Below are 264,018 nucleotides of genomic sequence, written 5' to 3'. Positions count from 1 at the left end.
AGATGGGTCAGATAGAGCTATTCCTTTCAGAAACCTCAAGATCAATAAATAGTACATCCAATAAATCAACAGCGTTCAAACAAATGCATTTAGACTATAACCTCACATTTAAATAAAAATACAAAAACAATCAAAACAAAAAATATTAACACATTTTAATGTGTCGACTGATATTTATACATTATTTCTTGCAAACACGGATGTATTATCCATTTCATGGCATTTTATTGTGATCATAAGTTACAAGTTATGAGCACTGGCTTAACTGAATGCTACTGCACAGTTGGCCGTAGTGACAGTAACGTCATGCTACATGGCACTGACCCAATAACAGGAGGAAACTTAATAACTGAGCTTTCCCTGATTGAGCAATAGCAATGAAACTTTCCTGCAGAATTAAATGAAGGTCCTTAAAGTGTCAGTCTTTCCTGACCCGTCAAAATCAGGCTCTTTTATTAATATTAACTCTGACGATTTAAGCTTTTGTTTTAGGCTTCAGGGTTTCTGTATTACAGAAACTTCCAAACATGCAGACCCTATCTTAACTGTTTGGTTACCATGATAATTAGGGTTTGAACCTGATTTAGGAAAAAAAAAAGGCCTTAACAGATGAAAGGTTCCTGACTTAGATAGGAAGCAAGAATCATAACTTCCCAAAATCTTAAACTCTTCCAACATTAGGATAACTGTTAAACTGTCCTAACTTTCACTTTTCCACCTGTAGCAGTAGCTAATTTACTAACTAGCTAATAGTGATGTTCCCTAACAGTAGCTAAAGGTAGCATTAGCCAACAGTAGACAACAATAGTGTTCGCTAAAGGGAGTACTAGCTAACAGTAACATTCAAGTTAGCTAACAGTAATGTTCCCTAACAATTGCTAACAATAGTATTAGCTAACAGTGGAGAACAATAGTTTTTACTAAAAGTAGCTAGTGGTAGTAGTAGCTAGTGGTGGCTAACAGTAATTAACATTAGAGTTAGCTAACAGTAACTGATGGTTTAATAATGGTTTGACTAATCTGTATGGCTGCTATTTTTATTGCTTTTTACACGCAATGGATGCTGGATACAACAGAGACTGTCTGCTAGCTTAGCTTAGACTCTTTCTTAAATATCCCAAGTTAGCATTGTTGTAAACTTCATAAAAAAAGAACATCTTTGGATTTCTGTATAGTTGTCACCAAAACCTCTAACTCAAAGTTAAGTGTTCATCTTTTTTTTTTTGGGCTCTGTGTATTTTGTACATTTCAATGCATGTGCATTCGATGCATGCATGCAACAGCTACGAGTTTGTTTAGCTAAGTGAGATGAAAAAAATAAGTTCCTGTTGCTAGGTAACAAACATATAAGTCGATAAGCACTGTTCGATTTTCAGGATTTCCTAACCTGAGTTAAGATAGGATGAAGTAAGATAAGATAGGATTCCTAAAATTAGTTAGGATTCGCCTCTGTAATACCAAATTGGGAAAAATCCTATAAGATAGGAAGTTTCTGTAATACGGCCCAAGTCGCCAACTTTCATGAGAACATCAAAACAAGAATGTCTTAACAAAAAAAGGCTTTCAGTTGTACATTTAACTATATGCATAGTCATCAATACAGAATCTAGAGAATAACCAATAAATATATGACACAAAGCAACATATTTCATATGAGAGCAACATCAGAATCAACATATCACTTCCACCACTACCACTATCATTAATAATATCAATGATTATGATAAGCAAACATGGCAGGAAGGGTTAAGAGAAATACAAAAGCTGAGGTACAAGGTGAAGACCAGCCACCAAACCTACAGACTTTACAGTAGCATTTATGAATTACATACATCTGGGACTTTCTCACTGCACTGCATTAAATTTAAGGTCAGATAGTGTTGAACAAGAGCTGAGCATAGTTGGGTTTTGAATGAGAAGAGAGATTAGCTACAGATTGCTGTTGTCGGATATTATCTGACAACTGTGTGGGATACAGCAGATAAATATTTTCTGGCATTCATTCAAAGCATTCATGGCACATCACGATGCATACAGTGTTTATGGTATGAGGCTAAATCTAATCATTTTATGAATATGATGTAAAGACATTGGCAATACATAAAGCATACATGAGGGAAGATAATGGATTTCATACTTAAAACAAACACATACTCTTTTTTTGTTTTTGCATGTATGACAACCACTTAATGTGCGTGTAAAGTTGCAGATGGAAAGATAACGAATGAAACCACTCATTTTCTTCAATGTGGCCACAGTATTAAGCTGCTGCTTTCTCTTGTTCATCTATCTTTCTATCTATCTTGGTAATATCAATCTCAATTTATATACCTATATATAGATTTTTTATGTATATTTATACAGTCAAATATAGTAGCAGAAACATGTCAAACACACATGAACCAGGCGATAAAGGTGAGAGGGGTGAAAGGTCAAGAGAACACAGATCTACACAGCTACAATTCACTACATTACTACGCAGTATGCAACAGGAGCTACGGCCCAGTACTCTGACATGCTTTCTCCACTCGACAACCTGCGAGCCGCGACTCTCTGCAGCTGACGGCGAAAGATATTAACGGCGTCTACCAGGCTGTCGCCTCCTCACAACAGGCAGCCGCTGATCTGAAAGCACTTGAATCTGCTCGTGGGTTGATTGCACAGAATTTCCCCTGTGATCATTTTCAGATCAGCGGCTGTCGAGGAAGGCAGAAAGTGAGAAAAAAAAGGACATTTAAAGGGATACTTCACCACGAGATCAAAGGTCTTCCAGTGTGAAATGATCTAAATTTGACTTGAGTCATTATTTCACACCATCTGCTGCATTCCTGCTGTTCAAATCCATTAGTTTAATGCTACCAAACTGGATGGAGTGTGATGGGGGAAAAAAACTCCCATATGTTCATACGGGGAGAGGGCTGCAGACTGCTCCTGATGCACGTAAAGCAGAACAGATGGTGTTATGCACTCAACTCAAACTCTTACCGAGCAAGCGTGAAATATCCCTTTCAGAGTAGTGGAGCCTCACCATAACCTCTCAATATTCGCCTAAAATATATATATTTATATATATATTTATTTATTTTTTTGTTATTGATTGAGTGCAGCAGTTTATGGTGTTGAAGTCACATGATGAGCGAGGTGTAGCCGATAGGTACCAGCCCCTCTTTGTCTCCCTGACGACAGCGAATCCAGTCTTGGTCGACTCCTCCTAGCACCACCAGTTCCTCCCCTTTGCAGAAGCTGAGCTCTGAACCAGTTCCCATGTGGTCACACAGCGTTCGTACTGACCTGAAGACAAACAGACGCACAGACAAACGGCGGAGAAGTTTTCAGCCAAAATGTTCTACACATACACCCACCATCAACAGTAACGTCACCTCCAACAGGCGATGTAGCCGAATCTTGGATGAGTCACAATGCAGGATCGCTCAAAGTCAGACTGGTGAGTCACCAATTATATTCTTTCAAAGACAAAAATGATTCAGGAGCGCTTCTGATGTCCCCTACACCCACGGGTGCTCTTGGAGGGGGAAAGAAGTTATTTTAACAAGGATAAAACACAACAAAACTAAACACCCTGAGGAAGGCAAGTGCACAGATGAACTTCTGTATATTTTTACGTATTATCTCAAAATATTAAAATACTGACTTTTAAAGTTTGAAATTCTGACACTAAGATATTTCTTTTCCATTGGACCAATCAATGTTTTCTCTAAATACCTAACATAAATGTGAAATTACTCTAAATTTCAATTAGATTTGAGGGAAAATTAGTTGTGTCCCTTCAGAAACTAAAGGTGTGATCTCCCAAATATACAAACTAATTGATGAGTTAAACCTACAATCCATGGACAATTTAAAGGACCAGTGTGTGGGATTAAGTCGCATCTAATAGTGAGCTTGCACATTTCAAACACCACATCTTACCCTCCTCTTCTAAGTGTGTAGGAGAACCCATGACTTGCATGTTTCTTATTTTCAGGTGATTATACCCAAATAAAAACATACTTTGTATAATATATTAAATTTCTGCAATTTTCTGCCAATAAATGTCCGTAAATCATAAATATGTTGCAAATGTACAAATTAATTGGTGAGTTGAAGCCCCAATCTATGGACAAATTAAAGGCACAATGGGAACAAGGTTTGGGCGCTCCACTTTTGAATCAGATGTGAATCATAACTCCTCTCCCTGTGGCAGACATGAGCTCATTAGGGTGACCAGATAAGAAAGAGTGAAATTAAGGACAGAGAAGCTGGGTGTGTGGGCGGCACAGTAGAAAGATTTCATGTATATAAGATTGTCATTAAGCTGTAGGAGCTAACAAACACATTTTTTAGATATTTTTTATCACAAATTCCTCCGGCAGTGGCAGCTGCACTCTTCGTTATCTGCTTTAAAACAGGTTGAATGACATCAGCAATCTATAATTTATGATAATCAGTTTGATAGACAAGTGAAAATACATCAGTGATACTCCTACACATTTTAGAACAATTAATAGGATTTTTGTAAATGACTGAAAGCAGGAATTATAGCCTACATAAGTGATCTGAGAATATTTTCACAGATTGAGACAAAAAAAACACTGATCTACTAATTCAACTACAGAAAGTCAAATTTGCCATAAGAGGAAAATTTGATCATTTTAGGATAATATGGACATTTTTTAAATCCTATTTTCATTGGTCACTGGGATAAAAAATAGTACCGAATAGAGCCCCTGATGTGCAGGTAGTTCAGGTCCTGTGAAATACCTGCATCACAACATAAGTTTTTCTGTGCATATGTCATTTGATTCTTTTGATACTCTAAGTTCTATAGTTGATTATTTTACATTTTAAATGTTTACTGAAGCCTGTTTGGTGGGGGGATGGGTTTCAGAGGGCAGGAGTGTGCAGTATTGTTTGTACTTTTTAACTGAAAAAACTCAAACGAGGTATAAAGAATCACAAATCAATGAAACTTGTGGTGTTAATTCTAACATTTGACCTTGGATTATAGTGCCACCACCTATTTTTGTTATTTTTAGTAAAAGACTCCTTAGGAGAATCTGAGTTATTTTCTAAGCTTTTTTAAACTGAAAAAACATGATATCTTTCCATGTTTAATCACAACTGAATGGATGGTGGGTGATATCGACTGTAAAATAGCAACAAAAATGCTAAAATCAATCCTCCCTGACCCTCAGCATCACTTCATGTTTGTCGTACCTGAGTGGTCTGGGTTTGTCCTTCATCTCCAGTGCTTCAACCTCTTTCTCTGACTCTGCCTCACTATCTCTCTGTGGCTCCGGGGCCCTCCTTATTATCGGGGTGGAGCTGCTGCTCACCATTCGGGTCAGTGCGGTGACACCGGGAGCCAGCCACTGAGAGGGACGCCTGCAGAGAGAGACAGACAGAAAAGAGGACGAGAGAAATGGAAAAACAGAGAAAGAGAGTGTGGGACAGATGGGCAGAGGAACAGACGAAGAAAGTTACCATTCATGCAGAAAAACATTTCAAGAACAGTGACGTCACAGTTTCTTAAAGGGAAAATTCAGATTATTTGAAGTGGTTTTGTATGAGGTACTTATCGATAGTGTATTAGTGTTGCTAAGAGTGTATTAGCAACAGTAGATGACAACAAGGTAACAAACCCCCTGTTAGGAGAAAGAGAGAGGAGTAACAACACAGAAGTTAAGCTGCTGTGTACAGGGTCAGCAGCAAAATGTATTTTAGCCACTTAAAAAAGGTCCACATAAGTTATCAATTTAAGTGTATGCTATATTTAGAATACTTTCACTGCTTTACTGTGCCGTCAGACAGCCTTTTCTAAAGGGAAACCACTGTTATATAAGCCAAATATGACTACTGCTGCCTTGCCCTTTTAGTTTATTTGTGTTATTGTGTGACTTCAGTAAATCCTAATTATCCTTTGAAAACACAGAAGTCACACAACAACACAAACAGTAGCAGACCAGCACATCCTGTGCTCTATAAGGTAAAATGACTGATTTAAAGCAGTGAAAATATTCTAAATATAGTGTACACTCAAACTGATACTGAGTTTTTCAGGTGGACCTTCATTAAGTTGCTAAAATACATTTTGCTGCCGACCCTGCCAACAGCAGTACATTGCCTAGCTTCCATGTTAGTAGTACTCAGTGCTTCTCCACCCTGAGGAACATGTTGACCACCATCTACTGTAGGTAACACACTGACTATCGATATGTAGCTCATACAACTCCACTTCAAATAATACACATTATCCCTTTAAAGTAATTACAGTGGTTGAATTCACAAATTGATTACTTTGTCTCGAGCTAGAGATTTACTAACCAGTATATGTATTAAATTCATTGGCTCACCTGGAAGGTGGTGTGTGACCTGGTGGGCTGTTGGGACTTTTAGAGGCTCCAAACAGCCGCCCCAGACCCCAGGGAACCTGAGCACCACTGCTGACAGGAGCGAAGTCACTCCCTGCCTGCACCTGGAGATCTGGCAGATCTGTCTTCATCTCGTCCCTCTTCAGGCTCAGCTCAGCCAGGTTCTGGCTCAGCCTGCCTCCCCAGCGCATCACGGCGCCCCATCCCTGCTGAATCACCTATGATTAGGAAAAAAGTGTGAGTCCTGCAGGATCGCACAAATGTGTTTGATATATTACAAACAGCCACATAAAGGTGAGTACCTGTCCTGCCTGCTGAGCAAAGCCCTCCTCCTCAACATCAGGAGGAGGTAATTCTCCAATTTCCTTCTCCTGCACCCACAGCAGCTGAGGACTTGTCTGCCCGAGAGTGACTGGAGCCTTTACGGGTGCAGCAGTGCTTCGTGTTGACTCCCCTTCCACCCCATTCTTTGGATTAACCGATGGTGATGATTTCTCTTTGGCTGCCTCATGACCTGGGCTTCCAAAGTCTACTTCTGACAGGCTCTCAATGTATCTGCAGCCAGTGGTTTTGGGTTGGGATCCCTCTGTTGAGAGCTGGGATGCAGCATCCTGACAAGGTGGGTTGTGGATCTCTGGACTGTGACTGTCCGGCTCTAAATGGTGGTGCTGGAAGAGCAGGTCGAGGTTGAAGGTCAGCAGGCTGAGAGGCTGCAACACGAGGAGCAGCTCCTCAAACAGAGGCTGGCAGGTGGTCAGCGACAAACGCATAAAGGAGGTGGGACGGTAATATGTCTCCAGCACATCTGAGAAGAAGAGAGATCACTGTTACATACATGTATGGCCAAAAGAATAGGATGAGATGGAAGAGGAGGAAGCTTACCACTGCAAGACTGAAGGTGAGACAACCAGAAATCAAGAAACTTGGTACTAGAAGAAAAAAAACAGAAAGAAGAGGAAAACTGAGGATACAAAGAGGACATGTGCAGGGAAATCAAAATGCAGTATGTTATCTTAGGTGTAGTGCTGCAAGAGGGCACTGGAATGATGCACCATCACTTCTTTTTGGTCTCCAAGTGAGGAAATAGACTATTTGTAGTTAGCTATGAATGGATGTGGGTGAGTCTGACAGTATCTGAATAATACTGTCAGACTCACTGTCAGTTTAAACTGAATGAAAAGCTTCTCCTTCAGTTCATGAAATCCCTGTGACCGATATGTTAATAAATGTGCTGTTATGCACAGACTTGCACTGTGTTTGCCTTCATTATATCACCTGAAAACAACACCAGGTTGCTTCAGATAAACATACAAACCTCTACATACAACTCCATGTTCTGCTTGTTTTAATGAAGTTATCTGGTTACCAGGGCCCATCATAGCCTCTTTTTTTCTTTTTACCAAATGTAGCTCATGTTTTATCTCTGAAATACACAGCAGGCTAATGCTTTGTTGTTTAATAGCAATTACTACACTGCTTGACCACGTACGAGCGAGATACATTTTGTAAAATGGCGTTAGTCTGGTGATATGGTGATTCGGGTTCAAGTCGTGACACTCAACCATCCAGACATTTCCTGGGGTAAAACTTTACGGTTGCTGAGCTGTCATTATAATGTTTTACTGGCACTGTGGTTTCAGAGCTATGTAGAAGACCAGGGATGTGACTGGCAGAGAGAACACTTAATAATCACCACACCCACTGATCTATATTCACCTTCATTCAGTCCTGTTGCATGTTGTGCTACAGCACCAAAAAAGAAGGTGTGCATGGATTTTCATTCATTAATTTTTTTAAATTTAAAGTGTTTCAAGATCAAATAATCAAGGATAAGGCAGTTTTTACAGTGAGAGGCGTCTATTTTCAGCTGTTTTCTGTAGGTAGTAAATGTTTTGTACACTGCTAATGCTCCTTGGCCGTTTCAAGTTTTAGACAAAAGAAACAATAAAATAGACAGAGAGACAGAGCAACATGATAAAACTACTCGTAAAGTTGGTCTAACATTTGACTGTGTGGTCAGTTACAGTTAACTAATGTATATAAACCTGCCAATTGGTTAAATGACCTATATGCATGCACATTTATGTGTGTATCGTAGGTGTGCTCCGGTACTTAAACAAATAACTTTACATCCCTGTATGTTTTATTTTTTAACCACTAATTTGAGCAGTGTTTATGCCACCAGTGGGGACCAGAAAGGTTAGCAGCCAGCACTTACTTCAGTAAGCCGAGGAGGAATGCGTTGAACCTGTGTTTGCTCTGCCTGAGCTGGGGCAGCTCTCCAACTCGAACTTGAAGGTTGTACAAGGCCTGTGTTTTTGGACCTTGAAACATGTATTGAGAGGAAGAAGAGAAAAATTATTTAAGAGGGAGAGAGAGAGAGAAAGGGATCAACAGAGGAACTTACAGAGGTGAGCAAAAAATTGCAGAGAAAGTTGGCACGCAGAGGCCAATCGATATCTGCATCCTGTTGTTCGCTTTATTCAGCATTTTAGACAAAAAAATCAACAAGTATTGACTGAAGTGTGGGAAAATGAGAGATAGACGAACTCTAGGGTTTATGATTATCATCCTGGGAACAAAAACCCATAGAAATAACAGCCTAACATCATATCAAAGTCTATAAACGCTATTTTCCTATGATCACTGTTGTGCTACCTGGCCTGGTGGAGGCTTGGACCAGACCCCAGGCCGAGTTTGGCCTCCTGCCTGCAATCAGGTCACTCTGGTGGGGCTTCAAGCCATCGGTCAGCAAGCTGTGCAGGGCAGGGCAGAGGCACTGCAGCACCAGGCGGCCCAGAGATGGATTAATAGTGCTGTCTCCTGATAAGGCCTGAGAGGAGAGGAGGAGAGAGACGAGAGGGAAATGGGATAGAGTGAAGAGGAAGATGTGCAGTGATAAGGAGAGACAGGGGAACAGATGAGGAGGGATGACTCAAGAGATGGCGGAGAGGAAAATGGGACACATATATGGGGAAACAGGACGATGAGGGTCAGTATGATGCGATGAGAGATGATTATGAGGGAGGGGGAGCATGGAGTTAGTTTACAAAGAAATAATACTACAAGATTGGATTATCTAAAGACATTCTAGTACCTTGTTAACTGAGAGAGACTGAGGAGAGACGGAACAAAACATGTAGAGTCAGAACACGAAGGAAGGGAGGGAAAGCATTACATTCAATACAATATGACATTTTTTTTCTTGATACAAATCACTGGTATGAAGAGTGATATGACAAAACAATTATAATGATCTCTTGAAAATTTTATTACAGAACAAATGACAGATAATGATATTTATTGGCAATGCTGTAAGTTGTCTGCACAGCACTCTATACTGCATACACTGTCTTCAAACTATCAAAAAGGTTAGCTTTCAGAGACTTACGCTGATGCCATAAGTATATTACTTAAGAGATCTAAATGGTGTAGTGCAAGTGAAACTACTAGTACTAGTACTACACTGTACCAGTGCCAGCTGTGGATACGCTGTCATAGTTGTCACTTTGTAAGACATAAATATATATATTTTTCTCTTTTAAATCATGATCTTTTGTCACTAAATTTGTGGTGTCAAATCAGGGTCTTTTCAGATACTTTCAACTATGCAGCTTTGCAAGAACATGATGCCTCTCTTCTAGAATTACAAAATAATATTTCATGAGTCTACAATCTTCTTCATTCCTCACAATCACTTTTTCTTCAGTATGGAGGTATTGTAGGGGTGTTTCTTCTGTTTTTTTTTTTTTTTTCTTTGAAAACTCGTCACAGTTCACTTAAATTGTTCGGGAGATTCCACAATGCTTTTTTTCTGTGAAACCCCAGCAGTGTTTTGTGGCCTAAAAAACTAAACCTGACCTTCAATCAGCATAAGAATGCGTAGATAATGACTGAATTTTCTCTTTTGGGTGAACTATCCCTTTAAACGATAAAACGTCTTTGTTTCATTTGGGGAAAAAAAGATTTCAGAAAACCTGTGACCCCTTTCTGCCTTATATTAACTGTTTAACATCAATAGATAACCAGATCAATACTTTTCTGTATCCTCCTTGTTTATTTTTCTTCATTTGTCACTAAAATAAGTGTATCTGTGTTCCCTCGGATATGTGGGAGGGTGAATCTGTGCTGGCAGGTGTGATAGTGTTTGTGATGTGTGTAACATACTTTGAAGTTTGTTTAATAAACATTTTATTGTGCCTGTTTTATATAATTTATTCTATGTAATTTTACATCTATTCTTATATTTCTATTCATCTTTTATTTTCCATATATTGCAGTTTTAGATTTATATATTGCTGTTACACATTGTAGATAAGGCAAATGCACCTTTACACACCTCTTATTGTATACATTATATTATTATATTACTGTTATTGTTATTTTATCTCATTAAATTCTGCTATCAAAATCCCACCAGTGGAGTAAATTCAACATCGACTGACCTTCTGTACGACAGTCCGAGAAGAACTGAACTGGGCCAAGATGGCTTCCACTGCCACGCTGACCACACTGACCAGAGCTGGAGGGAAGAACAATGGACTACAGTTAGACATCAGGGACACAGATACACAGCTGGACACAGACTGCACACACACACACACACACACACACACACGGGAGACGCACACCTTTTTTCTCCTGCAGGTACAGAGAGGACAGGCCTAGACCTCTCATTGGATGCTTCACATCTTCGCCCATCCAGGACGTCTCTGTCCTCTGTACAGAGCCAGCGAATGAGACACTGCGAACAGCTGACAGCGACAGTAAAAGACCAATTACTTACTGCACAAGTACAAAAAAAAAATTAAATTCAACAGAAGCAAAATGAATCACCACAGACATAAATACCATAACTAAATAAAATATTAGTGTTATTAGCGGGAGCAATTAAGCAATGAGAAGCACTGGAGTAGGCAGATAGAAGCAGATGGTACTACTGACAACAAACAGTGTGTGAAGAGGACAGCCTGTAAATATTGGTTTACTGTGGTGAGCTTTCAACATCTGGATCTGTGAAGACGACCTTCTGTATGCATCAGGGATTAACAGGATCCCATGCATTAATCTTGACTGGCACCCAAACGTACAAATACACTCATACAAACACTCACACATCGTTAAGATAAGCATAAGCATACAAAGACGTAACTGAGGAGCTAGAGAGGGGGACGACTGTGTAAGCTACCACATCAGAAAGGTCAGGTATAATTACACACATATGAAAAGGGCAGGTGTTGTGTACAGTGTGGTGGATTTATATACACTAGTAATATGAATACAGACATTCTTATTAAATAAACAGGATGCAGTGGAGCTTAATTTCTTTGAAACTGACCTACATCTACACACACACACACACACAAAGGTTAAATAAAAATTCTTTATATTACAACATCGACAAGCTACTTTGGGTGGCTTGGCATGAAATGCATGTGTCCATTTCAACAAAACGTGCAAAAACAAAAAAGAAAACAGAACAACAGGTAGACAGACCAGACAAGACTGACACAAAGACAGACAGACAGAGGCAGACAGAGAGAAGAGAGTGATGAGAGTGACTCTAGACACCCTCTGACAGGAACAGCTGTTACCCTTCTGAAGGCCCTTTGCAGATTTGAAAGGACAGTGTAGATAAGACGTATCGGATGACCTGCAGGGAGCTGCCGTCTGATACATAAAACAGCTACAGTTACCCACTTCTTTCAAATCTGCAAATCCCTCCGGTTGAAAAAGAAGTGACAAAAGTCTGAGGGCCACCATGTTCAGAGAAAAGAACAAAGAGAGAAAAAACAGACTGGGTTACACCAACAAAGATTCATTTAATCTAAGATAAATTCTAACCTGAGTTTAGCAAAACTAGGTTTAAAAATCCAAATTTAAAATTAAACAGAGCTCTGTTGCAAAACTAATCTCAGTTTAGTAACAGGGGAAAAACAATCCATGACTATCCATTGACTTGCATTGTGTGACGGTGCCTCTTGTCACTAGCAAGCAACAGAAAATTATCTACCGATAAACTACAAATAAGTTAAAAAAAAAAACAACACTAAGATTTTATAAGCTGCTGAACTGAAAAAAAAACAATTGGATATAGACATGAGGTGTCAGCAGGATGGATAGGAAAAATGTGTGATCCTCATACTCAGTAATGTTTAGATTACAGTTACTAATTTGACCCGACAAACTGTAGAAATGTTTTTAGCGAGTCAGTTAGTGTGTTAACATTTGAGCGCTTGGTTTCATATTGTGGCAACAGTCTTTTCCCAGTGGTGGGCGTGTTTTTCAGAGTATGATGCGTTGCACTCTGTCTCTATTTAGTTAGCTAAAAAGTAAATGAAAACATGTTATATTGATTTTGTTAGGCAGCTACAAAGTTAACTAAATGTTCTGTTTGTAAATTAGCAAAGAGAAAATTAAAAAAAAATCTTTATATTGTTTGCTAGCTAGCTAAGAAATTAACTAAATATTATAATGTTTGCTAACTAGCTAAAAAGTTAGCTAGCCTAGTTAACCTTCTTGCCATGGCTCAACACAGAAGCTCCAATTTCTCCATTAAGAAGAACTTGATAATTGATAAAACTCAATTGGGTTGACTCTGTCCCTTAAGTTTCTTGGAGGAACTTGCTTAGGGTTAGCCTATTTTTCTCAGTCCATCTTAAAAAGGTAGTGATTTTAAAGGTTAAACCCCCTCAAGTGTAAGGATCACAGTTTAAAATGGACTTTAAAGTTTTGATGCAAGAAACTTTAATTTATTCCCTTTCTTGAGAGTAAAAACTAAACTAAGGTTTAAAGAGAGTTTTAAATTTCACCTCTCTTATTTTTCAGTTAGTTTAAAAATGTTGTGCAACATAATATAAAGTTAAACCATGATTTAATCAGGTTTAAAAATTAATCCTTGTTGGTGCAACCCAGCCTATGAGAAAGACGGACATGCATGCCAGCAAGATGTCAGACCAAAGACAGGAGAGTGTCAGATGTAGGGAGAGAGAAGAGAGAGAGAAATCTTACTCGCCACGCGTGACTGCGGAGGAGCCTGGTAGAGTTTTGGGGGTAGGGGGGGCGCCCTGGGGGGTATAGGAGGGTAGAGGTTTGGATAGTAGAGGGGAGCAGCGAGGGCAGGCAGGGTGTGAGAGCGGGGGAAAAGCGGGGAGCTGAGGCAGGAGCCTGCTGCGCCTGGAGGGGGCGCTCCGGAGCGCTGAGGAGGGGACAGGGCTCCGATAGGGGATAGGCGAGGAGGGGCACCCCGGTGTAGAGGGCAGTTTTTAGGGTGGTAGAGGTAATATGCGGGAAGAGGAGGAAGCTCTTTGGATGTCCTGGCTTTGTAGCTGTTGTGGTCCGTGTGTGAGTGTGAATGCAGAGAATCCATAGCATTAACACTGTTTGAATATGTCATCATGACGTCTATGTTCTTATACGGCGTGGTGCAACCTGGAGCCTCTGTGGTGCCACTAACAGGTGTGTCTGCCTGAGTGTGTTTGCCATCCTGCTTCTCTGAGTCACTGCAGTACAGAGAGTCAAAATTACACATCGAATCAGACGCAAAGTCCCTGTGTGTACTCAAGATATCCTCATAATCACAAGGAGGAGAGTCTACGCCAAAATCAGCCAGGGATTCATAGTTAAACTTAGTGTTGGAATCATCTTTGTGGACACAAGCTGAGCTGGCAGCAGGGGCCTGCTGTGTGCTGCAGGGCTCGTCTGTGGACTCCCTGCCTACATGGCTGTGGGGTCTGGGATCTGCAAAGGGCTGGGAGTTACAGTAGCCTGGGCGGTAGGAATAGGAAGGGAGGGCGGAGTGGAGGAAGTAGGGTTGGGAGGAGTGGGCGAGGGACAGTGGGGGAGAGGAAACTGCTTATTGGAAAGGGTAAAAAGGCCAAAAATCATAAGGAGAGGGCAAGCGTAGAAGCATAATGATATGAGGGAAGCAAAGCAGAGCAATGGACAAACAATGGAAACAACGGAATGGGATGGCGAGGTGAGAAAACAAGATTAACATAATAAAATATGAGGCAAAGAAATGGGAAGGAGAGAGAGATGCAGAAAATGTTAGTGTCTGTCGAGAGAAAAATGCACATTCATGAGTGTATTCCAGCAGAAATCGTCATCATGTAACATCATGCAGTAATGCAGTACAGTGGAAACCGCTCATAGTGACCACAGTTACAGCGATTGACTGCTAACATGGATCAAAAGCTTGGGACAGAATCATCCCTGTTTAAATACTGCTTAAATAATTTACTTAAAGTAATCAAGTAGTCTACTTATAGTGTTCAGTTTGTGTCTTTTCATACATGTCAACATGTAGAACAACTTAATTAAACTAAAACTAAAAACTAACTTTTTCTGAAAAAAGAAAAACGTTCTCAAACATTAAGGCAAACTGCCAAAAACAAGCTAATGAGCTGCAGCAGCAAAACTACAGCATGGTATATTTTATATACTGTACTGTACTGCAGAGGTTTCCCAATTTTTTTCATGCCAAGACCCCCAAAGAGAAATAGCTTTTAGCAGTAACCATATCAAGCAGTCATTTCCATAGACTGGGTTCCACAGGTGGGTCACAGGAGATTTTATTTGGGTCCCAAAATAAAAAGACTATACAACAAATAATGCAAATTTAAGCTTTATATCTGTAATACACCTTTTTATAAAGTATTTAAAATCTATATATTGACAAGAAGAAAACACATGAGCCTGTTAACCGATTTTAATGCAGTTCTTCCCAGAGTTTATTGATGAGGCCTATTGTGAATTCGTGTTGCAATGATTTGTCATTTTTAAAACATAGGTCCCCAGAAAAAAGCTTGGGAAACACTGAAAATAGAGTATCTAATGCCAATTATATCCACTTGGTGGAAATGGTGTAAAAAGATATTGTTGTCTACAAGCTGAGAAAAAATAATGTCTGGTGAAAACACTGAAATAATGGGAACAATAATGCAAATGAAGAAAAATCTGTTATTATTTGTATTAATTTAGTTTTGTTTACTTTAACAAATTACTTTTAATTTTAGTTGTTTATTTCTATTAAATTGACTATTTTACTTTTCATAATATATTTATTAGGTGATTTTTAATACAACGTTTCTTAATAAATTGACTGAATATTGAGTATTGTTAACATATTCTTCTCTCTGTAACTGTAAAGTGTTTTTATACGGAAAACCTTAGATTTGAAGGCACAAATAAAAGGATTACATGGAAGATTAATACACCTAGAATTACCCTAACTAATCATCCTGATTCAGTCAACTGAGGGAAAAAAAAAGAAAAGAAGAGAAGTTGCTAAATGTGGAGCTGGCAAACTCAATTCTAACAATAAATTTTTTTTTTGCAAATATATCTCACACCAGCCGGGTGTGACTTCACCACTCTTAAACAAAGCTGTCTGCTTCATTACTTTATATTCATGCAATAAATGTCAATTTGTTGGTAATCTGCATGAGAAATAGAAAATAAATTTTGGTGATAATAATAATCATATAGAGATCAATTTGAGATGTAATCACGATGAGAGGTCCCCACTGTATTTAAACAAGTCAAACAGTTGATTGACAGTTACACATTGACAGTGCATGAGAGTCAATGGGGCTGATTTATGAAGAGCAATAATAACCACAGTCCCTCATTTAACACAACAGGAAGTGACACTGAGGCTGTAAAAGAATAACTGTTGAAGAGTCTCACAGCTGCACAGTGGAAATACTCCGTCTGTCAATCAGTCGCTCATTCACCAGTGACACCATCATTAAAATGCCATTGCAAAGATTCATCATATCGGAACGGTTTCTTTACTGCATCTGGTTTCACTTTCATTTCATCTTTGTATAGAGAGTTATGAATGTTAGGTTTAGACGGCAGAACAGTGAGTGTCAATCTTTCCGCTAACAGTTTGGTACTTTACTGCAGTGCGTGCCATCATCATCACCTCTGGATCACCTTCTCTCTCCCTCTCTTCCTCTTCTCAGCCTTTGTTTTTCTACCTCTCTCTGTCGCTCTTTCCCTGCCACCACCACCACCACCCCTCCCCTCCTCCAGCAGCACAGCACACAGTTTAATGCTGAGTCAGTCAACACATAGCTGACTTCTGTCCGTCCCTGCCAATGTCTGTTTCTGTGAAGTCCCAGACTGTGGAAACACAGTTTTCACTACACTCAATGACCTGTGTCTGACTGCAAGGCTATGGGTTACAAAACAAGCTGGAAATCAACCATACCTGGGTTAGACTTGAGCTGTCTTTGAACTGTAACCAACACATGATACTTCCTATTTTTCTGACACAGCACCGAGCAATTGGTTCATGTACTGTGGTAAGATCCTCCCCTTGGACTCTTAAAGGTGTAGACACCTATTCCTGGCTTGTTGCAGCATGTACCTCATCAGTAATTCATTGGGCCTTTATAATAAGAAAGCAGTGGTGGAAGAACATTTACTCTAGTGCTATACTTCAGGAAAAAATTGCAGTCCATTTTATGCAACTTTAGAATTCTACTAAGCAAATATTGTTCTTTTTACTTGATTACATTTGTCTGATAACTTTGGTTACAAGGTACTTTTTATATTACAATTTTTGATACCCTTCCTGTCCAGTGAAAACTACATATTATTATACAAACTAAAGGAACTATTGAAAATACATGAAAGGTGAATACAGAGCTGTTTTTCTGAACTCATGAAAGGTTGACTTTTTATAGATATGCGGGTTTTCAAAGAACAACGCTATTTACAAATGATGATCTTATAGAATATGATGCATAGCTGTAAATTAAACCAGTCAGTTCCAAAGACTGGGTCAGGACCCACAGGTGGGTCACAGGAGATTTTATTTGGGTCCTCAAATAACAAAAAAAAAAAAAAAAAAAAAAGACTGTGGATGACATTCTGCAAATTTAAGATTTATATGTGCAGTGCACCCTATATAAAGCATTTAAAATTTGTATATTGTTTTACTGATGAGAGGAAAAACAAGAGCCTGTTAATTCTGTCTAAATTCACTTATTTTGTCTGATTTAGGCTAAAATAAGAGGGAAAAAAAACAATGAGATTTCCTATGAACTCAGCCTAAATGAATTTATTTCTCATTTATAACATTTTAACATGTATATATTTTCAATAAAGCATCAGGATCATATAGAGTAATGTAGAAATGGAAGTAAAATGATCAGGAAAGTTCATTTATGCATTGAACAATGAACAATGAACTCTTCCCAGAATTTATTGATAAGGCTTCACAATGGTTTGCCATTTTTAAAAAAGCAGGTCCCCAGGAACAAAGTTTGGGAAACACTGGATTAAACTACCAAACAGTATATAAATTAGTTAAAATGAGCTCAAAACTACAAAAAAAAAAAAAAAAAAAAAAAAAAAAACTACATCAGAAAAATGAAATTACATTAATGCAGCAGTAACATTAATACAAAAACATCAGATCTAATAGTAAAACACTGGCAGGCACCATTTTACAGCCCAATGAGCACTTTCACTTTTCATACTTAAGTAGATTTTGTAATACATAAGGTTTTAAATGCTTCTTTTACTTATAGTGGAGTATTTTCACAGTGTTGTACTTTTACTTAAATAAAGCATCTGAATACTTCTTCCACTACTGTCAGAAAGAAAATATAAAGACATAAAATAATACCAAAGTAATTGTACAATAGAACAATACAAAAGAACTAATTGTACTAATAAAATTAGCAGCCAATTGGTGAGTGAATATGTGCAAATTAAATGAAATATGCACCCTACTGTATCTCTGACAATGTAATAGTGCGTGTAGCCGACTGCAGCACTGTATGAGATAAGTAACTTGATCTTAGCTATCTGTGCCACTCTGGGGGGGGTAAGCAGAGACCGGATAGACAGCAAGAGAAAAGCATATAAGCATCCAACATTGATGGGATTTAAAACCAGTGAAGAGGCAGACAAAGAGGAGCTGGGGCCGTATTACTTCCTAAAATGTGTTCCCTAGACAAGGGAACAAGGTAGGAAAAGTATATTACACAAATATCCTGATTTCCCAAAATCTTAAATAACGTTTCCTAACTTTAGGATAACAGTTTAACTGTCCCAATTTCCATGTTTTCCACCAGTAGTTGTGGCAAACTTAATAACTAGCTAACAGTAAGAAAGGATGAAGTAAGATAAAATAGGATTCCTGAAGTTAGTTAGGATTTGCTTCTGTAATACCAAATTGGGGAAAATCCTATCCTATCCTCTTCCTAACACTTAGGATAGGAAGTGTCTGTAATAGCACACACAGACAGAGAAAAGAAAATGTAGAAGACAGTCGAGCTGAGAGTTAGCAATAAAAAGATGGAGAGAAAGGTGGTGAGCTCAGTGGACACTCCATTATCCCCCCCTTGGCCTGAGGAGTGGATGAATAATTAAATAAGGCAGTGATGACATCACACTCTGATAACCAGTGCAGGAAATACTGGCTGGAAAGTTTCCAACCTCCTCTTTCTCCTCAGATTACCTTCACATCCATCACTGTCTTTATCCCTCCATCTCTCACTGTTGCTCATGTTCACTCTCCAGCTTCCACTGTCCTGTTCGCTTCTGCCGTCTATGAAATCAGCCTCTGTTTATCCCACGTCATCATTTATCCATCATATCACGCATCATCCCTTACTGTGACTCATGCTGCTCATCCTCCATCTCTTGCTTCGCTGTCGTTCCATACATCATTTTCATAAATGAGTCAACATGTTCACCTCCCTTTATTTTCTGTCTATTGTACGTAGTGCTGGGCAACATGGCTTATAAATAATATCACAATATACAATATATATCTTAATAAACACATTTTCTCTAAAATAAGATACCATAAATTCTCATATAGTGCAAACATATGATGATATGGGTGACTGGGAAAAAATCAAGTATCATACCGAAGAGCCCCCAGGCAAACTATAGCCTCCCTACACAATCAAAGGCTCTGCTGAAGACCAAAACACATATCAAGGATGTCAAGACAAATATACTGAATTTAAAACTCAGAGGGGGAGGTGGATTGGTTTGTGTGTTGGTTCATGGGGCTTATATAGTGTTGAGGAGGCCATGGCTCCAAGCCATGTTTCAGGTCCTGCCCTGAATATTACTGAGTAGTATATAACTGCCCAATACGGCTTAACAATTAATCAAAATTTTATCAAAATCGCATAACGATTTACAGCAATTTTCAAATTGCAGGATGCACAACATTTGTTATCAAAATACCATTTTAAATTAAATACCATGGTGCTGCAGAGGTGTCCTGGCCAACACATCATTCTCTAGACTTCAGGACATATTTGTTTAGTACAGATAATTGTTTTAATGTGTTTTTCAATGAAAATGAGAACAGTGATGTAAAAAATATCTTTTTCCTCTAATATCACAAATCATATCGCAATTGCAATATCAGTCAAAAAAACTGAAGTTAGATATTTCCTCAAAATCATTCAGCCCTACTGCCCAACACTGATAATCAGTAATGTGGATATAATGATTAATTGGGTAAAGACAAATAACACAACAGCCAGAGCAGTCTGGTAAGTAATCACATTACTACTGCTACACTGTAATGTACCCTTTAAAACCAGGAAAAGACAAAATTCACAACATATCACAGACAAAACGATATATAATCTCATATCACGATATTGATATAATATTGATATATTGCGCAGCCCTAATTGTACAGTCGAGAGATGTTTTTGTGAAAGAAAGTGAACAAACTGACTGTTACTCTGACTTTTCCTCATCTGTCTCCTTCCATCATCTGCCCGTCCCAGATTTGTTGTCATCCAAATTACACTGAGTTATGTGTGTTTGTGTTTATTTTCTCCCATACACACAAAAAAAGGCACATACACACACTCAGACCCCCTCCCTTATGTCATCAAATTCATCATTAGCCTCATCATGGAAATTCATACTCACCTGAAGTTCTTGATTCAAAAGTCCGTCCTCCATCGGCTCGTCCTCTCACTTCCACCTCCTCCTCCTCCTCCTCTTCTTCATCATCTTTTTTCCCTTCCTTTTCCTCACTCTTGATGTCTTCACACTCCCACTCTCTGCCCATGGTCCACAGGCTGCTGTCGCTGACTGAGCAGCCAATCTTCTGTGATGGGCAGAGCTCCAGCTGTCCACCCTCCTTGTCAGCTCTCTGGAGCATTTCCTTCAGGGCAGCCATGGAGGTGAGGGCTGGCGGCGGCTGCATGAAGAAGGCCTGAGCCTGAGAGGTGTACTCCCAGTCGCTGCCATCGCTTCCCAACTTCTCTCTTCTCCACCTGAGGTTGTAGAGGATATCTGGATCTGGGGTGATGACTGTTGGGTCAGGCTCGGGGTCAGTGATCACCCTCGTTGGAGGGGAGGCGCTCTTGTTGCGGAAGCGCAGCTCTTTAAAAGTTGTCACCTTTGGAGCTGGAGGCGATTCTGATGACTTCTTTTGAGTTTCCAACTGAGATTTTCTCATTTCCGGAGGTGGAGGCTGTGGAGGGGCGTCACAATCAGGTGTAAATGCTATGAGCCAGTCAAATCGCTCAGGTTGTGCAGAGTTGGCGGGGAGAGTGCTGACTTTGACAGGTGGCAAAGATGGTGGGATTGGGGGCAAGGGGCGCGGAGGTGGAGGAGGGGGAGGTGTATCTGGTAGCTCAGCAGGATACTGGAAAGACTCAAAGCTCATATTCTTTGCTTTGGTTTCATGTGTATTGCTATAAGCGGTGGTGTAGTAAGAGTCAGAGGTCAGGCCGCTGTTCCTCTTCCTCCTCCTTGCCATCTCAGTGAAGGAGGTGATTCTTTGTGTGCTCTCCTCCTTCTTTTTGCCTTCTTCGCTTCGATCTCCATCCAACTTGCTTCTGCTGTCCATCAGCTCGGCATCACACTCCTTCTCCTCGACCCTCTCTTTTAGTCTGAACTCATATGGCTCCACAGACCGGGACAAGGAGACACCATCTCCGTCTCCCTCCTCTTCCAACCCTCCAACACAAACACCAAGCTCTGGGCTGAGTTTAAGGAGCTCAGCTTGGGTCAATCCAGCAAGCATCAGCAGCTTCCGAATCTCTACATCCAGCGCATGGAATGAGGGCGGAGGAGGCAGGGCAGGTGGAGGTGGTATGGCAGGTGGAGATGAGGAGGAGACTGAGATAACTGGAGGAGGAGGTAGAGGTGGGGGACGTGTAGTAGGAGGAGGAAGAGAAAGAGGTGTCTTTTCTTGTTCGGCTTGAAGAGCAGCAAGACGCTGTGCCTCCTTCCTGGCAAGGTGACGCCTCCGTGGTGGAGGAATGGGAGGAGTTGGGGTGGGGATAGCTGGAGGTGGAGAAGGAGTGGTGTAGAGGGTGAGGTAAGGGACTGGTTTAGAGGTGGGGAGAGGAGGAATGGATGGTGGAGATGGAGGAAGGGGTTTCTCACACCTGAAGGTGGTGAATGTGGGGGAGGATGAGTTAGGGGAGAAAGTAGACAGTGTAGGGGAGGTGGAGACGGCCATTGAGGTGGTCTCCCTGCTGATATTGATGTAGGTGTGGAGGTCGGAGCTGACGCTGGCATGGCGTGCTGGAGGTTTTGGGGGTCTAGGTGGCGGTTCAACAGGAGAAGGGGTAAGGGAATCAGGAGCAATAGGCTCATCGCAGTCTGACGGAGCGGTGAGGTCGACTCCTGCATCCGAAAACTCCTGAGAGTCTCCCATTGGCCCTGCACGACTTTTATACAACTTCCAGGGAATGTCGATGTTTCCCATTTCATCCATGACATCTGAAAGATCCTGCTCTTCAAGATCTCCGAGATCAAACCCCTTCTCATGGAGCCTCGCAACGTAGGCCAGCTTCACCTCCCTGTTCACCTTCTCCAAGCGATCCAGGTGATCGAGCCGATCCCTCAGAACATCCCAGTGCTGTTCCCCTTCCAGATCCCAACGAGCCACTTGGATCACCTGGCTGAAGCGCTCCATTTTCCCAAACTCCCCAACTGATTCTAGAAAGTCAAGCAAGCCGAGTTTGGTGACCTCAGAATCACCTTTAACTCCTAAGTAGTCAGGAGAAGGTGAGTCCAGGGCAGAAGGGTATCCCTCATCTGGGGAACATGGGGGAATTGGGGAATGTGACGTTAAAGTGAAGGGATTGTGGCTAAGAGGAAGGGATGGTGGTGAACGTGCAGGAGGTTGGCATTCAGGGGCCTGGTCTTTGGGCGACAGAGCAATGGATACATTATCCTGGTCGTGAGAGGAGCAGATGGAGGCGGATTGATCTGCACAGTCAGACTCCAGATCAGAGCAGGAGCTGATGGAAGTGGAGGATGAAGAGGTAGAGGAGGTGAGCGAGAACTCCAGGAGGGAGGGGGGACAGTCACAGCACGAGGGGACCAGGGTGTCATCATCCTCATCATCATCATCATTGTCAGCCTCCTCTTCATCATCATCAATGTCAATATCCCCGCTGCTCTCTTCCTCGTCGTCTTCTTCCTCAACTTTGCGGTTTTTCTTGTTGTCCAGTTCCAGATCAGCGCCCTCATCTGCATTCTTGCCGTCGTTTTGCAGATTGGCAGCAGGGCAGGCAGAGGGCTCCAGCTGGGCTTGTGCTTGCAAAGCAGGCTGAGGAGGCTGCTCCTTGGCCCCTTTCCCATCCTGCCTCTGGGGCACTGGGGCTGGAGGAGCCGGTAGCTGCAGTTGTTGTCTGATAGAGATGGTGTTGTTGTTGTTGTGATTGTGGTTGAACATGCTGTTGTTGTCCTGCGGCGAGCGCCCATCGCAGCACAGACATGGGAGGCTCGGCTCATTGCAATTTGGGTCAAGAGGGAGAACAGGGGGAAGTGGAGGAGGAGCAGCTGCTGGTGCAATTTTGGATGCCGCAGATGCACGAGCACTCTTGGGTTTGGGCTTGGCCGATTTGGAGACAGTCGAAGCCTGTTTTTGTGAGGCAAACCTGGACTGGCTCACTGGTGGACGGGGCTGCACTCCCACCCTGGTCCTGGTGGGTGCTGCAGGGCCTTTAATAGCCCGGCGTGGGGAGGATGTGGTGATCGTGTTCATGTTTTTATCCTCCCTCTGAAAACCAGGGCCATGAGACTTTGGTGCAGCTAAGGTATTGGTCCGTCTGTTGACGTCAAAGCGCCGTGGCTTGGGAGGCTGAGAGGAGGACTGCATTGTGGGAATGGGGCTGTTTTGGGATGCTGTGATATTTCTGTTGCTATAGAAACAAGTGTTGTAAAGGCTGGACAGATCCAAATTATGACGCGCCGTGACGGTCACATCTTGGCTTGACTCCCAAGATCCTGTAACATCAAAGGAGAGACACACAGTGAGCAACGACTGTGAGCAAATTCTGCTCTTCAAAGAGCGTTTTCTTGCTCTACACATGTTTTCATATTAGGCTAAGACTTTGAAGTTAAACTCATCATCTGGACCATTCATTAAAGCTCAATTGCTTTTGGGCTTTCTGATTTATAATTATCACAGCACAAGTCCTGGGAGGACACACACACAGTCTCTCACTCAGTCATGTAAAAAAGGCTCATTGTCAAGCATGTTAATTCAAGCCGTAACACTTAGTCTGTTCAGTTAATAAATCGATGGAAAATTAATCAGCAGTTATGTTGATAATCAATTAATCCCTTCATTCGCAAAAATGCCAAATTCAGTATTTCCAGCTTCTCAAATGTGAATATTTGCTTGCTTTTATTGTCTTTTTTGATAGTTAATTGAATATATTTGGGTTTAGGATTGCTGGCTGAACAAAACTAAACATTTGAAGAGGTCACTTTAGACTTGTCAATTTGGGAAACTGTTACAGTTATTTTTAACACTGCACAGACAAAATGCTCAATTTATTAATCATAAAATAATCATCATAATATCAAAAGTACTAGTTACCCATAATTTTAGTATATGCACATGGATTCTATCCTTTTTTCAGCACAATATTGTTACAGTATATATACACGCAAATACAGCAGAAAAATGTATTAAACTATTATATTTATTTACGTGAGTTTACGTAAGTGATTTTATCCCAAACTTATTTTGGGGTTCTTTTCATTAAAAGTCTAAACATGCATGGAAATTAATGAAAATTTGTTAAAAAAAAAAAAAAAGAAAAAAAAAGAAAAGAAAAAAAAAGACAGAAATCAAAAAATGTGTGAAAGACCCACAGCAATACCAACTGTGAGTTTTTTTGTTTTTTGTTTTGCAGCTTGTAAGTTATTTTACTTTCAATAAAACATTAAACAGTAGCTAAATTCCTAAGTTGTTTTAACTTAAGGTTAGTGTCTGGACTACCTTAAAATTTTACATTGACTGAATTTGAAATGACAAGTTGAGGTTATTTTGTAACAATTAAAAACATATAAATTTCTAGTCAAAGGTGATAATATTTCAGTTGTACTCGAGAAAACATGTTCAATAAGCTTAAGATACTAAGTTGAACCAACAACAACAACAGTCACACTGATGAACTTGAACAAATTTGAAAAGAGAATTTGAACTCCTAAACAATGCATGATGGGAACTCTTATATGCCGAGCATGTTTCTTTAGAAACTTAGTTGATTGTTATTATTAAATTAGTTGATTGAACTCTTGAACAGTTTATTCACCTCATCATTTCAAATCATCATTCCCCCCAATCATCTAGTCAAAAGTTTAAAGTTAGAATAAGTGTTTATAAATCCTCAAATGTTCTGAAAATAAATAAATAAATAAATTCACTTCAATAAATAAAACGTTAATATAGGGTGACCAGACGTCTTGAAAAAAATTGGGACAGTCCTGAATTTCAAGCAGTTGTCCTGAATCGGTTTTTGTACATTATGTAAGACTATTATTGATGTTTTTCACTTGTCTATTGCACTGACTAGATTATTACATATAACAGACTGTTGCTCTGTTTTAAACCAGATGTTTTTAAACTGCTGCAGCTTAATAACAATCTTGTCTGCTAAAAAGATGTACCAAATGACTGTAGCACACCTGATACCTGTACAAAATTGTTCATATGTCTTGTAAACATAACCACCGTGCTTCCTATCATCCTCAGAATCTTCTGATTTTCTTAATATTAATTACAAATTATCAGAATTACAGTCTGATGTTACCCATGACTTATGACATGACACACTCACCCCAAACGCCCCTGTCCTGAATTTCACCTTTTCTCATCTGGTCACCCCACTTATATATTTATGTTAAATCAATGAGAAAATATTAGTTTGCTACATTAAATTCCTGTATGATTCTGTACAGAGTGTAATGCAGTATGAACTGGCTTCTCTACAGAATTTCTGTGATAGCATTTAAGATTTTTAATTAGCTTCATCAGTTGAACAAATAGACCACTTGAGAATTTACATTTTTAACAGAAGTGGTACTCCATTTGGATGCATGCATCTGCTGTGATATATTCTTGGTTTGCAGATGATATCTATCTTTTTAAATTCAAACACTCTCCCACACACACACACGACATGAAATTATTCCCATGATAATGATTGTCTGTTAATTTATAGCGTAATAGCTGTCACTCATCATCTGCATCAGTCATGTTCAGCTTGACTGAGCACTGATATTCATGAGTTTACAGTAGTCAAGCTGACTCCATCTGTGAGACTCCATCCTTACAATCTGACAGCAGGCAGGGAGATGTAGATCAAAAGAAATGTCGCTTTAAAAAAAAAAAGAAAACAAAAAAACAACGTACCTAAAGCGATGGCTGCTGAATATAAAAGCACATTTAACTGGAGCATGAAATAATCAGGCACTGAGCAACACCGAGTCTGCCTTTTTAAAGCCCATTTACCGAAGGCTATTGCTCATATTCCTCCACAGTGCCCTTCACATCACTGAGGAATATAAATCAACCAAGTGCATGCTTACACTGGGCCTTAATTCGTCGGAATGGCCTTTAAAAAAAACAGAAAACAGGCCTGAACTGAAACAAAACCTGCATATCATCATCACATGTAATTTAACCCGTGCTGTGCTCAGTATTTACCCCTGCATGTATTGATCCCACAGAGCTGATGGAGACAGGGAGGATGGGAGGAGGAGGAGGAGGAGGAGGAGGGGGTACCTCCAACCGCATAGCCCTGATATACAGGCCCATCCGCCCCTGTTATAACTCAAATATTGCACATAATATTTAGATTCTAGATACAACTGATGATAATAATGCATTTTAGATCAGTTTTATCAAAGAAATACGCCTGTTAATGGCGGAATTTAACGTATCTTGATCTACGCAGGCTCCGTGTGGGAATGGGAGGTTTTTCTTACCCGACTACACCATGCAAGATCATTTTAAAACAAAAAATATACATAAATATATGATGAATGAGGACTCGACTCACGATCAGATGCAGGTAAAGATGGATGGAGGTCTCCATCTCCATCCAGTCCGTGTGAATGTGAAGCTCTCTCCGACGTTCACAGCCTCAGCATCTGTCTTCTCGCGAGCATCCAACAAACCCTCGTTCTCCCTGCCCCTCCTCCTCCCCCTCCTCCCTCATCCACCCAGACCCTAGTCAAACCACACCCCTCACTGGCCTTATCATCACATCCAATTTATCTCGAGTCATTTTCAGCTTCACCTCCTTCAAATGATTAGTGTTGAGCAATAAGAGTAAGAGTCTCATTTCCTTCAATTCCCCTTAAATCATCCTATCTGAGATTTATTCATGCATCTATTAGTCTGCTTTCAAGGAGGTTAACTAATATACAAACCTCACAGGGAGCCAACTGTGGCCTCAAATTATTATTATCAATTCATTTGTCAGCTGGATAAATCGATTGTTTAGTCCCATGATTTTCCACCAGGGGGTGCCAGGGAGACCTCAGCAAACTGGAGGGAAAGTGTGGGAAAATGCCAAATAATAATAATGATAATAATGAAAAATTTAAATAGAATTAATCAGTATTATTTTTAAAAATATGTTTAAAAATAAATAATAATTAAATAATGAATAATAAATAATATTTGGGGATCCCAGTCGAATCTATTAGATGGCAAATAATCAGTGGTGAAACAAGTACTCACTACAGTGAAAGCATCAGTATTACAGTATAAAAATACTCTGTCACAAGTAGAAGTCCAGCATTGGAAATGTTACTTTTGCTGCAGCTGCTGCAGTGAACTCTCATATTGTGTTGATTTTGGAGCCCCCTGTGGACAAAAGTGGTAATGTTTCCTCAGTATTAACCACCAGGTATACCATCACAAATAAAATTATTAAACAAAAAATTGCCTCTTGCTTCTTTTCAACTGGCTTACATACTACTCACTCTAACTTTGTAATTATATAGATGATAGTCTCGTTTGCTTATGTAGAGTTAAAACTCTTTGTTGTAGCCTTTTTAAAAAGAAAAATCACAATGATTTACTTTTTTCTGTATTTATAAGTGATGTCGATAAAGAGCTTCAAAATGCTTGTTTTATCTGATCAAAAGTCAAAAACTCAAAGAGGTTTGATCTACTATCATTTATGAAAACCAGCACCATCCTCACATTTGAAGAGCTGCAAAGAGAATTTCTGGCAGCTTTGCATGAAAAATTACTAAAAACAATTTATCACCTTTAGAAAGACACAAAAAACATAAAAATGATGAAAACAAAATATCAAAATGATGAAACAGAGAGAGGAAAAGCACTAGTCATAAATTATTTATTAAAAGCAATAACACCCAGGCCAGTGCAGACTTTACAACTGCAATATAAAAATATATGAAAGTAGAAATATGACCAGGTTTGACCATCTGTTGGGATGCATCTACTGTCATATATGTACTGTCCCTTTAAGGCCCTAATCAATTGATAAATCTATTCCGACAAAATCAAACTGATTTGATTTGGATCCTCATCCTGCCACACATTCTGCAGGGCACAGAAATATAAAAGCCAGACCATGTGATTCATTTCAGTGGAGAAATGACTGGATATACTGTACATTATTCACTTGGTTCAATAAATAGGCAACATAGAGCAAAAGAGACAGGCTGTTCGATGACATTCACAACTGAATATCTACAAATCTTTGAAAAGTTAAGAAACTGCCTGCAGGATTTCTAAATATCACAGCCCTGTGCGGGTCATGCTGTTGGAGAAAGAGCTTTGTCCCTGATAAACCCTCTTTAAATCGGAGAGGAGCTGATCTGTGCATCATGATAAAAGTCAAGAAGGAACACCGTTTATGACCTGTGTTCCCTCTCACTTGTTCCTCTTGTAGATTTTGTTGGCAAAGTTGAGGAAGACCGCATGAGGAAGGTTTTGAGCGTGAGCAGCGATGAGTTTCTGTAGCCGCTGGTAGCTCTCATCCTCATATCTGTGGTACAGTGTTGGCATTTGCAGGGTGTTGTACAGTGCTTTGACCTTTTGAACACTGGCATCATCGTGGCACCCGTAACATGCCTGAGGAGGAGACAAAGGTGAAATTAAAGTTTTGCTGTACAAAGTAGTCAAGGCATTTTCGTCTTATCTTAGTAAAAGAAAATCTTAACTATTTTGGTCGAGTTTTAGAGAATGAACATTTTTGGTAAACAAATTATCTTTAATATTTCAGTCAGTCTAGTCTAGCCAAAACCAATAATTTCTTATCCTTTTGTTAAACCTATTTCATGTAAGATTTTGTCTTATCTTTATCTTATGAAAAACGTAAAGTTAAATGATTCATCACACAGCCTACATGATGCAACACCTCCACCTTGCTAGTTTGGTTAAAATAGCTTAAAAAAAAAAAAGCCAACCTAATGTTTTGTTTCCTTTCTTTGTGGTGAGCTTTAGTGCTTCTCTTCTTACAAGATATTTTATGGCCACATTTCTTCTCTCATGATAAAACGATGCATTTTTTCCCCCTCAGCCTCATTGTAAGGAAAATAAGCCCAAATATCACCTTGTTTCTTTCCCCTGAACCTTGTCGTTATCAACTTGAACTTGGTTTCTGTAAAATAGTTAATATAGGTTACTGCGAATCCTGACTGTGTTCATTGTGTGGCGCCGGTGTAGTCCTGATATGAAGCGTGAACTTGCGCAGCACAGGATACGAAACTGGCATGCACAGCACAGGAAACAGAACTACTGCATTACTGCATTGAAAGAAAAAAAAAAACAGTCTATAATATTTAATTTCCTCCTTTATGTCGACAAATATGAAAGAGAATATTGTATGTTTATATAATGACTTGGTGTTTAATGACGACTTTGCTGTCTTGTTACTGTCTCGTCTTAAAAAGGTTGTTGATGGACAGATTTTGTTGATGAAATTAACACTAATATGCACTCTGGCCTCAGAATATGGTTCGACTGTCCTAACAAGTTAGCACAATAAATGTTTCCATTGCTGCAAAGCATTTTTTGTATTGCTGAAATGCTGAAAAAAGGACAAAGTATGAAATATCTATAAAAATTGACGCTTGTCATGCATTTCAACATTTCTTTCTGTTAAAAATACCACTTTTGCCACACTACCTTGTGTAATTGACACGTTTTCTTGTGCTATAACTGTTGCATGTATTGTATTTATTCTGTTGGAAGCACTGACTAAAGTCTCAATATTTATGCTTTTTGTCTGATGTTTTGTGAAGGAAACGGTGGATAAGCCTGCATAGCAAATTCACTATAGAGCCTGACCAGTATATTGGTACACTGATATTACAGGCCTGACATAGGCCTATGACAGCTACACAGGTCTATATTGGTGTCAGTATATATGTTATCCAAAATGTGCATATATAAAAAATGTTTTACAGACTATAATGCAGATTTGTTTTTATCTGTTTATTATTTTATAGGCAGCATTTTATGTATATTTGATCCTTTTTCTTGATGTAGGTCCTGCTTCCATTACTGTACATGACTTTAACTACTTTTGAGGGCATCATTGCAAAAAATGTGCGTTTATATACATGTTCTATGCTCTATATTAAATTCTGTATGAAGAATATCAGCCTATTTTTACTCCAGTAGCATCTGCCCCAAAAATCCAATATCGGTCGAGCCCTAATTCACATTCATATCAAACCTCTTTAGTTTAATTTGACTATGTGTGAGACACAAGATCTGTGCATACGACTCAATAATACTGGTACACCTCTAATGTGTTCAAATAGAAAGGGTTGTTATCTGAAGTCCCACCTCCAGCTCTGCTCTCTGTTCAGGAGTCATGATTTCCAGGGCCTTAACAACCAGCCAGCTGCACTTGTTATCCTGGATGTCTGTACCAATCTTTCCTGTCACAGCAGGGTCTCCGTAACAGTCCAAGTAGTCATCCTGCAAATGAAACACATCCGCTGGTTAGGAGCTCTGTCTCTGTCTGTGCTCAGTCAGCAGCATAATATTCAGTGTGTGACATGAAAGCAGAATGACGTGTACAAGTAATTACCTGTATTTGAAAGAACTCTCCCATCTCGAGCAAGATGTGTTTGGCGTTGTTGTGTTCCTCTTCGCTCGTAATTCCTGCCTACAAAAGTGAGGTACAGTAGTTAGTATGTGACACTGATGTTACTTTCCCTGTCCGTATTAAGGTTGTCAAAAGTATCAATACGTCAATATTTTACCACGTTTAAAATTATACAATAGCCATTAATGAGTGAAATCAGGTTCAAGCTCAGTTCAGGCTTTGCCCTGCCTGAAATTTGCCTTGCAGAAAAAAACAGGCATGGTTCAGTGACTTTTTCTGCACCAGCAGTGTGAGCGGGTTGTTCATTTAAAAAAAAATTTAAAAATATCCTATTTTGTGCACCTAGGTCTTTCTTTTCTTTTTGTTGTATTGAGTATTGCTCTAGTCTAGATTGCGTCTAGGGCCATAACTAATGATTACTTTCATTGTTGATTATACTGTTAGTTTAGTCATTTTTATTAAGCGTATAGTAGTTTGGAAAATGGTTAAAAATGTCAATCAGTGTTTCCCACAGCCCAATATGATGTCCTCAAATGTCTTGTTTTGTCCACAACCCAAAGATATTCAGTTTACTGTCAGAGAGCTAAAGAAACCAGAGAATATTCACATTTGAAAAGCTGAAATCAGAGACTTTTGACTTTTTATATACTTTTTATACACAAAGCAATTTGTCAATTATCAAAATAGCTGGCAATTAACTTAGTATTTGGCAAACAATCAATTAATTGTTGCAGCTCTAACTGTGTCTGCTGGTCTTATTCTGACTTTCTTATAAGACCAGTTGTGTAAACTTCACCACCATCATCATCATCACCACCATCATGCCCATCGTGTGTGTACAATATAAATTCACTCACAATGTACATTGCAGCTGCCACTGGGAGGTAGAAAGAGTAAAAGGCAGTCTTGTATTTCACAATAGCTTTATACCTGAAAGACAATGAGAAAAATAATTACATTAATAATAACTAGTTGCTTTGGAAAACGAGAGGAAACTTTATGTCACAGATTTAACTTTACTACCTCTCCAAGGTGAATCTGTTGAGATCAATCTGACCAGGGGGAGCTGTCATGAGGTCAAGAGCTTGGCCAAGCTCTGTCTGGAAAGACGTCTGAAATAAACAGAGATGCTTTTAGAATCCTGTGTCAGTGTGTGTCTTTGTGTGCCTGTGTAATCAATGAAAATGTGTAGTACCTCAGTAAATAGCTCCAATAGGTGGATGTAGTATGGCTGGTTCCTGCAGTGTCTGCGAAGTAGTCTGTAGATTGATCCTTCTAGGAGAAATGAATCATTGATGGCATCCAGACCGATTCCATCCTTAAAAACAAATGGGATTTCTCTTACAAAATGAGCACACCAGTAAATAGTGGTGAAAAAATAATCATAACACAGAAAAAAGCTATTTTTGTGTTTTGAATGTATGAAGTCTCACCTTTTTGTACCAGCAAGGCTGTCCTCTCCGAGTCACAGATGCATCCATGATATCATCTGCCACAAGGAAAAACGCCTGAAGCTGCAAGCAACAGAGACACAGTTGTAACACTTCATGACGTAGAGAAATGACACCCTCACAAAGTGCCATTACAGCAGTCAGTCTGAGTGCACGAGAGATAAAGTTTTAGTGACACATTGGGTAGCACATAACAGCTTCTTTCTAACCACAAAGAACCATGGCTGAGATAAAAATAAATATGAGAATAGTGTGAATTTATTGGTTTGATTTGTATAATAACCACTTTGTCCCTGCTCTATTAAATCTTCTGTGCCAGAATTCTTATGCAGTACTTCCGAGAACCTGATAAGGAGATGTTGTCATAAATTATCACCTGAATGCCCACATACTGTAGATTATACAGTACCACAAGCTAATTTTTAAACCATAACTCTGATGGCAATCTATACTCTATTCTTTTCAACGAATCTCCTGTTTCTCAGTACTGTCTGACCCTCCCTCCTTACATGTTAAAAAAAAGCCAAAGTAATTTCCTTAAAAGGTGAATATGACTAAAACAGGAAAAAGGTACATATGATACATATGATGGAGATGACTCTTTGAGAATTTGGTGCGCTAATGAGTATTTATCATATATTTCTTTCATGATTTAAAAAAAGATATTGTGATAGTGTCAGTTCTATGACTTGCTGACAGAATGACGTCACACCGCTCCTCACAGCAATAACAAACATGAGTGAAAGTGAAAGTAACATTGCTATCAGCTAAGCTGGAGGAGTTCCAACAAGGGGAGTGACTTCAGTGGTTTGGTTACAAAATATTAGAAATACAATAAACCACAGTAAAATGTAAGAAGTGCAGGAAGACTGCAACAGCAAAAGGAGCAAAACAACAAATTAAATTCACCACCTCAAAACCACATTGGGAACTAACAAAGAAGTGGTTATGAGTATTTTGCTATTTTTTTACATGCCTGTGCATAAATTTTGTCGACACAATAGTGTCACAACCATGCAAGATGCTATCATGAAACTTTACAGGAATGCAGCTGAGATCAAAATGGTACAGGAGAACAGGTTACATCAGGCTTTGGCTACACCAGCAATACTGGTTTAAGTCTTTTAATGAGATTTGTTGACAATGATAACATTGTGCAATACAGCCAGATTTCTCGCTAAACATACCAGAACATGTCCTTACCAACTCAATGCACCAGCCAACCAACAGAGCCCGCTGCACTACATCTTGTGTGAGTTGACTGGGTGGGAGAAGCTCCCTCAGCGAGCCAATCACAGACAGGCCTCGGTTCCTCTTACCTCCAGGGGAATTGTACACCAAAACCTAAAAAAAAATAATAATAATAATAAAAATCAGACACGTGAAACAGCAGTCCAGCTTGACAGATATAACTTAGCAAAATACAAGGCAACATACATACATACATAAATACATACCTCTCTCAACCTGCCGAGAGCATCAGACAGTGCAGGGTCTGTGAGGTCACTCTCTACCAGCTCTGTCACCAGCTCCTCAAACTGAGCCTCAAACAGCTGGGGGTCTGACAGCAACGGCTTCTTGCTCTGCGTCCCATTGCAAATGCTATCTCCCTGCAAAGACGAGGTACACAGCAGAACAGATGAGTTGTTTAACTTCGCGTTAAGCGGGGAGACTGTCAGCCACATGAACCGGATTGTTTTAGGGGCATTAATGACCCAGCTCAGCAGACGTCTCATCTCCAACCGACTGTAAACAATCTGCAATCAAACTAGTCGGTAACAGTTAATCACATAATACTGGCGACTCGTTTCGGTAAAGAAAATCTGGTAAGCTAGTTAGGTCCATAGTTTCATAGCCAACTAACCTAAGAAACAACAAGAGCAAGGATTAGCGTTAGGTTAAGAGAAGTACTATTATTAGCTAGCGAGTTTCCCTGACATGAAAAGAAAGCGTCGTGTCTTGAGGTTCAGAAGGGAACCCTTGTTTCGTGAAATTCTCGCGAGATTTATACGCGTTGTTTCATTATGGTGCAACCTGTACATGTTTTACAAATTCACAATGCTTTAGTTACAATCTGTTAGGGATTAGGAACAGGATAGATCTGGTTAAGATCTAGAAAAGCTCTTACTTTTGTTTAAAAAGGTAACTATCGCGAGATCCTTAGCGGATCTGGGGTTCACCTCTAGACATAACCGAAAAGAAGCGTTAGCTGACATTAGCTTATATTGTTATCCTGCTTCCAGTCTGTTAACAAGACTAGCTGCGACATATCAAATCAAACTATTTTTCGCTCATAAATATCCCTTTACATACCATGATAATAGTGTCCTCTTATCCCAAACTGTTTAGTGAATTGCCACAAAATGGTTTATTTTCTGTTTCTTCGTTTTGCTGTCAAACTGAAGTCTGTGAACGTCTCCTAGATCCAGGATATGCAGATTGTAGTTCGCAGACTCGCTACAGTCCGTTTTATTATAAAGCGGCCGGACTAAATTTCCCAGCATCCATTGCGAGTGGTGTGTATGGGCGTGGATTTCGAAGGCTCCATTTGACATTGAACGTTTTGATTGGGCGGTGGCATCGAACCAGGATGGGCTTTCACAATAACTGACAAATAAGATTTGAGAAGAGGCGGGGTTTAAGTGGAGTGGGGAGATCATCAGTGAAGCTGGGGATGAGCTTCAACTAATGGAATTATAGAGTAGGTCATAGAGGAGGGACCAAACAGAGCCTAAAACAACAAAATAAAATAAAATAAAATAATATGTATACAACATCAACAGGTATTTTATTTGATGTCTATCATTTATTTCATATTTTTGAAATACATAACTTGCATTGAAAGTTTTGCCATTGACACTGCATTTAAAATCTGGAATAGGTGTCATATTTAGATACATTTATTATTCAGGGTTCAAGGCTCTATCCTGTTAAGCCTGCCATACAGATATACATTTATTCAAATAAATAATGTTTTATGCAAGACAGGAGGTAGAAATACAGCTCAGTGCCTTAATAGGGGAGTGTGTATGCGTGTAAATCTTTAAAATTAGTTACATACTTATGAGTGTATCCAAAATGTGCCTTCACTGATATGGAGTCAATATCATCACTTAGTGAGCACACCAAAAAGACTTTCCAAAAAAAGAAAACAACTCCAATCTGACACAAATATTGATACACTTCAAAATGCAGAATCCAGCTGCCAGACCCTTCGTATGTTCACTGTCACTAGACTGTCAGCAGCTTTTTTCATTTAGCCACCCATCCACAAGTGAACCTGTGCCAGCCTCGTAACAAATTTGTCTGTATATTTATTGCAACAGACTCTTAATGTCATCTGAGTCACAGTGCAATTTACACCTCTTCATCTTACAGGATCAGATATGCCTGTGCACTTGAAACATTTTTAAATCCTATCAAAATCAAATTAGGATGCAGAGGCGTCTTTGGAGCCATCTGGCAGAAAACTTTGGGAGCAGTGCACATCTTTGTCTCTCACCTTCAACTCCAGCTATCTATGAACACAAACACATTTCAAATGGCTACTATCATAGGTCTTGGGTGCAAGAAGAAAAAAAGGTAAGAAGCATTGTCAAAACATGCAGATAAAGACATTCTGAGGACATGTTACTTAGTTACACAGACGGTCAGGATCGAATGCACAAGGTTCCTGCTGTATTTGGGAGGCTGTAGCAAAAACATGCACATATGCAAATCAAACCACCGTGTCCAGGGGCCACCCACAGATAATACATTTCAAAGGCTGAGCATGTGTCTGTGGCGTGCAGTAATGTCGATGTTAAAAATGCTGGCTGCCTTTTTTTTCTTTGAAGGCCAATGTGGAGGTGGAAAAGCATGGAGAAAAGTGTGAATTTGAATTGCAAAAAAGAAGAAAGACAAAATTAGCAACTCAGTAAAGGGTGTTCCATGTGAGAATATGATTTGTCCTCATGTGCAACCTCATCTGTTTATCTTACATTGTACTCAGCTAACTATATGTTTATTTATTGAGATGCATTTTCCTTTTAATCAATGGAAGACAAAATAAGGGTTTTCATGATCACCTCACCTGAGCGATCCTGTGGATGAATAGCAATGTACAAAAGGGCCAGAAGCAATATTGCAACCCATAATTATGTAACTGACTGAACGTACATGTGAGTAATTGATTGTAGCAATGAGTGCTAGTTGAGGCCTTTCTCCAGTCTTGAGGAACAGATGTGTCCAGATGAGTATTGAGAGAGCGAGAGGAGAATATAGCAAAGTGGATGCTTCTGGTTGGTTGTCTCAGCCAGTTTTGGAGTTATTCTGTTCTGACGCTGCCCAGAAATAAGCATCCAGGGACTGTTTCACTGGTGTTGAGCAGTTAAACAGCGTGAGCTCCAGGCTGACGTTCAGAGTGATAAAGAGCACCACTGAATAAGGCCATTTGCACAGTTGGCTTCAGGAAACGGAGATGACGAAGAGGAAAAGGAGGGACCACCTTTATGCTGCCACTAAACTGCCCTATCAGCTCGCATGCCTCCTGTTTTCTTCCTCCATCCCTCCTTCACCCTCCTCTCCTCCTCACAGTGCAGACTCTGAGTAGAGCGCTCCTGATGACCCATGCGGTGGATGGGGTGTCACCAGCCGACGTAGCGATGCAGAGGAGGAAGAGCTTAAATCTCCACAGCTGCGCAGGTGGATCCCCTCTGGCACCCGACTGCCAGGGTGCCGGTTGTGTCGACTGTCACTATGGGAATGGTGGTGTCCACGGCGATGAGGGTGATGGGGGTGATGGTTGGGGGGTACTCGGCTGGTGTTCCAAGGGGTCAGAAACACCTGAGGATGATTTTATCAGCAGAAATTTAGACAAAGATCAGACGGCATTAATTGCAGAACTGAACTATTGCCACTCTTTATGTCCCGCCCCTTCTGAAACCTTGCTCTACTTAAATCTTTCCTGTTTTCTGTACTTAGACAAGCAAAAATTAGGTAATGGTAACAAAGTGGTAGTTAACTAGCTAGCTAATATACATTAATCATTAGCAAGCTTGTTAGCTAGTTACATCAGACTGGTACATATGGGTACTTGGCAAAAATGCCAGGCTGCATTCCCTTTTGGGGGATAGAAAACCAGAAATCCCCATACACAATAATGAAATTTTATGTGTTTTTGATTAACAATTTTGACACGTTAGTATGAATTCACATCTAGTTAAAAAAAAAGAAGCTTTGTTTTATTGACATATCTTATAATTGTTCTGCGACCTCACCTGAACAGGAGACTTTGAAGTATCTTAATATTAAATTAAAGTTTATCCAGGGGTCTGCAACCTGCAGCTCCGCAGCCACATGTGGCTCTCTACTTTTCTTTCTTTTCTTTTTTTTAGCAAAATATGTCTTTTGAGAGTAAAGGTTGTAGACCCCTAGCCTAGTTACCTGCACCATAGTTTATTACAGTACAACAGCTTTCATGGTCCAAATACATCATACACCAGTACAAATGTGGTCACCTTACAGCAAGCTGTAGGCTAAAATCTGGATTAGCCCACTTTGGTGCCAGTGTGAAAGCTGTCTTAGCCTGAGGTTAAGTGCAGTGTGAAAAGCCCTCGAAGAGGAGAACGGTGAGTAGGGTACCAAGCTTGCTCAACTATTATTGGAGCACAGAGGGAAAAGGGGCGGGACTTAGGAAGTGAGGGATAAGGTACAGTGAGCTGGTCATTATTGAGAAATAAACCCTGACAGGATGATGCAGGATTCTGATGCAGAGTGGAGGGGTCTTGAATTAATCTGTTGGAGTTTATTTCAAAATAGTGATCTGCTCATTGTACATCCCGCATATTACATGGTTATCTGAAAGAAAAGTCTAGGATTTGACACAAAATGTAATTTTAAAATGATTTTATGGATTTAAAAATCATCCTATTGCTCCTCTAGAGTCTATGATTAGAACTGCATCCATCACATCACAGTCTGTTAAACATAGCAACGGTCTGCTGTAAAGAAATAGCAGACCAATCATAATCGAGCATTTAACAAAGCCATGTAATAAATTAGCCTAATCAGAAGCTGTTGTCATACTTGTTCCAAGGGCAGATGGTTGGTGGCAGTGCCCTCAGTGCCACTCCTCCTCTTAGGACCCTGCCCTGTGTTCCCAGCATGCTCGGAGGAGGGTGACAGGTTGCGTTTGGAGCGCTGCAGGAAGCGAGCCACCAGACCCCGAGTCACCTGAAAGAAAGGTACAAAGATCAGTGAAGGGGAGGGTGACATAAGTCAGACAAAAATAGTCATAGACTTACATGAGAAGTGTTTGTTACTTCTATATCTTCTATCAACAGTGTTCAGACTAACCTTAAGGTCTCCCAGGGAACGGTGGCAGTCTTTAGGTAAACGCAGAGGGGAGGTGGGCGGAGGTTTGGAGGGGACCTGCACCCCTGTGGCTGCAGATTTCATGCTGCCTTTCCTTGGTAGAGCTGCAGCAGGAGGCAAAGTGGTGCGGTGCAACAGATATGCCTCAGAGGAGGGACCTATGAGAGATGGAGTCAGAAAAAATAGGGAACGGTTTTGGCTCTCGTTTATCAAGTTGTAATACTGTTCCAACCTCAAATTGGTCTAAAGGTGAGAGGAGGAACATTAAACTAGATGAAAAATATCAGAAGCGTCCTTGTATTGCAAAGCATAGAGGTTTAAATTGAATTTCAAGGAGGCCCACATTACAAATCAACCAGCCCTGATTGTAAATAAAAACACAGTACTGAAGAAACTACACACACGAAAAAAAAAATACAATGCTCTACCAATACCTAACTCCTTAACTATATAAAAGTGAGGGAAAAGAAGGAAACAAAATGACAGCTCTCCCATACAGAGCTTCATGGCAAGGAGACTAACTAAATCTGTCAACACAAATTTGACAACAGACTCCCTACTTTTCTGACTTAACCTTGACAACATTATACAAAAGAGTTAGTGGTTTCCAAATGGTGTGCCCTGGGGTTTTGTGACAACCATGCATTATCATTGCAGTATACAGCTATTACAAAACTTATGAATGATCACAACACCACACAAGTCTCAAGTGAATCCAAATAATCTTACAGTTACCAATTCATTATCACGAAAAAATGCTTCACTGGGTTAAAGGTATGCCCTTTTTGTCTTTAAATCAAACAATCAATAAATTGTACACAATAATGGAAGATAGTTGGACAAACTAATAAACCCAACAAGGAACATAAAGCATTCTGATTGGCTAAACTATTTCAGTATATTTTATACTGATGTAATTCAAAAGTAACAAAGTAACTAAGTACATTATTCTAATATTGTCAGTACATTTTTTAACTTTGAAGTCCATTTTCCACATATGGACAACATGGATGATTATGACTGGATCTGGGACGCCTTTAATCAGGAATCCTCAACAACAAAACTGTTTTCAGTTCAATTATCTTATTTTTATCACGTGATTGGTCGCGTGTTTGCATGTATGAGTGACCTGGAACTTGTACTACTATACTACTGGACCCATAAGCCAAAATGTTTTTGTGGACATTTATGACTGTGCGATTCACAATTTTTGGAAAACCAAGAAAAACCTACATAAAACCTATAAATAACATATACTGAGTGCTGACTCACTCCACTTAACTGGCCAGTAGGGGCCAAAACAAGGTTTACCTACTACCAGTGTTGGGGAGTAAGTAGTTACATTTAACAAGATACATGTAATTAAATTACAAAATAAATATAATTCTAATCTGTTACAGTTAAATGTAATTAAATTACTGTTACTAATCAAAATGTTATCTGGGGTAACAGCTGATTATTCTTAGTATTCTGGTTAAAACGGGTGTGTTGCGCCTGTAATTTTACAGTGACATTTAACTTGAATTATTCAAATTAAAATTTATTTGCTATTAGTAAATAAAAATAAATATTAATAGAGTGATACGAGTGATAAGATTTTTTACTGTACATCTACACAGAAACACTTAAAATGACATAATATACCAGATTGTCAACATGCGTTGCAAAAACAAATATAAGCATACGAATTTGTGTTGTGTTTGTGTAACAGCTGATACTATACCTCTACCATAAAAAGTATAAAGTAGGCTACTCAAACTCTCACAAATGCATGTTCATATTGGCTAATTCCTACGGTGAAGCCCAGTAACCACTGCAGATCTTTTGGTATGCTCCATGACCTAATCCAACATTCATAAATCAGGATGTATCGTTGGAAAATAATATGTAAATGAGGAACTGGTGGGACACATTAATGTTTCCACAGCAGAATCTAATTTATCAATCGGTAATCAAATCAGTGCTAATTTAGATGTTGTGGCGGAGGTTCATAAATCACACGCACATCGGGACAGATCTGCACGTCTCCTCCGGTGTTTAAATCTGCATTAATTTCTAAGAGGGTTTGATAAATGATGGCCATTAGGTGCAAATGTGTGGAATTGTGTCTCATCAAAACAACTTAGAGGTGTTTTTCTTTCGATTTTTTTCCCCTTGACCTCGATGGTTGAATGTGAAAAGACACAGAAAAGAAGAGAGAGGTGGTGCTGACTCTTACCTGTGTCTGTAGACGCTTTGCTGCCTCCAGAGCCAAAGTCAACTACAGGAGAGGAGACACAAGGACAGGTTATGGACACTGAAATAATAATATAAAGAGAAGCATTCATGTTCGTATCTGACTTACCCGTATCAGTCGAGGAGCCGATGCCTGGCTCACTGTGCGATCTCACAAGACGCAGGAGCCCTTCACTACCCCGCCTGACACCATCTCCATCCTTCTCATTCTTCCCAGCTCTCCGTCGAAGGTACAACGGTAGTCCTGGGACGGGCAGCCCATTTCCCTGCCCACCACCCTGCTCACTGGCAGCTGAGGAGGATGAGGTGGGAGGAACGGAGGAGTTTCGGGCAGCTCCTTGGTGTGAGGGAGTGGAGGGGTGAACTCTAAACTCTGGGATAGTGGATCGCTGTTGAGATGCAGAACCACCTATTGCTTCGAGCTGGGAACAGCTGCTAGCCAGCATGGCCTGGCGACGCAACACTGGAGACCTGCAGGACGACACAGGAGAGCACAAAATAATATTTCTGTCTGTGGCTCGACTTAATAGGTCATCGATTTACATATTAAAATTAGTTTATATTAAAATAATTCTGCACTAGAAGACTTAAAATTCTCTACCAATACCAATATTACTACACAACACCATCAACTGTGGAGCCCTTACATTATTAAAGGGCTAGTTTGGGTTATTTGAAGTAGGGTTGTATGTGATATTTAATAGTATACTTCTAAAAGTAGATGGTGGCCAGCATGCCTGCAGTTTAGAGAAGCAAAGAGGATTACCAGCATGTAAGCTAAGTAATGTACTGCACTGGATAGGGTCAACAGCAAAAACTGGCCACTTAAAAAAATCAATATCAGTTTAAGTGTACGCTATATTTAGATTATTTTCACCACTTTACTTTGTCATTAGACGGCCTTTTTTTAGACAGGAAACTGTTGTTATACAAACTAAATATATCTCTCGCTCACTCAACCAAATTCCACAGGCAAAATCAGTCATTTTATGTTGCAATACACAGGAGATACTGGTCTAGCACTGCCTTGACTAGTTAGTTAGATGGTGTTTTGTGTGATTTCAGTGTTTTAAAAGCAAACATATTTGGCTTACATAGTGGAGTCTGTCCGTCGAAAAACGTCTTTCTAATAGGCAGGTTCTTATTCCGTTCAGAGCAGTACATTCACCATATTCACACGGCAGCCATTTTCCTCTGATCTCATGCTCAGGGTGAAAAATGCTCTACCGAAAGGATAAAGTCATATTACTGTGCTCCAGGTTGTAAGTCAATGTAGAAAATCTGAAAAATGTTATCATTACACTGGATCAGCAACCGAAAAGACAATAGATAGTGAAAATCTGGATGGACATGGGGCCATATTTCAAAGCTAAAGCCATTAGCTACGGTTAGACCACAACTAATGTTAGCATTCAACCACTTCTTGCCATGTGAATATGTTGAATTGACAGTTAGCTTCCTACATGTGTACATCCGCTGCTTCTCCAAACTGGGGCTGTGCTGACAACCATCTACTGTAGTAGCACACTGACTATTGATGTACCTCATACAGCCCCACTTCAAATAATCCAAACTATTCCTTTACATTGTCTCAGTGTGTCCTCGACTTACATAAACATGTACAGTCAGTGGTCCTCACCTGTACGTGGTGGTCGCTGTGCTGGGTGAGGAGCAGGAGTTGGACCTCTCTCCTCTGATGAAGCGCCTGGCTCTCGGTCCTCCTGCCAGTGGACTCTCTGGTGTCTGAGACAGGGGACCACGGAAGCTGATGTAGTCCCCGCCGTCTCCTCCGTCTCCCCCCTCGCTGGCGGCCCTGTTGCCCCTCTCCCCCTGGTTCCTCAACCCAACCTCCATCAGACAGGAGTCCTCAGACGGAGAGGAATCATCAGGGATGTCCACGATCTCTGACATCAGCAGAGATCCACTGTCCATGGACACTAACCAAAAAAAGGTGATCTTTTATTAATTATAATGGTATATAACTAACAGTTGCTTTCATTACCATTAAATATATTAATAATTTTGGAGGTTTGTCAATTGATCCATAACAATATCTCAGAAACCAGTAAATCCTCACAGCTGAGAACCAGGAAATGTCTGGACTGTTACAGGATAAATCAGTTATAACATTTTCTCAAAATAATTTTCAGTTGATTAATTCTTGAATATAATTATATAATTATGAGTATAATATAACAGATGGTAGCCTCGGTGTTGTGCTCTCGTTTATGATTGTCAAATATAAATCCTGCATGGTGTATGTAGACATTTATAGATGCATATACTTACACATAACTTCCCACTTAACATATATAAAGTAATCTATTACATTATCCATTCCATATGTATTCCTATTTGTATTGCAATGTTTACAATTCATAGAAACACTTAATTTGCCATTGTGTGTTGCTGGTTATTGTTGCTTTTTTTTTTATATATATTTACACATTTTTGACCTACTTATAATTATATAAGAGCTCTATGTTTAGTTTAAGTCAGTGACATCTTTTAAATTCCTTCTTAAAACCCATATTTATTGACTTGCTTTTATGTGATGTCATCTTTTGATTGCTTTTTATTGCTTTTATTGTTTTTTTAATTGCTTTTTGTTTTTATTTATTGCTTTAATTTGTTTTAATAGTGCTAATTGTGTTTATTTATTTATATTGTCATTTATTTTTCTGTCTTCTTGTTTTAACTTTATTTTGCCTTATTTTAATTTCCTCCTGCCTTTGGCCTTACTGTCTGCCTTCTGTTATATTGCTTTCTGATTACCTTGTCTTTCCTTATCTGTCAAAGCACATTACAAAAGTTTTTAAAACAACTTTTAAAAGTTATTATCATTATTTTTATCTATCTATCTATCTATCTTTGTTCAGCTTTGTCATCCTTGTTGTTCAGTTGTGTGTCTATTTCTATCTTCCTGTTAATTGTTCTGTATGTAACACTGGGAGCAACTTAAAAATGAGCCAAACTCCTTGTTTGCGTTGGCCAATAAATCTGATTCTGATTCTGAATCTGTAACGACATATGATGGTTTCTCACCTTCTCCACTGAAGGCAGTAGAGGTTCCTCTCTCTCCAGACAGCTCAGTGCCGTGTTGGTCATAAACTGTTGCCTTCACAGTAAAAACAGACAAGGATCAGTACAGGCAGTGGAGACATAAAACCCAGACAGACACACAGATACATACACACACACACACACACACACACACGCGCACGCACACACTCACCTGGCTTGCAGCTCTTTGTCCCATCACAGCTTCATAAGGAGGGGGGCAGTCAGTGGGGTAGAGAGGAACAGGGCTCTCCATGGAGCCATTGTAAGTGATGCTAGACATTAACACAAACAAATGAATCATTTCCTTTCACACTATATCCTGTATATACAAACATATATACATATATATAAAGAGAGATGTATAATAATGCTTATTAAGTGCCTGTGTGATACCTTTGTGCATCTGTTTCAGAGCTGCAGGTGTACTCAGGAGGATAGTAGGGGGGTGGAGGGATGGGTGGGACAAACTCCTCAAAGTCCATGATGTTGGTCAGGAAGGCGTCCTGAGGAGTGGTGCATTCTGGGTTGACTGAACGAGAGCGATGTGGGGCCAGCTAGGCAGAGAGAATGGCAAACACATACAACAAAATAGATGTAATGGGCTTCAGCATTTGTACAAAGTGTTTTCAAATGTAAAACCTAATCCTCAAATGCAGCAGTGTAATTTGCAGCTGGGTACTTGTCACTTTGGGGGGAAAAAAAAGGCCCGTCTGGTGTAAAATGTGCTGTGTGTGCACTCACCAGGTGCACCAGGTCCAGAGAGAATATGTGGATACTGCAGGTCACAGTGGACAGAGTACAGATGATGGTGGAGAGAATGCTGAGACCACAGGCGCTGAACAAAAGGTCCTGTCGAGAAATACATATTCAGAAAATCTAAATCTTTCAACACAGTCAGCATTTTACTGGTAGGAATGTCATATTTAAAGGGTAAGTTCACAATTTTTAAAGTCTGTCTTACAGGGATAGTTTGGATTATTTGAAATGAGGTTCTATGAAGTGCTCATTGATAGTCAGGAAATGCCTAAAATTGTACTAAAAACATTCTAACTTTGTAAGAAATCCACTTGCCTCTAACTCAGATGGCTGAAGCCTCATATTAGCGTTAGGTAAACTTTCGAATATATTTTTGCCGAATATATACTAATGTCCAGTATGAACAGTAAGGCTGTTTACAGTGAGCAAAACCTGTCTCAATGTTCATGTGGGCACCTGACTGTTGTTTTAAGACAGATTTGTAGAAACGTGAACCTTTCCTGTAATTAACTTGGGTGATAAAATGATTATTTATGTTTCCAGTATAGAGACACATCCCACCCACCTTGAGCTGATGTCTGACTGAGTGACAGTCAGCGTTCAGGTAGAGAACCAGGGTCTCCTCCTCTGTGATGGAGCAGGAGTGTGTGGGCGCGCAGCACACACACAGACCATTCTCCACCTACACACACATGCACAGGAGTGGTGTGAAGCACGGTAAAAACATATTCACAGTTATTCCTGGCACGTTCCCTGTGCATCTGGCTGGAAGGGCATTTCAGCATGAGGCAGAAGACAACACTTGCATAATGTTGTGTACCTGGCAGGTGAGCATGGATTTGACCATCTGTGCGTTCTGACAGGAGAGCATTGAGCCGGCCAGACTGAGGATCACACACACTGCAGACAGCAGCATGAACAGTGACACCTGTGGAGGAGGACACACAGAGAACCATGTCTGGATTTAGAGCAGGGTGTCAAAATGTGTGCCAAGTGTGTGCAGAGTTTTACACAGTTTTACACAGACTATAGCAGGTAGTTTCACTGATAAACATTTTGGAGGGACTGAAAAACTTTGCATCTTTTGCCCTCCATGTCATCAAGCTCAGTATAAACTAGTATTGTTCATGTAAAGGTAGACAAACATTTTACCACACTACAAAATCACTGTTTTTTCTTCCTTGGCAAATAGCTACCCCAACCCTGTTAAAGTCTTCTATCGGTTTTTAATATTATTAACCTAAACCTTGTAGTCCTAAAATTATTACCAGTGTATGTGTGTTAGAACACGTTGTATGTGTGCATACTTTTATGTGTAATATTGTGGGTTTTTCTTTTCTATTGTACTAGGGCTGCAAAATTAATCAAAATTTGTATCAAAATCGCAATATGTCTTTCTGCAATTTTCAAATTGCAGAAGGTGCAATATTTGTTTAAGGCAATATGTGTGTCAAAAAACTTATATGAATGAATGTCGTGAAGCAGAGATGTCTTGTCCTACAATTCAGATTGTAGATTCCTGCACCATACTCATTTTAACATGTTTTTCAATCGAAATAAAAATAATGACATAAAAATTATCATAACCTCTAATATTGCAAATCCTATTGCAATTGCAACATCAGTCAAAATAACCACGATTAAATATCTTTTCAAAATTTTCAGCCCAACTTGTACGCTCTGGGTGATGTGCACTTTAAATAAATTGAAGCTGACTGTGACCCAGGGCCCCTTCTAAAAAGGGCTTCAAGATTAGGTCAACATCAGTGTTTCCCATAGAATTTTTCCAGGCCTGGTGGCATGTACTGAAAATCTGCTCTGGTTAGATGGTACAGCTGGTGGTCTGCGAAGACTTCAAAAAACAAAAGGAGGAGGAGGATGACTTAACTGCATTTATTGCATACAAATAAGCTGTGTAACCTATGACCTTAGCAAAGCATTGGCTTATCATGAACACAGTGTGCATGATTCTTTTGCTGCATTTTGTCTTCCTTGGCTTGGACAAAAATTTCAACATGGCATCATGGTGTGAAAATTTTGCAAGACAATTAGAACAAAAATGTAAGTTAAACACACGTGAGATCAACATCACAGTCTATATTTGGAGTTCTCAACCATTACAACCACTTATTTCTGGCATTGAAGAAAAAAAAAAAAAATATATATATATATAAATATATATATACATATATATATATACACACACACACACACACACACACACACACACACACACACACACCTATATAAATATATACATATATATATTTGGCATGGTTGGTGTTTCCATTAGCCTGGTGGTCCACTAGGCCTGCAAAATTATAATGAGAATGCTAAATATTCAATGAATTTGAACATTTACAATTCCTTAAGAACTGGGCAAACTCCATCTGCTGTGATAGGATATGATTAAAGGCTTCGTGACCTTGTGGTGAGATTTTCCTCTAACCTTTCACTTCAGTTTATATCATGCTTTACTAACACATATTCCTGGACTAATTTGCTGTAATTCAAATAAATGTAACCCAGCTGACATTCAGGGTGTAAGAAAATACTGATACACATAAGTATCTTGATATTATGTTTTATGATGTATTAATGTTGCTCAACAACATTGTACCGTATCATGACACATGCAAAAATTTGTGTTGATTTAAACTCCTGACCACTTCATAGCTGTGTTGTTATCTAATGTTAGTGTTCTGATTCCATAAAAAAGTAAACTTTTAACTCAGATATTATACACTTTTTCCTAAAATTTTATTTAAAAATAGCAATTTATCACCTTGCTTACAGTATCATAGTATATCTTAACATTGAATCATGTATCGTGACACATATCACATTGCCAGGTTGTTGCTAATACACAGCCCTCGCTGACACACAGTGAACCTGGAGCTTTGTTTACCCTGCTGGTAAGCCAGCATTTCCACAGGGACTTGAACGCTCCTTTTATGTAAACATACATACCACCAGTGTCAGAGGTCTCCTCCATGAGATTATTCCAACTATCCCTGATGCCACCACCTGCAAACAGACACCACATTTATCAGAAAACACCCCTCATTGTAACGATACTGTATGTTTTCAGTCAGGTTCACACTTACAAAGAAGCCGGCCCAGAATGGACAGGACTGCCTCACACGGGCTGAGGAGGTGAAGGCCATGCTGGTGAAGGAGAAGGCCAGGACCATGGCTCCTAGGCCCAGGTGGCACAGCCCTAGGTAGAGGAGCAGCCGAGCTCCACCAGGCCCTCGGCCCGACATGCCCCTGCGGCTGTCCGACCATCCTCGAGACCCCGAGGCTGAAGCCACGCTGCTAGAGTCTGAAGGCGAAGGCATGTTATGTTCAGCTCCCGTACGTGTATGTGGAGGAGGTTTCACGCTTACTCTGGTCGAGCTGTGTGGGTAGAAGTGCAGAAGAGGGAGCTCCACTCTGTCACAATTATGCACCAAGCTCTCCTCTGGCAGGTGCCATAGGTTGTGCGCAGTGCCCCATGGTGCGCACTATAGTTCAGAGAGTGAGTCCAAGAACTTTGTCAGCAGAAAGTTGAGAATTGAGCAGCCACTACACACTCACAGCCACCGTACTCACCTCATTTGACGTTTCAGCCATGATACTGAGAATGCTTCAGTCAATACAGTGTCTCTTTCAGCCCATGCAGCCTATAGAGTACAGTCTATATGTACCACACTGCTGCTCAGTCATCCTCTCATTAAAATCACACAGATGAGGCGAGTTTTCTGCAGCCTACATATCATTGTTGCATTACATTTGCTTTGTGCTCCATCCTCTCTGCCTTCCACCTCCCTCCTCTCGCCAGTGGCATTGCGGTAACTGGAGACCCGAGCAGAGCAGGCCGCAGATGTTAAAGCATCCCAAAGAAAAGCCGCCGATCTCCTCCTTGTTTCAGCACAGATGACAAGAGGCGTTAGTGTCCAGTTAGGTCAGGAGGAACCCAAACATGTGCGCTCCCCTCCTTATGTTGACCTTATGTTAGCACCTCCTCATCCTGCTGTCACGGAGAAGAAAGAGCGGAGATCAAAGCGCCAAGATCACATCGGCTGGTCGGGAAGAAGCGGGACTAATTACCTCGACATGAACAGGAAATAAATATCCTCCATCGATCCTCAAACTGCACCAGAAATAGCAGCCAGGCCAGGATGAATCTGTCCTCACAGGTTTCGATCTTTTGGTAACTCCACCTCGGGGGTTTTGCGGTGGTCCACACACGCACCTAGCCCCCTCCTCCTCCACCTCCTCCTCCACCACCTCCGCCGCCTCTTTCCTCCCTGCAGTCACGCGGGCATCCCGTTCAGCCCGTGTGTTTGAGAGTGTGTGCGTGCGTCCCGGACGTTTAGCTCACTGCCTCCCACATGAACAGAACATAGTGTATGTCCTACCTACAGTGTGTCTGGGTTACATGTTTAAATCCATCCTGGTGTGAGTGTATTTCTTCTTTTTTATTGGCCCCTCCCTCCGCTGCCCTCTCGTCCTCTCCTCTGCTCCTCTGCTCCTCTGTGATGAGACTGTATCGTGTTTGCAAACCGAAAACCTGCCTTGCGTGATGACAAGGCACGCAGCACAACGTGCAGGCAACTTGAAGATGCGGCAGAGCGCGCGCACACCGTCAGTGGTGCTGATGCTGGGAGGGAGGGGCGGTTGCCACAGCGACAGGCTCCAGCTCCCGCTGCTGCAGTAATGAGGGGGAAAAATAGACTATCATCACCGTGGTACTGGACGCTGTACTGGGAGGATTGTGGTTAAAAAAAAAATAGATAGCAGCACTGGGTCCTCATAGTAAGTGTCCCATAGGTGTCTGGTCTAATTTAGGACTATTAACCAGCACTGTATCTGTCATTATGTTTCCTGTCAGTGTCCTTGAGACACACAGACACCCCTGCTCTTTAACTGTAAGCCAGAGTACTCAATTGACCTGTATTTCTGTCTTTCATTAAAAATAAAAGTAAAAACTACTAACGGTAATGAACCTGACTTGTTAAACAGCAACTAAAATAACAAGTGTAGGGGCATAGTGGACTACATGTAATCATGGTGGACCTTAAGTAATACTCTGGTGTAGTTAAAGGGATGGTTCACCAAAAAATGAAAGGCATTATCTACTCACCCTCATGCTGACTGAAGGTCAGGTTTAGTTTTTTAGTCCACAAAACACTGCTACAGTTTCACGGGGAAATAGCGTTGCAGAATCTCCCAAATGGAAAAAAGCACAGTAAAAACAGCAAGAAAAAAAGGCAAAATGTCTACATACTGGTCATCTGGTGTAATCCAAGTCTCCTAAAGCCCTGACATGTTGTTCACTTGCGTGCGCACACTGTTACACCACAGTGTTTAGACGGTGTGCTTGTGCACATGAACGTGACCAAAAGATCTACAATGAAGATTTAGGTGAAAAACATGGTGTAAATGATGTGTAATAAAAAAGAAAACCATGATGGAGATGGGTTTGACTCAGGTCTGCTCTCTCTCCCTCACTTCCTGCATACAAGATATAGAGAGTATAAAGTATATAGCGCCAAAAGAGGTTCCTCTATGATTACAAGCCGACCTGACCCATGAACAAGTGAACTTTTTCAATAAAATCAGTTGAGTGACCTTTCTCACAATAGAAAATGTATTTCTACCTGTATACTTTTCTAATTTGAAAGCTATCTACCTAATATTGTCATTCGGATTTTCCATATTGTATTTTATTGTTACTTCTGCTCACCCTGAAGTTTCTTTCTTTTCCCCCCGTTGAAGTTTTTTTTTTTTTTTGTTTCTCCTTATTCAAACTGAATGTCTAAGGATAGACAGAGTAATATGCTGTATAGACTGAAAAGCCTTTTCAGGTAAATTTGTGATTTTTAGGTTATATAAATAAAATTGACTAACAATAGTCCAGCCAACAAACAGACTCAAACTACAACACACTCATGTTTTATTCAGCAAGCGGCAGGTTTGTAAACTAGATACAAAGTTTTGTGGCAGGTCTAAAAAGACACAGAGCGTGAAAGAAATGCATAAAAAGTGGATACAGGAAACACAGCATCATGTCTGTCAGGATGAGATGAGCACCTATAATCAGAGTCATGTTGAATGATGTGAAATTGCCTGAACAGGGAGACTGTCATGTCATGTGGAGCTAATGTGTGATAGTGTTTAGCAAGAGATTCATCAGGCACTTCAGATAAAACGCAAGACCCACTCAATCAATTGAAAATGAGGGCTATGTGAGGACTGCTGCTTCCCTCACATCCTGTCCATTCACTCGCATTATCCACCAGTCTTTCATCTCTCCACTCATCTTCTCATATTGCACTTAACTCTGTTCCTACTGTCCACATTCTCAATCCGTTCATCTGTTAAAACAACAACGCTTGTTTATCGCCAGTGTTTGTTTCACATTCACATCCATGCAACTCGACATACACAAATCCATTCACATGAAGAGCATGTCTTCAACTTCTCTACCAGAAAATGTCCATGCTAGAGACTCAGGGTCTTTAGTACTCAGTGACATCTGTCATAGATTCTGTTGAATGCTTTAAAATACTGTACACTATTAAAAAAAATAAATCTGAAGGGATAAGCACAACATAAACATAATGAAACATAACTACAAATTTAGCCAACATCCAAAGCTTAAAGAGACAGTTCAGACTTGAATTAAGAATACATATTTTCCCTCTTATCTGTAGTCCTATTTATCCATCGAGATTGTTTTGATGTGTGGTTTCTCTCCACTATAGCAGAACTAGAGGGCCAAACAACACATATGAAAAACTCAACAGCAGTGTCTCTTTCCAGAAGTCATGACCCAGTTCCTCAAGATAATCCACAGACCTTGCTGTGACCAGTTTCATGTAGGAACTAATTTGTTTCTACTGAACTACACCTGCTAACCACATCACTGTGCAGAAGGAGGCGTGCATCTACTCATGGACGAGAGGTTCCAGCTCAGGTGAGGATGACGCTATTAATGTTTACATCCCAAGGTGTCCTTTTGTCTGGTGATACGGTTGGTAGGTATAGTTCAGTAAAAGGAAAACAGTTCCTATTGATTATGATTCAAAAGAAGAGATGCTGCTGCTGAGTTTTTCAAATGCCGAGAGCAGCTGATATCTCCAATAACTCACACCAAAACTGTCTAGATGGATAAAAAGCACTACAGGTGAGGACGGAAAATATGTATTTCTGATTTTGGGATGAGCTGTCCTTTTAACTTTCAGTCTGTGACATCTCTGCAATAAATTTATGTGCCGCTAAAATGTGGGAAAACTGAACTGTACAGCACTGCAAAAATGGGATGTCAACTTGTTTATGCTGTTAATGTAATTACAAAAATTCTTGAATTCCAATAATTTACCAATTCTGTCCAGTATTTATCCCATCTAACAGAATCTATGAGATGCCCTTGAATTTAAGATTAAAGTGACAAACATTTTGGCCAATAATGACAACAACCAGAAGCCTTCTGTGAGTGTATACTGTGTGTGAATCAAAACACTTCCCATCACACTCCTCCTCTGTCTCTCAGCTCTTAAAAGCTAATACTGTGTGTGCTCACACATAAGAAATGGTTCCATTAAAGGGATTATTATGATTTTTTTGATGTGGCGTTGCATGAGGTATTTAGCAATAGTCAGCGTATTACCAAGCATGGAACCTAACAATGAACTGCTCTGGACAGGGTCGGCAGCAAAACATATTTTAGCCATTTAAAAAAATCAATATCAGTTTTAGTCTGCACTATATTTAGAGTCTTTTTTGCCACTTTACCTTAGGCAAGAGAAGAGAGAAGTCCTGTACACTGTGCTTTACTTGCATGTAACTTTATTTACAGATACAATGTTTACGTCCTTCTTGCCCTTTGCTATGCACTTGTCTACAGAAAGTATCCATGAGCCTTTAATTCTATCTTTGAAAACTTTACTTTGCCATCAGACAGCTTTTCTGACAAAACCACCATTATCAAAGCCAAATACCGCTACCGCCAAAGCCACCAGACTCCTTAAGTGAAAACTGAATTTACCTCACAGATCACAGGTATTACTTGTCTGCCGCTGCCTTGATTGGTTTGTTTGTGTGACTTTGGTGAATCTAAACTAAACTTCTAAAAGACAGATGCCACATAATAATATGAACAAACTAACCAATCAAGGCAGCGGTAGACCAGCAACTCTGTGAGGTAAAACTACTGTTTTTGCCAATGTAGCGTGGTGGCTTTGAAGAGAGCAATATTTGGCTTATGTAATGGCGGATTCCCATGGGAAAAGACTGTCAGACAGCAAGGGAAAGTGGTGAAAATATTCCAAATATAGCACACACTTAAACTAATGTTGATTTTTTAGGTGGCTAAAATACATTTTGCCGCTGACCCAGTTCACAGCAGCACATTGCTTAGCCTCCTGTACCAGTACTCGTGCATCCATGTACTGTAAATAACACACTGACTATTGATGAATACCTTATACAACCTCACTTAAAAATATCTGATCGATCACTTTAACATGAGGTGTTTTTTTTTTTTTTTACATAGCTACCAGTCCAAAACAAATTTAAAAACATATTTCTTTTAAGACATTAAGCAGTGACTGGTGTAGGGATGAAAATGTGGTGATATGCCAGAGAGATGTGCACTTTGCAACATTTTCATGACCATCACATGAGATATGGCAGAAGATACGTTCAATGTGCACCTCAACATAATTTCAGTTAAAATATTTTTCTGGCTTTTTGGGTAACAAAAGTATAAACACTCTGTAAAGGGAATGTTGATAGTTTGGGTGTAAAAACATTCTTTTAGCACCCGTGTGTATTTAACATTTTAACCCACCAGATGGAGACAGAAAACCTGCTGTACTGTGTTTCTCCCCAGTAATACTGATGTGCTGGCCAGCGTCCTGTCTAGAGAAGAACACATTTGGAGGATTTTTTCTCTGTGCCGCTTGTGATTTTCACCTCTCGACCTGTGGGGCCCTGTCAAACAAGGAAACACAGACAAAGAAAGGAAATTACCGACACATCTACTGTAGTATGACACAAAGACTTACATTCAGGGAGGAACCAATGCCTCTATTTGTTTTAACAAGTCTGTTCTGACTTACTGGTTTCTTGCTGGATTTCTGTAGGATGTCACGTGCCAAAGACAGAAAAGACTAAAGCAAACAGAAAGATAGACAAAGAGACGAAGAGAGAAGAGAAAAAAAAGAGAAGATATTGGTGGCAGATTAACACATAACTAAAGGAACAGGCTCATAAACATTAATGAGATATGAAGACAGTTGTTTAGTTAGTGGTTACGTTCCAGCTCACCTCCTCCACGTTAATGCTGGACTTTGCACTCGTCTCAAAGAATCTGATGCCGTGATCTTTTGCCAACTGTCAACAACAAAAACGGACCTGATTACAGTCGGTCAGGATATGGGTCATAAATACTTCCTGCTTCTTATCTAAGTAAACGTGAAGTGGGTACATCAAAAACATGCGTGGCACTCTCAATCCTTCCCCAAACAACCACTCCCTCTGATACTTCTAAAGTCATTCAATAACACTACAGTTATTGCATAATTACATTTTTTCAAAATAAAAGATAATGTGTCACATAATGTATTTAAGTTTCTGTTGGGGTCATCTCACCTTTTCTCCCGTCTCCTTGGAAACTTTCCGCTTGGCCTCAATGTCACATTTATTACCTAGTAACATTCGACTGACGCCAGCTGATGCATTCTTGAAAAAAAAAAGGAATGCAGTTAATCGATTAGGGAAAGTTGCATTCTGGTCTTCAAGAGATCAAAGTGAAGGAAATCAGACATCTTGACATCAATTTGTGGGGTGATTTTGTGGAATGCACTGCTTCAAGAAATCAAACAAAGTAAAGATATCAGACAATTCAATAAGAGGTACAAAGAAATTATTTTCACAAGGTACAGAAATGATTAGAGGGAATGTAAAGCACACTAAGGGTGATACTATTATCGGTTTTCTCAATTTGTATTTTTCAAAATTTTTTTGAAAATATGAGGTAACATTGGTTATCAGTATTACGAAGTGCAGTGACGTAAATGTGGGACTGATCAACGGTGAGGAGATCATTTTTCTGTAATAGTTTGATGTACGGGCGGCACGGTGGTGCAGTGGTTAGCACTGCTGCCTCACAGCAAGAAGGTCCTGAGTTCGAATCCCCCAGCTGACTGGGGCAGAGTTTGCATGTTCTCCTCGTGTCTGCGTGGGTTCTCTCTGGGTTCTCCGGCTCTCCACAGTCCAAAGACATGCATGCTAGGTTAATTGGTGACTCTAAATTGCCCGTAGGTGTGAATGTGAGCATGAGTGGTTGTCTGTCTCTACATGTCAGCCCTGCAAAATGTGCACATGTGTACCCTGCCTCTTGCCCAGTGACAGCTGGGATAGGCTCCACCCCCCTGCGACCCCTCGGGAATAAGCGGTTACAGAAATTGAATGAATTAATGAGTTTGATGTGTGATGGATTAATACAGATTAGAATTAGGGGGTAGGGCTACACAAACATGTTGCTTCTTCTTACTCCGTTTTGGACATCAAACGTTAATTTATGTTTCTCATTATAAGTCTGTTCATTATTTATTGTTTGTTTCTGTTTTGTATGTTTTTTTCCCTACAATATATTCTATTTTTTTTAAATGTTTGAAATAAATCAATCAAATCAAGTCTGAACTAAACAAACAGAATTAACTGAACGTGAAGCAGCTTCTGACACTGGGTCTGAATTTACAGCAGTTCTGATTTCCATTGAACAAAGATCTATGGAAGGACACATTTGCACATTTTGTATCAGTGTTGGTAAGACTACAGATATTTAGCTATGCAGAGAATATATGTCCATTAAAATTTCCTTTACATCACATCCTTGCGTTCCCACCAAATCAAATAGAAACAAAAGTTTAATATAAACCCTCTCAGTTAAAGTCATAATATGTAACTGTAATGTATATAACGTATAGACTCACATCATCTGTTCACAGCAAATCATCTGTGTCTCGCTGGCAAACCAGGCTCCGTCCAACCCGGCATGTGAACCTGATCTTATGATCTACATATTTGATTTGGCATAGACTTTTTATGCCACATGCCCTTCCTGATACAACTCTCCCCATTTATTCTCGATTGGGAGTAGCAATTAGGAACACAATCCCCAGTCGCTCAGCCTGCTCTACCTCCTGAGCCATAGCCACCCCAATCCATGATATGCAGATTAATTGATAATGAAAATAATGGGTAAAAAAAAATGCAATTTAATTTCGGTTTCTTCTTTCTGGATGGAGGTTTATAGTCCCAAGGTGCAGAACAAAGCAGTAAAGAAATAACTTTGTCCCAGCAGCCATCTCACATGAACAAGGCATAGCAACACTGCACAGACACCTATAAAGCAATGTTCATTTTTTCATTTTAGCCTGCATTCATTTTAGCTCATTTATTTTCTGGGTTATTTATTAGAGTGTTTTTTGATTGTTATTCTCTATTTTTTAGTCCTTGGGTACTTTTATCAGACCTGTATTTACCTGTGATGTTTGTAAAATGTGTCACTTGTATGACCTGCTGATTTTACTGCAAACTAAATCTACCTGTGGGCAAAAATAACCCAATTGTTCAGTAGAAAGAAGGTCCAGTGAAAGCTAGAAGTAACAGAGTGAACTGACCCTGCAAAATCAACATTCGTGCAATAGCCCCTGCTTTGCTGTTGCAGTGATTAAAGGGCCATTCTCATGACTAACGTGTATCCGAATGACTAAGCTCTGTTTTTAAGTATTTTCTGGTTGTGTTTGCCATGTCTGTGTGGAAACAGTCTCACTTCTTTGATGCTCTTCATCCAGTTCTGAATGTTTTCGAAGGACTTCTCATCTGTGATGTCGTACACCAGGATGATGCCCTGACGCAGAGCAAAGAGAGAGAAAGAGACAAAGGAGAGAGGATTTTAAGGAGTCAGTGAAAGGTACAAAGAGAGCACAAAGCGGCAGTGATGTCAGCCTGATTATCCAGTCTGCTTGTTCTGCAGGCGTCCTGTGCTCACCATGGCTCCTCTGTAGTAGGCTGTCGTAATGGTCTTGAACCTCTCCTGCCCTGCTGTGTCCCTGCACAAAGCAGACACACACACACACACACACACACAAACACACTGTAAAAAATGCGCACTGATGCATGTATATCAAGCAAGGATTTGAAAATATAACTGTGGTTAAAAAAAAGTTTATGTTAGAGGTGTAGCAGAATGTAGGACCATGCATTTAAAGGATAGCTTGGATTATTTGAAGTGGTGCTGAATGATGTATTCATGGGTAGTCACTGTAGTAGGTATAGATAAAGGTCAAAATGTTTTGGAGAAGCAAAGAAGAGAAACAGCACAGAAGCTAAGCAACACACAGCTGTGGCAAGACACAGGAACTTCTTGAGTATTAAGGAGCAGCAGCATTTATTCATGAGCAAACTGTAACCTAAACTGTACATTTAAAGACACTGGACAAATTCACGGATAACTTTTCTTCTTCTCCCATCACCAAAACCTGGCTGCTCTGAGCCAGCCAATCACTGTCCACACAGACACACAGACACAGACTCTGTGAGTCCTTGATGGCTCTTTAATATGGTTTCTGAGCCCTTTATGCATGCTTTCTGTAATTCTGCCTTTCTGCCGCCTTTGTCTGGGTGCATTACCCACAGTTCATCGCATTGTAATGTCACACAACGGAAAAAAATGGTAAACAAACATGTGAGCAACAACACATGAGCAACTATAACTGTTCAAAGTTTACATGTAAGTGTATGATGCTGTTTTGACAAAAATTAGTAAATTGAGTGTGTTAATTCTTTTACATTGTTGATTAATACCAGGATTAATACCTTTCAGGATTGAGGTAGATATATCAGGCAATTAAAATAATACAGACATAAAATGAAATAAAAAAATTAAGATAACTGCTTCTAATAAAACAGATAAAACATGTTGGCATTAAAGCATGTGCTAGAATTAATAAAAGGCTTTCTTGAGATACAATTTGACAAATGTTTTAAAAGATGTCACCGATATGTCACAAAGTGTTGTTGCATTCCTGTTTATATAATTTTGAGCCTTTGCAGCTCCTCACGCTGAAACACTAACATGTGACTTCACCAAAAGTCTGTGAGGGTTCAGGGTTTAAGGATCTTGTAAAACAACAATAAATATGAATTCTGTGTTTGTCACACCACAAAAAAACATGGATTTTAACCACCCAGTCAAATTTGTATGATTAAATAAAAAAATAAATAAAAAAATAGGCACACATCTATGTGGCACCAAATATTAATTTTAAAATGATTCTGATTTTATTTCACAATAGTGTCCTGCTCACTGTACACCATCCTGCGTGTTACATTGTTCTAAAAAACAAACAAACAAACAAACAAAAAACAATAATTTGACCCAAAATATTAATTTTAAAATGATTCTATGAGTCTATGATCAGAACTGTGTCCATTGCATTGGTCTGTTCTTCATAGCAGCGTCCTGCTATACAAAAATAACAGACCTTAGAATGCTGTCATTGACCAATCAGAATTGAGTATTTAACAAAGCCATGTAATAACACACAATAAGACAAACAAACAAACTGCCTGAGGCAGCGGCAGAGCAGCATCTCCTGTGTTCTTGGTAAAATGACTGATTTTGCCAGAAGAGTCTGATAAAGTGGTGAAAATATTCTAGCGTGCACTTAAACTGTTTATTTTTTAAATGGCCCTTTCTTTGGCGGCTAAAATACGCTTTGCTGTCCACAGCTGTAGATTGCTTTACTTCCTACACCAGTACTCCTGCTGCTTCTCCAGAGTCGGGGCCTGTTGACTGCCATCTACTGTAGGTGATACACCGACTATGGATACATACAACCTACACATAACCACACTTCAATTAATCCGAACTATCCCTTTAATGTGCTGCTATAACAAGCTGAGTTTCTGTTGCTGTAGCAACACCCTTAAATGACATGAAGTGACTCTCTGTGGCAGCCACGTGTGATGGACAGTTGGACAATAAACCCTGTCATAAAGTCCTGATTTGGAGAACAAGAGGGAGGTTCCTCTTTCCTCTCAAGAAAATGAGCCAGAGGAACATAACTCAGCATATTACTCAGTGTTATCTGCTCCCATGAAATTACAAAACAAAGCATTTCCACACAAACAACCAACTGCCACCTCTTTCTTACCAGACTTGTAGTTTCACTTTCTTCCCATCCACTTCAATGGTTTTTACTTTAAAGTCAATGCCTGGGAGACGAGAGGGAGACAGGAAAGACAGATAATGAGTTAAATACCTCATATGAACTGAAAACACACCCACCCCACATAGCAGGATATATAGGTCACCCTCACACACGGGTGGAGACTGATTCATGGTCATTCCCACTGTGATTTTGACCCCTCGGTGCACTCAGACATAAAAGAAAGACGTAAAACCCTGCACTGTCTTTGAGTTTTGTTTTTATTTTTCCTGCTGGATGGACAAGCTGACAGACAGCAAAGAGGAGGAGGAAGAGGAGGAAGAGGAGAAGGGGGGGCTGTCCTGTGAAAAAGAGAAAAAAAAAAAGTGCATGCCAGAAAGCCAACCATTCTTCTGGGAACGTAGAGATGGTAAAAGAGATAGGAATGAGGGTGGGTGGACCTTCTGAGAGCCAAGTGAGAGGAATGAGATCTGAGGGAGAGATGGGGGAGAGGGTCAGAGAAGAGACACATTCAACAGGAAAAAAGAAAGGACAAAAAGATAAGAGACACATCAGAAAAAGAAATGAGAGAGCAGGGACTAGTTGAGACATGAAAGCAGTCCGAGAAACCAGTTGGTGCAGTGTTGGGCATCAAATAGAGGAAGAATGAAATGTCAGCAAACATTGGTCCCAAAGTTTCACACAGGCCAATCATGAGCTGGTGCAGACATGTCGTAGGAAGGTTACGAGGCTAGCATTTTGCTGAAACGACCTACCGATGGTGGAGATGTATGTGGAGTTGAAGTTGTCCTCAGCGAAGCGGATGATCAGACATGTTTTGCCCACCCCGCTGTCCCCGATGAGCAGCAGTTTGAAGAGGAAATCGTACTTTTTCGCCATGGTTTATTGGAGCTCCTCTTCAAAGTCAAAGCAGAACTGAAAGAGGGGAAAGAAAAGTTGGGGTTGTCCTTTTTCTGGAAGCGCTTTTCATCCACTTCAGGCTTCAAATCTTGCTTGTTATTGTAGGATGTCTTTTTTAAAAATGTTACTCCATGTAACTTGTTGGATCCTCTTTTCCTTTTTTCCTCTCTCTCTCTCTCTCTCTCTCTCAGACTTGTCACCGGTAAATTCCGATCCCCCTCAGTGCCTCTGAGCTCTGTTTGGACTGCCCTCCATCCAAAGTTAGATAAACTGTCTGCTGCAGATCAGATCACTCTTCATCACCGCATCTATTCAACTTTCATCCTGTTGTCCTCCAACAGTCAATATCACTCCGTTTACAAACGTACCGGAGTGGCTACGTGTTTTCCCTGCCTCCGAAAAAAAAAAAAAACTTCAGCCGTCGGCCCAGAGCCCAGCTCCGCTGAAAGGCTACGTAGTGTGGGAGTGCTTCATGGGAGTAACGGCTCCACCTGCTGGAGGCCAGCATGGCCACACGATGGCGCTATTTGATCAGGAAACCAACGACTTCAGAGGAGTTGCTCACACAAGCTATTATCGTTTTAAGCCAGGAGTGAAATTCAACTGTCTCATTCTGTTGTATATACTGTTCCTATTGTTATATTTCGTGTTTATAGTGTTCCTCTTTTTATTTGTATATTTCTGATTTAAATAGTTCATATTTTTATATTTTATTTTGCTTATATTTTTCGATTTTATATTTTTCATTGATGCTTCTTACATTTTGTTTTCCCCTTTGCACCTGTAACACCATAAATTTTGCTGTTTTGTATGTGGAAGACTTCTTTTTTTTGATTTGGCATAGCCAAGACTAGCCACTGGCGAAATTTAGAGGCAAAGGTGCCAAGTAAACAGGCTATGATCCTCATTTGAGCTCCTGAAATAACAAAACATGTTTTATTTTGAAGACTACATATTGTTTACAACTGGAGAATGTAAGAATCACTTTTGGCTCTCTGCTATATGCTTACACAACACCGGAGTCACAGTCTTGAGTCATTTCAGACCTGCAGCTCCAGTCCAACTTCATCCATCAATCAAATGAAGGAACAGACATTTTTGACACTGGTGACATCTGCAGGAAACCACTGTAATGTGTATTTGTCTGAGTTAATAGTATTTTCTGATAGAAAACAGAATTAATTCCTTAGCATTCATCAGCTTTCACTTGTTGTTTTATAACCATCATTATTTATCATTATAACCATAATTGTTTACTGGAAATATTTCTTTTAACTATACAATTGTTTTAAATCACTTCTTCTGTGGTAATATATATATAAAAAATAAAATAGAAAAACAATAAATAAAAATAAAAAAATCTTCCTGGTTTTCATGGTCCGCCTTTTCCTGTCGTCCTGAAGTTTCCGGTGTTCGCAGGGAGATCTTCCGGTGATCGCCGAGACACGCAGACATGCCTGTAAGTAACACTGCGGGGTTTAAATTCGACATTAATCATTAAAAAATATTCTGATGGGAGTCATATAATACAATACGAAATACTGCTTTGTTTCTGTTCTAATCAATGTGTTTATATTGCTGTGATGTAAATGCAAAGACGTTAAAACGGACGCAATATGGCGAAACACGTGTACAACAAAGCAGAACACGCTGCTCCCCGTGTGCCATCAGTCACATGTTGATTTTTTTTGGAGGGTAAAAGACAAAGTTTTTAAGCTGCGTTGGCTTATGATTACTTTAAAACATTTAATCCGTTTCTTCTGAGCACTTTAACGTTGATTGTATAATATTTACTGTCATTTATTAGCTGTAACATCGACCTTTGTCTCCTGCAGTCACGTTGTAAAGTTGGCAGCTGTGACCAGAATCGACGTGTATTCATTTATTACAGTACTTAAAAGACTGTGTAGATAGTTTAACTTACTTTAGATTGGGAATCATTTGCTAAACTGGTGCCTGTTTTCTTTCAGCTTGCAAAGGATCTGTTGCACCCGACCCCCGAGGAGGAGAAGAGGAGACACAAGAAGAAACGACTTGTACAGAGTCCTAACTCCTATTTTATGGACGTTAAATGTCCAGGTAGGTTTATTTACATGGCAACCGGGACAGACATCATTTTAACCTTTAAAACCAGGAAAGGCATTATTTATACAAATATCAAGATACAGCAATATTCAAAAGAAGAAAGGTAGTTTCATATCACAGTATTGATTAATTGCCCAGCCCCATGCCTGACTGTTAAGACTTAATCAGATGTAAATTTAAGTTTGAGCCAAAAGTAAGGTAGAAACTTTGTACTCAATAATAAAAATATAAAAATATATATATAACTCATAAATAAAAAAAACTGTGAATGTGATAAACCACTTGGTGAAATTGTAAGGGTGAACAGCTGCACCAGGACTCAACCCAAAAAGTTGCCCCCTTCCCTATGCCAGGTAAAATACCATGTTGGGCAAGAGGCAAAAAAGAATTAAACTACTACTATTACTAACTATTTTGATAAATTATTTAGTAAAATATTTTTTCATGCAAAATGGCAGAAAATGTTTCTGCTTTTTTCTTTATCATATTAAACTAACTTTTAGTCTTTGTTGTTCTTTAATAATGCTAAAAAAAAAAGTTTATATAGGGGCAAGTAGAACTTAGTTTTCAGCAAGTAGAGATCTGACCCATTTGTTTGGCCAGGCAAGTGGGGGAAAAAAAAAACTAATGTTGAACTCTGTGTAAAAAAAAAAAAGGAACTGACCTAAGAACATGAGGAAATTTGTATTAGTACTTGTATCATATAAGTAATGTAACACAGTACTTCTTCCACATCTGTATTAGACCTGCACTGAAATATTTGCCTTTATGTGTTGCCCTTTCATTGTTCCCTTAATGATCGGGGTGTCAAATAAGGCGCACAGTGACGCTTGCGACTGTCTGTCAAATGAGTTTCAAGTGACTCTTTTATACACAAACAGCTGCAAGGACACATCACTAATCAAGAGTAAATGTGATGATGCACTCGCTATTATGTTGGCAGCTGGCTGTTGTCAGTGTAACAGGTTCATGACCATCCTATACAATGATTTGTGTGTGTGTGTGTGTCTGCAGGTTGCTACAAGATCACCACAGTGTTCAGTCACGCTCAGACTGTTGTGCTGTGTGTCGGCTGTTCCACAGTCCTCTGCCAGCCTACAGGAGGGAAAGCTCGCCTTACAGAAGGTACAGGAAAACCAGAGTGTGCATAATACCTATTCTTCACCATAGTGAAGAAACTGTCTACCTGTTCATCTTAAATATACCTATAACTCTGAGAGGATAACAGGATCCATAACAGGATTATTAACTGTTATCCATATAGCCACCATCATAACAATGCAATAACAACACAAAAGATGAAGAAGTATCACAACTTACTTGTCTCTGGATGCACACACAGGAGTACAAACAGTGGATCAAGTGTCACCTAAACTGTGCTGCACCCAAGTTTAAATGAAATGAAAATGAAAACTGTTAAGGTTGCAACTGCATCTATTCTGCTCACATAAACTCCACTCTATGGGCTCCGCGGCCGTGCCCCCTAGTGGCTGAGCCCGCAGATGCATGTGTTCAGTTATATCTTTAGAACAGCTGTATATTTGCCTTTGTGTTGCCCTCTCATCGTCTTCTTCATGAACAGGGTGTCGAATAAGGCATACAGTGACTCTTGTGGTTGTGACAGAAATTCATCATCATTGATCCATTTCTACACAGTTCACTGCAAGCACAGATGTTTTCTCATTCAGATGTTTGCTTAGACGTCTTTGGAGAAAGTTCAACAGGTAAATAAAAGTTGCATCAGAGTAGCCTGAGTACATCGAAGCAATGACGACACTCTGTACACGCTGTTTACTCTGTATACAGTATGTTAGTGAATTGGTTGAGCTCAAGGTCATGGTTTGTTTTTTTCCTGACGTCCTACCCACTCTATCCTGCGCTCTGCTGCCGTGGTAACAAGGGCTTCTCAATGCGCTCAGCTTTTGAGTTACTATGGGTGCAGCTGCAACTATTGGCACTAAAACCATACTTGTTTGGAGGTGATTCAGTGTTTGAAAAGAAGAGAGCAACATTAGTTCCACTGTTCTCTTTTGTCTTTGTTACTTGTACTGTTTATCCCCACTGAAGATTGTTGATGCAGCGCATGTATCCTGTACATTCTGTAAATGAAACAAGAACATATACACTGCTGGGTTATGAGCAACCCTTCTTGAAACCATTTTAAATAATTGAGTTTTAAAGTTAATTCTCAATCTCGGAAACAGTAGTTTTACCAAAAAATTGAAACAAAAATAACCCAGCAACTTGAGATCCACTTACTAGCTTTCTTCAGTTGCAGTCTTTAATAGTTTTAGAGTTTTGATTCAACTTCATGACATTTTGGAGGCTGTGTGAGTAGTTTATGGTGCTGTTAAAATGTATGTTAGTCCTGCTATGATCAGTCGATCAACTAAAAGTTTATTTGCAACAGTTGTTCATTTTGTGTCTTTTTTTCTGGAAAGAAAGTAATGACAGATTTAGGCGATTATATTTCAACAAAGGAAAATGGGGAAAAAAAAACATACTGACTTTTAACATTTAAGCAACCATGGCCGTTCGAGTATAGATTTCTATATAGAGTTTAAAAGGAAGTAAAGTCCCTGGGGGTGTCAAACTCCAACACAGACAGCAGTGCCTGTAAAGAACACCAAAGCGTGGTAGACACTCTTGTTTGTTTGTTTTTTTTTGTTTTGTTGTAAGTGATGCAAACATATACCTGTCAGTGTGTACCTGACATCCATTGGTCCTCCTCTTTCCTCAGGATGCTCCTTCAGGAGGAAACAGCACTAGTTTGACTAGACATGGCTGGACACAGTCAAGGAGAATGAACCGAACTTGATGGACATCGAGTCTACACTGCCATGGAGCTGATGCAGCAAGGAGGAGATGGAGAGCGGGAATACAAATCATGTAACATAAGAAGTTAATCTAAAGATTATGCTCAAAGAAATGCTTGGCGTTGTTGACACCACACCAACACCACATATCCATTAATTTCTCTCTTAATAAACTTAGGTTGTTTTTTGGTAAATAATCCTGCATGTTTGTCATCCAGTTTGTTCTTTTTATCTCTTAAAGGTTCTTGGATGTCAATTGTCTGGTTCAGTGTCAGCTTAGGACCCCTTTAAAATCAGCTGGTAAAGATCAGGGCATTTGAGGACTCTGGGATTTGGTTTCCTCGAAGTGTACAGTTTTTGTAGTGAGTGATTTGCATTTGTTTGCATTACATCCTCAGTGATTAAGCACAAACCTTTAAAGGAAGGTAAAGACATATGATGAGCCATGCAGGTATTTTCCAACAGTTCAGCAGTCCAGATTTATGCAAGTTTATTGAGAAAACAGGAAAGGAAATGTTTTTGGAAAGGAGACAGACTGGCTGAAATTGTAAATTAACCTTGAGTTTTACTGCTGCACTCTGCCTAATTGAATGTTGACTGATGTGCGTTAGGGCTGGTGTTAAATCCAGACACTAAATAGATATTAATTACACAGTGACGTCAACATTTAATTTTAGGGTGGAGAATGATGTCATTGGTGCCTGTTCCAAAGCCGGTGGTGTTGGTTGGGGCCCGCTCTCAGTTGGAGCGAGGGTTGATTCAGGGAAAGTCATCGCTGGCTCTGCTTCAGTTTCCTGATGCTTGTAGAAACACAAACACAGCACACAGTGATGTGACACTAAATTACATCATAATGAACAATGTGGTTGTGAATTTACAAGTGCTTGCAAGCTTCCTGTGATGAATATGAATTCTTGTGAAGTTGCACGAATAAATCACACTAGCTTGGGAAGACGAGAGAAAAGCGAATGATAAATCGGATAAAATTCTGCAGTTTGGCATGTAAGCCATTTGCACATTCTCTTGTGTGACAGCATTGAGTTGTACATTGAATAAAGAAAATAATGCAGAGAGGGAGTGAATGATAACTTTCTTGTTGCTATGGTGACATTTTTTCTTGTGTCTTGCTTGTAAATTGGACACAGCTTACAAATAAAATCATGATGAATGGGAATATGATTCTGATGTGTTTACTGAATGACTAATACAGGATAAGTGTGTCATCTTGCACAGTAATTTTTTTCTTACATTCCACCACAGCCATTTGAAACCACAATTTACACTCAGTTCTCACTTATACTTTCAACTGAAGGTGTTCTAATAAATTAATGGTTTATAAAGACTATGTATGATCTTGTTTTCATGGCAGGGCATCTGCAAAAAAAGATGTGCTTGCTTGCTGTAGACAGTAATGTTCGACAGAATGGGTTATCAGCTTGCGGGCTGTTGGGAGATGTAAAAAACTAATTGTGGGATTGTTTTGACAGTGTGCATGCAGCAGTGTGGAGTTTCAACATTATCAAACCTGTAGAAACACTCCCTGCCTCCAGCTACTGTAGCCAGGAAGCTGATCCTCTCAATGGGCAAATGAAGATTTTATCATAAACCTAAATGCATTCATCATTTTTAATTGGTTAATCCACCTTCCATTTCTTGCATATTATCCAGGTCCTGATCACTCTAATTTAATTAATTATATAATTAAGAATTACTCTTACACACTGCTGGGAAGCACTGATGAGTGCTGGTATGACTGTGAACAGGTAAACCGAGTTCTGCATGGTTTGAACCCTGTCTGGTGAGGTTTTGATAGATCTCCAAGTATCAGGGGTCAGGCAGCAACAGGTGTGGGAATAAACCCAACAGAAGTACAGTACAGCCCACTACTTGATCAGGTCCAAACATGAATTTTCAAACCAAATATTCAAAAGCTTAACATGAACTGAAATCAGTTATCTGCCTGCAGGTGAGCACAAAGTGTTTAATTTCTTTGGACTCTTAAAATTTAAAGTCCAATATTGAAGATATGTTACTTGGGGCACTTCATACTGAACAAATTTAATGAATATTTACAGTAAACAATTTGGTTTTAATAATCAAGTAGTTAAGATCCATACTATACATTGGTGGAATGAAACTAAATGCATTTACTCAAGTACTGTACTTAGTGGGCAAAGTGATCAACTGCCCCGGGACACCAAATGCTCCAAAATTTTGAGATACTTGAGTATTTCCATGTTATGCTTCTTCATACTTCTACTTCACTAAATTTCAGAGGGGAATTTATCTGCTAACTTTAGTTGGTTGCTTTACAGATTCATATTAATAATGCAAAATATAACAAACAAATAAATGCGATGTGTATTATAGGTTAAGAAAAAACTTAATCCCACAGCAAATTCACAACCTATCCAGAAGTAAATAAAGTAATTAAAATGAGCAATAATTTGATTATCATTGATAATTATAATTTAATAATATAATCTGTATAATTCTAAAATGTGCTATCATTTAAATTTTACTCTTGGTACTTAAAGTGAAGTTTGATGTTAATACTTTTGTAAAATTATGAATGTAGGACATTTACTTGTAACAGAGTAACTGACATTGATGCTTTTGTACTGAAGAAGAGTTTTGAATGCACAACCTGTACTTGTAGCAGGACATTTCTTCACTGTGGCGCTAGTATTTTCACTTTTCCTGCCTTTTCACATGGTCACCTGTCCAATAAAAATATTTCAAACAAACTGGACAAACTGGTATGGAAGTACTGTAGGCACAGACACTGAACTAAGTTGAATTTTAAGATTAAACACTAAAGTGGACCTTTCAACTTTCTAAATGAGGTGTCTACAGATAAAGACTTAAATGGAACCACTTAAATGAAAGTAATTAATGTCAAGGCTTTAGATGCACTGATATCATATTGAATCACTCAATTTGTCTTTAGGTACTCATGGGAATATAAATACAAATGTTCCACTACTAATTTAATCCATTAAATCAAAGACTTGTAAAAAGCTGTCTAACAAACTGTGTATGACATTTGCTGTTTATGCTTGTGTTTGACACACCTTGAAGGATGAGAGCATGTCCTTGGTACGCGTCACAGTGACCTCAAACCTCAGGCTGAGAACCGGTTAGGGACGGGGCCGACAGGGAGCAGTGGAGTGCCGGCAGGTAGGGCAGCATCTCCGGGACACCTGAGACCAGCTGTGACAAAGAGAGGACTGATCACACACAGAGGCTCAGAGAGAGAAGCATCTGGGGAACAGACTCCTCCTGAGAGAGGACAGACACTCGACATCTGTACACACCTGCGGGGAATGTTTGTTACTGGTGTTGTGACCATATTGTGGTGACACTTTGAGCAATGGCTGTAAAAATGTAAAGCTGCAGGTAGGGGGTGCTAAAGTGCAACATCTCAGGGTTACTCTATCGTTTTCCTCTCTGATAAGGTGTAGCTGATAGAAACACGTCAAGAGCAACAGGGAGACAGAAGATACATGGATGAGACTGCTGGTTCATGTTGGTTTCTTCTGGCCCTCATGTGCTCTAGTTTACTATGTGTGTGAAAATGTGATGTATGTGTTCGCACGCACACAGAAGCACTGGTGTCTTTTTCCCACCAAGGTATTTCATGCTGGTGTTGAATTCCTTGGGACCGGAGTAGTGCACTGTTTCCCATATTTACTGTAGGCATATATCTTAGTGTTTCATTCGTTTCTTTGAACAAAACTAGATTTTATTGTTACTTTTAAAGGTTAGATTATTATTTAATCTATAAACTAAAAAAACCTGAAAGGATTGGGACCAGGTAAGACCACAGTCACGGAGTCGTCACTCTGCCCAAAAGCGTCGTTCTGCACTACACAAGAACACAGTTAAAACAACCGAGGAGCTAACAGAACACTGGTCAAGCATCAGGGAGAAGAAAATACTGAATCTGTCAAAAAGTAGGCTTTTACGTAACTATGACTGTTCAAAATTAGAATACATAACACATGATGCAATATTTACAGGAAATTATCTTTGCAAAATTCATCCAAATTGCTCATTTTACTCATTTTACTCAACTTACTGCAGTTAATATGTTCGCTATTTAGGTTTATTACACAGTTTATCAGTTGTTGTGTACTGTTATTGTTATGCCTTATGTAATATGTCATTCAGTCGGGTCAGTTTAGTAAGTTCAGTAACTAATGATTATTTTCATAGCTGATTAATCAGTTGGCGACCCAAAGATAGTTTAGATCAGTTAACTGTCATAGAAGAGTAAAGAAACCAAAAATATTCACCTTTAAGAAGCTGAAATCAGAGAATTTTAACTTTTTTATCTAGAAAAATTATAAAAAACAGATTAATCGATTATCAAAACAGTTGGCGAATAATTTAAAAATTGATTAATAGTCAGTTAATCATTACAGCTCCAGTCCCTTAAAAAAAGATTGGGATCCATTGGAGTAGTCCAAGACCATTTGGTCTAGGAGTTTATCTACCCCTACATCTATAAATTGCCCCATTTCTCACAGGACTCGCTGTTCTTTTGTCCAGCCTGGAGTAGACCACCAACATCCCCACCACACCTGATAAAATGTGTGATGTGAGCAACAGTCTGATGTGGTACTTAAAGGATAACTTCTGTACCCTACCATCTCTCATGTTTTTGTGGGTCTAACGTAGACAACAATATTTGAAATTGGTCCAGATCGCCTGGGATTGCTGCAGCAGCCAGAGGCAAAACTGAGCTACAATATAATCCTAAGAGACAACTGTTCACCGTCAAAGTTCGTCTACTACAAGTGTTCATTTTTGCCACTGATAGGCTCAGATTGTTATTATACGTGTTGGATGACATTATGGGAAGCATTGCTACAGAACCTGCAGCGCTCCCACTCAATTCTGGACCAATTTCAAAAATTGTTGTCCCCATTAGTCACGCAGACTCAAAAACATGGGAAAATAGGGTTGAAAAATACTAAAGTTACCCTTTAAGCACAGTTAATTTCCTTGTCTGAATGAATACAGAAAGATAGAGATCACAGGGCAGAGCTAAAACTCTTCGTCCTTCAGACAAAGTCTGGGCACCAAAAAATGGCTGTCCAAATCTGAAGTCATGCGTGCTAGGTCATCACTGAGTAGGAGGCAGAGAGGAGGATGGGACGGGAAGATCGATAGCGAAGGGCAGAGAAATCATTCAGAGACATGGCCAGATGAGTTTTTACAGTATTGATCTGAGCAGTTTACATTCTTATCCCAGCTTTAAAGCTGGCAAAACAAAAGTTGTAAAACGAAAAGGTGAGATGAAAGAAGATTGGGTAGAAAGACGAATTAAAAAGAACCAGAGACTGTGAGAGAAGTGTGTGTGTGTGTGGTGAGTGTGGAACTATGTCACAGAAGAGCACCCTATGACAAAGAGAAGACAGGCTGACCTGGTCCTCCCACGCTGTACAAGAATGAAACCCTGAAAAAGCAAAAGCAACACAAGAGAGACCTCGAGTTCAACACGCACGCACGCACGCACGCACGCACGCACGCACGCACGCACGCACGCACGCACGCACGCACGCCCCGTTTTGTTTATTTGAGTTTCTCCTTTGCCAAGGACAGGGCCATTACACATCATTAACATCCAATGCACAATTAACTGACCTGAACACTGATGAGCAAAGTCTGGCTGACCCCATGTCTCCATGGAAACGACCTCCAGCAGACCAGAGCCAGTGTCTGGTCCACTTGTCAGAACCCCCGGGGAGTCCACGGTGACAAGCCGTGTCCTGTCACACACTGACACAGAGCGCGGCGCACAGGGCAGATGGCATCTCTGGTACACAAGACAACAACACATAGCGGTCATGACAAACAGACCCTTTGATTTCTGGGTGAAATTTAATTTCCGTTGCTGCTACACTTTACTTAAAACTTTCTTTTTCACAGGTAAGGGTAGAGAGTGAGTGTCAAGGACACTTCAGCAGATACTTACTGATATAAAACTCAGTATTCTGATTTAAAGAATCTTCTAACTCACCACTCTGTTTATATACTGGTACAACTAGCAGTAAAACACCCCACTGATATATTTTTCTGACTAATTTTTTTGTAATCCTCAAGGTATCATGTTCCCACATCTGTCGAAAAGGTCTGTTTGGCTGACATCTTGGATTTGCGATGAAAATTGAAAATTTACATAATTTTTGGGCTACACATAACACCGAGACAACTGACCCCATTTTTTCTGTGTCAAACCATTGCACTTTAGCACAGGTGAGGTCCCCATGCACTGTATGGACATATTTTTCTAAATCACTTTTTTGTAACCCACAAGGTGTCAAGCAAAACAAATTTTGATATTGATATTTCCAACTTGAAATATTGTCCCGAGGAACTGTTTCGCAGTCATCATGGACTTCTGACAAAAACTGAAAATCTACTTAACTTTTAAACTAAACATCCTACAGAAACAATGGACCCCATCTTCAACTCATACTCTATTGTTTCAATAATTGTTCTTATTGATTGCCTGTCCATGTCTGCTTTATTTTTAATTTTGATGTCTGTATTAGAGTGTTGTATCTTGTGCTTTATTACTTAAAAGCCTAACCAGACAACAACCCTCTCAACGAATTCATACCTAAATTAAACAGAAAAAAAGACACAGAGACATATATACACACCCCCACATACAGACAAACACGTGTACACATGGAGTCTGTTGGTATTCAGCTGGAAGATTAAAAACAGCTGAAAACTGGATTAGAAAATTATAGTGAAAATGCAGTTGGTAATTGGATTGTAATAACACCATTTCCAGCACACTCATACTTTGAATGCTTATTGTACTGGTAATGGATGTGATAACTGATTGATCTGTAGCACAGTCAGCAGACTACTTGCACAATCTCCCCATTTTCCGCAGTCCCGATTATCCTGACTGTCACTGATGTATGATGGGAGGATCCTGTTTACAGGAATCTTTATGCTGCATGGAAACATTAAATGTGGGTGAAAATCGGTTTAGACTGACCCACTCCAGTCACACTGTGCTGCATAGAGAGAGACTGAAGGTAAGACAAACTTCAAAAGAAAGAGATTTTGCTTGGACAGGTTTTACATCTACCTTGTCTAGGTAACAGGAGATAAATATGATGAAATGTGAGTGTAAGTGTGTATCCCTCATGGGTTGCATCACGGCAGTTGTAGGTGCATTAGGATGGGTCTGCTTTCCTGTTTATCATTCAGAATTTCACAGAGGAATAGTGGTCCCTGAGCTCTACAGTCACAAAGTTGGTGATTTAGTAAACACTAGTGCAGGGCCTGTTCAGGGTATGAATGTTCAGACCGCGTGCTTGTTTGGAGCAGGCCGGTTGCTTGGCCCCTGGAAGTGCTGCTTAAAACATTTGAGAACTGCTCATTTGATCGACTTCGCACTCTGCTCGGCACTCCCTTGGGTCCTCAGCAATATACCCGCTAATGTGCTAAGTTGATAGGATGAACTGTGCTTGAGATTTGTGAAGGACAGTCACACACGCATAGCCTATACAGACAGAGTCTGTCCTTTATAGTTAGACAATGCTACTAAAGCACCAACCAGGGTTTCCACAGGTTTCCAATCCTGCCCACACACCTGGCAGACTCAATCACGAGCAGAGGTCAGCTATCAATCCTTATGTGAAAGACCCTTGTAGTAGCATCAGTGTAATTCAATACTAATTAAAATCAAACTTATCAGAAAAATGAACATGATGACATATGACCTTTACTGTAGCTGGCCATCAGGTCGTGATCAAGATTTTTTGGCTTTTCTTATGGAGAAATGCCATGTTGTTCATCTTTAAACATGTCAATGGTCTGGACCCAAAGAATCCAGGAAAAAAAAAAGAATTTTGCTTGTGAGATTCAAAACTTATAGGCCAAAATGTAGTTTGTTGTGTGGCCATACTGCACCAGATTCAACACTGCAGTTCTTTGGGTCCTGGGCAATACACCTGCCAAGTGTGCAGTCGATCAGATAAATGGTTGTCAAGAAAATTGCAGAACATACCTAAGAGATTCCTTTCCTTTTAGTTAGCTAAAAGCTAAAACACACAGACATCATGCATACACACAAGCTCGCATGCACGAACACAGAAACAGACTACTACACACACCTCTGCAGGAGTGAGGGTCACCGTGATGGATGCTACCCCTGAACGGCCGTGAGTATTAAAAGCCCGGCGACCTGGTGAAAACAATCAGTCATGTCAGTTTGTCACAGCTTGAAATTAATCATTCCTGTGTCTGCGATAATTTCCTGCATTAATTATTCTGACCATGTAGCTTAAATAGTCTGTGCGCTGAGAGTGTGTCTGCCAGCACCGTGTGTGAAAGAACATTTAGGTAGATGAAGAGGAGTTTGAGGAGTCAGTGAGGGGGAAGTAAGGTTGTCAAACTGCACCCCCTTCTGGTTGAATGCTGTAAACTGCAGCACCACACCCCTGTATATATGACACTGGGGAGAAAAGAAAACGCTATAGAAAGATGGAGAGGATGGAAATAGGAGTAGATAATTTCTTTGGCTCTTTTCAGTGGTATAAATACTAAAATACCAAATTATTTGTTCAGATCATTTAGCAGAACAGTGAGTAAAGTGACAGAGGGACATGAGTTGGAGGGAGAAAAACAGGGTGGCAGGGAGAAGATGTAAACACAAGCTGTTTCTACCTACTGAGAATGTTTGAGCACACCGCTTTGTGCTGGCTAACTGCAGCGGAGCTCCTAATGGAGGAGACAGATAATGTGTTAGGACTGCTGTCAATAGTTTGCATAGCAGAGAGGCTCAGAAAGTGTAAATATGTAATCACTAGCCAGATGCCACTCAGTTGTTTCGGTTAGCCAAGTCGTTAGTGAGCGTGTTTGCACAAATGTATTATTTCCCCTGTCAGAAAAGTTCTGCAGTCAGAAAAAAATGCATTTGATTAGTGTAACCATGCATATTTTAGCTGGTAGCTTACACAAAAAACAACAAGATAAATGATGTATTTAAGCAATAATTTCTAAAGGATATGTTTCAAAAGAGACCACACTGGCAACAATGTGAAAATGATGCAACTGAATGAAGCCTCATTACAGAAAAATGTCCTGGCTACTCATCCTGTCTTAATTTTCAAAGACAGGATTTTTCATGTCTTTCTGTTACAGAAACAATACCTAAACACATGGCTGTTTCTTATCCTATCTCAGACCTCGTATCTTAACAAATCCTAACTATAACTGTAAAATGGTTGTGTCTAAAAGGCAGCCTGAGAATTGTAAAATTCTCATGAGATCTGTACTAGTCCCTGTGCTGTAATTGCCGAGCTCTCATTGCCTTGACGACGCATCCTTGTGATTGCCAGAAAGTCTTTCTAATGTTATAAAAGGATCTATTTTAACCATAAACCATGACCTTTTCATAAACCTACCCAAGTAGTTTTCTTCTTAGGATTTCTACATGGGTATGTTTAAGAATAAAAATTGCCTTTCAATCATATTATTTTTGTGTTGATGTTGTTCTCCCATCTTTATTGCCATACAGACTTAACAAAAGTGGTGCTGCCATTTTTGGCTGTTATTTTAAAATTCAGGTGAGGATATGTACCATCCTAACTTGTGAAATTCTTCAGTTAGGACAATAATGTAACAGCTAAACTCCTATCCTAAAATAAGATTGGGTCTCTCATCCTAATTGTAGTAAGGAATCACATTTCTACAATACCAAAAATCCTAGGGCTCGGTTGCACCAACAAGGATTCATTTCAAACCTAATTAAATCATGGCTTAACTTTAAATTATGTTACACCAAACTTTCAAACTAGTATAACATTAACAAAGATTAAATTTAAACCTGTATTGAACCATTGATTTTGTTTTTAATCTAGACCTAGAAGTTTAATTCTGTTGCACCAAAACTTTAGACTCCAATTTAAAATGTGATCCAGTAACTTTAAACTTACACTTTAGGAGGTTTACCTTTTTAAAACAGTTGCCTTACTGAAATGAACTGAGAAAAATAATCAAGTTCCTCAGCCAGCAATTTCTTTTCTCAAAGGAAGACAAATTAGAGTTTTTTATGAGCCATCATGCATAGGCTAACTGGGCTAACTAATGTTTTGAGCTAGCTAGCAACCAATATAACTTTTTTTTAAGCAAAATAGCAAACAATGTAATATTTTGTTAACTTTTTAGTTAGCTAGCAGAAAATGCAATATTAAGGAATACAGAGCAAGAAGAAGATTAGCAGTTTCACTTACTGGGTCCCGACAGCATTCACATTTATTATTTATTTTAATTTGTTTAAAGAAGCATCTCCATATTTATTTTACTCCATTTAATTGGTAAACTTGGATTTACTAAACAGAGATTAGTTAAAATTGTGCAACAGAGCTCTGCTTAATTTTGAATCTGGATTCAATTATTTTAAACCTAGTGTTGCTAAACTCTGATTAACACTTTTCCAATATTAAATTAAACTGTCGGTACAGTCCAGTTTGTACTATTACTGAGATAATATAGGATTCTTTCTATAATGAGGCTTCTGATGCAAAAGTTTCAGGGTTCCTGGAGCTCTTTTCATTCATCCATTCATTCCATTCATCCATTGCCTTCTTTATCCACTTGTTTCTACTCAGGGTTATAATGATCTAGGATCTATTTGTGTATCCATCTGAAGAAAGGGCACACACAAACATCCTCACAATAGGCAATTTACAGTCTCCTGTCCACCTGGCCTACATTCCTCTGGCAAGTGAGAGAGTGCCACAGCAACACACAGAGACTGAAACAAACATGTCTAATATTTAGCACAAAACAGCCATGTTGTTAATTAGCAAATTGTGACATAAAAGGCGTAATGCAGTGACCAAAATGTACTGTATGCGTTTATGTACTCATCCTTTAAAACAATGTAAAATTGTGTAGAACTGTTGACCAAACACAGTGCAGTAAATCACTACAAAATTAAATGTAACCCCAAATCCCCAACAATTACTACTATCATTAATGGTCCTTCAGTGCAACATGAAATAAAAAAAAATGAAATGTGATTTTTTTTTTCACATTACCTCATGTCCCACCAAATCTATTTGACTTGAATGTTCAATTTGTAAACTACTCAAGCCTGTTCCTGTTGGAATCACCCAATCAACAGCTTTGTCTGAACTCATTAAAAATAAACAGTCGGTGTGAAGTACACGCTGATTGCTAATCAACAGTTTCACAAACGCACACGTGTGAGTGTGTGAAAGCATGTGTGTGTGTTTTTGTGACTCCCATTGCTCGGCATTCTTTCTAGTCTGTGTAAGGAAACTCCCGTCTGATACTGACACAGACAGTTGCTATGGAAACCAACATCAGTTTTCGGGCAAGTAACTGGGGAGGGATGAAAGGAGGTAGAGAGAGCGGGGGGGGGGGGGGGGGGGGGTGAGCAAACGCACAGGTTTCAAATGAATATGAAATTCTCATGTAATCCTGTGTGTGTGTGTGTGTGTGTGTGTGTGTGTGTGTGTGTGTGCGTGTGCGTGTGCGTGTGTACGCGCGTGCATCCAAGTCTCAACATCTGTCTATGGGTGCATAAGTGTGATAAGCAGAAGGTGTAGTGCTAGTAGCAGGGAAGAGGCAAGACCGAACAGAGTGGAGGAAATAAAACTGAATGAAGAAACTTGTGCTGTGTGCTTGCGGGGTGCTGGGACTGTGGGCAGGGTGGACCAGACAGAGGAAGAGGAGGAAGAGAGGGAGAGAAAAAGACAAAAGAAGCAGGGGAGCTACAGCCCACTTTCAGCCTCTTCTCCTCCTTTGATGGCTGGTGGCTAGGGGTTAGTTAAGTTTTAATACTGACAAACACCAGCCACTGAGCAGGCACACATGCACAAGGTTAATACAATAATCAACCTTGAGTACTGATGTCAAGAGACAACTCTAGAGTCGGGATAAGATGCTAAAAATATCTCATTTAACTTGAACCAAATAGCAGAGTCCCACCTGCATGCTGAGAGCCAGACAATTAACACTGCTGGTATGCTGCTGACTGTTCCTAGGCTCTTAATTGGCTGACTGCCTCGACCATGAGCCTGTCCACATCCTCGCACAAAGGGCCAGAGACCATGACTTGAGACCTGCCTCATATACAATGAGGCGTGACACCCTGACAGAGGGCACCACCTCAGAAACAGAAACCTAAAAAGAAAGAGAGTAAAGGTTCACAGAGACATCATTATAAGGGCCTGAGCAGAGACTCGAAAACAGGAAGTTGCTGTAACCTTGGTGCATACTGTCCAATTTAACTTCACACATTTGATAAGCATCCCAGTCTGGAGACATCTACATGAAAATATTCAGTCATAGTCATCGTGCCACCTGTTGGAAACAGGAAATGTCATGTTTTATTCATTTATGTGCTTCTCCCAGCACGTAAATCAAATCAAATGTAGTCAGAAAAGCCCTAAGACCTATGCAATGGTTTATGGTGAAAATTGTGAGGTTTTGTTGAATGGCGGTGACCTTGCAGCACAACTAATTTTGATGTTTTGCCAGGAAATCTGCCCCAAATTTAACGTTTGATAAAAGCTGACGACAAGTACATATCAACTAGGGAGTCATAGTGCCATTAAATTCTCATGGTGTGGTTTACACTTGATATACTGGAACATAGGGAAGCATTAGTGGGTGTTTTCTAGTGTAACCAAGTGAACACAGGAAATTATATTAAAGTTGATTAAGCACTGCTGCTGCCACTCAGCTCATGTGCGAGTGTGAGGGAACAATCATTGCTGCTTATAGTGTTAATTAATATTTGTCTGTTCAACCACCAAAATTATGCCTGTATTCAAACAGAATACCAGAAGAGGCTGTAGTTTATATCAGAAGTCACTTTAATTGGGCAAATGTTCATTGGCAATGCAATTGTTATGCCTACAAAGGACCAAAATGATTGAATATAGGTATATAATTAATTATGACATGTATTTCCATATCCTCATATTGTACTTTTCATCTCTCTCTCTTTTAATTAACTAAACTAAGTTTGTTTGTCCCACTGACTGTCTTTCTACCACCTCCTATTTAATCTGCGGAATACTGAAAAATCTAAATAAACTTTAGCTTTACCAGCCCACATCGATATTTAACATCCTGGCATCTTTCTGGTGCATTTACCAACAGCCCGGCTAAATCTTATTGATTATATCTTTAACTATGCCAAGGTAATCTTCGAATGGACTTTTTCTGAACAATAACGAGCAACTTCAGATCGAAGAAATAGAAGTTTCCATGGCATGATTTGTACATTCCTGTATAATGTATTCAGATGCACCCCTAAAAGAGAGAAAAAAGCCACAGAGAAAAAGAAAGAGTGAAATGGGAATTAATTTCTAAGTGGCATTGGGCTCTTTCTGTGAGAACAGAGTGCAGAGCAGTTACAGGTAGCAGAGTTATGTCAGTGGAAGTGGCAACAGTTGAAGTCCTGTTAGGGGAAGAAGCGAAGCACAACTCCCCTGTGGCATCATTAAAAACCCCATCGTCCCTCCCTTCATCCCGATTCAACTGAACAGTCTGAAAAATAGGTCAATTAACAACCTCTGCTCTCTTACTCCTCTCTCTCTCTCTCTCTCTCAGGCATGTCCCCTGCATGCAGCCTGAGGGGAGTGTGGGCGGCTAGCGTTGCCATGGAGCTAACATTGTACTGGTCCACTTCTGTAGTGATGGTGACAAGGGTGCGTCCTGGACCAAATGCTTTTACCTGCACTTCAACCTGAACCACAATCAATAAAGTTTAGGAACACTTCTAGATGCAGAGTATGGAAAATGCATTTTTCATGCATTACAGAAAAAAGAAAAAGGACAATGAATTTACTCTTGCACAGCAGCCAGCTCCCCAGAGACCACATGAGAAGCACTTCACCAACTGTATTGGCTCTTTCTATGAATGATGATCCTCTTGTTAAACTGCCTGGCTGGAAATATACGTACTGTTCACTTTACTGGATAAGTTCCTGCTTGGGCGCTGACCAACATTCTCAGGTCCTGACACACATAAAACATTGATGGATTTCAAAAAATTAAGGGGCTCCAGATAGTACAGTGAGGGTGTGTTAGATTTTAATGCCCAGGAAGCTGACTGCACACTAAACTGAAGCGTGAATGGATCAGGTAGACATTTAAGAGCCTGTAATCTGATCTGTTATACCAACAAATGCATGCATTAATAATTTTATCCAGTATCGGTAATGGAATGTCAACATTACTTCTAGGTGTGTGTGTGTGTGTTTGCAAACTAATCCAATCAAGTCTATAATGGATTTAGCATGAGACTTAGTTAATTGAACAGAAAGGACAGAAAGCATATTGCCATAACCTCCTGAGCCACTTATTGTGTGCATCCAGTACCATTAAATGAAAATGTCTACGTAGGTGTCTATGAAAGTAGAAGCTGGCAGTAAGTAAGTGAGGGATAGTGATGTGTGTCCACAACTCTTGGGCCAAACCAGGCAGAGCTGAAGACCAGAAAAGCCACACACACACACACACACACACACACACACACAACATCATCACTAATGTAAGATGCTAAAGTGCTGAGGTACAGAAAAGTGCAGTACTGAAGATGTGGAGATGCTAGGCAGGCACTGACTCAGCCCAAAAAACAACAAAAACAATATGCTGTGGTAGTACATATTATCTGCTAGAATTCCACTTTTTCTTTTTCATGTCTGCCCCTGCTTGTATTTGTTTGTTGCTGTTGACCTTGCTTGTGTTGTTGTTGCTGTGCTGTTTGTTTCTGCCTTGTTAAACTGTGATTTGCGCTGCTTTTATTGCAGCCTGTCTGTTTTCTGTTTATATCTGTCTGCGTTCTGCTTTTACTGTAATTAGCATGCCTTTACATCATGATAATTGCCCTAACTTCTTTCTTCTCCTTGAGAAATAACAAAAATAAATAAATAAGTCCAAAGGTGGTACTGACTGTGAGGGAGAAGACCTCTCCATGGGTAAGAGGAGTAGAGGTCCCCTGAAACTGGGTGAGGGAAGACAGCATGGTGTTCTTCCTGCCAGCAGACAGCATGACCTGAACCCACACATCTGGACAAGAGAAGAAATATATATAACTAAGAGGAAGCATGAAAGTGTAAAATGTCAAGATGTTACTGTTCATATGCAAGACAACAGGAAAAAGGACCCAATGGGAGTTAGGTCCTCTGTCCTGTTGAATACTAAGGAAACACAATAATTCTCCACCAACTCCTGGACCTGAAGAGACTTCTTTTGTAAAAATTGAATTTACTTTTTCATCACTCCCAACAGAGGCCTTACCAAACTGGTACTCAACTGTGCTGCTGGAGAAAAAGGGGAGAGGTTATGGTTCATCACTCATGTCTTTAGGTCTTGTCCCTCCATTCAGACATTCAGTACCAAGGGTAAAAATTCTAGGTTTTAATATCTGGACATCATTCACAACACTACCTTGGACATATCCCTGATGGATAGAGTAAAATGACACTTACCTTCCAAAGACAAAATATTGTTTTCAGAACAACTGCCAGCCTACAGGCCTCTTTGTTGATATTGTTAAACATTTGCTAAATCTCTACAACAGATATACAATGACAAAGAACATTTGTTCCTTGGCCTATGCTGTACCCTTCCACCAAGTTTCATGAAACTCAGACAAGTAGTTTTTCTGTAATCCTGCTGACAAACAGACAAATAAACAGACCGAACCAAAAACATAACCTCCTTGGTGGTGGAAATAATAACGAAGATGCTTACAGTTTCTCAACATGAATACAGACCACGGGAGGCAAACTGATACAGTTTGGGTCGAAAGAAGATCGCAGATTAACAAACACAAACAGGCTGAAATGGCTGTAACACAAAGGCAATGGGACATATGAGTGTGGGAGTATGGCTGGCGTATGTATTCTGGGACTAAATGAGGGACAGGTGTGGAAGGAGCAGCAGGATCAGGTGACTGGCAAAGGGCGGGGAACTTCTGATATGAGGACATCTGGTTGACAGATGGGGACTGACAGGGTCACAAAAAATAAGGACTAGGGAGAAGGAGACGGGTAGAGATGACAGAAGAGGTATAGTGTAGTTCTAACATTTTTCTTTTGTCTGTTTTCTTACAGTGCGTGTGTGTGTGTGTGTATATGCATTCACCTATCCTGTGGTGGAGTATAGAGGGTTACCCATTGTCCGAAACACAGTCTTTTTCTCACTATTATTCCTCCTTTCATCATCACCACGGCAACATCACTGTCTCTGACTGTCTCTCTGAGCAGCTCTACCTGCACATGCATTAGCACACACAAGTATTTTTCAGAAATCAATACTGCCTCTAATCCACCCCATTGTATGTACATTAATACACACATGCATGCACATGCACACACACGTACTAACGTGTATGTGTTGGTCTATGTAGGTCTGTCCCTCTGGTTGCCAGGGAAACAGCAGGACATACAGCACCAGAATGAGGGGTTCATAGATCTCCACTTCCCGGTGAACTGTGACTGGTGGAGTCATCAGAAGGTGTTTACTGTCATGAAAAGGATGGGAGAGTAAGTAACAGTGTGTGCTTGTTTGTGTACGTGTGTGTACGTGTGTGCTTGCTCCTGTCTAACAATGCAGAAGAGCTAAACATGTCCACAACATAATGTGTTTTGTTGATACAAGCTTCCAGTACACCACTCATCTCTCCTGTTAGACATAAAAGATCCTGTTGCGATGGGAACAGTCTCCCGCTGACAGAACCCGGTGACATTTGGGCTGCTTGTTATGATGATAACATTATAGTTGACAGGTGTATCACATGATCGTAGACCAGTCCAGGCAGGTGATAATGGTGGCCGACCTCCAGCATCCATCTGTCTGCCTTGTGTGTGTGCACACACACAAACAAAAACACATGAGCCATCTCGCCAATACAGGAGTGTGGGGTTAGGTCTCTGCTTTTAAGCGTAATGAGGCAGCTGGACTCCACAAGGCAGACAGAGCAGCAGGGCACATGAAGTTCAGCACAATCAACCAACCCTAGAGAAAAAGATATATTAGGAAAATGCACTCCTGTGATGGTGCATGTTAGGTGAGAGTGCAAACATTTAAGCTATGTATTTTCTTCTTGTTGTGCTACTGATAGACATTAAATACATAGACGCCACATGGAACATTTCAGCTTGTTGTTGCGATACGTCAATGTTGTCATATAAAGCTATATAAAATGCTGTCCAGTGTCCATTCATATTATATGGTCAAACTGTCCTCAGGGGTACAAACATTTAGCAAAAACTTCCTTATGTGAAGTATTTAATTTCAGAGATAAGGGAGAGGATTAGAATTCAAATTATTCTCAGTCACCTCTATGAAGTTGGGATGAAGGGTCAACTTCTGGCCAAGACGAATGCATTCTTTAATAATTCTTTAAGCAAAGCCTGTACAGTATATCACAAGAATCCCTAAAGAACAAAAAAAGAGCAAAAATAAATGTTTTATGACAGCTAACCGTTACGGATGTCAAACACTCAATGTACCACATAAAGTCTGGACAGCTGTCAGTGTGGCTGTGTCCTGGTTAGGGCTGGGTATCCTTTAAAATATTACTATACCAATACCCCTAAAGTGATCCCGATACCAATGGAGTACTTAATTTGGCACCATTTTTCATGTTTTTCTTTATGAGGAACGCTTGTGGTGACTGGCTGTGAGCAAAACCATATAAAGAGTCACTTTTCTCAAACTGATTAACAAAACAATTGAATGCAGGCGTCATTTGACTGGAGAAATTTCGATACGACTTGGTAATGGGTTATCTCAATCGATACCTTAAAAATACTGAGTGTCGATACCAAGCCCATTGTTAAAAAAAAAAAAAAAACAGTGAAAACGTCGGCTTTGTTTTTTCTACAACTGCACATCTAATTTACATTTTTCAAAATGTGTTCTTACTGATGTTACATTTTGGACATTTCTTGCTTTTGCTTTTCGGTAAATGTTCTTGAGTAATAGAATGTTCTTGCAGCCATATTCTTGTCATTCTTTGAGCTAGGTTTGGCAGAAATATACAGGGTTGGACATAAATGTCTTAAAATTTGAACATCTATCGGCCACTGACAGATAAATGTTTTAAATTCACCAGCTACTCAATAGTAAATCATTATTTTGTGTCTGAAATCCACCAGTCAGATTCATATTTTACCATATTTTTGGCTGGTGGCTGGTGCTAATTTCCCACCCTGGAAAAATATATCCCAATTTTCTTTTTCTCTGGATCCTTTGCAATCCTCAGCTCTAACTGCAATCCTGAAGGCTAAATGGTTTTCCAGAGAAAACTGAGACAGAGACAGGCAGAGAGAGAGAGACAGAGAGAAACAGGGTATTAAAAATTATGCTGTGGACATAACTTGGCATTAAAATTATAGAGCACAATCATGACAATGCACATAGCCTGAGAGAAATGATGAATGCCCAGGGAGCAAAAGAGCTTGCCAGTAAATAACACAGATAACAAGCCCATTGCATCTGGGTATGCACTGTGCCCTGGGCAAAGCAGTGCCTCAGGCTGCCTGGCTTTCACACCTCTGTTACTCTGTTTTATTTTCACCCTGGGCTAGACACACAACAGGCTGGGCTCATATGATGACTGTTTAATGAAAAATTGAAAATCAATTTTCTCTGTCAAGCAGAGATTGTGTGAATGCTGTGACAGCCATCATGCTCATGTAATTTTACTTACACATGATAAGACCTGAGTAGATTAGTGTGGGTCAAATTTGGGACAGGAATTGGTGTTTAATTTAGATAGCTTTGACTCAACTATCACCAATCAGTAAGAAGACTGAAACATAAGAAAGGTACTTTACAAATAACAAGTTGTTGTTAAGATCTCAATAGACTGACTGTGACTCATTATTTAACACCATGAGGTAGGGCCAATGAGCAAATTTCTATTGAGTTTGGCACATTTTGACAATCCACACACAAACAATGTAATATTGCAGGTCTCTCCTATTCTGAACAGTGATTTCTTCACTACTCTGATGACAAATTTAGTAGAGATGGAACTGAGTATATCCAGTATTATAAATCCAGTATCAGTATCCAGCACCAATATTGATCTATTTCAATTCCTGGATATCGGCCTAACGTCACAGATCCACTTTCATTGTTTTTGATTGAAATTTATGTGCTACGGAGTGAGAAACAAAAGACAAAGAACAGTTTTCATAGCAACTGTCTATCAATATATATCCTACGGAACATGCGTCCCAAATCCCTGTAACAAAAGATGGCTGGTTAAAACTTTAAACAATGATAAAACAAGAATAATTACCAACATAAGCCACCATGTTCTGTACAAACATATTACAAACGCTAACAAAAAATAAGTAACGAGCACTGAACATGCTTAGTGAAACACAGTCCTTGAATTTAAACCGACGTAGAACTTTTCACCACTAAACTGAACTTCACTTTCACCCTTATATAAACTTAGTGCCACTACTACCAATAATAATAATCAATAAAAAGAGCTTTGGTACTGGTATAGGATTGTATCAGCAGATATCCAAATTCAGGTATTGGATCAGAACTGAAAAAGGGGATCCATACATGTCTAGAAATTTAGGTTTCCCATTATTAGTCACGGTATTTGAAAACTTTCTAGAGCAGCAATGATTTGTTGATCAATCGATCAGTTGTCAACTATTCACTTAATCGCCAACTACTTTGATTAATTGTTTTGAGTCATTTCTAGATACAATAAATTGTCCACATTCTCTGATTTAAGCTTCTCATATGTGTACATTTTCTGGTTTCTTTAGTCCTCTACGTCCGTAAACAAAACAAGACATTTGAGATCATCAACTTAGGCTTTGGAAAACAGTTATTTATTATTATTATTATTATTATTATTATTTTAACCATTTTCTGACATTTTATGGACCAAACACAACTAATCAATTAATTGAGAAAAAGATAGACAGATTAACTGATAATGAAAATAATAGTTACTGGCAGCCCTAAAACCTTGTACTCAATTACTACAATTATTTGACAAAACCACAGGGTCTGTTCTATTAAGACTGATCAAGTGAAAAACTGTAAAAAGTCAAAGACAACAGAAAACTTAACTTCACCCCATTTCCACAGCTGCCTATTGTAAGCATTATTCACTGCTAAAACTTTTTCCTGACCCACACTTTGCTGGGCCTGCTACGGCAAGATTATAAACCTAACAAAGGATTACACCCAATTAGAATGAGGATGTCTGACAAACAAGCAAATCCTAAAACAAACAACATTGTCTTGTAAAATACATTTCTCACTGCAAGAAACACTGCCAACCACAATTAGAATTACAGAAAACGTGGGACAAAATAGGACAAACAATCTTGCAGTGTGACTGAATAAGTGACCTGAAAAGCCACAGGCATTTCAGACATAATCAGTTAAGAAATGACCTAAATGAATCTGTAGCTAAATCAGCCAATGTATGCCAGCACAAAATGACTTTTTTTCACCTTGTATTTGTGAGTTCTTTCTTATTTTTGCAGTACATTAGATTATTCTTGCTGCCCTTTAGTCTACTGTTTATTTTAGGAATATTACTTTACTTGCTTTTGAATATAATACTTGATTTATTTAATTGCTGCACAGGCACAAAGAGTCATAGGAGTTCAACTGCTGACTGTAATTTATATTCACTGTTGTTGCATCGACTCATGTCAGATAAAGGTTGCAGGAGGTTTACCGCAAACTTAATCATAACCAACACATTCTTGGTACAACCTTGACATTTTCCCTGACTATAACTTAATTTCAATTAAACCACAAATTATCTTTGCTTAACCTGAATGCAAATGCAGGGAAAACAAATTGAACATATTTTATCCTTACTTAGACAGCCATCCTTAATTAGCCGTATTAAAATAAGACACTGGTCCCCAGATTTGACAAAGGTAAGGCAGACACAGACATTACCCACACTGACTATTCACATGTCAACACATGTCTCCACTTCCTCTCATCTATGGTCATACTGTATGATGTTGGTGGTGCTGGTGTAGAGGACACTGATGAAGCAGAAACCAAGACCTGCTGGCTGCAGGTAGAGGGACAGAAGGAGGCTTGGATATCGAGACTGGACATGCACTCACTGTCTCCAGGCTGGATGATTTCCTGAAGTTACACACATGGATTAACACAAGCCCAGAAAGAGACAGATGCACAGACTCAGACACACACACACACCAGCACACAACAGATTACTTTGACTGTCTTCTCTGTTAAAAATAAGTTTAACCCATTCAAAAATTCATTCATCCTAGCTTGTATTTAGGTTTAGGACTAACATGCACTGATAGACTTTAATGGTACTCTAACATCCACCTGAGATGCAACCGTATGAAAATGTCATATCATAATCAGAGTAGCCATTATTATCACTATAATCACAGTATTGTTAAAGTGTGTTGAAAAAATGAAAAGCACTGATACACACACTGAAGTAATCCCACTAAGTTTTATACTGAACGCCTCTGAAAAATCTGTAATGGCATCATGTCCTTTGGAAGTCAGTGTTCTCAGTAATGCAAAACAAACCCATCTTGATGCCGCGCCTGTCTGTGAGATGGTTGCTAACTTTGGCTGACACTCTACAGTAACGTACAGTGAGTTTTTTGAAGCACAGTTATTGGTTATTACATTAATTAAAATTAGAAACTGCAATACTAACAGTCTGGAATTTTACTGCAGTTAATCATGAAACTAATTATCATTTCTTCCTAACACCCACACATTTTAGCACGTAACCTTCTATACCTTATTTATCTTTTTTTTAACTCAATGTTTTATTTCAAAGTATGTGTTTTTGTTCTATGTCCTGTTCTTACATAGTGAAATAGAAATGTTCACTGCCTTTATTGAAAAAACAAACAAACAAATAAAATAAAACCAGATTGTGATAACCCAGAGAGTTCAAACCTTTTTCATTTAAAGGAAATTAAAATTATTGATTATTATTGTATTTATTTATTTATTATTTATTATTAAAAGCACATTAAACGGTGTGTGTTTGTTCTTGATAAAGTATTCATAGTCAATGAATGATCACACAAGGATCACTATAAATTACAATCAAACAGCCAACAACATTTCTTCACTTGTTTGTCAAACTTCCCAAAAAAAAAAAAAAAAAAGTATTTCCTCCTTTTGCTGGGGACGCCCTACATTCCACTCAAGGACCCCTGTCTGTCCCCGGACCCTATATTGAAAGCCACTGTTATCACTAACCTAGCTTAGGTTCGCTAACGGCACATAATTATTTACTCACCAGACAAAAGGGGGTTTCATTTCTCAGCTGCAATTCTGCAGTGTCTTTTGAGAACACTATTTACTGTCCGGCCATTCAGCCTTGTTGATTGACGTTAGCTCAAATGCGAGGTGTCCAGTTAGCTAGCTTTCTATGTTCATCACGTTTCCTAAACTAAGAACAAGAAGAGTTTACTAATTTATAACCTAGCTGAAAACTTCAACATTTAACAGTTGTACGACCAAAGATTAAAAAAAAAATGATTTGTTCAAATCGGATTTAACGTTAAAAACACAACCGACTGACAAAACTAAAAATTAGCTACAGGTGGCTTCTCTACTTTCTCCAAACATCGCGAGAAGACATGCAAACTTGCGATATTGGTGAAACCATGGCAACCACAAGAAGGTAAACCTCGTTCATCATTTCGTCTATTTTCATTGCTTCACCAAAAATACTCATCTTACTTCATAAATGAGCTGACCACAGTCTCAGAGAGACAGGGGTAATATTTTTACAATGAGATATGAAAATACAGGTCCAAAATAAGCAAAATAGCCGTTAATGAATGAAATGAGTATAGTGGCTATTCAGTGTGAAGACGCAAACGAACTTGTTGTCTCACATTAGGATAAATTAATTAATAATACAGAATGACGCATCAGCTATCTAGTTAATCTGATCTGATTTTCCAAAGCACCGTAATTGAAGCCTCGTCGCACCGAAAATAGAACAATCTAGTTAAAAAATTTAATGCAAATTAAATAATAAAAAACAAACAGCAACACAGAAAACATGGACGCTATAATGTTATAGATATATACTTTATTAATTCTCTCTGATAAAATAAAATTACAAAATAATTTCAACCTCAAACGGCACTTTCCTTGTTCATAATTATTTAACGTATTGTTAATACATATATCATAATTGTCATGACGAATGAGAAGAATACTATAGTTTAGTAATATTAGATATCAGCTATAACTGCGTTTAATCATAATGGTAGAAAAGACTAAGCAATACAAAGCTAGATTTTGTTAACAGCATACTATACAATATTCCAAGCGTATGTAATTCAGTATTCCGGCCACAGCGTGTCGCTATAAGACAGTTTTCAATATTGTCTCCAATGCAAGGGTAGGCTTGTCTCTGTTCCCATCACACCATTACAATTCCCCTCAGATATACCTTAGTCCCTCTTTCTATGATTTATTTATTTCATAAACAGCTGCTCCTCCATGGCCATGTCTCCTTTATAAGGTTTATTTGTGTTCCCTTGTGTTCATCCAGTAGTCCACCTTGATCTGTTTTTAAAGCAGTGAAGAGCAGTCCATGTACAGCACTGTAACAAGTCCATGCCCAGATTTTCACAGTTATTCCCTCAGAAATATTGTCAAGATATCTGCAACGCCTCCTGCTATCTTTTGTCCCCAGTGACAGCAGCGTTCCCTGCCTCTTATTGAAGTCCATTTAAGAGAGAGCACTTTGGTTGTCGAGGTGTGTGTATATCTGTGTGTGAGTGCTGTGTGGGTGTCTGTTCCTGTGTCTGCATGGCAGTTTAAGTGATCGAGCAAGCAAAGAGTGTTTGAGTGTATTTCTTTACACAGAATACATTCATGATAACAGTGCGTTGTTGTGGGACTGCAAGCTTGAAAAAGAATGGCAGTAAGTGAGTAAGTAAGGTCTTCCTCCCTTCATAGAGGGTCATAGACACAACCGTACACTGTGAAAAAATATTAATCACATAAACTTATAATCACACAGCTAAATAACTGCTGAATTTTTTAAGTCAATTAAATTACTAACGTAAAAAATCTAGATTTTTGTAATTCTAAGTATATTTTTTTCAGAGAATGAAAGCAAAACAACAGATACTACAGCATCCCAGTCATTCTGACTCCGCTGACACCACCTCTCTGTAAAATAATAATTTATTATTGATGGCTATCGTTTCAATTGTTATTTTAACTGCCTTCACCGGACCTCTGGGTAGATCACCTCCAGTAAATTTAATAACTTAAAATGAGAACACTCACCAAATGTGGAGCATTAAGTTTGTGCAAGGCTCTGTCCTGTAGCGATTCATAAATAGTTATGATATAATCTTCAAAATCAATCAACCAGACTGAAATGCCACTTTAATAGATGGTTGTGTTGTTATCTGTTCTTCCTCCCAACAGCCATCAGTATTAATGCACTTGAAACAACTATAATTTGTCAATTTCTGAGATAAAAGAAAATATCAAACTCATGTCAGTACAACAAACCTACACTGTAAAAAAGTAGAGAAAACATCATTTCAAGGCAACTGTCCTAACAAAATTTTTGAGTTTAAAATTATACTCAAACTCTTAAATTATGAAACAAACACCACTTTCATCTTTGTAGGGTTGCAAATTGTGAACACTTTCTTTAATCGACCATTGTTAACAATAATAATTAATTAATCAATTAATCATTATTAAGAAAACATTAAAAAATTTCCTTACACTAAACAATACTAAATGCTTTTTCCAACTCAATCAAAGCTGTTTTTCCACAGCAGTATATTCTATATATATATATATATATATATATATATATATATATTTATATATATATATTCTCTGACAGCATTAAAAATCCTATGAAACATATGAAGACATATGGGTCTACATATGAAACACAAATACCTGAATATCATATAACATGCGGAGTGCACGCGTACAGTGAACCTCTGTTATATTTCAGATTTATATTTGATAGTGGATCGATTAAATTTTACTTGATCAATCAAATACTTAATGGCCAATTGATCTCTAATTGATTTATCAGTATCATGCCTTCTTACTTCTTAGAAAAACTTAATAGTTTTAGAAACAAACAGTTTTTGAAATACAGAACTTTTGGGTTTCTAGAACTCAAAGATTCAAGTTTATCTACAGAAGAAAAGTAAATTATCTTATCTTATAGATTTTGTTTAGTTTATTTTAAAACAACAGTTTGAATTTGATTTAAAACTCAAATCTAGAGAAGGCAGTTGCCTTGACATTCTGAGTTTTCTCAGCTTTTTTTTTTAATAGTGTACAGCTAAGAGAAAAAGTATACATACTTGGGGGGAAAGTGTTCATTTAATAAATGTTGATGTTGTAATCTACTCTTCCTTCAAACAACCATCCCAGTATTAATCCACTTCATATGACTACAAATTGTCAATTTTCTGAGGTCTTCACAAGAAACGTTCACAGAAATGAAACAAAATCAAACTGATGTCAGTACAGCAAACCTACAAAGAAACTTTCACATCAGTTCAACTTAATCTGTGATTAAAAATGCAGTATTAAAGTCTTATTGTAGTTTGTTATTTTGTCATCTGCCTCATCACAAACAGACGTTCTGATGATGACTCACGTCCCTCAGTGTCACCCCGACTTCTTTCAACTTGATGTGTAGTTACGGTTCTCTCAACTGAGTAGTTAAAATGTCACAACTCTGCATTGTAAGTCTAAACTACTGCACACAAAAGATAAGTCGTTTGGATGAACATTTTTTACAGTGCGTCTACATTGCTTGGCAGTGCTCTGTGAGAGATTGACAGTGCATTGAGTGCTTGGCAGTATAGGCTTTAGTATTATCATGTGGGCTGCTGCATTAATTCCTTTGTGTGCGTGTAAATAGGGCCTGCATTTTGTGAGAAAAGATTGTGTATTTGTGCTGTGTTAACTTGTATTGCGTGGATGGTGTGTCGATATAAGTTTTGTGTGTGTCTGTGTGTGTGTGTGTGTGTGTGTGTGCGGTGCATGCCACTAGTTTTTTTTCATCATGGTCGTATTGATCGAACCTTCTGTTTTAAAGGGATGCTCGTTAACACACAATTAGCATTCAGATAGAAAATACATCATAAGGATAAAAAGTCATGGTCATTAATTCCTGATGAAGGGAGAGAGAGATTGGGGGAGGAAAGAGAAGGGAAGATAGAAAGAGAGAATAAAAGGCCTTTTCAGTAATTGGAGTGGATTCCATTTAGGAGCTCTGAGTTCATATAATTATTCCCAGTTATTTCTCCTCCTCTCTCCTTCCCCCCTTCTCGTCCTCTCTACCTCCATTTCTCACCCTCTTGACATCCTTTCCTCCCCCTAACACCTTTTAGAGTCTCCATTTTTCCTCGTCAAGGAAAGGGCCCCAAAGTCCCTAACATGTCTCATCATTCATGCCGGCCCTCCATCTTAATCCTATTATTTCTCCTCATAGTCCATCTTTTCCTCGTGGAGTTTCCTCCTCCCTCCTCGTTCCGCTCCTCTTCAGTCTGACTTGAGAGGACCGGCGCAGCCTCCCCCACCCCTCTCTCCCTGTTTTCTCTCCATGTTTGTCCTCCTCCTGGTCCTCACAGCTGTCTTCAGCAGCTAGAAGTGCAGGTGTTGAGGGTTGGACTAGCCTCCAGGCTCCCCTCTGGGCTCAGCGGTGGGGGCGACAGAGGGGACTCCAAGGCCAGAGTAGGGACCTGGGACGGGGGCGGCGCTGCTGGAGACACAAGCTGGGCTGGAGAGACTGAAGCTGGAGCTGTGGTTAAAGAGCCAGCAGGGGACAGGGGGACCACAGCCCCTCCTCCACCTCCACCACCACCTCCACCTCCTCTACCATCCCTCGCGTCCCTCTCGCGGAGCAGGTGGACCAGGGCGGCGTGCTGGGCGCTGAGGGTGGCTGAGAGGTGGGCAGGCAGGGTGTTGAAGCCAGCAGTGAGCTGCTCCACCCGCTGCTCCAGCGACAGCATCTGGCGCTCCAAGTCCTCGCTGCGGTCGTTGAGCTCTGACATGAGTTCGTACATGACACTCTGCATCTAAAGGGGAGAGGAGAAGATTTAGGATTTTATTAAGACAATATTCATAATAATAGACTTTCTTGCAAGACATTACTATATTCTTATTCACATACACATATACAGCCATAGACACTATACACTATATATGTATATAATCATAAACCCCTATTTCAGGGGTCTCAAACCCAAAATGGCTTCATCTCATGGGGGGCACTATTAGTATTTCTGCAGTATTTCTGAAAACGGACTTCCATTAATATCATCTTTTCTTCATACTTAAAAAAAAGCAAACAGTTTATATTATATATATTAGTTAGCTGTACCTTGGACACAAACTCAGCCACTCTTCAATTCTGAATTTATCATTACTACCTTTGATGAAAATGGCCAGCTGAGCATTGTCAGTTTTGTTTGTGCTTTCAAACACCACAGATTATGCAGTAAAATCTAGCTTTGTCATGTAACTGATCATAAATATAATTTGATAACATGCTAATCCACTCTGTTGCTGTGTTTGCTGCTAGAAAAATATTGTTGAATTTCCTGGATATAGGATATCAGAAAATTTCAACATGCAATCATTCAGAAATACATACACATATACGTACAAAACATTTTAAGTAGAATTGTGTTTTATTTCAGTTGTGTTCAATTGAAGGAGCTGGGGGCAGGAGAGGAGAGGAGAGGAGAGGAAAGGAGAGGAGAGGAGAGGAGAGGAGAGGAGAGGAGAGGAGAGGAGAGGAAATGATTCAGTGTACACAGAGTACTTTGAAGAAGGGAGACAAATTGCAAATACGTAAACAGGAGTATTATGAGTGTTTTTATTAAAACTTATTTAAAGAAAATTACAGATGGCTTGATACCATTTTTCATGTCCACTAACAATACAGATAAAGCAACCTTGAGTCTCTGCTGATCCCGATCAGATAGTGTTTCCTCCTCTCTTAGAGGAGAAGACCCTAGCTTCCAAAAATAAGTACAGCAGTCCAAATAGTGAATTAGAATTGGGTGAATCCCTATTTAATATATGATGCATGGTTAAAGTGAGCTCAAAGCTAAGGTAGGCTGCCTGCAGGTTACAGAGACCCTGAACAGGAGCGCAAGACAGGTGCAATATTAAATTTTGACAATGACAAGTGACAACGAGTCCTACACTGTGAGTTGATCAGCTGTTTATAACTGTCAGTTGTCTGTTGATGTGAAGTTAAGCCTGATACACTGAAACCTAACATATTGTTCAATTTAACTGTTATAGACATCTACTCCATCTAAAAGATTATTAATGATTTCTTATGACTCATAAACAGAGACTTACTCATTTGGCAATTAACATTCGGCACATTCAGCATTAATTTGAACTTTAATAAATGTGAAATGGGCAAACAGATATAGTCCAGAATGAAAATTTCAATGGAGAACATGCTGGCTGTGGTATTGTTGTCAGAGAAGCAAGTGTTTCAACTTAGAATGTTTCCTTGATCTCTGATGACATATAAATATATTACAAATTTCTCCCTTAAAAAACAAAAATATGTATTAAGACATTTGTAATTGATTGTTTGGATGCACTTTGCTTGACCTGGGCATCTAAAAAACATCATGCTCATCAGCTGAGAAACAAATACGTATATCTTCCCATACTGGAGGAAATACATAGCCCACAACACGACTCAGTTATGCAATACCACTGCTTCTTTTTATTGAGACTTTTCCACATGCAGAACTTTAGCATAATTTTCGATTGGTTAGCACCATTCACATATTCAAGATTAAATTTAAGGAAGTATGTAATGTATTTACAGTACAAAATCATAGAATGACCATGATATGTCATAAGAAATTAAGGAACATGCTTAGTTGAAATACTGGCATCTCCTACAATGCTACAACCACCAAGTTATCCTTTGAAATTTTCAAATCAACAGCTGGAATATTGTTTCACATTTAGTAGAGTTCAATTTAAAGCAGAATGCTTGCCAAAACAGTTAGTGTGTGTTTATGAGACATAAGAATTAATTAATAATCTTTCAGAGGAATAGATGTTAAATTAAGCAATATGTTCATGCAGTGTGGCAGGCAGTCACTGAACTCCAGCTCCAGAGTGTGTATTTTTCAGAGCAGTGTGCTTTTGTTTTCAGGATAGCATAACGTTATACCAACATACCAATGACAGTTAAAAACAGCTGATCAGCTTACAGTATAAGACTCATTGTTGCCTCTAATTAAAAGTATACTGCTGTGCCTGTCTTGCACCCCTGTTCAATGTCCCTGCAGCCTGAAGACACCCTGCCTGAGCTTCAAGTCTGATACTGATACTGATACCAAGTACCTGGATCAGCAATTATAAGGATAATTATTACGGAAAGAATAAGAAAAGAAGAGAGAAAGAGAAGAGAAAAGAAAAGAAAGAGAGTGAAGTAAACATGGAAAGAGGACAGGCGTGAGGCTGGGGAGGAGTGAGTAAGACACTGTGCAGCAGGAAAAAAAATGTCCAAGAGGGACTAGAAGCTGGAATGAAGAGGAGGCTGGAGGGAAGTCTCTATGTGGGCGTCGTTATAACATTGTGAAGAAGGAGATAGAATAAGAGAGAGCAGAGAGAGATTGAAAGGAAGGCCTTGTCCCTGGCTTGCACATTCTGGCCTCCGTAACCATGGTAAACGCACAAGTGGCCAATTGAGATGGAGTCACTGGGATGGCATAATTGCAAAATATTTGGTGCTAAAGGCATTGCTTCTTGGAAAGACACAAACACACACACACTTGCTCGATCGTTTTCCTCCCTCTTATTGAAGTCTCCATCTCACTCCCTCTCCTCAGCGTCTCTTTCACGATCACACACACACTCACACACTCACACACACACACTCACACACACACTCACACACACACACACACACACACACACACAGACACACGTGTGCTCTCACATTCTCTCTCAGACACCCACACAGTAACAGAAAAACATGAGCACTCCCCTCCCTCCTCTCATTTCCTCCTCGCTCTCTCACTCAGTCATCCCTGTTTTAACACTTGTTCTGGTTGCTAGGAGACACAAAGCCACAGAAACGGGCAGGTCAGCACTGAAACACAGGAATGTTGTGGTGTATTTTGGGGGGCAAAGGCATGTCAGGTACGACTGACTTACCTGTCTGTGAAGTGTGCACTCTTAGAAATAAGGGTCCCAAAAGGCTTATTTCTGAAGGTCTGAGGTTCTACCAAGAAACATTTGCTTCTGAAGAACCAATGTCAAAGATTTGGCACGGGTTCTTTGTAAGACTATGAGTTCCATTTAGAACACTTTTCATTTCACAGAAGACAAGAGGGTTATAGGTGAAACCCTTAAATATAATTTTAACTCCCTCTGAGTGGGTTCTACATGAATCCCCTGAGAAAAAAGGGTTCTCAGTATTGCTACCTGGATGGGTTGAACCCTTGAAATGTAGAACTACCTGAGTAGGTTCTAGGTGAAACCCCTGAAATATAAAAGCGTTCTCTGTGGAACCCTAGCTTTGGTTCTATAGCTTTGATTCTGCAGTAGAACCACCTGGGTGGGTTTTACATGAAAGCCTTTGAATGTGAAAGAATTCTTGGTAAAACTACTCAGATAAGTTCTAGAAGAAACCCTTGGAATTAATATAAAAGGGTTCTCTGTAGAACCATTGTATGGGTTCTTCTTAGCAACCATAGAACAAGAAAAGGTTCTGGATAGAACCTCCAGAGAGGATTCTGGGTGGGACATTACACCATAATAAGGTTCTCTGTAGAACCTCTCTTTGGGGATTGTGGATGGCACTTTTCACAGATGTTCTATATATAACCATTTATGCTGGGTTCTAGGTAGAAGCTTATGAAAGGATTCCAAGTGGAGCCTTTATGAAAGGTTCTACCAGGAACCAAAAGGGCTTATCCTATGGGAACAAACTGATGAACCCTTTATGGTTCTATTTAGCAGTTTATTTGTAAGTGTGTGTGTGTGTGTGTGTGTGTCTCACCTTTGAGAGGTCCACTAGTGTGTTGGCCTGATCGCTGAGTTTTCTCTGCTCCATTTTCACACTACGCAATCTGCAAACAGATACACACACACACACACACACACACACACACACACACACACACACACACACACACACACACAGAAAGTTGTAACACAGTAAACACACAGTGGTCGGTCCACAGAACTAATCCCTGCGGGTCCAGACAACAACACTGTGGTGCGGTCACCTTGCCCAGTTCAGCTTCATTTCTACCTGCAGCGAGTCTGTCCCTAGATTTAAATGTCCACACAGCAAGCACACAATGTGCTCTGAAACGCTGCAATTTTGTAATGAAGGTGAAAGTATATATACATTTAAAGGGACAGTTCAGCCCAAAATGAAAAATACAAATCTTTCCTGTAGCCTGTAGTGCTGTTTATCCATCTAGATTGTTTTGGTGAGAGCTGCAGCATTTTGGAGCTATCAGCCTGTCTTTCTATGACTAAAATAAAGTAGTTCTCACATGAAACTGCTCATAACAAGGTCTGTGGATTGTCTTAAGTAACTGGGTCATGATTTCTGGAATGACACATTGATCTTTTGCTTTTCTTTTGGCGCTTTGAGCACCACAAGTAGAGTGCCGTATGGTTCTATTATATTTGAGAGAAGGCTGAAATTTCAACAGCTGATATCTCCAAGACTCTGCAGCTTAAACCAATGACAGTTTTGGTATCAGGTTCCCAAAGTGCAGACAATGGCAAGTCAATCTGGACCCATGCCTCATGTTATAAATACAATATGTCATGAAGTGTAACATTTTCTGTTTTGAAATAAAATTTCCATTGATCAATAAATTATTCACAGTGATCCTGTCTCCAGATGAACATAGTTTTAATGTGGCATCTTTTCCTGTTGTTGACTTTATTGTAATGGTGACATTAACTGAAGGACTAATGTGTAATGAATTTACTGTTAGCTCCAGTATTGCCTTTCCACCCACTAGACTCTAATGTATTTTGACTTCTTAACTATAAATCTTAACTGTCTTGAGCTTGAATGTCTGTTGCTTAAATCCTCATCCTCGTAAATCAAAAATCAGAATCTGACCTTTTGAGTAATAAGTTTGAGAATCCCTGATCTAGATGTATAAATTGCACTAAAGGCCAGATTGATTTTGGAGTGAATTATGCCTTTTAATGTTGAAATAAGACAGAGACCTTATGCCTTAGAGACCTTAGACCTTAACTGTATCATGGCTGGGGCAGGACCATTCTGTTTTCTCCCTGTGTTTGTGTGGGCTTCCTCTGGTTGCTTTGGTTTCCCCCACCATCAAAAACATGTACTGTATGTTAGGTCAGTTTCTCCTGTCAGTGACTGGGGTCTGTGCAGTGACGACCCACTGCTCCTTACTTAGGATGAGTCAAATGTAGACACTGTGCTTCACTATGTGTTGCGCTCAGTGGTAAAAAGAGTACTGAAAATCTGTACTCAAGTAGAAGTACTGTTACATTACTGAAATATTACTAAACTATAAGAAAAACTACTAAAAATAAAGGGGCAGGTCATCCCAAAATTGCTGGACTGTAGTGCTATTTATCCATCTAGATTGTTTTGTTGTGAGTTGCAGAGTTTTGGTGCTAATTGTAGGGATGTCTGTCTTCTTTTTCTTTAATATAATTGAACTAAGAAGCACAAAAAAATTAGAAAAATTCAAAACCAGTGTTTTTTTTTAATTTTTTTTTTTTTTTTTTTTTACAAAATTCATGACCTGGTTACTCCACAGATAATCCACAGACCTTGTTGTGAACAGTTTCATGTAGGAACTGCTTTCTTTCTGTAGTAGAATCTAACAGAATTACTTTCTTTTGTACTTTCTATTTCTACTTGAATTTCTCAAATGTATTTTTATGCTTTGCCACAGGCCAGGAGGAAAATATGTATTTTTGTATTTTTAATTATTTTGTATTTTTAGGTGAATAGTCCCTTTAAAGTACAAAGTATTTTACTCAAATACTACTCAGTATTAGGCTACATTTTAACTATTGATGTTTAATTATTATGTTTTATTATCAAAGGTAGACTTTCAATTGAACTTTCTCATTATTTTGCTGTACTCTGGACTCTTTACAAATCCAGAACATCAGTATTTAACATCCTGGGAATGAGACTATCTTTCACAGCTCAAACAAATCCCACTGATTCTACTTTTAAGTAAGAATAATATAAAGACTTTGAAAAAACCCCCAAAACTCATAAGTAATTAAGTACACCTCTGGTTGAACTAGTGGTTCAGCTGGTTGTAACTGCGTATGTAAGCTTGATTCACGCTTGATTCACCATTTTAACGGTGCTAGATTAAATGAACAGGGTAGTTCAGTTTATAAGAAACCTTTAATAGCATATGGCCATTGGGAAATAATCTAAAGGAAATTGCATTAGATAAAATGAAATAAATCATCTTTCTTTCATCTAGTTAAAAACAGGAACTGGCTGACTCTCAAAACACGATACAATATACAGTGAATTGAAGGTCTTATATGTGTTTTCATAAAACAAACCCTGTGGCTTCCACCATTATAATGAATTGCAGCCTGATTTTATGAGGCTGCACCTCCACATGAACACATCTCCGCTACACCAGCAGGTTTCGGCCAGAAAAACAGTACTCATGTTCCCCTAAAATGACCCTGTTAAGTGTGTTCACAGAGTCAGCCTCTCACGCACAGTCCACATACACCAGGATTAGCCTTTGTACTACAGTTAAAACAGTCTTAGGTCTCTTGACTCTGGCTTTTGAAGGTACTTGTTAATTTTCTCAAGTCTAGACTGAACTGTTCAAGATCAAAGGACCAAGCGACAAAAAGGGACCACTTAATTGTGATGCTAGACAGGATATACAAAAATCTTTGAGGAAAACAACCTTTAACAAGACAACCACCCTATTTAAATATAAGTAAACAATGCTATGAATCAAATAATAATGCGCAGGACTAAAACTAGAACCACCACATGGGGTAAAATTTCCCCATGGCTGTTTTTCGTATGTATGTAATTTTGTTTTTTGTAATTTTTTGTTAGTCCTTGACCTTCTCTAAAAGTGGTGACGTAGCTCCCCCATCGTTAAAATGTCAAAAGTCAGGCTTTATACCTGTAAGACCCAGCAGGTAAAATTTACCCTTATAGAGTACGCAGTCATTTTCACACTAGTAATTTCATGTGTTTAGATTATCATTTTAGGTCGCTATTGACAACGTCTTTTGTCTACTACAGTGTGTGATTGAGCTGTGTCAGAAGTCAGAGGCTAACCTTCAATAAGAGTAAGAGAAAGAGAGGTGTGAATGCAAATCAAGCATTAAACTTGATCAGTGCATTGAATTAAAGGGAGTCTGATGGACAGTTTCAGCTTGGCTCTATAATATTCTCTCTGAACTGTGTCAAATAAATACCCTATTCTATGTTTTATTGTAGTCTATATACTGTATAGAGTACACGCTTAGAAATGAAAGTTCAGACTAGAACTACACAGGGTTCTTTGGCTTGTTCCCATAGAGGAACTGTACTTTCAGTAAGTTCTTACTTTTAATCATTTCAGAGGGCCATTTTCCACCAAATTAGCACTGGTTCTTGAACTGGTTCCATTCAAGATCTTTGAAACCTTGGCCAGGCCTTTTCCACTAACATGGAACCTGCCCCATTCTTGATAAAGCATCTAATTTTAGACCCCTTGGAATAAAGAAGGGTTCTCTGTAGAATCCTTGAGTGGGTTTCCAAATGAAACCTTTGGAATATAAAAAGGTTCTCAGTAGAATACCCAAGGTGGGTTCTTGTTAGCACCCTTAGAAGGAGAAACAGTTCTGATAGAACCGTCAAAAAGGTCCTCTCTTTCTTTCACAGATGTTGGGTTGTAGGTAGAACTTTGTAAAAGAATTCCAATTGGAAGCTTTATAAAAGCTTTTCTCAGGAACCAAAAGGGGTTCTTCTATGGGGGCAAGGCAAAGAATCCTAAATGGTTCTAGTTAGCACTTTTAAGAACAGTTAAAACAGTTGCATGACTTGAGGTAAACTTTATACAGTCAAAACTTTTATGTGTTTGGTAAAATAAGCATTATTAAAGCACTGGTGGTGTGGGGGCAGGGGGTGCTTCCATTGGGCCATCTCCCTTTTAAAACTGAACAACTGCATTGAAAATCAATGCATTGTAATAGTGAGTAAGTTGGCTGTTTTAGGTACACAGGGACCCCAGGCGGTTCCAGTGTTAAGTTCTGTTGTATGTATTTGTATCATCAATAATCCTCCTAAGTACAGATAATATGATGCTCAGAGTGTCTCTAATAGTACACAATGCACTGATTATCCAGTCCCACAACTGTATTTGCCTGGAGTGAACTTGCCCTTTAGTAGATGATGATTCATTTTGTGTGTCTCTTTCTGTGTGTATGTGTGTGTGTGTGTGTGTGTGTGTAGGGATTCATGCACTTTATCTGATTATCAGCTTTGATTCAACCTGTGGGTGGATAGAAAGTACAGATGATTTCAAAGGCTTCATCAACTCAAACTGTGCATGTATTTGCGTGCATGTGTGTGATTTTGCGTTTGTGCGTGTGTGTGTGTGTGTGTGTGTGTGTGTTTGTGGGTGTGGTCTTACTGATGTATAGCCTGAAGAAACTTCCGCTGGTGCTTGCGGACTCTGGAGTGGTCGATCTTCTTCATCAGCTTGGTGTGTTTGTAGATGAGCCAGGTTTCCCTTAGCACGTTAGCTGCTGCATTCTTTATCTGCTTCCAGACAATCAACACACAAACACACACACGGACACATACACACACATTGTTAGCAACAGGTAGCCCTTGGCAACTGAAGCAGGCAACAGGTTTACCCAGCCCTGTTCTCTTTCTCTTATTCCCTCCATTGTCTCCCTGCAAAGAAAAAAGCTAAACCATCGTTCTCTTCTTAGCGGCTGCCCTCATTCTTTCTGTCTCTCTCTACACACACCGGCTCGCTTGCCAATGCTTTTCATAAACAGCTCTCTCCTTGGGGAGATTTGGCAATGAGAACCAACAGGAGTCTCTCCCTCACACACGCTCCTCTCTTCTCTCTGTTTGTCTATATGCTGCCACATTATATTGTAGACCAACTCAAATTGACCGCATTGTCTTGGCTGGTTGGAATTAATTCACCACAGTACCACCACAGTTCATTAAAACAGTGATCCTCCATTTAATTATGACAGAAACTGAACGAAACAATGAGTTGCTGCTCTTAAACTAGCTGTCAAAGACAATCCTCGTCTCTGCAGACGAGGCACATATGAGAAATAGCCCGTGTAATGATGCTTTAGTCAATGGCAAGATGGTTATTTTCTTCCATTTTACTGACCAGAAATGTTCAGTTGTCATTAAACACTGAGAAATAAGAGCTCCCAAAGGGTTTTTCTCTGGAAGGCTGAGGTTCTACCTAGAACCATTTGCTTCTGAAGAACCCCTTTTTGCAGAAAGGTTCTTTCTACAAATAAGGGTTCCATTAAGAACCTTTTTGGAAGAAAGAGTTTCTTCAAAGATTGTTAAAATCCTGGACAAACTCTTTCAGCAAGGGTTTGTCAAGTGTTGTTTGTACCATAATATGAAAAGGTTCTTGGTAGAACCCCCTTGGTGTGCTCTAGATAAAATCCTTGGAATATAAAATGGGTTTTGGTAGAACCCCCATGGTAGTTTCAAGATAAAACATGGATTATAAAAAGGTTCTCCATAGATAAAACCTGTGAAATACAAAAAGTATTCAGTAGAACCCTCTGGGTGGCTTGAAAAAACCTTGAAATATAAATATAAATATAAATATGAAGAGGATTTTGTTAGAACTCCCTGGGATCTGGATAAAATCCATGGACTATAAAAAAGTTTTCAGTAGAACCCCCAGCGTAGGCTCTTGATAAAATCCTTGGAATATAAAAAGAAGGGTTCTCTGTAAAACCTCTCATAGTGGTTTCTGGGTGAAACCTCCAACAGATAGCCCTTCATGTTGGGTTACAGGCAGAACTCTCTGAAAGGGTTCCAAGTGGAACCTTTATAAAAGATTCTACCAGGAACCAAAACAGCATCTCCGTTAGTCTCTATTTCTAAGAGCACAGTTTGTGCCATCTGAATGTGAGATTGCTGTGGTTTAATAAAATACTCATTGGAAATGTCAGCAAAGGCTTCAGGTTGATTTCTGTGGACAACAATGAGGATTGTGTTACATCAATTTATTTCATATCTGCTCCTGTATGTTTCATGTACTGTATATCCCTATAGGTTGCTATGTAATTACAACACAGGGGTCTGACACCCAGCAAAAAAAGCGCGGGTGGATACCATAGAGAAGGCAGAAGGGAGTGAGAATCTGTAAGGACATAAATTGAATGAGAGACTTCAAAGAGATGCTGAGCACTGAACAAAGAACAATTATACCCCCGTCTGAGGAGCACAAAAGACCCCGGCAGCTTGGCTAATCAGCACCTATCCACCGCAGTCAAGGACTGCTCACACACATACACGCCTACACATACACACATGCAGACAAACACACACTATTGGCTACAGATGAAGAGAGTAGGAGGCCCTGGGCCTCGCAGATGTGCTTTCAATGACACAGAGGAAGTCAAACCCAAAAGAGCTAATCCAACATACTATGGATCATATATAAGAAGACCCCTGCAGGAGATTGAGTCATACAGCTAACCAATCGCTCTTAATGACAGTTAGCATTACAAATTTATGAATTCTTACCTTTTTACAGCTTGTTCACTGATAACATATTCAAATATAGTCTGTAAATCTCATGTGAATTACCCAGCAAGATAAAAAAAATATTTATGTTCAGTTCACACGCCTTGACAAATGGGATTTGTACGTAAATCTCAGGCTGGAGTATGAGGTAAACCCTGCTATCCCATGTTTCTCCCTCTCAGCCTCTTCTCCTAGTGTGTATCAACAGGATTACACAACTCCCATCCATGTAGCAAGGACAGGCACAGACAGAGCTGCAAAGATCTTGAAGAGGCGTCATCAAAATAAAGACAGGTTGGCACAGCTACGGCTGCAACACTCATCTCAAGATCATTTCTGATATCTTGACTAAATAGTGTTTGAACATAAAAGTTAAAATCACAACTGCTTACACTGTTGGAAATTGGCTGGGTATTGTTTAGGGATCAATTTTTAGGAAAAAAAAGATTAGCAGATTAGTAATGGTGGGCTCTAAGGAAAATGGTTGGGAGCCACTGTCTGATACTCAGCACTACTGGGCAGGATATATAGATATCGAGATTGAAAACCAACCATCAGTGATAGTCAGGAAACAGTTAACTTGCCAGGATTATGTCTGAACAAAACACAGTTTCACAAGTTTTAATCATGAGCCAGGTTACTGAAGAGCACATTTAATACCCTTCATATCTACAGGCCCATTGGTAAATTGATATGTCAAATCCTATTTATCACCTGATTAATCACTGCAGGCTGAGTGAAATATGATGAACGACGGCATCTTGTGTCTGCCTGGCTGGCTCGCTGTTGTGGAAGTTTTCACACAAACTTCCTCCATCTGTCCAGCTGTGCAGAGGGAGCCTGTTGCACTGCTTCAGGTCATTTAATTAGACGATGCTAGATTTTCACCCTTCATTTAAATCTTGGGAACTGCTCCACATGCTAATAACAGGGACTGATAATACCACGGTGTTTATTCCCCATTCCCACCCTCTATATTTTTCTTAACCTCTCCTCCTGGGAGTTCATGTACAAATGGAGGCAAAGACGACAACTCCATTAAGAAAAAAATAAAAGACTCAACGTGAACCGCTAAGAAGACTCCACAAGAAACCAAACGACAGCAGCAGCAGCCATCCCTGGACCATATGGCCTGTACTTGGGCAACCATGATGGGGCCATATGGCTGGTTTGGGTCAAAGAGCTGTTCTGGCTGCTCCCCTACACAGCACACCTTATGGCAGGTACAAGAGAAATCTGTTAAGACAAGAGGTTCCCACACCTCAGCATGTTGGGTGGTTGATGACATATTGTCGAGTATAAATCAATCAGTATAAATAGATTTATTTTAGAGATGTCCTTGCAGAAATTGCATACCACTGCTAACTCCATTAAAATAGCAAAAACATTTCCAGGGTTCCCCCCTTTCTCAAGTTAATTTTCCGAGGCATTTTCAGTAACAATCTACCTGGTATGACAGACAAGGATCATGACATGCACTAATATGTGTCTCCCTGTGGAAGTTTGATTGTTAAGACATGAAGTCTAAAAAATGTAGTCAGTAATGTAATCCAAGTGTCACAATATTTAAGTAATGTAACTTGATTACTTTTGGTTACTTTTGGGTTGTCTTAATAAAAAATATGATAAAACTGTTTTGCCTAATATAATGTTTTATGTTTGTTGAAGGTTTATTAGTTTTTCCAGCTGTTCCTTCCTTTGTTGAACATAATTTATTGATGTACAACAAATGTATTTTACAATTATAATCTTCCAAATAATCCCAGTTCTTACTAAGTATATCTGTAAGTAATCTGTTACTTCCCAAGCCTGGTGACTCCCAGTATAAACCACACTCACTCATGGTCATCTATTCAAACACACATACAGATGATGTTGTTGGGTGAACAGATGCAGATGCAGATAATGATGTCTCTAAACACCTCTTTCACAAACTAAAAAATAAAAATTGGGTTAGGGTTAAGGTCATTTTATTTGTTGCTCATACTGAAAAAAGATTTTTAAAAGCCTGGACTGGTTCCCTTCATTTGTAGTAATGATGGAGACATTATTCCTACATCAGAGAAAAAGCAGAGACGCCTGACCCCAACAACCCAGGAGAGCGTTAATGACCTATGTATGTAATTAGTAATTATGCACTACGGTGCGAGAGATTCAGTGGTGTTTTCTAGGGGAGCAGAAAACAAAAACAAACAGGCCAATTACCTTGGCAACAACCTCCCTCCCATGTGCCACGGCGACACGTGGCCTCACCTGCTCTGACCTTCCCCTCACAAGCATGGCAACGAAAGGAAGAGACAAGTCTTGAACACACACGCAAATAGACACACACACTGTACAAGAATGCACATAAACCCAAGACAGAAGCCCATACAAATCAATGAGGGGGTCACAGAACATTTCATAAAATTAAAATAATAATACAGGTTTTGTGTCTCCTGAATGAGGTAATTTGCTATACAACACCCTCAGCACACACACCATAGGGAATCTTTCATGAATCTAGACAGTTGTACACTTGGGTTCAATTGGTAAAAGTGAAAAAACATCAGAGAGATGTGTAAATGCATTCATGGAGTGTCAAATCAATTTTTGTCGCTGTCACAATACGTCCACACTAATAATGATCTATCTGGCTTGCGTTTGAATTAAAAGGCTGTCAGAAAACGAGTTATTTTTACTGTGTGGAGTGAAAGCTAGCTTAGAGCAAATCTTCGGGGGTTAGATTGCTCCCATTTGGCTAGTGGTGTAAACATTGGAAGGCATTACAGCACCTCCTCCTTGGCTGGAGCCCAGATTGTACTGTGAATATTCAGGGAGGGTGATGCTCTGAATATGCCATAGGGACTTATAAAAGTGCTCTGAATTAACCAATGGTCCAGAGTAGAGGCAGAATACACATCCAGAGTGCAAATTCATAGAAAGCCTTGACATTTTCAACTTTGCAACAAGACTTAAAGGAGCTTGAAATAAAAATACTGACCTCAGAAACAGAATCAGTCAGCCATATTCACAAGGTCAGTTGGCTTATAGCTGCACTGAGTGATTGATATGGTTGTGCCATCTAAAGGAAGGAGACATCACTGTACTCTACTGACTTAGCGCATACAGGAATTATGCCCTACTTTTTTTAGTGTCAAGAGCGCTCTGCAGAGCTCTGAATTAACCAATATTTCAGGATAGAGCCACACACACTGCTGCAACCAGAGTGCCAGCCAGTGTGAGAGAAAAAAATTAAATATTTTAGTTACATATAAAAAGTCCACCTAAAAGAATCAATATCGGTTTAAGTGCACACTATATTTCCAGTGTTTTAATGACTTTACTCAGCCCTCAGACAGCTTTTTCTGAAGGGAAACCCCATATTCTCCAAACCAACCAAACCCCTTAGGAGAAATCAATAATTTTACCTCGCAGAACACAGGAGCTGCTGGTCTAATATTGCCTCGCTCTGTTAGTTTGTTTTATTGTGTGACTTTGGTGAATCTAAACTACACTTTTAAAACACCGAAGTCACATGATAACACAAACAAAACTAACAAAACTAACCAACAGAGGCAACCAGCAACTCCTGTGATCTGCAAGGTAAAATTACTGATTTCTTCAATGGAGTCTGGTTGAGCAAGTGAGAGAGAAATATGGCTTAGACAGTGGTTTCCCATCGGAAGAGGCTGTCTAACAACGAGGTAAAGTGGTGAAAATATTCTAAATATAGCATACACTTAAACTGATATTAAGGTTGTTTGGGGGTCTTTTTAAGTGGCAAAAATACATTTTGTTCCTGACCCTGTCCACAGGAGTTTATTGCTCAGCTTCCATGCTGGTACTGTTCTCTGGTTCTTCAAACTGGAGATGTGTAGTTATAACTATGGAGCATTTTAAGTGGATAAAATACTTTTCGTTCCTGACTCTGTCCACAGCAGTATATTGCCGGGCTTCCATATTTTTTCTTGTACTGCTTCTTCTAAGTGGGGGCATGCTGATGGGCATCTACTGTAGCTAATACACTCATTACACTCAGTACCTAATTCAACCCCACATCAAATAATTCAAACTATCCCTTTAACACTCTGCAATGAGACAACAAGTCCAGACATGAAACATGAACACTCAACGCTTCACATACATGCTCGACTCGGGAGCTATGTTAACTGTTATTTAATTACCCTCCATTTTATAATCCTATCAAAGGGAGAGGAACACTTCACTTCACTGAACGCTGCATGAAAATTAACCTTGTGCATTGAACTTTGAATGATGTTTTTAAAGCACATCATCCTCCTCCCTGATAAGGTTATTAGGTCCTCGGCAGGCACCCAATCTGCACCACACGAGATTTTAAGATTTCAACTTCAGTCCTGTCGGGCATGTCTAAAAGTCAGATCTGAGGATGAAAGCAGAGAACACTCAAATGATGGGAAGTGAAAATATTTTGAAGTATGTGTCAGAAGGTGTCAAATACCACACACATATTTAGACTAAGAATGATCTGTGTGGCGCACATATGTCTAAGGAAAAGTTTATTTTCCTGTATAATGTAAAAGTTGGTTTGCAGTATTAGGGCTTAAACTCTGTACTAGTGAACAAACTTTACAGAAACTGTTTTTTTAATGACACACATTTAAAGATAAAGACAACTTGGTCTGGGTAACATCAGGAAAATTGATCACGACTAAATGTTTAATTTCAGTTGTTAATTATTGATAATTTTTAATGACCTGTTTTTAATAAAGACCAGGAGGAAGAATTTTAGCACTTTATTTTGAATTTACGCATCTTACTTTGAAACAAATATTTTGAATCTTTATTTATTCCTGTCATTTGTATCATGATCCATTATCAGGGGACATGACAGGCTGTACATAAGCTAGTGGACTCCTAGTGGGAGTCCCATCCCTTTTTGCTCTGTGGTCCACTAACAGTTGAGGAAGCTTCACAACCAGCAGAACCTCAGTCAAATTCCTCCTTTCCTCTTTCTTTTCAATAATGACGAACCTAGCACATAGCATATTTAAGTACAAGAAACAGGAAAGGGGAAATTTGACCCAGGTTTCAAAAAAGGTGGGACTTAGGAGGGATCAATTTTGTGTGGTCAAGTTACTTTTAAAGCACTTAAGTTGTAGCGACTGGCACCAGAATTGCATCACTGCCCACCAATATGTATGTTCTCACTGCTACAATGTAAATGTATTAAAGTATAAATTAATTTATTATATTAATTAAAAGTTAATTGTTATCAAAACAAATAATATATGGAAAGCTAAAAGGACCAATTTTGTTTGTTGATATCATGTCTTCTCTATGATCTTATTACTTTAAGGTTTAAAATAAAGAAATTACATCCTATCAGTTCCAGTTTACCTGGACAGCTTAAACATTTTTTTTTTAACTTGAGCTTTTCCGCAGTTAATGTTCTCTGTCTTTGCATGGCAGTATTGAACAATATATTGAACCTTTTTTTTTTTTTTATTGCTGTTGATGAAGTGTCTGTTGCCAACACGTATCACTATTGTTTTATCACCCAGGCCTAAAGACAGCGACATCAAACACAGACATTACCATCAACACGGTCCAATAGCTAAGAGCTTCACTGATTGGCATTTAATTGACATTCTTGTTAATCCTTCAAAGGGAAGGAAACACTGTTTCACTGATGTATGTGTGTGTATGTGCTTTTGTCTCAGAGCGTGTGTCTGTGTGTGTGCGTGCACATATGATGACGGCAGGATGTAGAGACTATCGTTGCATTATTCATCATAAAGCATTGAGTGATTGTACTCTCTTGTTACGATGATATGGCAGAGAATGGCCCCAGCCATGTAAATCAATGTGGATACAACAGCTTCAATCATTGGTCTCTCAGTAATAGAGGGCAGGAGACAATTACCACTGCATAAACCCAAGACCCTTTGAAGGAAATGTCACCAAGCAGCACGCTGTGTTGTGTTGAATGAAGCTGCTCTATATGGCACCTCCCTTACCTGACGACTGGCTTTGTTAAGATTGTGATTTATTGGATTGAGAATGACATTCCACTTAAAATGTATGGCATAATATTTCTCTTCATATAGGTGGGAATAAAATGTGATCTGCACCAGTTTTATCTATATTTATACAATGAAAGGCAATAGCTTATAAAAATGACAAAAATATTATTTTCCAAAATTTCATGAATGCAGGACAGCACTTGCCAGGGGGTGTGTAGAAAGATTGTAGAGTAGTATAACAATTTTCAAAAAACGAATTATGATTAGATTTTTAATTCACATAGGCTATGTGTTTATAAGCAAAATAATCATGCAAATAGAATTGCAAATTAGTGTGAGGCTGAATTTTTAGCATAATTACAGTTACAGCAACCAGCTATGATAACATGACTGCACAGTACACGCCTCCAACCAATCCTTGTCAGTTTTACCATAACACCTTAAAGGGACAGTTCACCCCAAAATCAAAAGAACATCTTTTTCCCCTGGCCTGTAGTGCTATTTATCCATCTAGATTGTTTTGGTGTGAGTTGTCTGCCTTCTCTTGAATATAATGGAACTAAATGGCAGTCAGCCTGTGATGCTCAAAATGCCAAAAATAAATAAATAAATAAATAAAACTAAAAATAAATCTATATATGTGCATTTGAAAAACTCAACAGCGATGTCTCTTTCCAGAAATCATGACCCAGTTACTCAAGGTAATCCACAGACCTTGTGAGCAGTTTCATGTCGGTATTGCTTTCTGTCTCCTGTTAAAAGAAAATAGTTCCCACATGAAACTGCTCACCACAAGGTCTATGGATTATCTCGAGTAACCAGGTCATAATTCAAGAAGAGAGACATTGCTGTTGGGTTTTTCACAAGCCAAATGCCACTTAGTTCTATCATAGTCAAGACAAACTCACACCAAAATAAATGGATAAACAGCACTACAGGGCAGAGGAAAAATAGGTATTTTTTATTTTGGGGTGAACTGTTCCTTCAGCACCATGAGCCGCTGGTGGAAACTGAGCAGGGAAGTTGAAATAGCTAAAACTAATGGATAAATTAATGAACCATAAGGGCTTTCTCACTTGGTACAAATATGAGTTTCTATCTGTATGAGTAGCATGAATGCAGACTGCGACCATGCTAGCAGCTCTGTGAGGCTGCTGAGCTAAATGCTAATGCAAGCATGCTAATATACTCACAATGACTATGCTAATGTTCCCAAATGGTGATTATAAATATGTTCCAAGGGTCCTGTGTTCCCCAGATTTATATGTCAATTCTATATAGTGCATAATGGGTTTAATATACAACAGGACCATTCAACTTCAATACCAAGTGGAACAAATTAAAAAATCACTGGTGTTTCTTGGGCCACACAGAACACTTTGTCAATTAATGGCTTCAAATAACTCTTATAGTATAATGTTAATAGACATATTCTTTATCTTTCAAATTATTTCATCACAGCAGTGTATTCATTGCAAATAAACACACTACTTGTACAGTCAGTCTGGAAATCATAATTTTCACAATCAACTTTACAACATGAGGCTTGACTGAGTGAAAGGCACGTGCAGAGGTGGGTGTAATCCTATGGCAGCCAAGCACGGCGTATATGTGCTTTAAAAACACATAAACAATATCATACTGGTTCAGATCATAGAGTATGATCAAGGTAACTCAGAGGTATGTACCTCAGTTTTATTTATCATGTCATACACATGACAGTCTGATTTGCTGGCAGCCTCTTGAGAGGAATACAACAGAATAGAAACACCAGGTATAGAACATATAGGACCTTGGTAACATGGATATACTCTCACTAACATGCAATGACAATGCTAACATACTGATGTGAAGTGGAATTAATGTTTTATATGTTCGCCATCTTAGTTGAACACAGTGATTCTCAAACTCTTTCTGGCAGCACCCCACATTTTTTAAATCAATAATTAACTATAACTGGGAAAATACCTGACAAATTTTAGCAAAATAAAGGTCAGCATGATAGCATCAGCAGACTCTTGTTTGTTTATTTCCCCTACATAAATCACATTCATTTCACTTAGTTTCACTCTATATGACTCCCCTGGTGATCCACGCCCCCCTGTGCAGTGGCTCTATACCCCCATAGGGAACCACTGTTTTAACATGATAGCATGCTAACATTTACTAATTATCACAAAGCATAAAGTATTAAAAAAAATAGCTGCGCTGAGGCAAATATATATACAAAACTCCATGGCAATACATCCTACAGTTGTCAAAATATTTCACTAAATGCCAAAGATGGAAATCAATTGCTGCTGCTGGAGGAGAAGTAAGCCGGATATATTATCTGAAAACCACAAATATCTGTACAAAATTCATGGCAATCCATCCCATCCAAAGAGTTGCAGAGATATTTCAGTCTGGACCACAATGGTGGACTAACTGACCCCACTATTGCAACGGCTAAACAGATCTTTTTAAATGAGACCGAGCTTAAATACAAAAATTCCAAAATTGCCATGTCTTACATAAAAATATTGTGACAATATCCAAGTTTATATAATTAATACAGTTAACAGGCGACTCCATCTATGTTCTATTCTGGGCTTTTCAAATAGAAACTCCCACTCAGCCATTACCACAAAGTGGTGACACAGGTTACAGCACTGATGCCTTCCCCTCCTCTCCCTTCTCTGAGTGTGTTTATATGTGGAAACATCAGCATGCACAAACCTACGTCAGGTCACATGGGAAAATGTTTTTAGGGGTTTGGAAAAAAAAAGATTTTGCCGCTAAAACGTGTACCAGGACCAACGTTTGGAACACTGCTGGGAGTATACGAGATGATATCAAAACAAATAAACAAATAAACAAAAAACAACAACAACAAGAATAATACAAACAAAAAACAACACCCAAAAATAGATTCTAAAATATAACGGACCCGCTCTTTAAATAACATCCAGTTTAAAATCTATTCAAATAGAGATACATCATAGATGGTCTGCTGAATTCCAAATTGTAAGTAATCTACATGCAAAAACTCTGACACAAGAGCTCTCTCTCTCACACACACACACACACACACACACACACACACACACACACACACACACACACACACACACACACACACACACACACACACACACACACACACACATTTACACTGACAGTCCAAGGTGTTTAACGTCTTGTGAAAACAGACTGTGGCTGACCCGGCCAGAGCCTGCAGGAAGATGAGGTGAGAGCCCGGCTCCAATAGAGAGAATCTATGCGGCTTTTCTGTCTATATTTTATCCACGCTGAAATTATTGATCATCCCGCCCCATTCAGTCACCCAGATACCCTGCTGCCATAATGTACCCTACATATTTGATATGGGAGCTATTTTTAAAACTTGGGTCTTTCAACTGTATGAAAAATTGAAAAGAACCGGAGGAGGGAGGGAGGAAGTGAGAGATGGAGGGAAGGAGGCATGGAGGACGGCGAGGACGAAGGGAAGGAGAGGGCAGAGGAGGGAGGAGAGGAAAGCAAGGGATTCACTGTAAGAGAGACAAATGTCAGAGGAGAGGGGCGGCGGTGAGGGTGGAGGGACGGACGTGTAGGAGGAAAAAGATCGGAGTTGGAGAGAAAGAGAGAGACGGTAAGTGAGAGTGCAGAACAGAGAGGGCGAGAAAGAGATGACCTTTTATTGCCTTCACTCACTCAAATAACATGGCACTCTGTCACAACAATACAGGGTGATAGTGTGATGGAGTAGTTGGGGAGGGTGAAGGAGGGGCCGTGAAAGGACAAGCTGTTTTGCCAGGCTCCCAACCACCGTGTCTTCAACCACAAAGTAATCTGAAAATATAGTACAAATTCACCTAAAACCTGTATTTTTAGAAATTACAGTTCTTTTGGAGTCCCTGCCCTGGTGTACTCTGCTTTATAAATTATAGATTTGCTTTGAAAACTTTTGTGTCTATTGATGTACCAGAGGTGGGCGCAAATCGCACATTTGCAAGTCACAAACATATCTCAAGTCTCATGCAAGTCCCAAGTTACTATGGTGAGAATCAAGCAAGTTGAGGTGAGCACCTGCTATAAGGCAAGCAAGTCAAGTCAAGTCATACCTCAGGTCAAGCAAACAGTTAAGACACTGGTGAGGAACAGTTAAGTTTTATTTTTAACTACTGCAGCCTGCTTGAACTTAATAATTCTTACTGATTTTTGACATTTTGTGGAGATCAATAACAACCATCTTAAATGAACAATAATGGTGAGTGGGACTCTGAAATTATAATACAGCTTTATAACTCTAAAGGGTTCTAAAGTGAAAACAGAAGTACAACAAAAAGATTACATCACTATGTTTAAGCTTCCTGCCACGGATCCCCTCCATGAGGGTCATGCCATTTCTCCTTGGCCTGTTAACACATCTGTCAAGAGTGCTTCTCATATGACACTGCACACTTCTGTTCTCTTCTTACAACCTTCCTCAACAACATAAACCCTAAATCCAAATTTCATTATTTTTGGACGAGTTCCCACCATGATAGCTGTCTTGTGCACTGGTCTGTTCTGTCTGTCTCAAAACATGCAAATATTTAATTAACAAAAACAAGTCCTTTCAAGCCATCTGCCTCAAGTATAAGTCAAGTCTCAAGTCATGAATATCAAGTCAAAGTGAAGTCGAGGCTTTCATCAGTTTTAGTCATGCAAGTCTCAAGTCCTCAACATAAGTTTGACAAGACATGTGAGTACCCCACCTCTGGTAACTGCACATCTGAGCAGAAATGATCTGTGGAGTTCCCCAAGGCTCCATTCTGGGGCCTCTTCTGTTCAATATGTACATGCTCTCACTATCTCAGATTATGTTTCCATAACACACAAATTTGCATAATTATATCTCCAAGGGACTATAATCCTATACAACCCTGCGGCAGATATATTGAACAAATCAACAATTGGATTTGCCACCATTTTCTTCAATTAAACAAAGATAAATCCAAAATAATTATTTTTGGAGAAAAACGATTAACTCAATCCTCAGCTTTAATCCGTAATGTCAAAAACAAACAAACCAAGCTAAAAATCTCAGTGTAGTTATGGACTCAGACATGAATTTCAACAGCTTAATTAAGATAATTACAAAATCAGCTGATTTTTGACTCGAATACTGTAACACTGTCTTTACAGGGCTCTCAAGAAACTGAGACTCTCCACTGAGACCAAAAAAGTGGATCACATCACTGCAGTTCTGAGATCTGAACACTGGCTTCCTGTCTGCCAAAGAATTAACTGTAAAATACTGCAATTCAGTCCAAACCATGGTGTGCTTTCTTTTACAACAATTATAGTTTTGCCTTACTTGGACCCTACTTAAAGGACATGGACTAGTTTGTGTATATAGGCAAGTACACATCTGAGCGGACAAAAATGATGTATGGTGTTCTCCAAGGCTTCAATCTGAGGCTTTCTCTGTTCAATATCTACATACTCCTACTAGCTCAGATTATGGAAAACAACAAAATATGTTAACATAGTTGCGCCGACGAGGCACATATGTACAGAGCCATACCAGGGGACTATAATCCCATACAAGCACTGATGTGCCAAAATTTTCTTCAAATAGAGATTCAGAAAAAATAAGTAAATGTAATTTAAATCAGAAGTGAAGACTTGTCTGTTTGCCTTTCATTTTTGATTAATATCTTAAACTGCACTGTAACTTTTACTTTCCCGTTTTATCTTGTTTTAATTGTATTCAAATGTATTTTTATATTGCCTTACACCACATTTACATTGTGTCTTGATGTCTTTTATGTTTTCTGTAAAGCACTTTGAATTGCCTCGTTGTTGAAATGTGCTATACAAATAAACTTGCCTTTATTTATGCAGGACACACTCATTCACACCACCGACACCACACAAGCCTACACACCCTCTTGGTGAGTTGCGTGTCCATCATGAAGTTGTGTACGTGTTTCTCGGCCTTGGTCAGCTCCAGCTTCCTGGCTACCACGGCAACCACCAGAGCCGTACAGCCTGCACCCTGAGAGAGAAGAGGACAGGGAGGGAGGGAAGAGAGGAGGAGGAGGAGGAGAAAACAGAGCACTGAGTCAGTCAGTAAAGAGGAGGAATTGGTAAATCGGTGGCTTTTGGCCGGGGGAATTAGCCCAGATGATTGAAGGGAGCGAGGACAAATATGAGGAAGAGAGCTGCGCGACAGAAGGAGAAAGTGAATGGGAGAGAGGAGAGGATTAAGAGGGATAGCTCTGTTCCAGATCCACATTTCCTCATGTCGAGAGATGAGCCAAGTCTATTTTCACTTCCAATCCATCTGGTGTGAGATCCCGTCTATATCGACTCTATATGTAGCTGAAAAATATGCCCCCTTATAGATGCGAAAACGCATCAAAGATTGGCACTACCTAATTTCATTTAATTAGATGCTGTCAATCTGAATTACATGGTGTCAGTCTTCTGCTGTCACTGGAGGCTCGAGGCCTGCAGGACGTGTAAAAGTGTAAAACACGGACCGGTTTGTCTGCATTCCAGCTCGGCCCACATGGGACATATGGCAAATTCATTCGGGAAGAGAGTGACAGCAGTCTCTCAACCAGAAAAGACATGCTTGAGAGGAGAAGAGGAGCAGGAACACAGGGAGGAAGACAGACTTAATTAACTTTCAGATTAGACACTGTTTTCAATGGGGCTGTTGAGCACTCACAGGTTCCTCTGAAGGGGGCAAGCACTGAGAGGGAAAAAAAGGGAGAAGAAGGGAAGAAAAGATAAAGAGAGTGAGGAGCTACGAGTAAATATAAATGGGAAATGAAGGGAACATAAAGGGAGTGGAGTGGAGAGCAGGAGACGAGGGTGTATCCACAGGATAGGAGGAGAGAAAGATGGAGAAGAAGGCAATGTTAATGAGGTCACATATCTCCTGATAAGTAATGAATTAAGATTAAGAGTGTTTAATGAAAATGTATGAGTGCTCTTCTTTCCTGCTTGTGAGTGTGTGCATCTCACAGTGGGAGGGAATAAAAGAGACATAACATAGTGAGTTTGAGAGCGGGAGCGAGGGAGCATGCAACATTTTTGAAGCGTGTAGGAAATAGCCAAGACTTCATCGTGCACACTCTTGAACGATAAGACAGGTTTGCCAAAAATAACTTTGGCTGGCTTCAGTAAAATGTAACGCACAAACAGGCATTAGTGCCCACGTCTATACACTCATCCACTCTATTTGTGTTTATTCAAAAAACTATGAATAAAATATGATGAGAGCCGATGGAAAACCCTCAGAGCATTCATACATGTCTGTGCTTTAGGTGAAAGAGCCCTCGACGAGTTGCTACGGTACAGCATGTACAAGTGCAGCAAGAGTGCACATACTTAACTGTGTGTTCAAAAATGTCCTCCTCGGTCAGAAACAGTGGGGTGCTGATTGGTTTGTAAAGCCAGGCTATGTGCTGGTGAGTGTGTGTGTGTTTGTTTGTGTATTCGCCTGCATCCATTTGATTTCAGCAGGGTTCCCTGTGCAATCTTCGCAGAGTGACACGGCTGATGATGGCTGTGCTGCTGTGATTTGTTTCATATGCCTGGGTGTTTCCCCTCGCTTCCTCCACCACAGCGCAGCCATCGACGTAGCTGTCAGAGAAAAGGGGGGGAATCACCCATCTGTGCCTCTGTGTAACATCCGCCACTGCAAACACCAGGTAAAAACTAAACTGCTTCATGCTGGAACGGAGGGAAATAGTTTCCCAAACAGGTCAGCGGTAATGAAGTAATGAGGGGAAGATGCTCAGCATAAAACAAAAAAAAAGAAATTTAATTTGCTCAATTAGTGAACACAACACAAGCACTTAGAGACAGACAAAAACACAAAATAGGTTTGAAATGGCAGCTACTCTGCATCTCTTTAACCTGACGACCCATCCAGAGCTTCAGTACATCAAGAGGCTGCAGTGGATTGACGGCGAACAAAACACAAACACACAGTAATACTTTAATAGATAGATAGATAGGTAACTACAAGACATTTACACTTACATAGACATACAAACAAGAAAACTCTCAAACAACCAAACAACAGCAGCAACAAGAGCAACAACAAAAAGTACAAGATGTTACAAAAACACATGACGGAACAACACACAACATAAAAGGGTGGGGTGGGGGTGGTATATAGTACAGTGCAATTAATAATTGATTTCATCATCATAAGGCAGGCTTAGTCAGTCGGCAGCCTGCAGGCCAAAGACGGCCATTTTACAGCCTCAATCCAGCCATTTAATAATTTATAAATACGAACCAAGTATATCATTGTAATTTTATTTAAATAGGCGGCTAATATTCTCAGTTTATGGGGCTTTATGTTGTTTTTTAGAAGATCATCATTTTACTAGCAGGCTAATTATCCCATTCATTGGTTTAAACCCGGGTTGTTGAAGTAGAAGAAATTTAGGAGAGTCAAACTGAATGAAAACAGATGTTAAATGCAACAGAGTGTTTATTATTACAACAAACTTCTGATGTATTGTTTTTCCTGTACTTTTGCACTTAATGTTTCTTTTCCAATTGTGAAAACTAATAAAGTGGAGCTAAAAGTAAAAAGGTTTTTTACATTTAAATTTCCAACTTTACAGGTAAGACAACAGAAATGTAAGTGTAAACGTAAATCTGGCCTCATAAAAAAGTCATTCAGTCATAAGGTGTTCATGAAGAAACAAAAGAAACCAGAAACATCTCACATAGGGCTGCTGAACACTAGTCTGACCCAGTTGCCAAGACTCAGTTCCAAGAATTGTGTCGGCGATCATGTGAGCAATTTGTTCCTTACCAAGAAGATTAGAACATTTCTATTGAGAAACATTTGGGCTTATGAATTTTCCAATTTAACAAAATCATTCTTTCAGTAGCAAAAAAGACTGGGCCTACTATTTTCCTGTCTTCTTTTGACCTTACAGCTGTGCAGCTCTACACCCTAGCAAGCAAAAAAAAACAAAAAAAAAAACAAGACAAGGGTAAATAAGGAAACCCTAGATTTGTAAAACTCTCATACACGCACACTTGATTCAGAAGTTGAAGTTGATTCAGAATGTCTTTGTCTAAATTACTTTAGATATGTACTCGAAACACTTAACATCTTCTTAGGCTATACACAAAAACAAACATAGGCACAAGTTGGTTATTTTACTGTTAACAAATATTCAAATAATGCTTATATATGTGCTTTAGAAACCATTATTAAGCATTTGTAAAGTTTGTTTTTTTTAACAGCAACTTTATAATAATCATCCAAATAATTTTTGCATACAGGGCTCTGCGATCAAGATAGCAATAATAAATATTTCAAAACAACTTTCAAAATAAAGGCACAAAAACAACTTTCTTAGGTTTAGGAAACAAAAACTACTTGGGTAAGTTTAGGAAAAGATCACAGTTAAAATTAAAGTAAAATAAGTATGTTACCCACATAAGTTCACTTATGCAACACAAGGTATGTACGTTATTGTAATCATAAGTTGCAGCTTTATTATAACCATCCAAATAATGTTTTTATAGATGTTTACAAACTAATTACTAACAATAATGTCCACCTCTGTATGTAACAAATTTCTTCATTTGTTATTCATTAACTAATACTAAATATTGTTTGTTAACAGTAATATAACTATTAAAAAAGCTTAATTTACTACCACTTACCATTTATTATAAAGTTTTACCCATTAGTTGTATAATAAGATGCAAGTTGTAGCCCCTTTACGCTGCTGGCAAAACAAAAATCATATAAATGGATGAATAAATGTTGTGTAATACAAAGTTCATTTATTCATCATTTTATAAAACAAGGTTGTATAACAAGCTACTTGTAGTAGTCTTTTTGTGCTACTCACAAAACAAAAATTATATAAATAGATGAATAAATCATAGAAATAAACTATTTTTCCATGGTGGAAAACAATAAGAGACTTCAGATGTGCCCCCAGCCTGAGGAAAGGTGCACAGTATGAGAACACAGCATGTACAAATCTCGTAAGAGTTTTGCAGATCTCACAAATTTAAGGTTCCCTTCTAAACACAACAAGGGGGGAGATTTTTTGTGATTAATACTCAGATTGAATTAAACTCTTTTGTTATGTCAGCAGAGTTCAGAGAAGAACTTGGGTCTATTTTTTCATACTGGAAGGAGTGATTTATGCCCCGTGGAGAATTTTTTTTTAATTACATAACTCTGAATCTGACTGACTTGTAAATTACCACAGTGTCCCTCCATATTCTTTCCCACTCTATAGAAGTGAGTGAAACCCCTAAATCTGGTTCAGACTGAGTCTGAATGTTGGGATTCAAGGAGGAGTGAATTAATATCCTGTACAGACTTGAAATAGTACCTCTGTCTGGCAATTTTACTTATGATACCCAGAGGAGGAGTTACACAGTAGGCCCTTTTGTTGACAGTTACATATATGCATAAAACTATAGTGCAGTATGTTATAAACCATTTATTAAATGTTTATATACTACTAATAAATGCTGAAGTGAAGAAGTTGAATGAAGATATGAGGATGCAAATACACACATGCGTGCATAAATGAATTGCATTATCACAGCTCCGGATATAATCAATGCACAATATAAGAAGCACAAACAGTTCCCTTTATTTAAAGCATGTTGTGATAAACTACCCTAACCACCATGTACTCACGCACAACAACACATAAGCACACACATACACGCTAACACCTGGCACACCCCCGGGTAGCCTCGGGGCAGTGGTATATTCCAACACTCTTGGCCTTAATGTGTTGTCATAGTAACAACGGCGAGCGTTTCTCCTATAGAAACTCATTACAATAATTCTCAACCAAGAAAAAAAATAACATATCCTGTGTACTCTGTCCTCACCTCTTACCCTGCCCCTGCCACAAGCCTCACCTTCCTCGTTCTACCTGCATCCTCACACCTTCTCTTCTGATGATCAACTGAAATAAACCACTCCGAACACTCTAAAGGGTGTAGTGAGAGTGTGTTTGTGACAGGAGAGGAGAGTGTGTGTGGGAGTCACACGAAGAGTGTATGTCAAGCTCTGTGTCAGTGTTTGTGTGGAGGATGCAGTCTGTACCAGCGGGCTTGGGACGTTCTGTTTCCACCCCCTGTTTTGTGTCTTTGTGTGTGTGTGCGTGTGTGTGTGTGTGCTAACATTATAGTAAGACTTGTACTCTAAACCACCGATTGGATGATTCACCCAGCAAATGGGGGTCTGTGTGTGTGTGTGTGTATTTGTGCTTGAGTGTGTTTATTCACACATTTAATGGACTATACAGTAAAGAAAGTAGGTGAGCTGGCAGGTACAGAGAAGCACACAAAAACACAAAAATACTTATAATACTTACTCTGTGCGAGTGTTTATGATGTCACACAGAGGCATCTGAGGAGCCATTCTGAAGGTCACCCAGCAATCACCCAACGTCATTTTAACATTACATATTGGTCTAAATCTGGTCAGTCCGTTGTTGGGCTGTGAATGGTCCCTCTGATGTGTATGTTGCCCAAAAATAGATGTTGAAAAAATAGACACTGATATTTTGGGCTGGGTTCGGTCTGTCCAGTTTGGTCCAAATGTAGCTTAAGAATAGATGCTGAAATTTGGCTCGGTTTGGTCCGTTCAATTTGGTCCAAATGTAACCCAAAAATAGATGTTGAAATTTGGGCAACATTTTTATTAAATTTTGCAGAGTCCACACTTTTGAATGTTTTGTCCAGTCAGCTGTTTATGTAACATGACACAAACTGCATTATCCAGAACAGATTGTCCAGGAGCTTATCGTTATATCAGTACTGACCAATCAGAAACCAGTATTGGTTTAGTACCAGTTCTCCTTACCCATCCCTTGTGATGATAGTAGTGTTGTGGCTCTGGCCATTGGATCTTGGTGATGACGAACCACTGACTGGCTAATCCAGAAATGGGCAAAGAGGTGGAAAATGAGTGGAGCTGAGGAGGCCAAATGCAGTGGTGACCTTGCAGTTAGCTAACAAACATTGACCCCATTTTTTGGAAACCTGACATTCCTTTGAAAACTGGCCCTGTTTCAACAGCCTTGCTCTCAAACTCTCAAACACAAACTATCCATATATAGTTAGAGTTTAACCCACATGCTATAATGCCACCTGACTAAACTTTTGTTCTGAAGTTTGGATTGAAATGCTTGCTTGTGCTCTTCGTCTTTACCCGCTGCCATTTTCTTGCAATCAAATGTGCACTCTCAGAATCAAATATCACAATATTTTTCACTAAATACCTTGATATCAATATTGTAATAATATAATTGGAATGACTATTGCCACTTTCACAAAATATTAATTTGATATCATTAATGATAAATTAGATTTTTCATAAATAATTATCAGTTATGCGCATATAATTCCTAAGTGGGTAAAGGTAAATAATAGAACAGCTAGAATAGTCTAGTAAGTTCAGAAAATCACATCACCTAACTGTGAAACAGCCTTTAAAACCAGGAAAAGACAACACTTATGTCATAACACAATATGACAATATCTAAAATATAAGATCTAGTAACTGATACAAAAGCTTAATGTTGATATATTGTGATATATTGCCCAGCCCTAAAGAGATGACCCACTCCTTTACCCCTTCCATCATCAGCTATGGAAAAAAACAGTGTGCGAAATTCCTTTTTACCACTTGTCCAATCGAACAAGTGAGTTTCTACCTTTACTAACATGAAGTGGCATTTCATTTGTCCCAGGCAGTTGAACCCTGCTGTATGGTTGTCATAAATGGGTAAATTAGCTACAGAGACCAGAAGTGTTTTTGTATCAGGCTGCTTATTTCTGCTGTGAAGTTGGAAATTTTGATGTGGGGGTCTCAAGGGATTGACTTGCTTTTGGAGCCAAGTGGCCATTTGAGGAACTGTGAACCTGGAGGTTACCACTTGCTAATAATTCAGTAATTTCCAGCACAAGTAAACACATAAAGTGAAGTAAGTTACTTACTTTGTGGAAAATACTTATGGACTTTTAATTTTGAGAGTTATGTTTTCGAAGTTTTCTGATTCACTCTCTTGACTTTGTTTGAATCAGCATCCCGCAGTCATTTAACTGCATCTTATTGCACTTCTACACTGGCTTCAACATTCAGCCACAGCAGCAGCTGCTTGACTTTAGGCGCCCTCGGCTCAAGTGCAAATGGGAGATTTTTAGCAGCTTATTATCTGACTTTCCTGTAGAAACAAAACACCTTATAAGCTCTGTTGTTTGTTTTTACATTCACCGAGCCAGTTATCATATCTTACCATGTAACTTAACAGATCCGAGGACTGTTTAGAGGTACTTTTTAAAAATGTTAAGTGGTGCTCCTCTTTTGTATGAGCACGCTGCCTTTACTTTTCATTCGCTTTAACAAGCTCAACTAGGCCAGTGGCATTACATCTATGAGTAAAAGCTTATGCACAGTTATTCCCTCAGGTTTAAAAACATGAAAAGGACAAAAGTCATTGCCATTATCCATCACATTATTTTGTTAATGAAAATGGCATTTTAAATGTCTCATCCGGGCTTCCTAATCTTTTTGTAGAAATGTCATTTTGATAAACACATTAATAATGTAGTACTAACTCACTGCACAAGTCTGTAATTTAGAAAATTGATATCATTACACAATTTGTTTAAGAAACAACCTTACCCCTAACTCAGGTGATCACCCACTGTGCAGTGACTTTCAGCTCTTTAGCTGTACGCAGTCTGCTATTACTCACCGTGCTCGACTCCCCCATGGCAACATAAAACATGTGGCACATCATGTCCTATGAGAAATGTATTCCCAGGTAACATATTATTATTTTCAGTTCTAATTTTTCTATCCTGACCTTACAAAAATCAACCGAAGCACAATCGTACTTATCAGCATGTTTAATTTGAGATTACTTGACATTTAACTGTAGAGCTTAACAAATTCTCATTTTTTTGCATTTAAAAAAGACACTAATTTCCTCCAGTCATTCAGAACCGACTATGTTGTGTGATAAGTGATAAGCATGGATAAAATCTAAGTAGAACTTTCTAATTACAATTAGAAGAGGTACAAATTGACCCTTTAATATCAAAATTGGCAGTAATTGTTGAAACACATGGTTTTTGATGCCACAAAGGAGTTAACAAAAGCAGCTTCTCATTTCTAGCTGATGACTGTGGATTTTGTCAACAAAACTTATGTTCTTATTGGCAGATTAGTGTGGCCAGCCAATGCAAACTAATTCTAATTAAGTCAGCATTGAGTCAGCTGAGAAGTCTGTCTCTAGACTTTTTAACGTTTCCATTTGACACATTTTGAAAGACGCACCCTGTGAAAGGGTCGAAAATATGTTAAGGTAACGACTGTGTACATGGTACAACTTTAATGCTATAAGAGTAGAAGCTACATCTCAGCAAACATTGGTTGTATGTCACGTACATACACACACACACACATACACACATTTACATATATATACACATATGCAATTAATTTGCACATTAATGACCTAATAACCGAACATGTATGTGTCCAGTGCAAGCTTATACATCAATGGCAGAATTTTGCTAATTTTGCTTTGATTTTTTTCAGACCGAGGTCAGTATTTTCTGACTTTCACTTTTGACATGCATCTGACCAGTCAATCTGCATGTTGTTGACAACATCCAAAATATCTGACATCGCAGATAGCTTGTTTCACATGGTTCACCAAACTCCATTTTATATGATAATGGGGGGTGGGGAAACTGCGGAGACAACGATTTCAAAGACAACATGAGGAGATGGAATAGACAATGAGCTTCAGTATGACGATGGTGTGGATATGAAGCTTCAACAGTTGACGAAAAAAGACTTTGTTTAACCTTGAAAATGGGCAACCACCCTCCTGTCAAATTATGAATGAACCAAATGTTCACTGGGCACAGCTGGGACAGTTCACAAGTTGTATAACACATTTCAACTAAGGATAGCTGCCGCTCCGGGTCAATCCATTCTCTGAAATGACCCCTCTATGTCTTCAAACTTGGTGCCGTCCTGAAATACATCCAAACCACATGAAACCAAATTCTCCTCTTTTTCCTCAGTATTGGGTTTATCCAGGTTTGTCTTTTTTCTTCTTTTTGTTAAGTAAAAGGAGCCCAGGTTATGTTCACCTGATGCTGATTACATCATTTTGCCGTGATTTACTTTTAGAAGCTCAATAATTTATTTTACTTTACAGGTGCATATCATTTCCTCAGTAAAATGATTAACTAACCTGTGATGAAGTGTTTGTCACTGACACATACTGACTGCATGTCTTTACAGGGCTTATTTTTCACTAAAAGGGGTGTGGTTGTGGGACATGGCATGTGTCTGCTCTCATCTATACATGAGGCTTCAACATGCTGAGTTGAAGCAACACTTGACGGGCCTGCTGTGCCTATAGTCACGGTTACTTATCTATGATTAGACAGAGGCTGTTCGGACACGGTGCTTAGCAAAGGGTCAATTGGACTGATTTCCAGAAACTTGTGGTTATTCCTTTAAACAAAAGGAAGCTAGAAGAAGAGAGGAGAAGAAAAGGCCCAATGTGACAAAACAGAGACTTGAAAAGAAACAAGGACAAAAGCGAGAATGACAAGGGAGAAAGAAAGAAATAGTTTGAGGAGGGAAGAACACCTGTGAAGTGAAGCAAATAGAGGAGCAGTCGGCGGCTTAAACACTCATACTAACAGATGGACGGTAGATAGAAATAAACACATGGCCTCGGGGAAGGAGAGACGGACAGAGAGGAAAAGAGAGGTAGAGGGATAAATAAAAAGAGAGAGAGTTAGATAGTGGTGAAGGAAAATGAAAGAGAGAGAGCGAGTGGGAGGACATGGCACACTGAAAGGTGGGACCTTCATTATGCAATGAGGACAGACAAGGGAATAACATGCACACACACACACACACACACACACACACACACACACACACACACACACACACACACACAAACCGCTAACACGCTCTTGTTTGCACGCCCACACACCCAAAACACACAGAGGCACAGATGCAGGCTAATTCAGGGAGGATTGCCCAAATTACCCAAATGGCAGAATTTCTCTCAGAAATGACAGCATGCTCTCTAATCTGCTGACCTTTGAATGAGGCGAGGACAGCACCGTGGGGGAGGGACAGTGAGAGACAGAAACGGAGAGGAGACAAGGAGGAAATACACTGACCATGATTCCTGTGAGAAGACAGACTCCTTTGCCACAGTAAGTATGAGGAACCATGTCTCCATAGCCGATGGACAAGAAGGTGATGGAGATAAGCCACATGGCTCCCAGGAAGTTACTGGTCACATCCTGGGCATCGTGATACCTGAAACAAAAAATATCGCCCATGTTCAGAGGAGAAAGTCAGTCAATAAAGGATATAAATACAAAAAAATAACCCAACATAACTGGCCCACTGGTCCTGTCTGCACATGTGGGCGTCAAACCTCAAACACGAATCTTTCAATTTCACCTGACACAGAACATAACACATAACTGCAGCTCCTTCTTCCACCACTCCTACCCGATGCACAACACTGTTGCCATAGAAACCAAACCTGAAGCCGTATTACAGAAGCTACCTAACTTGCAGGCCCTATCTTAACTGTTTGGCAACCATGATAATTAGAATTAGCACCGGCTTTAGGAAAAAAAAAGTCATCACAGATGAACAGTTCTTATCATAACTTAAGACAGGAAAAGTGTATTACACAAGCCTAATAATTTCGCAAAATTGTAAATAAACTCTCCTTTAGGATAATCTTTAAGCCAACTTTGACTTTTCCAGTGGTACTTCTAGCTAAGGTGCTTACTAACAAACAGAAGTGTTAGCAAACAATAGTTAATGGCAATGTTAGCTAACAGTAGCTTACAATAATGTTGGCTATAAGTTAGCGTTGCTGTAAAATTTGACAAAAAGATCCTATTTTAACCACTTGGTAACATGATAATTAGGTTTGTTTGTTTTAAATTTCACAAAACAAACATATTTTGATTTCACTGCAGATGTTACCAACACATCTGTCTGGACTTGGGTTGGGTGCCAGTGGTTGTTTATGCTCCATTTTTGTATGTTTCAGTGTGTTTTCATGAGAGAAAAACAATGGATGCAAAGTTGTAGCTCTGCGAGATGACAAAAGTAGTGTTGGTTGCTACGTGACAGACATGAACGTTGATAAGTGATGTTAGATTGAGTATTCATTGAGTATTTCCTAAACTGAGATAAAATAGGATGAATTAAAATAGGATTCCCAAAGTTAGTTAGGATTTGCTTCTGTGATACCAATTCTTCCTTAGGCTCTTCCTAACTAAACTTAGAACTTAAGATAAGAAGTTTCTATAATAATGCCCCTAGTGCAGATTTGAAAGTTGTTTTCTCAAAAAAAAAAAAAAAAGAACAGAAAAACATAAATTTGCACCTGGGATGTTATATATATATATACTCGCTCTGGGCTCTCTATTCTCTAGGCTGAAGGGACACAGTCTTCAAATTCTCAAATTTTCACCTTGTTTGAAGCAGTTTAATTGAATTTTGTGTATATATTTTCTCCTTCGTTAATTTGGTTTGGAGAGGAGAGGAAATGCCAGTTAAACTTGGATGCAGACCAAACAACGACTTCCCAGCAGCCAGGCAATGATGCATTTAATCAAGCTAATTAACCAACTGACATTTTTCCCATATTTCCTTGATTATCTGGAAAATGTTTAAACACATAAATAAGGTATGGTCACTTTTTGCCTTCCACTTGATGATACATTAACAACATTACATAACTCGTAAAATCAATTACTGCTATCATTATCAATCTTTAAATGTAAGTGGATAATTTGATTTACAGTTTCCTTAGTAACGGCGAGACATCATGTCATGTAGCTATTAAATGTTGTCTGCTGCTTTAACGTAATAAATAAATAATAAACAAATAAATCACCAGCCTGCACATCCATATGGCACAGCTGTCTCCTATAAGTATTTAAGCCCACCTGTCAAAGTAGAAAAACCTTAAGGCCATAAACCCCAGAATAACTATTAAAGATGCACTGCAAGATGATAAAATGACAGGAACATTTCAGTTTAACACCCTACTTAGCATATATAAGCAGTCATTAGCTTATAACACATTATGATATGGCACTGACCCGTGTGTAATATGTATAATTTTTTCACTTCTATTTTTCACACTTTAAGTAGGAAGTTTGAACAGTATTTGTAGTCAGATTTTGTTACTTTTGGGCAAAACCCGGCTAACTTTTTCCCTTTGTTTCCAGTATTTATGCTAAGCTAACTGGCTGCTGGCTGTGGTTTTATATTTACCAGCCAGATATGGCACCGGTATAGATCATCTCATTTAACTCTTATTTCCCAAAATGCCAAACTATTTGTTTAAGGTTTCTAACTACCAATGTCAAGAATGAACCCGTCTTCATGTCTTCACAGTTCTGAACACATTTCTAAAGACAAATGATCACATTTAAATGTCCTTATAGCTGCTTTAATCTACATTATAGAGTGGCATACTAAAATTAAGTGTGTGTATATGGCTTATAAATGCTGAATCAGGCAGTTAAAATGAAGTGCTATCAAAGTTGTCTTACAGGACACTATCATGTTGCTGATTTATGAGACAAAATGGACCAGCAAAGTAACAACTCTTATCGCCTGGATCAAATTTAGTGTACAACTGGTGAGAAAGCCTCTCAAACTGAAGTCTAAAGATGGATTATGTTGCACACATGTCCCAGATTATATTTCCTGCCAATTGAATTTAATTGTTGAGTTGAATTTCTTGGCCAATCACAGTCCAGCGCTCTGTCTTCTTCTCACTGTCTCTCACACACACAGACACAAATGAAGCAGCTTTGTTACTGACCTCTCACACACTCGTACGGTCCAGGCAGCGATAATCCACAGGGAGATGCTGAAGACCAGCAGCACCGTCCCGGGGCAGATAGTCATGAGGGTTTTCATTACAAACCGTGTGTTAAAATGCACCTGCAATACACACACAGTACACATACTCAGTATCAGGGTTGGTGGGTGAAGGAATACAGTACTGAAAATACAAAATATGAACAAATTGGTGGTATTCTTAAAATAGATTACTTGAAGGGATTACTTTCTTTTAGTTGCTCTAGAATTCATATGAGACATGCATTTCCCATAAACAGATCAAAAGAAATGTGTCACATTTTGTGCGTGTACAGTGCAGATGCCATACACCTCACTGAAGGAAATCACAGCCAAGACACTGTCAGGAAATATAAAGAACCTCTTCAACATTTCAGTGCAGTGCAAGTTGAGGTGATTTTAAGTTCTTTTTTTTGCCATGCTACCGTGCTCTATCATGCTAATGAGGGTTTCCCGTTAAGGGCAGAGGGTGTCATACGCTGTACAGGTTGGAAAGACCGCTTGAGACGAATTGTGATTTGTGATTTTGGCTCTACAGACTGTGTTACTATTAGTAACAGTGTTTTTTTGTGGGTGGAGCTTAGGTGGGGGCAAAACAATTCCTTGTTTTACATATTAGGTAATACTAGCTACCAAGTTTTGTTAGCTTGGCTTGTCATTTTATTTTGCTAACTTAATTGTCTGCAAACCCACTTCCTGGAGAACATCCCACTGAGCCAGAGGACGAATGAGAGGAAAACAGGCTATAGAGCCAAACAATTTTCACATCTAATTTTCACATCTATTTCGACTAAACCAAAGCTGGTGATTATTGGATGAGTGGAAAGATGAAAGAGTTTGATTTTGTTACTGTCTGGGTTATCATCAGTACTTGATTCTGGCACCGAACAACACAGCGAGATGAGATTTTCACTTGGTTATGTGGTCTGCTACTCTGAGGTGATTTGTGTTTGACATGACATTAATGACATCGGCACTAAAAGGGTCTGTGTAAGTAAAATTTGACTTTACTTCCTTGTTAATTTGGCTAACTAGCTCGTTAACAAGCACATATATCGCTAATTAGTCATAAATACGATCTGTTTATTCACCACATGATTTATGTTATATTCTTTGGATGTGTATGGCGTGCTTAACTTCCTCTGCATGACCCAGTGAGAACAGTGAAGAAATCTCACTATTCATGCAGTCATGCCCAAAGTCATGTGACTCTGAGAAACGGTATTTAGAATACATTACTTAAAGGATCAACATGTAGCAACTGCACGTCCATAAATCCAAATAGCATGTTGAAGCTACAGGTGGTACATTAGATAGAGAATTGAGTAATTTAATTGCATATGTTACAAATTATGTTCAGGACATGTATTTAGTAATCTTTAGTGGAATATGTTTTAAAAGTTACTGTCCCAACACTGCTCAATATAGCAGAGCTGATGAATGACTTTATAATATATATTTTAGTATTGTGTAGCTCTGAATCCCCTTCCTGTACACCGTTTCCCACACAGATTTGCTGTTTGACTAATTAGTCTTCTGAGTATCTTTTGATAGCGGCAGCACTTGGAGGATCTCCACTGTAATTGGAGCCGAGATCGGGGCTCGCCCTCTGACTCGGGTCAAACTATACAGTGTCTTTGAGTAATTGGCCTATTTCAGTGTAGTTTTTATCTGCTGCTCATTTGTCATCAGGTTGTGGCAGACGGGTGATTGGAGAGCAACGTTTGAGCCCTGGAAGGGTTAAGCAGCTGATAAACGAGTTGTCATGTTAGAGCTGCAATTCAATGGCAGCTTCACCTCCCCTCCCCATCACTGCAGCCTGAGGGTCATCGCAGATACACTCGCAACCTGCTAAATTACTCGTCCAAAATCTACTCCATCTCTCTCGATGTCCTCCTCCTCTCCTCATCCTCATAGTTTGCATATTTTCACTGCAAGCAACATCTCTACTTCCTGATTCTACAATAATGTTTATCGTTTAAAGTCATTATGAACCTGGCACCAATCATTTATTGCATGGCTCATACACGTTTCTCCGCACTCGTATTGCAATCTCATTCTTGTCTTTTCTTTTCATGGCCCATTTGAGCCGTTTGCAATATCTTGTTCCCATTTCACGCTCCCATCTCATATTGTATTATGAAAGATTCACCACAGCTTACATCTAAGTCTCTATGCACAGCAATAACAAAAGGAGAGGAAGCGGGTTTGAACTGGTAGATGAAAAGAAACAGCGTGACTAGAAGGACAGGGCGGAAGGAAGGACTTGAGATAGTCTGAGAGATAGGCTAGAGGCCAGGATTGAAAGGGACAGGGAGGACACAGATTTAATTTAGAGGAGAGAGCTCTTGACCTTAATACCTTTACAACTCCTTCACCTCTTTAAGCTTTGACCACCACACTCTTGAATGCATATTGCACACACGCACACCTGCAAGCACACAACCAGAGGTGGGAAGCAACGGTAGCCATTCTCTGAATTTTCACAGAAATATCTGAACTTCCTACTCTTGACATTTTCAAAACAGGTTATCTACTTTGGATGGGACATAAGACATATAAAAGATGATTTCTTGTTGTATCCATCAGTGCATATCACACATGACAGATGTAACAAGATGAGAATGACATAAAAAAAACAAGACAAAATAGACAAGAAAGGGAGACTCCACCACGGAGAAAAGGTGAGATTCAGTTTGCTTTGCATAGAAATAGACTGTAGAGGTCTCCTTCAGATGGCTACTTTTTACTTTCATACTTAAAGTACATTTCAGAGCCTGTGCACGGTTGCATAAACCTTGCAGCTTAAGTTTCAAACTTAAGTTAGTCGCTTAAAAAAAACATTTCCCTAAGTTACGGGGTTTGCTTAGGAGCATTGCATAAAATCTTTTATTGTGTCTCCTTGCCTAAGTGTTTAGACTAACCATATGTTCACACTATCAGTGACATAACTACAAAATGGCCAAACATGGTCAGCTACAATGCTGCCAAGTTGCCAGTGAAGTGCTACTGGCACTCATTGACGTCAATGAGCTTATGTGTGTAGAATAAAGAAACTGGCTATGGCAAGTCCATTGTTTACACGGCACAGGAAGTGTGTGGAGAAGCAGAAGTGCCAAAACAAAAACATGATTGGTTGACACGTCACTCCATCATTGGAGCACTGAAGAAAGCTGAGGTCAAGGTGACGTCAGTTTCTGGCTTTGTGTTGCCAGCTGCGATTCATTCAATTCAATTGAGTTGCCGGTAGTGTGAACATACCGCAAGGCTTTCACAGCAGTAACTGTCATAAAACAACACAAAAGAAGATTTGAAAAGAAGATGCGAATGTTCTCCTTGTAGAAGCACAAGTACATAATCCAAAGTAAATTTAATCTATCCATAACAAATAGGCACAAGCAGAAGATGTAAAAGTAGTGTTGGTGTTGACTGACAAACTACTGTGACAGCAAGAAAGGAAATAACCAAACATCAACAACAAAAAAACATTAAAGACAAAGCTACAAATCTAGCCAAAGACATAACATAGCGACAAAGTTGCTATTTCACTTCTAAGAGACTATTATAAGCACCTTGAAATTTTCTAAGGAAAATGGTCACTAAGGACCTTCTAGTAATGCATAAGGGGACAATACTTAGAAACGGACAGAGATAGAAAGGGCTTTCCCTTACAACAACCTAAGGAAATCCTGAGCCTGATTTTATGCAATTCTTTTTTTTTTGTCAGGCATCTTTGGATGAAGATTTAAGGTAAACCTATGTGCTTTTATGCAGCCTAGCCCTTTACTTTCTCACTTTTACTTATGTCACTCCCAGGCTCTTTCTTTTACACAAGTGTCTGTAACTTCTACATGAGCAAAGAACACGACTGGGGAGTATTCAGAATACAACTATTGAAGATTTGTAAAACAGATTTTGGGTAACTGTATTTCATTACATTTACAGCTTAAATTGTTTTTATTCTGAATACACTTACTGTTAAAGTCGAGAGATGGGTGTGAACCCGTCATGTCAGAAAAAATTAATATGTATAGTATAATATATTTAAGTGTAAAATCACACTCAGAATCAGTTAATATGAAGCACAGTGTCTTGGCTGTTCACGAGATGCATGAACTTTTACACTCAGGTGACAGGTGTGTTACAACCATTTTAAATGTCTTTAAACTAAAAGCAGGAATTGTGGCCTACATAAGTAGTTTGATAAAGCATACAGATGGCTCCCCTTTTAGCTAGTTCATATCATCCCTAACTATACTGACAGTAAATTTCTGGGAAAATAAATTACTGTGTGTGTGTGTGTGTGTGTGTTAATTCAAATGTAGGTGTGTGGTAACATTAGTTGCTCTATAAGTGATCTAATGAGACCTGTATATTGATCTCTGCAGTGAGGTCATTCCCAAAAGCATTAACTGTGTTCAGAGTGACCAGACAAATTGGCTTAGCGAGACAATTTTGAAGTATTCCAAAAGTAATCCAAAGTATTACTTTTAAGGTTACTTAACTTGAGTAATCTAAAGGAATACTTTACAAATGACATTTCTTGATGTGTATTTGGTAATCTGTGGTGGAAAACAACACAACAGTGACCCTCCCAACATTAGTAAAGAATGTGTGTACTTGTACTCATGTCACACTCTGACCTTATTTAGGGCACCTATACTCCTGGAGGAGGCGTCGGTGAAGAGTTTGCTGTGCAGAAGCATGACTCTGGCGATGAGGTAGAGGCGCAGGAACATGGGCACGCTCAGCACCATGTCCAGGTCGGCCTCGGCCTGCGACGGCGCGTACGAGAAGGCCAGCCGCGCCCGCCACTGAAACTTAAAGTCCCCGGGCACTGGATGCACCGCAGACACCAGCAGCTCCAGAGCGATCAGCAGAACCCTCTCCATCGTCATGGCGATGCGCCAGTCGTCCGCTCCGTTGTCGATGACAAACAGCTGCAGGGACAGGAAGAGAGTTAAAGGAGTGAAGGAGTTACACTTGTTTTAAACTTTTCATCCTGATCCTCTGCTGGCACGGGCCACTCATCAGTACAGCTGACTGATCTGATGATTAAAGGAACTAGGAGCAATTTAGACTAAATGTCTCTTTTCCTGGGATGTAAAATACCATCCATCTAATCAGTAATCTATTCAATCTTCACACAGTCATTTGGCTCATTTTCATATAACCTACAACTCTTACTTAAATTAAAAGATGCCTAGTCATCTCAAGTGGCTACTTTTGAGCAAAAACAGGATCCTGATTAGCACAACAACAATATTTTTCAAAAAAAAAAGACCACTACTCCGGTAATTCAGTCTCATGAGCACGTGTCTAACAATAGTACTTTAATTGCAGTTTTCCCTCCTGTATGTTGTTGTTTTGCATTTGTAATTGCTGTTGTTACTCCTGATATCGTCACCAAAGCTGTTGTTATAAGGAAGTGGTAAGAGCAGGTTTCATTACAGAGGGCCCTCCTCCAGACAGTGCTGACAGGAAGTGAGGCGGGGGGGTGGAGGTGGTGCGGAGGGGGAGTTGGGGTTGATGAGAGGAGAGGGCGGTGGAAAGAGATGGATGAAGTGGAGAGGAAATGAAGAGATAAAGATAGGAATGAGGAAATATCAGGGGAAGGAGGACACGGCAAAAAAAAACTCAATTTTTTTAAGTCAGGCGTCAGTTCATAAAGTCTTATTTTGTTCAAACAAGTGCATTTTCCAGTGGAGTCAAATTATTTCAACCTGTTTCTAAAACAAAGAGCTTGTGTGAAGAATTTTCTAGAAATGTATGTCTGTAACCAAAGCATCATGTGTAAATCTAGGTGACACTGACTGAAAGTATATATAGTCATATGTATTTAGTAACTTTTGAGTATTTGAGTTTGGCAGTTTGTGCTGATTTTTGGCTGTCATCGTTACAGATGATCGGTTTCATGATAAACTGTGATAAAAATTTCAACGATTAACTATCCTGATAACCACATTTGAGTACCACGCATTGAAAAAACTCACAGTAAAAACTCCAGCATCAGCCAACATAAGCAACAGTCTGGGTTTGTTTTGCATCAATGAAAACACTGACAACAAAGGACATGATGCCATGCCAGTTTTTCAATATAAAAGTTGATGAAATGATTTCAATGTGTGCATCAATACTTCTTGGACATTTTCAGCACAATTTCACCTCTACTCTTCATTCTCAACTGGGTGCCTCTTCTTGAAGTGATGAAATAAGTTTGTTGTATTGCCACAATTTGTTGTTGTCTTCTTGTACTTCTTATATATTATGTAATCTTTGTAACCAAACCACTGCCACTCCCCTTTTTGAAGCAAATGTCTCCGTTGTGGAGCCAGTAGCAATGCTACTATAGCTTTCAGCCATGCTTGCTGTTGCTGCACATAATGCTATAATGTCATTATTTCAACAAGTCAGAATGCCTCCATTATCACAATATGATTTTATCTTGAACAATATGATATGACACACCCCTAATGGACATGTATGTACATGTATAATATATAAGGGATTTACCCTCGTGAATTGATGTAGATATGGAATGCATTGTCAGGATTTAAGTTATGTTACTTTCATATGCAATCTTTCCTCCATAATGAATGAAAAAGGAAAAAAACAATAAAAACTTCCTCACAATAGAAGAGGGAAAAGAAGAAGAAGAAGAAAAATAAAAAGGAGGAGAAGAACTGCACATGATTGTACAATATTCTTGAGGCATGCAAATTTACATTAGAAACAAGCTGGAATGCTGCAACTAGGGATGTTACTGATTGATCATTAATTGATTACATGGGTTAAGAATTTAGCAGATTAAAAATGCATTAATCGATAATGCTTGTTTTGTTCAGTGGAGCTATTTTTAAATAAAGACAGGCAGATAAGAGCAGCCATTTCAAACGAGAGGCTTCATGTATTATTATTCTGTTTATTTAGATGTTTTAAAATGAGTATTGATTAATTAATTATCCATTGTTAACATGCACAAGTATTGGTTAAGGTAAATGCACAACATTTTCAGCCCTAGTTGCAACTGAAGAGCACAATTGCATGATTTTATTCATTCATAAAAATAAAACAGAAAAAAAAGCAGTTTTAGGATTCAGTACAAACAAAAATGTCTTGATAGAAGATTCTTCGATGGATTATGTTCAAGAGAGAGTCAGGAGCACAACATGAAAGCAGTAGTACAGTCTGAAAAGAGCGATCGGGGCACACAGTGAGAGAAATGAGGAACTCCCCTGCTGTAAATCAGCAGAGTTTACCAGATGCTGTACTGCCTGGAGAAACAGCCAGTGCTAACAATTGCTCTTTACCACATGATTCATCTCGAGGGCTTTCAGCCCACACAAACATTTATTTAGGAAAACAAAAAAATACAATAACAGGTCAAACATCAGAAGGAACGGGCATGACAGCCAGCCGCTGTGTGTCACAGCCAACTGGTCACTGATGAAGGTGGACTGAAGCTCTGCCACGTCCTCAGTGCCTGTATGGACGCGCGCACACACACACACACACACACACACACACACACACACACACACACACACACACACACACACACACACACACACACACACACACACACAAACACTACATATTTCATCGTTATCTATATCTGGCTCAGCAGGGTGGATGTGTTTTCCTTGTTCTACTGTTGTAACATGTATGCACACATGTAGCCAACATGTGTACACACACATGTGTAGCCTGTGCACATGCCTGAGTAATTGTGTAAGCTATCATTTGAACCAAGGGTCAAACACTGGCTGTATTCTTTAATGATTTCAGTAAGAGTGTGTGTGTGTGTGTGTGTGTGTGTGTGTGTGTGTGTGTGTGTGTGTGTGTGTGTGTATGTACTGTACTTGTGTGTATTTGTGTATGCCTGAGTGAGTTTGAGAGAGAGTGTGCAGACCCAGCCTCGTCATGGTGACTGTTGCCAAGGCGACAACATCAAAGAGCAGCCAAGCTTAATTAGGATCCCCAGCGAGAGAGAGGGGAGAGAGGGAGGAAGAGGGAGGAAGACAGAGTCAAAAAAAAGAGAGAGGAACGCAGTGAGAGACGAGACAAGAAGAAGAAGAAAGATAAAGGAGATGCAGGAAAAAGACAGAAAGGTGTGTGTTTGTGTGAGTACGTGTGTGTGTGCGTGTGTGTGTGTGTGTGTGTGACAATGAGTGATGAGGTACAGAGAGGAATGCACAGACAGGTTGTCTAACACTCATGTTCTCTGTGGAGACTTGCAAGGGTTTGTGTGTGTGTGTGTGTGCATTTGTTGTCACCTTTTAGCAAAAATTTATTTGATCCCAACTTCTTAATTGTGAATATTTGCTGGTTTCTTTACCACTGTATGACAGTAAACTGGATATCTTTGGGCTGTAGACAAAACAAGACATGTGAGGACATCATCTTGGACCATGGGAGACACATTTTCACCATTTTCACACAATATGGAAAAAAAACTAACCATTGATTGAGAAAATGATCAACACATTAATTGACAATATAAATGATTGTTAGTTGCAGCACCAGCCACGAGCAGCGTAATGAGTGTGTGGCATGCAGGTGAGGAAGAGCAAGCAGCAGACGAGCAACAGTGCTGCTAGCAGAGCAGAAAGTTACATTTTGTAGTAAGCTGTTACTCTGGCATTAAATGTACAGTCAGTTAATAAACACTGCAGCTTCTCAACAACATGAAAGGTCTCGTCTGTTGTTTCCCAACTGCTCAAAGCGTGAAGGGGGTCGACTGAAATAAACTGAGCAGGAAAAGCTTTCAGAAGCTTTGTAATCCAGCGTTGAACTGCAGCGTCTTTTCTGAGACTTTGTAAAATAAGTCATAATGAAAAATCCAACACTGAAGGTTTTCTGGGAGTTAGCTTGTTGTTATGTGTCCACTGGCAATCCAATGATGCCTTGGGTTGAATGTTAACCAATCAGAAGCTTTTCAACCAATCAGCTGACTTGTGACAGCATTGATCCATAGTTGTATTAATAGATTCATTCACGCTGATCTCAAACAAGTTTCAAAATGAAATAACATGAGATTGATCCTTCAAAATAAATTTTGTGGTGATGCCAGTAATGAGCTCAACACTGCAGTAGATATCACATGACTGCAGTATTGCGGTGATGTGGTTATCGTCTCAGCCCCATACTCAACAGTCAACTTTTATTTCTCTAGAAATGCTAACTGCACCTTTAAGATGTGATTTACAGCTAAAATTAGGCTTGGGACTGGAGTTAGGCATATAGTAATTGTAGTTTCATCTCCAGGGAATGAATGTAAGTCAATGCAATGCAGAGAGAACCCAACTACATGCTGTCATCCATTCTTTCTCTCAGCCAGTGTGTGACAGACATCGTCTATGTCTCTCATTTTTTCCTCCTTCCAAAATCCCTCACTCCCCTTCCTTCGCTCTCTGAATGACATCTCTCCAAATCAAAACGGAGGTGATCCAGTTTCTTGCAACTGGAGGAGATGAGTGCCTCTCCCTTCCTCCCCTCCTGTACTGTCGGTCTTTTCCTGACTAAATCATCACGAGGAATGGATAAATAATTAAATTCCATTAGGAAAGTAATCTGTCAATGGGAATGAGTGAGTGCCACTGCCCCAACAGGACCACGACCAGGATAGAGGGAGGGAATGAGGGAGGAGGCGCTGGGAGGAAGGAAAAGAAGGCAGGGATTGTCTTCGTGTGTGTGTGTGTGTGTGTGTGTGTGTGTGTGTGTGTGTGTGTGTGTGTGTGTGTGAGGGAGGGAGTTCAAAGACTGGGTTGCACCAACAGAGATTAATTTGATCTAAGATAAGTTTGAGTCATAGTTAAGATAAACTAAGTTTAAAATGAAAGAGAATAAATAATAGATAAATAATAAATACATACATAGATATATACATAAATCGATATTTAAAAATCCCTGTAAAAACTAATCTTAGGTTTATCTTATTCTTATTCTAAATTTGATGTAAACTGAAAGAGTTTAATCAATTCTTCCTGATCCAAATTTAAATAAATAAATAAATAATAAATTTGTGTGTTGACAGATTTAAGTAAGTAAAAAGGGGGAAAACTAGAAAAATATTTTTTATTCCTGAACAAAGCATTACCTTGTTTGCTAGCTAGCTAAAAAGTTAACAAAACTTTACAGTCTTTGCTAGCTTGCTAAAGAGTAAGTTAGCTGAGTTAACATACACCTGATTGCTTTGTCAGAAAAGCTCTAAAACTTGTTGGGCAAATTAATGGAACAATAAGGCCAAATAGAAGATTTACTGGACTAAAAGAAAGAAGCGAGGCATCATAAAACTCAGTTGAGTTGAGTCTGTCCCTTAACCTTCTTTAGGGAACTTAATTATTCTGCTAGATCCATCTCAGAAGGCAGCTATTTCCAAAGTTAAAATACAATAAAATTTAATCTTGGTCTAGATTACAAACTAAACTGAGGTTTAAAGAGAAGTAAATTTAATCTGTCTTCATTTTAAGATGGTTCAGTGCAACATAAATTAAAGTAAACTGTGATTTCACTGAGTTTTAAAAAATTAATACTTGTTGGTGCAACCCAGCCTAAGTGTCAAGTCTATCAGGAGAGAAACAGGGAGGAAGGTCAGAGAACAGCAAAGATGAACTCGGACATAAAGAACAAGCCCATGGGGTAAAATGAACAAGATCGTGGGGGAAAAAAGTGTCCTCTGCTATTTTCTTAATTTTAACAAAACATGGCATCACAGGGCAGAGGGCAAAGCACAAGGAAAGGCAACAGAAAGCAGACAGGACAGAAGGAGGGCAAAGAGAAAAAACAAAGAGCAGGCCAGCGGGAGAGAAGGGAGCCAAAAAAAAAAGAAAAAAAGGAAGAAATGTGTGAAAATGACAGCACCAAAGATAGGCTGGAGTCTCTTCACAGGTGAAGGTGCGAGGTCTGAGCGGACACTCTTCACCTCAAGCATCTGCAACCTGCTGGAGGAGTTTGTCACCCTCCATCTTCAGCCATCCATCCATCTATCCATCCATCCATCCATGCCTCGACCCCTTCCTGTCCCCATGGCCATCGTACCTTGGTAATCGTGTTAAGTCACTGATTGCAGATGTCTCTCATCACGGAACCAGACGCGGAGCTGGCCAGACTTGAGTGAGCGAGACAGGCGGGGTACAATTTTGCACACATGCACGCACACACACATACACACACACATCCAGACAGTCCTGTCAAATCAAACGCAGCACTGAGTCTTAAAAAAAGATACAGATGCAGGCAAATCAGCCTCATGCCGACATTTCCCACAGGAGGGAAAAAGACTAAACTTCAGTCTGGGACGGAGACGGCCCCAATCAGTGCAGGAGACAGTGACAGAGCGAACACTGAAAAGCATGCATGCGTACTTTTACACACATAGTCACACCTCTGGGAAATGTCTGGGTCTTACAGCATGGAAATCCCTGGAACAGGCAGAAAATAACTGGGGCGAACTAAACACACACACACACACACAGACACACACACACATGCACAGAGTACATGTGAATATGCAGAGAGGATAATACGCTTTCCTTGACTGTAATTGCAGCTCTGAGGGAACACCCCTGTGGCTGTTTCTACATACTCAACAGAGGAAAGGAAGGAGAGAAGGTGTCGTGGAAGTGAAAAGGAAGTGTTGGAAAGTGTGAGAGATGCAGGAAAGATTCACAGTGTGTGTGTGTGTGTGTGTGTGTGTGTGTGTGTGCATGAGTGCTGTTGCCACTAGAAAGTCTAAAAACAGAAACTGGGAGAGAGTAAAAAGAAAGAAAGGATTCTACCAGTGGTGTCTCGAGACCAGGAATCTCCTTCATTCAGTGCAAATATGAAAAACAACTCCGGTTACTAAAAATGGCTACAGGCTAGAGAAACTCAAATGGCATCTGATAAATTAACATTTCTTGGAAATAAGTGGGTGAAATGCTTCTTTCATGTTGCAGTCTAAGGAGGATGCTGTGGTTAACCTCGCTCTCATTTTCTCCTCCATTATAGTTCCCAAGGCGGATGTGCATTATGCAGAATCTGCAGAACATGACATCATGAAATGACCATCCAAGTATTAAGATGTCCCAGGATTTTAAAGAAGACAACCCTCTTTGGAAGACTACCACGCACTTTATTTTCCTAATGCCATCTGCCAGCATTTGAGTGGCTGTGAGTGCCAAGGCGGTGTCTTCTTGATCAATGGGCTGCTTCTAAAAACCTCCAAAAGTAACTGAATAACACAGTTCACTAATGCTTAAAGTGCACTAATGGAGTGGAGAAATATCTCTTCTCGCACACTCTCAGAGTTTTTATTTGATTAATTTCAACAATTTGTTTTTTTTCTTTTCAAGCCTGGATTTCTTGCAAGTTTATGAGCTAAAATGAATCCTTTCATCCAAGAGTAGTCTGTTTTCTTGTTGCTGGCTTTACAAAAGTTTGTGTGTGTGAGTGTGTGTGTGTGTGTGTGTGTCTGTGTATATGTGTTAAGAAAAGAAAAGAAAAGAAGGCCACTGGTGAGCTGGCAGATTAGTGAGTCACGCAACAGACCAGAACTTCAAATACATCAATATGCATGCGTGGACGTCCCTGGATGCTACATGAAACACATGAAAGATAAGGTGCAACCCTCCTAAATTTGCAGATATTCAAACATTTAGCCTGGGTTGGCCCTATGAGTCACTTACTTGGAAAGTGTGGTTCATGTAACAGCTGTATTTGGAATATATTTCTTGATTCATCATTGGCTAGACTAATGATCTAATGATATTTCAATCCTCAGCCTCCATTATTCCTGACCCATCTCTGTCGGTGGTTGCAATGTTAACTCAAACTAATGGCATGCGGCCACACAGATTGGACTGTAAATCACAGCACTCAAAATGTCTCCTGAGTTCATGGTGGTGATAACAACCACAGGGCAAATTCTCATAATACAATACAATGAAAGTCTTTATCTGTTCAGAAAGTTACAAAGAATCAGTGAAAGCATCTGACATAAGCAAGGTTAAACTCAGTCGTAAAAAAATTAAAGCAATGTTAAGAACTAAACACATTGTCAAGGGCAGTTATGAGACTATGCTTACAAAACATAACAGTTACTCATGTTAGTGTTGTTGTGTTAAAGAGGTATGACCTAAAAAAAATCTTTATCCTTGAAATTTCTGTTGAGATGAACTTTTTTTTTTAAAGAGAATTCTCAAGTATATTATTGAACCACACCACTAAATGACTTGTGACAGTCCAGCAGGAATATTTTACAGTTACTGTGGTAACGATGTTAACTGTTGTTGGTGTTCGTTATGCAAAAATCACAGAAAAGGAGAGAAGGAGATGACAAATGTACCTAAAGTGCATATACACAATATACTGCAAAGCAATCAGAAATCTTCCAAAACGGATGGAGTTTTCACACTGCCGCTCGGCAAACAACCACCTGAACACCTGCCTACATGCAAGAGTGTTCCCCCAAGAAGCAAAGCATTTTTAAAAGCTACTGCTGCTGGGTCCATGGCTGCGATGAAATCATGGACAAGATCATGTGTATCTTTAAGGATAAATATATAACATAACACTACACTCCTATAATATTGTTGGATTCATTTTAAATGAGAGTTTAAAAACATTTTGTAGCTATTGTAGCCTTGAGCAGCTCGCCTCAAGCAGAGATGAGCAGAGGGCTACAGAGGTCTGGTAACCTCACCTCTCTCTAACCCCAGAACCCCCCTGTTGTTTTTCACTTTCATACTTGTAGTCTTCAGCTCCACCGGACACTGACTCAGCTGACATCACCTCAGGCAATTTATCAGACTTAATGCAGGTCCCTCTGCATAAAATCAGCGAACTTTCCCTTTAAGGATAATGTGAGTTCAGTTAAATCTATGCAATTCACTTGGCCTTAGGGAAGAACCACTAATACAGATTAGAATGCAGATTCTTCTTGAGTGGTTTGTTCACTTAATTTATGAGAACTGACCACATTCATCAGTTTTCTTGTATTTAGTATTTTGTCTGTGGTACAAATACAATTTATGACTGGTCAAGACCTGTCGTAGGAGTTGTGTACAGTTAGTTTGCTGTTATCCAAATGTAGGTTTTCCACTAATGGATTGTATATTTCATTACTTTGAAGCACCTTTGACTAAATTACACTTCATAATTATGTTGACATGATCCTGTCTGACTCTGCACTTCAACTTATAATATAATTTACAAATATAGCCTAATGATATCATTAATTTAAGTTGGTTATTATCATTACTGTCAGGCTTATTGGGCATATCTTCACATGCAGGTTTTTTCCAAGTCATTGTCTAGGGGAACATCCTCTGCAGCAATGGCAGATAGTGCATTATAGCATTATCTATGCCACAGGCTCTGTTGTCCATTTCCGTGATGGAGACCTCCCACTGACCTCCTCTTCCCACTGCAGTCATTTTAAATAAATCTTTTAAAAAACTATTAAGAAAGGAATGATCTCAAGAAGCTTTATGTACCACTACACTGAACATTTACACTTTATATTTATTTATTTGAAAAGGAACAATGTACATTAATTAATATTTAAACAAATGTAAATGCACCTGAGTTAGCCAAAGGCTTGTTTTCATCTGCAGTCCCTTTGCCAGATGTTGTTAGGCAATTTAGAATAATAACAATTATATAATATGCACAATAGTTACTACATCTGGGTGCTGCAGAAACTACTGTTTGGTTCGATTTCTCAGTTAGTGTTTATAGTGGTTGTCTGCCCATTTCTGTTTTACTGTTAGTCTCTATGCCTGTCTTAGAGTGTCGTATTATGAGTTTTGTTTTTCAAAAGCCTAAACAAGGACAAGGACTGCAAATTAGACACAGCTAAAAGTCCTGTATACGTTACATCAGTTGCATTTAAGCCTAGACATTTTGTCCCTGTTAAATAAATAAATAAATAAACTAAAAATAAATCAAAGTACACTTGTAGATCAGTCGGAACAAACTGTTCTGTTAAGAGCTGAAATTATCCCAGATGGCTTTAAGATAAAATGTCATAACTTTTTCACTGAGCCAGAGCCAGCAGGGTCTGATGGCCACTTGCAGTCCAATCTTGTGCTTTTATGCAAATTGCACAGCAGAGCTGAAAATACCAGACATGACACACCAATAACCACCTGCACAGGCATTGGATAACTGTACATTTTTGCCAAGGTTTAAGACATTATCAGGACAAAGAAAGGCTTGTTACTCCCACAGAGGAAAAAGAAGCAACAAACAGAAAAGCTCAATCATTCTTGGAAAAAGTCTCAGATTTTCAGCATTTTTCAAAGACAGACTTTGTCTATCAACAGATCAGTAATTAAATAGATATTTGAGTTGTTTGTTGTATATTAGGCTATCATAAATAACAGATAGCTGATGTCATATGACCTGTCGATGGCTGAAGATGGACAGAGTGCAGCCGCGACTGCTTGAGGCATTTGTGATAAAAAAAAAATGTGCTTGTAGGCTCTTACAGCTTAATGACAACCTTATCTTATAGTTAATGTATCCTGTAGACAACCAGTACATTGTGCTTCATATCATCCACAGAATGTGTAATTGATCTTCATAATATTAATAAAAAATTATCAGACTTAATTTCAAGCATTTTAATCCTTCTGACATGACACACCAACCCCCAACTCCCCTGTCCCAAATTTCACCCACTCTCACCTGGTTACCCCAGTTGCCAAACATGCCTTATAACATTCAATGACATCTTTATGAGAAGTCCAAATGGTACCAATTTGGTTGAAATTGATAAAAATATTCATGACACACTTAAAATGGTTTCATGACGACCAGTGTCAAGGGCAACAACATATGACAGTTTAATGTCATGTTAGAACATAAAGCTCCACAGTTTGATGTCAAGTAGTAGACATTATTGGCTTGATTAATGTCATGTTGTCATAACAAAGACATTTTGCTTTCAAAATGACATAGCTGACTAAATGACATTTAAGGATAACAGTCCTAAACATCCATATAGTCAGGTGTCATTACATATTTTTGTTAGAGAAATGACTTATGTATGACTTCAAATAAAGTGTTTCTGCTTCCTTCATTATTATACTTAATAATGAATAATAATAATTAGACTGTATATGATTTACTATAGATAGAAGTTGAAATAATACATTATCAGGAATTGTAAACCAAATGTTGATATTTTTGTATAGTCAATGATCTCAAACCAATGAAACTCATGAGTAAAACTCTGAAATCTTTTAAAACTAATAGGTAAATACAAGATGATGATGAGATGATAGTTCGTAGTCAGAACCCATGGCTGCATTTTGTACAAGTTTAAGGAGGAATTCTTGGATTAGTTTGCTCAAAAAAGTGAGAACAACAATGAGAAATTGCCAGACTTCACAAATTTTGGTAAGAACCAGAAGCCATCCCAGAAAAATGTTGGAACATGACTGATGACTGTGAGTTATCTAACATTTTTTGGTATTTTAACAGCAAATATCTCACTGTCAAAAGATTAAGAGAATGTGGCAATGTGCAAATTTGTGCTCCACTGATTTGATCTAAATACACAATAAATGAATGGAAAATCAATGTTATAACAGCAGGATTTTTTTTTTTTAAAGTTTGCATTTGTTTTAAATTTTTGGCCAGGATTTCAAAGTTATCAGTTTGCTGGATTAAAAATGAAAAAAACAAACCCTGGAAGTGTCAGTGTTGCTCTGCTGACTCAGCACAACACAAAACTGCAATGTTCTCACTTCAGATCAAACATTTCTCATGTCAGCTCCCCGTCTCTGTCATTTTCACTGAATGACAGCTCAGAAACCTTCAAATCACACACACTTCTACATGTTCGTGTCATTTACAGCATGCTCACATTTGCTTCATGCAGAAAACAATTATCTCTCCTCCATAACAAGCTAATTACCCTCAATAGTTAATAAGAACTCAAATGATTTTCTTTGATGGCAGTGAATAAAGGGAGAAATTTGTAATCTGTGATGATTACAGATGAATTGCACTATAGTCAAGATTGACTGTTTTTCTGTATTTCATGCTGAGCACAATTGTTTGGGTTGTCCCTTGACAGATTAGAAGAGACATCGAAGACGAAGACAGGGGAGGAAGAAGAGGAGAGAAACATCCAAAAGAGGAAGGATGAGAGGAAAGAGGCAGGAGAGGAAACAGAATGAAAAGCAGGCAAGAACAAAAAGAGTGAGGGTTTTTAGAGGGAGAGAAACACAGGCAAGTGTTAAAGTACAACAGGAGAAGGGTAAATAGGTGAGAAGTTAGACGCTGAGTAACAAGGAAGGAGAGGAGTCAGGAAGAAAGGATGTGAAACTCAACAACAAAATTGAATTGAGGCCCAGTGGAGGAGAAGGGAGACAGATCTAATCTGATAAGCAGGAGGAGAAAGGAGGAAAAAAAGAAAGAAAAAGAGAAGCACACGCTGATGGTGGTAAACAAAAAGTACTGAGAGATAAAAGGCATGAGGAGGGAGAGAAATGGAGATCAGTGTGAGAGAGAAAGGTGGTATAAATGCCAGCTAAACCCGATAACATCATTCTGATCTGGAACGACTCTGCCTCTCCAACCTTCTCTGTGCAGATGTATATATACCTGTGTGTGTGTGTGTGTGTGTGTGTGTGTGTGTGTGTGTGTGTGTGTGTGTGTGTGTGTGTGTGTGTGCGTGTGCGCATGTAATATCCGGTTACATGCGGGGCAAAATGCTCCGGCAGAATGTGTCATAATCTGAGAATAAGATCTTTATTGAACAATGCCTTTCATTTTCCACAGCATCACTTCTGACGGTGTGTATCTGCGTGTTTATGTTTGAACCGTCCGACAGTAAAAAACGGGGACAGGCTGCCACTTCTTATGCTGCTCATGTATATAAGCAAGCAGGCGAGGCGCCAGCAGGCAGGTGCTGACTAATAAAATTAGCGTGCATGTGATGAAACATGTATGGTTTCAGGTGTAGCCTACATATATGCAAGCAGGTTTGCATGCATTCTGTGATGCTGCACACTGGCACTGCTCTCAGCTGTTATGTATGTAACTCCCTCTAACCACAAACAGTTATTTTTACATTTCTGTTTATGTAAGGGTAAAACAAACATGATATAATATGTTAATCAGTTAGCTTTAGAGTTGTTAGTGGAATTTCAAATTTAGACAGAGCCAGGGATGAAATGATTACTGGTTTCATATTGAACAATGGTAAAATTCTTGACAGTATTATCCTTTCAGATTTTAATTATCACTCAGAAACCTACCAAAGTTAGCAACAGTCTCTAAGACGCAGGCACAGTGTGCAATGTTGGTTTGTTTTTCATCAGTGAAAGCACTGAAATCATAAAGGACATGATGCCATTTCAAATCACTGAATTTGAAATATAAAACTTGAAATGATTTTAGCATGTCCATCAGTACATTTTCAGCACATTTTAACAATACTGCTTAATACATATAACAGTGATAACTGTTAAGCATGATATAATCATGATATGAAATTTCCATATGGTTTAATCTCTAGACAGAGCCAGGCTAGATGTCTACTGCTGCCTTAAGTCCAGCAGGGAATAAATCACACAACACCACCTCTGCCTCTTCTCACAAGCTACAGTAGCAAGTACGTTGCAAGTTAGCAAACACAGCATTTTGTTTGCACCTTTAATCTAGGAGGTAAAAGACATATAAAAGAGGAATTCCAGAAACTACAACAGTGGTCATCTCCTCTGCATCCTGTCTCACTGCTGCATCACTCCTTTGTTGCCATTTTTAATACATATTTGTTTGGATTTGTTTTGCCTTTGATCGATAGCACAACTAAAGATATGACAGGAAAGGGGGACAGTGAAAGGGGACAACACACAGCAAAGAGCCACATACTGGAATTGAACTGGGGCTGCTGCAGAGGACTGATAGCCTCAGTACATGGGGCATGCTGTCTACAAAGTCACCCTTGATGTCTGGAATCCCACAGTGCCTTACGAGGTGATTTGCTTGTGTCCCGTAGATAATGAAGAGAGGAAAATTCATGTTGCCTCACGCCGTGTTCAGTGGGCCTTCATGGCTGGTGTTACACTAGGCTAAATAGGTCCTGACTCCAGCTCTGTGCAGATATTGAAGACTTATATTGATCACACCCTTTGGAAGAGAACAAATGAGCACATTCTCAAAATGTGGAACTATTTTTTTTAAGTGGCTATTAAATCAATCAATATTTTGGTCGCCTGTAGTGACGAACCCACAGAGAACATGCTGTTCGCATCAGCTCTAGAGATTTCAAGATGCTTTAAGCTTGTTGGGGTTTTTTTCAGCCAACAACTTCACTGTTTCGGTTCAGTCCCACTTCTTCAGCGTTGCAGCAGGCAGATGTTTTTAGCGAAAAAGCTTCATAATCTGACTTTACACTTCTTGTTCAGCACCAAACAAAAGCGAAAGATAATGCTGGTGACTAGCTGGAGAACACAGCGGAGCGTTTAGTAACTTAACAGCCACATATTTCCCTCAAGAGTTGATGGAGCAACTGTTTGCTAAGAGATTTGCCATATCAACTTAACATAATATATGTGAATGGTTAGAGTTTGGTTCAGCTTTGGTGGCATCCCAATCCCCAAGTAGCTAAACAATTAGTTACTGCAGGTTTAGAGAACATTTACCTTTTATTCAGTAACAATTCAAATGATAATTCCAGTTATATAACCTGGGTTTTATTCCTGTAATTTTGGCCATCATTTGTATTGGTAAGTATAACATTTTAATTTAAGTGCCAAACTGTGGAAGTGCAGCGTTGCTAAAAAAGTACGAAGCTTGACTGGTCAGTGGATCAGACAACTTTTAAACAAACCCACAGATTAGCCAAATTTAACTGTAAAATTATTAAACTCTCACCTTTGACCAAACATTTGCAGTGTGCAAACAGCTATCCTGTGCACAGCGAGGGCAATACCAACATTTTAGGTGTGCTCACCCTTTCCTTCTAATTAAGCGGTTCAGATGGCCAAACTGTTGGACTGTCTGATTATCTGACTGCAATGACACTGTGTTCCCAGATTTCAGCAATTTTAGTGAGTGCAGTGTTATAATAACTACTGGAAATGATGGACAAAGCTACAAAAATAATACTCAAGTTGTAATATACCAGGATTATCCTTTAAAGCTGTCAGCTGTTGTAGAGTAAAAATGCTCAATACTATCACCATCCTCATTCAAGTTATTATCAAAAGTGATTTGGGGTTAAATCCCGGCATCACCTCTCTCATCCTGTTGTGATTCCCACACGTACCTTCACACCACCCTCCCCAAATTCCCGACTTCATTTAATCAAAATGACTGATTTCTCAAAGAGATTAACAGAAGACCATTTTATCTCTCTCTCTCTCTCATACAGTAGCGGTATTAGTGTGCATGTCACGTGCAGCAGCCACAGAGTGCGTGGGAGTATCACTGACTCCGTATGTGAATGTAACATCAAGCTCGTGAGCAGAAGCGAGGGATCTTTTATCAATGAATGCTTAATGCTCAATATACGCAAACACAAACGCATGCACGTGCACCACATGTGCATATATAGAGTTGGCTCCTTGCATCTTAATAATGCACAGCAGCAGCTGATTACAGACTGATTACCAGTCTATCAGCCCCTGTGTATGACAGTGAATAAGCAACAGCAGTCTAGTTATTGATCCACAGAGAGAGCCTGAACCTCAGAGCAGAATACATCAGAATCTCTATCACACACTTGCTGCAACTTTAATAAGACATTTTCAGAAACATCCAAGCTGTGATGTAATGAAAAAAAAGTCACAACATTAAACTAATATGTGGTTAGATGGATGAGCGCTGCTCCGTGGTTTAGCTGGTGGGAGTAATAGCTGGTGTGGGGGCACTCATTGGGTCTGATTCCCGCAAGGCTCCCATAAATAGTCAATGTGCATTGATTGCAAATGGCTTCAGATGAAAACCCCGGCTAAATGACCGCGGTACCATTATATTAGTGAAATGACAAACAGCAAAACAGATATCATGAAGCATGAAAGCATTTCTGATTGATTGTTTCTGCCTTACAAGAGGCTGAGGCCTGTGTGTTTGTGCATTGTGTGTGTGTGTGTGTGTGTGTGTGTGTGTTTATATGTGTTCTCTGTGCATCTATTGAATGACAGGGTTGTTATTGGCTGAGTGTGTATTTAACATTTGGTGCATTTCTACTCGATACAAAGCCATGCAGAGTGTTTCGTCAATCCCACTACGACTCTCATTAATGTCATTAACTGGCTGGCGCTTACACACACCTGGGTCCCTTGGTCTATGTCAGGAGCCTGAGGGATGACAACATAATGTACACGCTACGGACAGAGCTCAGATGTGCCTGTTTATATTTAAAGAAAACCACTCCTAGGAGGGGAGTAGTGGCTATTTTAGGAAAAAGCTTTTTTCCCAAGAGTTAGATGAGAAGATCAATACCACTCTTGGATCAGTCCACTCAATATTAAGCTACAACTAGCAGACGGTTAGCTTAGCTTAGCATAAAGCCTGGAAACAAAGGGAAACAGCTAGCCTGGGTCTGTCCAAAGGTAACAAAGTCTGCCTACCAGCAGTCTCACATAGCCAGACTCCCACAGTGCTGGAGAAAGGTCTAGCTCCACACAAGGTCATTCTGCTATAGAGTAAGACATGCTCTGGCTTTTTTGTACGTCTTTAATCCAGTCACAGTCGTTTTGGGTAGTGCGAAGTCCCGGATGCAGCGATGGCCTTGCTGCAAAATAGCTGCTTACGCATCATTTTATACATATTTGATCTTTGTTTTTTAATTCAAGTTGTTCTATTTGTATTTTTTTATTTAAGTTATTTAGAATTCTTAAAACTACCAAAGAAAGATTACTCTTTCAGCTGATATTCTGATATTGAAATTTTTTTACTCCCTAATTTTGGCATCTGCCCCAAAACTTTGGTATTGGTTGGACCCTAGCACATATGTATGTGCTTATGCATACACTATAGACATTTTCATCAGGACCTGGGCAAATTGTTTTAGCACTTAGCATAATTACTGAGCACACCTTTCAACACTATGGACACCATGAATGTAACATTAAATAAGTTAAGCCTCCTGGAGCTCTTTAGAAAAGACCAACTTTCTCTTCAGCATGATGTTAATGCTAACGCCAACATACTGGCAGGTTCTGTCAGAAAAAGCCACAAGTGTGATAATCTATGACACTTATCTATGACTCACAGCTAGCAACAGCCTTGACAACAACATGTTGGTTGATTGACACATTTGCAGACAAATCAGTGTTCTGATTTCAGATGTATTGTGCATTGCGTACATTTTCATACTGGGTTATAATAAGTGGAACAGATACTGGTGAAGGTATATATATGGGATGAAAAAGGATAATATTTAATAAGGTTTTTAATTGCAGTAAAAATGGGACAATTTGTCAGTGCATGTTGAGCACGTCACGTCATCTAGCTGCACGTTTCACTCACACACTTGAGAGTGGTATCAGTCCACTTCTCTAACTTTTGGCAAAGCTAAGCTGAAGTTACCAGCATGCCTCATGCCACCTGCTGTGAGTTAGTTTGTGTCAGTGTGCATGTCTGCCTGTGGATGTACGTGCACGAGTTTTACCTGAACTTCCCGTGCATGGTAGGCTATGATGAGGCCCAGCAGTATGACTGTGGACAGACTGATCAGACACTTCAGGGCCAGAGAATACATGGAGCTCTGTAGAGAGAAGACACACATCCTTAGAAAAACGTAGCACAAACATAAAACACATTTCAGATCAGTTTTGCTATGAAGGTCGTTGTAATATCAGAGCACAATGACAAAAAAACATCTATTAAAGATCGCACACTCATAAAAGCTCATAATAGGGCACATTTTGTCACAAGTCTGGTTCAACTTGGAGTGAGTCCCAGATGTCACACAATGTCCTCCTCAGCTAAAATGTTTTGTATGCCATAGTGGCACTGCCTCAGCATCGAACTAACATTTATAAAACAGACTTTCAAACACTGAACAGAAGTAGAACGGTCGTATTCCACCCATCAATATCACTCTGCAGTCGAGCTTTAAATCCTCTGCTTGTCTGGTTTCATAGGGCTTATAATCAATGCACTGGGGAACTTCCGATCAATACAACTCATAGTACTTCAATGGCTTCTTTAACCCCCTCACCTCACACACTCGGGGCACAGCAACAGCAACGCTTACTGAAGTTTATACGCAAGTGCACACACACATACTATACAGCAGGGCTGTTCAGTAAGTCTTTTATATAAAGGCATATTTGAAAAAAAGTAGAGTGGGGCCCGATGTTTACATTTCCTATGTTTGACTTGTAAAGTTAGGAATTTAAATGTGTAAAATAATGTACCTTTTGGTTGTACCTTATTAGTTTTCACAATTAGAAAAGCAACATTATGTACAAAAGGAAAAAAACAGTGCCCCTTCATAATAAGAAGTAGTTTGTTCTTTTAATATCTTTTTTTTTAAATTCAGTTTGACTATCCTAACTCCCTCTCCTTAAACAGCCTGAGTTAAAACATTTTAATAAAATATATCTCTGTGCTTATCAACAGACATAACCAAAGAAAGGGCTAATGAGCATCTTACTCCTTTGAAGGAATTATTTATTTATAATTTTTTAAATACTTATAAAAGATCACAAGGCTGGATTGAAGTTGTGAAAGGGTCCACAGGTGCCAAATGAACAGGCCTGGTATACAGTATACACACATGTACACATATAGCCTACAAACACATCTGAATTTATCTCATTTACACAAGAGACACACAACGGCACACACCTAATCTAAATGATACAGATTTAAGATCAAAAGGAAAAGTGTATCAGAGTCTTTTTGTTAGCTATTCTCTAGTGAGTTTGTATTCATTTCAGAATATATTTTCACTGGTTTGATCGTGTGTGAGCCAGATGTGCAGTAGGAATAACGGAATCAGTTCAGGTGTCTAAGTACCAGGTATCACTAGGGGTGGGTATCAAGAACCAGGACTAAACCTGTTCCAGCTCCCGACTGGTCCGTATCAAAATATCAATTAACACCTGGACTGACAACACTGCTCTGTTACCTAAACAGCTGATGTGGCAAAAGTGTGGGGTCACTTTACTAAATTTGATAAAAATGCAGCCGAATGCAAAAACTCAGGAAACAATTTAACTTGTCACTTCTGGAATAAAAGCGTAAGATTAAAATAACTGTTGAATCTTTTCACATCTTTACCAACAACATACCAACAAAAAAAGATTCAGTGAGGTTAATGTAATTTCACCTCATCCATATCTGTCAGGCATCAGGAAACCTTGTTATCCATCCACTGTCAGTATGTGGCGGATTGATTATCATAAAGAATCCCACTGACTTCGGTCATCCTCTGACTAGTCATTTAGTGTCACTATCAAGTCAAAGTTTTAACTTATTCAATGAATTATCTCAACATCTACTTGATGAATTTGCACAAAATGTTGTACAGATATTCATGTTCTATGACAACATTTTTTGACGACTTTGGTGCCACCAGCAGGTTGACATTTTTGGATTTACTTCAAATACCTCTATAACTATTGGGTTGGGTCGCTGTGACACATGGTGTGTATTCATGACCCCCTGAAAATGAATTGTGAAAAAGTTCACCTTTTATCTAGAATAGGGGTTTTCAAAGTGCACCCCATTTCAATACTTTAATACTTTAACTCTGTCAGGGAGGGAATGACAACTTGTGGAAAGCTACTGGTTGCATGGCAACTGGTAGCATCTCGTGAGTGTTGCAGGAATTTAGTTCTGTCATCAATGCTAGTGCTGTATTTCAGTGTACAACCCTGCAGTCTAATGTGGAAGCGAGATGGAGAAGCCACCACTGAAAAAGTGCTGTATGGTCAAAGAGAAAAGGAGGTTTCGGGAAAAACTGATCAACTCTTACTTTGTCAGACCTTGTGGAACAGATGGTGATCTGCCTCATCTGCGAACAGGTGAATTTGCTCAAGAAATTTAATGTTAAGCACCATTATGAGACCATATCAGAAGACAAGTTCATGAGCTCTCTTGTGCGGCCCTCATTCACATGCTACTTCCCTAAATTGGCACACAGTCATCACAACTTTGAGAACTCCTGATCTAAAGCTATTATCAGGTCAATATTTCTGTTTTACAACCTCAAAAGCAACATCCCTATCAGCTCCAGTTGATGATCATAACCATTAGATCGGCTAGACATCAGCATGCAAGCATTATCATTGGGAGTGCTGATGCAGTGGTGAGGTTAAGTACAGCCTCACAGAGCCCCTAGCATGGCAGAAGACTCCCAGTCTTCTTTTTTATAGAAACGTTAATTAAGTATTATTCTTGTCAACGGGTCTGATGATAATAATGCTTCTCTTAATACTTTCAAACTTCAACTTAACTGACACCCATTTCTACTGAAGACTTGGGGAAAAAGGGGTCATAGATATCCAGTTTATTTATAGCCTGATATTAGCTTGCTGACCTTCTATCAGAGATTGGATTTTGTCAGTGTAGTTCACCAGGTGTTTTAGTGTCAATATTCTGTTTCTAAAGCTCTTTCAACCTTTGAAATATTGGCAACAAAAAGATTCTGCACACAGATGCAAAATGTCAGGAATCAGCAGTCAAACAAAACATTTTAGGTTTGACTCATTTTCTGAGCTTTAGAAATAAAACTAGCTGCATTTAATGCTTTGGATTTCTGAAAGCCATGCTCGCTGAATTGATTCATTTGTCTACATCAAGTCAAGGACTGTGTTTTGAATTGCAGAGCATAATACGTACAAAAAAAAAAACCCAAAGAGCATTAACTCTCAAGATCACCAAGGTCACATGATGAACACGGCAGCCTACAGTACTGTCCTCTTGAAGAGAGGACTTGGGCCACCTTCAGACTGCACATCAGATATTTCACCTGTTAAGATGCTGTTAAGCATTCATCGCCAATGACTCTCTTAATCTGATTGCGCTCTCTGAGTTTAGACACATATTACTCAGCCCTTCCTTCAAGACGTTATTAAGCAGAATCTACAATGCATTTTGGGTTCATGAATATATATTGCAAGTCAGCCTTCTGGAAAATAGAGTGTGTTAGTGTGTTACTGTGTCTATTTAGGGTCGCCGTAGATATTTCATGGCCTTAATGGTATTAATTTGACGTTGCACAAACACTCAGAAACACACACACACGGTCTAGTTTGTTAATCCTCACTGACACCCTCCTCTATCGAGTATTGCTTTTTTCTGTAATTATCAGAATCTAAGAGGATTGAATTTGAGATTGGGTGTCCTTTCTGCTATTTAACACACCCAAACACATATAGACGCACACAAACACGCACAAGGAGAGAATTAAGTGAGTGTTGTTCATTTGTTGCTCATATCAGTGTGGTTCTGGGCCACTGCACAACACTGAGAGAATACCATCTAGCCTCGACACTCCTCTGATTTCCTCTATCAGCTCGCCCAAAGCTCTGGCTGTCTTTTGGTCTTTATTTTCTCACACTCTCCTCTCCCTGTCTCGGTCCGTCTCTCCTCTGCTAACATCTCATTTGTACTCAGTGAAGCAAACTAGGTGCAAAGGAAGCCAACATTGTTGTGTTAATGAGAAAAATGCAGACTTGTATTTCAGCAGCGTATCTGTTTAAACACACACACACACACACACTCTGGTGGTGAGTTTGCTTCCTCTACTCTTACCTCTCCCTAAACTGCGTCTACCTTCAGCCGTCTGTTGGACGTTCAGATGTGTTTTCAGTTCTGCCCATCACACTGTCAAGAGCATTTTGTTGCTGCCCGTTTCCACTTCACTTATGCTGCCTGTATAGTGAATGACTCGACTGTGACGAGATGTATGTGTGCACCTACTTGCCTTCTGTTTGATTTCACTTTTTTATACCATGATTCTAATTGGGTGGCAGGTGTCCATTAATATCTAGTAACAGGATATCTCTAATGCATTTGTTTGCGGTTCTAAATGAATGCACCTGTAAACTATAGATAAAGACAGCGGGGCTAAAGAGTGGTTCATACATCAGTAGGGACATGGACAGCTGTGAACAGCAGATGCACACACACGCTACAATCTGCAGCACTTGAAAACAGGATGGTGATCTCACGACAGCAAGCTTTGTTTGGCTGAACAACAACAAAAACTCATTTTTGTGTTTTTGTACTCTGTTAAAGGTGAATTGTGAAATGTGACAGCAACTGATCTACTTGCACAGCCTCACTTTGAAACTAGTATCCACTTTACTTTTCTAGCACATACACACTTGGGCACAGAAATTAGCCTATGTAATTAAAAATATACATTTAATAGAAGCTTACTTTAAATAATTCACACATAAACACATTTGTTTTTATTTCTTTTCCCCTCAATGTATCTTGCTAAATGGTAACTAACTAACGTTTGTCTGGTGTCTATAGAACAAAACAAATCGGAGAAAGTTTTATTGATGGTGTAAGTTTTTACGAGAAAAAAGGTCATCACTTTGTGCAGTGTGCAGACTGAACAGGATCATGTAATCCCGCCTCTTTCTGCCAGCACCAGTACTCAGGTAGCTTCTTCAGTGAACCCAGTTTTTACATTTACTGTGAAAAAACATGTCACTACAATGAAACACCTGCTTTCAGAATGGAGTCTGGTTTAACAGTCTGCCCAATTGAAAGACTGCCAAGAGCAGACGGTATTTTAACGTCAATTATTTACATCGATTGAGCCGACCTACCTTCCTATAATGAACCTTGTAAACGGCATATAGTAATGTAGGGAGTGGAGCTAAAACCGTCCTGTTGTCTACTTCTCTCAGCTTGTTGTAAAAGCTCATGTAATAAGCACAAATTGCAACCAAAATAGAGACAGCATCTTTTCTCTGCTTCATTTACAGAAACAGTTATTTTACCTCTCTGTTCTACTGCAGCTTCTCTCAGTTTTTTAACCATTTAAAACACAAAAGTCACACAATAATACAAACACCAAAGTCACACAGCCACAAACAAACAAACTCATCGATCAAGGCAGAGGGAGACCAGACAGGTAAGAGGACTGGTTTTGTCAATGAAGTCTGGTTGTTTTGATCAGAGGCATATAGTTTCTAGTGAAACAAAAAGGAGCTTACTAAAAAAGGTCTATCTTTGTAACAATCATGTCCATAATGTTGTTAGACACGTAAAATAATAGTCTTGAGCCTGTCAGTTGCAAAACATGCACTTTTAGTGGACTTTCTTCAATGATATGCAGTTGCCTTGTTCAGTTTTACTTTCTTCTGCAGTACTTTTCCTCAGTACTGGGCCAGTTTCAAAAATCATTGTCTCTATTAGTCAGTTAGACACAAAAACCTCAAAATAAGGTCCAGGTTGAAAGATGCAAAAGCTACGGCGTTAGTGTCGTCAGGGAATTAACTAACTTACTATGTCCGAAGTTCAAAAATGCACCTACCAACACCTCCAAAGCTCAGTTAAATAATGACAAGTTGTGTTATTTCACACGGAGATACCTGCTGTAACTATCTTGATGAACAGCAGCCTTCCCAGAATCTTGTCATCACTGTGTGGTTGCCAGGCAACCAGCAATGTACAGGTACAAGCACAGGTGTAAATAGATCAACAATGGCTTAAATCCATTTAGCTGCTTCAGTTTCAGGGTGCACGCTGGCTCACTGTCACACTGCCACGGCTCACCGGGACACTTAAATAGAATGGAGCCATCGTTACTGTTATTAGTAACACCTGTGTCCCTGAGTCGGCTGTGGAAAACGCTCAGTGCTCGGCAGACGGATAAACTGTTGTTCAAGGAACAGCATAACACACCAGCATTCCCTGACAAGCAATAGCAGAAGGAAACGATAAGACATTTGAGATAATGAATGAAGCTGGGGGCCTGTGTACAACCATAAAAATAAGTTGTGGACTCTTTCAGACGATCTCTGACATATACAATATAGAGTATGCACTGACATCACTTTCCCACACACACTCTCAGTCGGACTGAGTCGCATACCATCCAGCAACACGGCTGCCTTTAGTGCTTAAATCAAAGGCAGTTGGACTCAACAGTGATCCTGACAACTTATCAAAGACACAGTGGTTCAAAGACACCGACATGAGGCCAGGAAGCTGGTTTTCTGACATTTATATGTATATGGTTCAGATGCCAGGGAAATACACAAAGCAAAGGAGGCAGACAAAAGCCTGGATTCTGCTGTAACGTTACTTCAAGGTGGGATTTATTGGCAAAATTAAATTATTTATGAAAAAAGGACAGCTGATATGAGAAGGAATGGGGGTAGGGAGTGGGGAGATGACATGCAGAGGACTCACAGCCTCGGCACATGGGGCGTACCAACTGACCTGGCCACCAGATTTTTTTATTTTATTTTATGACATTACTGTAGAGGTATGGTCACGTGCAGCAGCACTGATGTTTGCAGATTGGTCTGGGGTGAGGATGTGCAATGCGATGCACGGTTGTATACAAAAGGCTGTGTTACATGTAATAAAAATGATAGATCATGAATGTTTAATGGATGAGTAACATTAGTCAATACAGTATATAAATTATGGTATGATTTTACCCCAAAATCCAACATACCTGACACAAAATGGCAACCGCAAATCCTGGATTCCGGCTGTTTCTCTAGATTGCAGTGGTCAATTTGCTTCTCTTTTCTTTAGCTTCATAGATCATAAAAAGATCGCTCCGATTTCTTATTGAATCTTTTTGTACAGTCAATCACACAACAGTTCTTTCACATTTTGGATGTGTTTTTTGTGTTTTTGTGGCAATTATGCTAAACGCTAATGTTGCCACTGAGCCATTTTTTGTCACTCAGTGAATAAGTGACTTCTGCATACTGTGACACAACAACCATACCTTATATAGGCTATGTATTCATTTGTGTGTATGTTAGTGTGTTTCATCTATTCTTGTTTCTTTTTGTCCAGCTGAGCACAAGTGTGTGATTGGTGTGTATTGATCAGTGGCTTGGTGGACAGCATGCAGAGATAATGAGCGTTTGAGCTTCTTTAGCTCAATCAACAGACAGACAGACACACACACACACACATACACACACACACACACACACGCACACATAGACACATGCACCAAACCAGGTAGTATCTACATGATTGTTTTTCCCCAATTGTCCCCACTTGACCTCACCCTTATTGACACAGATGTGTGAGCAAATAAACGTCCCTTAACAACACATTACTCTCGTAGTGATGAGTCGCTCATGTGTTGGTAAGGCATATGAATGTGTGTGTGTGTATGTGTGTGTTGTAATGAGTTAGCCTTGGGGTCTCTCCCTGTCAGAACGATGCCTCCTTGCAATCAGTCTCCAGGGAAACAGGCAGTAGACAGAGGAGCGATGTCACCTTACCAGGATAAACACACATGCACACACACACACTTGGCTGTACGTTGACACACACCATTACAGCCCTACACACTCAATTAAATCCAGACAAAAGGAGACGTGAATGCGCACACACACTATAGCAGGTGCATCCATGGGTTCTAATATGACAGAGCTGAACACATAGAGACATGAGGAGCAACACTCCATAGGTGTGTGTATACACAGAGGAGACGACTCGGTGACGTGAATGTTTACGTTACTGCCGGGTGATGCAAGTTTTTAACACACCCAAGTGTACCAAGACACTCACACGTTCAGAGGGAGGCAGCCTAGCCTTGTTACACTGAAAGAAATGAGCATATTTGTACCTGTTAGTAGCAAGACCTGTGGGAACTACCGTCCCTTAGAAGCCTGTGATCTAAAAGATGAAGGGAGTGTGGAGGAAAAGAGGAGGAGGAGGTGGAGGAGGAGGAGAGTGGCAGCAGAAATGCTGAGATGGCTGATAGCTCCTTTAGAGAATATGGTGGCAGTTGGTGAGTTAAATTCCCTGATGATCCTCGTGTACTGTACTGAAAAGCAGCACGCAGCCACCGTAAGTGTCCTCCCAGAGAAAGGTCTGTAAAGGTCTCCCAGTAAATGTCTGCGAGAAATGTCATAGATAGGGGAGGGAGGGCGGGGAGAGGGGAGGGAGGGACGGAGGGTAGCATACTGGGAATGTGGGAGATGTTGTAAGCCTGCTGAGATGGCAATGACCCCCTTGGGGAAATGGAGATGTATTTAACAGAGGAAGATAAACACTCCCTGTAAGTGAGAAGAAGGAAGGAAGGAAGGAATGGAAGGAAGGAAGGAAGGAAGGAAGGAAGGAAGGAAGGAAGCAAAAGGAGACTGGAGGTAAACGGGTTCGTTTGTATTTTGCTGGGCATAAAAAAATAAGATGTAATTAAAAATACGTTAAGAGCTTGTACTTGTGTATTTGAAATACTTAAAATACATTATCTAAAGCTACTACAAAGAATTGATATTTTTGAATGCCCCTGTGGTCAAAAGTGATAGTGTTTCCACTGTAATAGCCACAAAATATAATGCAAAAAATAAAATTTGTTTTAAGTGACTCATTTACTGCTCACTCTCACTTTGTCTGTGAAAATGTAAACAGAGTTTCTTTTCATCTGATTTCAACAAAACAAAAAAACAAAACTCAACAACAGTTAGCCTAATCACAGTCTGTGGCCAAATGCAAGTGAATCACGTGAAATATCCTAGTGAGTCCAGCAGCGTGCTGATTGTGAACGACTGATGTGGTCCTCATGTTAGCCTCATGATATATGAGGGAAGAAGCCAAACAGTCACATGATGCACAGTGACCCCAAAATACTTTTTCCCATAAGCTTACATTGCGAAAGAAAAGGCTTTTTCTGCCGTTCTTTGAGAGTCACGTCCCCTGCAAAATCATGTTTTTGTCTATCAGGATTTCATCCATTCGATCTGATAACATTTGGAAAGTGTAGACAAGCCGCATGATTAAATCGATATATCTGGGATAAGCAATACTTTTTTTTAGCTGATAACTTATAATTACCTGCCTCTTATGGCTGATACTGATAAGATAAGTGATAATTTAATTTAATTAATTTTTGTATTTCAAAAAGAAGTTCATATAATATGTAGTTTATGCACACCTGAGGGTGAGAGGGGCTCAGATGCAGTGAGCAAAGATAGATGATTTAATATTTCATAGGTCTGACTGAACCAAATCTAACTGACATCACTTTTACAACAAAAACAAAGAACAGTTCTGACTCTTCAAATGTTCATTTAGTTTTTCTAAAGTTCGTCAAAAACGTCACAAATATAGTTTCGATTTTATAGTGGATTGTACCTAAGAATTCAAATTAAATGCATTGACATTTTGTCATATAAAATATTATTATAGGCAATATTTATCAGTCAATATACAGCGGGACCGATATAGCAGTGATGGGCAATAGCGACTAATAATTTATCAGCCCCAATATTTATTGTGCATCCCGAATTTTTATGCCTTTTCAAGTTAGTGGGCTAAACCAGAAGTTAGAAGTCTGCCGCTGAGTTCCATAGAGCATGCACAGTCTGCATTCATCCAAGTAATGTCTTTAGAGTGGTAGTCTGACTAACCGGATGCATGCTGCAGGCATAAGCTCTGTCATCGGTCGCTTGCTTCAAACAGCGGCATGATGTCCACTGTATGTTTTCATAGTCTCTGGGAAACAAGAACAACCTCCTAGCTGCAACCCACACGTTGAAATGGGCAAATTAGCGCCTGGGAAGCTAGTGGTACGAACGTAAACAAGCTAACAGCTGTTATCTTTTCTGTTGTGGTGATGTAGTCACTTTAATGCCAGAGCTTGCCTCCCCACATGCAAATGGTCCACCACAACAATTTCCCCCTTGACTATTTTGCAGCAGCACCATTGCTGCATCCTGAGTTTAGCACTGCACAAGATGTTTGTGATTGGTTTAAAGAAATGCAAACAAGGCTGGAGGTTTTTTCCCCTATTGCAGAATGTGTATGTGTGGAGCCAGACCTTTCTCCAGCGCTGAGCGCTGTGCAGAGAGGACTGGCTATGCGAGACTATTACAGTGGTAAATGGCTTTTAATCCCGCTTTGCTGTATCCAGCTCTTGCTATACATCCATCCAAGTCAGATCCATATTGAGGCTACTAAACGCCTAAAATTACGTAATATCAGTATATTTGTATCAAATGTATTTTTGAGATTTTCAAATTACAAATTACTGGCATTTAAATGACATATATTTTCCAGTATTTGCATTTTGATACAGTGGATTAGCATGTATTTATAATTGGTAACACGATACTTTTTTATATGCCCATTTCTGCACACAACACTCATCTGGATGTCGAGGTGTCGAATGTGTACATTGACAGCGTGACAGGTGAAGCTGACAGCAGCTGTGCATTCCCTCAGAATAGCTACGCTCCATTGCAGGCCTGAAACATGGCATGGAGCCGGGGCCCTGAGGAGCCACTTGGACCTTTTGTGAAATGATCTATTGATCTGACAGTGTCAGGCCACATGCTGAGGTCCCAGGTGTCTGAGGGCCTCAGTTATTCTCAGTTAGAGACACATGTCAGAAGGGGACCCCCTCCCTTTTAACCTGTTCCTAATAAAATCAATAATAGAAGCTCATAAAAGTGTTTTTAAGAGGGTCTGTCCTCATACTGCTGTTCACATTTCAAGTGTCAAGGTCTAGGGTCAAACTGGTGACACTGATCATGAAAAGAGTTAAAAATACTGAGTGATGCTTGACAGTCTGAATATGTACAGTACAGAGCTGCTGAAAACACATCTTGAGATAATTTATGATTGCAATTTGATGCTTTTTGTGGGAAAACTCTTCAATTCTGCCTGAGAGCAAATTAAATTATTTCACATTCATGAATTATTTCATCATTTAATATTCTCTCTGCATAATCCGTCTTGGCTCAACAATTGTGATTGGACATTTACAGTATAGAAATTCACTACCACTGCCTAGAGCTCTGAATATCAGTAGTGGAAGATTCAGATCCTTTAATTAAGTGAAATGACCAATGCCACAAAAATTCGAAAATAGCTCTTCATTCATGTAAATGTACATAAGTATTATCAGCAAAATGTAATTACAGTCTCAAAGTTAAAGTGTCTGTTCTGCAGAAAATGTCACCTGTGAGTGATTATTGTACATTACATTATCAGTTTGCTAATACTGATGCATCAATGTGTAAGTTGCGTTGTGAGTGGTTGACTTAAATCATTTTAATTACTTACTTACTGTGGAGTAAAAAGTGAGGTAGGAGTCTAAAGTAGCATGAATCGTGAAAATTTTTTCATTTTGGGCTACTGTATTAATGTGAAGCCAAAACATCTGAATCACCCCCTGGTGGTTGGCTGCAGTATAGGTCATAAATCCTGCATCCCAAATGTTAATAAGTGGGACAAGGGCTGGTGGGACATGAGTAACTAAAACATCACGTCAAATTAATTTTTGTAGGTAGTTCTTATCAACCATTTCTCTGAGCAGTTTGGTCTTGATTAGTTATTTGATTATATAAAAACATGATTTCATGCCATGATTGACAGCTGACCTCTGCTTGTGATTGAGTCAGCTGGGTATATAAGCGAGAACTCGAAACCACAGCTTCAACACTGGTGCTACTGGTGCTAACTACAGACGTCACCAGTGCAAGATGGCTTTGCTGGGATCCAAATATTTTGGCTTCATTTTTGTGTTATCCATCTTTTATTTATGTCAGTGACTAGTATGGGTAGCGATGTTTGATAACTTAATTGACAAATCGCTCACATCCCTTGTAAAAACATGGTGGTGCACCATGGCGGACCAATGTAGATATAAACAGCTCAATCTAAGGTAACGAAAGTACAATGATTCTTATTTTCAGATGATTAAACTAATGAAAACATGCTTATATATTACTATATTCAATTTCTGTCATATTCTGCCAATAGAACCCCTTAAATTATAGAGTGGACCATTAATTGAATGTACTTTCCTTTCTACCACTGCCAAGGCCAGTTTTTATCTGCACCAAAACTTACTGATCTTAGATATTTGTCTTGATTGTTGACTTGGCCTCGAACTCAACTGAATTAGGCAGGCTGATAACTGAAGACAGAGGCTCTAATAGAATGAACGGAACATCTCAAACATCTCAGCTGTGGCTAAAGTATGTGCTGACAGGGTCTGAAATCTGTTTCTGCACATGAATATACATACGCTTACTCACTATACCCACAGTCACGAACACTATGTCCTTCTCTGTTAACCTCTCCTCTCCCTTTATCCTTCCTAACACACACTCCAGCACAACCACAACCACACACACACACACACACACACACACACACACCATCCAACCCACCCTGTTAGTTCCATTCTTATTCTTCATCTCTATTTTTGGGAGCAACATAGAGCAGCTGGTTTGAAATCCATACACACACCGACAGTATACAATGACATTTAGTTTATAGCTATTGTCAAAGACACAAGGTCTTACGTTGCTGTTAACAGCATATATAGTTATATAACCATACATAGATGTTCAATAATGAAAGGTGATCTGTACCTATCACATTTCTGCATGAGCTTTTCTTAATGATGGCTGTCAATAACACAGCACACAAACTAGCATCTCTAAAAGTCAGCATCCATTTCAAATGTGTGAGTTTGTACGGCACGTGTACGCCAGAATGGACAGTGCATGCGTGGGTGAGTGATTATCAATAATCAATAGAGGAAATCATTCAAGGCTTCCCCCCTTTGGACTGGTTTAAAGCGCTGAATGAACCTCTTCACTTTTCCCTCCGCCATCGACCTCCAATCCATCTCCCTTTCCTTTCTCTCTTTCATCCTCATGATCTCTATCCATTTTTCACAACAACCAGCGGGCTTCTTTCCACCTCAATTATCTAAGTGAGGGCTTGAACTGTCTGATGGAACTCCAGTATCTGTTGGAGTCAAACCAAATCTGCAACCATAAAAAAAATAATGATTTAACTTGGCACTGTGCATTTAAAAATGAATTTTGATCAGGCTTTGCTCAAGCCAGCTACTTAACTCTCTGGATTCAACCTCTTATTTAAAAATGTACAACGCTGAGAGGAGACTATTAGGTGCAAAGACATTTTACTGAGGCTGGGCAATATAATATCTAGATATTTTAGGGCTAGTTCTCAAATAGTGCAAACATATGATCTTACAGAATATGATGCCCTGATGTAGATTAAGGTAGACCACAGTATATAAAGTAGTTAAATTAGCACTAATATTGAACCAAAAACATCATATTTAATAGTAAAACACTGACAGGGAATATTTCACTGCACAAGCAGCACCTGAATTAAATATTGCTATAATATTTTTATTATGGTTTACAATGCAGAACTTGCTTATAGTGGAGTGAGGTCTGTGAAATATGGGCAAAATCAAATATCACAATATTTTTCGATATTGCAACATATAGACGCCTTTTCTGTTGTTAAACATTATGATGTTTTCCTAAAGTAAACCATGGACAGATTCATATGACATAATCCCTTTCAATCATCACTTATGACCCACTAGAAGTGTTCTGTGGTGTCTGTATCTGCAAAGACGCTGCCTTCTGCCTGAATTTCCTTATTTTTTCTCACTGTTTTGCTGTGCCTGGGGCATTTCATCAACCCAAAACATTGTTATTTGACATCCTGGTGTGTTTACGAGCGGTTCGGACAACTCCTGACTGGCTGACTTGTACACGCTCACTCAATGGATGGACCATCTTTCTACAGCTGTCATAGGGTTCAGCGATGGGATGAATATATCAATGATTGACTGAGTGCATTGCTGGCTGTTTTTTCTCCTTTTATTTAATGGCGTGCAGAGTGACAGGCACCGCTCTGTGCTGCTCCACCTCAGGACGCTCCTGTTGGCTGGAGTATGGTGCGGAGTCAGGAGGACGAGTGAGAGGAAAACAGCCTGTAGAGCCAGACTTTTTCACATCTAACGCGATGATGTAATGATTTATTTTGAGTTGGTGATTGTTTTAACTGTGGAAAGACTGGACAAGACAGTTTTTGTGAGCTTTATGTTGTTTTTGTCTTTCGAGTTTAAATGAAGTGTATTTTATGGAGTTAACAAGGCAATAAGAGCCTGTCTTAGATCGTTAAAAGAGAGAAACTTCAATTCAGAAGGTGATCTGTTGTATTTTTCTGTTTAATGAGGAAAAAAGTTTGAGAATATTTCCTTTCTTGACATTTTCTGGGTTAATTTTGTTTATTTTCTTGCAGCTCACACACATTCAACCAAAGCTGGTTTTGTTTTATTTTTTTGACTGGCAGTGGCAGTTAGTACGTGATAAAACTTCAATTTTGAGCCATTACTACTTCAATTCCGGCACCAACAACATAGCAAAATGACATTTTAGTGTGGTTATGTGGTCTATCACTCTGTTCGCTTCTCATTTTTCCTTCATTTAGCCTCTGTGACAACCGTGACATAATCATGACATCGGTCTATTATAGGGATGACTATTGGTGGTTTCTCAAAATATTAACAGAATTATTTTATTTGATAAATAATCATCTGTAATTTGAATACAATGACTAAATGGATAACGGCAAATAGTATAACAATAATAGAACATTTCAGAAAATTACATCTCTTTACTGTAATGCTGCCTTTAAAACCAGGAAAAGACAATACTTCATGGTATTATGATATCCAAAATCTAAAATGATTTCTAGTCTTATATTGCGATAATAATATAAATACATTTTACATACCAATCTACAGCAACTGAGACTTTTTTCTACTAGATCTTAAAGAACATGGATTAACCAACAGACGCTTTTGTTTACAGCTGTCCATCAATTCTTATTGATAGACAATTCCTCCTGATTCAGATGAGGGCTGCATCGGTTGTAGCTTAAGAACCTAAATCAGGCCTTTCATTATCGCCTTTTCTTTCTTCTCTCCTTCTACAGCCTTTCATTTCTCGCCCAGCCGCTTCTCTCTTCCGATGACACTCCCCCAGTTTGACGCCCACTGGAAGAGCACAGGAGCAGAGGGAGAGAGAAAGTGAGGGGACAAATGAAAGAAAAGAAAAGAAAGAAAGAAAAAAGACAGACGACAGGATAAAGAGACAGGCGCGGAGTGGAAATAGAAAAAGAGACGGAGAAAGAAAGCCTTAGCAGTGTCTCCCGTCTCCTTCAAGGAGGAGAATAGGTCGATGGGAAGAAGAAGAAAAGCGACGAGGAGGGACTGAAAGAGAGAAAATTCATGGTTTGAATTTTCATTAATAAAAAGATGTGGCCTCTAAAACAGTTCTTCATAAAGTAATGAGTGGGAGAAAAGGGAAAAAGAAGCAGATTTTTCTAGCAATGACAATAACAGAGTGAAACCAAATATCAGCTGGAGACTACAAACAGAAACACGGATAGAGACACACCCAGCTAGCCTATTCTAATAGGCTACCTGTAAATCAGTGCTCTCACATGATCCATATCCTCTTTCACATGATCAGTGATCCATACATGACAAGCTGCATGAGTGGAAATAATGTTTCCACATTATTAGCTAAAGAAAACCAACCCTGTGTGACATGAGAGAGAGAAATAAGGGATGGAACAAGAGCAGAAGTATCTCTGAATCGGGAAGGTGAGCGCAACACGCTCTAAGATTCACACACATGCACACACAGATGTACACACATACACAACCAAAATAAACAGACAATAGCATTCAGGGCCAGATTCAGCTTATTACACTCCCCATTACACAGACAAATGAGATCCTGGCCTCCTACTGATAATCTGCCCCCCATGTCCTCTGCATCATTGTATTACATCACCCAGAAGCAGCCACTGTCAAACCTGGCCATTACAGTACACAACCCTCCAACAACACGGGCATGGTGCTGGTCACACCATGTGGGGTGGACCAGTCATGAGTTTGGAGATTAACTAGTGAACACTTACTCTGACTGACTCCACCAAAACAGCCAAAGTTGGGGCGTCCTGGTGACCTGGGAGTTGAGGACATGGACCACTTAATGTCCTCAGTTGGTCTCTGAGTTTCTAAACACCCAAATGAGTCACAATGATGTTGTTAGCATTAAGAAAGAACTACAAGCTTGGATTTCTAGTCTCTACGTCTGGGTAGAATGAGTATTTTTGTCACCTAACACTACGCTTCGGCCAACAAAGTCATAGCTATATGCTTGGGAGGGGATCGGTGCGGGCGTCAGAAGCTCAGATGCAATGCATCCTGGTGCGTGTAGGCACTGCAGGCACAGCTCCACAAGCAGAGGTCAGTTTTCTATAGCACACATGGAGGAATTTATTGCTTCAATTAACTACATTTACCATCAGCACCAACTGAATCTCTAAATTAAAAGTGCAAAATTTCCCCTTTAACCAAGTAAAATTCCACCTAACCACCGGTGCACAATGCTACAACCACCATAACAGCCTGGTGTGGTGTTTGCAAGACAAAAAGAAGGGATTGAAAACGCAGACAAGATACACAAAACCCAATAATTCGATTGGGAGATTAATACTAATTCTTGTTTAAAATAACTTGAATTAAATGTTTATTATTGAACTTCTTTGAGTGGAAGTGAAGAGAAATCGTCATCTGCAGCGACTAAGCAAGCAGCCACTGTGCTGTGTGACGGACAATCATTGCCTTTCATAGACTTAATGTTCTTCTAAGGCTACATTAAAGGGGCAGTCTACCAGTTTATTATTGTACCTCCATAAAGTAGTGAGACTTGTAAGAAACAGACTGAAAATATTTCAAAATCATAGCAGCAGAGGCAGAGATATTCTGATTTTCAACCTATTTCAACCTCTACACCCTCAATTTGGAACAAGTGTGAACCAACCGTGTCACTGAAAACATTTTAGGCGTGAAACGGGCAGTGTAGTAGCTGAATATTTATCCATGTTTGATCAGCACTGCAAGTTTTACAGTTTGATCCAAGTTTTGGGAAGCTCTGTTTGACACTGGACACACGCAATCATTTTTAGGTATTATAACAGAGTACACTTAAATATGTTTAAGAGAACATTTTGTACCAGAAATAGGCATTGTAGAAAAGAATATAGATTTATATTTGATCAGCACTGACAAGTTTGACAGTCTGAGTTTCATATTGCACTCAATGAGAATGAGCTGTCATTCACAAGGTAGCACCACATTTAAAGGATACCCTGCTTTATCGTGTATTTTATTTTAAATATTTTACTAAATGAACATCATGCTGTATTGAAGAAGACAATAAGGGTCCATACAATTGGACTTGTTTTTGTAACCAGTGGTATCGCTTCCTGCTGGCCATTAGAAAGAAAGCAGGCTTAAGAGATTTCTGCATTGGCTTTACTTTTCAGGCCCAGAATCTCCATCTACTAGTTAATATATGGTCTATGTTTGCAACACAGGCCTTCTAGAAAGATGAAGTTTCCAAGCCCAAACCAAGATAACCCTGATGGCATCACTATGACATCACCAAGGCTAACTTCTCACACTGTACAAAGCCCCTCCAGAGCCACATGACACATTATACAACTGTTGACATACCAACCATGACTAGTAAACTGATCTTTATATGTGAAATCAGTGGAGTGCCCCTTTAAGGATCATTGGTCTGTCCCCTCACCTTGGTATACACGCCCCACGACAGCTCCGTCTCAATCACCATGACGACGATGCCAAACATCCCGAAGATGAGAGCATAGTCACTCAGCCTCTTTCTCTTCTCAAACAGCGCCCTGCGGTGCCCCAGTTTATAGCCAATGTTTTGGTTCTTCCGTTTGGGGGCCTTGGAGGTGCTGCCCCTGGCCCCGGTGCCCACTGCCCCGACCCCACCCTGCCTGCTGCCCCTGCCTGGCTGTGCCCGCCTGCTCTCCACCAGTGCGTGGTTCTGGTGGTAGATGGACATCTGGTTGGATGTGGAGTCGGTGATGTCATACCCTCCCCTGGGGTACGGCGAGTCTTCTTTGGACGAAATCACAATCTCTGGAGGGCTCTGGATTGGGGGTTGATTGGTAGAGGACTGGGCCAACGAGGAGGTAGGAGGGGCTTCTCGTTGTCGGTCATGCCCGCCAGCGGCCGTTGCCCCGGCAACAGCTGAAACGCCACCCTCTTTGGTTTCGCTGCTGCTGTCTGATTCGATGAGGTTTCTGCGTGAGGCGCTGAGGCGGCTCAGGGGCTTCATGACCCCGCCTGTGTACTTACAGGAGCTCATGGCGATCTCCGTGAAGGGGTTACTGTCCCTACGGTGGACCAGCGGGCTAGCCTGTCTGTGTTTGCATCCTCTGTCTCTCTCCCTGTCCCTGTCACGCTCTCGCTCTCGCTCCCGTTCCCGTTCCCGCTCTCGATCCATGGATGGCGAGTGGGAGGAGTAAAAGAGGGCGTTGTAGACCGGCGAGTTGTCCCCGCTCAGGCTGTGCTGCGAGCCCAGGCAGGAGGACAGCGGGGTGCTGGTGGGGTGCAGGGCATTGGGGATGGGTGGGGGCAGAGGCTGGGCTCCGGAGGATGACAGGGGCAACTTAGGGAGCGATGCTGGAGGCAGGTTGGGCGTGGCAGGGGATGGGGATGGGGTGCTGCCATTTAGACGGTCGAGGCTGGATCCTCCCATGTGGTTGGAGTGGTTTGATCCTGGCTGGTTGCCAGCGGTGGAGGGATGGGATATACTGCCCAGGGGAAGGAGGAAGCGCTGGTCCTCATCCTCGCTCCCTCCTAGCAGAGCCAGGCTCAGAGAGGGGGGAGGCTCCATGGTCACAGCGGTGGCCACGCACCTGTCTAGAAACAAAAAACATAAGAAGAGAAGAAGTGTGAAGAGAAATGACAGGGAATATTTATCATTAGACTGAGAGAGGCTGACAGGAGGATCTCTGTGATGGTTAGTTAAAAGAAACAAGACTGAACTCGAAAAGCTGAAGATATGTGACAAAGAGGGGCAGCAGAGTGAAGAAAAGTAGCCATAATTGGGGAATATGTTCTTCCTTGAGTCACATTTGAGTCAGCTGCCCAGTCAGCCCCTCTCAGCGGTCTGTCTCTGCCTTTCACCGTCTCTCTGTTTCCTAATGTCCTCTCATTCTCTCACATCCCACAATGCTCCCAGCAATCTATGCCATAAAATGTCATCTGTGTTACATTGTTGTTAGCCAGAAGGATGGTGCAGATGCTCCATGGAAATGAGATCAGGCTCAGACACCAGAGGAGAATAATTCTACTGTGCATCAGTCAATTCTGATAGAAGTATTGCAGACTGAGTGCATGGTATAAGTTGGCTGCATTTGGTTGCATTTGATTGATCCAAAACAATAACCTACTTTCAGTATGATATAACCAGACACCTTCACGGCCCCCCTCCTCCCCTGTCTGTTTCTCTACCTACCTCCTACCTCTTCTCTCTCAGTCCCTGTCCCCCCAGCAGGTTAGTTGTGTTGAATCACTGGCTGGATGAAAATAGACCGCCACACTTTTTCTTTTTCATGTTGTCACGGCCATCCCATCATGTTGTCGCCTCCTCTCATATAGGTCCCTCCACAGGTCCCCTCTCGGCTTGTCTCTCGGAGATCGCGCGTCGCCTTCCCCACAGAACAGATGTTGCCTCCTTTCGCTGTCTCCGCTCCTCTTGATATGATCAGTTTTTCGCTCTCCCAGTCATCAGCGCTCTCTCGACGGTGCCCATTTCGATCCCGTCAGTGTCAATCGACTGGAGATGAGGAGGAATAATCCATGGTGACTGGATTAAATCGGTCAACCTGTGGCTGCACGGCAAAAATGTGCAGCAGCGGCAACATGAACCAGGCGAGAGACAGAGAGGGTAAAAAAAAAACGCGCAAAGCTGGACGTCAAGTAAGAGTCCTCAGATGAGCAGTGAAGCCTGAGATTTAATATGTGACTTCCACTCAATCTACAGCTCACTGTCTCCCTGGATCCGTCTCTCACTCTCTCCTCCAACTTCTCTGCCTCTTTCTCCGCCTCCAGTGCTGCCGTTCACTCTCATTGGACGGAATCAGAGAGGCGAAATAAGCGCTGAAAACAGGTGGCAGGATTTGTGAGATGTCTAATTTATAGTACCCAGGTTATTTCTGGGGTTAATATTTGTACTGTAGCCTCAGAAAAACAGCCTTTGTAACTGCCGCCTCTGTGCAATAAAGACTATACGGCCTGGTCCCTTAATGGCACCTGTTACGCACCTAAAAGGACGCTGGAACTAAAAACAACGCAGGTATTCAGAGAGTAATCTTCACATTTAGAAAATAAATTTGTAGAACAAAAATATCTCTTGCTAATCATAAATTATTATGTGCCATAAAAACCAGCAACACATGTCGTGGAGGAGGGTGTGGAAGCACGTATGAGAGCGGCGCCGTGCGTCTCTGTGCGTCTTCAGTTGCGTACATGGAAAGAATCTGCACACTTCTGTACTTTGTAATTAAATCGAGTAATTAAGAAAACCCGCCTTTTCCCTAAGAAAATGTATAGTCATGTAAAGATAATCCTTTTCAGTCATTTATGACAAACTTGAAATGCGAGTGGTGTCTGCAGAGTCCGCTCTCTGCCTGTATTTCCTTATTTTCTCATTATTATTATTATTATTATTATTATTATTATTATTATTTTATTTTTATTTTTATTTTTTTTCTTAAAAAATAAGACAGAAGACAGAAAGTTTCTGACAACAAACATGGTAAACACCTTGTTTGTCTGTGCTGATGTAATTTTCTGTTAATAAAAATGTATGTATTTTTCTACTTTTGTAAATGTAAATGAACTTTTGCTATGAATGCATATGATGACTGACAGTAACATTAGATACTGATACAGTAATGTGATTACTTTGAGGTGTACTTTTATTTGAGATACAGTGGGTTAATATGACTTATGAACTCTGACTTCTTGTATTAAATTTAATAATGTGATCCTGTCCTTTTTAGTGAAACATATCAATTGTTTAATTAATTAGTGCACACATATATGTGTCTTGTTTCAAAAGATGACTTTTGTATTTCAAGTAGTCTGTGAGTTATAAAGGAAAAAAATGTTACACTTGCTCCCAGTCTCCCCTACAGGAGTTGGCAGTAAGCACCATTTTTCATTAGGGATTCTCTGATTTCAGTCCTTACAGACTAATCAATTTATAATTCCAACTCTACCGAGTCTATACAGCATAATCCTACATAATTAGACTATATTACCTGCCTAATAGGTTTAATATCATGGTTCTCATGTGTGCGTTATGTGCACCCTTAATCGGATGAGCACAGACGAGGAGTTATGTGGGAGCGGATTAGACCTTTTCCTTAAAACAGGTCAGCCTATCCTGCGATTATGCAACCTGACAGACATCAATAAAGCAAATCATATCGTGTGCAGAATGATTACAGCTATTTATACACACCAGCCATATGCCGACGCCTCACTCAGACAGTTTATGTGGGGGGAAGACAGACAGTGGTCCACTAGCAATGTCATCTTTATTTCTATTTTTGTTATATTTTGCTCTCTAAATGCTCTACATGTGTCTCTTTGAATTTGACAGGGGATTATTTCATCCGTCTCTTCCACATGAAGGAGGGGAAATAAACAGTAATGTGTTGTTTCTGCCCTGGGCTGAATTCATGATGGGTCAGTGATGGAGAGTGGCTGATTCAACAACCTGTAAATTCCTCATAGAAAGGCCTGGGGAAAGGTCAGAGGTCAGGTCAGCAACATCAGCCATCAAAAACACTTACTGTAGACAATGGGATGGAAATAACGAGACACAGTGAAAGAAAAAGTATATTTACTATACTCAGTATCTGTACATCTGTAAACCAGATTTTAGTTTTAGACTGTAAACATGAAGATATTTTTTAGGATCTTTAGGATTGGGACAGGATTAAGGTTAGACTTGGGGTTTTGGTTATGGTAAGGGAAGGCAATGATGGAAGAATGTAGAGCTTAAATTAATCAGTTAGTTGATTGACAGAATATTAATCAGCAATTTTAAATCTTATGTGGTTCCAGTTTTTAAACTCTTTGTCTGACCAAAAAAAGACGTTTAAAGATACCATCTTAGGATGCCATTAGGAGGACATTTTCCACAATATCCTGACATTTTCCAGCTCAAACAATTAAAAGACCACTGTGTAGGATTTAGTGGCATCTAGCAGTGAGCTTGCAGATTGCAAACATGACTCTCTTTCCTTCCAAATAATGGATGTGTTAAACACAGGGTACTGGACTGAAAGATAGCACCTGGTCACTTCAGTAGGAATTGCTCACCTGGCGTAAATGCCAAAAAAGTTTTCTAGCATCTGGATTTATTTCTAGGGCATGCGTCCCACGGAATATGCACAGCAGTGTTTTTTCTCTTGAAAAACCTTTAAAAATGTATTTGTCACATGGAATTGTCACTAAATGTCTTTTAAAAACCTTATTATGTCCAGTATTCAATAGTGAATACTGAACATAGCAGTGTTGTCACTATACTAGAATTTCTCATTTCAATTCAATACCTTGCATAGTATGGACATTCGATACCATTTTGGATACCCCAGGGAAAATCTGACTCAACATTGAGAGCATAAATTTTTACATTTTTATTAAAAGATAAATGTAACAAGGCTGTAACATGACAATGGATATAGCAAATGAGACAACCGATGAGAAGAAGGCAGCACTGTGAATGAGTGAGAGGAGGTGGGACTATGTGGGCACTGCAGCTCGCTGTCCGAGAGAAGAGCGAGCGTGAAAGTGCAGTTGGAACCAGAGTATCAATACTACAAAAAAAAAGAGTATTGAAAACATTTCAGATATTCAGTATCAATATTTACTGATATATCGATTCTTTTGACAACACTAGGACATAGTAAGATGCAGTGTTTCTGGTTAGGCCCTCTTCCGTGGGTGGGTGCTGGTGCACATCTCCTGCCATCCAGATGTTGCATGGTTTAGAAAAACATTACACTTTTTTTTTCCTCCTTTGACATCATGGTTACACTGTCTGTTAGATACGCATAACAGTGGAACACTCGGTAGGGGGGAGCCCAGACCGCCACCAGGTATTTTGTGTGCTGTCTGTAATTTGTACACACTGGTCCTTAATGTAATTAATCAATAAATAATCATAAAATCAATCAAAGATGGAAATGAAAGTTGCACCCTTTCAGAAACCAGTGTAGCTCATGAAGTTAAAAATGTGCGTGTGGTTGTGGCAGGTTAGCCAGTGTGGTTTCAATCTCACCTGCACAGTTGGAATATTCCTCCCATTTGTCTTTTTCCTCTTATCTTCTCAAATTAAAAGACTCAACTAAATCATGTAAAGGAATCATTATCTGGGCTAATTTTTACTGTTCTGGCAGCAGTTTCTTCACAGCTGCTCTGCCAATAAAACACAGGAGAGAGAAGGAAAGAAAGGGAGAGCAAGAGATTTGACAAACACAATACAATACGATGAAGCACAGAAAATAGAAAAAGGGGTTGCCATGGGCCCAGGGGGACATTAGGACTGACAGAAAATAGAAATGGTAGCGGTCCACACTGTATATCTTTCACAAGTCTTAATATTGTCGACAGAGGTTAGGGGGCAGCAGAGAAAGATGGAGAGTTTGGAGCAATGAAAGCAGAAGGGAGTGACAGAGCGCAGGACTGATGGGTCCATTGAATGAAAAGGTTAGCCCAGAGTCCTGCCCTGCAGCGTACGTCAGACGTATGGTGAGAGAAATATGTGAACAAGAAAGTGAATAATAGAATACAAAGAGGAATAATAAAGTGGGATGGCAGTTGCTATGCCAACGCTGTAGTATACAGATGAATTCCCACTTCACCTGATCCATCTCTCTTTCTCCCTTCTACCTCTGAGTTTAAGGCCACATAAAAGCTTGACTGCAGGAAATGATACTGTATAAATCACATAAAACTTCCCAGTGACACAACAGGTGGGCGGGAGAGAGAGTGGTTGAAGAAATAGAAGAAGAGAGTAATGTGTATCGGGAGGAAGGTGGGAGAGACTGTGAGAATTTGTAGAAAGAAGTTCATGAGTGAAAGGAAAGACGGACTGATTAGATTCTTACCAAAAGGACAGGAGACCCTCCCACTACACACACACACACACACACGCACACACATACACACACCTATACACGCACACAGCAATCATTGCATCATTCCAGTACAATCCCTCCATTCAGCATTTCTTCCAATCCTGTCTACTTTTGCCATCACATTTTTCTGATGTTGAATTGGCCATTCAGAAACATGGGTTATATTTTTTTTCTCCTCTGCCTCCTCTTAGCCATTCAGTCCCCCCTAAAAAACATGAGGTTTGGGAGAAGCATTCAAGCCCATACTTAAAAGGTATAATTTGATATTTTGGGAAATATGACAATTTGCTTCCTTGCCAAAGATCAATACCACTCTCATGACTCTATAGCAAAAGCCACAAAGAAAGGCTTTGTCCGTATGTAACAAATCAGACTTCTGTGTTCTACCAGGAAATGATAAAACCAACCATTTCATCTTTACCCTAACTTCTTGGGATTAAACAAAGGAGATGTAAAATGCTAATTAGTAAGATCCAAAGGTGGATTTTTGCTACCTTGAACAGGTTCAGACTAGATTTTTCCTTCTGTTTCTGCTCTTTGTTGTTAATTTTAGCTATGTGTCTGCTGTCTGTAGCTTCAGCAGACATGGGTGGTATCAGTCTTCTCATCTTTGATACCATCCCATTACAAGGAAAAGCCCTGCATTCAAAAATGTACTCTCATCATTACTACAACTACAAAATTACTACAACATAATACATTAGTGTTGAACTGAGTAGAATAAAGTAAAGCATACATAGCTTTCAGTATTTACTTCTTTGCTTAAGATCATATGGCAAAGATGAAGCTATGCAAGCAGCCAATTAGCTATAGTCTTAGCCATAGGTAACAAAATCTGCTTGCTGTTACAGTGACCCTTCCAAGAAATAGTCCAGCACAATAACCAGAACCACATCGTGTCATTTTTGCTCTTATTTTTGTATGGATTGAATGAACAAGACATGAAATGTTAATCAGTGAGCTTCACAGTTTCTGGTGGGTGAATTATGTTAAATTTGGGCAGGGTCAGGCCAGTTGTTTCTTATTGTTTCCAGTCCCATTACTGACGTGATTCAACAGCCCGCCACTTTGCATTTGGGTCCTGCCACCACCCTGTCAGGGTTTATTTCATAATAATGACCTGCTCACTGTACATTATGATTGAAGGAGTAGTGTATGACTGTATATTGAGTGTATTAACAACAATTTAATGTTGTAGTTGGTAGAAGTAGAGGTACTTTACATACCAGTTCCAAGTAATGTATAAGAAAGCATCATAAACTGACCATTCTCCGAAATGTTGTAGAGTAGACCTATAAAATGGCAATAATAGAAATGCTCAAGGTCCAAGTATCTTACAGTCACATAAGTACAATGTAAAATATATTAAATAATGTACTGAATGATACTGACTGACTATAAGGTCAGTCAGTGCAGGGAAGGAAATGGAGAAGCAGATTTTTCTCAATCTCAGAATCAGACACTTGTTGACCACATAGATGATCAATGTCAGAGAACTGATGAGTAAGTGCATTGCATAGCTGCATATGGCTCTTCTTCAGAAACCACTGGGGATGGCCCTACTCTATCAGACATGCTCTAATCGCTGCCCTACACCGGCTCCACTGTATCTTAATGGCTCAGATTGCATTAGGGGCCCTGGAAGCCGTGCGGACGAACCCACAGCCTAAAACCGACAAGCTGTATGCAGATGGATCTGTGCACAGCAAACAGCACTCTGATCCAACTGCCTGAGAGAGACTAATCAAATACAGGGAACAGGAGACTACGGGGGGTAAAAGATACAGCGGAGGAGGTAGGGGGTGGTGTGTGGAGGGGGTGGTGTGAATGGCAGAGCTCACAGAAGGCTGTGGGTAATGCGTCCGCTCTCCCATTTAAGTGGCGAGCAAGCAGTGCTGAACATCTCGCCTCCAAACAACTGTGCCCTTTTAATGAAAGGAAACTGACACACATGCTGCACACACATACGCACACACAGTATATTGACACAGCTTTATTAGACTCTGCCAGAAAATGTATCAAACACCAAACAAAATACATGTCTGGCCCTGTTTTATAAGATACAAGATATTAGGTGGAAGCAGCGCATCATCACCCCGACTGAAGAGCCAGTTGGTTCAGTGTGCTGCTGCTGCTTACAAGTGTGTGCAGCTGTCATGTTGCTAATATTTGGAAGTGTTTGAAGAGTTCAGAGGCTAACTACAGTTTCACACTGTCAGCACGATAGCAAAGTGTACGCTGTGGTGCTGCTGATGTCCTGAATGCGTGTGTGTTTGTGTCAGCTGTCTCCTGGCTAAAAGTCACTAGTCAGCAGAGTAGACACTGCCGGATTTCCACTCATACACTTTTCCTGTCACTTTATCATCGAAGTGCTTTTTTTCCCCTCAGAAGTTTGGCTTGGATTTGGTGGTTATAAGGTTTTTAGGTCAGATACTGGACAGCCTTTCCTGTCGAGCAGTCCCTGAAGCCCACTGGTGCCCAGATAAATCAGCTGCTGCACAGTATCTTAACGCCAAGTGGCCCCAGTCAGTTTGAAAAATGCAGAGTCACTGTTCCAACCAGGCAGCCTGATTAGCTTGGCTTTTGTTGAGGCTACCTATCACTGGGCCAAGAATGATGGCGACATCATATTCCCAGGTGTCACTCACTATCCAGAAGATGACTACGGCCAATGCTCCTTTGCCTTCAACATCCCTCCTTGGAAACTATCTGCTCCTGCTGGTCCAGCTCCTCTGCAACAACAACCTCTTTTTCATATCCAGCCTAAAGTCCAAGTGTTTTGATCTGCTGTTCTGCTGCTTCCACAGCAGATCTGTCTGGCAAGTGGAGACCCACCTGAATGACCTGAATATATAGAGATATATATTATAGTTTTGTCCAACCAGTTGCAAGCAAGCGGCAACCTTCTGTTCTGAAAAGTGAAGCCAATGCGTAAGTGTCAAAAACTGCAGTTCCTCAATGGCCACTTGAGAATGGCTCCAAAAGCAAATATCCCCATATTAATATACCCTAATTTAATGTTTACAGCATATTTGCCAAACCTCAGTTTTTCATTGCCCTCCCCAGTTTCTTCCCATGGTCACAATTCTGCTGTATTTCTCCTGATTTATGACACATTTTCACACCTTTTTTTCTTTTTCGTTATCACAACCTGTTTCTGGCACCGTACAGCGAGTATAAGCCAATCGCCCTCAGTGGGTGAGAGAAAGAGAGAGAAATGGAGAGTACTAGGAAGAATCCCTGTTTTTGATAAATAGTTTTAAAGGAAAGGGACACTTTTTCTAACATCTACCTTTCCAGGGATCACAGATGTAAAGTAGCTATTTAACGCTGGCTCACCGGTTGTGTTGTGCATGGCCCATTTTAATTAAACAAAACTAAAAACTGTCCCCTGTTCAAGACAACTGTTATATAACTCACCTCACCTCACCTCACCTCTTTATGTTATATTAAGGCTTAAAATTATGCATAATTAAGGGTGTGCCTGCTTTGAGTGACAGGTGGGTACCATCACAGATAGCTTGCTGTAAATTAGTTGCTTCATGTGGTCCACCTCAGCTACACTCACACCCCATCTGTCTGCAGGTAGGGTAGACCTATTTTGCATGTAAATTACATGAGTAATATCTACAAATAAAATCCAATAAAAAATAAAATTAAATAATATATATATTAAAGAAGCAATATGTAGTAATTGTGTGTGTAAAAATCAGTGCAGCATTCCAAATAGCAGAGCCATAGACAGTATATGGTAGGTTGAAATAATATTTAACATATAATGTATGATTGAGGTGAGTTGTAGAAGTATAAATTATCCTTTGAAATTTCTATTTCAAAGGGTTAGTTCTGATCTGTATTTTGGCCGGTTTTGTGACACAGACCTGGCAACTCTGTAGCTAGGTCAAGTACTATCAAGATGGTGATGATCAGAGCCACCACACTGTGAGCACTTCCTCAAAAACCTCTGGTGATGTCATGGACGCTCTGTCCACTATACATTATTCTGTCTGTGGTTGCAAGTATGTATTTGTCCCTTGGTATTTTCAGTGGACTTAAACAGTTTAAAAAAACAAACTGTTTTAGTTAACTTAAAGTTTAAGAGTTGTTATTTCTGTGTAGAATTACAGTAACTCGGACGACTGTATCAGTCTCCTGATTTATTCTTTAAAGTATTTTTGGGTTATTGTTTAAGGGACAGAGAAATGAGAAAAACATGCAACGGCCCCTCAGTTTCAACCAAGGATGTTGCAATTCATAGCTGAGGCCTTAAAGGTCCAATTTGTAAGATTTACAGGGATTTCTTGGAAGAATGTGGCAGAAAAGGAATATAATATTCCAAAGTTAAGTGTATTTTTATTAGTGTATGTCACCTAAAAATAAAATAGTTTTTGCTACCTTAGAATGAGCCCTTTGTATCTACAGGGGGAGCAGGTCCTCTTCCATGGTGTCCGCCATGTTTGTACAGTAGTCAGAATATACAAATTAAACACTGGCTCTACATACGGCCTTGTGTGTTTTGCACACTTGGAAGGAGAGAATGAGATGAGGTATTTCCAATCTGCAACCACAGATGACACTAAATCTTACACACTGGTCCTTTAAATCCCTGTGTGTCAGGTATGTATCAAGCGGGGTGGCAGAAAAACAGGAGGATCGACCCAACATGCAGACAAGAAGCTACGTAATGACACTCAACTCAAAAGACAAAAGACTTACAGAGGGTTTGGCAGGCCCGGGTGTCCAATAGTCCAAAGGCAAACAAATCCAAATGGGGCAGGCAGGTAATCCATAGTCCAAAAACAAAAATACAAATGCAAGGTATGCTTGACTAGAGATGAAGATAAACTGGCACAGAATGAAGAGAAAGACAGACTAAATCCACAGGGAAGGCTAATCAAAGACAGGTGAAACCAATCAGTAATCAAAAAAGGTGGGAAAAAGACAAAGACAGGAAGTAGAGTGAACTAAGACACATGAGGGAAGCTTCTTACAAAATAAAACAGGAAATAAGTGAACTGAATCCCCAAATCACAACAGAATGTAGCTAGGTACTGAGGAAGCCAGCTAGTTACATAGGAAGATAACTACCCATATACAATCCCGCCCACTTAGCACTGATTGGTTGATTGTTCCTCCTAATGTCAGACATTGTCATAAATGACCAGGGTAGGTGTAATGGGGGGGCATTTGTGAGCCAGGTTATTATGCCCATCCATAGGCAGAGCAAGCTTCTGGCGCCAAACTTTGTGTTTTATTAATCTGTATATTTTCGTCCTATCTGGAGTCTCCACGGCAATGTGAGAGATCTCATTCTCCACTCTGAGAAATGTATTTTCAGACCACAGACATGCAATGTTCCATGAAAGAAACACCCAGTTGCTTCAGCTGGCGTTTTACAGACTTAACCTGAAAATTCACAACTGAGTGGAAGATTGAGCTGTTGAAGGGCAGTGTGTGCCCTCACATGGTTACCATATCCCCCTCGATTAGATTTGTTCGGCAGCGGACTCTGTAAATGACAACAATTTGAATCTCTCAACAAATCTGAGATGTCTACAATCGGGCTAGTCTTACCTCCTCTGAATCTTACCACTGATCAGCTGCAAAAGTCTGTGACTGTTCCTTGCTGTCCGCCAACACCATGCTTTCTTGTGTGATTGAAATGGCACTGATAGTTCTGAGAGGCCGTGTCAAATTTTGGCCTCTGTTAATGGGTAGCAGGGGAGTCAAGGTCTCGAGCCTTTTGACAAAAGGAAAGTTATATTGTTCATGTCACCTTTGATTGAAGACGCAATTGGCTGAGTGTGTCTGTGAGTGTGTGCAGCTGTCCTGATACGAACATTTATAAGTGTTAAAGGAGTTCAGAAGCTAATTACAGTTTCAAAGTGTCAGCATGATAGTTAAGTTTGTGCAGGGTTGGTGTTTGTGTGTGTGTCTGAGATTCTGCAGTCCCCCTGAGTCAGCTGTCCCTTATCGCTCAGCTAAGTGACACTGCCTGAGTCCTGCCGGAGTTTTTTTTTTCCCACTATACTCCTTACCATCATACAGAAATTTGACTAAATATAAAGTGCTCTGTCATCATGGTAGCGATAACTCTATATCAAAGTGAGAAGTAAATCTAAATATTATACTTTATGCACAAGAACTTATTATTAAATTTAACATAATGAATTAGTGACTGTCAGTACTGGGACTGAGATATTGAAGTGAAACCATAAAGTGTGACAAAATGCCCCACTCTCCCCTACTGACACTGTAGTGTCCAAACTTCCATTCAGTCAACTGACATTACTGTTGCATTATGGAAAAACTAGCTTTGTGACCATCAAATTTAAGTAGAGAAATAATATAAAGAACAAACACCTTAAATGGTCAATGTCAGTATGATTTAAGTAACATACAAATAACCAACCATCTAATTATTTGTTGAGGTTAAAAAAGCAAAATATACCAGAGATTTAAGTAGATTTCCTCAGTGCAGTAAGTATAAATTGTCAAACAAAAACAAACCAGTTCTCCAGCGCTTAAATTTATCTTAAAGTAACTTTGTCACAGTGCTGAAGTTTTTCCTTATTAACAAATTTCTCTCTGCTTTTCTCACTTCAGACTCCACATAAGCCACTTAAAAGAGTAAATGGGAGTTATTATCACCATTCTGTAGTCCTCACACATGGACTGGTAGCATGGTTCTTGTTAACTCTCAGCAAAACTGAGCTTGCCAAGTCAAGTCAGGGTGCATGGAGCTTTCCACTGAATCACAAGGTCTTCATCTGCAAATTGAGATTGTTCAGTTGACATGAACTGTAGGTGTAGATGGTCTTTCCATATTTGCAGGCATTTGGTCATCAACTAAAGCAGTGGACAAAGATTTTGACCTGAGTGTAACCTGAGGTATTACAGTTCATGTAGAGGGAACTGAGAATACCCAACCTCCAAAATTTAGTTGTAATCCATCCAGTAGTTGTTGAGATATTTCACTGAAACGTCAAACATCAAGCTCATGGTGTTTCCAGAGGAAAAGTCAGTAGATCTTCAAACTCAGCAGGATACACTGACTGGGCACCAAATGTTATGCCAGCCATTCATTTAGATGTTGATTGGCTGTTCGATCCCTGGCTCCTCCAGTCCACAGTGTCCTTGAACAAGATACTGAACTTCAAGCAAAAGCTTTAATCAGGCCTGAAAAGTTGAGCCCAACAAGCTCCAAACCCGGCAAAACTCTGTCCAAAACTGACCTCAACCAGACGCTCACTAGCATATTTCAGCCTGAACCTGATTACAGCCCGACATTTCCCTCCATGCATCATAAGACAGGTGACAGAAAAACAAAACAAAAATGCAGACAGTATATTTTCCCCTAATTAAATCATATAATAATATACAGGTAGGATAAGTTTATTAGGCAAGAACAGGAGTCATTCTACCAGTTTTAATGTTCTTAATTTATGAAAACAGCTCTTCAATCGCAACCAAAAAACAAACAAGCAAACAAAAAAAAAAAAAGAATAATCTACATGAAACATGTCAGCGGACAGAACACTCTCAATCTCACACTCTAAAACACTCAAATTCAATTATGCCTTGGCTAAATACTAAAGGCTAGATATTATTTAAGTTTATTATGTTATGTTATTTAAATACAAAACCATAGGTTCGGGACGTATGCAATGTAACGAAACAACAGCACAACTGACACCAATATGCAACAGGTCCAGAGGACCTGGTTACTAAAATAAATAAGCTTGAATTAAACCTTAGAACATGAACTTAATAACTTATGAATAAAAATAAATAGGAGAGAGGGGAAATGAAATGAGATGAAACAAAATGTATAAAAGTAGATCAACAAGCCTGTGCCAAAATTGTTTAGCAGCCTACAAACAATCGGCCCCGGACCAAGACACTCCCCATGAAATTAAAATATGATTAAAATATGCTGTACAAATAAAATAGCCAATACAAAATAATAATAATAATAATAATAATAATAATAATAATAATAATAATAATAATAATAATAATAATAATAATAATAACAACAACAACAACAACAACAACAACAACAATAATAATAATAATAATAATAATAATAATAATAATAATAATAATAAGGCCAAACAGTAGGAGATGGTATTGACAGGGACAATGGGAAAGTGGAACTGGCAACAAATTGGGGAGAAAAAAAAAAAAGTAATAATATAGCCTGACATGACCTGACATGAGACTATGAAATATGTGAGAAATAAGGCCAGACCCAACCGGAACCCATCAAGTCCCATTGGGTTCCTGTGCAGATCTCAACCTCTACCCCAATTTTCACCAGACAGCTGTCCCGTCAGTGTGTGAAGGTATGTGTGTGATTGTGTGTGCAAATGGGGGAATGTGACATATAGTTGTAAAGCACACTGAGATGGTATTAGGTTTGTAATATTCAAGTGTGACACCTATATAAAGAATTAGGTTTCATAATTCTACAGACAGCCCAAAAGTAAAGCAAAGAAACTAGACCTTAGTCATAGTTTAGCTGGTGATCCAACATATGGGCCTTTTGGTGCTCTCCCAGATTTAAAGGGAAGCATTGGCACTTTCCATGTGGCTGTACAGTCAGTGTTCATGGTAAATGTAGTCACTTGAAGTAATAAATCCCTCAGTGTGTTCTATATTGACCATAAAAGCTGAGTCCTACTGCAAAATTCTTCCTGCATCCAGTAATGTCACAGTGATGTCATTGGTGTTAAGGAAGAACTACAAACTGTTTCAGCTTGCATTTCTAGTCTCTGCTTCTGGGTAGCCAGCAGGTGTGCTGGATGAGCTTGCCCACAACGCATCCTGGTACATGTAGGTACTGCTGCACAGCTCTGCAAGTAGCAGAACTTAGTTTCTGTGGTCAATATAACACACTAAGGACATTTATTGCTTGAAATGACTACATTTGCCATCAGCACTGACTGAGCATCCACATGAAAAGTGCTGAATTTTCTTTTTAATGATTGACTATGAATGTATACAATTATGCACACGCTGTTTATGGATGTTTTGTTAGTGTTAAGTGGTGTGGTGTTAAGTCCAATCTCACCATGTACCATTTATTTAATGGCCAACACCACTGCAAAACTGTATGCCTTTTGGCCACATAACCCTCTGGTGACTATAGTGTATGATTTTAAGCTGCAGTGACATTTTCAGTTTCAGCAGCACGTTGTCTGTGCCATCACCTTGTTACAATATTCTGCATCATGCTCAGTAAAATGGCAGTGCAACTGCATTTTTATACTATGGCCAGTACCATGGTATAAAATATTAATACCAAACTTAAAATACCATCCTCACACTACCATGCTACTTTTCAGGGTTCCTTTTCCTTTCTGATGCTTTGTGGACTTTAGTACCAATCTCTCCTGTCTCACCTTTGATGGCCATTATAAATTTACTGCACAGGTTCTCATGATCCCGTGTTTCTTTTATTTTCAGCTTTGCTTCTAAATGGTTTCTCTCCCCCTCTCAGCCCTCATGTATTCCCTCCTTCCCCTCTCTCATTTATTTCCATTGGAGAGCATCGATTGGCTTGTTTAAGCCCTTCGGTCTGGACTAATATTTCACTCCATGCAGTCCCGATCCACTCGTCCATCCTTTCTCTCCATCGTGCTTTACTCCTCTCCCTCTGTCATTAGCCCTCCCGCCATCTGAATACTTGACAGGAGACACAGTATGAATGCAATAAGACGTGTGAAGACCCTGATTGAAACAAACCCCTATTATTGCACACAGGCCATTTGGACAGCACAGCCGCATATATATGAACACATTGTTTATTTACGATGGTTTTCTTGATTCCAACTGTAACTGTAAAGCTTTTATCATACAAACTGGCAGAACCACTGTATGCCTTTAAAATATATCTGTGTTTTTTGTCAGAAGTTGTTTGATTCCACTGCTACACATGCTCCTCTAATTAAATGGGCTGTTTGGGGGCATTAACAATAAAATTATTTATGAGGCACTACACTGATTGGCTGGCAACATCGCTGCCATCGTCCTGTCCCCTGGCAAGACTGGATACACAGAACTGATTCAGGATTAGACACTGAATATCACTATTTGTTCCCAGTGACACATCAGACTGAGCACCAGCTCTAAATAGTTTGTTCAAAAAGTGTTATTGGATCACATTAAGACACAGTGTGGAACATCAGCGTTATTCAGCATCATGGTTCTACAGCACATAGCTAATATCTCTGAAAGGATACCCTTTTTATTTTGATTCACATCCTTATTGTCACGCTACTTTTAATTTGATAAAGTCTATATTTTTCCTTGGTTTTTGTCTTGTGTATATATATTGCATCATTTCTTACTGTCACGATCTCATTGGTTTATTGCTAGTCTATACACACTTTTGATGCTGTTTATCCCAGGGTTGCACCAGAATCCAAATATGTTATTTGGGAGAGCACAAATACTGTGATGGAAAGAGACATTTCTTCTTACTGAAGTGGCTCATTATTATTTGGAAAAAGTCAGCCCCATGATTACCTGAGCATAGTTAAGAGATTGCATCTGAATGAATCAATCACTGATTTAATGGACCCAGATTATTCCCTTCAACTGAAACATATTTTTATATACTTGCATATCTTTACTTTAAATCTTTTTATTTATACTTTTTTCAGTTTTTGATTTTTCAATACGCCCCAGTTAAAGCAGAGGATGTCTTCACACAGTTCATAAAACTTAGATTAGTTAAATTCTGAGATGAAATAGATGAAAAGTACAGCATAACGATGAGGAAATATTTCCTGATTAATTATACAACAATATCAAATCAGATGCTTTGTAGGAACAATTGTATTGGCAATTAAGATTAGGTCATAAAATAAAGCAGTTGCCTGATTTAATGTGACTTCTGGTATAAACCACGCCCACCTCTAGTCTTTGATCCAAAAACGGATACAGAGCAAGATAATTTTGTTACAGACAAATAATGACATCTCTGTGCACCAGTAGCATCTGGTTAGATCCTACTTGGTTGCACAGTATTTAATGTGAAGAATGACAAAAGGCCTGGGCGATATAGCTGAAAAACCTATCACGATAGTGAAGTTTCATATCGGTCGATATCGATAATTATTGATCATGTAAGTTGTGACTGATATGTTGTGTACTCCACAGAGTGGAAGTGGCTGAAGGGATAAAATAAGTTTGTTGTATTATTATTGCAACAATATTACAGGGATGACTACTGGTGCTTTCACAAAACGTGAGATTATTTTATAAATAATCATCAGTAATGTGGATATAATGCCTAAGTGAGTAAAGGCAAATATGACATCAGCTGGAACAGTCTGGTAAATTCTCAAAATCACTCAACTGTAATGCAGCCTTTAAAACCAGGAAAAGATGACACTTCTGACGTATCACGATATAACGATATCCAAAATCTATCACGATACCTAGTATCATATCACAAGACAATACAATATCATTATATTGCCCAGCCCTAAATGACAATAAAATTCAATAAAATATGCACTTTATACAATTAAAAAAGTCTGATCTAACTCAAAACATGTCCTACACTTAGAGGTAGAATCAGTAGGATTTGTCTGAGCTGTTCATAAACACACCAGAAAGACAGTTGTTGAACATAACATTTACCACTACATGAACATAATCAGACATACAGAGCCTGAAAATGCAAAAACACCAAAACATCTTAAGCTAGTAGGATCATGGGATTAACATAAGGAGCCAACATGATATAATAAATAAATGTCAGGGCTCCACGGATCTTGATAATAAAAATCTACCCACAGATTTTGTCAAGCATCCACTATGAATACCAGGTCACCTGGGGCCGATTTCATGTAGCCTCCCTCCTCTCCCCACATTCACACAGGCACACAGCCTCCGGCGCTGAGGCGAGGACATGTTTCCATCTGCTGATCCTTTGGAGCATTGCAATAGGCTCTGCAGCTATTTGAAGGCAGACTGGAGCTAAACGCCACCCTGAGGAAAGGAGTCCCTGCTGTAAAAAAATAAACTTTCAGCTCAAGAAAGTCTCTTTACAGTCATTATTTTTCCATAACCAAAGCTTTGTCATGGACGAGGAGGCAGAAGCAGAGACACTAAGACATTTTAGAGAAACTAAATAGCAGCTCTGACAGACTAAATATCTGTAACCCTCCCAAAATGTCAAAGCCCCAGTACCTCAACCCCAGGCGTAGGAAGTACTCCACTGGAGAAAGAAGAAGCTGATGAATAAATAAAAGATGCAGTCTAACAGACACAGAGAATAAGAAAATACCAGACATTCGTGACTCCACTGACAATGCTACTAATTTTATTGTTTTTTGTTTTTAAGTTTCCAAACGTCATTGGTAAAAAACAGCATATTCCGTTGCAGTTTAATTAAAACATCAGGAAAAAAAATATAGAAAAGCAATTGTAGATGATTTACAAAATATATACATTAAACCTATACATATACATACACACACAGACCTATATACAGCCTGATTCTCAAACATCCATTTTTACATACAGTGGGGTCCAAAAGTCTGAGTCCACTATGATGAACAGTTTATTTTAATGACGGAAATTACAAAGTAATACAAATTTTCTCCTCCTTATCCAAGCTCATTTAATTAAAACAAAATAATCTGTAAAGAAATACAATAAATACTAAAAACAAAATTGTGTTTTGCTATATTGTGTATTATAAGTGTCCTTTTTAACATGACAAAAGACTTCTGCTGAGAAACTGTCCACTTGTTTTCAGGACTAACTCTTAATTAAGGGTTAAACGGTAGTGTGTATCACTGCTGAAGAACGTAACCAAGTCCCCAAAACCTAAAATTTCAGTCTGCAGTATGAGAGTGAGCTATGGTGCTGGTCTGTTCTATAGATGCATATCATCACTTCAAGCTCAAAACCGTTTGAAACAAGATTAATTTCTGAGCAAAACAACGGCTCTGCACATGCATCAAAGCCACATCAAACCCACTGAAGTATCATCAGTGCTGACTTTGACTTGGCTTTCATCTGTAGTTATCAGAGCTCGAACACAGTGAGAGAGACAAACTAACATGACAGGACTTCTCTGACACACTCTGAAGGAGTGCAGTGGACAATAACAAGACTTTACTACATTAATAAAAAAAAAAAAACATTAACCGACATTTGTGTGAGCTTCAGATTAATGAGTTTCTCTCATTGGACTCAGGCTTTTGGACCCCACTGTACATCTGTGTGTTCATGTATTTGTATATACCTGATGTATATATTGCACCATCCATCTACATGTAACCAAATCAAGAAATAGAATACTATACGCTCTCTGTAGACAACAAAACTGTCCTCACTTAGCAGTCCTCCAGAACTGGCCATGCAAGAGAACCTAAAAGCCTTTTTTCATATTGAGATGTACAAAAAACAACAATATGCAGGCAGGACAGTTGAAACTTTCCAGGACTTGCTGCCAACATGGCCAGCTGCTGTAAAACTTATCGACAGAAGTGAAGAAAAAAAAGACAAAAACACACAAGAACAAGAACACGGCATAAGAACAGAAGTACTGTATTTCTTGGAGGTCATGACATCAGTATTTCTATATTAAAAGCACAAAAGCACAGAGGAATGTTGCTTCTGATCAAAGGGGCACATGGACAGATGCTATGCTAATGGTGACCATAGCAACAACATGTGGATGCATGGACAGCTGAGGGTGGACTCTAACCTTAAATTTTCTCAGAGAAGGGGCCTGATTGAAGGCTTCAGAGTATGTACAAGAGCTGAAACCTCAAATGTTGGACGGTGAATGTTTGGTTAGTCGCTGCTCGGAAGAAAAGATGGAGCTAATGTTGTTATGTACAGTGAAAGCCTCTTGTGTACAATATGAGCTGGGACTGTGCAAAGCAAGGGCTAATTTCCAAGTTTACTCATGATGACAACTAACTCGGCAAAGTGCATTTTTCAACAAAAAAACAAAACAAAACAAAACAAAAAAGGATTCTTGCTGAGAAGTGCCTGTATTTCTATGCAGGGGAACACAGGGAGCAGAAAAAAATAATAATAAGCACTACATGACAGAGGACTTAAACTCTAAATTAATGTAATCACAACCACAAGCACTGCTACAATGACGGGTCATATTGGGTTGAATGCCAATTAGCAGCACTTGTCAGCTACTCGAGCGTTCATGGCAAAATTGGACAACAAACAGTGGTCTGAAGAGGCCAAATCAACTGGGTCCAAAACGCAATTGCAATGGTCAAATAACCTGCAAAAACGAGTTCACATATCAAGCAGACCAGTGGAACAATAATGGCAGCAGATGCCAAACACAACGATGACAAAGGGAAAAACAATCTGAAACCGCCTAACAGTTATAAACAGTATAAAGGAAGCTGGCAAACAGTAATCGTTTTGCAAAAAAATACAACCCAGATTTGTAGCAGTGTTTTTTTTTTTGTTTTTACCATGGCGACTTCAGACTAATTCCTTTTTCATGTAGTGTTTACATTATTCTGTACACCCCATGGATCTCTCCTTCGCTCTCTGTGACCCCACTCATCCTTCAGGCTTGCCCTTTTCATGTATTCTGTCCTTTCCCATCGCTCTTCCTCTGCAGCCTTTAACCATGTTCCACCATCAGAAGACACAGTTGTGGCCGCTGGCTACACATTGTTTGATTGTCCTTTTTTTAACCCTCACATCCACTCCTTTAATCTGCCCCTGCCTTGTGCTTTTCCCCACCCACCCCCACACATATTTATATTACCCCTTTAATGATGCACCCTGCACTGTTCTACGCCTCGCCTTGCTTATATTCCATCGCTCCCCCGTTTCTGCTGCTGCCGTATCCTGTGGGTAAACTCGCTCCATTGTTCCCTGTTCCCTCCCCGGCCTCAAAACTTTTCTCTTCCAGCGGCTTGCCAATCCAGGCGCCGTAACCGTGGACGCTGAGAGCTCTGAAGAACTGCTGCTTGGCTAGCTGGAAGGACATGGCTGACATCTTGGCCTGGGAGTACGACGGCAGCGAGAGGAGGTCAGTGCGGCCGCACCGCTGGCACAGAGTGTGGAACAAAGCAAACAGGTTTGACTTGGACACTCTGGACACGCTCAGTTTGTTCCTAGTGGGAAAACAGAGAGATCTTAGTGAGACAGTTACGGAAAACATAGATTGTCTGGCAAGCAGGTATGACACATTTTTTCCTCTAATGATGCAATGTTTCCTATTTAGCTTACTTAGCTGCCTGCTGCTCCTGTTTTGGGTGATTTAATTAAAATTTAATTAGGCTGGAGGTTATTTGACAGTTTTACTGAATACAACACTTGAGATTATCCAAAATTGGATAAAGGTTTTTTTTTTCCCCCAGTATGTGTATGCTGTATTTTATAAAATATTTATTCATAGTTTGCCACAGCTCATACTTCTTATCCAAGGATGTGGTGCTACCAACAGTTTTGGATTATTTGGGACACAGAGTACGAAGTTAAATTTAATTATAACAACTGATTGTGAGTATGTGTCTTCAAATAATGTTCCTGGGAACAAATTCAAGGGATATTTATTCATAATGATATGGTGTCACATTGATCAATAATTCACAGATGAAAAAACAAAACATTTCGGGAGAACATTTTAGAGGCACATTGAGCCACTGGGTAAATCTATTTAAATTCAAATCAATTCAAACTTATTGTTAGCCACCAGAGGAAGACCAAAACACTCAATAACAGCACTACACTCCTTAAATAATAAGTAGTTGAGTGGACAACAACAGACTATAGAGTATTTGCAGCAATATCACAGTTAGGGTTAGGTCAGTAAGCCAGACGCATAGAAAAGTTCAAGGAAACGTGGAATCAATTAAAATCGGTTGGCAGTGATGAAGATCAATATGAGCTGGCTCCTTCATCTTTGAATGCCAACTTGACAATTTTGCCTTCAAGTTCCGATCCAGTAAAGTGAAGGACTTGATTTTTTCGCAGAGCCCATACACAGCTTAAGACCTTAAATGTTACAAGGGTCTGAAAGCCTACAACCAGCTGGAGTTTGGATGGTGAGAGAGGCACAGTATCAGCTCATCTGCGATGTGTGTTGTAAAAGCCAAGGTAGGTGATCAATTGATCTATACATTGATCAATACATTTTGAACATTTAACTAAATATGGAAATTAAGGATCAAGTCTAACAGTCAATTAGCAGAACATTTTGGATCAAACTGCTAAAATGTGTACGGTGTCAAACAAACATATAAATGCATAAATAATTAAAATGTCCCTCTTCAACCAATTTATTAACAAAGTCAATTGATGGGAAACTAGTTTATTCTTAAAAGCACATATTTGGTTGACCAAGACTGAACATTTTGAGCAACAATAACTGTTTTCAAATCAAACTCATGACCTTGAACCTTTCAGAATATTTCAGTATTACAGGTTGTGAATACCACAAGGGGAGGGCATTCATATGAACTCTTCTTGTTAAACATGACCTACTTTGAAGGCATCAAATAATCATGAACAGTTATGAGTTTGGATGTGTTGTTAGCATACCAGCAACGTGGCTCACCTCTGGATTTTGTGTGCCATGAAAACACTCTATACAGCCAATCCAAAGCTACTGATTAACACGTTTGTTGCTATCAGGAACATCAAAGCTTGGTTTGGTTACGTACCCATCCAGTTTGCCTTTGGTCCCATCCAGCACCTCCACGCTGTGCTGGTCTGGAAAGCTCCAGTTCACACTGGACTCCTTGGTCTTGCCCGTGTGACGAGTGGAGTCGTACACACTCACCCTGCCCACCTACGGTCCAGCCAGGTGGTGTGGGAGGAGGGAAGGGGGAGAGAGAAAGCATATTTTGTTCAATCGGGCTAATTTCGCCCTCCAGCGTGAGTCAGCAATTCCAAACAGAGCGTGTAACTTGAGTTGTGTAAGGCATGTGTCAGTGTGACGGCTGCGTCATGCTGTCTGTCGATTAGCGACGGCAGAATCAACCAATGTCACTGATGTGTAAATGAAAGCCAAGAAAGTGTTCAAACGCAGGCCAAAACAAGGAACAAGCTGAATTCTGGTCGACTGCCAGCTGCTGTATTTTCAGGCATTTCGCCCGCCGCTACAATAGCGACCTACCTGCTTTTTACTAATTGATGGATGAGCCAAATTTATAGAAGATGAGCAGTGAAGAAACAGTTGTGCAGGCACAAATAGGAACATTGGCACCTTAATTGATTAATTTAGTGAGAATGACCTCAGTAGTCCTGATTAATGTCCACATGTGACATTGCCAAAAACTTACCTCAGGGTGGTTCAGTATGAAGGGAGGAGGGAGACTTTGCGCGAACGCTTCACCATCTCTGGCCAGTCGACAGCAAACAGCACGAGTCAGGTGCCCGTGGCTGTACAGATAGCCTGACAGACCAGAACAGCAAAGACACGTTGTAGGACAGAAATTTGAGACAAGAAGCAACGTAAAAGTAGAAAGTCATCAAATTTCACTGCGGGGAACCCTCATGAATATGTGTCACATTATCTGTTCTTTAGAGCTGCTCCAATTGATTTTGTATTGGTTATTGTATTAAATAACAGCTTTCAGATTAATCAATTAATTGCAGTAATTTAAATCCTATATCAAAACTTGAAACTCAAATTTTTATTCTTCTTCCATGATGCCAAAAAGGTCATCAAAGCAGAACAGAGAACATTATTGTTAATTTTATTTCCATGAACTGCTACTAACTGATCAAACACTTCTTTTGAAAATTCTATATGCATACAATGTACATAGTGCACAATATTTTACTTTTACTTTATTTTATAATGCCCGTTGGATGAAATGTGTGTGCTGTTTGTGTTTTGTTTCACCTACCCAGGGACTGGGGTGAAAATTCGTTTTTAGCTATATCTGTCTAAGTACTGAAGTTCATGTTTATTATACGGGGTCCCTGTTAAATAAACAAGTCGAGTCAAAATTCTCTAATTCCAGTCTTTTTTAAATGTGAATATTTCTGGTTTCTTCACTTTTTTATGATCGTGAACTCAATATCTTGAGGTCGAGAGCAAAACAAGACATTTTGAGGGTCATCTTGGGATTGGGGAAATACTGACATTTTTCACCATTTTCTGACATTTCATAGACTGAACAACTAATCGATTATTTGAAAAAATAATTTACAGATTAATTGACAATGAAAATAATTATGAGTTGCAGCCCTGCTGTTCTTCATTCCAGGGAAAAGAGTGTAACAGCATGTTTTACCAAGCGTGATGGATTTCAGGTAGATGGGGTGCAGGAAATGGGTGAGCAGCGCCCCCTGCAGACCCAGCACGTTCCAGCGCAGGATCTTATCACTGCAACTCATGGTTCGCAGCCTCTCGCCGTGCTGGATGCCGTCCCAGGTGGGCACAATGGCACTAGACTCCACTGGGATGGTGCCCTCACCTGGCACGAGCAACAGCACACACACACACAGACGGACAAAAAGGTCACAAGGAGTGGAATCGTTTGCTTTCATGCACTGCACCGATACATATTTGTGAAGTCAGTTGTGTGTCAGTCTCTTATCTCACCGTTCTCCACTTTGGTGCGGAGCTTGCCCTGCTTAGCATTCTCAAACAGAGGCTGATGGCCCTCGACCTCATCCCCCGCCTCACTGCATGACTTGTCAAACAGAGCGCCGTCCCCACAAGGTGCCGTGCTGTGGATGAGAGAAAGGAGAGACATAAGGCACTGACGCACCATAATGACATACAGTTTAAAATAGGAAGGAGCACATTGATCCAAACATGAAACATTGATGTATCTGAGAGGGATGAAAGAGGAGAGCGTGGGTGAAGGTGACCGAGGAGAAAAGAAAACATCTGATCCTCCCACCTGATGTAGAGGTGAAAGGTGATGTCAGGTTTGATTTGCAGTTTGTTTTTCTCTGCCGGCTCGAATATACTGTCGTCTGTGCCGTCATAGTACTTGAGCAGCTCACTGTACAGAAACCTGAGAGGAAAGGAGATGGTGGAGTTGGGCTTTATAAATAATGTCCTGCAGAGTGGGTCTGGGAGAAGAGCGGGGGGTATTTTCAGAACCGGGAGAGAGACATTGATTAAGAGCAAGATCTATTTCTACCGAACAAAGCCCCTTCTGGAGATGATTTCAGCGTGGCAATCATTAACAGTGTCCCCTTTAAGGCTCAGCTCCTCCCCTTTAACACAGCGATTTCCTGACAGAAAAAAAAGGAAAAACACATTCAATGTCAAACAACACAACAATGCCAAAGCCTCTCGGTTCTGCAGTGACCTAGTTCTGATTTAACTTTGTGACAGTACATGCCTCTGAGCACAGAAATCCATAAAATGTCCTCACATCATGGAAAAATGCAGTGACAATGTATTTTTTTTATGCTGCAATAAAAATTACTTGTACACCATGTTATGACCAGTTCCCTTTGCTTCATAGGTTATATACTTAAGGTGATGGATATACCAGTTCCCAGGCTGACAACAGTCCCCAGGCCCTCCCCCCTCCTCATGACAATGGTGGCCAGAATCTTGCGTCCCAGAAGGCTGTGCTGGATACGTGTGGTCAGGGCGTTGAAACGCTGGTGACTCAACATTGCTATCTGGTCATGCAAAGTGCTGCCACTCACTGGAAGCTAGAGAGAAGGATTATAAAGGACAGTACAGGACAGGCAAAGCAGAAAATAAATGAGGATTATTTCATATTTAGTGATATCTGAATTGTATTTGACTCTGCAAACCAATGATAAGTCTCAAAAAACTACCGGAGTAAATTATCATGACTGTCTAAACATATCTAAGGCAGGCAGCCTGAGTATACACAGTACCAGTCAAAAATCTGGACACACTTCTCACTCATTGTTTTTTCTTTATTTATATAAGAAATGGTACAGATTATACCAACAGTGTGCAAATATTTCATCAAAGCAAAAGGTGGCTACTTTGAAGAATCTAAAATATCAAAGAGCAAACAATATCTGCACACTGGTAGGTCAACAGGTGTGTATGAGACGACCATAGGGTGACAATAAAAAAGATGTCCTCTGTACTTGCAATCAAATATTCAATAACAATGATGTTATTAAATCTTTGATTACAAGTGCAGAAGACAGTGTGCATAGTCCTATAGAAATATACATTTCACATTTTTGTCCAACTACAAAATAACATATAATTCTACATTTCATACTTTTAATGTCTTCAGTATTAATCTGCAATGCAGAGAAATAATAAAAATGAAGAAAAAACTTTTGACTGGAACTGTAGTAGACAAAAAAGGTGCAGTTCACATAAAAAAGTTGTATCAAATGGAAAAAGTAGCATTAATAAGAGAATCCGTATGAATATTGATAAAATCCTAATGATACCTATTCAGAATTTTTAATTTTGCTTTGTCTTGGCCATTTATTCTTCCTTTATTACTACCTCTGATCTTTCTTTGATGATTTTAGTTGTCTTATGAATTTTATATATATGTAATTATATATAAGGATTTAAATACAATGAAAGTACAGTAAACAAAGTAACTGGTTCCTATAGTTACTACAAAGCTAAAGTCTTCCAATGAAAAGAGCTTTTAATTTACTGTGAAGCAGCAAATATGTTGAATTATTTACTTAAGATTGACTTGTTTTAACTGAGGTTACAGGTTATTCTAACTGTGCATGTGGACACTCGTGCTCCTAACTTGTCAATGAATCAGTTTGTTAATTACAGGCAAGTGTTAAATGTAATGTAACTGAAGCTCAATCTTTCAAGACAGGTAATGAGGTAAGCACAACCTCTTGCCATGCCTCTGTAATTTCTCTCGTGCCATTACCTACTATCTTCTCCCATATCGAGCCGGTGAGGGCTCTTTTGATGTTGGTGCACGCAGAAAATGTGAAAACATCAAAGAGTCAGTACCTCAGCTGGGATAAGCTCTCCAGTGCGGGCTGCCCTCTCAGCCTCACCAATCAGAACCCGCAGAGCAGCATCTGCTGCTTCCTGTTTGCCCTGCTTCTTGTTGGATGCGCACACTGGAGGGAACCAGCGTCCGCCCAGCTTGGCCTGGTAGGTGAACCTGAGCAGGTGGACAAACAGAGAGGCAATGAGACAGGGATTTGACAGGCTGTGAGGGAAATTCCTCATGTGTTTTTCCACCGTGATCATGCCTTTTGCTAGTATGACTAGATGTATCTATACTGTATATCCACCAAATTACAATGTTTAAGTTGTTGGGAAACTAAATATAAGAACTCATTATAAAAATGTGAAGTATGGCAGGGGCTTCAAATCACCTCCTCTGCATGTGTTCTAAGAATGTTAATAATTTATCTGCACAACAATAGGAGATACTGTGTGTGTGGAGGTGTTTGAGGAGCAGGCGGTGGATGTTTAAGATGTTGTGACATACAAAGATAAGAGAAGAACAATGTTTCTTTAGCCAAGAAAATGTTATGACCACGAAAGGACAGGTCGAATTACACCCTGAGTGAAATCATGTGCATCCTGTTGTTGGCTACAGTTAATGTGTGTTATCTCAAAATACAAAAAACCCAATTCCAAAGAAGTGAAACACTGCAAAACATAAAACAGTGATAATAATAATAATAATCTGATAATTTACCAATCCTTTTTGACATATATTCAACCAAAAAAAAAGTACAAAGGTGATATATTAATGGTTTACTTCAAAAACGGCAATGATTTTTTTTTAAATATGTGCCCACTCTGAATTTAATGCCAGCAACTTGTTTCAAACTTGTTGAGACAGGGACAAAAGAAGATTAAGAAAGTTGTGGGGAGCTCAAAAACACCTGTACACCACATGTAAACACTCCAGCTACTAAGAGGTGATGGTGTCATGATTGAGTATGAAAGAGGCATTGTGAAAAAGGCTCAGTCGTTCACAAGCGAGAATGTGGTGATCTTCCTCACTTTGTGAAACACCTGATTGTAAAGCATATTAGTACAGGGGCTCTGGAACACTGGAAGTTGTATCATAGTTCGTTTGCAAAAGATTTCATTCTGTTTTTTAAATTTAACACAGTATCTATTAGAGTCTTACTTGTATATTGCCTTGTGTATATTCTTCTCTTGCCTTACTTGCGCTCTTTAAATACTTTGTTTTTAATTATTTATAGCTCAATCCCGGACCCGAGTACCAATTTCGTACCATAAACTGTAAAGGTGAGCTGGTATGACAATAAAGTACCTTGAATAAATCAGGGTTGTATATAAACTGAAGAGAGACTTCCTCTCCTCAGTCAGACTGGTGTAATGATGGTGATGACTTTTGCTTTCAAGCAACAAAGTTGACTAAAGAGCTGAAATACTGTGATATTTGGATGTCATTTCTCACTTATCCCAGACTGATTTTCAGTTTCCACAACAGGGACTCTCATCACCTTAAGCCTGTGGAAACCATGGCTATTTTAAAACCAACAAGAGGTAAACACAAATATTAATTTGAGCATTTTCCTTATCACATCAAGTGTTCCTAGAACAAAAGAGATCAAATAAATTATAAATTATTATAGAAATTGTTTTTGCCAGAACGTATTTTTCCAAGCATGTGGTAACCAGGACAGCAAGAGTTTTTTATCCAGCGCATACATGTTAATTTCATTCATACAGTTCACACGTACTTAGGCTCATGTGGTGGCCCAGACTGTCCCACCAGACGGATCTCAGCAGCAAAGCCCCGGGCTCTTGCATATTCCAGGAGACCTGACACTGCATTGTTGTTCAGGTGGTTGATGAGGTCCCCAACTCCTGCCTCGTGTGCTGCTCGCAACTCATCTGCAGTCAGCGGGGGCAAAGAGGGACATGTAGTCCCAGTCCCACTGCCATCACTATCACTGGAAGAGCCCAGGGGCAACTGGGGCTGGAGGAAAGAGAAGGGAGTGGGGGAATAGGAAAAGAGAGATGAGAACAGTATTGAGCACACAGAACAGTGCAACAAGAGGCAACATCATAATTTCTCTCAGTCTGAGCGATCTATTGCTTTTTCTGAAGTCATTCCACTCATTTGGGGGACATGGAGACCTCCCAAGTGAACAACTTGAGTTATTCTCTGCTCCTCACCTTGTTAAGCTGCAGTCTTCCGTCAGCCATTAATTCTTTGACCGCCTCCTCTGCAGCCAGCTGGCGGGCGGCCTTCTTGCTTGGAGCTGAGGCCTCTGAAAACAAGCTCTCTCCAACCTTCACCCTGTACATGAACCTGAACACAGGACAAAGATGGTGAAAAGAAGATACATATTTTTTTCTTGAATCACACTTACTGAAACAAAACTTTTCAAAACTTTGTGTACATCATCTGAGTCTACAATCACAAACATGCCAGAGGGACTCAAGTTTGGAGTAAAATGATAAACGTATTGATCATACAGAACTGTGAACGGATATTTGTGCCATTACATTTTCCAAAGTAATATAAAGTATGATCAGTAATAAATCCATGGCAGTTTACACCACGGTTGTTTTGTATATGGTCAAAACAAAAATAAATGAACCAGCTTTTCTCCACAAAAGGTACAACTAGGGGTGTACCATATCATACCGCTCATGATACACAGTTATAATTTTCATCTCTAAAAGAAATTCGTTTTGTAATAACAGCTATATTATGAATTATTAATAGAGGCATCACACTGTTTCACACAGTATCATCAAGTGGGGCTGAAAATGAAAATGAGCTCCACAGTAGAAGAGTTTGTTCCAACAAGAGGAATGACTTGTGGGCTGGGTGTTGTTTAAAAATGTTCAATACCAGCACCCTTAAAGGGAGACTGATACTCCATTCAGTACCTTTTCTTTCATTTTGAGGTATTGATTATCAATAACCAGCCCCAGTGACTTCAGTAGTGTCAAAGTGGTTTGGTTACAAAAGATGAGACGTAAAACAAACCACCACCCAATATATAAGAATCGAAGAAGACCATAAGAGCAAAAAGAGGCAATACAACAAACTAATTTCACCAACTCAAGCAGAAGTGTGTGTTTGAGTATGAGGAGAGCCAAAAATACCACAAGGACAGCTCAACAGCTATCATGAGTTCTAAACCAGAAATATTTTCTGTATTTTGTCATATCATTAAGAATATCATCATCACAATTTAACTTTAAATATTGTGATATTATTTTAGGGTGTGGTGGAAAATCTGAAAATGAAAACAGGCATGAAGACCAAGATTGTCTTTGTGGTGTTTTAATAGAGCTTTGCAAAGGATCAGTACACAGTCACACAGAGTGTAAAAGGAACTGATAACGAGTCAAGAATGTAAATCTATCTTAAAAGGGTTAGGAGGAGGAGGTTGGGTCAGGATGGACCTGAAGGTCAGGCTGTGATTGTGTTATCAGAAATTGCTCTTCCAAAGGGAGAACAGCTGTGTGTTCAAGGACAAGTAACCAGTTAGTGCCTGACAATACATGAGAAGTGACTAAGAGGAACAACAGTGACCAGTTCAGCATACCCTTGGTATGACTTACATGAATGTCTTTCAACAGTTTCTGCAAATAATGATTGGTTGGATAAAACCTGTGAAGCATTTTAAACAATATTTCAGTCTCAATATCTCAACAGCCAAACTCTTTTCCCAACTTTTTTTTTGCTTTTGTAACTGAGATTATAGGTGATATCACACTTTGGTGAGTTACTATTAGGGATTCCTGACTTATTATTTAGATAAATTAGGGAACACAACAGCATCATAGTAGAGCCTATGATGTACTAGTTATGAGATGCCTGCAGCTTTTGTACAAAGTGACTGGATGAAAACAGAAGTTTGTTTTGTATTTCCTAGCCAGCTGCCTAAAGGGATGGATTATAAACAGAAAGAGAAGTGAAGACTGAAAGGACAGAGATTGTATTGTGTCTTTGTCAGCTGACTGGGGACAGATAAACCAGAAATAGGAGATCAACTGTTTCCCTGAGGAAGAAATCTATGCCCACAGAGGGACTTGCAGCCGGAATGGGAGAACGGCATCAGAGAGGACTGATTCAGAAGGAGGTGAAGGAGCCAGTACCTTGGGTCATGTGGTGGCCCAGCCTGTCCAGTGATGATGAATTCGATGGGGTTCCCACTGCGCTGGCTGTATTCCATCAGGACAGACACCGGATTCTTCCCACCAGGCAGAGAGCGGGACAGAGGCTGGCGAGCTCCTTCTGCCATCCCCATCCCTTCCACACCACCAGTCCCACACATTCCCCCCATGCCTTCAGCTGCCCCCTGGAAGAGAGCGGAGTACATAAAAGATATTTCAATTAAGGCTGTTTATTGTTGAATAAAACAGCTGATACTTTGCTGTTATATCTTGTATTCTCTACTCACATTAAATCCCTGACTAATCTCAGGTGTTGAAAGCAAGATTAGGCTAGACTATGCAGTTTTTAGATGGCTGATGGGGACTTGTTTCCACACATTTAAACTTACACTCGTGTCTGAGAGTAGATCCATCACTTGATCCATACCGGCAGTACCTCCCTCATCCCCGCCCTGCATCTCACCCATGAGAATGCGCAGGGTGGCCGCAGCGGCGTCCTTCTTTGCAACCTTCTTACTGGAAGCTTCTGCAACCGGAAACAACTTCCCGTTGAGCATCACTTGCATACGGAATCTGACAGAGGGAGAAAAAAAATGCACAGATGAGACACAGTGATCTGTCAATACTTGATTAATTCAGCAGCTACAATTTTCTGAGACGGCTGTGTTGCATGACAAGCAAAGTAATTTTCATTCTTAATTGGCAGCATCATATTTCTTCATTAAGGCAGACTTATTTCTTGCAGAGTTTGAATCGATAGATTTGTCACCAGGTGCTTTACAGAAAGTAAAGTGGGTGGAAGAATAAAAACGTATGCATATCACATAGGCAAAAAACAAACGGACAGCACTTCACCACCTCAAGCCTGTAAGAGCTAGTGCTAAGCTTTTGCATTTGACGCACTGAGCCAACTTCTTATTTTCTGATACCTCAATTCAAAGCCTCTGCCCGCAAAATCTACCGCTTTGATATAAGTGCTCTCATCTTCTGAAATTTTAAGTCTACTAGAGCTGCAAATAAAAATTCATTGTTGATTAATCAGTTCATTATTTTCTTGATGAATTGTTTGGAAAATGGTGAAAAATGTTGATCAGTGTTTCTCAAAGCCAAAGTTGACATCCTCAAATGTCTTTTGTTGTTCACAAATCAAAGACATTATGTTTACTGTCACAGGCAAGTAAGGAAATTGATTCCAGCTTCTTAAATGTGCAAAAAATATCCAAACCTATCCATTATCAAAATAGTTGGTGATTAATAACAAATTAACAAAAACACTGTATTTAATGTCAATAATCAATCCACTTAGTGAGGTAAGTATTGTTATTGTTGTTAGATGGAATTTAACTAGAGATACATCTCACAATCTGACATCGTTCCTATTTTTTACATTTCCTATATTTTCTCGTTTATATTGTTCCCATTTTTTATATTTCTCGTTTATATTACTTTACTAATTATTGTTTTTTATTGTTGCTTCTTTCTATTTTGCTATCCACTTTGCTTCTGTAACACTGCTGTGAAACAAATTAATGATTATCTTATTTCATCTTGAACTTAGTGACTAACCTTGGGTCATGAGATGGTCCTGACTGGTCGAGGAGCAGGAACTCACAGTTCTGGCCCAGATACTGGGCGTACTCCATGAGGCCGCTGACAGGGTTCTTCAGCCTCACCTCCTGCAATTTGGCCCGCAGGTTCTGGGGAGGTGGGGCGGCCAGCGACACAGCTACAGTTCCCACCTGCTCTCCTGCCAGTTTCCCGGCATCTGTCTCTCTACGAATGGCGTTGAGGAATTCTGGGATGTCGTCAGTGGCCCACTGTCCTTCATTGTTCTCTTCTTCTTTACTTACGGTAGAGGAGGGGGGCTGAAGGGTGGATTGGGACTGAAAAGGGAACAGTAGAGGCAAAAGATTTAGGGCTGATAACTTTGGCTGACTAAATCACATCTTCCAGGGTTGATTTGTCTTTTTTTCTCATAAAGGAATAGTTAAACAATTCACACACAATCAGTCATGTCTCTGTCAAGCAAATACATGGCCACAGCCAGCAGCCTGTTAACATAGCAGCAAAACTCCTGCAAACACTTGTAGAACGCTGAACAACTGACCAACAGGTTTCAGCTCTGGCCTGCATCAGGAACATCTGGCCAGGGCCAAAACTGCAAATAAAGTTGTTCAACGTACTACAAGTATTGAAGGAGTTTTGCCCTAAGCCCCTTTTCTCTTCTGAGTGCACCTTGTAAGGGGGTGAAGCTGTGCCAAACACTACCTTGCTTCTTCAGGAAACGTTAAGATTACCAAGAAATTGTGTGTGTTTGTGTAATTGTGTGATGTCTGTGTTTAAAAAGGTTAGTTTAGATTCACAAAAGTCAAACAATAACATACACAGACTAACTAATTGAGGAAGCCATAGTCCAGCAACTGATGGATACTTCATTCATAACGTTTCCTGTTGGAAAAGGCAGTCTGATGGCATGGTAAAACATGCAGATACTAAATACTAAATATGGTGTACGCTTAAAGGTAGAATCAGTAGGATTTGTCTGAGCTGTTCACAAACGCACCAAAATGAGAGTTTATTGTTGTGTCTCATTCCCAGGACATCAAATACCAACGTTGCAGTGTATACCTTTAAACTGATATTGATTTTCTGAAGTTGGGCCTTTTTTTAGGTGGCTAAAACATATGTTTTGCTGCAGAACCTGTTCACAGCTGTTCAGTGCTTTGCGTCAGAGCTGGTACTCTTCTATGCCTCTCTGAAGTGGGAGTCTGCCAACCTCCATCAACTGCAGGTAACACGCTGACTATAAATAAGTACCTCATACAACCCCACTTCAAATAATCCTAACTATTTTAATTAAGATTAAGTAAATACAAAGCAAAATTTTACTTACTGCTTCACTACGACTTTGCTCTGGCATCCAACCCTCTGGAAGTGGCAGTGGCTCGAGGCCTGGTATAGGTGGTAGTGGTGGTGACGGCGCAAATACAGATCCTCCTCCCTCCTCATGTCTACTGGCTTCTGTCTCCATCTGAACCCCCGCAGTTGGGGTGCTCTGCGCAGCTTTAATGCTCCTCTCCATCCTCTCTCTGCGGTGGGTGGAGAGCTCCCAGGTGGGAGGGTTGACTTCTCCATTCTTGACGATTTCACCTTGTTTCTCCAGGGCGTAGAGGGTAGGATTGACCTGCTTGGAAGTCCTAAGGCCCAGATTTTTCGCTATGACGAGAGCAGTTGCCTCCCTTGCTTGCAGGAGATACTGCAGAACTAGCTCCTTCTGCTCTGCCATTGTGGGAAGCTTCAGTTCCTGATCAGGGGAGCTGGTAGTGCTGGGATGGTGCTGACTTTTAGCTGGTGACTGTGATTCTTCTGAGTCAGATGACTCTAAAGAGGAGCAGTTAGAAGAACTGGATTCTGTGTCAGAGTCTTCTTCTTTGGCTTTTCTCAAGTTTACTGCTGCTTCTGTTTTTAGCTCAACCTTGGCTTCAGGATTGCAAACGAGACTTTGTACTTTAGGGTCCTGATTGTCCTCGCCTTGGAGAGGTTCTCTGTAAAGAGTCCACTCGGGAGGGAGGAGTCCGTGCTTGGAGGCTTTCTTCAAGCGCTCTAAAGAGTACAGTGCCTGGTTGACTATCTTTTTGGGAAGACGCAGCTTTTTGGCTAAAAATCTTGCAGACACACTCTCATTTGGCTTCAAAGCAGCCAAAGTCCTGTGAACCTGTTCATGGACATCGGGAGTGAGAGTGATGTTAATTTTAGTAGAGCTCAAATTTGCTGAGCTGCTGGGTGCAGAATGTCTGTCAAACCTTTCTGCTCCCCTATTGGGCCGGTTTTGATAAAAGGAGAAATTCTGGAAATCCTCACACAGAGAGTCTGTTTGCCATTGCCTGTTGGAGTATTGGTTGTTGTTTCTGCCTTGTAACTGGTTTTGATTCGGGTGTCGTGGACCAGACGTGCCTCGCGAGGCTCTGGGTGAGTATCCAAAACTCTGGTCCTGATTGTACCCCCCTCTACCCCTTGGGGTACTGCTGGGGTTTGGATATCTACTATAGCCTGCCTGGGGCTGGTATGATAAACTAGGTGGCCTTCCAGGTACCACTCCTCCTCCCCCTCCACCTCCACCTCCACGTGGACTAGCTCTGAACTGCGGTGCCTCAGAGCTCTGTCCTCTCAGGAACTCTACCTGCTGGTACTGAAATGAATTGGGACCAGGACTGGGACTATATGAACTGTAATGGGTTGCTGGTTGAGGGGCTACTTTACTGTGGTTTGAATAGGGTGGTGCGGAGGGGATGACAGGCGGAGTTCCGGGCTGTATGGGCACTACGCAATGGGCGGGGTTGTGGTAGTAACTGGAATATGGGGTCTGCTGTGGGCTGGGTCTGGGGTAGAGTCTGGCTGGGCTAGTTCTGTAGTAATTCTCCTTGCCCTGGAGGTCCGGTGGTGGATGTCTGTGGAAGTGTTCTCTCGAAGGCCCTCCTCTACCTCTGCTCATAGCGCAGGGGTCGAGTTTGAAGGGGGCCGGAGCAGCTGGCTGTGCAGCTTCCGTATGAGCGTCCGTCGTCTAGCATAAACAGAAGACCCTGATGGAAATTCAGGGCAGGCCAAAAACACAGTGAAAGCACCTGAAAGACAAACGTAGGACAATTTCAGGGGAATATTAATAAAGAGAAATGAATAATAGTAAGATAATTGAGTGGTGAAAAAATGAGGAGCAGCCGGTAGGGGGAAAGAAAATGTTGTTCCAGCCAATAACTCAAGTTCAGGCCCTGCTGGCAAACCTCCAACTTGCTCAAGTGTCCTTGGACAAGTCAGTGAATCTACACCACCTCTAAGGACATAGTTTTTAACATCATCCTAAACTCTTGCCTTTCTGAAATGCACCATAAATTATACAATGAAATATCTGGTCATTATAGCAAAAATAATGGTTATGTGCAGTAGATAAGCTCTAACTTAGGCCTACACTGTCATTGTTGCTGTGTATATCTCCAGATTATACCCTAGACAGTTTACAAGGATACTGCAGGGTGACATACTGTTTCTCCCAGTCACACACTGTAACTTAATCCCAGGGTAAAAGGATGGTGATTAATAATTCAGACCTTCTTGTGACTATTCTGTTTTATTTCTGGCCTTACAAATTATTGCTAGATCTGGATCCATACCGGAGAGGAAAAGTGAGACACCGATGCAGACAAAAAGTTTCAAGGACATAAGAACATAAAGGGCTGCCTGTCAGTTACAAGCCGTGGACAGAAAAGCAAGCAAGCAAGGTTTATTCCTCCAAACACACACATGAAAACATTCACTGAATAGAAATATGGCTTGCAAATTTTGTGCATTTTCCTTGACCAATTGTTGATCATGTTACCAATCAATATTCAACTAATCATTAATAATTACAATACAAAATTCATGCCTTTCTCTAAGTTTAAGCTTTATTTAAACAACTCTAGCAGCAAATTAGTTACGTGAAACATTAATTCACAGAGCACAAACCACAAACTATGGCTGCAATTAAATTACCTGCTAACTGTTTTGATAATAGGTTATGGATTTGTGTTTAAAAAAGTTTAAATTCTCTGATTCTAGCTTCTTAAATGTTAATATTTTCTGTTTTCTATACTCCTCTATAACAGTAAACTGAACATATTTGGGTTGCTGACAAAACAAGACATTTTGATGGTCATCTCAGGTTCTGGAAAACTGATCCTACTGTTCTTAATTCCAGTGACAAGAGTGTAACAGTATGTTTTACCAAGTGTGGTCATCCTGGGCTTTGGGAAATACTGATTTTTTCACCATTTTCTGGTATTTTATTGACCAAAAAAACTAATCAACAGATTAACTGACTCTTAAAATAAACATTAGTTGCAGCCCTACAATAAACAATAAGGCTCTCACTCAAAACGGCTGCTCTTGTCTGCCTGACCTCTTCCCACAAATGACTCAAAAAAAATGTCAAATGGGAAGCAACAACTGCAATTTCTAGACTCACAAGCCAGACCAAATCAAATTGTGAGAAAAATCTGTGAGCTCCTGAGAAACAGTACACAAAACCTACATTGTCAGTTAATACATTTTTAATCAGTTAAATTTTTAACCACGATTAATGATTGATCATGAACATATCTAGTAGAAACGCACACCCTGAACTGCACAGTCCAGAATTCCAATATCCTCCTATGGTACAACAAAACATTGACTCGAGTGTCATATCTGACAACACTCAATAATGTCTATATCAGTGAGACTGACAACAAGGGGACACCCAATACTGAGTCAGGTTTCATGCCCTCTGGCCCAGTCAGCATCACTGGTCTGTCAGCATAGAGCTGAGCAGGCCCGAACGCCACCGCCACATTAATAGAGAACACCATAGTGTTGGTTCATCAAAGTAATAGGGGCCGACAAGGCCGGCAGCCCAGGGCCCAAACGGGGCTGGAGCTGACTCATCTTGACCCTGATGCGAGGCAACAGTTGACAGCCAAAATAACAACTCTGTGTTTTTCTGAATCCACTGTCATTATGCTCCTCTCTGTCTGCAGCCTGGGCAGAGGCATGGACAAGACTACCCAGCAGACAACTGATGAATCAACTCTTTTGCACAGTGAACGCTGTCATGTCAAGACATATTTAAACACCACCATTACAGAGTTTGATGCCCAAAGTGACCCTTTCTTCCATCACTGAAACCTACTGAGTCTATTGTCCACTCAGCAGTGCAGAAATGAAACCTGGTACATGCTACATATTCCTTGCACATGGAGCTGCACGATTAACCGAAATAAGAACTGCAACAATATATTGATGACTCAACGATTTGTCAACTGTTAAAAACTATTTTAAAGATTGATTAAACGGGTTGAAAATTCTCTAAATTCCAGCAATATCTGTCAAACGAATCACTGTATGATTTTTAACTATACCATGTGGCAGTATAAGCAGCACAGAAACATTCTCCAAACTAGCATCACATGGTCCAGCGTGCTCACAGAGTGTCGAGGATCTCACCTACTGTAGCTGAAGCGAAAGAGGCAGCGATGAAAATAAAGAGGTTAGATTTAACGTTGCTGCTCCTGCAGCTTCTCGATGATCAGACGATTTAAACTGAGATTCGCGACACAAATCACAGAGCAACAATTAGAGGTAAGCGCCAGCTGTAGATTAAAAACGGTTAAACTATCGGATTGTTTGTTTTGTGAAACGATAAAAACGTTTTCCAGCGCCTAGGATCTACCGCTGTTGGATGAGTGAGATCTTTTCTGCAGCTTCCACAGTGTGGACGCCAGGTTTGTCGCTCGTTTATAAATGCTGTAAAAATGCGTTGCTTAAATGCTACAGCCAGAAAGAAAAGGGAAAATCCTGACGCATGTAGGAAAAGAAAAGCAGCAGGGAACAGAAACAGAGTAAGTTTCGTTTCATTTCCTAAGAAAAGTTAAGTTTCTATTGTCGGTCACGTGACCTGCACAGGCGCACAGCACATCCTTGACAGGGCAGACAGACTGATGTACACAAACACAGACGAGCTGTCAATGGAGTATTAAAAAGTAACACAACTGTAGCTCTTCTGTGGCTATCTTTTAATTCACATGCCTAAAGAGGTCACTCTATATGGTCCAACTCAAACAATCAATGTGCCAGCAGTGTGTTACTGTGGAGCTACAAGGACATCCTCTCCTGAACGCATGCTGTATACAGTACACTGTGGCAGAGGAGACAGACATCACATGCTCAGATCAGATTCTCACATTAAAAATAAAACGGAGCAGGGAGAATGATAGTAATGTAATACATTTTGGGAGATACAAATATCACAGCAAAACGCTGAGATATTGTAACAGGATTGTGACAGCATGGGTAAAGAAATAACGCAGGAGTACTATAGGGTGAAGGTCACTATTAAACACATGAGTACCACACACACGTTGTGCCTAAAAAAACATAACATAACCCATTTTTCAGCAATTTTCTAACAACATTGCTGTACTCACACAGCTTAATTTAGAAAGCACAACAGCATGTAAGCATGCTCTCACGCAAACATAGGGCTATGTCAAAGTTAAACTTGTGCAAGTTGTTTCCCAGCATTTGTGACTCAGTAATTGCATAATTACTTTAGAATTATTAGCATATTGAATTCTAAGTGTGTTCATTCAATTCAATCAAATCTGAGTTCCGTTTCATTCAATTATAATTAGTTTAGTAATTGCAGCCAATTACAGTAGAATTATTACTCTAGCATATTTAATTATGAATTAGTAAATTTAATAATTAATTCATTGAAATCTGTGCTCCATTAAACTCCACAGCAATTTGTATACATATGTTTACGGTGGAATATCTTTTTACAGTCGGTTATCTTTTCCAGGTGCAAATGTATCAAGCTGCATTACAAAATAGTGGACACATGTCTGCAGTCAGTTTCAAATTTGTGCCTCATTGTTAGCTTTATCTGGACGAAACTCAAACTGTCAGAAGTCTGACAGGATGTCTACGTTAGCATACAAAAACAAAACACCAAGAAAACTCAGAAAACATTTCTTCTCAAGACATCATTCCTTGTACAAGTTAGATGCATACTTTTTGACACTTTGAATCAATTTATGATTACGGTTGAAGTGAGTCAAAAGAAATGGATACATTTCAGAAAGGGTAAGATTTTTTTAAGGCGATTGATCACTTTGTAGGGTAACTGATGAGAGTCCTCTCTGTCATATTTTTTTCAAATAACAGCGATTATTTTTTAGAAGGAACATACAGCTAAAAGGCTAACTTTATCAGCTACAGGTTAAGTGTGATGCTTAATATTTAACAAACCTGTGAGACATGAATACTCAGATTTTTAACTTTCTGAATAAGTTACAGTAAAGCCATATTAAAGGACAAAGTAGGCTAGGCTAGCGGCAGCCAACTGAGCATCGTTCGTCCCCCGGCTAATGTTAGCGGTTAGCCAGCTAGCCTGCTAGCTCATTACTGGTAGCAGCAGACTGCACTGGCACTGCACCATTTCCAACTACTGCCTGCAGCACTGACAATTTCTTGTCTGTGAAAGCAGAACACACAAACTACTCTCCACCCAGGCCATATGAAATGCCCCAAATAACCCGAATCAATCTGACTGATTACCTTAACTTGCGGCGATACGCCTCAGTGGGCTGGTGTCGGCATGCAATATTTTAATGCGGCGATAGAAACAATCAAAGAACTGGTGCGGGAAGAAGTGACGCTTATCGCTTGGGACCAACACAAACCGCTACGCGTCGCATGTGGATGACGCAGCCTCATCGGCAAGGTTCGAATATGTTTCAGATGCGTCCTTTTGCGATGGATGTCTTTACAAAAGGGAACAGTTTTCATCTTCCAACTGTAATCTGTTCCACTAAAATAACATGTGTTCTTCTCGAGCAACGTTTCTTTCTCTGTGTACAAACTTCCAACATATTAACAGCTTGCAAAATCTCTGATTTGAGTTAATTTAGAGGGTTTTCTGTTTTCTCTAAGTTACCAGTCAGCACCTGTGTCCACCTGTCTCAGTCTCAGTCTTTACTCAGCATTCAGTCATTTCTTGCCATGTTTTTTTGGCCTGTTTGTTGTCTTTGGATTGTCAGCAAACACTGACCTCTTTTGCATGTACAGTTTAAGGACTTCCAGCATTGGCAGCTCTCTTAAAAGCAATTTTTCACAGCCATTATTGGTAACCCTCATTAATGGATGTGAGTGACACTATATTGAGATGGAGACCCACTCTACCCTCAGACTTCTAAACCAGAATAACATAGCATTTACTCACCTGAGGATGTTATTGATCATATCACTGATAGGACTGGGGGTTGATTGTAAGACCCTGTCCTATCAATTAACCTAGGCTAGACCTACTAGTTTTAATTGATAATAAATAACAAATAACAACAATAAACAGATAACTTATTAGTAATGATAAAATAAGATAAAATTTAAAAAATCAGACTGCTCTGACACAGTGTCAGTGTTCCTAAATGTATGGGTGTCATACAGGTGTCATAAGGGCAGATAAATGTGTTTACAGTCTATGCCATCAGCTCATAATAACACCAGACAGAGCATAACAGGGTTTGTTCAGTTAAATTCTGACCATGCGATAAGGTACCTTGTTGCGCAACCCTAAAACAAGTCAAGGAGTTTTTTTTTTTGGGAGATTTTAGGACTCACAATAAATGTGTTTCTAATATATTGAGTTTAAGAGACCACAGATTATGTCTGGCAAGATAAATTCAGCACTTTGCTAATATATCCAGTGGGTGTCAGCATTACTCTCTGAATGTACAGATGTCAGATTCTTAGATATTTACTGTAGAAAGCAAAGCAGCTCTCAAGAATTGCTGGCTGCTTTAAATTAGAAAATGACGGACTGTAATAACTTAAAACCTTCTGATGTTTAAACTGATTTACAAATGTTTAACGTTTCCTTGTAGGTCACTGGTGTGTTTACACAGAACATTGTTCATTTGCTCCCCTTATTTCTTCCCCAAGCTCTCAGTTAAAGACACCTGTATTACTGCTATTGTACACAGTAATCACACAAATTGGATCTCAAGCATGCTGTCTCTCTAAAGAATGAAGTCTCTTTTGAGATTCAGATCACATAACTTGGGGTAAAAGCAGTGAGTAAGGTAAGTCCACGGTAAAATAAGAGAGGATGACTCATGTGATGACAGATAAGTGGATATCAGCAGGAATCGATGAGCAGAGAAGCATGAAGGATGAGTTTGAGCTGTAAGTCAGCTCTCAGTATCTGAGTGACTCTAAAACAGTGTCTCCCTCTTCAGTGGAGTATTCATTTCACTGCATTTTTCTCACCCACTCTGTCTCTCCTGCTCCCTCTCCCTTTCTCCTCCTTTTCCTACTCCGCCACCACCGGTATCACACTCTCTCCACTTGTTTTCTACAACATTTCTTCATCTACAGACCTTGATCTCTATCTCACTCTGTTTTTTTCACCATCACCCTCGTCTTTTTCTCCTTCTCCTGCACTCTTTCTCTGTTAACACAGTGGAATGCAGTATGTGGCAGACTGTGGCTCTTTGGTTGCTGATACTTGCGACTCTGCTGCGCGGTGAGTGACTTTCATTGGTGCTTTGAGTAAGACTGCTCGAACAAGTGTGTGTTTTCTGCATGTGCTGCTGTGGATACTGTGCTGTGCTCTTGAATGTCTGTGCCACTGAGCAGGCTGTTTCTAATAACTGTGCACACATTAGCTCACTTAGATACAACAAGACAGTCTGTTGGTGTGCAGCCAGAGAGAAAAAATTGATTTATTTCTATAACATGCAAGCAACAATATGAAATGCAATTATCTTTACTGCAGATTGCATAGCTGAGCTATGCATGATAGATAGATAGATAGATAGATAGATAGATAGATAGATAGATAGATAGATAGATAGATAGATAGATAAAGAGAAGGCTAATTATGAGACTGCTCATGGTTAATTTACGGTGACTGGACATCATGGACACTAGAGGATATTAATGTGAATAATAAACATACCATCTGTGGAGTGATATTGATATTAATTAAAGTCTAGTTAGTGAATATAGATTTGACACCATACACTAAGTGCATCAATCTTACCACTCTTACTGTATATGGTTTATAAAGTGGTATGAACAGGCACAGTGCAGCTATTTAAAGTTCACAGTACTTTTTTAAACTTATTCAGTGCATCTTATACCCAGCAATGATAGCTCCCTCCACATCAAAGTGATTGCCTTGTGGAGAATGAATCAGGAGCGAATCGAAGCCCGTGGTGGAGTTATAGGGTGAAGACAGACAGTTCCCCGCTCTCATCGTCGTGAGTGCTGTGTGTGTCTGTCTGGGGTGTTTCAGTGTTTAATGGCTTCACTATTTCCTGCATGGAATGAAACTGACAAATTTTACGGCCGTGGAAAGACTTTGTCTGCTGGTGATCAATCAGAGATGTAATTGATTAAGGCGGATCAGGATTCTGTGTCTCCGCTCTCCCTTCATTTTTCTTCCTGCCTCCTTTCCTCTCTTTCTCTCACACATATTCTTTGTATATATCTATCTATCCATCTATCTATCTATGTATATATATATATATATATATATATATATATATATATATATATATATATATATATATATATAGCTTTACAGGGTATTCCAACTTTCAGGCATTTTATATATTATTATAGAACACAAAAATAGAACATGCTATAATGGCCTGCTTACTGTACATTATCCTGCTTATTACACGGCTGCTTACAAAAAATAAATAATTTGACACAAATTATTTATTTTTTTAATTGAAAGATTATGATTTATTGCCCCTCTAGAGAATTTCATCCATAGAAACAGTCTCGCAGTGGTCTGCTATTCAGAAATAACAGACCTTAGAATGCCATACTTCACCAATCAGAGCTGAGTATTTAACAAAGTCATGTAATAACACATATACATATACTTAAACAGCATACCTACATTTATATAAACAAATTTAAACAAAAGAAAGGTGTTTCTGATAAATAAATTTCCCACTGCTCCAGAATTTCCTGAAATGTATTGTCCTGAAGCTTCATGGAAAGGGTGAATTTTTTCCATTATTAAGATTTCATAAATGATATCGTACCAGTTGTCTGTAGATGGGGTTTCTAGCTTAAAGGGATAGTTCATCCAAAAATGAAAATTCAGTCGTTATTCACTCAACCTCATACTGATTGAAGGTCAGTTTTAGTTTTTCAGTCCACAAAACACGGCTGGATTTTCACAGCAAAACAGTGTTGCAGAATCTCCCAAACAATGGAAGTGGTTGGTGACCAGTTTTCAAACAGAACCCACCCCCCCCCAAAAAAAAAAGCCTCCATACTTTTCATCTGGCTTAATCCAAGTCTCCTAAAGCCCCAACATGCCACTTGCACACGATCACAATGCACACACACACAGTTCAGATGGTGTGCATGTGAGCATGGCTTCAAACTAAGCATCTTCAGTGAAGATTCAGGCTAAAAACAATGTAAATGAGGTAAAAAAAAATGGAGTTTACCCTAATATAGTCACCAATTCTGTTTAAATGTTACGCCAAACAGTAAATGTACTTTTGGACTGACTCAAAACAAGTGACTTGCTTCTTGGCAGTCCCTCCAGCAGCTGGAAGAGCTTGAAAGATGAGACTTCTGCACAGGTGTAATAAAATATCTACGAAGACCAGGCAGACATTCTCCTTGTGGATGAGCTTGATATTCACCATTGAAATTGATAATATTTTCACCAGAATTCCTCCATCAAGTTTCTTTTTCCCATTTCTGTTAAACAACCCAGAATCCTTTGCAAAAGAACTGAATGCACTCTACGCCCACTTTGATACTCAGGATTTTTCAGCTGAATGTGAAAGATGGTTGAGAGCTCTCCCACCACCAGACCCTGAAGAACCGTCCCTTTTTACTGAGGAGGAGGTATCGAGACAGCGTAGCCAATATAAGCTGGGCAAGGCTCCTGGGCCTGACGGCATCCCAGCAAAGGTACTGAAGATCTAGAACTCCAACCAATTCTTCACTCACTCTCCTCTGAATCCTGCCAAATGGCTACAATACCAACCCCCCTAGAAGACTGCCACCATATTCCCAAAAACATCAGCCTGTCCTGCTCCAATTTGCCTATAAGCCTAAAGGGGCACATAGGATGCTGTGGCCTGCCTGCTGTGCATCTTCCTCCTCCACCTGGATTCCTCAGGCGCCTTTGTCAGCAGCCTCCACGTTGACTTGGGGACTGTTTTAAGCACCATGCAAAGGCATCTAATGACCTGGAAGCTATACCATCTCACAACTCCTCCCTGTCAGAACCATCTCATTCACAAATTTCTTAGGGACATACTGTAAGCTGTGTGGTGCATGGCAACACAGGAGCATTGTGTGCACTAAGCCCATTCCTGTACAGAACATACGCCAATGACTGCAGTCTGTCACCGACCACTACTTACCTCAAATACTCAGATGACACAGCCACAGTTTTACATAACATTTTCTGTTAACAACACTCAGTAAGCATTTCGGAACTGAGAATGCTATTTATTGAAGTTTTAAAAGTGAAGTTCCTTCTCATTCTTGCTTGATATATGACTGAAGTTGCTTAACACATTTCTCAGTGGAAGGCAGGTCTGGAGTGCAGACAGGCCAGACTAGTGCCTGAACTCTTTTATGCTCTTTTATTTATTTTTTAGCCTGCACAAAATGACTGCTGTGATTAAAACAGTTTGAAATGTGGACTCGTCAGCCCACAGCACACTTTTCCACTTTGAGTCAGTCCATCTCAGATGAGCTTGGGCCCAGAGAAATCTGAGGCATTTCTGGTAGAATCTTAAGTAGCATTTGTAGATGCAGCGACAAACTGTCTACAGACGAGCCCTGGGCCCATGTAGTAATATCCTTTACCCGTAACCTTTGAGGGGTCAAAGGTATGCAATTTTGGTTTTAAACCTTGTCCTTTTGTGCAGAGATTTCTCAGGGTTCTCTAAATATTTTACTAATGTTTTGGATTGTAGTGAAGTCTCTAAATTCTTTGCAATTTGGTGTGGTAGTTTTAAACCTTGTCACTTCCATGCTTGTGAATGACTGAGCTTTTGGCCTTTTGATAGCCCCTGATACTGTCACCTGTTACCAATCAACCTGTTTACCTGCTGAATGTTCAAAACTTTTTTGAGTTTTTTAGCAACTTTCTCAGTCTTTCTTTCTTTTTTTGTGTTGTAAAAGTATTTATGTGATGACAGACCTGAAGAAATATAAAAAAAAGTCCCTATTATGTAACCTGTGTTGTCATTTCAGTGTTTGAAAAAAGCACAATGTCCCCTGATTATAAAAAGTACAGAAACAGGAGAAGCCCTGATTAGCCAATCCTCTGAAGCTTGCGTCAAAGTCACGAGAGCACCATTTCAGAATTGTTACCTCTTCAGACAAGCCACTCTTAGTCAAAGACTTTGTCTGCATGAGTGATTATTCAGAGACAAATTTTCCTTTATTTGTAATCACAGCAGTTTACACACTAAAAAAGTACAACATGAGGAGAAGCCCTGATTAGTCCATCACTATAGGTCACATCCAGTTAGTCCGGGGTAAAGTCAAGGTCATGAGAGCATCATCTCAGAGTCATTACTTCTTCAAGCAATCTGCTCTTAGTCAAAAACTTGGTCTGCAAGTGATCAGTTAGTTTTGCCTTTATTTGAGAAAATAAAAAAGAGCACAGGATGAGGTGAAGCCCTGACTTGCTCATTCCTTACAGCTTGTATGCATATTTGTTTGGGGTATAGTCAAAGTCATGAGAGCACCATCTCAGAATATTCACCTCTTTCAACAAGCTAGTGATCATATTTAACCATGTTTTCAGGGATAAATCATTTCACTTATTACCTGTTTCGTTTTTCGAGTCTTTCACGTCCTAACCACGCCTGAATTGGAACTGCTCCGCACATGTTCCCCTCAATTTTTCTCCATCTCGCTCTCACACATATTTTCATTCCTCTCTTGTCCTGTGTTACTCACTCTAGTATAGATCTCCTTGCTCCCTTAACAGCTATTCCATCTTTAAAGCATCACCTTTTCCCATACGTCTAAAAGCCCACCCTCTGTTTTACCTCCACTGGAGCATCTCTCCTTCACCTGGCCTACAATTTCTACACTGCTTTTTTTCGCAGATCATCCCTCCATCACTGTAATCACACCGTTTTTTTCTCCCCCGACACAGCTTTCTCTTTGTAACTGTCACTTTTCTCCTGCTCCTCTTCTGTGATCCCTCTCCCCTCCATTAAACTCCCTGTTCAGTGTCAGTGCAGGGTCCTCACCAGCGGTTCCTCCTCAGGGAGCTGCTGAGAGACTACAACCCCATGGAGAGGCCGGTGGCCAACGACTCCCAGGCTCTCACTGTTCAGTTCTCCTTCACTCTGATGCAGGTCATGGATGTGGTACGCATGATAGAAATGCATCATAGACACAGACAAACTACACACATACGCAGTACATTCAAACAAAAAACATACTTGTTGAAGTGCCTGATGTTAATGCCATACTCACACTTATAAGTAAGTTTAATTAGTTGTTACTGCTCTCCAAATTCTCTACATTCTAAAGTTTAGCTGAAGCTTCTGTCTGAATTAAATGGGTACCTTCCGAACTTTTTAGAAGTAATAACACAAAGAGTGAATTTCATATTAAAAATGCTTTAACTAACTACAGAAGATACCGGCTTGACTTTTCAGACTGCTTTGAAGCCTCATTTGCCTGGGTACAGACCTTCGAATCCGCCCACTCCACCGAGTTGACTGATTCTCTGAATAAGGAAACAGAGTATAACAAGTTGACAAATCAGGCTGATAACAGGCTAAAGCCTACAGCTTACATTATTTTTAGCTGAACTTGGGATGCATTTTCACACAGAATCTGGATTTTGTCTCCCATCACTTTAATTGGAGTCACATTAGATAAGATGATAAGACTTTATTGCTCTCCTGAAGAAACATGAAGTGACTGGAATTAGGGGTCCTTGAAGGGAGCAAGGGAGCGTTGTTCCTTTCCAACTGCCATTCAGCAGTAACTATATTTATCTGCAAAATCACGAGGATAATGATAGGGTAAATTTTGGAACACATTCAAACTTAGACATCCCAATAGATGAAAAAATAACTTATCAACATAATATTACTTTGTGCCATAAAACGACCAGCTTCAGCCTCCTGCCTGCTATTAACCTGATATGATCTCTACCTGTCCTCACGTGATTAGTTGCACACACATACACATCAATGTTCAGTCAGTATGCGTAGTCAGCGAGTAGAGTTTATCTTATTATTCTGTCCTATTAAATTAAAAAAAAAAAAAAACAAGAAGAAAGAAAAAACAAAAGAAAATGCCTCTCAAACAGAAGCAAGCTCCTATTGTTCACTTAAAGCACCTGGCTTATATGAGCCAAATCGTCCATGACAACAGCACAAATAAATACAGACAGAGAAAGTAAAAAATAAAAAGTGATATATATATAACCAAAATAAGTCTAGAAGTAAAAACAGAAACTATGCCAGAGAAATTAAAGGCAGCTGACGGTGTGGTGTGATTAGTAAGATTAGAAAGGAATCTTTTTCTCTCAATTCTATACAAGCTTTATTGAACACGTTAAAGTTATAATATTGCTGAAAGTAAATTAGCCTACATATTATTGAGTAATTATGGGAATAATTAGAGAACAAAATAACAAGATAAAAAATGCACTTTAATCAGATAAATTCATTAGATCATGTAACAAACACAATTTCTTCAAAGCCACTGTGGAGAGTACAGAATAATTGCAGTGATGAATAACCTGTAAAATGTCACAATTGTTTTATCCTTTAACTCATTAAATCAACTATCATCTTATGTTCGTTTTCTTATGCCAGGATGAAAAGAACCAGATCATCACTACGAATGCCTGGCTGCAGATGGTGAGTATAGTGAATAACAGTTAATAATGTGATATTGATCTGTGTAGTGAAAATCATCGTCATCCACCCCGTCCCTTGCAGCTAAACAGTACCATCCCAGATGCTGCTTGGGTTTTAGAGTCATGATAATGAACACTTGAGCAGGACGAAGAGATTTTTGCTTTTTACTAAGTCAGTGTTATTTAGCCCAGAATCACAGATCACAATGTTTGCCTTAAAGGGCTTTACAGTCTATACCACATATGACACCGTAAAGGTAGATTATGCAGGATTTGCCGGTTGCTGTCTGTAAATGCACCATTTAAAGGCCCTCCTGTCTGGCTCAATGAGAGAGAACTCCAGATTTTGGAGTTCCGGATGAAAAAAGACTTCATCCTGTCCTGTTCTTCTTCTTCTCTGCCTGTGTGTGTGTTTGTGTGTGTAGCTCTCTATGCAGCTCTCACGGACAGCGAGCAGAGGAAAGAGATGTAGACAGCATTGTAGCCATTGGTAGCTATGTTTTTATAGAGGCCTGACTTGAGTCTTGACACCCAGAAGGGTTCTGTACACAGTAAAATATGAGAAAAAAAGAAAATACAGACAGAGGTCTAGGTCTCAGCCACCACAGCTTCATTTTAATGTATCATAAGTGATGATTGACAGAGATTGTGTTTATATAGATTTTAAGGGAAAATCCTGCATAGTATACCTTTATACCCTCGGTTGTAATAAGAAAAATAGCCAAAATAATAATAGTAAGCACAAGTGTGCAAGTTACTCCAGACCGACCCTGATGAAGATCTGTGTTATGCGTTGGTCATTTTAAACTCTTTCTGCCATGTAAAATAGAAGCATTTTAATTTTATATAAAACTTGCGGTTTACCTTGGACTATTTGAAGGAGACTTGCATTTTTGATTGCAATAAGCCCTTCACCTGGAGAATAATAAAATTTAAAAAATCAGGTTGACAGTGATTGTCTTGTCTGTTTTTATATATCTTCATTTTTGCTCATATGTAAAACTAGTGTTGTGCTTCTGTCTCCCAGCAGTGGTACGATCACTACCTCCAGTGGAACCAGTCAGAGTATCCTGGAGTTAAAAACCTCCGTTTCACTCCTGACCAGGTCTGGACACCTGACATACTGCTGTACAACAGGTATAAGCACACACACACACACACACACACACACACACACACACACACACACACACACACACACACACACACAGAGTGCTGCTGCTGCTGAGCTCTAAACTGTCTCCTCACTCTCCTTCAGTGCTCATGATAAGTTTGATGCCACCTTTAAGACCAATGTGCTGGTTAACTCCAGTGGCTTCTGTGAGTATCTGCCTCCAGGTAAGTGATTTTTAATTATTCGGCAAACTATGTCTTCAGTCGTTCTGCATGCATCACTCACACAGCAGCAAATTAATTACTGCAATCAAATATCTTCTTCTTCACTTACTTCTAGAGGGCTGCACTAAACATTTTTAATCAGTTTTTTTCCTTCATCACTATCTCTTTGGATGATTTTACTTGACTTTGATATTTAGTATTTTCACTGTTTTTCCCCTGTTTTTCAAGGAATATTTATCAGCACATGTAACGTGGATGTGCGATGGTTTCCATTTGACATCCAGCGCTGTGAGCTCAAGTTTGGCTCCTGGACATTTGACGGCTGGTTGCTGGACATCCAGATGAAGGAGGCAGATGTGTCAGGATATATGCCCAACGGAGAGTGGGACCTGCTGGGTAAGACTAGTTGTCAAATCCCTGCGTGGATGGCAAACAGTGTTGCTTAGAAACAGTACTTACATTACTGCCATGCAGTGCTGTGCCTGACCTGTAAAGACCTAAACATTAATTAGCTTTATATATAGATGTGAAATTGGATTTAAGTGGGAGAAATAGTTGGAGTATGACTAATAAACTGAAACTAACGTGACAGAGTGAAAATACAGTGGCAATACACTTTTAGCTTTGATTTTTTCATATGATTTTATGCACCAAAACACCAAACCTACCTAAATGTTTAACAAACACAAATCCACACAGACTGACTAGAATGCAGAAAATCTGCAACACAAAACACACATTAAAATGGCACACAATATAATTGCTACAGTTGCTGACAGTGATTTAACACAATCTGAGAGTTGCAGACTGCTGGTGCTGAGAGACACGATATGCTCCACATTCAGCACAAATACATTTGTTTGACATTAAAGGGACAGTTGAATCCAAAATCAAAAATACATATTTTTTATGTGCTCTTATAGTGGTCAAAGCACCAAAAAAAAGACAAAAAAAAAAAGAAGAAAATCTGAAAACCAGTATCTGTCATGACATGGTTATTCAAGATAATCCACAGGCCTTGTTGTGAGCAGTTTAATGTAGGAGTTACTTTCTTTCTGGCAGAAACAAAAGTAGTTCTATTAGTATTTCTGCTGCAGAAAGAAAGTAGTTCCTACATGAGACTGCTCACATTAAAGCGTGTGGATTATCTTGAGTAACCTGGTCATGATTTTTGGAAGGAAACACTGGTTTTGAATTTTTCAGATATATATTTTTTGGTGCTTTGAGCATTGCAAGCTGAGTGCCATTCTCTTCCATTATATTGGAGAGAAGGCAGACATCTCTACGTCTGATGCCTCCAGAATTCAGCAACTCACACCAAAGAAATCTAGATCTTGGTAACATCTTTTTATGATGCAGACCAGCATTCAGCAGTTGAAACAAAGCACACTTAGTTATATTGAGTTCTTGAGAGTCTTTATGTGTTGTTTTCTTGCTTTCTCAGCCCTTGCTGGTGTTTTCTGCATCATAATGTTGTCTTTACTGCGCCCGTCTCTTCTTCCTCAGAGGTCCCTGGAGGTCGCCATGAAGTTTTCTATGACTGCTGTGCAGAGCCCTACCCCGATGTCACCTTTGTGGTGACTTTACGAAGGAGGACCTTGTTTTATGCTCTCAACCTCCTCATTCCCTGTGTGCTCCTCTCCTCCATGACCCTGCTGGTCTTCCTGCTCCCTGCCAACTCGGGGGAGAAGATCAGCCTGGGTGAGGAATAATAAAGAGGAGGGTGGAGGAGAATAGGGGTGAGAGATGGTGCGACAATGACAGGGGCTGAATATGAGAAAATGGAAAACAGGAGGTGCAGCTGCTGTAAGATAAAATATACACCCAACAAAAATATAAACGCAGCACATTTGTTTTTGCTCCCATTTTTCATGAGTTGAAGCAAAGAATCTCCGACTTCTTCTATGCACACAGAAGGTTTATTTTCTCAAATGCTGTTCACAAATTTGTTAAAATCTCTGTTTGTGAACATCTTATACTTTGCCAAGACAATCCATCCACCTGACAGGTGTGGCGTATAGAGATGCTGATAAACAGTAAGATCATTGCACAGGTCTGTCTTGGACTGGTTATAATAAAAGGTCACTCTAAATGTGCAGTTTTGTCTTGAAAGAAGACAGAGTTACAGATACCAACTGTTTTTTCCAGGAGGACCAAGTCATGCCCTGCCCTACTGTGCGTTTGATTGGCTGACCCTGATATTCTTACCATAACCCTAATTGGTGTTGGGCAGTAACAAGTTCCTCAGTTACTGTAATATTATTACTTTTCCCAGGAACAAGTGGTGTAAGAGAAAACAATTTTCAAAACGGGAATTATGTTCCCATGAGTAATCCAAGTAAAACTGCATTACCGTTACAGCATTATGCAGTAATTCATTTTTTGTGTTAGGTAGAAGTGATCATCCTTCCAAATGTATTATTTTCTCCAATATGCAGACCCACACCTCTAACCATCCCTGTTGGCTTTATAACCTTTTAAATCATGCAGAGGAGCACAGGCTTTCCAGGTAATTTCTTTATTGTCTGTTATATTGATGCATACTAATGATTAGAGAAGCTGCTTTTAGTTTCGTTTCCAGCAGATATGTTGGACAGAGGAAAATCTCCAGAGGAGACAGAATTTAATAATCAAAGAAGTTATACTGCTGTCTCGTTGTGCATACCCTCTTTCCCACCAGTGATCCATCCACTAGTAACCCGAATATGAGTTTTTATAAAAATTAACACCAGTGTCTATGGTTGTAACTGCAGATCATACATCACTAAGACTTTTGTTACCACAGCCAACCAAATGCTATTATTGATTTTTAAAGGAGTAATAAGTAAAAAGTAACTTATTACACTTCCTGAGTAAATTGCCCAACACTAACCCTAACTAATCACACCTGCCTAAACCCAACCAACCCAACCATCGAAGACAACGAGTACTAGCCAGTCAGAGGCAGAGTACAGTGAGTTATGACTTTGCTCTCCTGGAATAAAAGTGGCTTTTTATTGTGACCAGTTTCAGGCACACATATGCAATAATCATGCTCTTTAATCAGTTTCTCTATGTGTCACACCTCTGAGAGAAATACACATTTTGTGTGCACAGAAGAAGTCTGAATGGGAGCAAAAGTGTTGCATTTAGTGCCGCATGTTCTTTATGCCTTCCTTGTGAAATCATGGGCTTATCTAGTGTTTCTTTTACCAACTCTCCCTGTCAACATTCCTGGAAAACTTTCAGTCAGATACGCAGAGCTTTCTATGGTGTCAGGAGGGCTGAGAGGGAGGGAAGAAGACACAGAGAACAGACAAAGACAAAAAAGACAGGAGGGAAGATGAGACTAAAAGACTAAAATTGAATGAGTTTTCCTTTAGGAGTGTCAGGAAGACAGATGATCGTGGTGAGAAGTCAAGCAGAACATACCAAATATACTGTTCCACTGAGTGTACTCATGTACTTTCTTCTTCCCTCCTTTTTTTCTTTGCAACCCACTGCTCCCTGGTGTCTTGTGCCTGCCTCCAGGCATCACGGTTCTGCTTTCTCTGACTGTCTTCATGCTGATGGTTGCAGAGATTATGCCCGCCACTTCAGATTCTGTTCCCCTGATAGGTCAGTTTCTTCCTGCCTATGCACATGAGTTTATCTGTTAGTGGGTTTTGGTTAGTTAGATTTAGGTTAGTGGGTGGTTTGGAGGGGAAGTGATGTTGTTAATAACACATACAGATCATCAGCAACCTAAAGAGTGACGTGTGCTCCCCTCCTGTCTGTCTCAGGTCAGTACTTTGCCAGCACCATGGTGATTGTCGGGATGTCAGTTGTAGCCACAGTCATCGTCCTTCAGTTCCATCACCACAACCCCCACAGTGGACACATGCCACGTTGGGTGAGTTTTAATCATCAAAGTCCATTTATTTATAATTCTGCAACACAAGGTGGTACAACGAAATGCAAGCTGCCATCCCTTTATGCTCTACATAAAACAAAAAAACACAGCCTGAGGGGAGAAGCTGCTCTGAAGTCTGGTGGTACAGCAGTAGATACTTCTGTGCACTTCTTGCCAAACAGCAGCAGGGTGAACAGGCTGTGGCTGGAGTGGGAATTGTCTTTTAATGTCCTCTGGGCTCTGCACAGGCACCTCACAGATATCACTGATGCTCAGTAGTACAAATTATGTTCTGGGCACTTTTAATCATTGGCTGCTAAGCCCTCCTGTCCTGGGCCATGCACATCCCAGGCCAATTTGTAATGGTTCCAGTCAGGATGCTTTCTATCATTCCTCTGTAGAAGTTAAGAACTAAGTTAAGAGTTTAACTTCACAGGTTGGTTGAAACAGATCACACTAAATTACAATACACACAGTAATAATCAAACATGCACAGTACAGATATGGTTCCAGGCTGAAAGTTACGTTAAGTTGAGTTAAGTTAAGTTGCGTTTGGTGTGAAAGACCTTTCACAGTTGTTCTTGGTTGTTGCAGTGGCTCTATATCATCTTCCTGAGAGCTATTTTATGAGTTCTTTAAAAGAGGAATCAGACACAATTTGCCAGGCTTTTTTGTTCTACTTGTGTTTTATATATACACATCCCAGTTGTTTCTGTTTCTCAATGAATTTAGCAGCCGTGCTTTTGAGTCTGTTTTTGTCCTTAGCCCTCGGGTACCCACACCAGGTACGCATATTAAAAGTTAAAACACTTTCAATCAGACTTCTGTAAACAGTCTGAAAAATGTTGTCTGGCCTACATCATATGAATTTTCCTGAGATACAAGTGCTGCATTGCTTTTTAAAAAATATATATATTCTGTGTAGGCTGTAAAACTTAAAGTGCAATAAAAAAAAAGGTTCCTAAATATGTAAAGTCCTCTACTGCTTCAATAATCAGTGTAAGCTCTATGATAAAGTGCAATTTGAAAAGCGATTTAAAAGAGGGCAAATATTCAGCTAAGCGGATCTTCTCAGGCAGTTTGTTCCACAGCCTGGCATTTATCTCTGACTCTGGGATGGCCAAGATGTCAGCGGTCGAGGATCTCAGATTATGTGAAGGTTCATAAGGACTTAACTGTTCACTTAATACAGCCAGGTGCCCGGTCATGCAATGCTTTAAAAGTTAACAGAATAAATGTTCAATCAACTCTAAAATGAACAGGCAGAGTGTAGAGAAGTTAAAAGCCTTGAGGCTGAGTTTTGCAGCAATTCTCTGGATTTTTTTTTATTGAGGCAGGTGAAAAGTGTACTGCAACAATGTGAAGGTGTGATGAAATAAAGGCTTGTATGAGGTTTTCATTGTCTTTAGAACTATGTTTAAATTCAATCTTTGCAATGTTTCTAAGTTGATAAAAAACAAGACAGCTTACAGTGATTGAAATGTAAGTTGGGATAAAATGTTATAACGAGATTTAAACGTTTAAAGGGATAGTTTGAATTATTTGATGTGGGTTGGTGTGGAGTACCTATCCATAGTCAGTGTACTTGCAACAGTAGATGGTGGTCGACACGCCTCCAGTTTGGAGAAGCAGAGAGGGGACACCACCCCTTTTCCTCACTGTCATACAGCCTTTTCTGATGGAAAACTGCTGTTTTATAGGTCAAGTATCGCTCTCTCCAAAGCAACCAGACTCAATAGGTGAAATCAGTAATTCTACCTCACAGAACATGGGGGCTGCTGTTCTACAGCTGTCTTGATCTGTTGTGTTGTTTTGTGACTTTGTTGAAGGGCTGGGTACCGAACTATCATCAAAAAATGCCCTGTCATCTTATACCAAACTTCAGTACAGTTGGAGTAAATCTCCAAGTTGGAGTTCATGTTTTATTTTGTAAAAGTGAATTAAATAGATTCATATGTTATGTTTTGAGTGTGTAAAAACCAGTATCAAAGTCAAGGTATTGCTACCATTACTGATATCAAACATTTTTGAATGATACTCAGCCTACTTCTGTGTTTTGGAAAGACTGTTTGGATTCACCAAAGTCATACAATAGCACAAAGAAATTAACAGACTGAGGCAGCCGTAGACCAACTCTTGTGTTCTGCAAAGTAAAATTACTCATTTTGCAAATGGAGTCATTCGGAGAGAGCAATATTTGGCTTATGTAACAGTGGTTTCCTGTTAGAAAAGGCTGCCTGACGACAAGATAAAAAAAGTGACTATGTAAGGGATAATCAATGAATAGGTGTGTGTTAACATGAAGTCGAAGGTGGTTGCCTCCGTGAAGTCATTTCAAACTGTTTAACAAACACCTACAAGTTCATTATCCCACTTATACCATGGCCATTTGCCAACAATATGAAATAAAAGCGTTTGCAGACTTTTTGGTGAACGTTTTGCACTCAAAATCAAAAGTTACGAAACAAGAGCTCGCTGTTCACAGTTGATAATGCATAACATCGCTTCCTAACAAGAAGCAAAGCGAGCAAACAGCTTTCATATAGGAACCTTGTTTCTATATAACTGGAGGACAGTTTACTTGTAACTCCCAAAAGTTTCTTTTTTTCCTTCTAAACCCTTTCTTTTTTTATGATATTGCAATAAAAAAAAAGCTGCAGGAGATCATATAAAAGTTGCCACATCTTCTCAATCATGTTACTTAGTCTCTTGTCCTCCCTTTCAAGTGCTTTGATGAGGGGAAACAGAAACACTGATCTCACATCGATTTTAACCAGATAAAATAGGTTGGAGGTGTGAAACCTTGCTGAAATAAAGCAAGGACAAGCATGTTAGGAAGTAGCGTGAGCTTTGATAGCTGTGCTTTTTCATGCTGCTATGGTTACAAGTTCGATAGTGGATGCATTTCAAACGGTGATTAAACTACAGCCAAACTACATGTGTCTTAAATGATTTTAATACACACCTGCCAGCCAATCAGAAAAGTAGTTGTACATGATCAGCAATATGATGAGATTTTGTGTCCTTGTGGGTCAGGTGCACTTGGTTCTGCTGCAGTGGGTTCCTTGGTTCTTGCGGATGAAGCGTCCAGGAGAGGGAGTGGAGCCGACTCTTTCTAACAGCCAGGCAGACTCTCAGAGCAAGACCCTTTCCTCTCCCACCACCACCACTACCACCACTACCATCCCTACACCAGTGCCCTCCATCCTTCCCCAGGGCCTCAACTCCCTGCAGGCCAGTCTGGCCCAGCTCAGCCATCCTCTGTCCCACCCACTGCCCCACCGGCCCAACACTCAGGCTGTCATCCTTTCCAACCCCAGCCACAGAGACCCCAGCCCCATTCCACAACCACAACCCAACGGTCACCTGCTTTACATGGGCTTCCAGACCTTCCAGACCACAGCAGAGCTGGAGCCGGTGCAGAGGAACAGAACTACAAGTTACGGGAGGGTTAACAGTGGAGTAGGTGGAGGAGAAGGAGATGGAGCAGCAGCAGGAGGAGGACCGGCTGGAGATACACCTGTCCATCACCACCTCCCATCTTCCAAGTTTGGGAGCCCCCCACAGGAAACTCCAGTATCCCCAGACCCTGACCCATCAACTACGTCCTCTGGACTCTGTGGTCTTGAGGCTGTGGGCGGAGCAGGGAGGTCATCTGCCATACACGCCCATAGTGGCATGATTCGGTCTGTGGCAGTGGATAGCCAACTGCAGGCTCTTCTGGCGGAGGTGCAGTTTTTAGTCGAACGTGTCCGGGAGCAGGACCGGCAGCTCAGCTTGGCAGAGCAGTGGCAGTTTGCTGCAGCTGTCATCGACCGCCTGTTCCTGGTGGGATTCAGTGTTTTCAACATTATCTGCACCATTGCTATTCTCATGGCTGCACCCAACTTTGGAGAAGCACTGTCAAAAGACTTCCTCTGACAGACCAGAAACAGAAATTTGAGACAATGTGAGATGTTGAGGGATAATACAGATAAAGATTTGCTGGAAGCACAATTGCTGTTAATGACACTGGGACTTACAGCAGCAAATATTTCCTTTCCAGACAGCTGGAACGGACTGTTGCACATGCGGAGTGGACTATGATTCAGAAAGGTTATGGAGCGATTGTTTTCTCTTGACTTGAAGAGTCTGCCATTTTTCTTGATAGTATACACCTGATTATGTTCTCAGTTTTCTGTTTCACAGTTCTTAGTATTGAGGTTTGATTGATGTGTTTGTTCATTTCAAAAAGCAGCCCTTAAAAAAAAGTCATAAAAAAGTGACAGAATCATATCTTGCCCTGCTAACTTTGGTGAATATTATTTTTAAAATGTACTGACAGTTTAAAGGACCAGTGTGTATGATTTAGAAGCGGCAAACTTGAAGATTGCAAACACCTTGTTTCTCCCCCCTGTTCCAAGTGTGTAGGTCAAAGTCTGGCTCTTGGGCCAGATCCACCCCCAAAAGGGTCCAGTCCTTGCAAACCGGTCATTAATTCCAGACCAGAATACAGTCTGAAAAAACAATAAATATTTATTATGGTCACTTTTAAAGATATTGAATGTTGTCCAAAATATTGTTGCTCACCAGCTTCAGTACAAAATAATCTGCATCAGACTTCTAACCTAAAACAATATTGGTAGACTCCTGTTACTAAGGAACTGTTCAAATATATGTATAATAATATAATATAATATATATAATATATATAGCATAATATATGCTACATAAAGATGCTCAGTAGACAAACTGGACACTGATGTGCTGCATGTAAAATGATCACACTCAGCCGGATTGATTTCACACTTTCAGAGCTACATTAAAACAAGTTTACTGTTTACTGGCAGTCCTCCATTGATTATCAGTGTAAACTCTTCCTGAAAATACAGACCAGAGTCTCTGTGTGCTCTTTGTTCACAAGCTTCGACAATATAATGAATTCTCTGGTACACACTTTACTACCACTGAATTTTGCTGCAGGATTGTAATTTATTTATTTTTTAGAGTTTCAATTAACTGTTCAATTTAATTTTTTTCCCTCAGAGTTTTTAAAAAAATCTAATAGGATAACCAAAGTCATTGTGATCAGTATTTTTCCACATGAACTGTTCCTGCAACTACAAACAGAAAAAGAAGAATCTTTATTACAATAGTTCAGTCTGAACATCCTGGGATGGTGATATTGATGATTCACTTCTCAGCATCTTTATCAATCACATTAGTGTCATATTACACTTTAGGGATTGTTATGAAGCAGAAACTGCACTAATACACCCAGAAAAATATGCTGCATACTGCCACAGGGATTCTTCTACACTTTTGTCATTCATTTTCTATAAAACTAAGCAATGCAATAATATTACATCTCAGCTGAGAGTGTTGAATGGTATACTCTGTCTCTTGTTTCTGAATATGGGATACACTTTCACAGTCACAGCAAGAGCAAATATTTCAAAGCTCTGGTTTTCCCCGTGATATGCAAACTTATTGTGTTTCTGTGCAGACGAAGATAAGTTTCAGATTGCAGTGTGGAAGAGAGAAGAGAGAAATCACAGGTCATGTCAGCTTTTTATAAGACTTTTTATGTTACAGACACACACAGAATATCTTCACTCAGCCACTTGCATTCCTATGTATGCAGAAAATTATCATCTCAGTGACCTTTCTGTCTACGTCTTTGAATGTAAATCACACTAATGCATTTCTCAGAAGTGTTGGTCACTCGAATGCCAATAGGTATTGACAAGCGGAGCTGTAAACATTGTGAAATAAATGGTCTTGTCTTTTGTGCTCTCCAGACATACATCAAATGTTCTATTCTGAGGCTCCCCTGCCTGTGATTGAAGTTTAAAAAGGACGCAGAAGCAGAGGACAGCAGGAGTGAAGGAGAGGGGCAAGTGGAGAGGGTGGGGGGGGCGTGAGTGGAAAAAGAGCCACAGAGAGAGGAAGGAGAAGATGGAGGTAATGAAGCACAGCCATAAAGAGGGCAAAAGGAAGACAGAGACAGAAGGAGAGATGGAAGGGAGGGCTATGCAGAGGTACGGAGATGAGGGGATGCAGAATGAAGGAAGGTGGTTGCATGGTCGAGAGAAGGGGAGGGAGTAGAAAATGTGCTGAGAAGGCAAATAGGAGCCGATAAAGTTTTTAACTGATTGCTCATTAATGAGAGAGGGAGGGGAAGAGGAGAGGAGGAGGAGAGGAGTGAATCCCTCCCCGTCCTCCTCTGGGATGCTGCTGTTGCTAAACTGTACTTAGAGCAGCATTTAGGGGCGACTGGACATATATTCTCTGTTGGCAAAGGGTGTCTTTATCAAAATTTATGTGAAGGATATTGGCAAGCATCCCCATGTAAAATGATTGACTGTGAAATAATGCAAACACTTTATGGATGGTTGAATTTGGCTAATTGGTGTCTTGGCACGGCTGTACTCAAACCTTCAGCCCCGAGGTTATTAATTTGGCTTTAAACTTTCTCATTGTAAGTACAGTATGGTGCAGGCAGGGCAGCTCACTGTGCATTTCAATGGCCTACTGAGCTCCCTTTGTCTGTGTGACTGTGGGTCTGCTGCTGCCAAACACAGCTGAGCGATGCAATACCACCCAGGTAATAAATCTTAAGATACTCCCCTCCTGCAGTGACTCAGTCATCCACCTGCTCTGTGTCGACAGCTCACGCAGAGCCGTTTGTTCAGCAGGAGAAGCAAAACAGAGGATGCAGTGAGCAGGAGAATGGGATGCAGAAAGCGTGCATTTGGTATCAAGGGGCCACCGCAATATGTGGCTGCAGTTGTCGCACAAATTTGCACCCACATCCATTGACACGTGAAGCAGTGCAACCACAAACCCTCTCACACATCAAGTGGTGAGGTGAGGACCCTGCTGCAGACCTAATGCAGTAACCACACACATTCTTAAAGCCCTCTGTGTCTTTATGTCTCTCCAGCTCTCTGTTCACTTACATCGCTAATTTTGCAGTGCTGTCACTTCTTTACTCTGTTTGCTCATGTGGGAGAAATAAGAGAAGAAAAGAATATAAAAGGAGAGAGTAATAATGATGATAATTATGTAATGTGCTGCATTTTACTATAATGGTTTAATCAATTAAAATAAAATGTCAAAGAGTTACTGAGACCTGAAAGAAAGCTGACATCACAATATTTTCTTATATGCCCGGACCATAACACAGAAGTGATCTATTGCCAGTAGAAAACTTATCAATAGCAATAAGAAAATTGTTCAATAAAATGTTCAATAGTTTTGCTTAAATACATTAAATGCAAACCACCTAACAAATATGCCCTGGTTCATAAACACTTACAAACAATTGTTAATAAAACAAGACACATCAGCTCACCCGTGTTTAAGGCTATTAAGTCTATTACCTGCATGTCTTGATAAATAAAGGGTTAAATTCAAAATTAAGTGGTTACATTTTAAATAAAGTGGTTGATTTCAACCTTTTTTTTCTCCTGGTATCAATTAAAAATAGGTCATTCAAAAATGATCAATAATTATCAATACTGACTGAAATGAAACATCCTGTCATGATGAATTTTATAGAAAAATCACCCAGCCCTATTCCCTCACTAGCTTATGTCAGCTAGCTTTTCCTTCTTTAAAAGTGAAGAGGACAATCCTCTTGACTTGAATATTTTTGCCAAGTAGGAGGAAAATGAAGAAAACCCAACAGTACAGGATTAACATGTAAATTTACCACACATACATACAGGCTTATCCAACTGAGCCACTGTAATGCTCCTGTCTTAATGTTTTAGACTGCTAATGTTATGTTTTGTAATATCAAAACCTCAATTTTAGATAAAATTTTAGAAACAAAAACTACAAGTTCTGTTTAATATTAAATATAAAACAAAACTACTTTAATTAACTTATGCTTTAAGATACACATCAGCTATTTCCCTCCATTCATTTTCCCACCTGCTTCAAGACTAACCTGACATGCCAGATGGTTTGTTGCACAGAACCATCTGGAAAGTCGTCCATAGAAACTGTTTGGAAAAGAGCAGGTGCTTTCGAGAAAACCTCTGGCAGGTGATTGGATGAACCATCTGTCATGGACTAAGTTCAACCAATCAGATCAGCTCACCGAACCAAAGCCGAAGTCAGTCAGAATAAGACTGAACAATTCTCCATTGATAAAATGCTGTGAAGTTAACTGATGACTGATGATTTCAAACAACGAGAATTCAAGCACGGAAATTAACAATCTTACAGGGTTGTGCACAGAGAGCGCAGAGAACGCCCTACTGCTCAACGTCAGCCAAACCAAGGAGCTGATTGTTGATTTTAGGAAAAAGGAGACTAAGACATAGTTTTAGGTTCCTGTGTATCAGCTACACAGAGAATCTGTCATGGTTGTGACATGACTGTGGCTGTGGCAGGACCTTCCTGTGCGGAGTTTGCATGTTCTCCCCTTGTCTGCATGGGTTCTCTCCTGTTACTCTGCCTTCCTCCCACAGTCCAAAGACATGCAGAATCACCAACATCTTGATGAATAACTGTAATGCAACTACATATTTTTCACAGACACTGTAATGCATTACAATCACATTCATTTTGTAATTTAATTACATATAACTAGTTACTCTCTGGTACTGCTGGTATCCTATTATCAGATTTGTGTGAAATGTTGCCATAATTAACCTATGAATTCTTGAATTAAGGCCAATTCTTGAGTTTTGTGAGGTCACAGTGACCTCCAAAATCTAAGCAGTTCATCCTTGAGTGAAAGTGGCTGTTTGTACAAAATCTGAGGAAATTCCCTCTATGTTCCCGAGTCCTTTGTGTTCACAAGAGTGTGACATGGACATGAGGTCACAGTGACTTTGACTTTTGACTTTTTACCACCACAAGCTAATCAGTTCACCCTTTGAAGAAATTCCCCCCCATGGTGTTTTTGAGATATCACATTCAGATGAATGGGATGACTTGAAAATATAATGCCCGTGGCTACACACACACAGACGCATTATCTCCACCAGGTTAATGACCCTCAGACCCTCATGTGATCACGGCATGACATGAAACTGATCAACACTGAAGTCTGACCACATGCAAGACATCTTTCAGGACAGGTCTCTGGCCCACAGATGTTGTCTTTTCAAAAATTCAGATGTTCCAAGTGAATACCCTGTGTCACCAGCAGTCAATAGCTATTAATTACTGGGTGCAGGCACTCACAGCAGGTCGATATGGAATGGCTATTTCACTGCCTGTTGGGTAATTGTCTCCCAGATCTCATTAAAAGATGTTGGAGTTGAGGAGAAAAGAGAGGACTGATGCAGGAGAGAGGAAGAAAGAAAACAGCTGTGGGTACACAAAGGGAGAGTGGGAGAATGAGCGTGAAATCATCTTTATGGGATAATTCTCAGTCTACCCACTCAGAGGCTTGTGTGTAACTTTGGCAGTCTGAGACTCCCAACTCCCACCTGCTGGTGTGGTTTCAGGGTCCAACACACACACACACACACACACACACACACACACACACACATACATGAACACACATTGAGTTACATCCATTTCCTGAAGATTTACACTAACCTTAACCATTACTTTTTTTTTCTTTTTCATTTTACCTTTATTTAACCAGGATGTGATTCAAAATCTCTTTTACAAGAGAGACCTGGCCAAGGTAGCAACCAATCATTATATATTGAAATGCAACCAATACAACAAATCAAACAAAAAATCCACAACAAACAACAATTTGAACATAGTGACCTCTCAAGAAAAACAAGCATGTCTCCATCACCACATTCTTTATGATGCCTTAAAATTTATCACTGAATACTAGCATATAGTTTCAGATCTATATAGTATATAATTTAAGATCTTTTTTGCAGATTGTTCCACACCCATGGTTTACAGCAGGAAAATACAGCTTTCCCTAGATCAGTTAAAACCTGGCACAAATTAAAAAGAGAAAGAAAGAAAAGATACAAGTGCTTTTGTCTGACTGCTTTTTATTTTAATTGCTGACTATTGAGTTACACTGTACTTTATTATTGATGTTGCAGTCAGGTCTCACACTCCTTTACCTATTTGAAATTTCATAGCACAAACTGTTTTTATATTTTATCCCTGGTATTTTATTTTTTTCAAGTGTCATTCCTCTTTTATTCCTTACACCTGCCTGTTTATTTATGTTACTGTGCATTTTATTGTCAAGTTTTATGTGTAAAGCACTATACAAATGAAGTTCATTAATATTAATGTTTATTATTACTTGTCTAATCTAATCTTGTCTAAAATGGTTTCCCATTTGCACCAACCATCCCCAATTAACTGGTCTCGAGTCTGAAATTTATCTCTGAAAATATCTTAAGTCATGCTAAGTCGTACCCACCCACAAACACACACGACACACAATTACGACAAAACTAGCTTTGCATCAATAAATCAGTTTATTTAAAAGAATATGTTACAATTTATTACAGTAAGCGACGTAACCAAACACTTTGTCTTAAATTTTACATTTCAACATGTCAAAGAATCTGCAGGTTGTCAATCTTCATCCTCTTCTTAGCGTGGCTCTCTGAAAGCCAAACCATATCAGGTGAAAAACTTAACAACAGAGACGCTGAATTTAAGATTGTATCTTACTGAAATAAATAATGTTAGTGAAACTTAACCTTAGTCAGAATGAGAGAGGAAGAGAAAGAGAGAGGGGGGGAGCGGTGCAAACTTTTGAGGTGGGCAGATCAGACAATGTCAGACGATCGAACAGCGAGGACATGGTCCAGTAAACAGACAAGAATCCAGGGAAATGCGTTCGGCCTTTAGGATTGCACATTGAATCTCTCAATTCAAGGCTCAACACATTCAATTAAATCTCCTTTAACACACCCACCAAGGTCTGCTGAGGCTAATTCATCACCCAAAATGGCTTTTGTGAGCAGCACCATCATTACAGGCAGTTAGAGCCACGGATGTCGATCTATGTCTCTTTACCTGCTTGAACGTGTAGATAACAAAAAATACTGCTGATATTCTCATTAGGAGCTAAACAGGAGTGTCAGTTCATATTAAAGGTTCAATTTAAACTTTTTTTTAGCACCTATAGCCCTGCCATTATTAGACTACTGATATCTTGTTTGATAAAGAACAAAAGAACATTGTTTTTCTTTGCTGACGACTGTCATTTACCATTTCAAATTCTTTATAAAGATAGTCTGCATGGTATCCAGTGTGATATAACAGCAGGTAAGCAACACTATGATGTCTTTCAAATGTTGTTTTTTTCTTTGGACACTTGCCAGATGCCACACAAGGTTGGGGAAAAATACTGGTAGAATCTGCCTTTGATTTCAGTTATTGAGATTAAAAGCTCACTTTGATCGATTTTCGATTAATATTGAAATTGTGATGCCACTAGTATTTACTGTGCAAAATCATTAAACGACCACAACATGTCGTCAGAGATTAAGGAAACATGCTGAGTTGAAATACTGGCTTCTCCCACAACAATGCTACGGCCAGCAAGTTTTCCTTTGAAACCCCACTCCAGTGTGGAATGTCGGAGTTGAAATTATTGCAGAATGTTTGCTGAAAAAGTGTCTTTTATGTGTCGTAAGAAATAATTAATGACCTTTTAGAGGGAGTAGATGTTTATAATGGTTAACCTGGACAATATGTTAATGGAGTCTGACAGGCAGTAAGACAAGCAGTCACTGAACTCAAACTTTTCAGTATTTTCAGAGGAGACAGACAATTGATAGTTATAAATAGCTAATAAACGTTCAGTGTAGGACTTATTGTCACTTGTCAAATTATAATGTTGTGCTCGTGTAGGTTCAGTGTCCCCACAGGCTGCAGGCAGCTAGCCTGAGCTTTAAGTGTGGGGACGAGGGGACAGGGCCAAACAACTCGCTTCAACCATAGATCATATATTAATAGGGATTCAACCAATTTAATATACTTGCTATTTGAACTGCAGTATTCATTTCTGAATGCTAAGGTCATACCTATTGCTCCTTTGAATATGATTTTACATAAATTAGGCATAATATGATATACAGCATATTGATTTTGGAAAATATGCTCATCATTATCATGACACATCGCCCAGCACTAACAGGAGGGTTCATCTTACAAGAGGTCATTGCAAATTAACATAGTGTAATAGTTGAAATTAAAGGACCAGTGTGTAAGATTTATGGACATCTGTTGGCATAAATATAATTTAATATTCATAAGTATGATTTTGTTGTGTATAATCACCAGAAAGTAAAATCCATTGTGTTTTTGTTACATTAGAATGAGCCAGTAGCCCAGAAAGGACTAACTTAACTGTGGCTCTCGATACACACTTTTGCATTTTTCACAAGATTACATGCTTGGAAGGGGAGGATGATCTGAGGTGTTTGCAATCTGCAAATTCACCTCTAGATGACACTAAATGCTACACACTGGTCCTCTAAGTAAGAACTTTCAAAATGTTGGAAAAAATGTCCCTCTAAATGAGTTGACTGTGTGGCTTTGATTAATAAGGTAGTAACATCACAAAATTGCACTGAGCAATGATTAATTTTTAATATCAGCATTACGACTGTCATGGCTTAATGATGTAATAACCTGTAATTACATTATTTTGTTGTGTTTACATCATCAGATAATTATGTTACAGTATTATTATTATTACATTATTGTAGGAATGAGAAGATTAACCAGGCTCATTTAGAAGGACATTAAATTACACTGTTTATTATTACATTACTCTGCAGTTAAGTCATCATTTGCTCTGCAGCCTTTAGTGAATGTGCAGTTATTTTCATATCTATCATGGTGATGATAGGTGTAGGCTGCCCTTTTCGCTAAGAAATCTTCTTCCCACTTAACCTGAATGTTGAGTGCATGAGTGGCTTAACAGTACAGCCAAGGACCAGGCAGCTAAAGAGATAAATAGTGCTGCCGTTTGAATTACAGGCCTATTATAAATCCTGTGGGAGTTCTCAGAAACAGAGTAATCACTGCCTGCAAGAGAGCAAGCAGGAAGAGAAGGACCCCTGCTGTCTCTTGTGGGTAATACACACTAATTATTCTGCACTATACTGATCAGTACAGCTGCAACGACTAATCGATTAGTTGTCAAATGTTAAATTAATTAAATTAACAAGTTTGAGTGTTTTTTCAAAATTCTGATTCCAGCTTCTTGAATGTGAATTTTTTCTGGTTTCTTTACTCCACTAGGATGGTAAAAGGAATATCTTAATGCTGTGGACAAAACAAGACCAATTTTCTGACACTTTAATGACCAAACAACTGAGTGATTAATTGAAAAAATACTATATAAGACAGATTAATCGACAATGAAAATAATCATTAGTTGCAGCCCTACTGATTAACACTCCACATCACTGCTGCTCTACAATGGCTTCAAAACATTAGCATGGAGTGTTCACATAATACTATAAATACAGAAAAGTTTAATGCATGGCTCTGCACACTGCACATACCATTTCATGATGCAGCACACAATCATCATAATAGTCATAAATGAATGTAAACTAAGTACAGGCTTGTTCCAGTATTATGCCCACTATCTGATTCTTAGGTTACGTTTCATTTGGAGGTTGTTAATACTGTACTGTTGGATAAAGTGCAACATTAATCTAAATTTTAACGTGTTCCTGCTCATGTGTTGAATCCTTGCAGCTGTGTGCTCTGTGTAGCCACATCCATGACTGAAAAATGTGTCAAACAATCCTACAAAATGCTTTCTCTCCCTTCTCTCATTTGCCACATTACAATGTTAATAGTTCTCTTTTATAAATGCAAATTTAGCTGCAAACAGATGAAAATGTATGCATGTGACGTAATTCAGCCGTGACTTACATTTTGAGGGCCTCACTCTGTTGGCCCCTTGCCTTTTGGGGCCCCTCGCATAGTTAACATGCACAAACACACTTGCACGCTAACAACTGGCCAAAAGAAAAAATCAAAGAAGACACTGCTGCTCTGATTCAGAAGCTAAGTGTCTTCCTGTGGTCAACCCTCAGTATCGCTGATCATGTGTTTTCTCTGTTCCCCTTTGCGAGCACTAACAGCTTCCACTTTCCCTTGTTAGTCCACTGATGTTCCGTTATTCACTTCAGCTTCTCTTCCTAGTAGGATAACTTCAACGGAGCTTGAAACCTCCTCTTGTGCAAGTCACATTCCACTTCAAGTCCTGCCAGTAAGAAGAAGGCTTGCATGAATCCATCAAAGTCTATAGAGGCCTCGTTTCTTTGTGACAGAGCTCTACTAAATGCATGATTATGATGTGCTGGATTCAAGAGTTCTGGTTCATGTGTCTGTAGCTCTTAATGCTTCTGTTTATTCGATTTGTTCAGTTGCAGATGCTTGTTGGTTTGCATGTATCGGGGTAGCTTCTCTGGTCGTAGCTGATGGGAGTGTAAATGATGTCCATGTAGTTAATAGCTGAGTGTTGCTGGGTCTGGGGGCTAGATGAGGGCCGAACTGAGCTGAGTCTGTGACGACGGTGTCAAGTTAAGAGGTAACGATCTCCCTTCCTAGGTGCCTCCATCCCTTCTGTGCCTCAGCAGCTGGAAAATATTCTGCAACAGAGACAGAAATCAAGACGAAGACACACAAACTCAGAGACAGAAGACAGAGAAAGTCACACAGGCTATTACTGAATCGTAGACTGGACAGAGGCAGGCAAAGCCTTACCTTGCCACACATACCATCTTTACTGCAGTTCTTATTGTCCTTGTCAGTAGCCTCCTCTTCCACCTGTAGAAACATTGCAGATATGAGTCCAGGACACAAATAAATGGCTTGTAACAGATTAGGTTAGACTACATAGATGGTCCTTACCTCCTTCCTCCACTTCAGCTCGCAGAAGACTCTCTCAAAGCACTCATGCATGTAGTTAAACTGAATATCAGCCATGCACAGAAAATACAAAGAGAAAAAAATGGATATTGATTAAAATAAATTAAATTGATGTTGATATGGTTTACATATTTTGCTTTAAACGAACAGACAAGACAATGACAAGATTGATACCAGTCTCATGTCTGTACTGTAAAGGTTATAGCCAGCAGCTGGTAACTTAACTTAGGACAAAGACTGGAAACAGAAGGAAACAGCTATCTTGGCTCTGTCAAATGGCAACAAAATACACCTACCAGTACTTCTAAAGTTCCTTTAGCTAAGTTAAAAATTTTAAGCTAACCCTCTTCAGGCGTGGAGGTCCAGTCGCTCAGACAACCTTCAGATGTGGTCTGAGTGATCGGAGTGAAACGTAAATGTCCCAAAATTTTCCAAATGTTGAACTATTCCTTTAAGTCATAGCAATAACTCTGCTGATCTTAAGCATTATTATTTTACTTAGGCAGTTATAAAATCAGGTTTTGATGGTATGCAGCAAGAATTTAAATAATCTACACTGTCCATACATTTTTTTAAATTACAAAGCCATGAATGTTGCATGTGAGCAAGATAGTCAGGAAACTGGTTATCTGTAATCATTTGGTCAAACTGACCACATGACATGTTGACATGGAGATTATCTAAATTGAAAATTTCCTTTACATGATCAGTTTTTAAACTTGCATGTGAGTTGTAGTTCTATTGCCTTGAACAGTACATCACATGAATAATAATGTGCATGTGATACTCACATAGGGAGTAAATATCTTCACCCAGCGTGGTTTCTTTTCCCCTCGTGCATATTCAAAACAGAAGGCCATGCCCTCTTCATCCGTGTCCCACCTCTGCATCTCTCCCCAGTCAAATGCAATCACCTGGTTCTGGAACAACATTGTTGCTTTAGTACACTCACTCCACTATACATACAATAATATGTTTGGCACATGCGCTAACAAACAGCGGCCTTTACCTCAAGTGTCCCTTCCTCTGTGCAGGCATGCAGCTTGAAGTGGTGAATGCTGATGGCTGTGATGACGTGACCTTTACGTCGGGAATCGCAGGAACAGTGAGGGAATATGATCTCATTGTAGCCCTCGCAACCCCTTAACAAACTCAGATACTGACAGAGGAAGAGGTAGAAGAGAAAAGATAGTTTACTATCTTTTACTATATATTACAAAATGTAGTTCTGTAACTGTACTTCGCTTTATGACTATAAAACATAGATGCAGTTTAACATCCAAAAGTGAACCCTGCATCTAATCTTCAATCGGTCAGACACTGAAAATAGGATGTGAGTGTTTAATCTCTCCAAAGTGAGGGCAATTTGTTCACATTTTCAGACAGAAAAGACCTCACTCACTATTTCTTTTCACATTTCCCTTGCAAGGATTCATGTCTTTGACAGTGGAGTCAAACCTACATTTCACACTGTTTTCAACTCTGTTAAATCACACACAGTGAAGAAACTGAACAGGTGGGAGAGAGGTGGTGACATAAGATCCACTGAACTACAGTGAGTAACTCTTCGGGTCTCTGTAAGTTACTCAGGAACAGTAGTACAGTAGCTGTGTGGTGTCTGTCCATATGTGAGAGACTGACCATGGACATTTTCTTCTGCTCCGCCAGCTTCTGCAGCTGGTAGGACTTCTGTTCTCCTTTGATGAAGCCTTTTTTCACATCGTCCACAGCCTGCAATGATATGGACAAGTAGGGGAGAAAAAAAAATCATGCAAAAAACATACATAATGTTGACACACACCACAAAGAAAGAAAGATATACACACAGACCTGGTGAAAGAAGTAGTTGACAGCAAGCTGGTTGTCATTGAGCAGAATCTCCTCTTCTGTAGTGAAGAGCCACTTGCGCAGGGTGAGGCAGGTTCCTGGGATCGCTGAGGTATAGTTCTGTACATACAGTTTGTGGGGGAACTCATTGGGGGCAAGTTTACGCACTGAGGAAGAAAGAGAGGAACAGAAGAGGAAGTGAGCGAGGGAAGGAAGGAGAGAGTGATATCCCATTCTTATAGGGCAAAAAAAGAGTACTGTTCTGTCTCACCAGAGCAATCAGAAATCATTTGAAATGCAGCTGTGTCAGAGGCAAAATAGCATATTTTAAATTAATTTATCTTATCTGCAAATGGATAAAAACACTTATTCAGTGTATACAGTAGTAACGATGTTGAATTAATAGTAAATAACAGGCCAGGCTGATACTCAGTTGACCCCTCACACTTAATTTTAAATATGTTAGATAATAGATATTCTGCTTGGTGGTAAATAGTATGTAGTCAAAAAAGAAAAGAAGGAAAGAAAACCAACTCGATAACTGACAACTACTATTGCAAACTATCCAAAACTTCCAAAATAAATAAATTAGACAGCATTCTTGAACAGGCAGGTGTGGCCAGACAAAACTATTCAACATTGCTCAATACCAGAGCATGGAGTGTGTCCACAAACAGTATCAAAAAGTATTTTTTAATTCTTACCTACACTACACTTAACAGATGGAAGGTAGATATAATAATCACATCAATTAAAAATATTATAGGTTTCAGCTTTGATGTATGTTTGTTATGCTTGAACTTTATATCAATATATGTTAGCTATTACCTGTTGGTCTACACTGAAATATCCAACTACTGGACTAAGATGATAATCTCTTTTTCCTATAGCACCATCAGCAGGCTGATACTTTTGGCTTTTACTTCAATGTCCCAACAAATTTTGTATTGATTGCCATGAAATTTGGTACATGATGCCCAGAGCATGAATCCTGCTGATTTTGGTGATCAACTAACAAAGGACAAATTTTCAATCATGTTGGTGCAAGAATAAAAATCAGGTGATCACCCACGTCAGTAGAATATTTATATTTTTTGTGAAATCGATGGATTGCCATGAAATTTGGTGCAAAAAATTTATGCCCCCCTCAGGATGGGGATCCCCTGACTTGTAATTTAGTGTTACCATAAGGTTTTATTTCTTCAGTACTTTTATTTATGATCATATGCCTGAAAAACTAATGGCATTCTTTTCGGCCTCAATAAACACACTAAATTATGATGTGTTAACATTTAGCTCAAAGATAGCCTCACAGAGCGGCTAGCAAGGGTGTAGTCTCGCAAGTCTTGTTGAACTCTGCTTTGGCATTAAAGCTTAAAGGTAAAATTTAATGAAAACTTAATTGAGAGATACAGAAATAATAGATGATTACAGAGCAATAACAAACAAAGCATCCAGTATAAAAGTAAAATGTATGACATAAGTGAAAACAGAGGTGCTACAGTGAAAGAACAATCCAAAGAAGAGATCCAACAGATGACAGTGATTTAGTCTAAGCTCCTCAGACAGAATCAAGTCCCATAGCTTTGGCAAAGGCTAAAAGACAATTAATCTCCACTTTAAAGCAGCCATCAGACAGTTGCATATTGGGTCAAAAGGTCAGTGATATAACTTCAACTTCATTAGATGCACATTATGTAAGAAAAACATCTTAAAGGTGCTGTCTTTTCTCCAATTTGGAAATGAGAGAGAATTTGGAGAGTGAGAAGAATACAAATATTTATGATCTGCAGCTGATATCACATCACTGAGGGATAAAAACTGCTTGACTTCTCATTTATTCTTTTGCCTGAAAGAAACAATTTGGACCTTGTGAGACCTACAACCAGAGATAGATTTAAATGCATCAAGAAATCACTCTTGTTTTTACTGCAAGTTTAGTGCTGCTTCTGTCTCTACAATAACAGAGAGAGCACACAGTTCGCAGAAAAAAAAATTGTGGTGCTTCAAGCTGAAAAGAGCTACTTCTGATTTAGTTTCACTTAATTGCTTAAAAAAAAACTGACAAATCCTTGTACCGCACTAGCCTTGGGAGAGTGAGGGCCAGAACATTGACGTACAAAGGCACTCAGGTATTCATTTTAGATCATTTCGAATAGAATGGCTCTTGGGGAGTCGTAACAAAGATGAAGAACGTTTTCAGTGTGAAAAAAAGAGCACACAGCTCTGTTACATGTTCTTACTCACCGAAGGTGTGGTTGATGACCTCAAACAGGGCAAAGTAGCTGGCTGTTACACTGTCCATCCCTAGTTTCATAACCACTGCCTGGAAGAGAGAGGCAGAAACAGAATCAGAGACGGTGAAAAAGGAAACGGAAAAGTGTAAAACCTTGGCAAGATGACTACAATGAGGTCATGGTTATAAATAGTTAATAGTTACACAGGCCTGTCTGTGTTTACCTGGTAGACTTGGTCTGTGGTGGAGTTTTTGCGAACTCTGACAGTGAGTGTGGTTTTATCGGGCATGGCTATTCTCAACTCCACATCTGACACGCCGTTATAGTTCTAGTCATGAGAAAGAGACGGTGAGACACAGACAGGAGACCACAAGAAAACACACACACATAGGTTTTTCTTTTTTACCTCATCTGATTCAGACAAGAACTCCTGCATGATGTCACTTTCTCCAATTACCCGTACAGAGCACACTGCAGATGAGAAAGACATTATATTAGCTGGTTTCCTATATGTAGTACATGAAATAACAGTGGTTACACAATGACATAAACAGTGTAGTTACGTAGTTTGCACAATATTTGTCTCAGACAAACAGCACTACAGGTCAGGGGTGAACTGTCCTTTTAACTACTTCTAGCTTATTAAAATAAAAAGGTACTGAGTTTAATTTACAGGCTTAGGCTAAGGCTAGGCTCAGGACAGGCTTTGGTTTTCTAGCAACAAAGTAAAAAAAACACACCATACTACACTTCATTTTGCTACCTGCAATGTAGGGATAGTAATGGTTAACTGAAAATTGAGAATGTTTTTTACCGGTTACAGTTGCTGGTGAATTTGCATATAGACACACTGTGCTAGTGTCCAAAAGGGAACCTTAGATTTGTGAATATGAATGCCTTGTTTCTTCATTTTGCACAGTTTAAAGACAAATAAGAGTAGGTGCAGTAATAGCCTAACCTACTTCATTTAAAGCTCTTGAAAGTCAGTTCCTTGTATGTATTCAATTTGACAATTCTTTATCTGCTTCCCTCTGCCTCAAACACACACATACAGCAGTTGTGTGCACAACATCAGTCCACTTCAGTCTGTCGGCTCAGCTGATCGGTGCTGAGAACGCAGCATAACAGGTTCAATCAGGAAACTCCATTCTTTTTGTACATAATGCAGCCAAACACCAGACTAAATATTATAGTAAAGACTTACAGATGTGTCAGGATCATGCTGCGCTCTCCAACAGGCTGATCCTGCTGCTGGAGCAGAGAAGCTGTCAGGGTGTGTTGCTTCACCCACACACACAGTAATAGGAAGACTCAAATTAAATAAAAACACAAATAGTTCCTAATGTGTTCTTCATTGTTGAATAGCAGCAAAAAAGGAAGCCTTCATTAAAGAAGTCTGCATGTTGCTTTTTCTCCCTCTTGTTCTCTCCCTCTTTATCCCTTCAAATCATAACAGTAAATTTTAAGAGAATAGTCCACCTGTGTAGGTCTACACTGTATTTTTTTTAGTCTGGTGTTTGGCTGCATTGTGTAGAAAAAGAAAGAGTTCACAGTTTCAGGATTTAAACTGTTTTGCTGCCCTTCCAACACTGATCAGTTCAGCAGAGAGGGAACTGGATGTGGCGCCGTGCACACAGCTGCTGCAGCATGTATGTGTATTTGAGAGAGAAGGGAGACAGACATTAAACAATAGAGCTTTGAAATGCTGTGCCAAAGCTCATTATGTTAAGGGAGTGCCAGAGTAAAGAGCCTCTAATATTTCACGTTTGTCTGCAATTTTTTAGGCGTCAGCTACCTAAAGCAAAATTAACCGAATTTACATCCGTACTGCACAGTATGCTTGTCTGATCAGGCCCCAAAATTTTATAGAGGCTCTACACCTCCTTCTCTCTCCCCAACCTTTCTCCAGGTATTCTTCCAGGCCTCTGCGTCGTGCATCCAGCTGCTGCTCTGACAGGGAGAAAGGCCATTTCCCAGGCAGTTTGGGGAACGTAAAGTTGGCGAACTCTCTTTTTAGGTTTTGGTGTAGGATCACAAACTCACGATAACGCTTGGAGCACAGCTGCCTGCCGGCCATATACACGTTATATACCTGCAAGAGAGAGTGTAAAGAAAGAGAATAATGAAAACAAATGTTTTGAAGTGATGACAGGGAGTTGCAATTAATAGGTCTTCAAATTAAATATTTTACTATCACAACAAGGATTATTTATAATACATCATTGGAACATTAGACCTAAGTACAGAATTCATGTTTCAGTTGTTAATACTGTAATCAGACCTGTATTGTAATCTGCTGCATAAAAATTATATATTACACAAAAATTGTTGTAATTATGTTTTCCTTTTATCATCCACTCCTCCTCCTCCATTTTTGCTTCCAAATTCATCTACCTTCTATGTATTCAACCACAAGTGCACCCACCACAAACTTTTCCTGGTTGAGCTCGGTGTGTTTGTAGCTCGGCACAGAAATGGGGACTGCCTGCTTGTCAGAGTAGTCATAGCAGGACTGAGCTGAAACATCGTCTCCGGGATCCAGGCAGTCAGCCTCCTGGGGCGGTACGGACAGCACGGCCAGCACCAGCTCTCTCTCTCCAGCTCGGATCAGGTCCACCACCTGCTTGTGGGTCGCTCCCTCTACATTCACCCCATTACTGTAGAAAACATGGAGCAAGAGATGTAGATGTTGGGGCAGTAAGACTATTAATATTTCACATTTATCACTGTTGTTGAATTTATTTTTATTTATGTAGAGAATTTTAATCATATACAGCAATAAATTCTTTCCTGCTTAAAATAAAGGCTTTTACATATCCAAGAGTAAAAATACAAGACAACATGCAACATAAAACACTAAAATACAAATATACTACAAACTGCTGCATCAGAAATGACAACAGACACTTATAATTAATCCTCATTTTGCATTGTAAGCTTATCTCAAAGCGTGAAGCATTGAATTATGAGATCGTTTGCACAATGGATTTAAGAGATTGAAAGCCATAAACAGTAAATACAGTCTGAATGAAATAGCAGAAAATGAATAATATGTAATAGTTAGCAAATGGGCTACATTATGGGAACAGCTTCTGTTTATACATGGCAGAGTGACAGAGGCTTTGTCCTCAAAATCAGTCTGGGCTCACTCTTCCCCCTCAGGAATGGGACCTTTGGTTTATGTCATCAGGACAGCTGAGCATGAGCAACACTGGGTGTGTGTCCTCTGGCAGCCATGTGTCAGAGGCATGACAGCACTGATGACGGTGCTGCAGCAACCTGACCTATAGTTAACTTTACTCAAAACAGCCACAGCATCTCTTCTAAAAGCTCTCAGCATCACCTCGAGCTCTAATAACAAATTGCAGTGTTGTGGGTATGTTGGCAAATTAATATTTAAATCACGCAGGAATGAGATTCAGTAAATTATATTATTCTGTGGTTTTCATTTTGTGCTAATGTAATGGATTTTTTTGCAATTTAAACAATAGCTTCCAAATATTAGCATGAGTGCATAAGTTGGCCTGACTTCAAGTTGAACATTTTCCAAAGACTGCCTCAAATGTCACTTTTTTCCCCACTGTTACTCATTTGCATAACCTGAATGCAACCCAGTCAATACCAAGGGGGATATCTTAATCACAATTTGTGGTTAGTCAAAGACAGGCCCTGATAATTGAATACAGTGGCTCCCTCTTTTAGTTTTGCTAAACAGGCTCATGTTAGAATGTGTTATTAAATACACTTTCAACTTCCCAGACAGATAAAACTCAATTCCCACATCTGTTTTCCCATCAATCCCTGTTCTCCATTCGCAGTAACCAAACATACAACAATCTTTTCTAGCTTTCAGGAGTGTTACTGTACACAAAAGGCTTGTATACCCTAATTCCACTTAACATCATCTTCAATCACCAGTATTCACCACATTAAGGTTGTTCCAATACTGACACCAGTATCAGAAAAGGCCTCAGATACTGGGTAAAAAGCTGTTATCAGTATTGGCCAAAACGAAAGTCTATGTACAGATCCAATACCACATCATTTAGTAACCCCAAAATGGACCCAGCAGCAACCTGTATGCTATTTTTTCCCTAGGATGGTGAAATCCTGTTCTAGGACATTCATTCTTGCATGTATTTTTCATGTTTTACAAGCAGTTTAAGATGCGGCAGGCCATACAACAATGATAGCCATCATATCACATTAGTAGTATACAGCTCTTAAAAACCCCCCCCCCAAAAAACATAACTTTTTAAATGCACTGGTATCAGATTGGTACTCGCTAGCACTGTGCAATATGGACAAGATCTTCTATCACGATATGGGTAATTTCATACCTCAATGATATTTATCATGTTATAGTGTATATTCTGTAAATTCTATGAAAAAACTTCTACATAAAATAAGCGCACGTCTCATGACTACATATATACATTTAGTTATTTGTGTCACCCCACCACAAGTAAGTCATGGGCCACCATGAATTGATTTTCTGTTTTCGGAGTGTGTATCTCTCTCTTGGTCATGTCTAGATGGGAACCGTTGATTTCCAAACCTCTTGCAAGATTTGTACTCATTGTTTCTGTTGAAATATCACCAGTCTTTTGCTGGTCTGGGGTTCCCTTCTAGACATGATTCTCTCCATGCCTCTGTCTATCAAAAACTCCTGACAGCAGACCCATCTATGAACAGCATGTTTCAGTGTGTCATATATACAGTACCTGTCACTGACTAAATCAGCTAGTAAGACTGTTTGTATCAGAGATAAGCATGTCTTTCTACTCCTTCCCCAGGTCAACAGTGGATTTAGCAGAGACAAGGACAACACACACAAGTACATATGGAAATAAAGGGATATGCTTCACATACTCTATAGCTTGTGACTGGCAGCTGATCCGTTATGTCAGCCATTATATCATTGACAGGGTCACATACACACACACACACAGCTAAAGCTCAGTTGGCACAAACCCTCTAGTACCTAAAAACTCAATGGTGAGATATAATTGAAAATGAATATGCCAGAGAGGGAAGGAACAGAGCAAAGCTGAAACTAGTGTTGTTGAGGAAAAGATGATTATGTAGGTAGAAATAATGCAAAGACTGATGGGACACACAAATAAACCATCTTGCAGGTGTAGTGAGACAAAGAACATGTGTCTCCTGCAGCACAAAATACGGACTAAGCATTTTGGCAGCTCTTTCATTCTCACAGCTTTATGACTATATAATAAGCACCTGATGTGTTGGCCTTTGCACTTGCACTATCAGCACTTCTGAGCATGATAAATGGTTTTTAAAAGACATTTTCCCATGTGTCATATGTTCAGCTCTTTTGTCTTTATAATTCAAGGTATTGATTTAAAAAAAGTTATCCAGCACCAGGGATAGGTAATATGGACAAAATCAAATATTCAATGGTGATTCCATATTACAGGGATGACTTTCACAAACATTAACAAAATGAGTTTCTTGATAAATAACCATCAGTAGTGTGAAAGTGGATGTTCAGAAAATCACTTAACTAGAACGTAGCCTAACACTTAAACCATATCACAGTATCAATATTTATCAATATATTCTCCAGCCCTATCGAGCACTATAGGTTATTCAGCATCAAAGGCTCAGAGGCAGGAGTTGTTTGTAAATATGCAAAGAAGTATTGATTGCATAGAGAACAGCAGAGGCTCAATACCTCTGCAGCTAGTACTCAGGAACAACACTGTGTTACTTAATTATTGTGTACATACTGTGCTCTGACATAAAGGCAGAAAGACTCTGCACCAAGGTCAAACCTTCGGCTAAATACAACAATAAATGTATAACAATCTTGTCTTATTTACCACTTGTGACAACATGTGGCTTGTGAGTCTGTGTGTTTGTGCCATATAAATGTTACAGATGTGTAGTTGAGTTGAAGATGGTTTTGGTCTGAGCAGAAGGGAGGTATGAATCATAGTTATGTCATGCCACTCACTGGCAACAGGAAATTACAGGCCCTATACGCTTGCAAATTGCACCTAGCAGGTTAACCAGATCCACCTCATATGTGGTCTAACCGGATCCACCTTATATTATGGTCGGCAAGGTGCACCTTGATGATGTTAAGTAGTGAAGCTTGAGAATTTTCATGAAATGTTATTGCCATGGTTGTTATTTGCTATGAAACAGGGAGTTGTTGGAACTTGTTTTCACCATGTAATGCTGTGTGTGTGTGTGTGTGTGTGTGTGTGTGTGTGTGTGTGTGTGTGTGTGTGTGTGTGTGTGTGTGTGATTATGAAAAAATGTGGTCCTGAAGACATCCACTGTAGCAGGAACTAATACAGAAGTGATTTTGAATTCCACAAGGTGTTAATGTCTGTCTATCTGTGGACAAATTTTGTCAAGGTGACCTCGTCTAATAGTCTGTGTGTATAGTTTTAGATCAAAATGAAGGCTGAGTATGAAGATGGGTGTGGTCTAACACAGGAGCACAGAGCACTCATAATGTAGTAATGATTACTGAGTACTGGGCCAGAATGTCAACATGTTGACATGCATCATACCTGAAATATCTTCTGCTTGGGAGACACAGTGGCTGAGACAGTCCCACAAAAAGGGAAGTAAAGCACTATTAGTTTTAGAGATGTTCCAATACCATTTTGCCCTTCCCAATATGGATTCCAATACCTGAACTTTTTATATCAGCCAATGCCAAGTACTAACTAGTTATATACTACTAACCCTGTGTGGATTTTATGATTGCTAGAATTGTTGTATGGCCTGGGTCAGGTTAAACCCTTTGTCAAACATAAATAAATACCAAAGAATTAAGGGTATACAAAATGAAGAAGCAGGGCCCCATTTCATTGGTAATAAATTACGTGGTATTGCATTGGTGCCTAAACTTGCATACTTGCCAATACTGTTACTTGCTTTTTTTAGCAGTGTTGGGGGCATTTCAGATACTGGTATAACTATCTGAACAACCTCAATTAATTTGAGCCTACACTGAAGCTGCATAAACTAATGCAAAGTGTAGGCACGATCAATAAATACAAACATTTAATTCATCTCAATGAAAAATGAATCATGATCATAATCAAAGCATGATATTGACCACAACAACTGATTTAAGGATGAAACGAAGGGTTAAATGCACATATATACATCCACATGCCTACACACAAGTACGTAGAAATAATGGGGTCAACAAACTGCCAGGTTACTGCAGGCCATCCATTACAAAAGCAGTGTGCAAAAGCCAGCCAATGAGATACTGAAGTTTAGAGAGTGAAGCCAATCAGAATTGAACTGAAGGCATCCCTCCCTTTCTGCATCACCTTATTCCACACAAACAGACACACTGAAGCGCCAGTACTGATGCTGAGCTGTATGCTGCGTGTTCCTCTCCATAGCAACAGAGCCTAACATCAGCAAGCAATCTCCATGCATACTAACGTGCCATTGAGGACCACCACTTCTATCCTAAATGCAGCAACCGCATCACTGATAGCATCAACACAGCCGTGTGTGGTTAATTAACCAAATTCAGAAATGCTGCTGATAATGATTTGCATTGTTTTAACCTTGAAGATTAATATAAGCAAAGCAAGCTACAGATGCGGTGTGTAATGCAGAAAAGCTCCACACTGCATCTGATTTGGTGATATGGATGTGTACAAGGGATGACTTGAGAATATTTGTCATTCTGCTGTGGATGAGTGGGATAGGTTCCAGTGTGACGGGAATCCCTAATGATCCCTGGGTCTTTTCTCTCTGACAGACACAGACACTCCTTTCATTAGGATGAACGGCTATTCTGCCCAGCGAGACCAGTATGATAGTGCATGGACACACAGTGGTCTCAGTAAAGAGACAGAGAATGATGCTCACAGGTCCTGCTTGCCTTGATTTTCACTGACAATTATTCTGAGATGAAAACAGTCATTTGGACGTTACTCATAATATGGTGTTGGTTAAGCTAACCTAAGACAGAAGCCACTTACACCTCAAGAATCCTGTCCCCCTTCGAGATACCGGCTCTGTCGGCGGCTCCTCCCGGTAGAACAGCACTAACGTGCTGTAGTGGAGCGTACAGTTCCCCGTTAATGCTCCGTAATTGCCCACCTTCACTAACTTGTCCCCGAACGTTGAAGCCATAGCCCGAGTCAGACTTCACTATTCGGACTAGCCGTGGGCCTGAAGTAACGGTAGTTGCCGTCTGGCAGCTGCCGCCGGTGCCCGGTGTAACGTTACCACTACCGGAGCCGTTACGAGAGGAAGGGCGAGGCAACGGAGGGACCGATGAACAAATTCCTTGTCCCTCGACGTCCGCCATTTTTCTACACTATTTGGATCATCCACACCAACTCAGCTAACAATAAATATCCCACAAACATTAGCTGGTAGTAGCAGGCTAATCAGCCTCGCTAGCTAACTGACCGAGATCGGCGGAAAAAGCCGACAGAGACCGATGATTCCCGAGACCGCCCCAGGATACATTCCATATGGGTCACTTCAGACTCCTTATCTCTCGGTGTAGAGAGGCCACATAATCGTATTCAGCCAAGTTGTAAGTCAGAATGGAAGCCCATTAAAGGAAAAAAATATCCCCAGGGTCACAGTCTAACTATAATATAACTCTAACTATAATATAAAAAGTCGAAATTATGAGATTAAAAGACAGAATTATGAGGACAAAGTTGAAATAATGTGCTGAAAACTCAGAATTATGAAATTAAAAAATGTCACTTTTATCTCATAATTTCGACTTTTATCTAATAATTGTTATAGTCTAGCTCATAATTATGACTTTTTAATAATTATGAAGTCATAATCATGACTTTTTAATCCCAACTTTGGATCTGTGAAAATGAAAATTGTGATGCAAAAATGATCATTCCCACTAATTGTGAATCATATCAGAATATCTGTCCACATAATCACAGTATGTTCTTTTTTTTTCACAATATCATGCAGCCCTAAGATAACAAGAGAACAGTGAACCATGGATTTTGCTCTCAAGATCACAGCAGATAGATTACTACTAGTAATAGTACTTGTGTTATAATAATACTAGTACTTTTATCTGAATGATAAAAAACTTAACATTTTATCATCAGATTGAAGGTATAGCGTGCCCAGGATGCAGAAAAGAGGCATCACATCTGTTTATAATTGAATTGTGATGAAATTTGGAACTTTCTTGAACGGATTTCCTAATTTGATGCTTTTTTAAATGGTGTTTCTTATAATATGTGTGGCAATCTATGGTTGTTGTTTTTCTATGTTCCTTGTGCATAAAAAAATCCCCTCAGGGCAATAAAGGTTTCATTCGTTCAGGTTTGACTGCAACCTGTGGATCGGGATCCCTTGAGGAGACCCAAAAATACCCCTTCATTTAGTTTAGCTCATGGATGTCAGTGGGATTATGCTTATGTTCAGGGGCAGATCTAGAGGGGTGGCAGCTCCCACCTCTAAAAAATGCCTTGCAACCCCAGTTTGGACAATCTAAGTCAAAATATATGAAAAGTAGTAGCTGGTTGGAAATTTACAGGAGCAAAAATCTGATGTGAAGAGCAAATGAATGCAGCAAAAGATGGTGCATTCATCAACTTGATTTGAAGAACTTTTCTTCAATGTAAAAAGACATGTATTTAGAAACATGTCTGAAGATTTGGAAACGAAGCAATTTATTGATTTTTAATGCCACCTTGACATATTTCAATCCAATTCTTTACTCTTTAACTACATTAACGTGAGTTAAAATATCTCCATGTTCCAAGCAAATATTATATGTGATTGTTTGCAATGAAATCAGTGTACATATATTTTTGCCACCCATTAAAGTCTGCATGCCATCCTCTTGCCATTCCATGAATATTTCTCTAGAGCCAGCCCTGATTATGTTAATTTATGTCATAGACATTCAACACTAGAGCCTGACATTGCTATTTAACATTCCCTCAGACTATATCAAATACACAAAAAAACGTCTCTCCAGGCGTTTATTAGTTTCTGACTTTTGGAAATTAAAAAAAAAAAAACTGTAAAATTTCCCTAAACTACCCGACCCTTTGAAGCCCCACCTTCCACTTTGAAACCTCTGGACTGAGCTTTCTAAGAAGGACAAACCTTTGGTAGGACTACTCACAGCCTATGTCCAGATCAAAACCTGTGATCAAGGGATAAGAACTGGACCAGTACCAACACAACTATAACTGAGACTATTTCTGTCTATTAATCCCTTATTCTGGCAAACAATTTGTAATTATAAGTCATTTTTTCAAACATAAATTTCAAACATTTTTACATCCAGCTTCTCAGTTGTAAGAATTGCTTATTGCTGCTTTTAGTTGTCTCTCAGTCACACTTAATCAGGCTAAATTAATGCAAAATTTAAGTCCTTCTCCTTTAAGAATTTTGAGTTTTCAAAGATAATTTTAAAGGTGTTTGTTCGTCCTATACTGAGGGAGAGTGAAATACTGGACAAAGCATGTCTAAAATGTGACTTTTGTTGATACATTTATTTCCTTTTTGTTCATTTCTGACATTCAGAATCAGTGATACACATTTAAAGTCATCACAAAGCCTTCAAAGGCCAAATTATTTATTTTTTAGTTTTCACCGGAGTGAACATGGTCACAGCGAGGAATGCGATGGCCTCCATGTACTCCTGGAAATCGATGACCTCATCCCCATTGGTATCCAGTATCTGGAGGTAATTCTCCACTTCAGTTTTGTCGTCACACTAAAGAAAGAAAAACAGCAGGAGTTGTAAAAAGATTATAAAAGATAAAACATGTAAAACAAGCACTCACAGCTCCTTTTTTTCTTACTTCCACAAGAACCTCCTTGCGGAGCACTTTAGCGAGTTCTCCCTTGGTCAAAGTGAATTTGTCTCCTTCTTCATTAGCGTATTCGAGGAAGACTCGCCTAAGTGTGAGGACTGAGTTATAAATCTTCGTGGCTACAACAAGAAAATATTGTTGTAAGTGTTGCACAGTGTTTATTTATGTTTTCATTCGAAATGGCTGTACAGTAATGTGGTAATGACTTGTGCTACATTTAAACATTTAAAGAAACTGATTCAGTTCAAGCAGACAAAGAAATAATAATGTATTTACCAGTAACTTAATTCTACAAGTGCATACTAATACAGTAGAAACATTCCTACTGACATATATAATGTACACATTAAAATGCACAGCTTAATAAGAAACACAAAACTAGCACTACACACTACACACACCACAAAGCTCATGCGACATGATACTACACATTAGGTAACTACTTAGATAAATTAAAAGCAAAACAGTTAATGCTGTAATTTAAAAAAGGGATTTTTAAAAAATAAATTTTTACACTTACGCATATTGGATGGATGAAAACCTGTAAAGGTTGAGAGACCGTAAGAGCGTCGAAGAGAGCGATTTGAAAGGCAAGTGTCGACACAGACCTTATTATAAACAGTACAAGCCTCCACCCAGGTAACCCGGCAAAACCAGTTTGCATGTCACCACAAGCATGACATACCTCTGTCTATCAATATATGTTCTTGGTAATCAAAACCATATTGCAGAGAGAGCCAGACGACTGAGTGTGTTGCTATAATATTCAATTATCTATCAGAATAACCACATCTGGGGGTTCTTCATGTCTTTCATGCCACAAAATTCTACATATTAGCTAGGACAAATTAAGACCAAAATGGTTTATGATGTATTTCTAAAAAGATTTTGAAAACATATTTACACTGACTAGACATCATGATGTCTAACTTGTGTTATGAGAGTGAAAGTAGCAGTGGTGGACAAAGTACTCAACCCCAGTACTTGAGTCAAAGTATAGATACTCCTAGTCAAATATTACTCAACTACAAGTGAAAGTTACTCTGTCAAAATTTTACTTGAGATAAAGTACTAGAGTACTTGGTTTTATAAATACTTAAGTATTCAAATATCATTTTCTAATATCAGTACATGCTGTATTGTTCTCATGATGCATTTACAGAAGCTTGTAACTCTCTGAAACCATCTAATGATGCACTGACCTGCTTGTACAACCACTCTGCTACACAAAGCCTATAGAAACACCTATAAACACTTCAGCATAGAAATACAATTAAAAAACACAAAGGACAGTTATTGTCATTTTCTGATGTAACTGTATTAAAATCACTGCATTAAATTAGATTGAAGCCAGCTGTAAGGAGTTCTCCAAGTCTGTTAAATAACTGAGATTTCTTTCTGTCCTCAGAGGCAGTATATACATGAATTATGCTGTATTTTTCACCCCAATAAAAACAATTCAACTTTAAAAGCTACCTGGAATAATGAATAACTATAATAACATTTTGAGATTTAATTTTGTCTTTCTCCTGCCGTCACCATTACAGCTTTTTGTTTGAATGAAAGAGGAAGAGCTTGCTTGTGCTTGTTACAGAGAGCGCCTGGACGTATTTCTGCTTTTACATCAATCCCATTTGAGAGGAGCTACTGTGATTGGTTTCTTTCTTTGAGGAACACAGCATGTGACCAACTGCATTTTAGAAAAGAAAAAACAGCGACAGCTGACTTCAACGATGTGCTCAGTCAAAAAGTAACAACAACCTTCCTAGAAATGTAGTGGAGTCAAAAGTACAATATTTGTCTTTGAAATGTAGTGGAGTGAAAGTCAGAAGTTTCCAAAAAAAAAACAAATTCTCAAGTAAGGTACAGATACTCAAAAAATGTACTTAAGTACAGTACTCAAGTAAATGTACTTCATTACTGTCCACCACTGGAAAGTAGTGTAGTAGTTGTATCAACGTCTACATCAGGGGTGTCGAACTCATTTTGGTTCAGGGGCCATACAGCCCAATTTGATCTCAAGTGGGCTGAACCAGTAAAATTAAAGCATAATCTATTGATTATTCTGCCGATTAATTGAGTAATCGGATAAGAAATATTGCATGTTCTGAATTTTTTTCTATTACATTACTTTTGCTTTATTTAAGAACAATGATAATATATACAAGAGAAAATAAGACAGGTCTATTAAATAAACAAAATTGCTAAAGTAAAAATACTCAGTAAAGTAACTTTACTTTTAATGTAGATTTGCTTTTACTGTGTTTACTTTACTTTTTACCTTTTTTTTCAAGCACAAAGGTAAAAGTAAAGGTAGTAATGTCTGCAGAAACCACAAACAGAAGATAGAACAAACTCTTTTAACTGAAACTGAAACAGTCACCAGGATGTTTTGTTAACATTTTTCTTCTGGAGCAGGACAGACGCTCCCAGACCCTCAGAGGACAGGGGACTGGTTTACCAACATGTCACCTTTTTCTCCCCTTATGAGTTTGCAGGTCTGCATTTAGTAATAAAGAAAAAAATAACGACCCTCTCTGTTTCTCTGTCAAACTACAGACAGCAGACTGTCTGTAAACAGCACGATGTTTCACTCTGCAGTGTTTTACACAAACACTTTATTTGTGTGGACACCCAGGTTTGGTTTGACACCAATTTTGGCATTTTTTTTTTTTTTTTTTTAATCAGTCCGAGAGGACGACGGTATCAGTGATTGATTAGTGATCAGTCTGCCCTCCTCTCCTCCCTCACCTGTTCACTCTGCCGTGAGAAGGTCTGAAAGTTTCTCACAGACAAACACAGACTCTCCTGTTTTATGTCCTTATACATTTGTTTAATTTTATAAGTGCATCTGGTTGGTGTCGATGTCATTTACCATCACGTTAGTTTCGACTGTTGTAATAAACTCCGTCATTAACAACAGTCTCCTCCACACGCAGCTTCTCTGCAAAAGTTGCGCCAGTTAAAATAGAAGCGTCCTGTCAAAATTTAAAATCCCTTAATAATTTATTGGTTATAGGTCCGGGTCCGTATAGGGCGGCGTGTGGGTCCGGACTCTGACTGTTCGGGACCCCTGGACCAGAGACTGGTGCTGATTGTTGACAGGAGGACCATAAGTGCACCGAGAGCTGTAATACACAAGTTTGACCACTGGGCAGCGACAAAACACCATCTTAATGTTTTTTTTTAGTAATGACTAATGAGGTAAAAACAGAACAAAACAAACAAACAAAACAAAATAAAACCAAAATGAAATTACATAAATAATTACATAAATATACATGGTAACAAGAATGCTGTAAAATTTATAGTAACTTGCTGGCAGGAATTAGCTGGTAAGTTGCTGTAAATATATTTCATAGAATGATTACTCTAAATCTAATTAAAGTACCACAGTACAGTAACTGTTATTCATTCATTCATTCATTTTCTGTAACCACCGGGGCTGGAGCCTATCCCAGCTGAAACTGGGCGAGAGGCGGGGTACACTCTGGACAAGTCGCCAGTTCATCACAGGGCTAACACATTGAGACAGACAACCACTCACACCCGCACCTATGGGCAATTTAGAGTAACCAGCCAGTCTTTGGACTATGGGAGGAAGCTGGAGAACCTGGAGAGAACCCACGCAGACACGAGGAGAACATGCAAACTCCAGCTGGGGGATTTGAACTCAGGACCTTCTTGCTGTGAGGCACCACTGCACCACCGTGCCAACCCTGTAACTGTTATCACAGTAATAATCAGCATTCTGTATTTTTTTTTTTTATCTCAACACTAATTCAACTATTAAAAAAACATTATATTAATTTTAATACTATAAATTAATAACTGGTGACAAGTTTTCAAACATAAAAACAACTTATATACTATATACTGCTTGTCCAGCATATACTGCTTGTCCAGCATAATCCAAGTCTCCTAAAGTCCCACCATGCTGTTTGCACACAGTCCCAACACACAGCCAGTTCAGGCAGTGTGCATGTGAACATGGCTCCAAACTAAGGTTCTCCACTGAAGATTCAGGCTAAAAACATTGTGTAAATAACATTTTTTAAAGTCAACTTGACACATCAGGGCTTTAGGAGACTTGGATCACACCAGACGAGCAGCATGGAGGCTTTTTATGTTTTTATTCTGTTGTTTTTGGGCCTTTTAGCCTCCAACTTAGTGATGACAATCTGCAACATAAATCAACTGAAAGAATAGCAAATGTAGGTCAGTAGACTGGAATAATATCAGAAAACATGTCTAAAAAGATGGATGTGGGTAACTACATTTCAAATTGTGGGAAAAACTCTGCTGAATGAGGCCTGCACAAACATGTTTAGATCATGGTAGTTTGAGTAGTTGTCATTCATTACTTCCACCCTGCTCACCACTTTGCAAAATCACTATGATTCACTGATTGTCAGCAAAACATTTCATCATCGTTTTTATGGTGCCAGCCAGAGTTCATCTGACAGTTTCCTGTTTGAGAATTTAAAGGTCATTCCCCCACATGAATACACTCTGTCATAAACCCACTTTTCATAAAAATGAGCCACCTGACCGGCACACAAATAATCACAGGAAGTAATCAGGGGGACAATGCAGCACAAGTCAGTTCAGTATAAATCAGTCTACTGATGGGACAATGCAAAAACCACATTTAACCAGAGAGAAAGCCAAGTCCAAAATAAATATACCCAGAAACTCTTAAGTGTTCAACAGAGAAACACATGTAATTAACATTTAATTAACACAATTATTTCCAGCTTTTCTCAATTGCTTTGGCTCATTTTTTGAAACAGTTTTAATATGCTGTAAACCAGGGACACTCAACTTGCTTTGCCTGAGGGCCGCTTTTGGAAAATGACAGGAGGCAAGGGGCCAGTTAATAAACAAGCATCAATAATAAAGTTAATTATCGGATGAAATTAATAAACATTAAAAGGCCCATAACTAGTCCAAAACTAAAACACCTTTTCAAACTGTCGTAATTCAAAGTGACCTGTACAGTTGTATCTTACAATAGTTATTTTTACCCTGTTCTGCATTGCAAGATGGAGTATTAGAGCTGCTTTAGGACTTCAAACAGGCGTGTTTAAGTTGTGTTTGCTGCTGTTTGTGAAGGAACATGGACTGTTTGGAATATTTAAGTCAGGGATGGACAAACTTTTTCCCTTCAAGAGCCAAAACCCTTACTGTTGGGTCATGAGACAAAAACACACACCTAATGTGTTGTATAATATGCAAAATGATACTAAAATCCAAAGTTCCCTTAACTTCCTACACAATATTTAAAGAGTTTTTCAGATTATTTCTGGGGCTTTTGCCTCCCTTGGATAAGACAGGAAAGGTGAGAGGGAGAAATGACAAACAAAAATAAAACACCATTCTAAATATTGACCTGCATCAGGTTTGGGATTGATCTCCACAAACAATGAAAAACAAAGACATGTCTTTGACACGTTTATTTACGCGGTCATTACATTTGGAGAAAAAAAAAGACAACTTACATCCGACACATGAGGTCAAAGACCTAACCTGGCCTAAATTACATGTTTTATATACAGTAGAATAACAAATATACAGTCAAGGCCAGATTATTTCAGAAATAAAAAAGCCACGGTGCCATGGCTTCATTACACAAAATACACCATTTCAAAAAACAGAAATCTAATTTATCAAAGAAAAAAGTGATAAATGTCAGAAACTTGTTCAGAGAACAAACAGATATATTGTGGAGTAAAAAGTCTTTAAAAAACACCCATAATAAACTTTTACTATTGGTTTAAAACAGCACTGCTGGATTACAGTGTTATTTCAGGAGTCCATGTAATATTTGTAAAACCAGCAAAGGCTATAAAACACTAAATTCTGTCCAACAGGCATTTCAGTAATGTATAAATACAGTATAAACATCAATCTATCTATAACACATAGATTAAGATTACGAAGTATAACACAAATCAATACTACATTTTCTTTGGTAAATTAGCTGTATATCCCGTGGAAACCTTTTTTAAAAAAGATCATCCAGATTACAAATTGTTTCTATAAGTATCTTTGAAACTAACAACATACAGTTTGTCACTTCACCACAACAGAGCCCTTGTAAAGTCTGCTAATTTTATCACAGACCCTACAGTATTAAGTTTTATTAACAACATGACAATATGTCACATACAGCACTTTTTTCTGTTTAAAATAAAACACTAGCTCATGATTACAGTAGAGGACAAAACCTAAGGCCCAAGACCACTACATCCCTGCACAGTATCTGTAAACACAGATCAAATTTATGGTTAGTTTTCTTTTTAAGAAAAAGTCACTGATTATGCTTAAAGGAAGGCATTGATGCTGAGTTTGGAGGAGTCACAGTCACTTTCTTGCACCACTGATATATGATAAATGTTCTCGGTGCATTCCAGGGTATCTCCAAGTTCGTTGTTACCGTTACGACCTTTCAATGACAGGGGTCAAAGGGGTATCTGGAGACGCCTCCACGAAGCTCCACCTCTGAGTCGGACCAAGCGATGACGTCTCCTCTGAGGTGGCTGCCGCAGGAGGCCAGGTTATAGATGTCACTCGCAGTCAGGACATGTGACCACATGTGCACGTCCGACATCTCACCCACAAACGACTGAGTGGCATCAAAACGGCCTCCCAGAGTGTCCTGAAGAAGACAAACCAAGGAATGGTCAGTCTTGACAGGTATCATTGGCTTGTTTTGAAGATTATACAAAATATTGAATGATTCAGTGAAATATAAAGTGGTCAAGGCAAATGTTAAATGAAATATAGAGATTTGGCAATGTTTGCATTAAAGAAGCCCATTGTTTGAAATAGAATCTACCAAAAAATGACCAAATATGTGAACAAATACAGGTACTTCATGCTACAAAGGACGAAAAAAAGACTGGGCCTGTCAGAGGCTCGGGAATATAACAAGATTCAAACCTGTTCTTTCTTTCAGGTATCTTAGATTGTATATTTTCTATAGAGAATGAATGTTTTCATCTTTACCTGTTCCTGTCCCAGGATGAAGACTCCTCCAGGTTTGATTGGGTGCCAGGGCGAGAGATTGATCCCGGACCCCCTCTGCACGCCATCCTGGTAGGCCTCCCACTGTCCATCTCGTGTTGACCAAGTCACACACACGTGGTGCCACTTCCCATCACCCAGGGACAGGGGGAGTGTCACAGCCTGAGGATGGGATAGTGAAAATGGTGAGACACTAATATAAACACGTCCTGGGACAAGACTGTAGTATGTTATAACATATGTGTGTATGTTATAACATGTTATAACATTACTCTGACCACCTCAAACCAGTTAGAAGAGCACAGGCACAAAAAAACAAGAAATATCTAATGTGAAATAACCATAAAGTGAGAATGAAACTTGTATGTTCATAGAGGTTCCTGTCACTCACAGTAAGATGCTGATTGAGAAAATCAGGGCCTTTAACACTGTAACTGACAGTGCTGCAGGGTTTGTATGTTTTCTCCCTCACCTTGTCATCGATCAGCAGTTCCATGGGGTTGTTCCCCCACTCGATGAGCACCAGCTCATTGGCCTGTCCAGGTGCGGAGTAAGAGAAGGGTGTCCCCAGGCCAGGCCCCATGCCTGCCTTGATCCAAAGACACAAAGTCATAGCGAAGATCTCCTGCAGCAGTGTTCTCTTCACCCGCCCGTACATGTAGTTGGTTCTCATGGGGAAACTGATCTGGAAGGCGTCAGGACTCTTGGATTTCTTTCTACCTGTTTTGGAAAAAAAAAAAAAAAGTGGCTAAAACAGTCTCACCAAGTTATGGTCATTAGTATTTTTTCTGGTCTGGTGCTTTTGATTGAATCATATGACTGTTATCTTGTTATTATCGATTTAATGTTTGAGAATAGCGAAAGAAAGAAACACATAAAAATTTTAATCATGATATCACCCTCCTCACATGACGTATACAAAGTGCTGCTTCTTTCATACAGACTAATACAACTCATAACTGCATGTTATAAAGTTGCTGCAGTGGTTGTGTACCTGCGAGGTGCAGCTGGTTGAGCATCGTTTCCAGTTTATTTGAGTGGAAACCAGCACGTGGCCCTGGTGTTCTGAGTGCTGTGTGTGGAAGGTAACTGTGACTGTCTGCTTCATTACTGTGGTGGTGGTCATCATCATCATCATCATCATCATCATCATCATGGTGGCCGTCATCATGGTCATCATGGTCACTATCTGTATCGTGATGGTCATCATTGTGGCTGTTGTTATGATGGTCGGTGTGGTTGTCGCTGTCGCTGTGACCGCCGTCATTGTGGTCGTCCTTGTGGTCATTTGGGTGTCCATCGTCATGGTGATCATCATCATCGTGGTGGTCTCTGTCGTCCCTGTGGCTGCTGTCATCGTCGTGATGGTCTGGGCTGCTGAGGGCGGAGGTGTGATGGTGCAGCTGCTGTTCCAGAGCGTTGATCTTCCTCTGAAGCAGCTCCTTCAGAGAGCTGGAGTAGGTGATGGATGTGTTCCTCTTCTGCTGATGGAGATGGAGAAACACACAGGTGAAGTCCTGATAACAATAAGTAACCCCTGTGCTTCTTATTTACACCAGAGAGGACAAAAGCATCTCTGGTGCTTTGGCAAAAACGCAAACTGGGTTCAGTTCATTTGGCCAAGATTCATGTGAGCATCTGGTCATCTGTCACCTGCAAGTCTAAGGTTACATTCACACTGCAAGTCCTGGTGCTAAATTCAAATATAGTGATAAGATCTATTTTTGTTTTGCTTTTAAATGTGGTCAATATCAGAACCCAGTGTGAACTCGTCATAGTTATTAAACAAAAACAAAGACTAAAGTTAATTTTCATGCCAGCTGCAGCATCTATAAAATGCCCATCCCAGTTTCTCAAGTAGAGAAAAGCAGGAAATCTCCATGTTTGAGAGGCTGAAACATCATTTTCTGCCATTTTTGCAAGAAACATGACTTTAATCTTTAATCGATAATCAAAAAAGTTGTTAAAATTTGTTTTTGCCACTTGCCCTGGCGATCCTTATTGTTGAGGCCTGCATTATCAAAAGAACAATAGCAAAGACGTCACACGCAGCATGCTGTTGTATAGAAGAACACATTCAAGCCACTGAAGTCAGTGTTTATGGTTTTGCTTATCAATTGATGTGCAGTTGATCTCAGTGAATTTGTCAGCAGTTGATAAGAAAGAGAGACAGTTTTTTAAATTATGGCTATTTGTGGAGCAATGGCTGCTACTTCTATTTGGAGGTGTGTGTGAATGCAGAGTCGGAGCAAGGAGTTGTGGGTGATTGGGATGAATCATAATGTGAAATGGCTTAGAGAAACAGATTTATTCCAAAATGTCAGGATGTCAAGGGCTACTTTTAACTACATCTGTCAGCAGCTCCATCACAGCTGTCAAGCTAGAGTGACGTAAAAAGGAAAGTGGCACAAGTCAGAAGTGAGAAGATCAGATTACATGTGATTTATGCTGTTCACACAGTCATGAAAAGAAACAGATCTGAGCACGACTGTAGTCTGAGCATAGCCAAGAGAACACTTGTGTGTCTTTTGCACTCTTCTATATTCACTAATAATCTTGTCAAATGCAATAGTCGGGTATGTTGTGGCTCTATATGTCTTCCTGCATCTTCCCTGACTTCTCCTCCTCTCAGGTAGTCCAAGCTTTGTCCTGGCCCATGCCCTGATTATCAGTATGTCAAGGGAGATCACGATAATTACTGCTGATGTTAGACCCGTGCCACCCTCTCTAACCCCCCCAACCCCCCTACACACTTCACAGCTCTTGACATCTGTCTGTGATCTTGATCCAAGATGGAGAGACAGCAGAAAGGCACAGGTAAATGTACCAAGAGAGTAAAAACAATCAGTAACTCGAGAGAAAATGGGACCATAAGAAATAAAAATTTCCACCAAAACTTAAATGTCAATTCACTGTAACCTTATGCAAGAGTATCCTACATCGGTGACGTCCACCTCTGAGTCTGGTGCTGCTCTCAGGTGCCCACTGAGGGACCTCAGAGTGACTCTCTTGCTAATGCAGTGAGTGGCATTATGTGATTAAGTAATTCATTGTTCCTTTGTTTAAAGTACTTAGCGGACGGACACACTGCTTTGGGAATTGATTGTTTCGACAAACAATCCGGTGACGACAGCATTAAGTGTCCAGACAAGGAAAAGCCATATATGGGCATGCTGCACATCACAAGCCTTGCTCCAATTCCTACTCTTTTCTTATAGGGCTGGGGGCAATACACGTATCTCTGGATTTGATACCTCTCGATATTTGAGCACTGATTATTATAATTTTGCAAGTATTGAAATTCAATAGTATGATTTATTCAGATTTTTATTTTCTTTGACCATGGGAAAAAGTTTCATATCAGTAGCATCTTCGCTACACTGTATCTAAAAGTGGTAAATAAAATGTGCAATAGAATGAATACAAAATATATACTTTTTGAAGTCAGCTGTTACATTTAGCTGTTCCTGCTCATCTAGTTTGTGTTTGAATAATGACAAATAAAATGGAAGATAAGAAAATATGTATTGCCTTCTCCTGGCACACAATGTCTCCACCTAGTATTTTTGAATACAGTTTGGGTTTTGACCCTTTGAGTTTGCTGTAGCCTACCATAAGTGACAGTTATTTAGTACATATAAAATCCCTTCAGAAGAACAATCTATTCAAAAGTTGTAAAAAAAAAAAAGGAATCATAATACTTAAAAGAATCAACCCCACCCATGTAACACATTTACTTTTAACTTCTTCTAACGTTCTCTTCTTCCTCTTAACTTATCTTTATTTACAAGTACTTGAAAAAGTTTCCTCTTCTCGCTGCTCACCTGCAGGTTGTCCAGCCGCTCCTTCAGTGCCTGCAGCATCCTCTCCATCTGGTCTGGTGATGATGTGATGTCCCCTGGTGTCACATGTTTATCCTTCCCGTGGTTGTTGCTGCTGCTGTGGATTCCATCAGATCGATGCCCCCCCACTGAGGGGTAGTGAGGTGAGTCCGGTATGAGGTTGCTGTTTCCATGGTGACCCTGATGGTTGCTATAGTGCCCGTTGTCAGTGTACGTGTGATGACCTGCGTGATGTGAGTGCGAGCCTGTGCCATGGTGCTCATCATGTGGCGCGGTGCCCCGTCCGAGGCCTTCGCACAGGGTGAGCTTGGCCGTCAGCTCTCTGATGGTCTCCCTCTGGTCCAGGATGGTCTCTTTCTGCTGGACAAGGCTCTCCCTCAGGTGGAGGATGGTTGCTTTGGCTTCTTCGCTTGCCCCCCACCAGCCAGCTGGAGGTGCACTTTGATGGTTTGGTGGTCCGCTGGGCCCTGCTGCCCCTACGCCTGGAGCTCCTGCTGCAGGGAAGCAGGCAGGGTCTGCGTCCACGGGAATAGGGGTACAAACAAAGCGTGGGTGGGCACCGTAGTCATAGTCAGACCCCAAACTGGCAGATGCAGGGCAGAGGAGGTGTGAAAGTAAAGCAAACACAACAGGGACAAGGAACAGGTGTAGAGACTGAAAGTTCGTCATGATCTCCAACCACAGTTCAGCCGTAAGACTAAGGAGCTTGGCTTCACTTCAAAATGTGTGATGCCAGTTGAAGTAAAGGTTGTGCTGGCTTCTCTGTTGTTGTACAGGAGACATGAGGGAGCACGATAACAAGGATCTCCATCCACAAAGAATCACAGTTTTGTCTTCAAAATGTATCTTCTTTTTCATGTGAGAGAACTAATTTTCATCAAGATGTCGCCTTGTCTCTCTGTGTTACTGAGGAATTAAAAAAACCTGTAAAACAAAACATCAGATTTTAGGTAAAATTCTTTTAGCAGCATCCAAAGAGGGTGGACACAATAATATAATCATCTGTACAATAAGGCAATTAAGCTTTTTGTTGCTCAGTCAGAAAAGTGTCTATTCCTTGTTATAGGACTTTTCATTTGTGTTGGTTGTGTTGTTTTGGATTGCATTATATTTTCAAGTCAAACTAATATGTTGTCCCAGTACCCTACATTTGGATCTACAAGTGAATAGACATGAGTTAAAAATGTCTGCTAATGTTTTCTAGCTAGAGTCAATTTCCCTGAGCGAAAAAGGACAAGAGCGAGAAGAAACGCTTTTAGAT

General features: G+C 39.7%; 12 protein-coding genes, 1 long non-coding RNA gene and 1 other non-coding gene across 24 annotated transcripts; 3 read left to right on the top strand and 11 right to left on the bottom strand.

The window, feature by feature from the left end:
• Window positions 1–942: 942 nt before the first annotated feature.
• On the bottom strand, window positions 943–26,811 carry rusc1 (RUN and SH3 domain containing 1). Of its 2 annotated transcripts, XM_084726703.1 has the most exons (12): window positions 26,693–26,811; window positions 20,301–23,624; window positions 13,383–14,222; window positions 11,003–11,125; window positions 10,817–10,893; window positions 9,030–9,204; window positions 8,590–8,695; window positions 7,254–7,300; window positions 6,674–7,176; window positions 6,354–6,589; window positions 5,218–5,385; window positions 943–3,291 (listed from the first exon to the last, which is right to left on the bottom strand). In XM_084726703.1, the coding sequence occupies exons 2-12, from the start codon at window positions 23,494–23,496 to the stop codon at window positions 3,126–3,128; spliced, it is 5,637 nt and encodes a 1,878-aa protein (XP_084582829.1). In that variant the 5' UTR covers window positions 23,497–23,624; window positions 26,693–26,811; the 3' UTR covers window positions 943–3,125. The 2 variants fall into 2 exon arrangements, with proteins under 2 accessions (XP_084582829.1, XP_084582830.1); XM_084726704.1 differs by lacking the exon at window positions 13,383–14,222.
• Window positions 26,812–27,986: 1,175 nt separating this feature from the next.
• On the bottom strand, window positions 27,987–34,653 carry fdps (farnesyl diphosphate synthase (farnesyl pyrophosphate synthetase, dimethylallyltranstransferase, geranyltranstransferase)). Of its 2 annotated transcripts, XM_084726700.1 has the most exons (10): window positions 34,498–34,653; window positions 33,642–33,794; window positions 33,388–33,528; window positions 32,167–32,247; window positions 31,929–32,051; window positions 31,757–31,845; window positions 31,591–31,663; window positions 30,716–30,793; window positions 30,469–30,603; window positions 27,987–28,746 (listed from the first exon to the last, which is right to left on the bottom strand). In XM_084726700.1, exons 1-10 carry the CDS (start codon window positions 34,498–34,500, stop codon window positions 28,546–28,548), a joined length of 1,077 nt encoding a protein of 358 aa, XP_084582826.1. In that variant the 5' UTR covers window positions 34,501–34,653; the 3' UTR covers window positions 27,987–28,545. The 2 variants fall into 2 exon arrangements, with proteins under 2 accessions (XP_084582826.1, XP_084582825.1); XM_084726699.1 differs by lacking the exon at window positions 34,498–34,653 and having other exon boundaries at window positions 33,642–34,145.
• Window positions 34,654–34,955: 302 nt separating this feature from the next.
• On the bottom strand, window positions 34,956–50,139 carry entrep3 (endosomal transmembrane epsin interactor 3). Its single transcript, XM_084726698.1, has 14 exons — window positions 47,700–50,139; window positions 47,563–47,619; window positions 45,413–45,520; window positions 45,158–45,274; window positions 44,578–44,685; window positions 44,230–44,390; window positions 44,009–44,108; window positions 43,819–43,891; window positions 42,413–42,710; window positions 40,883–41,244; window positions 40,757–40,798; window positions 38,521–38,696; window positions 38,251–38,397; window positions 34,956–37,008 (listed from the first exon to the last, which is right to left on the bottom strand). Exons 1-14 carry the CDS (start codon window positions 47,931–47,933, stop codon window positions 36,754–36,756), a joined length of 2,238 nt encoding a protein of 745 aa, XP_084582824.1. The 5' UTR covers window positions 47,934–50,139; the 3' UTR covers window positions 34,956–36,753.
• Window positions 50,140–53,231: 3,092 nt separating this feature from the next.
• Window positions 53,232–60,437, bottom strand: rab13 (RAB13, member RAS oncogene family). The gene is made up of 8 exons (XM_084726695.1): window positions 59,579–60,437; window positions 58,809–58,869; window positions 56,642–56,702; window positions 56,423–56,500; window positions 54,235–54,324; window positions 53,911–53,976; window positions 53,703–53,753; window positions 53,232–53,574 (listed from the first exon to the last, which is right to left on the bottom strand). The coding sequence occupies exons 1-8, from the start codon at window positions 59,700–59,702 to the stop codon at window positions 53,503–53,505; spliced, it is 603 nt and encodes a 200-aa protein (XP_084582821.1). The 5' UTR covers window positions 59,703–60,437; the 3' UTR covers window positions 53,232–53,502.
• Window positions 60,438–61,051: 614 nt separating this feature from the next.
• rps27.2 (ribosomal protein S27, isoform 2) lies at window positions 61,052–65,798 on the top strand. The gene is made up of 4 exons (XM_084726697.1): window positions 61,052–61,182; window positions 61,694–61,802; window positions 62,823–62,933; window positions 64,549–65,798. The coding sequence occupies exons 1-4, from the start codon at window positions 61,177–61,179 to the stop codon at window positions 64,575–64,577; spliced, it is 255 nt and encodes an 84-aa protein (XP_084582823.1). The 5' UTR covers window positions 61,052–61,176; the 3' UTR covers window positions 64,578–65,798.
• Window positions 62,570–62,703, top strand: LOC146321505 (small nucleolar RNA SNORA13). Its single transcript, XR_014771442.1, has one exon. It is a non-coding gene; the product is annotated as a small nucleolar RNA SNORA13 (small nucleolar RNA).
• Window positions 65,799–67,704: 1,906 nt separating the features above from the next.
• On the bottom strand, window positions 67,705–79,662 carry LOC146321503 (uncharacterized). 2 transcript variants are annotated; one of them, XM_084725690.1, is made up of 6 exons: window positions 79,596–79,656; window positions 76,619–76,813; window positions 73,329–73,378; window positions 72,772–72,842; window positions 70,277–70,448; window positions 67,705–67,837 (listed from the first exon to the last, which is right to left on the bottom strand). In XM_084725690.1, exons 1-6 carry the CDS (start codon window positions 79,616–79,618, stop codon window positions 67,749–67,751), a joined length of 600 nt encoding a protein of 199 aa, XP_084581816.1. In that variant the 5' UTR covers window positions 79,619–79,656; the 3' UTR covers window positions 67,705–67,748. The 2 variants fall into 2 exon arrangements, 1 of the variants encoding a protein (XP_084581816.1); XR_014771362.1 differs by lacking the exon at window positions 73,329–73,378 and having other exon boundaries at window positions 79,596–79,662.
• Window positions 79,663–80,060: 398 nt separating this feature from the next.
• LOC146321502 (uncharacterized) lies at window positions 80,061–83,629 on the bottom strand. Its single transcript, XR_014771361.1, has 3 exons — window positions 82,827–83,629; window positions 81,031–81,664; window positions 80,061–80,919 (listed from the first exon to the last, which is right to left on the bottom strand). It is a non-coding gene; the product is annotated as an uncharacterized LOC146321502 (long non-coding RNA).
• Window positions 83,630–89,547: 5,918 nt separating this feature from the next.
• On the bottom strand, window positions 89,548–170,265 carry kcnn3 (potassium intermediate/small conductance calcium-activated channel, subfamily N, member 3). Its single transcript, XM_084726694.1, has 10 exons — window positions 169,733–170,265; window positions 167,990–169,134; window positions 150,028–150,123; window positions 132,053–132,349; window positions 127,372–127,493; window positions 124,685–124,826; window positions 114,375–114,485; window positions 100,360–100,487; window positions 95,733–95,802; window positions 89,548–91,758 (listed from the first exon to the last, which is right to left on the bottom strand). Exons 2-10 carry the CDS (start codon window positions 169,106–169,108, stop codon window positions 91,318–91,320), a joined length of 2,526 nt encoding a protein of 841 aa, XP_084582820.1. The 5' UTR covers window positions 169,109–169,134; window positions 169,733–170,265; the 3' UTR covers window positions 89,548–91,317.
• A 17,725-nt stretch (window positions 170,266–187,990) lies between these two features.
• On the bottom strand, window positions 187,991–208,830 carry adar (adenosine deaminase RNA specific). 2 transcript variants are annotated; one of them, XM_084726687.1, is made up of 16 exons: window positions 208,603–208,830; window positions 202,367–204,095; window positions 201,040–201,356; window positions 199,863–200,046; window positions 199,456–199,658; window positions 197,515–197,650; window positions 197,076–197,314; window positions 195,352–195,508; window positions 193,913–194,081; window positions 193,556–193,649; window positions 193,310–193,426; window positions 193,006–193,133; window positions 192,695–192,877; window positions 191,735–191,847; window positions 191,114–191,241; window positions 187,991–189,562 (listed from the first exon to the last, which is right to left on the bottom strand). In XM_084726687.1, the coding sequence occupies exons 2-16, from the start codon at window positions 203,963–203,965 to the stop codon at window positions 189,238–189,240; spliced, it is 4,092 nt and encodes a 1,363-aa protein (XP_084582813.1). In that variant the 5' UTR covers window positions 203,966–204,095; window positions 208,603–208,830; the 3' UTR covers window positions 187,991–189,237. The 2 variants fall into 2 exon arrangements, with proteins under 2 accessions (XP_084582813.1, XP_084582814.1); XM_084726688.1 differs by lacking the exon at window positions 208,603–208,830 and adding an exon at window positions 206,488–206,622.
• LOC146321499 (neuronal acetylcholine receptor subunit alpha-7-like) lies at window positions 206,486–226,563 on the top strand. Of its 5 annotated transcripts, none has more exons than XM_084726692.1 (11): window positions 206,486–206,622; window positions 210,506–210,568; window positions 215,287–215,426; window positions 216,894–216,938; window positions 217,965–218,074; window positions 218,196–218,275; window positions 218,504–218,671; window positions 219,782–219,976; window positions 221,786–221,872; window positions 222,037–222,146; window positions 225,183–226,563. In XM_084726692.1, exons 2-11 carry the CDS (start codon window positions 210,517–210,519, stop codon window positions 226,065–226,067), a joined length of 1,872 nt encoding a protein of 623 aa, XP_084582818.1. In that variant the 5' UTR covers window positions 206,486–206,622; window positions 210,506–210,516; the 3' UTR covers window positions 226,068–226,563. The 5 variants fall into 5 exon arrangements, with proteins under 5 accessions (XP_084582818.1, XP_084582816.1, XP_084582815.1 ...); XM_084726690.1 differs by having other exon boundaries at window positions 206,500–206,622; window positions 210,421–210,568; window positions 217,968–218,074; XM_084726689.1 differs by having other exon boundaries at window positions 206,500–206,622; window positions 210,421–210,568.
• A 9,000-nt stretch (window positions 226,564–235,563) lies between these two features.
• On the bottom strand, window positions 235,564–249,481 carry snx27b (sorting nexin 27b). Of its 2 annotated transcripts, none has more exons than XM_084726686.1 (13): window positions 249,043–249,481; window positions 243,477–243,708; window positions 242,951–243,143; window positions 241,458–241,522; window positions 241,275–241,379; window positions 241,062–241,140; window positions 238,818–238,981; window positions 238,629–238,718; window positions 237,997–238,146; window positions 237,779–237,907; window positions 236,970–237,029; window positions 236,823–236,885; window positions 235,564–236,707 (listed from the first exon to the last, which is right to left on the bottom strand). In XM_084726686.1, the coding sequence occupies exons 1-13, from the start codon at window positions 249,372–249,374 to the stop codon at window positions 236,663–236,665; spliced, it is 1,707 nt and encodes a 568-aa protein (XP_084582812.1). In that variant the 5' UTR covers window positions 249,375–249,481; the 3' UTR covers window positions 235,564–236,662. The 2 variants fall into 2 exon arrangements, with proteins under 2 accessions (XP_084582812.1, XP_084582811.1); XM_084726685.1 differs by having other exon boundaries at window positions 236,837–236,885.
• Window positions 249,482–251,534: 2,053 nt separating this feature from the next.
• On the bottom strand, window positions 251,535–252,563 carry LOC146321497 (ictacalcin-like). The gene is made up of 3 exons (XM_084725689.1): window positions 252,407–252,563; window positions 251,875–252,005; window positions 251,535–251,786 (listed from the first exon to the last, which is right to left on the bottom strand). The coding sequence occupies exons 1-3, from the start codon at window positions 252,408–252,410 to the stop codon at window positions 251,646–251,648; spliced, it is 276 nt and encodes a 91-aa protein (XP_084581815.1). The 5' UTR covers window positions 252,411–252,563; the 3' UTR covers window positions 251,535–251,645.
• Window positions 252,564–257,326: 4,763 nt separating this feature from the next.
• Window positions 257,327–263,677, bottom strand: LOC146321496 (neuronal pentraxin-2). Of its 2 annotated transcripts, none has more exons than XM_084726682.1 (5): window positions 262,740–263,677; window positions 259,910–260,399; window positions 259,388–259,635; window positions 258,898–259,077; window positions 257,327–258,547 (listed from the first exon to the last, which is right to left on the bottom strand). In XM_084726682.1, exons 1-5 carry the CDS (start codon window positions 263,424–263,426, stop codon window positions 258,338–258,340), a joined length of 1,815 nt encoding a protein of 604 aa, XP_084582808.1. In that variant the 5' UTR covers window positions 263,427–263,677; the 3' UTR covers window positions 257,327–258,337. The 2 variants fall into 2 exon arrangements, with proteins under 2 accessions (XP_084582808.1, XP_084582810.1); XM_084726684.1 differs by having other exon boundaries at window positions 259,910–260,396; window positions 262,740–263,454.
• Between the last annotated feature and the right edge of the window lie 341 nt (window positions 263,678–264,018).

The sequence above is a fragment of the Lutjanus erythropterus genome, chromosome 9, assembly GCF_056507025.1.
Source record: "Lutjanus erythropterus isolate fLutEry1 chromosome 9, fLutEry1.hap2, whole genome shotgun sequence".
In the NCBI taxonomy this organism is placed as follows: domain Eukaryota; kingdom Metazoa; phylum Chordata; class Actinopteri; order Lutjaniformes; family Lutjanidae; genus Lutjanus; species Lutjanus erythropterus.
The sequence above is the reverse complement of the archived record's forward strand: the minus strand, read 5'-3'. Positions and strand labels throughout refer to the sequence as shown.

Excerpts from the sequence above, each read along its gene's own strand:
- rusc1 (XM_084726703.1), bottom strand. The coding sequence starts at position 23,496 with ATGCAGTCCTCCTCTCAGCCTCCCAAGCCACGGCGCTTTGACGTCAAC. Across the intron at positions 8,696-9,029 it reads CCAAGCCTCCACCAGGCCAG|GTCCAAAAACACAGGCCTTG; the intron begins GTAGCACAACAG and ends ACATGTTTCAAG. Across the intron at positions 7,177-7,253 it reads TCACCTTCAGTCTTGCAGTG|ATGTGCTGGAGACATATTAC; the intron begins GTAAGCTTCCTC and ends TCTTCTTCTCAG.
- kcnn3 (XM_084726694.1), bottom strand. The coding sequence starts at position 169,108 with ATGGAGCCTCCCCCCTCTCTGAGCCTGGCTCTGCTAGGAGGGAGCGAG. Across the intron at positions 114,486-124,684 it reads GTCTTCTCACAGGAATCATG|GGTGCAGGCTGTACGGCTCT; the intron begins GTCAGTGTATTT and ends CTTCTCTCTCAG. Across the intron at positions 91,759-95,732 it reads CACTAGTGGACCTCTCAAAG|ATGCAGAGTGTCATGTACGA; the intron begins GTGAGACACACA and ends TCTCCCCTTTAG.
- entrep3 (XM_084726698.1), bottom strand. The coding sequence starts at position 47,933 with ATGCCTTCGCCTTCAGACTCTAGCAGCGTGGCTTCAGCCTCGGGGTCT. Across the intron at positions 41,245-42,412 it reads ACAGCGACCACCACGTACAG|GTCTCCAGTGTTGCGTCGCC; the intron begins GTGAGGACCACT and ends GTCGTCCTGCAG. Across the intron at positions 38,398-38,520 it reads GTTCCCTGGGAGACCTTAAG|GTGACTCGGGGTCTGGTGGC; the intron begins GTTAGTCTGAAC and ends CCTTTCTTTCAG.
- fdps (XM_084726699.1), bottom strand. The coding sequence starts at position 33,920 with ATGAGACGTCTGCTGAGCTGGGTCATTAATGCCCCTAAAACAATCCGG. Across the intron at positions 31,664-31,756 it reads AACAGATTCACCTTGGAGAG|GTATAAAGCTATTGTGAAAT; the intron begins GTAGTAAAGTTA and ends ATTGTCTTTCAG. Across the intron at positions 30,604-30,715 it reads GAGAGTTCTTTCAAATACAG|GATGACTACTTGGACTGTTA; the intron begins GTAATTACTTGT and ends TTTCATTTGCAG.
- rps27.2 (XM_084726697.1), top strand. Across the intron at positions 61,803-62,822 it reads TATGGACGTTAAATGTCCAG|GTTGCTACAAGATCACCACA; the intron begins GTAGGTTTATTT and ends GTGTGTCTGCAG. Across the intron at positions 62,934-64,548 it reads GAAAGCTCGCCTTACAGAAG|GATGCTCCTTCAGGAGGAAA; the intron begins GTACAGGAAAAC and ends CTCTTTCCTCAG.
- LOC146321497 (XM_084725689.1), bottom strand. Across the intron at positions 251,787-251,874 it reads GCAAGGAGGTTCTTGTGGAA|TGTGACGACAAAACTGAAGT; the intron begins GTAAGAAAAAAA and ends TTCTTTCTTTAG.
- LOC146321499 (XM_084726689.1), top strand. The coding sequence starts at position 206,566 with ATGATCAGACGATTTAAACTGAGATTCGCGACACAAATCACAGAGCAA. Across the intron at positions 206,623-210,420 it reads TCACAGAGCAACAATTAGAG|ACCTTGATCTCTATCTCACT; the intron begins GTAAGCGCCAGC and ends CTTCATCTACAG. Across the intron at positions 218,672-219,781 it reads CGGAGAGTGGGACCTGCTGG|AGGTCCCTGGAGGTCGCCAT; the intron begins GTAAGACTAGTT and ends CTTCTTCCTCAG.
- snx27b (XM_084726685.1), bottom strand. The coding sequence starts at position 249,374 with ATGGCGGACGTCGAGGGACAAGGAATTTGTTCATCGGTCCCTCCGTTG. Across the intron at positions 243,144-243,476 it reads TCAACCAGGAAAAGTTTGTG|GTATATAACGTGTATATGGC; the intron begins GTGGGTGCACTT and ends TCTCTCTTGCAG. Across the intron at positions 236,886-236,969 it reads AGCTGAAGTGGAGGAAGGAG|GTGGAAGAGGAGGCTACTGA; the intron begins GTAAGGACCATC and ends ATGTTTCTACAG.
- rab13 (XM_084726695.1), bottom strand. The coding sequence starts at position 59,702 with ATGGCGAAAAAGTACGATTTCCTCTTCAAACTGCTGCTCATCGGGGAC. Across the intron at positions 54,325-56,422 it reads GGATGAAGAGCATCAAAGAA|AATGCATCAGCTGGCGTCAG; the intron begins GTGAGACTGTTT and ends TTTTTTTTCAAG. Across the intron at positions 53,754-53,910 it reads CCAGCATTAACGTGGAGGAG|TCTTTTCTGTCTTTGGCACG; the intron begins GTGAGCTGGAAC and ends TGTTTGCTTTAG.
- LOC146321503 (XM_084725690.1), bottom strand. The coding sequence starts at position 79,618 with ATGGAGAGGTCTTCTCCCTCACA. Across the intron at positions 76,814-79,595 it reads GAGAGGTCTTCTCCCTCACA|GTTTCTGTTTCTGAGGTGGT; the intron begins GTCAGTACCACC and ends CTTTCTTTTTAG. Across the intron at positions 72,843-73,328 it reads GGTGTGCTCAAACATTCTCA|GTCGCCGGGCTTTTAATACT; the intron begins GTAGGTAGAAAC and ends TGTTTTCACCAG.
- LOC146321496 (XM_084726682.1), bottom strand. The coding sequence starts at position 263,426 with ATGACGAACTTTCAGTCTCTACACCTGTTCCTTGTCCCTGTTGTGTTT. Across the intron at positions 260,400-262,739 it reads AGCGGCTGGACAACCTGCAG|CAGAAGAGGAACACATCCAT; the intron begins GTGAGCAGCGAG and ends CATCTCCATCAG. Across the intron at positions 258,548-258,897 it reads TCATCCTGGGACAGGAACAG|GACACTCTGGGAGGCCGTTT; the intron begins GTAAAGATGAAA and ends TGTCTTCTTCAG.
- adar (XM_084726687.1), bottom strand. The coding sequence starts at position 203,965 with ATGAGCAGAGGTAGAGGAGGGCCTTCGAGAGAACACTTCCACAGACAT. Across the intron at positions 193,650-193,912 it reads TGTTGTCAGCCTGGGAACTG|GAAATCGCTGTGTTAAAGGG; the intron begins GTATATCCATCA and ends TTTTTCTGTCAG. Across the intron at positions 192,878-193,005 it reads CCGCACCAAAGTGGAGAACG|GTGAGGGCACCATCCCAGTG; the intron begins GTGAGATAAGAG and ends TGCTCGTGCCAG.